This window comes from Mustela erminea, chromosome 4 (assembly GCF_009829155.1).
Source record: "Mustela erminea isolate mMusErm1 chromosome 4, mMusErm1.Pri, whole genome shotgun sequence".
NCBI lineage: Eukaryota > Metazoa > Chordata > Mammalia > Carnivora > Mustelidae > Mustela > Mustela erminea.
In genome coordinates, this window is record NC_045617.1 from 49077957 (window position 1) to 49366314 (window position 288358).

At 38.8% G+C, this 288358-nt stretch overlaps 2 protein-coding genes, 3 long non-coding RNA genes and 3 pseudogenes across 16 annotated transcripts; 1 reads left to right on the plus strand and 7 right to left on the minus strand.

Annotated features, from left to right (window-relative positions):
• Positions 1-17065: 17065 nt before the first annotated feature.
• Positions 17066-93551, minus strand: TTK (TTK protein kinase). Of its 11 annotated transcripts, none has more exons than XM_032339199.1 (25): positions 93465-93551; positions 74445-74614; positions 72192-72299; positions 71284-71329; positions 58063-58203; positions 53529-53751; positions 53064-53170; positions 50669-50812; positions 49567-49681; positions 49337-49409; positions 49161-49252; positions 47651-47741; positions 46639-46759; positions 42029-42177; positions 38051-38187; positions 36569-36695; positions 32614-32706; positions 28300-28457; positions 28029-28180; positions 26402-26526; positions 24288-24368; positions 19742-19918; positions 19301-19385; positions 18887-18984; positions 17066-17315 (listed from the first exon to the last, which is right to left on the minus strand). In XM_032339199.1, the coding sequence occupies exons 5-25, from the start codon at positions 58199-58201 to the stop codon at positions 17232-17234; spliced, it is 2571 nt and encodes an 856-aa protein (XP_032195090.1). In that variant the 5' UTR covers positions 58202-58203; positions 71284-71329; positions 72192-72299; positions 74445-74614; positions 93465-93551; the 3' UTR covers positions 17066-17231. The 11 variants fall into 11 exon arrangements, with proteins under 11 accessions (XP_032195090.1, XP_032195086.1, XP_032195091.1 ...); XM_032339195.1 differs by lacking the exon at positions 93465-93551 and adding an exon at positions 92782-93026; XM_032339200.1 differs by lacking the exon at positions 93465-93551 and adding an exon at positions 87390-87522.
• ELOVL4 (ELOVL fatty acid elongase 4) lies at positions 93103-124244 on the plus strand. Of its 2 annotated transcripts, XM_032339207.1 has the most exons (7): positions 93473-93571; positions 108961-109060; positions 115037-115224; positions 116345-116425; positions 117371-117542; positions 119919-120046; positions 122506-124244. In XM_032339207.1, exons 2-7 carry the CDS (start codon positions 109000-109002, stop codon positions 122779-122781), a joined length of 906 nt encoding a protein of 301 aa, XP_032195098.1. In that variant the 5' UTR covers positions 93473-93571; positions 108961-108999; the 3' UTR covers positions 122782-124244. The 2 variants fall into 2 exon arrangements, with proteins under 2 accessions (XP_032195097.1, XP_032195098.1); XM_032339206.1 differs by lacking the exon at positions 108961-109060 and having other exon boundaries at positions 93103-93571.
• A 32303-nt stretch (positions 124245-156547) lies between these two features.
• On the minus strand, positions 156548-158892 carry LOC116588304. Its single transcript, XR_004284881.1, has 3 exons — positions 158702-158892; positions 157888-158014; positions 156548-157148 (listed from the first exon to the last, which is right to left on the minus strand). It is a non-coding gene; the product is annotated as an uncharacterized LOC116588304 (long non-coding RNA).
• Positions 158893-164298: 5406 nt separating this feature from the next.
• LOC116588303 lies at positions 164299-164898 on the minus strand (annotated as a pseudogene).
• A 3381-nt stretch (positions 164899-168279) lies between these two features.
• LOC116589323 lies at positions 168280-176275 on the minus strand (annotated as a pseudogene).
• Positions 176276-235257: 58982 nt separating this feature from the next.
• LOC116587745 lies at positions 235258-250559 on the minus strand. Its single transcript, XR_004284620.1, has 3 exons — positions 250489-250559; positions 237328-237414; positions 235258-235359 (listed from the first exon to the last, which is right to left on the minus strand). It is a non-coding gene; the product is annotated as an uncharacterized LOC116587745 (long non-coding RNA).
• An 11586-nt stretch (positions 250560-262145) lies between these two features.
• On the minus strand, positions 262146-263019 carry LOC116587747. The gene is made up of 2 exons (XR_004284621.1): positions 262825-263019; positions 262146-262181 (listed from the first exon to the last, which is right to left on the minus strand). It is a non-coding gene; the product is annotated as an uncharacterized LOC116587747 (long non-coding RNA).
• A 4404-nt stretch (positions 263020-267423) lies between these two features.
• Positions 267424-268194, minus strand: LOC116589324 (annotated as a pseudogene).
• Between the last annotated feature and the right edge of the window lie 20164 nt (positions 268195-288358).

The following is a 288358-nucleotide window of genomic DNA, read 5'->3' on the forward strand; positions in this document are numbered from 1 at the left end:
CTTCTTAAATGTCTGGCATTGTGCCAAGCACTTCTAAGCATCTAACATTTGCTCTTCAGAGCAATTATGCAAGGTATTATTATTCCCATTTTGTAGGCAGAGAAACCAAGGTTTAGAGAGATTAAGCAATTACATACAGAATTACACAGTGCATGACAGAGCCAGGATTTAGATTCAGATCTGAATACCTCCAAAGCCAATGTCCTTACTTATGTAAGCAATGGAAATGAACTTGCAGGTGAGGTGACTTAGCATTCAAAGACCAAAAGAATACACAGGCATTAAAGGCCAAATATATGCCAGTCACTGTGACAGGTACTTTTCCATCATTACTTCACTTCATCTCCGTTATGAACATTGTTTTAGGATTACGTCTCATTTCTGAAAATTTGGGATCAAGTTAGGTATTAATTATTCTTGTCTAAGAATTCATAAAATACAGACTCTTAAAAAATATAATAAAAAAAAAAAAGCTATAGAGATTAAAAAAAAGAGAGGGAGACCTATGATGGTTGAGTCAGAAGACCCAGATCCCCAGTCTCCTCTCTGAAAATAAACAGCAGTGCCTTTTTGGGCAAGTTGATTTCTTGACTGTTCTTCATGTAATAAGTGGCACAGGTTGGCCTGAATGACATTGTTCGGAAAACAAGATAGTCCTTTTAGGGATTTCTGCAGTGTATGATTTTGGGAGAAAACAGTTCCCTGGCTCCTGGTGGCTCATGCGTGTCAAAATCACTCAGCTCACAGAGTGATACACAATAAAAGGGAGTTTTACTTCATCATCATCTCTCCTGAGCCCTACTTACATGCCCACTTTACTACTGAGATTCCTACTCAACAGCTGCTATGAGGGCAGCATGCCTGTCCCGGGACAAAGAAGTTTCACTTAAATCAGACTGTCACTTGCACCATTTTCCTGTCATTGCCCTTCCCGATCTGCTCCCAACCACACCGCTATCTCCTGGTGTCTGACCCCGATTCATCTTCCTTGACTATTCCTTAACCTCCTTTAAAGATTTAGGCATTCAGCAAATACTTACCAAGTCTCACAGGGTGTATCTAACAAGGGCTCTTTTCCTCCCTATTCTTTTAATCAAAGTCACCTTCCTTTAAAAAAAACCCACCAAAATGTGAGCATCTGCTGTTTATAGCCATCTTTCCCAAACATGCTTCATGATGGGAAATATTTGGGTACTTATTCAAATTATTAATCTTTAGGCCCTTCCCCCTGAAGAATCCAGTTGAGAAGATCTATGGTGGGGCTTTGAGAATCTTTGGTTTTCACAAAAAACACTGTGCGTTATTATCGGGCCAGTTTTAGAAAGACTCAAATGAAGTAGAAGAAAGGAATCAGGCATTGTGAGTATGACGCTAAAAATTTAGTAATATAAAACCTTATGAACTTATAATCTATTTGGGGAAACTAGATCCATAAATAAGATAATGGTTGTCAATACAAGGTAGGATATGCATTAGACCATAAAAGTGTGTAAGACCAGAAGAGGTTCAGATGGAGGAAAGGACTCTGGGCTGGACTCAGAAGACAGACTGGGGTTATGCTGCTGAAGACAAAAAGGATATGATTCAGTAGAGAGAGCATGGAGAGAGGAGTGCATGGAATGGCAGAAATGTCAAAACATGGAGATGGGAGTCCAACTGGAGCAAAGGAGACGCATAACATAGGAGTTGACAAATTCAAACTGAATCTTGTAGGTAATGGGGAACCATTCAAGATGTCTGAGCTAGGGGGCAACTGATGACAATATTGTAGCAGGTGAATCTGGTTATCATGTTCATCAGCAGCTCAGAGGTTCTTACCTAGAGGGCCCAGCCCCACCTAACCCCAAAGTTTCTGATCCAGGAGGTCTGGGAATGAAGCTTGAGAGTCTGTATTTCTAACAGGTTTCCAAGAAATACTGATGCTGCTAGTCCAGGAATCACAAAATGAGAACCACTGTTCCAAACACAGATTAGAGAGCCCAGTAAAGAGATGGGGATGGCTGAGTGCCAAGACAAGGGTGATGGTTTTAAAATAGGAAAGAATAAGAAGATATTATCAAAGAAATTGGTGTGTGGTGAGAATAGGTACATATAGGCAAAACAGAAAAAAAGGGAGACAAAATTATGGACCCAAACTAGCAAGTACAAGAAAAGAACGTTGGATTTTGGGAAGAAGAAGTTCAGTCTGTTATAATAGGGTTGCTGCTCCAATTGAATCCTTCTTGCTTTGTTCCAGGTTGCCCCTGATCATACCAGCTGGGGAGGAAAAAGTGAATGACAAGATTTGTGAGACTACGAGGAAAGTGCTCTGGGCACTCACAGGATAAACTAGGTAATCAGTGACTGACAATGTTTTCCAATTTGACCTGACCCAGTTAGCAAGTCGGTCCCAGGCTGAGACCTATAGCACTGTTTCAAATCAGTTGTTTATGCAAACATCCACCCAAACCGGAAAAGCCTGCTTAAGACCAGGTCAACTGTTGTCATGTCACTCCACACCTATCTGGAGGCTGTGAACCTTGACTCACTAGGCCACTCCCAACTTCAGGGATGGGCAGCACTTCCCCTATCTTTTTTGTTTATTTGTTTGTTTGTTTTAAAATACCTATAGGTTTACTTTCAAATGAAGTTACCTTGGTTACTTAAATTTCTTTTTTTAAAATTATGTTATGTTAATCACTATACAGTACATCATTAGTTCTTGATGTAGTGTTCTATGATTCATTGTTTGTGTATAACACCCAGTGCTCCATGCAATACGTGCCCTCCTTTATACCCAACACCAGGCTCACCCATCCCCCCCACCCCCTCCCCTCTGAAGCTTTCAGTTTGTTTCCCAGAGTCCACAGTCTCTCATGGTTCATTTCCCCCTCTGATTCCACCTCCTTCATTTTTCCCTTCCTTTGAATGTCCTCCATACTAATCTTTACATTCCACATATAAGTGAAACCATATGATAATTGTGTTTCTCTGCTTATTGCACTTAGCCTCTCTCTTCACAGATGACATACTTTATGCGGAAAATCCAAAAGACTCCACCCCCAAATTACTAGAACTCAGAGAGCAATTCAGTAATGTGGCAGGATACAAAATCAATGCACAGAAATCAGTTGCTTTCCTATATACTAACAATGTAACTGTAGAAAGAGAAATTAGGGAATTGATTCCATTTACAATAGCACCAAAACCCACAAGATACCTTGGAATAAACCTAACCAAAGTAAAGGATTTACTTATTTATTCATTAATTTTTAAAGATTTTATTTATTTATTTGACATAAAGTGAGATCACAAGAAGGCAGAGAGGCAGAGAGGGAGAGAGGAGGAAGCAGGCTCCCTGCTGAGCAGAGATCCTGATGTGGGCCTCTATCCCAGGACCCTGAGATCATGACCTGAGCCAAAGGCAGAGACTTTAACCCACTGAGCCACCCAGGCACCCCAGAAGTAAAGGATTTATAATTGAGGAACTACAGAACACTCATGAAAGAAATTGAAGACACAAAAAGATGGAAAAACATTCCATGCTCATGGATCAGAAGAATAAACATTGTTAAAATGTCTATGCTGCCCAGATCAATCTATACTTTCAAAGCCATCCTGATTAAAATACCAATGGCATTTTTCAAAGTGGTGTAACAAATAGGCCTAAAATTTGTATGGAGCCAGGAAAGATCCCAAATTGCCAAAGATTTGTTAAAAAAGAAAAACAAAGCTGTGGGCATCACATTGCCTGATTTCAAGCTATATTACAAAGCTGTGATCACCAAAACAGTATGGTACTGGCACAAAAACAGACACATAGACAAGTGGAACAGAATAGAGAGCCCAGATGTGGACCCTCAACTCTGTGGTCAACTAATCTTCAACAAAGCAGGAAAAAAGTATCCAATGGGAAAAAGACAATGAATGTTACTGGAAAAATTGGACAGCTATATACAGAAGAATGAAACTTGGCCATTCTCTTACACCATAAACAAAGATAAACTCTAAATGGATAAAAGACCTCAATGTAAGACAGGAATCCATCAAAATCCTAGAGGAAAACATAGGCAGTAACCTCTTCAACATTGGCCACCGCAACTTCTTTCAAGATTCTCCAAAAGCAAGGAAAACAAAAGCAAAAATGAACTTTTGGGACTTCATCAAGATAAAAACATTTTGCAAACCAATGGAAACAATCAACAAAACAAAGAGGCAACCCACGGAATGGGAGGAGATATTTGCAAATGACACTACAGATAAAGGGCTGCTTTCCAAGATCCCTAAAGAACTTCTCAAACTCAACACCCATAAAACAAATAATCATTAGTTAAATGTGCAGAAGACATGAGCAGACACTTCTCAAAAGAAGACATACAAATGTCTTAACAGACACATGAAAAAATGTTCAACATCATTAGCCATCAGGGAAATTCAAATCCCTATCTTTTGTTCTTCCACAAGCAGGCCCTTTCTGGCCCTGCAGAGAATATGGGCCAGCCTCAGAGTATGAGGAAGGAGGCTCCAGCCTGGTGTGGGGAGAATATCTGGTTATGACAGAGTCAGCCTGTGGGGAGTCCACTAGACAAGGAAGCCAGGGATCCCTTCAGAGATAGCAACAGAGTAGAGAGAGAGGACAGTACTCTGTATCCTGCCCTCACCAGCTTCCCAGAGCCTGGTCACACATGGGCACACTGCTTGCCCCTTGTGTTCTGTCAACACTTCCATATACTTGCTCTAAAATGTTATCAGTTAGAACTAGAAAGTCAATGCAAGGTCATCTGGGCTACAGCCAAAAAAAAAATTTTTTTTTCCACAGGAAGAGTAGAAATAAACACCTGGAGAACAGGAACTTCAGTTTCCTTCATTTATTTGAACAAAGACATACTTCATCTAGGACCATGTAGCATGTGAAGCCTCTGTGGAAAGGCAAATCCCTAATTCTGCATGAAATCCTGTCAGGGGCTCCTGGGTGGATCAGTCGTTAAGCGTCTGCTTTTGGCTCAGGTCATGATCCCAGGATCCCAGGATGAAGCTGTGCTTCAGGCTCCCTGCTCAGTGGGGAGTCTGCTTCTCCTTCTCCTGCTGCCCCTCGCCTGCACTCATTCTTTCTCAAATAAATAAATACAATCTTAAAATCAGTCAGTCAATCAATCAATCAATCAATCAATCCTGTCAAGGGCATGTCTAGAAAAAATCTGCAGGTGTGAACAACCTTCATTCCTAAAATCCAAGTGTTGCAAGGTAGGTAACTTGGAATGGGTAGTAGCTACAAAGGACATCTTCTTTTTTTGAAAGAATGAATAATATTTAGTTTTATTTAATGAGTATTAATCTCCTGGCTGAAAACATAGAATATCTGCCAATTAAACAATATTCTAATAAGAAGAAAGATGTTATCTGTACACACATAACCTAACCGGTTCAACGAAGATCTCTTTGTAGATCCAAATTCACGAATAGGCCTAAACTGGCAGTGCCTATTATTCATTCATTCCAGCTACATTTCCCATTTTACAAACAAACATCATTATTTATGGGAAGAACTTCAGGGTTTCAGAATATCTTTAGAGCGATTTCCTGATCCTGGAGCAGCAGAGTTCCCTTGCTGTCCATCAGATGACATCTACTTGCTGCTGCAGGGCATTCTGTAGGGCTGCTCTCCCACTACATAGTTAAATACATATAAAGACATAATTCACACAGGATAATCCCCTAAGAACCATATACGCCCTCCAATCTTACCAAACTATAATTTCTTATTGTTCCTCAAGTATTCTAATCCCTATCTCTGTTCCCACTACCCTCCCCCCTTTTTTTTTTCTCTTAGTTTCTCTCATCTGGAATTCTTAAGATTTTATTTATTTATTTGACAGAGATCAGGCAGAGAGACAGGCAGAGAGAGAGGGGGGAAAGCAGGCACCCTGCTGAGCAGAGAGCCCGATGCAGGGCTTAATCCCAGGCCCCGGGGATCATGACCTGAGCTCACCGCAGAGGCTTTAACCCACTGAGCCACCCAGGTGCCCCTCATCTGGAATTCTATACACACTTCTATCCAAACATTTCAAGGGCCAGGCAAAGTCCCATCTCTCTACTAAAGGACAAAGTCTATCCTGACTATTCTACCCTATGGTCATCTAGGCACTGACCCTTTTTAACCTTTATCAAGCATTTGGCTCTAAACTTTTTGCTGCCTAATTCTGTTAATTAGCTTTTCACAAGTTTTTGAGCTATCTTCCAATTAGATTATAAGTTCCTTAAAGGCACACTCTTATATTCTGGTTTCATGTATTCCTCATGCATCCACCTAGTAGACACTCCACCTGTCCTCACTTTGAAAAGTAACAGTTAATCCACACTTGACCCAACATGTATATTTAATGCTCTTTACAGATTTTTCTAGAACAATGTTTATACATCCTTTGTATAAACATGGATTTTTTTAAATTAGTCACCATACAGTACATCATTAGTTTTTGATGTAGTGTTCCATGATTCATTATTTGTGTATAACACCCAGTGTTCCATGCAAGACGTGCCCTCTTTAATACCCATCACCAGGCTCACCCATCTGAAACCCTGTTTCCCAGAGTCCATAGTCTCTCATGGTTCATCTCCCACTCTGATTTCCATCCCCCCTCATTTTTACCTTTCTTCTCCTGATATCCTCCATTGTATTCCTTATGTTCTACAGATAAGTGAAACCATGTAATTGTCTTTCTCTGCTTGACTTATTTCACTCAGCATAATCTCCTCCAGTCCCAACCATGTTGATAGAAAAGTTGGGTATTCATCCTTTCTGATGGCTGAGTAATATTCCATTGTGTATATGGACCACATCTTCTTTATGTTTGTCTATTGAAGGGCATCTCAGCTCTTTCTACCGTTTGGCTATTGGGGACATTACTGTGATGAACACTGGGGTGCATGTGGCCCTTCTTTTCACTATATCCATATCTTTGGGGTAAATGTCCAGTAATGCAAATGTAGGGTCATAGGGTAGCTCTATTTTTTAACTTTTTCTGCTAGCCCAATCAAGTATTTGAAATTTTGATATCAGAACTCATCAGCTGACTGTGTCCCAGCCACAAGACTGCAGTTGTTCATCCTGTAGGAGCTCAACTTCAATATCATTGCAATTTGGATCATCCCTCTTCTGATTTTTCGCAAAACATTCATCCACGATGCTCTTTCTTTAGCAAGTTCCTTTTCATCTAGTTTGTTCAGGGCTTCCTCAGGATCAGTTGTTGTTCCCTGTTGAATTTGTTCTATCGTTTCTGCTGAACTTTGTCTCCACAAGTAACCTTGTAAAAAACTGAGTAATTTCTCTAGCTACCTCAGGGACACTCGTTCCAGGTAATTCTTGTGTCGTAAGTTATTCTTTAATTGTTCAGTAACTCTGTTGTAATCTGAAAACTTTCAGATTGGCATGATGTGTCGGCGACTTTTTCATGGATAGTAGCTGGAGGCTGGAATTCCATTTCTTGGTAGTGCGCATCATTCTCACATACGCTTTAGGATAAATCAGCAGAAATCTGATGAAAATGTGTTAGTCACATAATGATTTCCTGCTGGGAGTGGAGGGAGAGTTACAGGAAGTTCCCCAATACGGCTTGCAGGACTGAATCTGGGGTCGGGTCTCCTTAAAGGATGTTTTATTTTGTCTACCACTCTAAGGCTTACATCAGTCCACTGGGCTAGGCAGTTTGCTGATATAGCTAATATTGTTTCTCTATAAGAAATATAAGTCCTTCTTTCCAGGAAGATAACTTTTATTCATGCATTCAGACAATATTTACCAAGTGTCAGCTACAGACCAGGCATTATATTATGCACTGGGAATACAGTAGTGAACAAAACTAATAAATGGCTTTGCATTCTGGCAACTGGTATTATAATGGAGAGGGAGATAAGTAGTGAAAAAAAGCAAACCAAAACAAAACATACCTAACTCAATTATAGAGACTGTTAGAAGGATAAATCCTACAAAAAACAATAAAGCAACAAGGAAGATTACGATCTAGAGGGGCAGGGGGATTATGATTTTAAATATGTTATTTAAAGAAGGCCATACTAGGAAAATGACTATTTGAACAAACATTAGATGAGGAAACAAGCCTAGTGACTACTGAGGAAAAAGCATTCTGGAAGAGGAAACAGCAGCCCAAGGGCCATAAGGTAGGAGTGTGCCTACTGCCTTCATGATATGGCTGCATAGAGCAGGAAACCTGTTCTCCAAGGACTTGGGCATTTCCTCTGAATTAGATGGGAGTCAGTTGGAAGGTATCAAACAGAGGAGCAAAGTGCCCTAACTCATACTGGAGCAAATCACTCTCGCTACCCTATAAAGAGCAGAATATGTAAGGACAAGAGTGGAAGCAGAGAGAACAGTGAGGAAATTATTGCAGTGATCCAAGGTGAGGTAGGAGCTGGTGGTGAGGACCGAAGTCTAGCTATATCTTGAAAGGGGAATCAACAGAACTTTCTGGTTAGATAGTCTTCATCTCCTCCCTAAAATATTGTTTAATGCCGCCACACACGAGGGATATCTTAAATGTAGACTTAAATTTCAGTTGCCAAATCTAATATCTAATTGTTGATAATTTTAAAAAATCCTATTTGGTATCATGATATCTATTTATCTGTGGATTTATGTTATTAGCTACATTTTAGGACAAATATTAACTTCCATTTCCATTAATTCCGGATTATATACAAAATTTTAAAAATTGGGGAATATTCTTGTACATTCATATCACAGGATATTACTAAAAGAAAATTTTGATTTTTATTTATGAAGGGTTTAAATGACTTAGGAAAATGCCTGAGAAAGGTAGGTGGGGAAAAAAAAAAAAAGAGTACAAAATTATAAATATGTTATCTCAGTTACACAAATATGCCAAGTGATAATAGTAATTAACTTGTTATACTTTTCAAATAGATTAAAGTGAGACTATTACTTTTCTTTGATAGTAATATTAAAAAAAAAAACACTGTGGCAAGATTCACAAGCAAAAGCCTCCATCTAAGGTTGCTTTCCATTTATCCAACAAGAGGAAATGGAGGAGGCAATGTGCTAGGTTTACTGAGGCAGATCAGAGTCCCACCAAAGGCAACATGCTAGAGTCTCCACAAATACGCTGCCCCAGCATCCCTAACTCTTCTCCAAAGGTGTCTCTTCACACCACCCCATTCTCCACCACCAAACTCCTATTCTTCTCCAGAGTAGGGCTAGCTAGTCCATGCCAGCGCTTCATGACTGATTATTGTTTCCCTCATTTGCACATGCTTTTTTTTTTTTTTTCTTAAACTAAATAGAGACTCTGGAACAGAGCTTCTGTTGGATCCTCTGCTCCACTTGATGGAAATCCAACTGTGTTCTTGCCTCTTGCAGTAGCAAGAATGTGAACAACCATCCATAACCCCCTTCTCATTTCACCTGTGACTACAGGGGCTTTCTGACCTTATTCTCTCAAATATTATCTATCTAATTTAGTAGATTTCTAATAACAGTGAAATATTAATTCTATATATAGATACACATCTCTATGAACAGCCAATAAACATTACTTTACTAAAAAACTAAGTAATGTAATTGCTAATACATTTCGCTCTTCAATACAATATATTCTCTTTCTGGCAGTAAAAAGGGACAAGTAGAGCAAAATGGAAGAAAAGAAGAAAGAGGAAGGGTGAAGAAAGAGTATTGCTGTGTCTTAATTTTTTTTTTTTTTAAGATTTTTTAAATTTATTTGTCAGAGAGAGGGAGAGAGAGCGAGCACAGGCAGACAGAATGGCAGCAGAGGCAGAGGGAGAAGCAGGCTCCCTGCCGAGCAAGGAGCCCGATGTGGGACTCGATCCCAGGACGCTGGGATCATGACCTGAGCTTAACCAACTGAGCCACCCAGGCATGCCTGTGTCTTAATTTTAATTAGTGCCATTCATCATGTATTTTTAGCTCTCTTTCTAGCACAATCATTACATTAAACCACACAACTTCTTTAGCCAATGAATTGTGAGAAGGATGTCATTTCCAAGTGGTAACTTTTAAGAGACTCTATCATGCTTTCCCTTTCTGTCTGCCACAGCAAACAGATTGTGAGGCACCAGATAGCGGGGTCCAAGAGTGATGGCAAGGCAGAGCTATAGTCTCCTCCCTCCTCCACAGGCATTAGTAAGAATTAAAATTTCATTGTTTAGGGACGCCTGGGTGGCTTGGTTGGTTTAACATCTGCCTTTGGCTCAGGCCATAATCCCAGAGTCTTGGGATCAAGTCCTGCACAGGGCTCCTTGCTCAGGGGGGAGCCTGCTTCTCCCTCTGCTTGCCTTTCCCCTTGCTTGTGCATACACTCTCTCTCTCTGACAAATTAATGACAAAAATCCTAAAAAAAAAAAAAAGCAAAAAACCAAAATAAATAAAATTTCATTGTTTAAAGCTACTGATATCTTTCAGGGTTACTTGTTACCATGGCAAAATCTAACCTGATTGATACTGATACTGGTTTAACATAACAGCATATGCTAATGTGAAAATGAAAAGGAAATCCCATTTAGAATGGAGTCAGGAGATTCCCAGTGGGAGCTCTCATACCCTAACACTGTTGTCAATTATAGATCCAACAGGAAGAGATGGACTTTGCACTTAGGCACTATTTTGCTGTCCCAGTTGGAAGAAAAGCTTTCCTCCTTTCCCAGACAACAGCTCAGCCAATGAAAAGTCACTATACTTCAAACTGCCACTTAAACACAATGGAATTTTTGTTTATATCAGACTTCCTAATGTCCCCCTTTCCTCTTTAAGTGTTCCTCTGCTTTGTTTTGTGGACTTGCCTACAGTCTGCTGTAACTTGCTTGTTCCAGATTGCAATTCTCTGGTATTCCCAAATAAACCCAGCTTTTGCTAGTAAAACGACTGGTAGTTTTATTTTTTAAGGTTAACTCTGGTTTCCTCTGGAATTTCCAATAATTGAGAACAAACAAATCAGAGATCATAAACAAAGACTAACAAATTCACAAGAAGTGTAAAGTGTAAACATTGCAAGCCTGAGACTGATACCCTTAAAAAGATTTGCTTGGAAGTTTGCCTTTGGCCAGAGTCTAGGAACTCAAATTTGTGGAGGGTTCCCAACATTTCCTAAATAATGAGTGTTTTCCAGTGCCTGAACTGTGAGGTACAAACAATGTAGTTTTAGATAAAACCCGCTTCCCTTTTGGGAGCCTAAAATTTGAGTACATGTTAGAGTGAGTACATGACCAGCCCTCCAAAACACCCAGAGTGGCAAGTCTTTAATGAGCTTCTGTGGTAGACAACATTTTGTAAGTATTGTTACAACTTCTGGCTAGGAAATTTAGTGCATCCTTTGTGAGTCACTGGAAAAGGATGCTTGGAATCTCGTGGCTTGTTTCCTATAGACTTTGCTTCATGCATCTTTATCTCTTTGCTGATTTTGCTTTACATCCTTTCACTAATAATAAATCATCACCATGAGTATAACTGAATCCTCTGAATTTCCCAAGAAATCATCAAACTTGGCGGGTGGTCTTAAAGACCTCCAACACGGTAAGAAATCAATGGCAGAGTCAGAAAACAAAACGAAGTACTAGAATTGCAAATATGGAATATAAAATTGTTCCATGTAAAATGACCAAAGAAATAAATGATAGAATCACACATTTGAAGAGGAAGAAAATACCCCCCCCCCAAGGAAGAATAGGCAGGTTTGAAAAACAACCAAATGAAATTACTGAAAAAAAAACTGAAAAAAATTTAAAGAGATAATGGCTGAGAATTTTTCAGAATCAAGAAGATAGATGATTCCACAGACTTGGAAAGCACATTATACACCAAAGTATTAAAAACAAAACAAAATCAATTGACAAGATATAATTTAGTGAAATTACGTATCACAGAGCTTAGATCTTCAAAGTAGCCAGAGGAAAGGCAGATCTTTTAAAAAGAAATAACAGATGGATAGACCGTGAAAAAAACTCATGAAAATGAGTGAATTTAAAACGTTTTCAAATAACCAAAAAGATTTTCACTATCAATGGATCTTTGCTAAAGGAATTTTTAAAAAGCATACTTTAAAGAGAGGAAATCCTCTCAAAAGCTAGTTTTAGATACAAGGAAAATATAAAATGGTAAATGTTTCTGTGAATCTAAATAAGTATTTCTGTATATAATGATAATAATAATCTGTGGGATTATAATAGGATAAAACTAAAATACGCCATAGGTGTCAGACAAGTTGTGGTAATATAGTTAAAATACATTAAAATCTTTCCAGTTTGGTTGAGTTACTTATTTAACTTGATTCTTTGTCAAGCTAAATAACTTGGTAAAATTTAAGACTAATTACTAAAAACAAACCAAAAAACCTCCAAGACTCTAAACCTTCTAAGCCAAAGAAAAGAAAAACACAAAACTAAAAGAAGAAAAAAAAAAGAGAAAGAGGGAAGGAGCAAGCAAAGAATAAAAGAAGAATATAAGTGGATTAAATAGAAATCCAAATATATGATGGTAGAAACAAATTTACTGTAATCATAACAAATATTAATAGATTAAACTTGTCAGGCAAAAGAGACAAACTACAAGTGATTAGATATAAAGTAAAATTCAGGTATGTTATTTACAAGGGATATTCCTAAAAGGCCATAAAAATGTTGAATTGTAATTACACTCACATACCAGGGACTATTAACCAAAACCAGAAAACAGAAAATGCCACATTTAGAAGAAATAAATACCTATTTCTAAATTAAAGAAAATCCCTATGAAATGGTAAATGGTAAACTTTGATACTTAACCATGAAGATAAAAAAAAATTCTAAGTTTGCACCCACCTAGTGAAACAACCTTAAAATACATAAGGCAAAAATAAACATAATTTAGCAAGCAAAAAGTGGTATTTTAAACATATTTATATATTGTCGTGTTAACTTGATAGCTTGTCCCTTACCTAAGAGTGTTTTTATTGTTTTAGGAAACATGAAATACATTGTAATTTTTCCATTTAACATAACAGAAAATAGGTTTCTGGTTAGGAGTTATTTTTGCACAAAATATCGGATTTTTAAAAACAGACTAAATACAAAACACCAACATTTTGTTCAAAAACACATATACACACATGATAAAATTATTTTTATCATATGAACAAAGGAAAGATAACTTAGATCAACCCTCCCAAGGATAAACTTTAAAAAAACAGGAAAAAAATCATCATAAAAAGAGCTAACATTTAGTGGTAGGGAGCCTCAAAGAGAACCCATTATGATTTCTGCCTTCTGGTAGTCATACCCTTAAGAGAACCCATTATGATTTCTGCCTTCTGGTAGTCATACCCTTAAGAGAAATTAAAAAGTACTTTGAATAAATAAAAAGGAAAACACAACTTAATTAAATTTGTGGGATGCAGCAAAAGCAGTACATGGAGAAAAATGTACTAAATGCATATATTAGCAAAGAAGTTCTATAATCAATTATTATCAATTATCTAAGTTTTGTACTTTAGGAACTAAAAAAGAAGAGCAGGGGCGCCTGGGTGGCTCAGTGGGTTAAGCCGCTGCCTTCGGCTCAGGTCATGATCTCAGGGTCCTGGGATCGAGTCCCGCATCGGGCTCTCTGCTCAGCAGGGAGCCTGCTTCCTTCTCTCTCTCTCTCTCTGCCTGCCTCTCAGTGTACTTGTAATTTCTCTCTGTCAAATAAATAAATAAAATCTTTATTAAAAAAAAAAAAAAAGAAGAGCAAACTAAATCTAAAGTAAGAAGAAAGAAATAACAAAATTAGAGAAGTCAATTATCACACGGTTTCACTTACTTGTGGAGCATAAGGAATAACACGGAGGACATTGGGAGAAAGAGAGGAGAAGTGAGTTGGGGGAAATCGAATGGAGGAGACAAACCATGAGAGACTGTGGGCTCTGAGAAACAAATAGGGTTTTGGAGGGGAGGTGTGTAGAGGGGTTGGGTGAGCCTGGTAGTGGGTATTAAAGGGGGTATGTATCCCATGGAGTACTGGGTGTGGTGCATAAACAATGAATTCTGGATCACTGAAAAAAATTTTTTTTAAATAAGTAATAAACATGGGGAAAAAAAAAAGAATTAGAGCAGAAATAGAAGAAATTGAAAACAGTTAATCAATAGAGAAAAATCATGGAACCCAAAATTGACTCTTTGAAAAGATAAAATCAATAAGCCTCTAGTCAGACTAAGGAAAAAAAGAGAGGACACAAATTACTATAGTAGAAAAAAAAGAAAGGACTAACTATAGATTCTATAGACATTAAAAGGATACTAAAGAACTACTGTGAACTACTGTGAACATGTCTATGCTCATGAATTTGATAAACTAGGTGAAATGGGCCAATTTCTTAAAAAACACAATTTGCCAAAACTCACAACAAGAATAAACAGGGTGCCTGGGTGGGTCAGCCGGTTAAGCATCTGCCTTCAGCTCAGATCACGATCCCAGGATCCTGGGATGGAGCCCCAGCTTGGGCTCCCTGCTCAGTGGGGAGTTTGCTTCTCCCTCTGCCCTCCCCAGCTGTCAAGCTTTCTCTCTCTCTCTCTCTCCCTCTCTCAAAGTAAAACCTTAAAAATAAATAAATAAATAAACAACCCGAATAGGTTTTTGTCTATTAAAGAAATTGAATCAATAATTCATTACCTTCCAAATGGGTTCCCAGGCCCACAGGGGTTCACTGGTGAATTCTATCAAATATTTACGGAAGAAATTATATGAATTCTCTACAAGCTCTTTCAGAGGAGAGAAGCAGAGGGAATACTTCCTAACTCATGCTATGAGGCCAGCATTACCCTAATATCAAAACCAAAGATATTTCAGGAAAACAAATATCTCTCATGAATATAGATGTGAAAATCTTCAGTAAAATAATAGCAAATCAAATTCAACAATGTATTAAAGGAATTGTACACCACCACTAAGTGAGCTTTATCATAAGTAGTCAAGGCTGGTGTAACATTAATCACATCAACAATGTAATCAATCACATCAACAGGCTACAAAAGAAAATTCACATGACCATTATTAATAGATCCAGAGAAAGCAACTGACAAAATCTAACATCTATTCATGATAAAAACTCTCAGGAAACTAAGAATAAAGGGGAACTTCCTCAACTTAAGAGTATCTATAAAAAACATACAGCAAGTCACATGGGTGGCAGAGTAGGTTGAGATGAAAAACTTCTGCACTATGAAAGACAGTATCAAGAAAATGAGAAGACAAGACACAGACTGAGAAAAAAATATTTGCAAAAGACATCTGATAAAGGACTGCTATCCAAAATATATGAAGAATTCTTAAAACTAACTTAACTTTAAGAAAACAAACAACCCAATTTAAAAACTAAGCCAAAGACATCTCATCAAAGATGGTATCAGCTCACAAATAAGCATATGAAAAGATATTACACATCATGTTTCATCACGGAAATGTAAAAGAAAAGAACAATTACATACTACTCCATACCTATTAGAATGGCCAAAATCTCGAACACTGCCAACTCCAAACTCTGGTAAGGAAGCGGAGCAACAGAACTTTCGTTTACTGCTGAAAGGAATGCAAAATGGTATAACCACTTTGGAAGACAGTTTGGCAGTTTCTTACAAAACTCAATATACTCTTAAACCATCAATACATCAAACTTGCTCCTTGGGGAGTTGAAAACCTCTACACAGATTAGAGCAGCTTTATTCATAATTGCCAAAATCTGGAAGCAATCAAGATGACCTACAATAGGTAATGGATAAACTGTGGTACTTCCATACAATAGAATATTACTAGGCACTGAAAAGAACTGGAGGAATTTTTCTAAGTGAAAGAAACTAATCTGAAAAGGCTACCTATTTTATAACTCCAACTATATAATGTTCTGGAACAAGCAAAACTATTGAGACAATTAGAAGATCAGCGAGAGCCAGTGATTATGGGGTAGGGGACAGGTGAATAGGAGGAGTACACAAGATTTTTAGGGCAATGAAAATACTTTGATAGTATTATGATGGATACTTGTCATCATACATTTGTCCAAACGTATAGAATGTATACTACCAAGACTGAACTGCATGTAAACTACAGACTTTGGGTGATTATTATGGTCTATCATTGTAGGTTCATTATTTTTAACAAATGTACCAGTCTTGTGGGGGATGCTGATAATGAGGGAGACTGTACATGTATGGGGGTGAGAGCTATATAGGAAATCTCTACACATTCCCCTCAATTTTGCTGTGAACCTAAACCAGATCTAAAAGGCTTAATTTTTAAATAGGCCAATTGAAATCAAAAAAAGAAAAAAAGGGGTTGGGAGCAAAGTCTATTAAACTCAGTCCTGAAGACTCTAAGACTACATTTGTAATTACCAAGCAAGTCACATAGTGAGGGCATGTCCTATATAACTTATACCACAGAAGCCAGCATGATAGGGCTGCGTGGGTGGCTCACTTGTCAAGCGTCTGCTTTTGGCTCAGGTCATGATGCCAGGGTCCTGGGGTCAAGCCCCACATCAGGCTCCTTTCTCTTTGGGAAGCCTCTCTTTCCCTCTCCCACTCCCCCTGCTTGTGTTCCCTACCTCACTGTGTCTCTGTCAAATAAGTAAATAAAATCTTTAAAAATAAATAAATAAAATTAAAGAAATAAAAAGCCAGTATGATACTCTAAACACTAAGCAATAGATATCATGAAGGATCAGAGAGAATTAAAAGAATCATCAAAGTACAGCCCAGAGTACCATAAAGCAATTAGGAAATCTATTTTAGAATTCAAACCCTTTGGAATTTTCTTCTTGAGGTTCATTTACTAAATTCTACTCTTGTGTCTTCCCTTAATTCAATTTTTTATTAAGAATTATGCTGCCACACCAGCAGTACATTGGCTTAAAGAAAATAATTATACAATTTTTACATTTTAGTGTCATTTTATGCTACAAAGCTTTATTTACATAGTTCTTCAGAATATATTTCAGTTGTTCACCCACTATTCTAAATGTGAAATGGTATCAAATAGAGTAGATTTACAGGAAAGAATAAGAGAAAACAACTTAATATATACAGTATCATTTGTGGTTATTATTTTTACAGTTTTCTTTTGAAGTTAATGCACTGAATTTTTCTGCCATTGACATCTTAGGGTGAAGTCGTCTTTAAAAGCAGATTTCCACAGAGAATCAAGAGTACAATAGTCCGTATATTTTATAGGTGATATCTGACAACTTATGAGTAGCTGCCAATCATTTTTTCTCCCATTTTTTTTCAAAAGTCTTGGATGAAGAGGAATCATGACTTTCAGCACTACTATAGCGGTCATATAAAGTCTGAAATGAAAAACACACACCTGTTTTGTAACTTCTAAAATTCAATGTATTATCAGATGAGTAAAGATAACTACATATATTCTAATATGTAGTGAATTTCTCTCTTATTCTTAAAACTAGAAAATTATTTTATAAATGATTGAAGATAATTAAGAACAGTAAACACCTAGCTTGACCTAAGAATCCACTATCATGAGATACACTCCATGGTTCTATGAAGGAAATGTAACATAGTCATTAATAAGCATATATATACATCTTAAAGGCCTTACTCTCCCATATTTTTTCTTAAATAAATCCAGTCTTAGATAAATTGCTACACCTTAAAATACACTCATCAGATGTATATCAGATGATATTTCAACTAATAAACAGTTGACCTTAAAAATATAGTTATATAAATAAACAGAATTAGCTATATTAAAATCTACATATTTTAAAAGATTTAAGACTAAGCCAACCTTTATAAAGATAACACACATCTCTACCCTGAAGGAACCCATAACATAACCTTAGTAGTAAAGATAATTCATTTCAATTTTATTTATAAAAGGCCCTAAATAATATACTGGTAAGAAATTTAAAACATGGAGATATGAAATAGAGTAAAATTATAAAACAAATTTTGTCCAACTTGAATTGGTAAAGACACTGATTTAACCACAAGCACATAAGAAACTTTAAGAAAAAATTTACCTTAATGCCATGAATGCAAATATAATAGTGAATGTATAATAAATTCCTCCAGAATGTATCAAAGTTTTTGATACTAAGAGGGTTTTTAATATACCATAATTTTATAGTAACACTATAATGGAAATAAATAATTAGTAACTGCTTGGTAACTAAACCAGTTGGTCAATAAGCATATATAGGGTTCTAGGGGTGTGATGGCAACGAGATTAAAAAATGGTGGTATATGCCACGGTCTTTGCGCGGCCGTCGGGAAGGGGCTGCCCGGTGGCCCCGTCGGGCTTTGTGTGTGCGTGTGCCCCGCGTCCCCCGGGTGGGTGTGGGGAGGTAGGTGGGAACCCCCTGGGCGCCTGTGGGGTTGTATAAAAATTAAAAAAAAAAGAAAAAAAATGGTGGTATAGATAGAAATAAACACTGGGAGGCTGAATGGAAGGTATGAGACATTTGCTTTGAGAAATGTTCTAACTGCTGTATACAGCTTTAAGCCATTACATATAACAAACACAGATTCTCAAGATGCCTTCTGGAAAAAAAAAAAAAAAGACTAGAAGAAATTAATTCAAAAGCTGTGTTAAGAATGCTGTTGATTTAAATGACAAATTCCTTATGAAATTTATTCCAGTTGAGATCTGACAGCAATTTTAGGAATGTACCTAATACGACAAAATACTTTCAATTATGCTGTCTGCAGAATAAGAATGTGAATCAACCAGGTCTATATTTGTCAAAAAGCACACATTAAGTATTTAAATGTAGAAATATGCTTCATAGTTGATGTAATGATTAGACCAACTTTTCTTTGGATTACCTAAGTGTCTTACTCACTAAACTATACAGAACATTTAAAAGTAATGTAGAAAGAGAATAGACATTCTTACTTTAGCAGCTTTCAAAATGGAGTTAGGAGAATTCAGACCAACGAGTTGGCCCAGAACATATTTCATTTCTTCAGTGGTGCCCTTAGCCATCTGGTTACCTGCCAAAACATATAATCAGTAACATGCCCATACCAATATAAAATATAAAATCATATATGTCAGATACAAATACATTCTGATTAACAGCACAATTAACTGACTTCTAATCATAGCACTTACCTAGGATAAGTAAATATGAATGCCAGCAAGTAAAAAAAAAGAATTTCATTTATGTTAGTATTTTAGCATAAAAGGAACTTCCTTATGGAAGGAGGCAGGCTGGGATGAGAAGCCATTTCATATTCTGTTTTTTTGTTATAGCTAGACATTTCTTTGTATTAGTAGTTACTAATAAATTGATTTTCAAAGAAGTACCTGGGTGAGTTTGAATTTGAACATATGGATGTGTCAGAAGCTCAGGAATGGATATCCTCTGCTTAGGGTCCCTTATTAGACAACACTATAAAAATAAGAATTAAAACACAATCAAGTTTTCTTATGTAATATTGATATAAAGTGTTATTCAAGATTGTATCATACTACAGAAGTTGCTTTCTAGATAGCCTACTCAGAAGTAACAAGATTATTTCACAAGTCATTTTTGCAAAATCCCCAAGTATTCGTAAGTTTTAAAACACCTTCAAAGTGAGCATATCATGACTTAAAAAGTAATTCATTCAGGAATTCCTTTCAATAGACCAGATGTATTTATCAAAGCCAGTTACATAATTCCAGTGAGTTCAACTATTTCTTCTAGGCAAATAATTTGAGTATATGAAATACTGTTCTTCTATATTCATATACTATTAATGTTACCTTTAACACATCTTGAAGATCTTTCTCTGGAATATCAGGAAATTCGATTTCATGATTAGGGTCAATTATGGCATGTAATTTAGAAATCTGATTAATTATATGCTGAAATGGTGTCTTCCCATAAGTCATATAGTACAAAATGCAACCTAAGGACCAAACATCACTTTTGGGGCTTATCTAGTTAGGAGGAAAAGAAAAAAAAAAAAAAAGAATATTAAGTTGCTATAATCTTAACATAAAATTATATGTAAGAATATTTTATACACACATGTACACATAAAATCCCTAACATTTAAAATCATAACTAAACCTCAATGAATGGACAAGTACTAGATTAGATTTACATGAAAAAATATCTTTTTCTAGTTTTATATAGTTGTTATATTTGGTTAGTATATATATCTAGTTGTTATATTTGGTTATTTTATTAAGAGATGAGCTTTCCTTTATGTCTCTTAACAAACTCATAATTAAAATATTTCAACAGAAAGATATTATGTTCTTGTCAGCTTGTGAAAATATTAAAAACTAAAGAACTGCAAGTCTTAAATTTACTTTTCTCCAAAATTATTGGATTACAATAAATAATTTTTAATATTTTATTTATTAGAGAGAGATCAAAAAGGTGAGAGCAGGGGAAGGAGCAGAGGCAGAGAGAGAGAGAGAGAGAGAGAGACAATCCCAAGGAGACTCTGTGCTAAGCACAAGGCAGGGCTTGATCTCACCACTGAGGGAGATCATGACTTGAGTCGAAATCAAAAGTCAGACGCTTACCTGATTAAGCCACCCACATGACCCAGGATTAGGATAAATTTTTATATAAATGCATAACATATAAGTATGCATAGATTTTTTTGTTTTGTTTTGTTTTTAGATTTTTTTTTTTTTTTAAAGGTTAAGTTGAGCTATCCTAAACCCAAGAATACATGTAGAGCCAGGCTTGGCTAGATTTGATTCCTGGCCTTATTACTGGCTAGTAATTCTATGTAGATCCATTTCCTCAGCTCTAAAATAGAAATAATAAAATTATATTGTCATGGGCATTAAATGAATGATATAACCATGAGATACATATAACCAGAGAGAGTAATTTCTGAGTATAGTAAGTAATCAACGAATGTTATTTCCTATTAAGTGTTCTTTGCATTAAATACTCTCATTAGAAATAATGCAATATTAAAACAATCATCATTTTGACTTTAAAAAGAACAAGAATAAGATAAAACATAGAAGTAGGCATGATAAGTGAGAGGGGTTAAATTCCTTTTAAAAGGTAGATACTCAAATATACATTAAAACAAAATATATATGCTGTCAAAAAAATTCATCTAAACCAAATGAGGAAAAAAGAAAAAAAATGGACACATAAGCAAATGTAAAAAAAAAAGGGGGGGGCAGAATAGGAATATTAATATTAGAAAAAGAGAATAGGAACATAGCAGTATACTTCTAAAAGCAAAAAAGCCACTTTAAAAATTTAAAATGACCAACTAAGAGGAGAGGATAGTCACAAACATCTATCTATGCATTGAAACTACATTTAATAGAACTATATTAAGTAAAAACTGTATTAAATTCTCTTGGGGGGAGTGGTAGAGAAATTTTCACATGCCTTTCAGAAAATGCCAGATAAAACAGATTCCACTATCTGAACACAAAGAAAACTAAAAATGAATTAATAATAATTAAAAACCCTCCTCCAACTTAACCATCTGGAAATTAAATCTATTTCTAAATAAATCATGCACTTAAAAGGATTTCAAATTACGGAAAAATGGTAGTGGCTGTGGCAATAGTTGTTCTTATTTATTTCTTTAATTGATGTATGGTTGACAGACGTTACATTAGTTTCAGGTGTACAACATAGTGGTTTGACAACTCAACATACTATGCTATGCTCACCTTAAGTGGGGCTGCCACCTGTCATCACACAACTGTTAAAATACCACTGACTCTATTCTCTGTGCTGTGCCTTTCATCCCCTGACTTACTCATTCTGTAAATGGAGTCCAGTACCTCCCACTCCTCTTCACCCATTTTGCACAATCTCTTAGCCTCCTCCCCTCTGGCAACCATCACTGTTCTCTATATATGAGTCTGTTCTTTTTGTTTATTTGTTTTACTTTTTAGATCACAGCATCACTTTTCAATCTGTCCAAATCCCAAAATAGAGAAGTCTGTTAGCAAAACCATATACATACAGAAAATATTTACAACAAAACGAAGTGAAAAACTACTCATGAACCCCAGAATATGAATGGAGACAAACTACCAACAGCCATAAAAACTGAATGGTAGAGGTAGCTGAAACAGAAAGCAGAGGGAAATAGTGAATGTGCCTGATAGATCTCAGAACAGAAACTCCAAGCAGCCAACAGATATTCAGTGGAAAGTAATTTGAGAACAGCTGAGCTCTTTACCAGGAGGGATTACCTCACATGTTGAGATAAAAAAATTTGTCTTTTATTCAGAATCACTAAGGCCATTGGATAGCAGGTGTTTCAAATGACCGGAGATTTACTCATAATATTAAAGCACTGAGTTGACAACTGAAAAATCTGAACTCTACATGCAATTCAAAATAAATCTTACTTAAAAAAAACTTATTTCATAGTATTTTAAAACTAAAATCGCACATTTTAGAAGTTAATGAAAATAACAAATACTACAAAAGATGTCTTGGTAGAATTTAAAGTAAAACTCCAAGTAAAAATTAGTTTTAATTAAAAAGATTACAAAAATTAAATTAGCAATTATTTAAGTCCAGAAACTAGAGGGGCACCTGGTGGCCCAGTAGGTTAAGAGTCTGCCTTTGGCTCAGGTCATGATCCCAGTGTTCTGGGATCTAGCCCCACAATGGCTCTTTGCTCAGTAGTGAGCCTGCTTCTCTTCTCCCTCTTTCTCTGCCTGTCGCTCCCCCTGCTTAGGCGCGCACACTCGCGCTTGCTCTCTCACGCTCTCTCTCTGTCAAATAAATAAATTCTTTAAAAAAAATCCCAGAAACTAGAAAAAAAGAGAAAGAAACCTGAAGGAAATAAAAATAATAAAAATAAAAGCAGAAACTAATTAGAGAACAAGTGAAAACAGAATAAAGACTTTGTTTTTTAAGATTAACAAAACCTTAGTAAGTCTAACCAAAAAGAAAAAAGACAACAAATCTAAGTATTAAAAGGGGAAGCTAAAAAGATATAAAAAAAATTTTATGAGAGACTCTGACATAATATTATATCAGTTATTTGAGAAGATATTTATTTATTTAAAGATTTTACTTTTTTTTCAGAGAGACACAGCGAGAGAGGGAACACAAGCAGGAGTGGGAGAGGGAGAAGCAGGCCTCCCACTGAGCAGGGAACCCCATGCGGGGCTTGATCCCAGAACCCTGAGGTCATGACCTAAGCCTAAGGTAGATGCTAATGACTGAGCCACCCAGGCGCCCCTGAGAAAATATTTAGAAGCCACAACTTTCTAGGACAGAAAATACAATTAGTAATTACATTCATTAAGCAATTATTTTGAACTAGATAATGTATTGATTTATATTCTTTCTTATTTAATCTTCAATTACTGTTTATTTTTATTTATTTTTTAAAAGATTTATTTATTCTGAGAGAAAGAGAAAGCACGCATACACGTGTGCGAGCAGAAGGGGCAGAGGGAGAGGGAAAGAGAGATGCAAATGCAGAGCCTGACCGGGGTGTGGAGGAGGTGTGCGCTCAATCTCAGGACCCTGCTGATACCCTGACCTAAGCCAAAATCAAGAGTCCGACGTTTAACCGACTGAGCCACCTAGGTGCCCCTCAATTAGTTTTTAATGGTATTGTTTGTAAACTTAATTTATAGATGAAGAAAAGTAGGCAAGTTAAGTCACAAAGATATTTTTTAATGAAGAGGTTGATCTATTGCTTGAATGCAGGTCCCTGCATTAAACGTGTGCTTGCACATACAGTGTGACATTGCTCCAGAGGAAGAAGGATTAGTTTGGAAGCCAGAGGCATCCTGGCAGACAAAAGGAGTCCAACAAGGGATACTAATGAGACTAACACAAAGCTCACTGAGGTGGTGAAATAAGGTAAGTAGGAAAGTAGCCTGTGGCAAGCTGGGAAAAAAATTACAGATGAGATTTATACTTGGTAATGCAGAATTCACAAATAAATAAATAGTAAGAGATAAAAATGTAAGAACCAAAGAAGAAACCAAAGACTTCAAACATTTTCAATTCAATACCTTTTAAAGTATCCAAATCAGAGCTAATTTAATCTTAATTTCTACTTTTAATTTTAAAACCTCTAAATATCCTGGTAACATTTCTTATTGGAGCACACTGTTGAGACATCATAGAAGCACAATAGTAAAAGAACAGTCTCAAATCAATAAATAACAGTGAAATTAAATCCCATGACAATTTGCTTAAGAAAGCAAGGTCTCCATAATGGCCTAAAAAGTTTTAGACCTTAAGCAACTTTGAGTTAGCTGTTAAGTTTAATCAGAGTATAGCCCATTCCCTATTGATGTCCAATAAATGGGATGTAAATAACCTTCATAGTACCTTTGACTTGGATTTCCCATTCTCTCTTGAGGAAGACATATCTTTGATTGCTTCTGGTGGCATATAATTAACTGTACCAACCTGTATGCCAAATCATAGAAAACACAAATCAATGAAAATACTTTATTTTGCCTTCGATTTTTTAAAACACAGATGTTAGACTCTTGGAAACATGAATGATTACAAATATTGCAGTAAGTTTTTAAAAACTCAAGTAACTGACAAGAATATTAGGACATAAATTTCTTCACAACTCTAGCAAATTAGATTCATAATCAGAAAAGTTATTCCTTTCAGAATGCTGAGCTTTTTCTGTGATGATGAAGAACTACCATAAAAACTATTGATGCTAAAATTATATTAAAAGTCATAAACTTTGAAGGAATTAACATCACTCATTTCTGTGCTGGAATAGACCCAAAATGCTTTTCTTAAAAAAAAAAAAAAAAAAAAAAAATCAACCAACCAACTTATCAAAATTCTAGATATGTCTCCAAGTATTCCCCGGACCCATGTCCAGAGTGTGAAAGAGCAGGTATATAAATCATGCAAGAGCTTCCACAGTCAGATTATGCCAACCTTATGAGGCATCTATTTTATTCTAAAACAATTGATTCTGTTTTCAAACAAAGAATATCTGTATTTAGAACCTTGCCATAGAGGATATCTTCAAGCTGATTTACAACTAAATGTTCAGCCGTACATTTTTTAAAGATTTATTTACTTATGTTAGAGAGCGAGAGATGCTTGCATGCATGTGAGGACATGAGCAGGGGGAGGGGCAGGAGACCAAGAGCAGCAGATTCCCCATTGAGCAGGGAGCCTGACCTAGGGCTCCATCCTATGACCCTGAGATCACAATGTGAGCTGAAATCAAGAGTCGGACACTTAGCTAACGAAGCCACCCAGGAGCTCTAATGTTCAGCCACATTGACAATACAAAGAGAAGTCACTGTCAAACAGAATTTTTTCAAGGGCATACTGTCCATCTATTCCTCCTAAAAAAGGTCTAGTTTTACTTCTAGGATTATGGCAGATCCACATCAAAAACCTGCATATGTGGAACACATCATATTGGCTCTAAGCAGGATTATATTTAGTTATTTTTTAGTGTCATCACCTTAGTTTTTATGGGGACAAATGTATTAAGTTTATGACTGCATATCCTATTAGAAAAATGCAGTTGGGTACAGTACTCATTATGGTGTTTCCACTATGAAGGCCCACTTGAGAAATTTTTTTCAGGGGAGCGTGAGTGGCTCAGTCAGTTAAGTGGCCATCTCTAGATTTCTGCTCATGTCATGATCTCAGGGCCCTGGGATCGAGCTTCCCACTCATCGGGGAATTTGCTTAAGGATTTTCTCTCTCTTTCTCCCTCTGCCTCTCCCCTCACTTGCACTTGCTGCTTGCTCGCTCTCTCTCTGAAATAAAAAAAATAAATCTTAAAAAAGTTACTAAAAAAAAAAAAAAGATTTTTTCAAATGCAAGTGATAGGAAAAGCTTTACTTCTCCAGAAGAATGAAATAATCTTACCTCAGAGACAATGAAAAATATGTAACTGAAATTTCCTCTTTGGTTGTTACCAGGTATTTCTGAGACGGTTTTAGGTGAACTCAAGATCATGACCAAGATGATCTCCAAGATAGGTATTATTGCTTCTCTACCTCAACTATAGGAAAATCATTCAAAATTGCTCAATTTATTTCTACCTAATATTGGCTTCCTATACTAAAGTGTATTAAATATGGTTTTGATTCTTTTTTTTCAGATGTTATTTATTTATTTGTCAGAGAGAGATCAGGAGAGAGAGTGAGCACAGGCAGACAGAATGGCAGGCAGAGGCAGAGGGAGAAGCAGGCTCCCCACGGAGCAAGGAGCCCGATGTGGGACTCGATCCCAGGATGCTGGGATCATGACCTGAGCCGAAGGCAGCTGTTTAACCAACTGAGTCATCCAGGCGTCCCTGGTTTTGATTCTTAAAGTATTTATTCTTATACAAAGGTTTTAAGTCCTTTAAAGAATGAGGAGGGAAAAAATAAAATCCCTGTTAGCAAAATGCTTTACGGGTAAAAAGGAATTGAACTGTAGTGTGTGGTAACCAACCATTCACTTACCTGAGAGTCTTTAACGATACTTGTTGTATCTGGTTGCATTTGGTTTGCAATCCCAAAGTCAATTAACTTTAGCATTCCATCAACTATCAGAAAGTTAGCAGGTTTCAGATCACTGTGAACGATGCCTTTAGAATAAAAATCCAATGTAATATTAAACAATGTAAAACATTGTAAGTACCAAAAATTTTCACAATCTACTGGCCAAGTTGATTCCTTTAGTCAATCAAATTAAATGTTCATTTTTAATATTTTCTAAAAAGAAACAGCACCTACTATGTGCCAGATACTCCTCTAAGTTTGCTGCTTAGATTGAATCACTTAATTTTCATACCAGCGCTGGATAATTACTGTACTATTATTATCACCACTTTTTAAGAGAGGAAGCTAAGACAAAGAGCTTGAGTAATTTGTTCAAGATCATATAGCCTTAAGTGACAAGGCCAGACTTGACCCAGGCAGTCTGGCTTCAGAGTTAATAATCTTAAAACCACTGTGATTCACCAACTACTATATAACATTGTAAATTATACTGCCAGGTGTTAAGACCCTAATCCCTACAACCCTGACCTTAATCACTGATGAATTATCTTTTAATTTACAGGAGACATGAGGGGAAAAAAATTACAATTATCTAAGTTAAATGTTATTTTTTAAAAAAGGATACAGTAAAGGCAGAGAAGTCCTAAAAAGAACCTAGTCCAAGTAAAGTAAAAAACCAACCAAACAAAAAAAACTTAGGGCTAACAATTGAAAAAGAATGAAACTAACTCCCACACAGGGTACACAATACAAAATGACCAAGAGAATGAGAGAAATAAACATCTCAGATTTTTGAGATGCCCAACCCCCAAAGTCTCAGAGCTGCTATCATGAACTACTTGGAGACCCAGTTAATGGACTATGTTAATACTAATAAAGATATGGGGGGTGGGGCCTGGGTGGCTCAGTGGGTTAAGGGGAGGGGATATATTGGGCAGAGGCTTCTGCCTTTGGCTCAGGTCATGATCTCAGGGTCCTGGCATCAAGCCCCACATCAGACTCTGCTCAGCGGGGAGCCTGCTTCCCCTTCTCTCTGCCTGCCTCTCTGCCTACTTGTGCTCTCTCTCTGTGTCAAAAAAATAAACAAAATCTTAAAAAAAAAAAAAAAAAAAGATATGGGTATATTTTGCATTATGGATACATTATGGCTATGGGGACTTGAGTTCATGCACTATATCCTTTGGTAAAAAATGCTTTAAAGAAATGGTATTTTGGGGCACCTGGGTGGCTCAACGGGTTAAAGCCTCTGCCTTCAGCTCAGGTCATGATCTCAGGGTCCTGGGATCGAGCCCCGCATCAGGCTCTCTGCTTGGCGGGGAGCCTGCTTCCTCCACTCTCTCTGCCTGCCTGTCTGCCTATTTGTGATCTCTATCAAATAAATAAAATCTTAAAAAAAAAAAAAAAGAAAAAGAAAAAGAAAAAGAAAAAAAGAAATGGTGTTTTGTCCCTTCATCTTTAAATGAGCTTCCAAATATTTATCTTGTCTAAAGGTGCCAATAACAAATACCTAAAAATTAATAGCGTATTTCTCTAAGATGACAATATTAATGATTATTATAACTCTGCATAAGAAGAGATTTTAAAATACCATGTTGATGAATTGTGTAAACTGCCTCCAACATATTTTTCCAGTAACTTTTGCGTTCCCAGGGATTGATGGATTTTTTCTTTTTAAGCCAACTATTTAGGTCTATATTTCCACACTCCATTACCATGTAAATGTACCGGTCCGTGATTTCACTGCCATTAAAAACAAATTAAAAATCCAAAACAGTACATGGTTAGGTACTATTAAGATTCACTAATTCTAAAGAATTATACCAAAAATAATTTTCTTTTCAAATTAAAAAAATTCTTACTAATCATAAAGTCGGATGATCTTATCACTGTGTTGTTGTAGTTTATTTAAGTAAGCGATTTCATTCCGGTAACTCTCAATTGTTTGATTATCTGCTTCTTCTAAGTTCACATATTTTATGGCATGTATCTGTTTCTTTTCATTCAATACCTGGAATACCTATATAGTAGAACAAAAGAAAAAGTTTAGAATGCACTACATTTACATTATTGTAATACTTCTCTATTTATTAGAATTTTAGGTTAAGGAATACTGATATGAATAATCAAACATATCTGGGCTTATTTTGAGTATTGAAGGGAAAAAAATCTTAGAAGAGTTAAAAGACCATTCTCAGCTACCTATGACAAAGGGCATTCTAAGATTTTATTTATTTATTTGATAGACAGAGATCACAAGTAGGCAGAGAGGCAGGCAGAGAGACAGGAGGAAGCAGGCTCCCCGCTAAGCAGAGAGCTGGATGCAGGGATCGATCCCAGGACTCTGGGATCATGACCTGAGCCGAAGGCAGAGGCTTTAACCCACTGATCCACCCAGGCACCCCAACAATGGGCATTCTATAATGCAAAGGGGTAAACCTAAAAAGTTTTTATATTAACATATAAAAAAGATAATTGCAATTTCATATACATTTGTAACTCTATCAGATGCCTTAACCAGGAAAATAACCTAAAGAAGAAGACATTCAAAAATGTTAAGAACATCTAAGGGCTGTCATAAAGAGTCAATTCATTTTACAGATGGTGTTTTTTCCATTGTGCCTGGAACTGACATTTCATTCATGTGGTAGAGAGTATTTTAAAATCTGTAGTAACTGTAATCTATCTGTATATTCAGTTGTGAAAAGTGGATTAGGTCCAATTTTCAAAGTCAAGTTGATAGGAACAAGATGTTCCTATAAGCCCACTGTCAGGATCTCTGAGGTCCAGATCAAACTGCTCTGGCTATAATGATATTAACTTTTAACCACTGTTGTTGGGGCAGGTAATACATTTTGAAAAATAGAAAACTCTGTTAATGTGTCTAACTTTCAACAAATATGCAATAGGGTTGAGGCTTCTGAAATGCATGAATATAAATACAAATGCCAGGGCAAGCAAGAAAAATTACATTCATTTATCCCTTTGGACACAATGAAATAAAATATGATTTACTCAAAAGCCATTTAACCCTGACTACCCAGCAGGTTGGGGCAAGGAATACGAAAGGAAGTGTTATGAGAATCATGCATTGTAACTGCACTAATAAGCTTAGTTACTTTAAGTTTTAAATACAAAACTCTAACAAAGTATTACCAGTTTTACTTGCACACATAGCAAATTAGACAGGGACAGGCATTAAAACAGTGATAGGGAAAGAGACAGCAGAAAATAACAAGGGAAGAGATAAAAGGAATTTTAAAATATATAAAGGCACTTTGTAAAAGGTAAACAGCCTTACTAACCTCAGAGAATTGAAAGTATTTACTACTCTAATACAATTAAAATGTTATTACTAGTATCTACCACACAGGTTTGGAAGGATGACCGAGATGATATATTTGGAGTGCAGCAAAGTTACCTACTATCTTTAGGGCCTATTAGGACAGAATAAAGTGTACATTTTAGAACCTATTAAAGTTATCGGGTTTAACAGAAAGAGGATTTGCAGGATATTAAAACAACATAATAAGATCTCAAAGTTTTAGAGGAAATGAAAACTTTTAAATCAACTTTTTCATGTATGTGCTTTCAGCCCCCTATTGCCCCTGCTCTGGCAAAACTCTTGCAATAACTAATGATTAGGTAGCCCTTATTTCCATTTCATAAAGATAGTACCAGTTATCATTTTCAGTTTCATGGAAAGTTAAAGAAATAGAAATAGTTAAAGAAATGGCCAGTGTCATGACCATCCCTAATTGCCCCCATGACCTTTCTAAATGCTCTTCATACAGTATATGTTGGTCACTGTCTAAACTCTAGAATAGAACATACACTGTTTCATAAAGCGTGTTGCTCTCTTTCTCTGAGGCATGGTGATTTTTTTCAACTCCACTATAACAATTAAAGGTAATCATATTAAAAAAAAATATGGGCCAGTCAAGCCTTTATCACGTGGCTCTTAATTTAAGCTAGCATTGTCATTATGCTCCAAGGAAAAAAATGTTTAAAACATCAGCAAGATCATTTTATATCCTCTGAAAACATGCAACTAATATCACACCTTGACACTCTTCAAATATAACTAAAGAATAATAAATATTAACCAAAAAATTCCTATTAAAGCAACTAAATCAGATAATTCTAACATTGATAAAAATCAACTGTATTGTCCCTTTGTTCTCATGCCTGAAATTTGAAGCAATGGAAAGAAGAAAATGTGTACAAAAAAGAAACTAATATTATTGAACAATTGTTACACATCGTAATATATCTACCTTATTTATAATAAGCTAACACGGCAGTCTTAAACAGATCTAGTTATTGTTGGCTGGCTTAGAAAATACATAAAACTTAAACACAATGGGTTATGCTTCATAGATCATCCTTAACAATTTAAAACAGCAAGAGTTGAGTAAGGACATTCATCCACAAATTACTTTAATCTGTTACATTCTAGGCACTATTTCAGGTTACAGAGCAACCACTGTTGAGGAAATCAGACAAACAACCCTACCTTGATGCAACTCACATTGAAATGCAGGAAGACACAAACAACAAACCAAGTAAGGAAATTACAGAGCACACTAGAAGATGAGCTACAGAGCAAAATAAAGAAGGAAATGGAGCTCACCAGCAATTGGAAGGTGGGAGGTGTGGTCAAGGAAGGCCTAATTGAGAAGACATTTGAGCAAAGAGATGAGGATGTCTAGAGGAAAACTGACTCTTATGTGAAAATACACCAGGAGAATCAGGCTCAGACTCATGAAGAGAAAACCGTTCTGGGCTCTGTTTTCTGAATTAACAAGTTGCAGAAAATCGTCTATAAAAGGTCTAAGATATAAAAATCAATCTTAAAAGAAAAAAAAAAAAAAAAAAAAGAAAATACACCAGGAGAGCAAGGATTGAATCAATGAGACTAAGAAGGCTATTATAACAAACCAGGTGAAAATATGGCAGCTGATTTGACCAAAATGTTAACAGTAGAGGTGGTGAGAAATAGTCACATGCTGGATATCCTCTGAGGTAAAACCAACAAGATTTGCTGATTGGCTGGATGTATGTGAGAGAGAAAGTGAAGTCAATGATTCCAGAGTTTTTGGCCTAACTAGTGGAAGAACAAAGCCACCATTTACTGAACTGGGAAAGACTGGAGCCAGAGGAATGTTCAGGACGTATTAAGTTTTAAAAGCTGGTAGATACCCGAGAAGAGATAGAGAGCAGTCATACTGGATATACAAGTCTGGAATTCAAGGGAGAGGTCTGAGTTAGAAATATGTTTGGGAATTATCAGCATATACAGGATACTTAAATTCAGGAGACTGGACAACACCAAAGGAGTGAAGTGAGTTTAGGAAGAGAAGAGATCAAGGGCTGAGGCCTGGGGGCATTGTGTCATTAAGATAAGAGACAGGAAGAAGACTGGAAAGGAAAGGCCCGTTGAAGAAGAGGAAAACTGAGAGAGGCCAAATGGGGCAAAAAAAGTTTCAACAAGGCAAGAACAATCAACTGCCCCAAATGCTGAGTAACCCACAATTAAAGCTAAGAATTAGATTTGGCAAAATATATGGAGATCATTGGTGATCCTGATAACTGTTTTGGTGAGGGATGAAGATAAAAATCAGACTTAAATAGATTTGAGAACAGAATAAGAACTAAAGATGGTACAAGTATAGATAAGTCTTTTGAGGTGCTTTCCACCCAGAGAATTAGAACTGTATTAATGTAGAACTCAGATAAATTTAGCAAATGATCTATTCCAATTCCAGAAATTTCACATTATTAAACTGTTTTTTGAAAAGAAAAACTCAAAAAACTCAAAAAATTAATCAAATATCTTGCCGAATTAGCCCAAAATGTTATTCAAAATATTATTCACACAAGACAGTTTGTGATATAGCTTCATTTGCCATCCTGAAGTCAATACTAATGTCATTTAGAGAAGAAATTTGGAAGCACAAGACATCAGAGGGAAGAACAGAGAACTGAAATTAAGAGATAGGCCTAAAGAGATACGTCACTTGGAGAGAGGAAATGGGAGCAGGGGATGAGAAGGGTTTTTTGGCTCAAAAGCAATACAGGCCCCTAGGTGCTATGAAAAAAGAGCCCTAAAAGGTAAAAAGACAAAGAAAGGAAGTTTAAAACATTTTTCTCTCTTAAACATTTAAGATACTTACCTTACTTGAGCCTCCACTTCCTATTTGCTTCAATACAGAATACATTCTTCCTTTAACTGAAATGCATTCATTTGTTGAAGAGGATGCTGAGATCTAAATAATTAAAAAATATAAAGATTCAAACGTGCAAAGACTATGCCTGAGAAATTAGCTTGCATTTAGTACAGTGAAATGCTTCCAATTTTGAAATTATCTTAAATTTTAAGTAATTAGGTATCAGTCACAATTTTTTTTTTTTTAAAGATTTTATTTATTTATTTGACAGAGATCACAAGTAGGCAGAGAGGCAGGCAGAGAGAGAGGAAGGGAAGCAGGCTTCCTGAGCAGAGAGCCCGATGCGGGGCCTGATCCCAGGACCCTGGGATCATGACCTGAGCCGAAGGCAGAGGCTTATTAACCCACTGAGCCACCCAGGCACCCCCAGTCATAATATTTTAAGGAGGAAATTTACTTTATTTTAATCAAAGAAATAAATTTATTAATGTGTAAGCTTCCTAGGTGTCCCCCTCTAACTTGCTTTTGCTTTTTAATTAATTTATTTATTTTAAAAGATTTTATTTATTTACTTGACAGAGAGAGTGCCTGCAGAAGCAGGGGGAGCTGCAGAGGGAGAGGAAGAAACAGGCTTCCCACTGAGTAGGGAGACTGACTCAGGACTTGATCCCAGGACGGGATGTTCAACTGCCACCCAGATGTCCCCACTTCTTTTTTTAAAAAATTGTTTTAAATTTAAGTGCAATTGACATACAATGTTATATTAGTTCACCTGTACGTTTTAGAAACGTAAAAAGATTTAAGATCTCTTCCAATATACAAACTCACAAGCTATTACTTTTCACCTTATTCTTTTTTCTTTTTTTAAAATTTATTTTACAGCCAGATCACAAGTAGGCAGAGAGGCAGGCAGAGAGGAAGGGGGAAGCAGGCTCCCCGGCGAGCAAAGAGCCTGATGTCGGTGGGCTTGATCCCAGGACCCTGGGATGAGGACCTGAGCTGAAGGCAGAGGCTTTAACCCACTCTGCCACCCAGGCACCCCATTATTCCCTTTTCTTACAAAAACCTCTTTACTTACATAAAAAAACAATTATATCTATATTCTTTCTCCTCATTTAGCACTACATTATAAAGAAAGCATTATACTAAGGTGCTTAAAGCTCCAGAGTCAATCAGACAAATGCAAATTTCAGCAATGCCCTTTTTCTGCTGGGTGACCTTCAACATGTAAGTTAATCCGAACTTCAGCATCCACTTCAGCAAACTTCTTGCTCCTGCCCTAGTGCAACATTCCCCTTCTTTCCTTCCTGTACACTAGAGCTCTCTGCAGACCTATAAATGCTTTGCACCAATGGAATGCAATGGAAGGAGTCCTTCCAAGCTGACAAGGAAGCTGAAGACACAAGAGCACATTATTAGCTGATTAAGTTGAAACAAGTTCTGAAAAAAAAACCTCAATTTAACCAAGTCCTGCTTTAGATCCCCAAATGTTAGAATTCCCCTGTAATCTTCTACATAATATAAAAGATAAGGATATTAATTTCTTTAACCTCTAGGGTTAAAAAACATTGTTGAGTCATGAAGTATGTTTTCTTTTCCCTTTTTCTCTTTTTTTAAAAAAAAGATTTATTTACTTGTCAGAGAGAAAGAGAAAGAGCACAAGCAAGGGCAGTAGCTAGCAGAAGGAGAAGCAGGAGCAAGGAGCCTGATGTGGAACTCGATTCCAGGACCTTGGGATCATGACCTGGGTGAAGGCACATGTTTAGCTGACTGAGCCACCCAGGCATCCCTGAAATATGTTTTCTATAAGAAGGTGTTAGGCTTTGAAATATGTACCTGTTATTTTCCATTAAGTTACAATTTTACCAAGGTTTTTCACTACTTGCTCCTGCCCCACATCCTTTTTGGAAAATCCTCTCATATCTAAACTAAGAATTTCTGAGAGGGAAAAAGGCAGTTCAGTGTTTCTTCCCCCTAACTGCTGAAACTGCTGACAGTTTTTAAAGTAAAGTAATTCTGTCTTATTTGATTCAATACATGTGGAGCTCAGTTTCCTACATAGGTCATTCCACATCTACCTTAGTCCATCCTCCTCACTGTGGCCAGAGTAATTTTTTCAAAATGCAGATAAAATCACCTCACTTACCTGCTACTAACTATTGCACAGCTTCATATCCCTCTCAGAGAAAAATTTAAAGAGCCCAGCAGAGGAGTATCTGGGTGGCTCAGTCGATTAAGCATCAGACTCTTGATCTCAGGGTTGCAAGTTTGAGCCCCAGGTTGGGCTCCACACTGGGCAAAGAGCTTGCGTACTTACATACTACACACATAAATAAATAAAAATAAAGGTCCCAGCAGAACCCTAAGGATCACCTCAGGTGCTCAGCCTGAGCTCTAGCCACACTCTAGCCCCTTTTCAGTTTCCTCCTGCACTGGCCTTTTCTAAAAGGCTCTTGGCAACTTCACTTGACCATAATTTGACTTGTAGGTAGCAACTCAAATAGGACCTGACATGAGTAATAGCTCAATATATGTATTTTGAATCAATGTATATAGGCAAACCTGATCATCTTTCTTTCTTTGTAATTTATTATTTTTCTTCAATCCCCAGAAAACTATTCCTCTTGGGGCACCTGGGTGGCTCAGTCAGTTAAGTCAATTTAACCGACTGAGCCACCCAAGTGCCCCTCCCTTAAAAAAAAAAAAAAAAAAAAGATTTATTTAATTATTTATTTGATAGAGAGATAGAGAGAGAGACAGTAAGAGAAGGAACAGGAGCAGGGAGAGTGGGAGAGGGAAAAGCAGGCTTCCTGCTGAGCACAGAGCCAGGATCCTGGGTTCATGACCTGAGCTGAAGGCCAGATGCATTTAACAACTGAGCCATGGAAGTGCCCCCCTTTTTTGTTCTGTTTAAATTGTAAAATATACGTAACAAAGAATTTGTATCTTAACCATTTCTAACATACAACTCAGTGTCATTAAGATTAAGTATATGCACACTGTTGTGCAAACATTACCATCATCCATCATCTCATACTGGAACTTTATACCCATTAAACAGTAACTCCCCATTCCCGCCTCTTTCTAGACACTGGTAACCACTGTTCTACTTTCTGTCAGCTAAATTTTTTATCTCTTAATTTGAAATAGCTAATTACCTGTGTGGTTTTTTGGTTGTTGTTCTTTTTGGCTGTTTATTTAAATAACAATTGCTACTAACTTTTATTATTCACTAAGTAGCAGATGCTTTTGTAAGTTACATATATATTAATTAATTCAATCTTCAAAATTATCCTATAGGGTAGGCGGTTTTGTAATTCCCACTTTATATATGATGAAATGGCCACGAAAATTTAAGTAACTTACAAAAGTTTACACAGCTGGTAAGTAGTGAGACCAAGATTCAAGGTCAGAAAGTCTCCCTTCAGAGTTCAAGCTTTCTACCAGTATTAAGCCACCTCTCAGTTATTAGAAATTAATTTTAGTATTGATATCAGGAGTGTTTTTTCTTTAGATGGCAGTACAATTGCTTCAGTAACAAAAAAATTTCCTTTTTTTAAAATAATTACTTTATATTTTAGTAGCATCTTATATTGCTATTTTGATATTCTTGAAAACTTACCTATACATCAAACAGCCAATGATAAGGCTGTTCAGTAATAGCAGACTGAAATAGTGAAATGGAATAAAAAGCAACCTCAAATTCAAGAGAAATTTTATCTAGCTCTTCACCTGGATTTTTGGCCTAGTTAATGAAAAAAACCTCATTTGTTTCTTTAATAACTAACCTCTTAAAGTCACAAGGCATCCTTAGGAGGATATTAGAAAAGAGTTCTACCTCATAGAACTAAGAATGGAAAAGTTCTTAAAGCTATTCCTAACAACTAGTTGTTGGGAAAATACAATCTTTGGACTTGATCATACATTAATCATATACCATCATAAATAAAGCTTATCAAACCTGTAAAGTTTGAAGTGGAGTAACAGGTATTTGTTGCTGTTGCTGCTGGAAATAGGCAAGTTGGCTATAAGGTGTTGACAACTGACAAGCAGGTGGAAAATCATTCTTTACAACTGGAGTTCTAAAACTAGGAAAGATACGGTTTTAGTTTAAAACATTTAAATTGTAAAAACAAGATTCTGATTCAGTTTTTGTATGATTTCAAAGATACACATAAACAAGTGTATTAATCAAACAGAATCCAGGTCAGTTTTCATAATATAGTTAAATTAATTATTCTAGGTACACCATCACTAGAAGTTTTATTTGGGGGCAATTCTTTCTGAAAGTAATTTTTTACCCCTAGACAAGAAATTCTTACTAGTAAAATTAGTCAGATGATATTTAAAATATGGAGTTGGGGTTACTTAATAAGAATTTAGCCAAGGCATACATTAGCCTATGGATGGTCATAGAGTTTATGAGTACATTTTAATAATCATGTTCTATTAACAGCGTCCTAGAAATATCTAAAAGCCAATAACAACAGAGGAGTTTGGTTTTTGAGCTTAAAGCTGTTGAGTTCACATTTGTGCTCACTATTCACTGCCACATCCTCAACACCTAGAATGGTGCTTGGCATGACGGAATTCTACAAAAATTTGTAGACAATAAATAACCTAACTTCACAAAAAATAACTACATCAAGATTCTAGTTAGCAACTATTTATAAAATATTCCAAACTATAATAAAACGAGGTAATAAATAGCAAAACTGTATTAAATCCGTAAGACACCAGGCTATAAAACCTCATTTTTAAGGCCAGTTCTAATTAAGATCAAAGAGTACATTGTGAAAATGAAAAGCAAAAGGCATCATGGACTTAAGTTATTCTCTAAGACATTAAAAATATATTAAAAATATGCCCACAAGCTGAGTGATATGATGTGCCACATTCCATTATTTCCTTTCTTTGAAATATCATTAACTTGCTTTTGCGATATCCTTATTTCCCGTCAATCACCACTGACCATCCAATTTCTTCACACATCCCTCATTCCCATCTGCCCAAGTCTTTTACTTTAGAACACCCTCAGTACTGAGTGAACTACATAACCAACCTCTTTCAGAAACTATCACATACCAATGAACATCTCCTTTGCTATAAAATGTACCTATCCTTTATCTAGTCTAAGAATGCTAATCTTCAAAATATCTCTCTCAGTAATAGACAGCTATCCATGTAGCAATGCAAATTATCAAGAAGTTTTAAATATTTAGAGTATTTATAGACTGTAGGAACAGATTATAACAGACTTTCAGAACAATCCTTAAAAATGTATTGTAGTCATCTTCCCCTCCCCTTTTACAGATGAAAAAACTGATGCTCAGAAAAATAACAGAAGTTTGGAAACTCTTTAACAGAGCAGGATTCAACTATAGATTTGGCCCTGAAGCCCATGTTACTTCTATTGTGCCAAACCAAGCATCAAAGGCATTACCAGCTCATGTAATCATCCAACGCACTGCTACTGGGTGTTTTACAAACAGATTTTGGATCAATCCATTTAGGTGCTGATATTGGTGGTGACTGCTTTGAAACTGAAAATGCAGGTTGCTCAAAAGTTGTTTGTTTCTGCTAAACCAAAATAAAAGAACATCACAACTTAGAGATTTTAGTCACCTGTTGAATTGTTTTACAAACAATATAATTTCTAAAGGAAAAAATAAAAATACGAATTATACAAGGTTGCTAAAATAAGTAAAACAAATGTATTCCAGAATTCCAGTAACTTTTCAGTATAGCTCTCTTACTCTAAATTCCAAAGCCTATTATATTTTCCACAAAGGGATTACAAGTAGAGGGAAGGCACACAGTATTGTTTAACAAAACAGGATCTAATATCCTTTGCCATCAGGGCTACTGTAACCGTTACTGAACTTTTATCATCTAAATAAGTACTCTGTACTTCTGAAAACTGGTCTTTCTGTAACTAATAAAACCACAGTGTATGGGAATGGGTAGCTGAGGTGAAATTAAAGAAATGGTCATGAGAGAGGACAGAGTTATGAATCTGAAGTAGAGGAAGTGATCCAGAGGCTAATATCTTCAAGGAATGATGGGGAGTCACTAGGATGTTCAGAGATGATAGCAATGAGCAAGGAACAGATTGGTATATCCAAAAAGCAGAAACAGTCTGGACATAGCTACAGGGAGTTTCTAGCTATAAGGTCAGGTGTGAGACAAAAACACTCTACTTGAGAGGGCTTCTGGAGAAGCAGGGACCTCAAGAAACCACCTAGTTTCTTTTGCTTCTTTTCCTAAGCTTGCTTTTCATTGGTTTTCAATATGTATACAAGAGTATACAACCATTAGCACTATTTAATTACAGAACATTTTCATCCTTCTAAGAAATTCTGTATCCATTAGTGGTCACCCTCCATTCCCCACTCTTCCCAGTCTCTGGCAAATACTAATCTACTTTCTGCCTCTAAGGATTTGGCTATTCTGGACATTTCTTATAAATGGGATCACTGAATAGGTGGTCTTTTGTGATAGGGTTTCTTTCGCTTAGTGTGCTTTTAAAGTTCATCCATGCTGTAACATTTATTAGTACTTCATTATCTTTCATTGTTGATAATAAAATGAAGTAATTAACTTAGAGTACCACATTTTATTTATTCACTCACCAGTTGATGGATATTCAGAGTTATTTTCAACTTGGGTAATTATGAATAATGCTGCTATGAATACTCATGTACAAGTTTTTGTGTGGATCTAGATTTTTCAGTTTTCTTGAGTATATACTTAGAAGTAGAATTGCGAGATCATATGGCAACTCTATGTTTAGACTTTTGAGAAACTTCCATACCATTTTCCAAGTTATTGCACTATTTTACATTCTCACCAGCAATGTATGAAGGTTCTAATTTATCTACTTCCTCAGCAACATTTGTTATTGTCTCTTTTTAATTATAGCCATCTTTGTGGGTATGAAGTGGTACCTCACTGTGGTTTTGATTTGCATTTCCCTAACGACAAATAAATGGTTTTGAGTCTTTTTACCATGCTATTGACTTTCAAATTTCAAAAAGAAAGGTGTTATTTCAGATGATCCGTGATTTAAACTGTCACAATTTTTCCCATTTAATATCATCTATTTCAGTACTTAGATCTTTAATAAAGTAAGATAAAGATGGTGTTGGGAAAACTGGACAGCAACAAGCAAAAGAATTAAAAAACCACTTTTTTGCACCATATAAAAAAAATTAACTCAAAATGGATTGAACACTTGAATGTAAGACCTGAAACCATAATACTTCCATAAGAAAACACAGGCAGTAAGCTCCATGCTGTCAGTCATGGCAAGGATTTTTTTGGATCTGACACCAAAAGCAAAGGCAAAAAACCCAAAAATAAGTAAGTGGGACTATATCAAACTAAAAAGCTTCTGCATAGTGAAGGAAATCATTAACAAAATAAAAGGCAAATCATCAGAATGGGATAAAATATATGTAAATCATATATCTGATAAGGGGTTAATATCTAAGATATATAACGAACCCCTATAATTCAAAAGCAAAAAAAGAAAACAGTCCAATTAAAAAATGGGCAAAAGATGTAAATAGATATATAGACATATTTTTCCAAAGCCATATAGATAGCCACTAAGTAAAAAGATGATTAACACCACTAACCATCAGGGAAATACAAATCAAACTACCTCACACCTGTTAGAATGACAATTATCAAAAAGACAAGAAATAACAAGTATTTGCAAAGATGTGGAGAAAAGAGAATTCTTGTGCACTATTTGTAGGAATGTAAATCAGTGTAGTCACTATGGAAAACAGTAGAGAGGTTCCTCAAAAAATTAAAAATAGAACTATCTTACACCCAGTAATTCCACTTCTGGGTATTTATCCAAAGAAAATGAGACACTAACTTGAAAAGATACATGCCTCCCTATGTTCACTGTAGCATTATTACTAGCCATGATATGGGAACAACCTAAGTATTCCTCAATGGGTGAATGGATAAAGAAAATGTCTCTCTGTCTCACACACACACACAGAGGAGTATTATTAGCCATTCAAGAGTGAAATTTTGCCATTTGTGACAACACGGATGGATACCGATGGAATTATGTTAAGTGAAATAAGCCAGACAGAGATAGACAAATACTGTATAGTAACACTTATACATGAAATCTAAAACAAACAAACAAACAAACAAAACAACCTCATAGATAGAGAGCAAATTAATGGTTGCCAGAAGTGGGAGTGGGTGGCAGACGAAATAGGTGAATGGGGTCAAAAGATACAAAGGTATCTCCAGTTACAAAATAAATGTTATTAAAATATTAGGTATAGCATGTTGACTATGGTTATTAGTGCTATAAGCATCCTTGAAAATTGCTAAGAAAGTAAATCTTGTAAGTTTTCACAAGAAAAAAAACTGTATAGCTGTATGGCTACAGATATTAACTGAACTTATGGGGATCACTTCATAATACATATCATTAGGTTGTATACCTGAAACAAATGTTATATATGTCAATTATATCTCAATGAAAGAAAATATAAAAATACTTATTTTTCATAAAAGTATATCTATAGTCACATGTGATGGATTTATTATTGTTATTTTTAATAAGTTAATAAATATTTTAAAAATGTCTGTTTTATTTTCTAATACAGTAAAAACAGATAAATATAACCTACACAAACAAAAGCTCTTTAAGGGCCTTGTATAAAGAGGACCCCAAGACCAAAACATGTTTGAGAAACACCGAGTTGGAATATAACTGAAAATAAAGAGAAGTATAGCCATGGACTATATATAGGTATGGCTCTCTAGTAACCTACCAGATCATTCTTTCTGAAATGACCTCTGGCCTTTGGGAATGATCATTCAACCTGTTATAAATTCACATACATTGTCTAGTCTATATTTTCCTATTTTATCCCTGGGGATCACAATAGGAAATTGTCAAATACTTTGGCACAGCATTGCAAGAGTTCAGGGAACAGCATACTGTGTTCTTTAAAGCACAAGAAAGTAAACATTTGAGGCTTTCTGAGACAGATGGCTTCTGATACAATGACTCAACTCAGTTTTTATGGTTTAAAAGCAGCCATAGATAGTAATAAATGGCATGGCTGTGTTCCAATAAAAGTTTTTTTATAGACAGGCAGGAACCAGATTTGACCCATAGGCTGTAGTTTGCTGACCCTTTGCACCAGTTTACCAGAAATCTAGAAACACCACTGAAAATAAGACTTTAGCTTGCTATACACTTTTACTGCATCTGTGACTGTGAATCATCATTGTTTTGTGAATAATAATAAGAAAATCCTCTAAGTAAATTATTCCACTAACTATGGTACATAAGGATTTAATAAAATAAGAAAACATTTCACATGATCATCCACATTATAAATAACAGCAATGCTATACTTGAGAGGAAAAGAGTTACCTCTGTATCAACTTTTCGGGCTACCTCCTGAATCTGCCACTGATTTGAAGATGCGGCAGCATTGTGGTTTACACATTCTGGCTTTCTCATAGACTGCCACTGTTTTTGGTTACTCTCTGGAACCTTTGGTTCATGATGTTCCTTAGTTTCTGAAATTGCATTTGTGGTTATTATCAATAAAAGGAAAGGGTTTCTGATAATAACAAGATTAAATCTGAGCTACAAAAGAACATGTTACAAACTGTATTAGCACTTTGCTCTTAATAACAAGGAGAGAAACTAAAAACTTAAAACTAGCTGCTGACAATTTGCCTTTAATAAATCAATTTTATTAAGTGCCACACAACCATCTTCCTAAGCTGCTATCTAGAGCTTTAACAGAAACGATTCTGAATTTAAATACTTCTGGTCTTCACCAGAAAACACCAAATAAATAAGTAAAAATTTAAAAACACATATACATCATAAGGTCTCACTAATAAAGAGAAGCTAACCCACTACTTTAAAGACCTCCAGTTGTTTTTTTTGTTTTTGTTTTTTTTAATTTTAGGGGTGCCTGGGTGGCTCAGTCGTTAAGTGTTTGCCTTTGGCTCAGGTCATGATCCCAGGGTCCTGGGATCGAGCCCCACATAGGGCTCTCTGCTCAGCGGGAAGCCTGCTTCTCCCTCTCCCATTCCCTGTGCTTGTGTTCCCTCTCTCGCGGTCTCTATCTCTGTCAAAAAAAAATCTTAATTAAAAAAAAAAAAATTTTACCTTAAACTAGCCTGTTATCTTATTTTCTTAATGGTCTCCAAACAATAGAGCCTCAACAATATATTTAGTATTCTATGATTATCAATATTCATTCCTACCATGATAATAAATGCAAAAATTCTAAATAAATATTTGCAACAGATATACACTAGGGATAATGAATTATGACCAAGTTATGTTTATTCCTAAATGTAAAGTTTGCATAACACTTTAAATCAATTTAATTTGCCATAATAACAGGACTAAGAAGAAAAATACATGATCAACTCAAATGCAGAAAAAGTATTTGATAAAATTCAACACTCAGTCACAAAAAACTAATGATAATCTAAATAAAAAGCAAAATTCACTGTTTTGATATTTGATAGAGTAAGTACAAAAATCTACAGCAATTATCATGAAAGTAAAATATTGAAAGCTGCCCTCTAAAATAAGAAATGAGTTAAGACAGCCACCTAACATCCTTCCTATTCATTGTTATGGTGTTAAGTGCAATACAGCACACATACACACACACAAAATATGTTAAAAGAATTAGAAGGAAAAAATGTTATATTATTTTCAAACAGCATGAAAGGATCCATAGAAAAATATTGGAATTATTCTGTAAATTTAGCAAACATTGTATCTAAAATCAATAACTAAAACCAGTTACATTTTTATATAACAGCAACAATGAAGTAGAAGATAAAAAATTTTTAAAAAGATCTTATCCATCAACACAGCATCAAAAAAGTCAGTTATCTAGCAATAACTCTAGCATAAGATAAGAAAAATCTCTACGCAGAAAATGATTCTCGATGATATTTTAAACACTACTTGAATGAATGAAGGAATATGTCATGTTAGTAGATGAGAAAACTTATCTGTTAAGATGTCAACCTGTCCTATTAGGGTCTTCGTCAAAATCCCTTTTTTTACAAAATGGCATCTGTTAGATTCTAACATTATTACACGGAAATCTAAAAGGCCTAAATAGTTGATACAGCCTCAAAAATGAACGAAGTTGGAAGAATTTACAACTGACAGATATACTTATTGCAGTAATTAAGAGAACACTGGCACAAAAATAGATAAAAAGAACTATGAAACAAAGAAGACTCCAAAGCCAAATATCACACACAGGATCACCTAATTTATAATTCTCTAAGGGAAAAGAGGGTCTTTTCAATAAATGATGCTGGACCGACAGGATATTCACATGGGAAAAAATACAACAGAATCCTGATACTTCCTCTTACACATACACAAATATTAAGTTCAGGTAGAACATAAAATTTCTATATAAATAGAAATATGTGAAAAGAAAAATGATAAATAGATGATATTTAAATGATAAATATATGAATTTAAATGATGAAAAATGATAATTTGTAAAATATATGGAAATATTACTACGATCTTAGAGTAGAAACAAATTTGTTTAAAGACAGGAAACACCACATAGGAAAAGATTGATAAATTAAAATGCATGATATTTAAGAATTCCTTTTCTTAAAGTCTTCACTACATAATGGGAGAAGTTACTTGTAACACATCCATCCAACAAAGGATATGTATCTAGATGATATAAATATCTCTTAGAAATCAATGAGAGGGCGCCTGGGTGGCTCAGTGGGTTAAGCCGCTGCCTTCGGCTCAGGTCATGATCTCAGGGTCCTGGGATCGAGTCCCGCATCAGGCTCTCTGCTCAGCAGGGAGCCTGCTTCCTCCTCTCTCTCTGCCTGCCTCTCTGCCTACTTGTGTTCTCTGTCAAATAAATAAATAAAATCTTTAAAAAAAAAAAAAAAAGAAATCAATGAGAAAAAGAAAGAAAACCCCAAAAGAAAAATTGGCAAGAGATTCAAACAAGAACTTCACAAGAGGATATCCAAATGACCAATAAACATAGAAAAACATGTTCAACATCGTAAGCCATCAGAGAAGTACAAATTAAAACCACAATAAGCTACCACCTAGCGGCATACAAATGTCTAAAATTAAAAACGAATAATAAAACAATTGAAACTAATATGGAGTTAGAGTAAAATAGCTGCTGGTCAAAGGCACAACCATTCTAGAATATGGTTTGGCACTATCTGCCACAGGTGGAACGTATGCACATCCTGTGATCCTACAACCCCACTCTTTGAATACACTCATAAGAAATATATAGGAATGAAATGCTATTTCACCGGGGCACAATTTTGTGACTATAAGTTTTACTATATAATAAAGTACTACTGGCACTGTGTAGGTAGGTACTCAACAAGCTTTTTTTTTTTTTTTTTTAAGATTTTATTTATTTATTTGACAGAGAGAGATGACAAGCAGGCAGAGAGGCAGGCAGAGAGAGGGGCGAAGCAGGCTCCCAGCTGAGCAGAGAGCCCGATGCGGAGCTCGATGCCAGGACCCTGAGATCATGACCTGAGCCGAAGGCAGCAGCTTAACCCACTGAGCTACTCAACAAGCTTTTATTGAAAAACATTAAATTAGGTGCCTGATTGGTACTATTAAGCATATTTGGGAAAAATGATTTTTCAGTAATACTAGTTTATATTAGATGTCATGAAAATTTCTTCCAAATATTAGAAATAGGAATCTCTTCTGAGTCAAAATAACGGCAAAAGAGACTATTCTAGGGTGATTAATAGTCCCGGTTTGTTAGGGACTGAGGGTTGATCTGATTTATGAAATTTCCAGGGCTAACACCAGGAAAGTCTCAGTCTGGAAACCAAAGAGTCTCAGCAAGCCTAATTTGTCCCAGTTTTCCTCCTCAGTCCAATTAAAAACATTCAGTCAATCTGTCAGCTTTTGTTTGGACAAGAATCATCCAATTTGTGATCTTGTTCAAAAATCTTTATCAGTACTCTGATATCTAAAAAAAACAAAATTAAAAACAAAAATAAAAACAACACTTTAAGCCTGGTGTTCAGTCTATCTAGTCTTATCTCCCACTTCTATATGACCTGTTACAGTTTTTCACGCAACTAGACTGTTTTTGATTCTTAAAATATTTTATTCTTTTGCTTTTGCTATTCCTTCCATCTGAAATATTCTATCACTGCTATTTCTTCCTATTTAAGCCCAAAGACTTCTTCATGTTTCTTTTCCCCCACAAAACATTTTCTTATTTATCCTAAACCTTGGTCCTCCAGGTTTTTCCCTCTTCTGAATTCTCATAATATTTATTTATGTGGTTCTCATGACACTCTCTAAACTCTACACAGCATATTTATCAGTCTCTCTTCCATGCTGGATGGCAATCTCCTTGGGACCCTGTCTAATTCATTTATATACCCTTAGAACATTTATCATAGTACTCACATAGCGGAAAATCAAATGTTTGATAAAAAAGAGAGAACTGTCCTATAGATAATACAGCTTCTCTGTTTTTTCCAGAAAGTATTTGTCAAGACAGTTGAGAAAACTAACTCAGCCCAATTGTACTTTCCCTTCATTCTTCTTTCTATGCACCTTTTAGGCAAATAAACTTATGTTGCTACAGAATTTAATACTTTTTCATACATTCTATATAACTCAACTGGCATCAAGATAAAGGGATTTAGATATAGTCTTACAATGCAATTCTTAGATGGCTGGTCAACTTTCCCAAGCAACAAAGTGGTGCTCTTCTTTTATTTTTTTTTTCCCCTTTTTTAAAGATGTTATTTATTTGTCAGAGAGAGAGAGAGAGGGAGAGTATACAAGACGGAAGAAGGGGAAGCAGGCTCCTTGAAGACCAGGAAGCTCGATGCAGGACTCGATCCCAGGACCCTGGGATCATGACCTGAGCTGAAGATAGACACTTAACTGACTGAGCCAGCCAGGTGCCCCTAAAGTGGTATTCTCAAGGAAGCTTAGTTTGTTTCTCTTACCTCCTAATTTTGTTAGAAGACTTGATTCAGTTTTATTCTTCAGGGTTACTGAATCAGTAATAAGTTCAGAACTCTTCTCATCTGACATTAGAGTTTCCTTGGAATGGATATTTTGAATAGACTACATGAAAAGAATAAGATATCAAAAAAATAAAGTCTCATAAACAACAATACCACTAATTTGCCTTAGTTTCAAAATATTGAAGTCTCATCTATGTGAAAAGGTTGCTAACTAAATTATCTACTATCATCAGATGTACTCACACACTGAGAAAAGATTAATTTCTTTCATTATTGACTAGAGCATCAGGAATGGCCATAACCATAAATCTGGGTAATGTGTTTTCAATGGACATAATCAATTGTTAAAATACTCTCACTTAAAAAGAGAGATTGAAATTTTGAATCTAACATAAAACACGCCTCGTTATTTTGTTACTATGATTGTAATTTATCCCAAAAATGTTAATGAAAATTAAGATTTGTATAAGTCCAAGACTCTAAATCCAAAAAGTAAACTTAGGTAAAATAAGCATAGATCATGAAATAGAGGAATCACAAAAAATACAAATTAAAAAGACCTACACTGAGGTCAAGTAAAGTAAGAATAGTATAACCCCTAAAAATCAGTGCACCAGAGACTCAAGTTGTATCTTTGAATATACAAAGATACACCACATTTATTCTCATTGCTGTATGAGATGCCTTGTCAGATTATATGATTAAAGACACCAAGAAACAAAAGTTGGGGGGAATGACTCCCCCAGCTCTTCCCAAACCAGGCCAACTAACCTGCTTAAACATACACATAATAACTGTTACTTCAAAGTTACCCCAGAAGATCACTGATCATTTTGCTACCACCTCAGTTTTGGAAGAACAGTTTAGGACTTCTGTATCATTTCCCATTAGTAGTCCTATATCTCTTGGGCCTGCAGGAACACTGTTGGACCCTTTCCCCAGAAAAACTCCATGGATCCTGGATCATGTGAAGATCTTAAAATTAAAATACCTTTAAGTTTCTCAATTCACTGGAATCATTTCCACTTGATTTAGACCCAGGCACAATCATATCTCGGCGTTCTGATCCAGAGGTCTGTCTACTATACACAACAAAACAGTTTTAATACTTAACACGAAATTAATCTTTCCAGTGTTGTTTTATTTTTCAATTTTGAAGTTGACTTTTTAACAATATGTACACTTCCTAAATGGAAAGATCTCTTGAAAAAAAATTTTTTTTTTAAATAGTATGATTATAATACAAATATAATGAAATTAGGTGCTGGGTAACGACACAAGGGATAAAAGTAAGTAGTACATCATTATGTGTTAAGTAACAGTTATAGCTATGTATGCCTGTGGTAAAGGAGAATGGGATAGCAGTATGTAGGTCAAACTACACTCACATTGCAAATAGCCGAAGGACTCGAGTATAAGCTTTCCCACAGGCTTCCACAATGCCTAGCCTTTAGTCTAACATAACAAACACGAAGAAAATGACTGGTTTGTTTTTGCTCTTATTTTTCTATAGTGAGAGAAATTCTCCTTTATTCTTCAGCTAGCTGTTTGAAACGGAGACGACAAAAGTCATCACCTAAGATTTTAGACAACCAAAATGCTCTCTTAATATCTATCCTTAGTCAAGCCCTAAGCATGACAGGATTTTAATTAAAGAGGATGCCAACTAAAAATAAGAGTTGTTCTTCTGAAGTTTATTTGCAAAATGGTTCTTTGGAATCCAAGGAGACTTTTCTAGCAGAAATAAGAAATCAAGAATGATTAGAGTCAAGAACAGACCAGAAAAGTTTCCTTAGCTAAGCTGGGTTACTAGATTCCCACTTCTTTTTAGGAGATAAACACTCAATTTGAAGGAAGGAGAACACATGGAATGGAATGAACAATATTTCATCATTACCCGCCCTTCTTCACCTCTTGATACCCTGGGCTCTGAAACAAATGAGTGAATCTGTCATCTTTCCCACTGATAGCAGCCCTTCTCCTTGAACTAGCTAGCAAAGAAATTGTTCTCGCCCTTGCTAAGACTTTCATACACATGAAGAAGAGATTCTTACCAGAGAAGCGATCCATAAGCAAATGTCCAATCATCAGGAATTTTTACCCAAGGGACATCTGCATAAACTTTTAAGCTTAATATTGACTTAATATTTTTTCTTCTGTGTTTCCTAATTTGTTAATCATTTCTTTAATTTTTTTTTCTTAGAATTTATTTTAAAGTAATCTCTATACTCAACATGGGGCTCATACGACCCTAAGATCAAGAGTCACATGCTCCACCAACTGAGTCAGCCAGGCACTCCCATTCTTTTAATTTTTAATGAGTGAAAAAGCAAAATAAAGTCATTCCTTTGTCCCTAGTAGCATTTAGAGACTTGGTAACCTTTAATACTAAATAAAAATTAAATCATAATTACTATTAGGCAATAAAAGACTTTGCATCCATTCGGTCATCAATCTTTTAAGCATTGAAAACAAACTACAATATTAAAATTCAAACATACCTTTTTGTAAAACTTGGTACAACTGAGCCATCGGTCTTCCCATAATCTGGGCTATTTAGAAGGTTAACTGGGACTCTTCCAAATGGGCATGACTAAAAACGTTTTGAAAGATTAAGTAACCAAGTAGGAAATAAACATATACCTTACTACTTAAGGCAAATTAAAAATTAACTTACCCTTTTAACTTTATTTGTTTGTTTCAAGGGATTTCGATGACCTATCTCTGCATCTTGAGGGGGCAGGTTCTCTCTATAAAGAAAATACCCCAATTTTTAAAAGAATAATATTAACATAGGTATTTCTATTAATTGCTAATGTTACCACTGTAACATTAAAATACATAAGCAGGTATATAAAAAACGTAAATATATGGTGAATATTTAAAAAACAGATTCAGTTTCCTTACCCATACAAAAACCTGGCTTTTGTAGGCTGTGCTCTGGAATCACAACTGACGTTCCTATTCTGTAAATGTCCAAGTGAACTGGGGAATGATTCTTGAGCAGTCAATACTGTAGATGCTGTAAAAAATGTTAAATTGTAATTAAATTCATAAAGATATAAGGAATACACAAAAAAAGTAATCTCACAAATAAGAATATTTAAAAGGACAATTCATGGTAAACATCTGTCCTCAAGTAAGATATGCACACATGAAGATGTTATGAAGATAATTCTCTATATTTTGCAACTGATTCTTTTTTTTGTTTTTTTTTAAGACTTTATTTATTTATATGACAGAGAGAGACATTATATGACAGAGAGAGTGAAAGAGGGAACACAAGCATCGGGAGAGGAAGAGAAGCAGAACCGCCTTCCCCAACCCCAGGAGGAAGCCCGAGGCAGGGCCCAATCCCAGGACCCCGGGATCATGACCCAAAGTCAAAGGCAGACGCTCAACCATCTAAGCCACCCAGGCACTCCACTTTGCAACTGATTCTTAATGACATACCTGTTTCCCAGAATAAAGGCACATTCCCTATTTCTAAAAATAGTCATTCTCTTGCTTAGATTGAATTGTTTTTAATGTATTCCTAATGAGTTTGATTAGGGGGAAAAAAATTCCAAAAGGGTTAATATTTTGTTACTTCTAAAAGTCCTACCTCCTTTACATCTAAAATTTAATCTTAGATTTTGATCATTCAAAAATACCAAATACAGGGGCGCCTGGGTGGCTCAGTGGTTTAAAAATACCAAATACAAAGATGGCATTTTTAAAAACATATTATCCTGGGGACACCTGGGTGGCTCAGTTGGTGAAGCATCTGCCCTCAGCTCAGGTCATGATCCTGGGGTTCTGGGGCGGAGCCCTGCATTAGGCTCCCTGCTCCCTCGGGAGTCTGTTTCTCCCTCTCCCTCTGCTCCCCCTCTTCCCCACCCCACTTGTATGTGCACTTTTTCTCAAGTAAATAAAAAATCTTTAAAAATAAATGAATAAAACACTATCCTGTATTCTTTTTGCAGACAATCTACCACAGAAAAGTAATAGCACACATTAACACATTTACCTAATAAACTCTTCTTTTCCTCCTCTGAAAGCAGCTGCTTCTTTTGAAGGTTTAAATTTCGAATGGCAATTTCCAGCATTTCCAGTGGTACTGCTCCACATTCTACAGCTTTATGAAGAAGTTGTTTACTTTTTTTGAAATTACCTAACAAAGTAAAAAATAATTGTCATTTTAATGCAGCAATCTTTATTCCCCAAGTACTTATTCATCAGGACCTATGGAAAAATTTAAAAGGCCTAAGCAAAAATATTTATTCCAAGATTCATGTACCTTATTTCATAAGCAAATAATAGCAATTTCTCTTTTGATAATAATTCCTGTCAAATAGTTTACTTATAGAATATGTAATTAACATAATTATGCATTAGCTTTACCATCATTTTCCACTTTCAAAAGTAAAGAAATATAACAAAGCAGTATAAAGTGGGGGCAGCAAAAACCAAATAAAACAGAAACTTAAGGAACTTACTAAAAGGGAAAACTTTTAAAAGTTTTTAAAGTCTAAGTCATAGATATTACTATAGTCCCAAGAACACCAATCTATTCCAGTAGAGTATAATAATTATGATTCATCACAACCTTTAGTTATTAAGGTCGACATCTTTTGCTAAAGGGAATCCTCTATCAAAAGGATTCACATTTTAAAAATAGCAAAGATTAGTCTTTAAGCTACCAGACTTAGCTATACCAACCCCAAAATGCAAAATAATTGAGACTACTATAATCATCTGACTACAAACAAATCAACAAATTTCCTTTCAATTGCAAACTTAATATATTTTGTCTAGAATTTGATTTATAAATATCAAATGTATACATCATGGATCATATGGAATGTGTTATCAGAACTTATGAGAGCCACTCCGCTATGCTACACACCTGGCACTTTGGATATAAAAATGATTAAGAGATGGCCTGTAGTTTCTGAGAGTTTACAAATTTTAAGACTATAAATATATCTGATAGTGGCTAAGTATACATTTATTCAGAGTTGTGGTATTTCAGGATTTGAACATTTTAGGGCAGCAAAAGAAGAAAGGCAGGCTAGATAAGAACTAGTAATTAGGGAGCTTAATAAGGTCATAGACCCCTTTGAGAGTTTGGTGGAATGTCCTCCAACACTACAAAAATATACATACACACCAAACTACACATAGGTTTTCAGAGATGTGCTTATTTCCTGAAAGCCTATTCATAACCTTGTTCAAAATAATCACAATTTTGACCATGAGGCCACTACTACATTGCAATGATAAAGTTTCCTTTTTACAGATAAATTGAGATTTTCAATATTTATGTATCTAAAGATATAAAATTTATAGTTGCTGTTGATAGGCCATTAATACTTCAACAAATGTTTTAAGTAAAATGAAGAAAAGAAAGACAGTATTACAGGTCTGGCCAAACTACTCTAATAAGCAAGAATTAATCAATTTTCCTAGGCAAAAAGGGAATGATTGTTTTTTAAAAGTCACCTGACAATACAGGATGGATTAGAGATAATTCAGATAACTAGGACTCAGAAATACTGTAAATAAGTAAAAGTTCAGAGTTTCAAACGATTTCCTGAGGGTTTTTTTTTTGTTTTGTTTTATTTCCTGAGTTTTTATAAGGCTTTTCTCTAACCTCAATCCTAGGAAATACACTCCAGTGACTGAGCCCTGCTTTGAGCACCATGATAGGGATTCTGGCTGAGTCAGAAACACATTAACTAATAGTGATGTGTGTATTACAGGTAGTAAATGGGATCAGGGTTGGAGCAGAGGGAAAATTAGGAATATGTGGCTAGAGGGCTGGCTGAGCCTGGATCCAAAAGCCCCAGAAAATGAGAAAAAGAAAAGACAAAAGAATAGGTAGGCTAAAAATGTCTGAAGAAGAGATTGCCATGGTTCTATCCATAAGTCCAAGACTATGCAAGAATCAAATGAACAAGAAATAAAAGCTTCTACAGCAGTTTGCTTTTCTTTTTAATTAAAAAGGGAAAGTACCAATTAATGCTACAGTTTTATTTTGCTATATATTTTGGTAGTATGAAACCATAGCATAAGGAAAGTTTATCTAAGTGCTAACTTAAATATCTGATATCCTTTTATCACACAAGTATTCAGTGAAAAAGTCACTTTCTTTTGGACATTTCCTGAATCTAATTAATTGCACAAATACGATGTTCATACTTATTTCCCTGGATTATGCCTTACAAGTAGAAAAGCTAGTATAACAAATATTCTCTGCATTTACACTTTGGTGGCATTCTTCCCCCATATTCTCATCTGACCAACTTCAATGCCTTTTGTCTCAAATTTCCCACTCCATATGTATGATTTAACATTACAATGTGAGTTACAGCAGGAAGTTATCTATTACTTAAAATTTGGACTTGGCGTTTTCAAATTACCTTGTGATAGTTCAAATTGTGCAAAAGATATATGCACAAAAGCAAATTTCTTGCAGTTTGCTTTGGCCATCTGAAAGTAGTCACGGGCATCATCCGGCTCCTGAACACTATAATAAAGATTTTAGAGTCAAATATTAAGAAAAAGGATAGAGCTACTTAATATTTGTTTGATATTCCTCATTCAATTTTCCAAGGACATGGGATATTGTTTTTTTCTGTGTGTAAAATTAAATACTAATAAGTTAGTTTTTATAATCTTTTTAGGCAGAGACCAGAATATTTAACTTTTGTGGGAATATGTACATAGTAAATAGTTTACAATACTCACTTGTTAATTACAAACAAAAGCATTTGGTTAAAAAATACTAATTTTCTTACAATTGATCCTGACATATTTCTTTTATAATGTAGTTATGTGCTATGTAATTTAGTTAGTTAAATGTAGTTTAAAAAGTGAATACTTACGCTTTTAATTCAGCAAATCTCACTTGAATTTGAGCAAAACTCTCATTTTGGCCATATTTATCTGGAGGAAGTGCTTCAATTGCCTGACTGTAACGACCAATCAATTTATTTAAAAGGGCATCATTTAGGGGGACACTGTTTTTCTCTAGTTTCAGCAACAAATTCAACCAGTCCTCTGGGTTGTTGGCCATCATCATAATTTGGTTAACAGTTCCCGAGTTATCTGAGTAAAAGGAACAAAATATACCACAACAAATTGCACTTTCCTTTCTTTCTTTTTTTTTTTAAAGATTTTATTTATTTATTTGACAGACAGAGACCACAAGTAGGCAGAGAGGCAGGCAGAGAGAGTAGGGGGAAGCAGGCTCCCTGCACTTTCCTTTCAAATGAGTTAATAATTTACATTCTCAGTATTAATGTACATAAGCTCCTTAAAACACTTTAAAACTTTAACAATTCATATAAATATAAGCAACTTATTTACTGCATATATGTCTTTATAAGAGTTTATTTTACTACTAAAGTTACATGTTTTGAAGGAAAGAGAAACTTTGGAAATAAGCTTTTTTATAAGTATATTTTAAAAGACCGTATGTAGTCCAAGAAATTTTTATGGTCTAGCAGCATAATTCTATTTCAGCCCCCTAACTATCCAAAGAAAACCTAAGCCTCTCCTACCACCACCTGTAACAACTTTGTTAGAAAATTCTTCATCAGTGACTTCTTCATTAAAAATTTTAAAAACTTATTGCCCCATTCCTAACATAATCTTCCTTACAACCTCATCCATCCAACATTATCTCCATATACCTCAAACTTACCTTTAACCCAATTAAACCCAATTAAAATTTTAAAATTAAAACCAATTTATAAAAGTTAAGTAACTGGTATGGTTATTTTCTTCTCCAAGTTACCCATCTTTCTCCATTATTTTCGTTGTAATTTTTTTTTTTTTTACTTTCTTTACTGTCAATTTTTTTTTTAAAGACTTTTATTTATTTGACAGAGAGCACAAGTAGGCAGAGAGGCAGGCAGAGAGAGAGAGAAGCAGGCTCCCTGCCAAGCAGAGAGCCCGATGTGGGGCTCAATCCCAGAACCCCAGGATCATGACCTGAGCTGAAGGCAGAGGCTTAACCCCCTGAGCCACCCAGGTGCCCCATGTCAATTGTTTTAAAAAGACAAACTGAATTAATGTCAGTCTCTTGTTCAGGATATTTTAGTCATTACTAAACATTATTAAATTCAGATTTCCCAAAGAAACGATCCTTCCTTCTATAAGTTTCAGTTGCCTTCCATAAGGGCAAAATCTTTGCTTTTACAAACAAAATTAGTGTTTCTGCTTTTTACTAAAACATAACACACTAATTACTTTGCTTTATTTTCAATTTAATCTGGCCTGATATTAATTTCATTTTCCTTTTTTTTTTTTAACCTCACTTTCATTGAGCTCCTAACAAATTTGCCTGCAAGAGGTCTAAAAAAACCACTCTGTGTTGGAACCAGAAAAAAGACTGAATAGCCAAAGGAATGTTAAAAAAGAAAACCAAAGCTGGTGGCATCACAATTCTGGACATCAAGCTCTTTCACAAAGTTGTAATCATCAAGACAGTATGGTACTGGCACAAAAACAGACACAGAGATCAATGGAACAGAATAGAGAACCCAGAAATGGACCCTCAATTCTATGGTTAACTAATCCTACTCAACAAAGTAGGAACGAATATACAAGAAAAAATTCTCTTCAACAAATAGTGTTGGGAAAATTGAACATGCAAAAAAATGAATGGTTTCTTACACCATACATAAAAATAGACTCAAAAAAAAAAAAAAAAAGACCCAAAAGTGGATGAGAGACCTAAATGTGAGAAAGAAATCCCATCAAAATCCTAGAGAACACAGGCACCAACCTCTGTGCCCTCGGCCATGGCAACTTCTTGCTAGACTTGTCTCCAAAGCCAAGGGACAAAGGCAAAAAGGAACTACAGGAACTTCATGAAGATAAAAAGCTTTTGCATAGCAAAGGATGAGGTCAACAAAACCAAAAGACAATGGGCAGACTGGAAGAAGGTATTTGCAAATGTCTTACCAGATAAAGGGCTAGTCTCCAAAATCTATAAAGAATTTATCAAACTCAAAACCCAAAGAACAAATAATCCAATCAAGAAATGCACAGATGACACAAACAGACATGTCTTCAAAGAAGACATACAAATGGCCAACAGACCCAAGAAAAAATGCCCCACATCCCTCGGCATCAGGGAAATACAAATCAAAACCATGATAAGACACCACCCCACACCTGTCAGAATGGCTAAAATGCACAAGTCAGGAAACAACATATGTTGGCGAGGATGCAGAGAAAGGGAAACTCTCTTACACAGTTGGTGGGAACGCAAGCTGGCGCAGCCACTCTGGAAAACAGTGTGGAGGTTTCTCAAACAGTTGAAAATAGAGCTAACCTATGACCCAGCAATTGCACTACTGGGTATTTACCCCAAAGATAAAAATGTGATCCAAAGGGGCACCTGCACCCCAATGTTTATAGCAGCAATGTCCACAATAGCCAAACTATGGAAAGAACCTAGATGTCCATCAACACACGAATGGATAAAGAAGATATGGTATAGATATACAATGGAATATTACTCAACCATCAAAAAATGAAATCTTGCCATTTGCAACAATGTGGATGAAACTAGAGGGCATTAATGCTAAGCAAAATAAGTCAATCAGACAAAGACAATCTCACCCATATGTGGAATTTAAGAAAGAATACAAGATCATAGGGGAAGAGAGGAAAAAATAAAACAAAAAGAATCAGAAGAGACAAACTATGAGACGCTTAATCATAGGAAGGGAAGCAGGCTCCCTGCTGAGCAGGGAGCCCGATGCGGGGCTCCATCCCAGGACCCTGGGATCATGACCTGAGCTGAAGGCAGAGGCTTTAACCCACTGAGCCACCCAGGTGCCCCTGTGTTAGTATTTATTTGATGCCAAACATATTTTACAGTGAAGTGTAGTGATTATATGAATTCTTGTCACCTAGAAACCATGGTTTTAATCTTTGGATTTCCCTCAATACTTACAATAATGTTTTATATCCCAGTTATCAATATATGATAAGTATTTAGTCTTGAGTGAGCTAAGAATTTTATTTATTTATTTTTTTAAGATTTTTATTTACTTACTTGAAAGAGAAAGCATAAGAAAAAACACAAGCAGGGGAGCAACAGAGGAGGGAGAAGCAGGCTCCCTGCTTGGGGTTTGATCCCAGGACCCTGGGATCATGACCTGAGCCCAAGGCAGACGCTTAACCAACTGAGGCACCCAGGTGTCCTGAGCTAAGAATTTTAAATAAGGACCCATCTTGGTGCACAAGATTTAACAGTATTTAAGTACACATAATAAAATATGGTAATATTCTACTAAGATTTTGCTTAACACCAAAATGATCATTTTCTAGGTTGTTTCAGTTGAATATGATCTACCATCATGACTAGATTTCAGGTTCTTCCACTTATTGTCAATCCCTCATTCATTTATCATTCACTTAATAGTACAGATACAACAAATTTATCCAAAGGTCACTTCTCAAACAACCTCAGTAATTTGAAATATAGAGAGAATTACGCTCGGAGCTAACTGCTCATAAAGCTAGGGTATCAAACTTTGGGCAGTTTTGCTCATTCATCATCCAAAAAAATTTAAGTATCCATGACATCCCAGGCACCATTCCAAGCCCTGTAGATATAACAAAACATTAAAAATCATGGCTTCATGAAGCTCACATTCTAGTGGAGGAGACAGACAACAAATTCATGAGTAAATTAGATACAAGGTGATTAATGCAATGGAGAAAAATAATACAGGGAAAGGATACACATGCTCACATCAGCAGGTTGCTATTTTAAATAAGTGAGTTAGGAAAAGCCTCACTAAGAAGACCTGTGAACAGACCTGGAAAAACTAAGAGTAGTTAGAGATCTCAGGGGTGGTGTTCAAGACAGAGAGCAAAAACCAAGGAATTGGGATAGAAGCTGGTCTAGCATATAGTATGAGAGATAGCAGGGAAGCTACTGTCGCTGGAACAAAGTAATAAGCAAAGGAGAACACAATTAAAAGGGAAGTAATAAGAAGATTCTCCACTACACAATTAAAAGGGAAGTAATAAGAAGATTCTCCACTATCAAAAATCGAGTGTTTGACTTTAAGTTTATACCATAATTTCATTAAGATTCATAACATTTTCTCAGTTTGCAGCAAAAAAAGAATGGAAAAAAACGGCATATCTACTGATGGTGGGGTATCAACAGAAATAACAGCTGACAAACGGAAGAGTTAAGAGCACACTATAAGTTTCCGTTTTTAAGAAAGCAGAAAATTGTGGCAACATTTCTACACGAAGGGGTAAAATATAAAGTATTTGTAGTCTAATCAGCAAGCAACAATTACTGAGAAAATTACATTTATGAAATACAAGTGGTTACCACTTCATTCCTTTACCTTAGCAGGCACTCAAAGAAAAGGAACTCACCTGTAGTATCAGCAGAGACTTTATTCAAGCTTAGCTCATCAGTAAGGTCTTCATTTTTAAATTTATTTTTAATATCTCTCACTTTGTTCATTATTGAATCAATTGTCAATTCTCTGCCACTTAAATCCTCAGCCTCCATTTCTAAGACCAAAAAAACCACAAACAAACAAAAAAACTAAACTGGTCATCATTCCTTTCTACTAGCATTAAAGAAAAAAAAAAAAAGTGTTTCAACTAGCCTTTTAGAACCCAGAACACGAAATCTTCAGTTATGCAAACCCATCTAAAAGCAGATATTATGAGTAGCATTTGTGAAACTGTTCGTGACAACAACAGCACATCCTTGTAATTTGTCCAGCAAGGTTTCCAATAGGTCCGATACACCTTTTCTTCCCAACGGAATTTCAAATGAAGCCATTGCACAGCACAGAAATTGCTGTCTCTCCTTGCTTTCAAACTTTCCATTTTTTCCCCACGCTTTCCTTTCACTTTTTTTCCAGATTTATTTCCTCTGGGCCATCTGCAAATTCAAATTCAGTCTTTTTTTTTTTTTTTTTTAATGTGAGAGAATGCTTGCTTGGATTCTGGTAGTGACATATAACCATAAAGAATATTTTTGATAATGAAAACCATTCCTTTATTCACCGACTGTATGTAAGCCTCCGCATTGCCTTTTATTGATACATGGAATATTAGAAGGCTTGTTCTTATGCCTATCTGGCAGAATTTCGATTTGCTATCTTAATCATTTTAAAACCAAAAACTTACTGTATTCTTGAGCACTTGCTCATCTGCACGGTGGTGATGTTGCTAAGGGTCTGCAGTCATTCTTCCTGTCAATCTCAGGTTTGTGACTCGCAGACATTAACCCATTAGCCCAGGGTAACTGATATCAAAGCCGCCCCTGACCTCGAGTTTGACAATGAAAAGGGGCGATGAAGTGGGCACCTAGATACCGCTACTTGAAGTCAGGTTCAAAATGTAACCGTCAGAACGGGGTCACTGTCTCCTCTCCCTGTTCTAAAACACCAGGCAAGAGGGCGTGTCTTTTGCGAGACTTCATGTCCCCCAGTTTCTCCCCAGGTGCCCGCTAGGCCCTCTCTTCAGCGAGGTACACACCCACCTCTTGTTTCCTGGGTCCTCAACAAAATCTCCCTCACCACCCTCTGGACTGGCGGAAGCAGCGAGACCTCCCCTCCCCCTTCAGTTCGTTTAGCCGCGCCCTACGTCTTCTACCAGGCTCTGACTCCTCTCCGCCTCGCCCTAACCACTCACCGACCCTCGCGGCTAAAGAGCCCACACACGGGCTGCCGCCGTTCCTCGGTGTCCCCGCGAGGGAGAACTCAACGCCAGAAAGAGGAGTTGGGAAGAAAAGATGGAATCCAGACTCCTCGCCCCAAACACGTTTGAATCTCCCCGCCGCTATCGTCGCGCCTGTCTATTGGTCAGTTCTAGTCACGTGGAAGCGTCTGCCGTAATAGGCTTGTGCGCGTCGGCCCCGCCCCGCCCCCTGCGGTCAGCCAGCTCCGCCATAGAGGTTCCTGCGCTAGGATTCCACCCGGGGCGGGGCGGGCCGTACCTGGGTGCCTGTATTTGGTGGGCGTTCCTGGGCGTGTCCCGGGGCGTTCCCAGGCCGGTTTTCTGGCACATTTCCGGTTTTTTTTTTTTTAATATTTTATTTATTTATTTGAGAGAGAGTGAGCGAGAGCATGAGAGGGGAAGAGGTCAGAGGGAGAAGTAGACTCCCCATGGAGCTGGGAGCCGGATGCGGGACCTGATCCCTGAACTCCAGGATCATGACCTGAGCCGAAGGCAGTCGCTTAACCAACTGAGCCACCCAGGCGCCCCGGCACATTCCCGTTTAACCAGACGAAACTTTTGCCGGGGAAGGAGCCACCCGTAGACGGAGCTACCTCATGAGAGGAAAGTAGTGACGGGGACCGTTGCTCCCGGCATCAGGACCTAAAAGATGCCGTGTGAGTCGGTCCCTCCCGCCGCACCACCACCGGATTCCGTCCTTCGCCCTCCCCACTGCCCGCTTTAGAGAAGATATGGCAAGAAAGGTTCGTTCGCAGAGCTACCTTCAACTCTGCGACCTGCGCAAGAACCTCAGACCATTTTGTCCTCGAGCTGCCACTTGCGCCTTTCCGCTATCCTGAAATAAATAACTCCGCGCTTCATCTCCAAGCCAAGGCCCTCCCCTTTGTCAGAATTTGTGCAGACTTCACAGGCCCGTCTGGATTGCAGCGGGCCTGATCAGCCCCCTCCCTCGGAATTCGTCCCATTCTGGAGCTCACGGAAAGGGTACCTCCCTAGTAATCCACCCTTGCTGGGCCTCGGCTGTTAGAGTGGCTTTGTGGTTCAAGGCAACACTTTTTCTTCTCTGCCAATCGAAGTCTTTGTTGTACCAGCATTAGGACATATGCTGTATGGTCCAACAGGCTGGTTGGTTTTGTGTATGTGGAAGAAAGGAGCTACAGCTGTCACTCTTTTACTCCAAAGCTGTCCCTAGAGTCCTCGCACTTCCAGCTCTGGCTGGCCACTTAGCCAGCAAGAAAGCCTTTCCCCGCTTACTGCATCTTTCTATATCCACTGGCTATGAATTTTTATCTCAGCAGAACAGAATCATCTTGTAGCACAGTTGGGTGATCGCCACCTTTACACGGTTTTGTCTAACACTGCTTTTACTTGGAAGGAATTGACTATTCCCCCAATTCTGTTGGTGTCTTGGAGCCTGATTTCAAAACTTGCATTTTCCTAAGAAGACATCCACTGAATAACCTCACCCTAACATTTCTTTCTATATACTCATTCCTTTGGTGATCTCCAGTCTTAATTTTTAAATATCAACTATATGCTAATGACTCCCAAATTTATATGTCCAGCTGAGCTCTCTCCCCCGAACTCCAGAATCATATATTCATTGCCTACTTAACATCTCCACTTCCTGTCTCATAGGCACCTAAAAACTGAAAGTGTCCAAAACTGAGTTTTCTCCCTTAACCCCCAAACGTGTTTCTTACAAAATCTTCTCTGTAAGTGACAGTTTCATTTTAGGCGAAAAGCTTTGGTGTCATTGATGACACCACATCCAATCTATAAGCAGATTGTGTTAGGTCCATCAAGGTATTCGTGGAATCCTACTTCTCCGCACCTTCACTGCTACCAACCTAGTTCTTCGTCACTTAGATTATTAGTACCGTAGCCTCCTGGCTGGTCTCCTTGCTGCCACCTTTGCCTCACTTCAATTTATTTTCCAGCACAGCAGAGTATTCTCCAATCACATCACCTCACTCCTTTGCCCAAAACCCTTCAGAGCTCCCTGTCTCACCCAGAATAAAAGCCGAAAGTCCCTTCAATGGTCTAGAGCTTCTGTTCAATACGGTAACTACTAGCTACATAGGCTATTGAGCATTTAAAATGTGGCTAGTGCAACAGAGGAACTGGATTTTTAAATTAATGAGGTTCACTAAAACCTGATATTTTAGGCAATTATTAGAAAAGTTTTAAGTATGTTTAGAACCTGAATATGTGAAGCTACTTTTCCAAGTGTAAATCTTGTGAAATCTAAATGCAGATTGAGCAATTTCTGTGCAAGTGCTTATATGTTGTGTATAAATACACACTGGATTTTGAAGACCTAATATGAAAAGATAATGTAAAATATATTATGGATAGTGTAAATATTTATCACAGTTTGAAATATTTTTATATATTGTATTAAATAAGATATATTATTAAAATTAATATCCTCTGTCAACTAACCATGTAAGCTTCCTGTAAGTGCTTGAAGAACCATTGTGTCCTGCACAATTCTCAGCACTATTTATTGACAGATTATCATTACAAGCTATTCAGAAACAAAAGTAGGTACAATTTCTGGCTAAATGCTTTATTGATTGTTTTCATGGGAGATATGTAACAATGTGCCTTATTGGAATGAATAGTTCCATTGCAGTGTGTAGACATCTACATATGAGGGTGTCCACGGCTCTTCTGCTTTACCCAGAATCAACGCTTCTGACTTACCTATCCAAATTGATTTTTATCCTTAACTGTTGTTCAATCAGAAATTTAGCTTCACCACATTTAGAAACTGTTGGCAGTTTCTAAAAGGTCGTGATAAACAAGAGCAATGATGGAAAATCAGAAATGGAAAAATATGGCAGGGAGCCTCCTTCTCCCTCCCCAACTCCCCCTGCTTGTGTTCCTTCTCTCGCTGTGTCTCACTCTGTCAAATAAATAAATAAATACATCCATCTTAAAAAAAAAAAAATTGTAAAAGCCATATAGAATAATCCAAACTCCCATTGTGACAGTTTCTAAATTTAGGGAAGGCAATAAACATAGAATAACTTCATTTTTGCAAAGAAAGTGATGAAGAGGGGCACCTGGGTGGCTCAGTGGGTTAAAGCCTCTGCCTTCTGCTCAGGTCGTGATCGCGGGGTCCTGGGATCGATCCATGCATGGAGCCCCGCATGGAGCCCCGCATCAAGCCCTCTGCTCGATGGGGAGCCTGCTTCCTCCTCTCTACCTGCTTTTCTGCCTACTTGTGCTCTCTGTCAAATAAATAAATAAAATCTTAAAAAAAAAAAAAGGAAAGTGATGAAGACTCCCTTACTGTTTTTGTGGATAGGAGATGTGTATGTAAGCTCCATGCAATTAATGTGAGATGATCCTGCAACGTTATGGGCCGTTATTCTCAAAGAACCCTGCCTAATGGTTTGAGGAGAACTTCAGTCTGGTCCCTAGTGGAAGGCCTCAAACCTCTATCACTGGTCTTACTCTAAACTACATATTTTACCCATGTGGCAAACATATAGAAATAATGGTTATTCATTTTTCACATACTAATTAAAACAAAAAATGCAAAATATCAGAAGATAATTAAAAAGGATAAAATTAAAATATGAAATTTATAGGGATAGATGTAATTAAGGTTTATAAAAATGAAGTTCTTAAATACATAATTAGAGCCCAGCCAAGATGGAGAAACACAGTCCAGATTTATTCTCTGGAAACAACAAAAGCTGCACAAAGTAAATGAAACAAGCATTTTCAAGCATTAGATACCAGACAGCATAGGACAGTGATCCCTGAGGTTGTGCAAGGAAACAAACAAATGGGCCCTGAGATTGTCTGTACATTAGTACCTGGAGAGAGTTTCCAAGACGCAGTATGGGGAGGGGGGAAAGCCAGGCCTTGCCTGGCATTTCCCATAAGTTTAAGGAGAAGGAGTTTGGGATGGTCAAGGCAGCTGAAGTTCACAGGGCAGAGTACCAGAAAAAAAAGTGAGCAGGACAGAGAGAATTCTGGAAATCTACAGAAAGGCCTCTTGAGGCTCTGGCTGAGTACCAATGAGTGCATGTATCTTATTTTCCCCCAAGGCCAGGGGAAAATAATAGCTGAAAGGATCAGAGGGAATAATCTCTAGAGTCATAAAAAACAAGGGATAGTTCATGTTCACAGAACATCAAACAAAGGACTTAAATATTGCCTCAGTACTGGAGCAAACTAGCCCTAAACTAAAGACTGCACTGGTCCAGGCTGACAAAACTTAGGAGCAAGCCTTAAAGGGATGAAGTTGTTTCCACATGATTTAACTGTATCCCAAAACAAAGCTTAAGGATGTGTGTAGAAATACAAGAAAATCCATTCAGATCAAATTTACAATGTCTGGCATATAACTGAAAATATTACCCATTATTCAAAGAAGCAGGAAAATGAGTGGATTAAACAATAGAAATTTATTTCCCCACAGTTCTGGAGGCTGGAAGTCCAAGATCAAGGTTCTAGCAGGGTCGGTGTCCAGTGAATCCTTCTTTCTCAGCTTAGAGATAGCCACCTTCTCAGCATGTCTCTCAAATGGCCTTCCTCTGTGTACAGACTGAGAGAGAGAGAGAAGAGCCTCTTCTAAGAACACATTCCATTGGGGGTGTCCTAATGTTATGACCATATTCATTTTGGATTTTAATATATGAATTTTAGGGGGACACACATTTAGTCCATATATAATATATATATCAGCATATATAGTGACTAATATAGTTAAAACTATATACATAAATGTAATTATACAATCATAGGTATGTGTGTATATATGTATATATACATACAACATACACACACAAACACATACATTTCTTTAATGATGGGTGAATGGATGAAAGAAAATAAATTTAAAAAATCCCATCAGGAAGCCCAAATATTTTCAAAATGTTTAGAAAATATTTTGAAGATGGAGCTGTGTTCCATATTTTAGCCCATTGGTGATTCCATTTTTCCTACCTGCTATCAGCTTTCTGTTTCTTTGAACAATCCACATTCCTCCACTACTTCTGAGACTCTCTTGGTTTTGTACATGTGTTTATATACAAGAGCCAGGGTGCCTTGGTGGCTCAGTCAGTTAAGTGTCTGCCTTTGACTCAGGTCATGGTTTGGGGTCCTGGGATTGAACCCCATGTCAGGCTCCCTCCTCAGTGGGGAGTCTGCTTCTCCCTCTCCATTTCTATCTGCCCCACCTCCCCCTGCTCATGGTGTCTCTCTCTCTCTCTCTCTCTCAAATAAATAAATAAAATCTTAAAAGCAAAAACAAAAAACAGGGAGCCACTACATAGTATTTGAATTGTCTTCCTTTGGCTGCTTCAGTCACTCTTCTCAGGGTCCTAGCAGGTCTGCAGGACATCTCTGCCATTTTCCCTGTGATGTTACTATTATTAAGACTTTTAGGTCACAAGTTTTATGTGTATGTTGCCAAATTCCTCAACATAGGTCTGTTATTTTGTGGGTTTTGTTCTGTTTTTTTGTTTTGTTTTGTTTTGTCTTAATTTTTAGTGGACTCCATGCTGAGGCTCAAACTCACAACCATGAGATCAAGACTTGAGCTGATATCAAGAGTTGAATACTTAACTGAAAAAGCCACCGAGGCAACCCCCAACACAGGGCTGTTCTAAAGTGAAAGGTAGGCCTATAAAAGTTTTACTGCCATGAACCTCCTGGGAGGAGCAGTTGCTAGATAGTCTTGGTGTGGAAATCCTCCAGTGAAGAGGAGAAAACCTAAGCCACCCTGATGCTCCATTTTACATCCCCCAAGGGATTAAGCAGAAGTTCAGATATTTGAATCAGTGTAGAGACACCATACATTAGTGTGAAAAATGAGCTTGGTGGTAAGTCCCTGAATAGTACCAGCTGACATTTTCTCAGGACGCACATAAGAATGTAATTTTCTTGAGAATTGAGGGAGAGTACTGTTAGAAAATGGAAATGAAAAATCTCAGCATCTGTTACTCTAATTTCTAAGATTATGACTGTCCCTTGCTTATAATATCCATAGCCTTCTTAGTAACCAAAGCAAGAAGCCAGTCTCCTGACCAAAGTCTAAGGCCCCATATTATTTGGCCCTTTCTGATTCTCTAAGCTCATCTCATCACACTTTCTCCTCTCTCACTAAGTTCTAGCTCATTGGCTTCCTCTCAGTTCCTTGAACACACTGAATTTTCTCTCACCTAAGGGGCTGCCTCTTACTGTTGTTTTTACTTAGAACACTCATCTGCAGATCTCTGGTGTCTGGCTCTTTTTCCATATTTTAAAAGTTTTTATTTATTTATTTGACAGAGAGAGCGATCACAAGTAGGCAGAGAGGCAGGCAGAGGGGGAAGCAGGCTCCCCACTGAGCAGAGAGCCCGATGCAGAATTCGATCCCAGGACCCTGAGATCATGACCTGAACCAAAGGCAGAGAATTTAACCCACTGAGCCACCTAGGCGCCCCTCTTTTCCTTCTTTTAGATTCCTGTTCAAATGCTACCTCTTCAGCAAGGCCTTTCAGTTGTTTGTCTTTATATCACTATGCTTATTTCCTCCCCTCTACTTAGCCCTATCTGTAGTTACTTCTCTTTTATTGATCTTTGTATTGTTATAACTTATTATCCTCGTGTTTATTATCTTCTCCTACTAAGTATTTTGAAACTAAAATCCTTCCTAGCTTACTTGTTCATTATTATGCCCAAACATTGAATGACACCTAGCATATTGTAGGTAGTCAATAAAAATTGTTCAATGAATAAATAAATGAATCTGTGTTGCCCACCAGGCTACGAGGTCTGTAAATATGTTTTGCACACTATGTACTCTATCCCCCTGCACAAAGGATATACTTAATATGTGTTGAATAAAAATGAAAGAAAAATAATAAGTCAAGGGGAACTGTGAAATATCTAAAAGGCCAAGACACTTTGACTATATAGTAGTTATATATACTAGTTATATATACTATATATAACATATATAGTGTATATATATACATATACTAGTTATATATACTATATAGTAGCTGCATTCTTCCATCTGTGGTTATTGCAAGCTTGCATCTAGCTTTGAAGGGACCTCGCCAGCCTGTAGGTGCATTTAGGGTCACTGGAAGATGACTCAGGTTTCAGCTCTTATTATCCCTAGTTGCTTAAGTTTGATTTTCAACCCCTAAGATGCTCCCTTTAGCATTTCTGAGAGTCATAGGGGATGCTTTACTTGTGATCAGAAAGACAGATATCTTACTAGATACCACATTTCTCCTCCAGTGGTCACCACGCCTTCCCCAGATCCTAGTCGCCTAAGCATCTCATTCTTCACCCTGCTGTTACTCTACTGAGTGCAAAGGATGTCACCACACGCTGCCGTTCTTAAAAGTTCGCAGAACCAAAACTTGGTGATCTGTGGCAAATTGGGGTTATCTGTCTCTGGCCAATCTGAGGGGTCCAAAACAATGCAATGTATCTGTGTGTATGCCTTCATGTTTTATGAAGTGTTCAGTGAATGTTCTTCTAATTTTTACTTACCGTCTTCATTTGACTTAGGACCCAGACAAGAATGTATGGGATGGGGCTAAGAACAGATGTGATGGGTCACAAAGTTATATTCAGAATCTCTTTTCTTCTCTGATGACTAAGGGTTTGATACTGGGTAGTTCATTAGGTCTCCCTTCTTCTACCCTTAGGATGAATTCTTTTCCAGGAGACTCTGTAAAGCCCCTTCTCGATTTGATTTCTGTCAGAATACCTCATAATTTACCCCAAATGCCTTGTAGTCAAGCAGGAGACAAAACTCAAGCATTTTCCATAGGCTGGCCCTTCGCAGGAAAATAGGCTGTTCACAAATTTCCCAGACATGTTCGGACAGGTATGAGCCTACAGGAGCTGCACCTCGGGGTTGTTATCCTGATGCACAAGAAAATCTTCAACTAAACTCAGCTGTGACAAGCTTTCAAATCACATAAAGCCATCCCACACCCTGGGTAAGAAAGCAGCCAGCAACAACGGAAGCCATGAGGTGGCAGCAAGAGCAATTTAAAGGCCACCAAAAGGAACACACAAGTCAATCACACCAAGGATATTCTATTAAGGTCTGGAAGGAATTTGGGCTTTCAATAATTCTGCTGGAAATCCTCCATGGTACTCCTCAGATTGGAGACATGGGTTACTTGTCAATATATATTGACTGGAAGGATATATGCAGATAAAATAGTTGCTTTATTTGGATGATGGAATCGTGGTGCTTTTTCAACATAATTTTAGTTTTTATACTTTGTTATGCTGTTTTCAAATTGAAGGGCCAAGGAGTAAGTGAAGATGTCTGTTATATACCTGTGAGCCTAAATACTATTCTACGATCATCAGCTCAACAATAACATCTCGTTCAAACAAAGAATTATTAATTAATTAAAATCAATTACTAATTCATTAATAATTAGTTCTCTCTAATCCATTGTCCAGTTTGTGAATGTGTATGTTAAAAGCCATAATGTAATTTAAATTCACAAATTCAAAAGTGCAAGAACTACCATATTTGTTTATAACCTATAAATCACTTGAAATGAAAGCTAACTCCATGCCCCATTCTTATTGGCTGGTGGGAAATTCAGTGAAAACTGGGGCTCCACCCACCCAGGGCTCTACCTGTTCCTTGTGTTTGATTAAAACTTTGGGGGTGTCCAGTCATCAATCTGTGTTACACAACTTTGTAACACTCAGCTGTGAGGATAAACATAATAAACAGTGTTTGAAATTCTAAAATAATTTTTGCAAATTAAATATAAGACACAGAGTGGGTAAAGTCTTTTCTTATTTATTTATTTATTTATTTATTTATTTATTTATCCTATTTAGAATTATCTTCTAATTGTGTTGTCTGGGAGGGGTTTGAATTAACTTATTATCTTAATATATAAAGTAACTCAGTGCCTTTCCTCAGTTAGGAAAAGAATTTAATACATTATTTTATCCTAATACTTAGGCACCTGAAGTTTTCTTCTTGCATAATTAAATGTGCAACTTTTAGTGATGGGAGCAATGTCTTAATGTTTTCACATTGTTCTCTTTTATTTCAAATCCTAAGAAAGGATTTCACTGACTCAGCACACAGATGTGGCAAGGCATTTACCTGGGGCAAGGAAAAAGTCACCCACCCATAGTCTCTTGCTCAACCACGTGTGTACACAGTCTGATTATGTGCCACTTGCGCCATGGACATCCCGGATAGTGACAGCAGCACCTGTCAGAGGCTCACTCCCTGATTTATCTGATAAGGCAAGGTTGCACAGGGAGTGTCCATTAGCCCAACTAGTCCTGTCGAGTGGAACCCACAGATGGCTTTGGGGATGAAGAAAGGAGCAACAAGGGTCCCTTTCTGTAAAAACTATCAAGATGAGAAAATTAAGAGACACCTTCTCTATAAACTGTAGATGAGTGCAGGAAGGAGAGACAGAAGAAAAGCGGACATTGGCAGATGATAATTTTTTGACAATATCAGTATCTTATAGAAGATAAGTCATCTGATTTTTTTAAATGAAAGGAGAGGGAAAGAGAAATAGGAATTCAGGGGGGAAATATAATACTCTTAGTGAGTGAAACTGAGGTCTAAAAAAAGTAAGTTTCTCTGCAATAGTACTTTAATAAAGTTTGGATATTTAATAACTGGTGATTTAGAGTTCTGAATTGCAGTCATTTGGGAAAGAAATACATCAAACAAACCCATATTAATTTGTTATGGTAATAGCAATTATAGGAAATTGGTTATAAGTTTCTGAAGGAAATACCAAGAGTGCAACAAAAAATTGTAATGTTTTCTATTTGTAAGTAACCTAATTTTTTTTTAGATTTTTTTTAAAAAGATTTTATTTATTTGACAGATAGCGATCACAAGTAGGCAGAGAGGCAGGCAGAGAGAGGAGGAAGCAGGCTCCCTGCTGAGCAGAGAGCCCGATGTGGGGCTTGATCCCAGGACCCTAGGATCATGACCTGAGCCGAAGGCAGAGGCTTTAACCCACTGAGCTGCCCAGGAGCTTCAGTAACCTTCTAATTTTCAGAAGTGCTTTACTTTGATCCTCATATCAATTTATGAAATAGGCTTGACATTTTTTTTTAAATCATTTTGCAGGTAGGAGATTGAAGGCTACACCAGTTTACTGACTTGCCCCGGGTTATATGTCTGGAAAATAGCAAAACTAGGATGAGAACTCTGGACTTCTGCTTCTAAGTCCATTTTTATTTCTGACATAATGATCATTCATAATTCTATAGTTCTAGTCTGTGAAAATAGCCATTAATTTTCAGAGTGGAGTAAACAGTCTCATTGACGGTTTAACAATATGTGAATCAACTTAATAAACCACTCTGCTCACAACTTTCCCTTGGGTTCTTCAAGAGCCTTCCTCCTCAATCAGCTTAGTTGACAGATGGCTGAGTATACCATTTGAAGAGCATCACTTCCTACCTACTCCACGCTTTGACCCAGTTTCTACTAAAAGCTGGCACCACAGCTGTGATATTACATATAGTTCAGAAATTTTGAATTGGCTTTAAACCTGTCTCTGCAATTGCCAGCGGGGCTATTTAACTTAATCTGGAAAGGGCAAAAGTCGGAAAACACATATGCAGTGAGATTGTTAGGTTCATTCTCTTGCTCACCAATTTCTTAGATCCACCCCTTTTCATCCATAGTGTGGTGTAAATGTGCAGATGAGTTAGGGTGGACCATTGAGTTGGGTCACAAAGAACTTGAGAGGGCCATACAAATGTTGTCAGCTCTGAGAGCTCCCCAGAAACCATGGAAGCTCCATATGATGTGGTTCCATGGAGGATAGCCCATTTCACTTAGAAAGTTTGGGTCACCCTGGTTGCCTTTATGATCAGAAAAGGTCCGTTCCTAACATTTGTGAGCTCCACAGCAAGAGTACAAATAGGGGTCCATATACCATATATCTAAACATTTAAATGTTACAGTTCAGGCTAACAAGCTGTAAAATGAAGTATGTTCTCTCCTCTTACTGAAACAATAGTACATTCATAATAACAAAAGTAAAATATGTGTTTAAAGCTATGGCTGGTTTTTACTGTTAGTTGGCGAAACATAAAAGACGTTTGAATTTAATTATTACTCTACATTTTAGGGATCTTTTTGTTGATGGGCCAGAGATGTTTATATTAATAATAACATAAAACTCTATAACTTATAAATAATTTCTAATTTGACTCATTCCACAAATTTATTTTTCTTACTTTCATTAGAAAAAGATCACTCATTGTATTATTCCAGTAAAGATTTTTACATTATTTGTATTCTATTGATAGTAAAGAGCCAAAAGATTAAAAATTAATTGCAACTATGTTAAGAGTACAAAATTTGAATGTATTTTTGCAAAATTAAACATATTTTACATATATTTTTCTGAAGTCATTTTCTTCTAAAATATTCAAATTATATGTACATTAAGATTAAGTCAAAATACAAATTCTAATCAATGCATATAAAACAAAATTTTAAAAGATTTTATATAATTATTTGTTTGACAGAGAGAGAGAGTACAAGCAGGGGGAGCAGCAGGAAGAGGGGGAAGCAGGCTCTCCGCTAAGCAGGGAGGCCAGTGTGGACTCAATCCCAGGACCCTGGGATCATGATGTGAGCTGAAGGCAGCTACTTTACCAACTGAGCCACCCAGGTGCCCGCATATGAACAATTTTAATCAAAGTTATTAAATAAAGTTGATTTTCTAAATCATTTTTAAATATTTAATTAAATCTTAGTAGACCTTTTTATAAAAATAAAAATATCCACCCATGGACCTTGAGGGCATCATGATAAATGAAAAAGATCAGACAAAAATAAATGCTGTATGATCTCACTTATATGTGAGATGTTAAAATAAAGCAAAACAAAAACCCCAAACTCACAGATGCAGAGAACAGACTCCTGGTTGCCAGAGACGGGGGGTGAAGGCTGAAAAAAAAAATATGAAAAGGTGGTCAAAAGGTAAAAATTTTCAATTAAAAAATAGATAAGCTCTAGGGATGCAATGTACCACATAGTGACTCCAGTTAATTATACTGTATTATATACTTAAAAGTTGCTAAGAGAGTAGATCTTAAAAGTTCTCATCATAAGGAGAAAAGTGTGTAATTATGTGTGGTGACAGATGTTAACTAGACTTATTCTGGTGATCATTTCATAATACATACAAATATTAAATCATTATGTTGTCCACCTGAAAGTAATATATGTCAGTTTTATCTCAATTTAAAAAAACTCTTCACAATTCTAGCATTGCATGTCCATGTAATTGTTAATAATCAGTATCATACTTTATAAAAATTATGTCTAGATCAGCACTGTCCAATAGAAATGTAGTGCAAGCCATATGCATGACTTTTAATTTTTTACATTAAAAGTTTTCCTGTTAGAACTAAAAAGTAAACATTTAAAATAATTGAAATTAATTTTAATAATATATTTTATTTAATGCAAAGTATTAAAATGTTGCTCCAATATGTAATCTATATAACAATAATTAATGAGGTCTTTCACATTCCTTTTTCACACTGCGTGTGAAAAATTCGATGTCTCAGTTACACTTGTAGCACTTCTCTGCCAGACTACCTACATTTCAGGTGCCTCAACAACCACATGTGGTTAAGGCTACCACACTAGACAGCCATGTAAACTGTTACAAACACCATTAACTGGTAAAGGCCTTCAGACCCATACATTGAAACACAAAGAGAAGCAAGGAAATGGATGTTCCACACTACTGGGAATGATGTTAAGAGGAACAATTTGACAAGTTAATTAGTCTTTTTCTTACCTAAGCCCTTCTACCACTAATGGCTCTGAAGCAGTGTCCATCTCCACTGTTTGGAGTGCTACAACCACAAAACCTTCATGGGGGCAGGTGCTTCTTGTTTCAAAAGTCCTAGGACAAAAGGTTTGGAGAAGCATTTCCTTGGAGCTTGAATGGGGTTAGAACAAGGGTGGGTGTTCAGGATTACAAATCACACTGTGTAATGCTGAGCAATGGATGAATAACAAAGAATGAACATGTTTGTTAATAAAAGTCTTTGTTGGTATATATGTGAAACTTGGGGCTCAGGTGAGGGGCTCTTGCCCTGGTATGAGGGAGGTACTGGATCAAGCAGGCCTAGAGCTAGCTGGGCTTTATGGGGGTACAGCAGAATAGGAGGGAGGGAGACAGGCCAGGCTTCTGAGGACTGGGCTACACAGAGACTGTGAATCCACAGTCACATGAGTTTCTCAGTGTTGAGTTATTGAAATGTTCAGCATAAGGTTGTTCACTGTATATATTTTTCTCTCTGCTGTGTTTTTTGATGCATTGGCCCCAATATCAAGGTTAAATTTGAAAAAAGCAAGGACAGAAGAGAGAGATACCTTTTGTGAGATACATAATAATGACTGATCCCACACCAATGACCTCCCACACCAATCTCCCATCTCTCAAACACACAGATACATCCCTTACCATTCACACACACAAATATGCACAACTCCAGAGGTAAAGTATTGTAGTGTATTACTCTTATGACTTTGTTTTTAAAGATGTGTGTGATAAAATACATGAGAGGACACAGAATCTCCCAGAAATGCTTGCTGCCAATACATTTTGCTGAAACTGACTTCCAAAACTTTCACCTGTATTTCATTTTATAACTGAACCTGACAGTTTCCCTGAAAGTCTTGTGAAGAGGAGCTGCACAGGAGCTTTCTGCCTGCCCTTTTAGAGAAATGGTATAATGTAGTATTACATACTTGGTAGCCTTTTCAGGGGTTCACCTCAGAAGCCAATTTTCCATTGTAAAACTTTCTTCTCCCCTTTGTAATTAATGGGATCTGTGTGAAGTGATGTTTCAGATTATGTAACTATCCTGTTCCTTAACAATCCTTCCACCAATAATTTTAACATCTATTAATGGTTCTAGCCAGAATCAACTATTACTATAGCTGTTGGAAAATCATGGCTTTTCTACTTTTTAATCTGTCCTTCTGTATTTATTGGAGAGTATATGTGTCAAAAGACACAAAGACATCACTCATTTTTGTCACTTTTATGGAAGTTGTGGGAATTTCACTTTGCTACCTCTAATATAAGCTACTTCCTTTCATATATTATTTATTAATATTTTAATCAAAAGCCTATGGAACAGGAAGTGCTATGCTGGAAATACCAAAATAGTAACTAAGGTAGCTTTAGCTTCTTTTTTACTACTTACCAGCAGTGTTATAAGATACACTCATTTTTGCTGCATGATATCAAAGGGAACAGATGCTGTAAAATCATATTCAGTCTGGGCATAAAAAGGATATTTTAGAATGTGTACCTTACAAGAAATCATTGCTTAGTTCCAGCTGTTTTATTGTCACAATGTTTTGGGGTTTTTGCCTTCTTACTCTTTTTGACTTTCTTTTTATTAAACTTTACTCTTTTGCCCCACATTCCTACTCAGAAGAAATCTCTGCTTGTTTACGTCTACAGTGCTCCAAAATTCTGAATAAAATGCTTAAATATCAATTATAGTGACTAGAGGTTTTTACAACTATTCATCACACACTATAATTGACTATTTCCTAGCTAGCAAATCAGTAAAGCTTAGTGCATTGTAAATAACAATTTTCATTGTACTTTGGTCTTATTTATTTTTGCCAAATGGTAATTAGAGTAGAGACTGGCTCCAGTAATTAAACAAAAAGATAGAATGCCTGGTGTGTGCATGTGTGTACATGGTTGCTATTCCCACCCCTACCTTTAATCCCGCCTCATCAACAAGACTGAAAGAGACTGTGATACAATCCTTTAGTCTATATTTTCTAGATAAGTCTATTATATCTACTTATCTATCCATTATCTATTCATCCATCCACTCAACATTCAATGGCATCTATATTGAACACCTTCTCACTGTCAGGCACTGTTCACAGCATCATAGACATAGAGATGAATAGGATACAGTCCCTACTCTTAAATAACTTCTGTTACTGTACAGGAATCAATCCATCTCTAAGACCTTCTCTCTTTTCTCGGTTATTTTTTCCAAAATGTGAGTACCTGCTGTTTCCCTCCTCAATGCTCCTGCAGGTCAAGGATACTTCTGAGGACTGTTACCCACATCTGCTTCTTCTAGGAAGCTAAAAATCACTGTGCAGCACCTCTTGGGCTGTCCTTTTAAGACTACTTGTTAGAGGAACTGTGTATTTCTCTCATCTCCGATGAAATGACTGAAAAGAAAACATGATATAGGGAGAACGGATAGAAGTATTGGTCATGAGGGGACAGAGAAAAATTCTAAGGAATTCTTAAGTTCTCCTTTTTCAATATATCCATCAATAACTTTATGAGAGAGAAAATAATATCTAATCAAAGACTAGAGAATATAGCTCATGTTATTCTTTTTCAGAGCAATCAAAACAATTAACAATTCCAAGTTAGGGCACTTGGATGTTTCAGTTGGTTAAGCATCTGCATTCGATTCAGGTCATGATCCCAGAGTCCTGGGATTGAGCCCCATGTCGGACTCCCTGCTCAATGGGAAGCCTGCTTCTCCCCCTCCCATTCCCCCTGCTTGTTTCTCTCTCTCTCTCTCTCTCTCTCTCTCTCTCTATTTCTGTCAAATAATAAATAAATTGTTAAAAAAAAAATAACCAGAACTGAGATCTCCCTGATTCTTGGTCCAGGATGCTTTCCATTATAACATACTATCTTCCTAGTTCTCTTAATATCTATTATCTGTTGCAGACAAAGTAGGAAAATAAGGAGCCTACTAGTTATCCTCTAATAAAATGTGCTCAAAATGTGTTGCCTTTCTTCAGTCTTATCCTTCTTTACCCTACATCAGAAAAGAATGAATGCATGCTACCAGAAATTTACCAAAAGACTTATTATTTTGCAATTGTGTTAAGTTTGCACTAATTCACAGGTCATCCTTTACTTGGATATTTTTTGTATTATTCTAGACCAAAATCTGACTAGTAATATAAGAAATGTTGCTCAACCTAATTTGTCTATGGCAATTATAATTTAAGATTTTGCTGATCAGTTAGTTAGCTCTACCAGATAAGCCTTAGTACTTACAGACTTGATTTAGTTTCCTGGTTTAATAACTCATAGTATTCTTTTATTTTCCACTTTGACTTTAGAAATGGGGAGAAGTTTATGATTATTTAGGTCCTACTCACTGACAAACCCATGCAATTTAATTCTATATATGTCCTGACCAGGATAACACTTTCTAATTCTCAAGAGAATTTTTTCCCAAAGAATGCCTATTGGCCCCAGATATGATAATGGTTGATTTCAACTATTTTAAAGAAAAAAGTACAAGTTACAGAAGGCAGTAATGTTGTGGGGAAGTCACTTTTGATTTCTCAAAACAATGGAGTAGTGCCTGATAATACATAGTAATACCTCAGTGAATGTTTGTTGAATGAACACATGAATTAGCTAACACTTATTTACATGACTCTACTTAGCTATTTATAGTTTCTAGAAAGCCACTGACATCTCTAGTCTAAGTTAGAGATCTTCCTGTTTCCACTGCACTCCATCATACTTCTGTCTTAGATTTGCCATTAATGTTGTTGAGATTAATGCCATTATTACTACTATATTTACTGGGTTCCAGAAACCGAGGCAGTAGATAAGCTCATTTATTTATCTTTCTATTGCACTATCAGTTCTTTTGAGGATTGTGCCCGAGTCAAATCAGCTTTGAATAATAACAAAAATAGTAGCAAAGAATATTTATTGAGTGCCCATACTACTGTATATGGCTGACCTCATTTAAGTTTCACAACATGCTTATGCTCTGGGTACTACTGTAAAACCTACTTTACTACAGGATACATAGTAGTTATTTCTTTAAAGATATATTCCTAGAACTGGGGGCACCTGGGTGGCTCTGTGGGTTAAGGCCTCTGCCTTCAGCTCTGGTCCTGATCCCGGGATCCTGGGATGGAGGCCCGCATCGGGCTCTCTGCTCAACGGGGAGCCTGCTTCCTCCTCTCTCTCTCTGCCTACTTGTGTTCTCCATCTGTTAAATAAATATATAAAATCTAAAAAAAAAAAAGATAATATTCCTACAACTGAAATTACTGCAAAAGGTTATAACTATTTTTTCTATGCTTTATTTATGTTTATTTATGCTTTATTTATATTTTATTTATGATTTTAAAAAGTATTTTTAGACAGCTTAGGTTTAAATAAAAACTGAAAAAGAGTCCCATATACCCTACAGCCAGTTTCCCTTATTAATAAGATCTTACATTAGTGTGTACATGTGTCTCAGTTACTGAACCAATGCTGAGTTAGTATTTTACTCAGATTTCCTTAGTTTTTGCTTAATGTTGTTTTTCTATGCCAGGATCCCATCCAGGATAATACATTACTTTTAGTTTTCATGTCCCCTTAGGCTCCTCTTGGCTAGACTGTTTCTCAAACTTTCTTTGTTTTTGATGACCTTGACAATTTTTAAAGAGTATTAGTTATTTTATATAATGTCCCTCAATTGGAACTCATTTGACGTTTTCCACATGATTCTACTTGGGTTATGTGTTTGGGGTATAAAGACCACACAGGAAAAGCACCATTTTCATTACATCAGAGCAAGGGTTTATACATAGATATCATTGTTGATGTTGACCCTGATCACCTGGCTGAGGTAGTGTTTATTAGATTTATCCATTGTAAAGTTCCTCTTTTCCTTCCCTTTCCATATTGTACTCTTTGGAAAGAAGTCACTATGTGTAGCCCTTACTTAAGAAATGGGGTGTTATACTCCACCTCCTTTTTTTAAGATTTTATTTATTTATTTGACAGAGAGAGAGAGAGTGAGAGGAAGCACAAGCAGGGGGAGCTGCAGGCAGAGGGAGAAGCAGGCTGCCCACTGAGCAAGGAGCCTGATGCAGGACTCCCTCCCAGGACTCTGAGATCATAACCTGAGCAGAAGGCGGACACTTAACCAACTGAACCACCCAGGCATCCTTATGCTCCATCTCCTTGAATGTGGAGTATCTACATTATTATTTGGAATTCTTGTGCAAGATATATTTCTCTTTTCTTCCCCATCCATCCAATCATTTGTTTATACCAGCATGTATGCGTAAGTATTAATTTTACACTTTGGGTTACAATACAATACTACTTTATTTTGTTGCTCAAACTGTTCCAACTTTGGGCATTGGGAGCTCTTCCAGTTGTCTCTTGGGTTCTATTGCCATAGCTACACCAATTGCTTTTCCCCTTTTAATTTCTTTTAATTTCTAGTACTAAAAGATGTTCTGAGATTTTCATATACTTTTCCTGTCCTAGTGTTAGAATCAGTATTTTGCCAAGGATCCCTGGTTATTTCAACTGGAGAAAAGTATTACAGACCAAAATCTGGGTACTAAGTGTGCTTATTACTAATAAGGGTATCAAAACGTTGAAGCCTCTCTCAGCTGATAAAGCATATACTAACCTGTGTATGTATACAACCATATCAATAAATACATCTATATGTAACCATCTGCATCTATATCAAGCTAAACATGAGTTTACAGTGGTGTCTCCCAACTCTAATCTATTACTACATGGATCATTTTAGCTTCCTCTCCTAGCTTACCTACCAACTTCCACTCCAACAATGAGAAACCCAACTCAAATAATTTACCTTGCATTTGCTTAATTGTTCAACTCTAGTATACACATATAACATTATCAGAATTGTTGACCTGTTATCCTGTGGGAAACCACTTTATCAACTAGAGTACATTGACTATCAGCAGTTCCTTTTGCCCTTAGTCTTACAGACTCTACTCATTTCCAAATTTACTTACAACTGCAAATTTTACCCTGATCCCTTTTCAGTGAGGTCATACTATACATTTTGTAATATAATTAGATTCTTTTGTCACAGTCTGTATTCCATCTTGGGATTCCCCAACCTCCTAAATGATTAAGAAAAATTCTGTAAAATTCTATGGATTGTGAGAAATGCATAGTGTTATTTATCTACCCTTACAGTATCATATAGAATAGTTTCATTGTTCTACAAAATGTCCTGTACTAGACATATTCAACCTCCTTCTATCTCCCTGAGCCCATGGAAACCACAGGTCTTTTTATTGTTTTTATAGTTTTTTTTCAGAAATGTCAAACAATTGGAATCATATAATATATAGCCTTTTCAGATTAGTTTCTTTCAACTAGCAATATACATGTAAGTTTCTTCTATGTCTCCCATGGCTTGATAGCTTATTTACTTTCATTGATGAATAATATTTCACCGTATGAATGTACCACAACATGTGTATCCATTCATCTGTTAAAGTGCAGCTTGGTTGCTTTCAGTGATTGTGAATAAAGCTATTATACACATCAATATGCGACTTTTTTTGGATATAAGTTTTCAAATTATTTGGGCAAATACCCAGGAGCACAATTTCTGGATTATATGGTAAAACTATATTTAGAACCTGCCAAACTGTCTTTCAAAATGGATGTACTATTTTTTTTTCTTTTGCATTCATGCTATCAGTGAATGAGAGAGTTCCTGTTGCTCTGTAACCTTACCAGCAACTGGTATTTGTTAGGCTTCTTTGAAACTTAGCCATTCTAATAGGCATATAGTACACCACTGTTGTTTCAATTTGCAGTTCTCTAATAGCAAATTGAATATCTCGTGTGTTTATCTGCCATCTGTATATTTTCTTTGGTGAGGTATCCAGATCTCTTGCTTTTTTTTTTTTTTTTTAAATTGAGTTGTTTGTTTTATTACTGTTGAGTTTTAAGAATACTTTGTATATTTTGGATAAAAGTCCTTTGTCAGAGAAGTGTTCTGTAAATATTTTCTCCAAATCTGTGGCTTTTTTCATTCTCTAAACCATCTTTCACAGAGCAGAAGTTTCTATTTTAATGACATTATTTTTTTCTTTCATGGATTATGCATTTATGCTGTATCTAAAAACTCAATTCCAAAACCAGTCACTTAGATTTTTATCTCACCTTTCCCAAAATCCAGAAGTTCCATTATTTTACATTTTACATTTAGGTCTATGCCAATTTTAGATAATCTTGATAAAAGATGGCCTCTAATTTTTTGTTGTGTTTTCTTTTGCTTTGCATATGGATATACAATTTTTCCAGCACCATTTGTTGAAAAGATTATCCTTTTTCCATTGAATTGGCTTTGTTCCTTTGTCAAAGATGAGTCAACTATATGTGTGTGGGTCTATTTCTGGACTTCATATTTTTTTCATTATTCTCTGCATCCATTTTTTCAATACCACACTACCTTGATTACTGTGGCTTGATAGCAAGGCTTCACATTAAGTAGTGTAAACTCTCTGATTCTGTCCTTCAGTTATTGTGTTTGCTAATCTTTTGCATTTCTTAAAAACTTTACAATCAGTCTGTTAATAGTTACAAAATAGTTTTCTGGGGTTTTGATTGGTATTGCATTGAATGTGTAGATCAGATTGGGAAAAATTGACATCTGAACAACATTCAGCCTTCTAATCATTTCTCTCCAATTGTATAATTTCTCTCCATTTACTTACCTATTTTTAAAATTTATTTCATTAGGGTTTCGTATTTTCTGTATATAGAGCTTGTATATAATTTACATTATATACCTAAATTAGATTTATACCAAAATATTTAATTTTCATAGATACCACTATAAATGATACTATTTTTAAATTTCAAATTCTTGTTCATTATTGGTAAAGCGATTGACTGCTGTATATTATCCCTGTATCCTATGAACTTCCTATATTTACTTATTAGTGCCCCAAATTTTTTGTTGTTGATTCTTTAGGATTTTCCACATAGATAATCAATGTTATATCTTGTTTTCCAATCTGTATACACTTATTTCCTTTTCTTTTTTATTGCACTGGCTATGACTTCCAGTACAATGTTGAACAGGAGTAGTGAGAGAAGATATCCTTGTCTTATTCACTATTTTAAAGATTTTATTTATTTACTTATTTGTCAGAGAGAGAGAGAGTACAAGTAGGGGAGCGGTAGGCAGAGGGAGAAGCAGGCTCCCCACTGAGCAAGGAGCTCACTGTGGGACTTGATGTGGGAGTTGATCCCAGGACTCTGGGATAATGACCTGAGCCAAAGGCAGACACTTAGCCAATTGAGCCACGTGAGCAATCCATCCTGCTCATTATTTTAAAGAGAAACTATTCATTTTCTCATTTTAAATAGGATGTTAGCTATAGATTGTAGAGATTCTTTACCAAGTTGAGGAAATTCCTTGTATTTCCAGTTTGCTGAGAGTTTTAATTGTGAATAGATGTTGGATTTTGTCAAATACTTTTTCTGTATTAGTTGATAAGACCAATAAGAATTTCTCCTTTGGCTTGTTGATACGAAAGATTACATTGATTTTTGAACATTGAACCAGCCTTGCATAACTAGAATAAGTCCCACGCGATCTTGGTGTCTAATTATTTTTATACACTGTTAGATTTAATTTGGTAATATTTTCTTGAGGATTTTTCATCTGTGTTTATGAGAGATCTTGGTCTCTAATTTTTTCCTTTATTGTAATGTCTTTATCTTGTTTTGGTATGGGGGTAATTTTGGCCTCATAGAATGAGTTAGAAAGTATTCTCTCTGGCTCTATTTTCTGGAAGAGATTGTAGAGAATTTGGTATCATTTTCTCCTTAAATGTTTGGTGGAATTTACCAGGGAAACCATCTGGGCCTGCATACTTTTTTGGAAGGTTATGAATTATTAATTACATTTTAAAAATAGATATAATTCTATTTACATTTTCTATTTCTCCTTTTATAAATTTTGGCAGTATCCTTTAAGAAATTGGTCTGTTTCATCTAAGTTAACAAATTTGTAGACATAGATTTGCTCAGTCTTCGTTTATTATCCTTTTAGTCTTCATGAAACCAGTAGCCATGACCACTTTTTCATTTCTGTTAATAATTGTGTCTTCTTTCCTTTTTCCTTAAAGTTGGTTTGGTTAGAGGCTTATCAATTTTAAACCTTTATCTGGCTTCACTAGGCCTTTATCAATTTATTTTTGTTTTCAAAGATGTAGTATTTAGTTTTGTTGATTTTTCTATGTTGTTTTTTGTTTTCAATTTCATTAATTTCTCTTCTAATTTTTCTTTTCTTCTGCTTGCTTTAAATTTACATTGCTCTTCTCTTTCTAGCTTCCTAAGGTAAAAGTTTAATGATTTAAGATCTCTTTTTCTAATATATTCATTTAATGCTGTAAAAAATTTCTAAGTACTGCTTTTGCAGCATCATACAAGTTTTAATGTTATATTTTCATTTTTTTTCAAAGATTTTATTTATTTGACAGAGAGAGATCACAAGTAGAGAGAGAGAGAGGAAGGAGCAGGCTCCCTGCCTAGCAGAGAGCCTGATGCGGGACTCGATCCCAGGACCCTGAGATCATGACCAGAGCTGAAGGCACAGGCTTACCCCACTGAGCCACCCAGGAAGCCCTATCTTTTCATTTTAATTCAGAATGTCTTAAAATTTTTCTTGAAACTTCTTTGACTCATGTGTTATTTAGAAATATGTTGTTTAATTTACAAATATTTGAGGTTTTTCAAGTTATTTTTCTGTTACTGATTTCTAGTTTGAATGTATGATGGTCTGAAGACGTACTTTGTATGACTTCCACTTTTTTCAATTTGTTACATGTGTTTATGGCCTAGAATATAATCTACCTTGGTGAATGTTCCATATTAGCTTGAGAAGAAAGCATATGGGGATGCCTGGGTGACTCAGTGGGTTAAAGCCCCTGCCTTCGGCTCAGATCATGATCTCAGGGTTCTGGGATTGACCCCCGCATCAGGCTCTCTGCTCAGCAGGGAGCCTGCTTCCCCCTCCCTCTCTGCCTGCCTCTGCCTACTTGTGATCTCTGTCAAATAAATAAATAAAATCTTAAAAAAAAAAAAAAGAAGAAGAAGAAGGCATATGCTACTGTTGTTAAGAGTACTTTGCATCAGATCAGGTTGATTGATATTATTGTTTAGGTCAATTGTATACTTACTAATATTTTGTTTGCTTCACCCAACAACTACTCAAAAAGGGGTGTTGAGGTCTCCAGTTATAATAATGGAGATTTCAACTTCTCTTGGAGTTCTATTAGTGTTTGCCTCATGTATTTTACCATGCTGTTATTTGGTGCATACCCATTAGGATGTATGGTCCTCTTTATATTTTGTTGAATACGCTTTGATAAATTTTTTTTTTAATGTTTGAGTTCTCTTTATTTTTTTTGAAAGATTTTATTTATTTATTTGACAGACAGAGATCACAAGTAGGCAGAGAGGCAGGCAGAGAGAGAGAGAGAGTGTAGACGGGAAGCAGGTTCCCTGTTGAGCAGAGAGCCCAATGTGGGGCTCAATCTCAGTGCGGAGCTCAATCCCAGGACCCTAAGATCCTGACCTGAGCTGGGCAGAGGCTTTAACCCACTGAGCCACCCAGGCACCCCTGTTTTGATAAATTTCAAAAGGATTTTTACATCTATGTTCATGAGGATGTTAGACTGTACTTTACATTTCTTGACAAGTCCTTGTTAGATTTTGAAAAAAGAGCTATGTTGACATCATAAAATAAGTTAGGAAGAGTTACCTTCTCCTCTATATTCTAAAAAAAAAAAAAAATGTGTAAGATTGGCATTATTTCTTCCTTAAATGTTTCATAGAATTTAGCAATGATGCTACCTAGGCCTGGAATTTTTTGCTGGGACATTTTTAAATTACAAACTTAATTTCTCTCATAGTTTACAGCTATTCAGATTTCACATTTCTTCTAGCTTTGGTTTTGTAAGTTACACTTTCTGAGGAGCTAGTCCATTTTATCCAATTTATCAAATCTTGAAGCATAAAGTTGTTCATAATATTATCTTATTATCCTTTTTTTTTTTTTTTAAGATTTTATTTGTTTACCTGACAGAGAGAGACAGAGAGATCACAAGTAGGCAGAGGCAGGCAGAGAGAGAGGGAGAAGCAGGCTCCCTGCCAAGGAGAGAGCCCGATGTGGGCTCGATCCCAGGACCCCGGGACCATGACCTGGGCCAAAGGCAGAGGCCCAACCCACTGAGCCACCCAGGCGCCCCCTTATTATCCTTTTTATGCCTGCAGTTTCTGTGATAATATCTTTCTTTCATTCTCTTTTTTATCTTAGCTCAGGGTTTATCAATTTTCTTAACAAGGTTGACTCACATACTGTCGTTGGCCATGCTGATTTTTTCAGTTGGCTATTTTCTATTTTCTTCTCTTTATTCTTTTATTTCTTTTACTTATTTTGATTTTACTTTTCTCCCCAGCTATTTAAGTTAGAAGCTTAGAGCATTGATTGTAAATCTTTCCTCTTGTCTAATAAAAGTGTTTTAAGTTATTTCTTTTCTTCTCACAGCTGCTTTAGGTACATACCACATGTTTCAGTATGTTGTGTTATAACTATTATTCAGTTTGGGGTCCTTTCTAATTTCTAACTGGAATTCTTTTTTGCCCCATCTGTTAAGATTATGTTGCTTAGTATATAAATAATTAGCAATGTTATTAGTGTTTTATTGTTATTGATTTCTAATTTAATCCCCTTGTGGTCAGAGAAATAGAGTATATTATTTCAATACTTTGAAACTTATTGATAATTATTTGAGTACCCAGAAAATCCTAGACCTTTGTGAATGTTCTGTGTGTACTAAAATGAATGTGTATTCTTATTTAACTGGATTTAGTATCCCATAAGCTTCAGCAAGCTCAAGTGATTTATTTTGTGATACAAATCTATTTTTTTGGTCCATTTATTCAAATGTAGGAGATGGGTATTAAAGTCCCTGACAATGATTTTGAACTTGTCTAGTTCTTAACCTTAGTCTAAAAATTACTTAATGTTTTGTTTTTGTTTTTGTTTTTACTTAACGTATTTTGAAGTTGTTATAAGATGCTTACTTTTTACTGACCCTTTTCTCTTTACTAGCTTTGGTCAGCTTAAGTCATAAAAAGAAACTTCCAGTAAGTTGTAAAAAGAAAAACTTCCATCATGTTTTAAGCACTCTTATTTGCAGTTACTCTGTCATATACTAAATGATATAAATAGTATGATAAAAAAAAAGTAAAAGATACCATGAAGGCATATAAAGCCTAGTCATGGAAATCAGGAAAAGTTTCTTCTTCTTCTTCTTCTTCTTTTTTTTTTTTTTTTTAAGATTTTATTTATTTATTTGAGATAGAAACCACAAGCTGCAGGGAGGAGCAGAGGGAGAGGAAGAAGCAGGCTCCCCACTGAGCAGAGAGCCCAATGTAGGGCTTGATCCCAGAACTTCGAGGTCACAACTGAGCAGAAGGCAGATGCTTAAATGACTGAACCACCCAGGTGCCTCAGAAAGAGCTTCCTTTTTCCTTTTTTAAAAAGTTTTTATTTATTTATTTGACAGACAGAGATCACAAGTAGGCAGAGAGGCAGGCAGAGAGAGAGAGGAGGAAGCAGGCTCCCTGCTGAGCAGAGATTCCTGATGTGGGGCTCAATCCCAGGACCCTGAGATCATGACCTGAGCCAAAGGCAGAGGCTTTAACCTATTGAGCCACCCAGGCACCCCCCAGGAAGAGTTTCTTGATGGAAGTGATATGTTAACAGTAAAGTGGAAGTTAGTTTTAATAGAGGAGGTTATGAAAGGAGCATTCCCAGAAAGGAAAAATCTGTGTGCACAAGCCTTGAGGCAAGGAGGAGCTTGGCTTTTTGAAGAAACTGAAAGAAGTCAAGAATAGTTTCATCATAGGATGAGGGCAGAAGGGGCAGGGGAATATGTGGAGGCTTGGAAGGAAGCTTCTTGAGAGCAGTGGGAGCATTAAGAAGTTTTAAGTCAAAGAAGCACCATAACCTGGTGTGCAATTTTTTAAAAAAAGGACTTATCAACTGTTGTGAGAATAAATTGTCAAAGGCAAGAAATGGATGCAGAGAGTTCAGTTAAGAGGTGATTGAGGTGATTTAGGTGCAGGAGATGATGGAGGCTTATGATAAAGTGTATGTAGTAGAGCTGAGGTGGATGGAAGAAGTCAAAGACAAATTTTGCATGTAGAACTGAGAGCTGGTCATAGATTGGTAAGAGAGAATAAAGTGCCAGTAATGACTTTTGGCATATATGGAAATATAGAGAAATATGAAATGTGGCGGGGGACAGGTTCTAGTACACTGAATTTTAGACGTCTAAGGCACATCGAAGAGAAGGTGTCATGTAAGATATGAGCTTGAAAGAAGGATCTAGGGTGGGGATATGTATTTTTGGAGTTATAAACTGGTGGCAACTAATGCCATGAGAATGGATCAAATAATTTAGGTAGGAAGTGTGATTATAAGAAAAAGAGAAGACAATTAAAGCAGCTAGAAAGAACTCTAACATTCAAAGGTCAGAAAGAAGAGAAGGAGCTGGTAAGAAAGAAAAAACAAACAAACAAACAAACAGAAAAAGGGACCAGATATACAAGTGATGGCACAAAAGTCAAGATTAAAAAAGAAAAAAAAAGTCAATACTTTCCCTCTCCTGATGTTTTTTTGGTTTTGTGTATGGATTCATCAGAGCAGAAGTTGTTTCTACAAAGTCTGAAGGACATTATTCATTTTTGTATAGTTATTCATCCTGTGTGCATGTCCCACTGCACATTAACTAATTACTAGAAAATTTCTTTAAATTCATTTACATATAGTCATTTTCCTTAAGGCATTCCCAGAATTTCAGGATGTCTCATGAAAGATGGCTTCTGGAACTAGCTAAACACTGGCCTGGAACCAAGGGTCAGATTTTTATACTAAGTTCTTGAAATATAGCCAATTTCTTTCCTCTATAATGAGGACTTAATTTCCCCTCAGGAGCCCGTCTATCTTTTCCTATAATAAAACCAGACTCACTTTTAGTAATGGGAAGACAAGAGCAGGGTGAAGAAGCATTCTCCTCAACATTTTCCATTTATTATTGATTTCTTGGTCAAGGTTTATATCACTGGTAAAGATGGATATGTTACAGGATGTAGTAAATGAAGGAACTGGAAACCCAGACAACATTCAATTGAGAGTGAGAGAACTTTTCTTGGTGTAACCAAGCCAGGAAAAACTGGCAGAAATACCATGGTTTGGCAGATTTATCTCTCTGTTCTGTAACACATGAGTAGAAGTGTGGCTAAATGGCCTTAAAGGATGGCTATGTGAAGGAGGACTGGACACTGGCATTGACCATAACAGAGAGACTATACACTAGGTGTACATAGTGGATGACCCCAAAATGATGATTACCCAATGCAGGCTATTTGAAGTTAACATACGTGGAAAGCTCAGGGGGAAAACAAAAAAGATTCTTGGAAATCTCCTTGGAAAGGGAGTAGCATATGCTTCTAGAAATGTCAATTGGAAATTCCAGGGGTTCTACAGTTTGAGAATGATCACAAGACATTCTGATACATAATTATTTTGGAGGTGGTGGTAGGTGAGTCTAACTTATTTCCAGCCTCCAATATGCCCAGTTGAAAAGTATTATAACAAATCCAGTAAGAGACAAATAAACTGGGAAAATATACTTGCAACATATATAGCAGACAAACTTATTAACTTTATTACATAAAATCTCTTACAAATCAATAAGAAAATTAGACACAACTAATGGTGTGCAAAGAATGTAAAAAGGCAGTTCTCTAAAGAAGCTAAAATGCCAATAAATATGATAAACCACAAAGTAACAATGAAATAATATTTGCCTATCAGATTGGTAATGATTACAAAGCATAATTAAATTCAGTGAGGAGAATGGAGTGTGGGCATATGAGCACACTTTCATAGATCTTGGTGGCATTGTGAATTGATACAACATTTCTAGAGAGTAATCATGTATCAAACATTTTAAACTAAAGCTCGCTAAAAATAAACAAATAAATAAAGCTCTCTGACTCGGAATTTTCCTTGTAAAAAGTTATGCTAAGAAATTAATTAGACAAGTTAACAAAATTGTGTATATAGGGGTATCATTAAATATTACTCACCTTATGTCTATGTAGACTCTCCAACTCTGTCCAAGCCCCACATACCTTGCTTTAGACAATGAATATTTAAGGAGTGATGATGATGATGACATAAAACAACTCACAGTTCTTGCTGCAGTTATGAGATTTTTACACAAAGATATACATACATACACAACAGATAAGTTTGTTATTCATTAAGTGCTAGTGGATTATCACAAAGGTCTTCGTCCTCAACATCTTCACACTGAGTAGGCTGAGGAGGAGAGAAAGGTCTTTGCTTTGGTCTTTGCTGTCTCAAGAGGAAGAAGAGGTGAAGGAGGTGGAAGGGGAGGCAGGAGAGGCAAACACACTAGGTGTCCCAGTGTAGCTTTACAGAAATACACTGAAATTTCTATCTGAATTTTTTGCCTTTTCTTTTCTCTAAAATGTTTTTATATGGTACCAATCTTTCTTCCACTGTTAATTATAAAGCAAATGTGTCATAGAAGTTTCTGTCATAAAAGAACTCAAAAGCAGTCTTGAATAATCTGAACACTTCTGTCAGATTGTCTAATGTTAATTCATTTTCTGGCACTGCTTCTTTTATGTCTTCTTCCTCATCATCCGGCACTGGTTCAAAAGCACTCATCTTCCATCTCCATCAAGTTGTCTTCTGTTAATTCTTGTCGTGTGGTGTCTATTAGCTCTCGAATTTTACCCCCTACTTTTTTTTTTTGGCCATATCTACAATCTCTCTTGTGATTTCCTTGATAGGCTCTGTCATAAATCCTATGAAGTCATGCAGAAGATCTGGACAAGGTTTTCAGCAGGAACTTATTGCTTTGGGCTTGACATTTTTCACATCTTTTTCTGTAACAGTGATCCATCTTCAATGGTGTAGTCCTTCCTCACTTTCATGATGTTCTTCCTATCAGGGTTCTTTTCCATAGGATTAACCATCTTTTCCACAGAGTATCATGTGTAACGAGCCTTAAAGGTCCTTATGACCCCCTGATCTCGAGGCTGAATTAGAGATACTGTGTTTGGGGGCAAGGAGACCACTTCAACAACTTTGCTATTGAACTCATGGGGTTCTGGGTGGCCGGAGGCATTGTCCAGTATCAAAACAATGCTAAAAGGCAATCTCCAGGGTGCCTGGGTGGTTAAGTGGCTGGCTCAGGTCATGATCTCAGGGTCCTGGGATTGAGCTTCCTGTCAGGATCCGTGATCAGTGGGGAGTCTGCTTTGGGGTTCTCTATCTCCCTCTACCCTTGCTTGCTCACTCTCTCTCTCTAAAATAAAGGGATAGGATGGCTGGTTGATGAACACTGGGGAAGGTATGTGCCTTGGTGAGTGCTGTGAATTGTGTAAGACCGATAAATCACAAACCTGTATCCCTGAACAAATAATACATTATATGTTAGTTTTTTAAAGAGGCAATCCCTTATGGACAAGGTCTTTCTTGATTTCAGGGACAAAACATTAATGGGACTGATCCAGAAAAAAGGGTTATTGTTGTTCAGGTCTTCTTGTTGCACAACCAAAAGACTGGCAGCTGGTATTTATCTTTTCCGTTCAAGGCTCAGGGGTTAGTAGTTTTGTAGATAAGAACAGTCTTGATCATAAACCTCTGCGTTTGCATAAAACAGTACAGTTAGCCTATCCCTTCTTGCTTTAAATCCTGGTACTCACGTCTCTTTCTTACTAATAAATGTCTTTTGTGGCATTTTATTCCAGAATAGGGCACTTGTGTCTGCATTAAAAACCTGTTTAAACAGATATCCTTTCTCCTTAATGATTCCTCCCTCCCTCCCTTTCTTTCTTTCTTTCCTTCTTTCTCTTAATTCCTTAATGGTGTCTGCAAACCCATCTACCTCTTCTTGGTTGGCAGAAGCTGCTTCTCCTGTATCTTGACATTTTTAAAGCCAAACTTCTTTTTAAAATTAGCAAACCATCCTTTGCTGGCATTAAATTCTACAATACAACATCACATACTGCAGCTTCCTTTTGTTTTAAGTTGTCATACAATAGCTGCTTTTTTTCAAATCACATTAGAATCTATAGCTATGCCCTTCTTACATCAATCCCGAACCCACATAAAAGCTGCATTTTTAGTACAAGATAAAAGGGATTTTGCAAAAAACTCAAGGTTTCTGCACCTGCTGGCAGAGCTGCAGAAACAGCTTCATGACTTCCCTTCTCTCTTGTTTTTTTTTTTTTTTTTTTGTAAACAACAGTCCTTACACTGGATTCGTTTGTCTTGAAATGACAAGCAACTGCAGCTGCAGACCTCAATCTATGCTACATATAGCAAGCAATTCACCTTTTTCTTAAAATATCATGACTTTTCTTTGCTTCTTGGGAGAACTTCTAGCATCACTAGTGACACTTTGTATAGGTCCCATGTTTATCACCTTGTTATTCAAGGTTTACATGAATAAACATCTTGCTAAACATGATGAAAAATATGTGAGAACCTTAAGGGATCACTTTTTACTGTGGTTTGCAATTTACTGGAAAGGCAAACTATTCACACAGAGATGAATAGTATCATACAGTGTTTTAAGCAGACACTGGCAACACTTGAGCTCACCACAGTAGCAACAGGAAGGGGCTATGAAATTATTATAGTGTTACAGTATGTACTAGTTAATTTGATGCAGTTATGATGTAATAGTACCTTTGTTTACATTTCTCTCAACTGTGAATGGTGCCATGTATGGTCTTTAAATGTTTGTGTGGGTAAGTTTTGATAAGTTTTAACTTTTGTTAAGAGATCTTCATATATTTTATGGTAACAAATGACAAAATAGATTAGTATCTATCTATATTTTTTGCAATCATGACATACCTTTTAATTTTTCTGGTATTTCTAGACTATGTGGTTCATCTTTGAATCCTTTCAAATTGTTAAAAAGCTCCAAAAATTTATTCAATATATTTATTGGGAAAAATCCACATAAGTGGACCCATTCAATTCAAACCTGTGTTGTTCAAGGGTCAAATGTATTACCAATGATTTTCTCCTAAGTATTAGCTATAATTTACTTCTGTAAGATTTAAGGTCTTTCTACAATTCTTCATCAAGCTACCTGCTTTCACCCTGGCTCAACAGATTCTTAAGTTCACTTTCCTTTGAAAGCACAGGTTGCTGATATTATTGACAACGTGGAAAGGCAGAAATACTAGAGAAACAATGGTTAGCTTGATTTATGTTAATTCTGTATGGGCTGTGAGAAATGTTAAAATACTTTGCTATTTTAGATAAAATCAATTTTTACTATAATCATATCCTCTCTCAGTTTTTGTAGATAACTTTATCTTACTTGTATTTAACCCATAACAAAAACTCTAGTCCTAAAAATTTTGCAGATACTATGAATGCTTATATTTGGTTTTGTTCTGTCATGATGCCACCAAGATCTTGGTTAAATGGCTGCCACTCTAGGTGAGTAAATGTGCAGGTCTCTTTCCCTCTGCACAGATTAGGTAGACTTTGGTTTGGTCAGCCTTTAGTATTTGTAAACCACTTGTGAATTGAGTATGTACTGGACTGTTAGTCTCTATGCTGGGTAATAGAGCTCCTGAGTGAGTAAGTTCTAGGGTTCTTGTTCTTGGTGTATATTTAATAGCTCATAAATGCAAATAAACCTACTACTCTTCCAGGTAGTGTGGAGGAAATGTTAAGTGCCACCCCTAACTTAGATTTGTCATTACTTGCCTAGGAGTTTCTTATATGTGACAGGCGCCCCCTAGTGAATAAAGGGACTTAAGTTGGCCTCTACTACAAAGAGGCTAGAAAAATGTCTGAAGATGTTTTAACAAGTTCACACTGTATTAAACAAGTAAAAGAGACAGTGAAGCAACCCATAATAGACTCTTAACTACAGAGAATAGAGGGGGTACTTGTGATGAGCACTGGATGTTATATGTAAGCGATGAATCACTAAATTCTACACCTGAAACCAATTCTACCATACATGCTAACTAATCAGAATTTAAATAAAAAAACTTGGGAAAAAAAGATGCTAATGTTTTGTGCGTGTGAATGCAGGTGAGGGTGGGGATCTGTTCTCCATAAAAAGCATCCAGGATTTCACAATATAAAAGTAGTAATCAATTTTCTAGAAGCAGGCCAAACTAAACTGAACTATGCTAGGTCATCAAAGTACATGAGTAGAGCCCTGATCTTTATCTACTCTCCAGGTATTATGACTTGACTGGATTTTAAAAAAAGTATGTATATATAGAGAGATATTTACATATCTATATATCTATACCTATATATATCTATTAGAATCAGTATGATACACAAAACTTGGGGTTGAGACTTGAGAAACCATAATTCAATCCAAAAACTTTAATCTGGTAAATATATTTGATAAATAACATTTTATTTGGTTAATTTCAGCAACAGAGCATTAAAGAAGATTGTGGTTGCTTGAGACAATAAATCAATTACATTTAATTACCTTTTCTCTTCCTAAAGCTCTTCTCACTTATAACAGTTTTCAAGTTCTGAAATAAGCATGTTATAAATTTGACATCATCATAAATATCATTATTTATAGCACTGGGTCAAGTCCTCAACGAAGAACCGAAAATAATTCTTATTCTCTAGGATGTTCCCAATATAAAATAAAGTCAAAGGATATACAACCAAATCAACTGGAAAACAAATAAATGTGATAAAAAACAGTATTCACATTATTTTAACAGTGTAAAAGAGCAGACGCAATCACACACCTGACTCCGTGGCCTCTAAACGGAGCATCCTAAACCAACAATTGGACAAAAGGTTAAACAGAGAGTAGGTCAAGTATTTAAGCAAGAAGTAGGTGAGAAGTTTACCAAACTATTTTCCTAGGTCTTGTTTGATGTCAAAAACTATCAAATTAAGAACTGTATGTAGTGTATATTTGCTCTTTTTCAGGAGGTTCACTTTTCAGGGGTAGATTATCGTGTTGACTCCCACCTTACCATCTAAACATTTTTTTAAATAAAAAAATATTTTTTCCACTTTCACCTAGATTGTCCTTTGTCTCCTTTTACATTCATCTCAAATCCTTCAGGTCCAAGAGGACTTCTGTAATCCTAAATCCCCTCTCGGTGCTACTACCTCTCTGAAACTGTAGCGACATGATTTAATACACCTATATTGCTTTGATTATTCCATGTATATTAAAAGAGTTGACAAAACACAAGCAAGCATTCAGTCAAATTATTTGTAAACTGGTTAATGAGTAGACCCCACAGTCCATCATTCTACACCACGGCTGCTTGGAAGACAAGTATCACTTGGCTAACTTAGAGGGATAACTTGTGCGTTTCTCTTGTCAGGACAGGCATGTGCTGGTGGGGGTGAAAAAAAAAAAGGAACCCAAAGAAGATAGAAGTGAATGACGGGTAAGGACCAAAGCACCTCGCCTACCTCATCCTTGCCCACAAAACGCCCATTCTTCCCCGTCCTGTTTCCTAAGATGTATCAGGGGCAGATGCGAGGTCACCCGTGGGAAGGCAGCATACCCCTCCGCAGGGGCGGCGTACCCTCCTCTTGCGGGCGGAGAAGGAGAGGGCTGGGGAGACGCGGTCGTAGGTAACCAAGAGGGGCCCAAGCGCCTTGCTCCGGCGCGACCGGGGAAAGGGTGAGAGACGCGAGGTGTGGGACGGCGCGCGCCTGCGCGGACCTGACTCTCGCGGTCCCACGACAGCCGCATCCCTGCGCAAGAGACCTAGCGCGCGGGCGGGAGGAGGGGCACTAGCCCCTCCGCCTCGCGCGCGGCCACGTGACTCGGGCCGAGGAGATTGGAGCGGCGGCCGCGCGAGGCGACAGACTGGTGCAGCGCCTGGCGCTCACGGCGGGATCTCCTCCTCCTCCGCTTTCTCCTAGGAGCCTGGACGGTACCTTCTACTCCGCCCGGCTAGTCGACGCGGCCGCCGCATCCCTGTCGCCGCGGCGCCCCGAGGAGGAGGAGGAGGAGGAGGAGACGCAACTGGGCCGCCGCCGTTAGAGGGGTCCCCGGCTGCCGCTCACTCGGTCGGCCGTCGCCTCCGAGGTCAGCCCTCCCACGGTGTCTCCGCTTTCTCCTCCCGCTGCCGCCGGCGCCCGCTTACCGCCGAGATGGGGCTCCTGGACTCGGAGCCGGGCAGTGTCCTCAACGTGGTGTCCACGGCGCTAAACGACACCGTGGAGTTCTACCGCTGGACCTGGTCCATCGCAGGTAAAGCGGCTGCCTTCCCTGTCTTCGTCCGGCCCTGCGGGGAGACCCCCGTCCCGGGCCCTGCAGTCCCTCGCTCCCTGCGGCTGTTGGGATGCTGCGGATCAGAGGAGATGCCGGGGCGCGGGGCCCGGGATCGGGCACTGGTTAATCTGATCCGAACGTTAAGGCCACCCCCTCCCCCCGCGACGTTTGCACGGTTTTCCTCTGAGCTTGCATCTCTTCAGCTTCTCGGATGCTGGAGCTGACATATCAGATGGAGTCTGTGCTGCTGAGAGCTCGTCGCAGGAAACACTCCGCCCTACTCCCACATCTCCCAGTCTCTTCTGACAGTTTTAACTTAGGCCCAGGATTGATTTTTAACATTTAGTAATAGTCCATTTAGCGAGATGGCCGGGGGGCGGGGGAGGGGGGCGTTGGGGGAAGGAGGAGGGCTTTAGTGGTAGCTGTGTTTTTGCTTCTTTGGCCTCCTGGTTGCTTTGACACAACCTGCTAACCGGCTGGTATTTTGTCTAGCTCATCCATCTAGAGTGTAATTTGGAGTAAAAAGTAAAAAGCCATGGCTTCTTGAACCTTGAAGAATGTCAGTTTCTGAGGCTTTTTCAACAGCTAATATGTTTGAAGTGATTGTAATGGCTTTGCGCAGTGCAGTGCAGTTAGGGGGAGGGGGAGGCTAAAATAGAGGGGAAGAAATAAGTCTTTAGGAAGGGGGTCTCTACAGCAGCACCTAGAGGTTGTCCAGCAGCTTACATATATATAGTTTTCTTATATTAGCAAACTTTTCCCTTTAACGGCTGGAGTTTGATAGGGATCCTCAGTTGGTTGATTTTTCTAGTGGAAGTAGTTGTGCTCTTATGTTATTTTTACACTTTACCATTTATTTTCTTAATTTGCTTCAATTGCTTTTAATTTTAAAGCATCTAAAGGCTTTTGAAATAAAAAATTAGCCCAACAGCATTTTAGAAATGATCTTATGATTTAAAATTACCTAGTCCTTTTGCAGTATTGCACTACCTCCCAGTAGCCAAAGAGACTAATGTTACATGTTGTGACTCTGCCTCCCTTCCCTAGAAATGAAAATATATTCTTGTAGTTTTGTATTTATTGTTAGTGTAAATGGAGCAGTGGTTACAGCATGATTACAATACGTGGGATTTAAAAAAAAAAACAAAACAATACGTGGGATTTGTATTGTGGAGAAAATGTGTGCTGGAATTATTTCTGTATGTGACAAAATTTGTTCTTTGACATTGATGTGGCTTTAACTTCTTTAGTAGGAATCTCAAGTTTGGCACTGAGAAATAAGCTACTTAATTAGACATTGCAATTGAAAATGATTACAAGGCAGTTTTTAATGGAATCTTTCCTTAATCTTTCTTCTGTGTGCTGTTACACTGAAGTTATGCTGCACCTACAAAAACTGGGTAGGATATACCCTTCCCTTCATCTCTGTGATTTTGGTTATTTAGGCATTGCATCAGGGTTTCCCATTACACAACTGTGCAGAGCTGAACATCAGCTTTGGCAGATAATTGCACTTCGCATACTTCAGAGTTCAGACATTGTCAAAGTTCTCCAATCTCCATACAGTCAGAGCCACACCCAAAAGTTCCTGTCTATCATTCCCTTCCTATCTCAGAGCTTTTCTACCTCTTGTGTCTCAGAAAGACAAACTTAGCACAAAGGTAGAACACCCCTGTGTTGGTTAATTCCTTCCTAATGGTGCTGGTGTAAAAAATATCACAAATGAAATAGGAAATTTTATGTAGTTGCTTCATGTGAAAACTTGCTATTACCCTGGGAAGGGCATATAAAATAGTAACTATAGGCTAAGCCTGAGAAATGAGAGTAGCCGCTGGAACACAAGTGACCTCTCACTAGTTAGACACAGGGAAGGAGGTATTCACCCATACTCTGGCTATCCACTTACGAAACCTGAGACTGCTTCCATGCTTTCTGTAATGAGCTACCTAGTGTAGGCAGATGGTATTTCTTAAACCAACTTAGAGGCTTAATGGGATATAGTTTGTTCTGCCTTGCTACTGTGAAAAAGTGAAAAGAGGAATATTTTTTAGATTCAGGCAGCAGGGACCTGTACCCTGTGGTTTCCCATTTCCTTTCGTCCCTATTCCGTGCTCTCCATGTTCCCTTTCTTTGACTTATTCACAGTGCTCTGATTCCACAAGCATCTCCTCTTGCTGTAATTTCACAAAAATCTGAGTGAATGAATTTCGAAGCCTTATTACATGAGGCTGAATAAAAAGTTGATGAGTCAGATATTTGGAAAGAGGGGGAAATAAAGATGGGTGGAGAGAAAGATGGTCTTGAGAAATCTTAGTGTGACGAAAGGATACAAATTATTCAGAGAACAAGATACGAACTAGGCTCTGTGCCCTTGAGTGCTTTCATGCCTAGACTGTAGTTCCATGCTTCTGCCTTTGTTTTATTTGTTCCTTAACTATGTCTCTTCACTGAAGTTTCTACCTAAGTGTAAAGGAGTATATATCTACTTTGGACTGTCATGATAAGAATAGTTAAACATTTTGTAGAATATATATTTTTTATATTTATATATGTATTTTGTAGAATATATACATAGATTTTGTAGAATATATATAGAGTATATTCCAGAGATTTATGCCCTAGGGCAAACAGTTTCTGGGAAAATACCATTTTGTGCTACCATAATCAAATGGTGCTAATAAAACACAAAACAATGTTCAAAGCAAAGTATAAAAAAGTGGGCTTTTCAAAGGTGCATATCTAGCAAATATACAATATGACCCATAGAGTATTAACACAGAAAATGTTACTTTTACTGTAATTGTTAATACTTTATACAGTGATACTAAAACTCTGAAAAAGCTGTACTTTTAGAAGAACAAGAAAAATAATTTTCTACTTCTGTATATTATATTTTTAGATATTTTGAACAAGTAAGTTAATCTCAGTTTATATTAATAGGAAAGTATAGACTGATGTAGAACTTTATACCTGCTAGTGGCATGGGAGTAGGAACTCTGATCTCAATTGTATTATATTCTTCTATTCCTTTACTTTATGAGTACATTAAAATTATTAGGACTGGGATCGTAAGCTCTCTTTCTATATATACGTATATATATACATATGTATATATTCAAAATTATATGTAAATTTTTAAAACTGGTGAATCTTAATATTCTCCAATTTATAAATACCCGTTATCTACATTATCCATTGTATTTATTTTAATAAATGCTTATTAGTAGCCTTTTGTGTAACTGAAATTAGGAAAGAAGCATCCTGCAAAGTTAATAGCCAGCCTGCCTACAATAAGGCCAGATATCTCCTGAGCTGCCATATTTCTTTTTGACCACATGTTTTTAAACAGCCATTGTTTAATTGACAATGTATTGACCACAAAGACATGGTCATCCTTTTAAAATTGAACTTGTTAGATTTTTTCTCAAGTCACACGATAATGTCATTAGTGAGTGATTTAATATTATTAACCTAATGAAGTATTTACACACATATGCGTGTGTGTATGTATGTGTGTGTGTGTGTGTGTATGGGGTAGTGCTTGGCATTACTCTCTGTTCACAGATATAGTAGCTCATATTTTGATGCAAAATTTGTGTCTACTTGGGATTTGAACTTAGAGCATAGAAGGCCAACTAAGCTGGCCTTAAATTCACTTTGGAGGGGCAGAAGGGGTTGAGTAGTATAGGAAGGAGGAGGACTGCTGTAGGATGATGATGAAATTTGGAAGCAAGGCTTATGTAATAATTTATTCTTTCCTCATCACTTACTATGTGTGGAATAGTTGTGGGCTCTGGGGAGAGAATGAGCACACTTGGTCACTGCCACCCATGCACTTATGAAGTCATGGCTGTTCCACCTTGCTTGGTATCATGGTCTGAAGGCATGATCTGTGATCTGTCAGAATCAGGCCTCGCTGGCACATAGAGAAGTCATAAGAGTCCTTCTTTACTATTCTTATCCTCACTTTTACCTGCACCACAGTCTTGAGTTGTAAGATTCTATTAGAATATTTTAACTGTCACCATGTGGAGTTGATGTGTATATTGTCAGAGAGTATTTGGATAGATGGGCTAAGGAGAAGGGCATCAAAGACAAAAAAATTCATGGAAACTGGGAATGTTTTTAACAGTCAGTGAGTCACCCTGGCTTGGTGAAACTGGGGGCTTGTGGGAAGGGACATTTAACTCAGCTCAAATAAGCTGGGGTAAAAGGTCTGTCCCAGGGAGTTCTAGGTTCCAGAGGAACATGTGTCTTACGGTATATTTATATTAGTATTATTATTTGTCACAGTCAATGTATAGTCTTTAATCTGTTATTGTGTAAATTATGTTTTGTTTGTTTGTTTAGCCTAGCCTGGAAACCTAGTTACCATTTTTAATGTTTCTTTGAGAAAAGAAATTCTAAATTCTAGGCAGCTAATTCAAGAGAAATATGTGGAACATCAGCTCCTAACCTGGGATCTCCCTTTACCCATGTTTTCAATGAGGTCCTAGAGTTATCCTTCTCTCTCATTACCTCCCTGAAACCTCTAGGAGGTCCATACCATTTTAGGACTTTTTGTTTGCTTGTTTGATTCTTATTTTTGATGGCAGACTCTTAGACTTTAATATCTGATACTCTTGTCTGTTCCTCAGCGGCCTCATCATAGAACATCCAATCACAGATGAAATTACAGAAGGGTAAAACAATGCAAAATCTAAAACTGGTGCCAGGACACAGTTTTATACAGTTAGATTTTTTGGCTTAGGAAGACAGGGTTTTAAGAATTACATATGTGATTATATCGGACCATGCCTTTCTGAGCCACAAAGACACGGTCATCCTTTTAAAATTGAACTTGTTAGATTTTTTTCTCAAGTCACATGATAATGTCATTAGTGAGTGATTTAATATTATTAACCTAAGTATTATTTTAGGATTAACTGAGTCATTTTTTATTTCAAATTAGACATATAAGAACATAGAGAAGTGTTGTGTGTCAGAATCTGTCTTTTCTCACTGTAGATGGCTTTTTTTCTTTTCCCTTTTCGTGATCAGGACATTTCTCCTTTTAAAAATCAAGATGCTATTGTTTTATTTTCCCTTGGAATGAGAATGAATGCAAATACATTTTAAAACTCATCAGGTTTTGAATTTTAAAAAAGACAAGGGAGGAAACACATGGCCTTTCAAACCAAGTTTACAAATTCCTTCTTAACGGGGTCAGCCAGCGTATCCTTGCCCATTGACCTGCAGCTCTAGGCAACTTGGATCCCTCCCCACTGAGTAAAACATGCACATGTCTATCTTTGTTTTTCTTGTCACACTGTTCCCTTTGCCTTCACTGCCCTTTCTCCTCTCCATCTTTCCAGGAACCCTCCTTCACAAATCCTTTCTTGGCCATGGTACCCTAGAGCAGTTCATTTCTTCATTGGATCCCTTTCCCTTCAGCAACTACAAGTGCACTTCCTTGTGCCATTTTTTCTGTAACTCTATCGTCTTGAACTATTTTAACTTTTTTTTATTATTTGACCTTTAGCTTTGTATTTTTTTCCCCAATACTAGGGAGTTCTCTTGTATTTGTTGATTTAATATGTATCAAGAGATAACATCTATAATCTAGCATAATTTCAAATAGTGATATATTCTGGTTGCTAAACACTAACAAGGTTTGGTGCCACACTAAGTTGTGAGGAGGTTTTTTTTTTTTCTTTTAAGGATCTTTGCCATAAGTTAGCAATAAATTCAGCTGATGTTGACATATTTAATGAAGGAATCAAACTATTAAATCATTTATTAGCACAAAATAGTTACTTTCAAGAGATATAAAATTAGATGTAATTCTGTCTTCCTTGTCTGTGCAAAAATATTGTGATGGGTGTGGAAGTGAGGAGGGCAGCATGAAATAAAGAATGGGAAGAAAACTGGACTGGAATTTAGATGTCCTAGGCTTTAGTCTTAGGCTTTAGTCTCACTAATTAGCTCTGAGAGTTTGGACAGGTCCTTTTGTTTTTCCAAACTCAACTATTTTCATCTATAAATTGAGAGAGTTGAATTAGGTAATCTCTAAAGTCTCAGCTGGCTCTTAAATTCTGGGTATATGTGAAATTAAAAAAAATTTACGTAGGTCAAGCATTTTCCAAATAAATGTACATTGATTAGTGATTTTAAAACCTCACTCTGTGCAATAATTCCAATCTTTTCCAACAAACCCGTTATTAGTTTGCTAAGATAGAACAAATAACAGATTCATACTTAATCCTTTTTACTTTCTTATCTGCTCTATAAGAAATAGGTAAAGGAACAGAAAAACAAGGGATACAGATATTTAAGTATCTACTTTGACATAGCACTGTTTGTTGCCATAATACTGTATCTATTTAATTATCTAGATATTTCTTGAAAAACCAAGCATTATTTATTTTGTAAAAAATAATAGTAATAACTTTAAATAATTAGGTTAATATATATTATTTATGTAACATATATAATTATATATTATATTGATTATGTAACATACCACTTCTAAGGATGGCTTGTTATGTGGTTTGGGGCAAGTTGTTCTTGATCCTTTGGGTTTCATATCGCTACCTGTCCCCTGAGGTAGTTGAAACTATATCATCTCTTATGGCCACTTTATTGAGTCCTCATAACGTCTCCTATAGTGTCTCCTTAATCTTACTTTATATTTTTTTCTACAAGAAATGCAAAATTTTGTCAGATGTTATTACAAAAGATTTTCAGTTATAGGCACTTGAGCATTTCTTATATTTGGAAGTGTGGCTTAAAATTCTTGTAAAATTGTTGCAAATATATAGGTCGTAGCATATGGGGAGACAAAAGAAATTAAATAATTTTGGTATAAGTATGTTCCTTAACCAAATGTTAATTTAAAAAATCTTGTTTTTGTCACATGTTTTTCTTTATGGAATATTGTTATTCTTAAATAGCTCTCAATATATTTTGTGACTGCATTTTACTTATAAGTCTTGGAATTTGAAAGGCAAATGCATTAGTCCACTGAAGGAATCATCTACTCCCTGTTAGATGTACTCAGAAAGGCATATGTGATTTTTGAACTCGAGTATTCAAAGGAGTAAACTTTGTTTTCATTTTTATTTATCAAATGAAAACGTAAGCACAGATAGATATTGTTAAAGAGTTTCATGTAGTTTTGCACACCAGTGTTCATAGAAGCATTCACAGTAGCCAAGAGGTGGAAAATATCCGTCAGTGAATGACTGGATAAGCAAAATGTAGCATATACAGACGATGGAATGTTATTTAGCCTTAAAATGGAAGGAAATTCTGACACATGTCACAATATGGGTGAGCCTTGATGATGCCACTTATATAAGGTCTCTAAAGTAGTGTAATTCACAGAAACAGAAAGCAGAGTATTGATTGCCAGGGTTTGTAGGAAGGGGGAAGATGGGGAGTTGTTCAGTGGTATAGAGTTTAAGTTTTACCAGATGAGAAAGTTCTGGAAATTGGTTGTACAACAATGTGATAAACTTAATGTCATTGAACTGTACACTTAAAAATGGTTAAGTACATTTTACATTATGTCTTTTTTACCATAATTTTTAAAAACATTTCATATAAAATTAATATAGTACCTCTAGACATGATCTTTCTTCAGTGTTCAGTTGTAAAACCGTTGATTCTATGAAAATGAGTAAAGGAAAAGCCATTCAGAATGGAATTAGGAGACACCTGGCTGGCTCAGTCAGAAAAGCATGCAACTCTTGATCTTGGGATTGTGAGTTTGAGCCCCATATTGGGTGCAGAGATTACTAAAAATAAAAGAACAAATAACACTTTTAAAAATGGAGTTGGGAAGTTCTGAAGGGGGAACTCTCAGGCATGTACCACTTGTCATGGCCTACTTTACATACTCTAACCCACGGGAAGAGGCTCACTTTAACTCCTCAGCAGGAGGAAGATTTTCATCTTGCCCAGTAACAACCCAGCCCATGAGAGGTTGCCACAACCCTGAACTCTCACCTTCTTCCAATGGATCATCTAACCAACCCCTCCCAACTTGTTTTTCCCTCTATTAAAAGGATGCTCTTCTCCTTTGTTCTCAGGGCTTGCCGATGTTTCACCATGGTTTGCATGTCCAAAATTGTAATTCCTCTGCTGTCCTCACATAAACTCATTTTGCTGATAAACTGGCTAGTTTTTTTTGTTGTTGACAATCTTTTATTGTTTTTTCAGCTTACAGTAAAATGGCTTTATAAAGAGAATGTATAACTGTTGCCTAAAAAAAAAGTACCCAATGGCTAAAAAGTAGCAAATAACATTTGTTATTTTTTTGCTGACAATTTTACCAAGAACTTCACAACCCTGGAAGATAGGCCTGGAAGGCATTATTATTTTCATATTTTTAGAAGTCTGAGAATCACAGAGATTAAGCCACTTGTGGATGAACACTGTAGTGGAAATGGGCTTAACAAGTTGTTTTGTCTCTTAGCCCTGTGCTCTTGTCTCCCCATCACACTAGCCAAGCAGGAAAGCAATAATCAATCCTCTGACCTATATATTTTCTCTTGCTTTACCTTGTCTTGTAGTGCTATCTTATCTATATAGTATCACTACTTAGAATACTAAATCTGAACAATTACTACCAGAGGTAAACTAAAGAAAAACATCTGAAATACTCAAAGGTACTGTAAGGGCTGTTGTATTCAATTAAACTAAAAAGTGAAACTTATTTATTTATTTGAATCATATATATGGATATACATATATAAAGTATAAAAAAGGGTATTTAGCCTGAGATGAAGTTGACTTCTATATTATGGATTGGCTAGGACAAGGAAATTATATCCAAAGAGAGTTATGGAGATGTTTGCTAAATTTCACAGGGTAAGAACCTGAAACTATTGGTAATTAGTGAAAAGGAATAAATTCAGGTAAAATAATATTTTACCTGTTGAGTATTCAGCCTATAGAACTGTAAGCAAGAGAAGACTATGGCCACAGTTCCCATATATATATACATATGCACACACTCCAATGGTAGCTTCAGTCTTTTTCATTATTTATTTATTTATTGCTAAAAGGAAACACGATTTCAGTTTTCTTTTCTTTCTTTTTTTTCTTTTTTTTTTTTTTTTAAAGATTTTATTTATTTATTTGACAGACAGACAAGTAGGCAGAGAGGCAGGCAGAGAGAGAAGAGGAAGTAGGCTCCCAGCTGAGCAGAGAGCCTGATGTGGGCTCTATCCCAGGACTCTGGGACCATGACCTGAGCCGAAGGCAGAAGCCTTAACCCACTGAGTCACCCAGGCACCTCCCATTTCAGTTTTCTTAAATCTGTAAGGTCATTAGTGGCACTAAGGGGAATGTTTGGACTTTGAACTCCCAGATTAGCAAAGGGAGGAAGTTTTATGACTGCTTTTTCTGAGAAGTCAAACAAAATATGAAAGTGAGGTGAGAAGGAAACCACTTATCTGCATTTTTATCTTGGCTTCCAGGATGTGAGGCATCATTTTTTTATATTAAACACACATATGTATATATGATATATTCATAAAATCCCATTCATAGGGAAAAGGAAAACAGTTCCAAAAGGCAGGGGAATCTGGGGCAATAATAGGTCTGAGGAAAAAATATACAATTGACTCTTGAATAATTCAGGAGTTAAGGGATGCTGATCCCCTGCATCGTCAAAAATCCATGTGAAAACAAACTGAGGGTTGCTGGGGGGAGGGGGGATGGGAGAAGGGGGGTGGGGTTACGGACATTGGGGAGGGTGTGTGCTTTAGTGAGTGCTGTGAAGTGTGTAAACCTGGCAATTCACAGACCTGTACCCCTGGGGATAAAAAAATAAAAAATTAAAAAAAAAATCCATGTGAAACCTTTGACTCCCTCAGAATTTAACTACTAATAGCCTACTGTTGACCAGAAACTTTACCATAACAGTTGATTAACATACATTCTTATAGTATTATATGCTGTATTCTTAATGATAAAATAAGCTAGAGAAAAGAAATGTTATTAAGAAAAACATAAAATACATTTATAGTATTGTATTTATTGAAAAAAATTCAGGTATTTAAGTGGCTCCCTGCGGTTTAAACCCATGTTGTTCAAGGGTCCAAAATATGTATATATAGAACCCTTATATATATATATATTTTTAACAGTGGATTTAGATATCTTCTGCACATGGGGAAACTCACTGCTATTTATTGAGCTTCTAGTATGGGACCCTTATGGACTATGACATGCTGTAGTGTGCATTTTATACACTTTATTTAATGTTCATAGCATGTTCATAGCATCCTTAAAGCAGGAAATAACACACTTATTCTGGAAACTAAGCAAGCTGAGGTAGAGGATATTCACAAAGGAAGATGACGGGAGCCTTATGGGTAGAGCAGACCTGGGAGAGTCTTACAAGCTATGCTGAAGAGGTTAGAATCTGTCTGGTAGCTAACAGGGAGATGCTTAATTGCTTAAAAATAGGGGATCACATTTAGCTTTTGAAAGATAATAGCAGAAGCAATGGGAGATGGACTAAAAGGGAAGAGGAGACATCACAGGGTGGGGAAACCAGTTGGATCAGTGGTTCTTCTGGATCTGTGCTTTAGTTCTAGCGTATATCTCAGGTCGTTACATGTCCATTGTACCCAGTTGTATGAAGACCCTTACTCCTCTACTTTTGCCGCCTTTCCCTCACTGATACCTAGGATCTTACTGGGGTGGAGAATTATGCATCACATTTTAGACTGGAACCTAGAAGAAGCTACTTACTATCTCTAGTTCATTGTTAGGCATGTGTTTTTCTTTTGTTTATGGCAGGTTAAATAGATGTAGATATTGTTAAAAAAAAATAAGTGACTGATTCATTCAGGTAGACTCTAGGAACAAATAAATAAAACAAATATATAAAATAGGCCCACATTTCTGAGTAGACTAGAGTGGTTCTTCTTAGATTTTAATGTGTAAATCTCCTGGGAATCTTACTAAAACACAGATTCTGGCTTAGGTCTGGAGTGAGGCCTGAGATTCTGCATTTCTAGTAGACATACTTTGCTGGGCTACCACACTTTGAATAGGAAGGGAATAGAGGATTCTTAATTTCTTTGATAATCTACTACTATGTACAAATACGGAAAAAGAAGAATTAAAAATGTTCTTAAGCTATAGATTTAAAAATATATTTAAGAAAACTGAAAAATGGGATACATTTCTATAGAGCATTTAGTTTTTGTTTTTTGTTTTTTTACCCCCACAGGAATTTTGTGTATCTTTTAGAACCATATTGATCAATAACTCTTGCTAATTTTACCTGAATCAAAAGGACAGTTGAGAAATGTCTCCAGTATGTATTCTCACAGTGGTAGTTGCCAAAATATTTATTTTCTAGATCCTTTGTTGCCTTCATTTGGTCTCCTAGTCCTCAGCCATTTGCTGGGTACATCCAGTATTGCAAGCCTTTGTGGCTATAGAAATAACAATAAGACCCCTGTGCAGCCTGTGTGGGACACACTCAAACAGACTAAAAGGGCAGCTGCATGATATGATAGAGGTAATCATAGTGTGCTTTCACGGTTACAAAGGAAATATATATTCAGTACTTTGAAGTGCAAAAAAGAGTTAATGTTGGAGGGGCTTCTTACGGAGGGCTATCAATTTGAACCTCAAAGCAACACTGTGGTTGGAATAATCTTATTATTACCCCTATTTTACATAGCAGGATTTGTGGTTCCAAGAGTTTCAGGTCCAAGTCGTGGGACTAGCACATGATGGATAGACCTGGAATTCTGTTGTTCTTCACTTGATCTTAGCCAAAAGGCCAAGAAGCGATGGAATCCAGTTGTTCTTAATTTAAGTCATATCCTTGCCCCTCTACGACACTCCCTCTGTTCTGTGTGTCTTAAGTCATCACTGACTAGATTTACTTCCTACTCTTGTGCTTACTCTTGTTAATTCTAAGAATTTGGATGTCCTAAAAATTAAAAATTTTACTGATTTTTCTTTTGGGAAATGATAACTAGCTTAGACTACTTAGGGGATAAAGTTCATTCTGACTGGCAGATACCCTGAATTTTAAAAAGCTTTAAGAAAATCAGCCTTTCCAAAACAAAAAGGAGCCCTATTACAGATTTTTTTTTAATTTGAGATAGACAAAGAGAGCATAAGTTGGGGGAGGGGCAGAGGAAGAGGGAGAGAGAAACCTCAAGCAGACTCCCTGCTGACCACAGAGCCCTATGCGGGGCTCCATCCCAGGACCCCAAGATCATCACCTGAACCAAAATCAGTAGTTGGACCCTCAACTGATGGAGCCACCAAGGCACCCCAACCTATTAGAGATTTTTAAGGAAGTTCTTTTGATATACATAGGGATAATTTGTTGTAAGAATTAATTACAGTTGTTTGTATATAAGTATGTGTTTCTAAAAGACTTGAATTACTTCAAAACTACTGGAGTACAAATATTATTAAAATTTGGTTTACATTTTCTTAAAAAAGAGTTTTTTAAAAACAGCTTCTCTAATTCAAAATTCAGATTTAGACTTGTTATGTATTGTTCTCCTGCATAAATTATAGGATTTGCTGTCTTCTCAGTATATAAGTTATAAAATGTTCTGTTTTCTCAGTTTAAACTCTTATAATTATGAATGGTACTTTCTCTTTAATTTGGTTAAACTCTTCTCTTGGAAAAGAGGATTTAGTGGTTTGATTATTATCAATGATAATACCAGTGCCAACATTTACTGAGCTCTTATTCTGTGTCAGGCACCATACATTTAGCAATATCTTATTCCTTCCAACAATCCTGTTATCATCCATAAAGCCAAAGAGAGTTAATGTAATTCACTCAGTGTATTTACCTAGTAAAAGAAAGCTAGGATTCTAATGTTGGTAGACTGACTTGAGAGTCAATATTTGGAACCTAGATAACTTCTCTAGATCAGGAAGAAAAGGCCTAGAAGACATAAGGACTTGACTTTTAATGGAAGGGGCTCAGATTATTCCTGACTTGTGTGAAAGGTCACACCTGTGTGAAAATGTGGTATGGATAGGGGATGGGTTACAGCAGAAGGAACAACTCTGCAGCATTCATGTGTGCTATAACTTTTACATTTAATCATCACACATCAACCTTGTGAAGTAGCTGTTATTTCTTCACCGAAAAGAAAAGAGCAGGTGAGTCTCCATTTATAATCATCAATTGCCTACCCCATCATTTTGAAAACATCGTACTCTCTTGCTCTCCATGTTATTTTCTCTTTTCCTTTTTCTCTGCTTGCTTCACTGCCATTTCTCCCACTCTTCCCTTAAGTGTTCCCCAGGGTACAATCCTTGTTCATTTTTCTGTCATTCCATGTGCTCTTTCCCTTGTGACCTCATACCTGATGTGATTTTCATTGCCAATGACTCCTCCATGTGTCTGCAGTGCTGGTAGAGCCTACTGGATACTTCCACCCAGCCGGTGTCCATAAGTACTTCAGACACAGGATGTTTAAAAATTCACCCAATCATCTCCTTCCAGATCTGTTCCTCTTTATGCTCTGTCCTGGATCCTGTCTTCTCTATCTCCACCACCAACCATGCCAGAATCTAGGAGTAATCCTGGAACTCTTACATCCATATTACATCCATATCAGTCACCACGTCTAGATTTTACTTTCATATCTGCCTGTCTTGATCATCACCAGTGCAGCCCTCTAAATTCAGGTTTCCAGAACTTCTGCATTATAGTGGTGCCCAACCTGGCTGCCCACCAGAATCACCAGAGGAACTTTGAGATCACAGTCCTGGGCCCTGTCCACAGAGATTTTGATTTAGTAGATCTGGGGTGGAGCCCAACAATCTTCACTTTTAACAAGCAGACGGTTCTTATGTGGGTGGCCCAGCAACATAGAGGTGTTTGAGAACCACTGATCCAACTGGTTTCCCCACCTTGTGATAACTCATATTCCCCTTTAGTCCATATCCCGTGGCTTCTGCTATTATCTTTCAAAAGCTAAATGTGATCCCCTATTTTTAAGCAATTAAGCATCTCCCTGTTAGCTACCAGACAGATTCTAACCTCTTCAGCATAGCTTGTAAGACTCTCCCAGGTCTGCTCTACCCATAAGGCTCCAGTCATCTTCCTTTGTGAATATCCTCTACCTCAGGCCTGCTTAGTTTCCAGAATAAGTGTGTTATTTCCTGCTTTGGGACTATTTATATATATGGCTCTCTCTTCAAGAAATAATTCAAATGTCTGTTTTTGAAGTACATCTTGTCCCTTCTCACCTGCCCTTCCATTATTCTTAAGACTCATCCCTTGTTGTTGTTGTTCTTCTTCTTTTTTTTTTTTTTTTAAAGATTTTATTTATTTATTTGACAGAGATCACAAGTAGGCAGAGAGGCAGGCAGAGAGAGAGGAGGAAGCAGACTCCCTGCTGAGCAGAGAGCCCGATGCGGGGGCTCAATCCCAGGACCCTGAGATCATGACCTGAGCTGAAGGCAAGAGGCTTTAACTCACTGAGCCACCCAGACGCCCCTGATCCCTTGTTCTTAAGACTTACACTTACCATCCTGCAAAGCAGTAGATTTTCTGTGTCTCTCTCCTTTTATGTCTGTCAAAACCTATGAGTTTTGAGAGGTCAAGAACCAAACAACCTGCCCCAAATCACCTAGCTTAGAAGGGGTGGAGAGTTTGACCTGAAAGTCTGTTCTATCCATCTATCATGCCGTGTGATTTTAAGATGCAGATCAGGTTAAAAATAAAAACCTGTTGGTGGAGGGTATTTGAAGGAAGCCCCACGTCAGATATACCATTTTTCCTCCCACTTGTATAAAGGTATAATTTACACATAATAAAACTAAATCTTTTTTAGTTAACAAGTTTGTGAGTTTTGACAAACACCACTGTATGTTGTAACCATGTAACCATTACATGACCATTACATACAGTTGTGTAAGCATTATATGACCTTTATCATATGGGATAAAATAGTTTTATTTGTGACCTAACTAATGTTCACAAGTAAATCAATCCTATTTGGCATGAACTTTATGAAATAATCAAAATGTTCTAAATGGAATACCCCTTAAGAATCCAGAAGGGTTAAGGTAATGTGTCTTAGTAATTCTTATTATTAAAATATAGCTTTTTGCTCCTGAACTTGTTTTCTATAAAACTTAGCTTGAGGTTTGTTTAAATTTAATTTATAACTAAGATAAGGAATTCATTGCCAAAGAAGACAGCTCTTTCTACTTATAGAAAGGCCCACTGCTTATAAATTTTCTGAATTTAGGTATAATTCAGCTTCCTAAAACAACTCATTGTTTCTAATTCTACACTCTAGAAATAGAGAATAAATCTGAGCTCTCTTTAGATCTTTTAGCAATTGATGAGGCCTCTTTCTTTTCTCCAGGCTAGAGATCGTTAGTTTTTTCCCAACTTTCTTTGTGGCATGGCCTCCAAAGCATTCATGATCCTAGACCAGCTCTGTCAGATGCAGCACCTAAGGAAGTGTGAGTATCTCTTATCCTTCTTTCTACTAAGGGAACTTTTATAGGTCTCTCTTTTTTTCTTTCCCTTGAAGAAACATGATTGGTAGTCATAGTTCTATCTTAAAATATCATTTATACCAATGATTGAGAAAGAAACTGATGGAAATTATCTCCCTTAAAATTAAAGACTGAGTGGTACTGGAATAGCTGGTGGGATGCATGAGGCTCTTGACTTCTCTGAATCTCATTGTTAAGATAAAGAGATCATATCTAAATCTAAAATTCTGCAGCCCCAGGTTAGGTAAAGGTTTACATGTAATGGCTTAAAATTGTTAATAAGCTCAAAATAATGGCAAAATCACTAACACATGAAGGCATAAGCATGTTAATAAACATATTAATAGTTATAAAATATAGGACAATTTGTCAAGTCAACTAGAGTCAATTTATATTTGTGCCACATATTGTTCCCTTCTCCATCCACCCAGAGCTTTACAAATAGAGAATTCCTAAGAATGTTCTATAAAACCTATTTGAATCTTGGTATTTCTTGATGCCAGAGTTTGACTTCAGTGGTGGAAGGAAGAATAGCGTTTCAATTGAATTGTTTTCTCTCCCTTTTTTCCCTGTAATAAATTCATTCCCCTAATAAATGGAATCCTATTCATAAATGCATAGAGGGCGCTTGGGTGACTCAGTCGATTAAACATCTGCCTTCGGCTCAGGTCATGATCCCAGGGTCTTGGGATCGAATCCCACATCGTCAGGCCCCCTGCTCAGCGGGGAATCTCTTTCTCCCTCTGCCCCTCCCACCACTTGTGCGTACTCTCTCTTGCTCTCTCAAAAATAAATAAATTTAAAAATCTTTAAAAAATAATTGTGTAGAATTTGGATAGTGACAGTATACTGGAAATATGTCTTTTTTTTTTTTTAAAGATTTATTTATTTATTTGACAGACAGAGATCACAAGTAGCCAGAGAGGCAGGCAGAGAGAGAGAGAGAGAGAGGGAAAGAAGCAGGCCCCCTGCCGAGCAGAGAGCCCGATGTGGGGCTTGATCCCAGGACCCTGGGATCATGACCTGAGCTAAATAAAGGTGGAGGCTTTAACCCCCTGAGCCATCCAGGCGCCCCTGGAAATATGTCTTCTTTTTACTCTAATGTGCGTAATCTATATTTGGATTCAGTTTAACTGAAATGAATAGAAAATTTACCATTGAAATATGTTATTTGAAATAAACAAACAGACAAAACTCATAGAAAAAGAGATCAGATTTGTCTTTACTAGATGTGGAAGGGAGAGGATAGTGTTGGAGGAAGGTGGTCACAAGGTACAAACATCCCATTATGAACTAAAGAAGCACTAGGAATATACTGTACAACCTGACTAGAGCACTGCTGGATGGCACACAGGAAGGTTGTTGAGAGTAAGTCCTAAGAGTTCTCATTACAAGGAAAACATTTTTTTCTGTATTTTTTTTCTTCTTTCTTTTCTTTCTCTTGTAACTATATGAGAAGATAAATGTTAGCTGAGCCTATTGTGGTCATCATTCACAATATGTGTAAATCAGACCATCATGCTGCATGCCTTACACTCACACAGTAAAGTTTGTCAATTATGTCTCAATAAAACTGGGGAGAGGGAATCTAAGCAAATTCATCTTGAAGAAAGGCAACATATAAAAATATGTTACTGAATCATTTGAGTTCATCAAAGGCTGGATAATTCATTATTTTAAGGTTATATAAAATACATAAAGCTTCAGTACTCATGATATTCCTTTACTGTTCTAATTCCTCAGTTCCACATCTTTTTTTCTCTTTTTTTTTTTTTTTTTTTTTGGTTCAAGACTTGTGGTTTATCTGTTATTAATGATAAATTTTCATATCATTGTATGGCACTACAGTGACTCACTCAAGTCCTTTTAAGTGGAAAAGGGAACAAGTAAAAAGAAGCATGGATATTTGAATTTTGTCAGAAGTACTAAAGAAAAAATTGTGCAAATTTAGAAGGACACACATAACAGCAAAGATATGGAGAAATACCATTTTCTGTGAATATTCTCGTGTGATGGGACTGTGATGCTGTGTCCAGGTAGCTGACAGTCACTGCAGTGTCCATAGTGTTCACTGGAGGTAGAATTTTTAAGAGCCTTCTGACCCTGGTGAACTGGAAGGGCTAATCTGAGAAAGGGATGGTGTGAACCAGGCCTTTTATAGGCTGGAGATAAGGTTTTGTTAAGTGGTTGCTGACTGAATGCATGACTTGGACTGTTGGGGGTGGTGCAAAAATAATGAATACTGTTACGCTGAAAAAAAAAAAATGGGAGCTTTGCTTTTTTTCCCTGGAGAAAGCAATGAAGTAAACACACTGTGCCTGTACCCCTAAATACTGGACTGAGGTGTTGGTGACAGCAGGTTCAAGTTGTATGCCAGCATAAAGGAGGATCTGGGAAGAGCTGTAGGAAAGGTTGCTGCACAAAGAAACCTGGAATATCAATAAATGTACTGTTGGATTTTATTTGAAGGGATAGAGAAGAAAGGACTAATATGAAAAAAATTACCCAAATCATCACTTATTCATCAAATACGTTGTTTAGGCACCCTGCTAAGCCTTGCAGTACATGACCAAGAGACCCTGCCCCCGCTTTCAGGGAGGTTACGTGTTCAAGTATATAATGTGTGATGAGTGCTGTAGTGGAACAGAAATGTGCAGGAACTTGTGAGCACAATGGGCCCCTTGCCCAGGGAAAATTACCCATTTTTTGGATCCAGTTTTCCTCATCTTCAATTCCATTCTTCCTCCTAATTATCATGTTTAAAAGTAATGATTTTCAGAAGTTAAAAAAAATCCTAAAGGATTATCTAGTTTCTTGCTACTTAGAGGGTGGTCCATGGAATATTGACATAGCATCAGTTGGAGCTTCCTAGAAAATGCAGAATCTTCCTAAAAATGGGCTTCACCCCAGATCTACTGAGTCAGAACCTGCATTTTGACTATAGCCCTCTCCCCTGTGATTCTTTTTCTCATGCAAGTTGGAGAAACACTACCTTGTTCCCCTTCTCTTGAGCAGGTTTTACAGGTAAAGGGATCTAAGACAGATTGTGCCCTTCAAGCCCTATGTGCAATAGCAGAGCTGATAGTAAAACTCAGGCCATCTGTTTACTGATGGAGTCTAGAATGCCTTTTCTAATATCTCTGTTATTTCTTATCTACTTCCCTCTATTTATTCTTCTGTTGGTCTCTGTTAGTGTTTCACATTGTCAGATCTTCAGCTTCTTACTCATGTCTCTTCATCTCACTGTCTTTCTTAGTTCTCTCTCTAAACTTCTCCATTGAAGGAGAGAATGGCATGGATTAACCACACTATACATCAAAAAGAATGAGCATTTTTATTTATTTTTGATTTTGGGAAAATTTTTGGACCTGTTTCTCTCAATTTTTTTCTACTTGTTGTTCAGAACTTACTTTGAAGTCAGCAGGAATCCTGTGTGTGATTAAGAGTGATAGAATTGGGGCGCCTGGGTGGGCAGCTCAGTGGGTTGAGCAGTCAACTCTTGATTTTGGCTCAGGTCATGATCACAAGGTCCTGGGATCGAGCCCCTCGTTGGGCTCTGTGCTCAGTGGGGCTTCTGCTTGAGGATTCTCTCTTTGCCTCTTCCCCTACTCATGCACGTGCTCTCTCCTTTCTCTCTAAAATAAATATATTTTTTAAAAAGATTTTATTTTTTTATTTGACAAAGAGAGACAAAGTAAGAGAGGGAACACAAGCAGGGGGAGTGGGAGAGGAAGAAGCAGGCTTCCTGCCAAGCAGGGAGCCTGATGCCAGGCTCAGTCCCAGGACTCTGGGATCATGACCCGAGCCAAAGGCAGAAGCTTAATGACTAAGCCACCCAGGTGCCCCTAAATAAATCTTTCCTTTTAAAAAAAGTGTGATCTAATTCTTGATACTAGAAATTAGAATCTCCTTACCGTTAAATTTATATTCCTTTTTTTGTTACATGGGATTATCTTATAACAGATTCCTTTGCTCTTTGTATTCAAAGAGCATGGAAAAAACAGTGTCTACCCTCTAGTTTCTGGATAGGAATAGGAAGCCACAGCTACTCCTTCTCTAGTTCCTAAAGTAAGTAGAGCAGGCCTTTAAGATTTAGGAGTTTGTCTTAAGTATTTCTCCTATAGAAAATAAATATATAAGTAGATAAATACTCCATGTTTTAAGGGATGCTTTGTCATAGAGAGGTACAAAACAGGATAATATGATAATGAAGAAAAGCAAACAATCAGTAGTAAGACCATAGTGATACAATGCTTTCAATAGAAGTCGGCCACTCATCTTTTAAGCCATACCCTCTCATAAGAGGATTATTCTCTCTTGTCTTGCGTTTTCATTTATTTTATTTTATTTTTTTAAGATTTTATTTATTTATTTGACAGAGATCACAAGTAGGCCTAGAGGCAGGCAGAGAGAGAGGAGGAAAGCAGGCTCCCTGCTGAGCAGAGAGCCCGATGTGGGGCTTGATCCCAGGGCCCTGGGACCATGACTCGAGCTGAAGGCAGAGGCTTTAACCACTGAGCCACCCAGGCGCCCCTTCATTTATTTTTAATTCTGGAATATGTTTTGATTTGAGTAACAGAAACATAATTTCCATAAATATAGATAGTAAGCCTCCCCTGTAAACTCTGAAATAAAATTAGTTTTTGTTTTTCTTGTTTTCATATGTGTTCTTCTTTCAAGTCACTAGCGCATCTTTCTAACAACTCTTATTTCATAGAAACCATAGTTATGTCACTTCTTGTTTCCTTCCACATTGTTCCATTTGTTTCCTTCCCTTTATTTTATTTTCTATCAGTAGTATATAGAAACAGACTAATTTTAAATAAGATATTTTGAAACCTGGTTATCTAATCCAGAGCTATTTTGCATATATAGTTTTAGTAAAACTGACAGTTTAGATGGTGAGACATTGTAATGAGCAATTTCGTTTAATTCATTTAGGCTAGCTAGGTCTTAGGAACTAACTGAAAGGCAGGATCTTTTGTTGTTGCTGTTTTAAAAATACATTCTTTTCCTCAGCATAGAACATAGAAATGTTTTTGTATTACTATGAATAAACTAGATATTAGATTTACAACCTATAAAATGCTGTTTAGGTTTTAGAAATATAAATTTTAGTATCTTTTTATAATGTATTAGAAAATAAATTTTTACCACTCTTTTCTTAGAAATGTTATTTGTGGCAGAACTCTAATTATAAAATTTATTCAGGGTTGCATATTTGAATACTAGGGACAGTTGATTCATTTTAAATGAAATATGTACACATATGGGATGTAAATGCTTATAACTTTAAAGAAAAGCACATAAGTTGGTTATATTCATAGCAAAATAGGCTCATGCTGTCAAAGAAAAAGGTAAATGTCTTGAATATGGTGATTTCCTTGTAAAGAAATCATAGAATTGTAACCCCCCTAATTTTTTCCCCCAAATACAACTCTACTCTTGTCCTCAGTATCCAAAAAATATTCCAGGGAATAGCTTCCATTGCTCTATCTCTTCAGTTTACTATTCTTTTCCTGCTTTTGGCAAGGAGGACACAGCTTCCAAATTGTACTGATAAATTTCACGTGTTTAATATGAAAGACAAGTTTCTCCTTAAAATATTTATTTTCTGTCTATGAAGTCTTTGATCAACTTTTCATGCCCAGCTTGTCCTATATTTCTAGCAGGTTTTATTTCTGGGCTTTGTTTTCTAGGTCTCTATAAAACTTAATATGTGCTATATGTAATAAAACATTATTTTCAAAAGCTACTCACAAGAATTTGGTCTCACTTCATTAGTTTTAATGCCATGTATTTTTGTTGTGACTCAAGGAAAACTGACCTGCATTTGGTCAAATTAGGAAAAAAGCTAAGTTGAAATATTCTAATTCCTAACAAGTTCATTCCAAACAAATTTATTGTTTAATGAATTTAATGTTATTTTGTTCTCTCTAGATAAACGTGTGGAGAATTGGCCTCTGATGCAGTCTCCATTGCCTACACTTTGTATAAGTACTCTTTATCTCCTGTTCGTGTGGTTGGGTCCAAAATGGATGAAGGACCGAGAACCTTTCCAGATGCGTTTAGTGCTCATTATCTATAATTTTGGAATGGTTTTGCTTAACTTTTTTATCTTCAGAGAGGTAGGTTTACTAAAATCACCTTATTATTCCTCAGGGTTATTGAAAAGAAATTAGAATATGTAAAGCCATCATTGTATATTGTATCCCAAGATAACTGTTGGCTACTCTGAAAGTAAATTTCACTTTATTGAAATTTTTCATGCTTGATAACAAAAATATGAAGCATATGGAAAGTATAGGACAGTTGTTTAAAATGGAATGTTGAAGCAGACACACTAGATTCCAAAATAACCATTATTAACTGACAGTAGAAGTTACTTAACTTTTCTGAGACTTATTTTCCCCATCTGTAAACTGGGGATAAATACCTGCCTTCTAGATCAGAGATAAGTGATTTTTTTCATAGTGTTTGGCACTCATTAAGTAGTTGGTAAATAGTTGTAGCTCTTTTTCATAATTCTTATTCAACAGTTTCAGCTTTGGTAACTGATCAAAATTTGCAGAGGTAAAATACTGATTTTGAGTTAAATCCTACTACATAATGTCATTGTATTTTAACAAAAATGATTTCACTGTTATACACTGTTGATGCTAATCATCATTTTCTTTTCTGGACTCCAGCAAATTCTCTATGACATTCTGAAAAGAAATCCTAAAGATTAGATTGACATAGACATTTTTTAAGTTGGCAGAGTGGAAGGAATTTGTTTCCCAAGAGATTCCTCATTAAAATTCTGTATGAACCCAGAGAACTGGACTGGTGATGCTGGGAAGATAAACACTGCTCTCCTTTAAAGAAATCTGTAATTGACAACTTAGTCTATAGAAAAAACTTTAATTTATTTGGATACTTTGACCTTGTTTGTTAGATGCAAACCACTCTGGATCAAGAATAGAAATCAATGCAAGTGTTAGATCTGAGTCATGGTTAATCAAAATTTCTCTTAATATTATAAAGTAGATAAGAGTTGAAGTCTCAGTCCAAGAGTTACATGTGATTTTTAATTTAGATTTCAACTTTGGAATAAATTGACACAGAACATTAAATGTTTAATGCATTTCAATTTTTTTAGACAAGATTGCTCTTTAAAATAATTTGAAAGGTTGCATATTATATTTAGTGTTTTAAATTCCATATCTACTAAAACTTTATTTTAAATATTATTCCCCTTTTTTCCAGTTATTCATGGGATCATATAATGCAGGATACAGCTATATTTGCCAGAGTGTGGATTATTCTGATAATGTTAATGAAGTTAGGGTAAGTACATTCAAGATAACATTAATGAATAGAAATGGGTTTAATTTTATAATCCCTAGTCTGAAAAACATGCTTCTGTAAAATGGTGTAAAAGTGTGTAGGATTGCATTGAGTCAGGAAAGCTATGCTTTTCTTTAAAAGTATGTAATTAAAAATGTTTTCATAGCTATAGTGTCCTATATGATTGTGTGAGAGTGAGTATGTGTTGGATTACTAGAATGCAGTACTTTAAAAAGTTCCATGTTTAGTGTAAAGATGATATTTTTGATTTTTGTGTTTTGGGTCAAGAATAGAAACTCATAAAGAGAGTCTAATTCACTTGTTAAGAGTCTGAGGATAAACAAATGTTCTATAAACTATCTAATGTGTAGTAAGTTAAGCATAGCACTATACGTACAGGTATAAACTCAGTTCTTATTATGTTTTCAGAAAAATAAACCAGGTAATATAATGTTGTATTTTACTTTCTAGTCACCCTTGACATACAAAGATTTATAAATAGATTTCAGTTATATACTCTCTTCTTTGTTGTTTGTACATAGAACATACATCATAAAAGTACTTAACATAAAAAATGTTGAGTTTAGGTTACTTTTATAAGGGTTCTTGTAAAATATTTTAAAACATTTATAGAGGTCACCTCTCACTGGATCCTTGGATCCTTAATCTCTCAGCATTGTAACATAATCTTTCTGTACCATCTGGTGTCTTAATTAGACTTACTTAATGTAAGTAGGATTATATTTATGACCTAGGAAATATTTGTTATATGTTTTTCCCCCCATGGATAGATGCCTAGGTTTCACATTCACTTAGGCAAAAATGATTCTGTGCCTTCTACATTTTGTGCAATACAGACTTCTTAGACTAACTTAACAGTAAATAGAAAACCATACGATAGTGTCACTCTGCTGTTTATAAAATGCTTTTCCTTTCTTTTTACAGATAGCTGCTGCTCTGTGGTGGTACTTTGTATCTAAAGGGGTTGAGTATTTGGACACGGTGTTTTTTATCCTGAGGAAGAAAAACAATCAAGTCTCTTTCCTTCATGTATACCATCACTGTACAATGTTTACACTGTGGTGGATTGGAATTAAGTGGGTCGCAGGGGGACAAGGTGAGCATTTTGGGACATATCTGCATACATTAAATTATGTATATATGTTGGGTGGAAAAGTAATGAGAAGCTGGAAATTTGACTTGGTCTTTAACTTGCTTTCATGATTAATTGTTTCTGCGTTAATTTCATTTTTTTCTTTTTTGTTTGTTTATTTGTTTGATAAGAAGTAATTTATTTAAAGCTATATAGTAATCCAGTGGCAAATTTGGAAATGTGTCCTCTAGATACCAGACAATGTAGAATTTTCTTCTGAAGCAAAATAATCTCAAAAAAGATCATTAGGATCACTAAATAAGTATGGTCACAATTAATTCTGTCTGATTATTGCATAGATGCAACAAGAATGTGCATTTAACACAGAATTTTCTGTCGTTCTGCCTAAAATTTTATAAGAAATCTGACTAAATTTTTTAAAATTTTATTTTTTTCTAGCTTTTTTGAAAAAATGTATTTTTAAAATTTCCTTTTAGTGTACCAGAATTCATGGTTTATGCACCACACCCAGTGCTCCATGCAATACGTGCCCTCCTTAATACCCACCACCAGGCTCACCCAGCCTCCCATCCTCCTCCCCTCCAAAACCCTCAGATTGTTTCTCAGAGTCCACAGTCTCTCATGGTTCGTCTCCCCCTCCAATTTTCCCCAGCTCACTTCTCCTCTCCATCTCCCATGTCCTCCATGTTATTCCTAATGCTCCACAAATAAGCGAAACCATATAATAACTGACTCTCTTTGCTTGACTTATTTCACTCAGCATAATCTCTTCCAGTCCCGTCCATGTTGATACAAAAGCTGGGTATTCATCCTTTCTGATGGAAGCATAGTACTCCATAGTGTATATGGACCACATCTTCCTTATCCATTCGTCCGTTGAAGGGCATCTTGGTTCTTTCCACAGTTTGGCGACTGTGGCTATTGCTGCTATGAACATTGGGGTTAATTTCATTTTAAAGAAATATGAAGAAGAAAAAGGAATTTGAAGAAAGTAAAGTTTTGGCTTTTTATCTGTGGGTACTTAAATACCAAAAGATTTTCCTCAGAGATAAGCATAAACTAAGCTTAAATGTAGCAATTAATATTTTGATGGGGAGCAGTTATAGTAGTTTTGAGTCAAAGGATACTGAGGTAGGGGCACCTGGGTGACTCAGTCTGTTAAGCATCTGACTCTTGGTCTTAGCTCAGGTGTTGATCTTAGGGTCATGAGTTCAGGTCCTGCATTGGATTCCAAACTGGGTGTGGAGTCTACTTAAAAAAAAAAAAGAAAGGGTGACAAACGATACTAAACTTTAACTTCTCAGTTTGAAGCCTCCCATCACCCGTCCAAGCCCAGAGCCCACTCTTGCTCTAAAATGGGCCTTAAATGACCTCTTGGTTCTTACTCAAAGGAAACTGTAAATAGCTTTGTGAAAGAGGATCTGAATTCACAGTTTGGTCAAGATAAATCTGCAGCTTTTCAAGTGCCTGAATTGAAGATGATTTATGTCATTAAGCTGAAAACAGATTATTTCTCTATTGTGGACCCAGGGTACAGGTCATTATAGTAGTACAGTTTCCCTTCTACTCTTAGAAGTTTAAAACTGTTTAGAAATCTAAGAAATAAATAATATTTTGTTGTTGATATGTTTATGTTGATATATGTATGTTGATAAGTTGGTATGCCCCCTGAAGGCAATAATGAGGCTTTATAAATCCATTTTTTTAAATGGTCCTTTTCACTTTATTATTATTTTTGTAAGTAATCTCTTTATCCCATGTGGGGCTTGAATTTATGACCCACACCAACATCAAGAGTCCCATGCTCTTCCAACTGAGCCAGCCCATTGCCCCATTAAATATCTATTTAAACAATTATATGTACTATGATTTTTTTCCCCAAGAATAATAGCATGAAAAACAATACAGACAATAGTTCTGTGTTATGGCATGCTTAAATCACTGGGGTACTCGATTTGGAAACTTGCCACTGTGAAAGTCCTTTGCATTTGAAGAACACTCGTTTTTAGTTATATGCTAAAAGCCTGAGTCTAAACTGTAAAAATACCTAACTTGATCTGAGGAGAAGTCTTTTCCATTATTCCTACTTTACAATTTTTTTTAAAAGAATTTATTTATTTATTTGACAGAGAGAAATCACAAGTAGGCAGAGAGGCAGGCAGAGAGAGGAGGGAAGCAGGACCCTGAGATCATGACCTGAGCTGAAGGCAGAGGCTTTAACCCACTGAGCCACCCAGGCGCCCTCTACTTTACAATTTTTATCCCTAATCTGTACTCAAGATTAAAAGGTAGAAAATAATGTGGATTCATTTATTTTATGTCCAGATGGTTTATTGACTATTAAATGTTTCTGTATCTTCTAACTCTGTTTTTCTGAAGCATTTTTTGGAGCACAGCTGAATTCCTTTATCCACGTGATTATGTACTCATACTATGGGCTAACTGCATTTGGCCCATGGATTCAGAAGTATCTTTGGTGGAAAAGATATTTGACCATGTTGCAGCTGGTGAGTTAAATGCTTCTAAAGTTTCTTCTGGTGAAACACTGCATATATTTGAATTTGCTTATTTTAAAGGGCTAAGTTATCCTTGACAATTTTCCGTTACAAAGTTGACTTTCTCTGTGTTCCCGCTGTGGAAGTTGAGGCTTCTTGGCTCTGAGCTTCTTGTTCATAGACCTAGTTGTCATTGCCATTAATTTTTTTTTTTAATGTTCTTAAAAGACTAAACACAACTCTTGTCTAAGAGAAATGTTGTTTAAAAATATCCGTGAAATGGATGAGTCAAGATCTAAGTACACCATAAAGTACATAGACTCATATATGATGAAAAAAATAATATAAGTTCTCTCTCAGCTGATTTTTTAAGACTTAAAATGTTATTATTACCTCTCTTCATCCTGCTTTTGCTTGAATTTTGTTTTCTATTCTATTTTAGTCCCTGTTAACAGATCCCGTACATTCAGGATATAAAAGTTGAAGAGAAGCCAGACAACCGAGGAAGGGGTGGGGTAAAGGAAAGGAACAGAGACAAGAGAATTCCTCTTAATTCTCTAACACATAGTCCTTAGAGAACAGAGTTAGTTATTTTTAAATGCTAACCTTTAGAGCAGATAATTTTCAGCATATACCCCTAGTGGGACTTCTTGTAGCATCTGGGTACCTCAGTGAAATATTCAAGCAAGGTACTGGCCCAGTCATCAAACTGGAAATCCCAAACCAACCTGGTAGCTATTCTTCAAGCCTTGGAATTTATTATAATTTGCTATAATCATAGCATGTGCACAATTTATCAGTGGAATCACATTTGGAAATATTATTCATCTCTGCTTTAAGTTGCTAAACAGCTGGCTGGCCAAACAGGAAACACAACTTTTGGGGAATGCTGGGTGGGAAAGATTCATTTGTAACTAAAATGCTACAGGAAGCTTCCTCCAGTTTTTGTGTAAGCTGTTTATATAGTTTGTGTAATTCATTTCTCTCAGTAATTAGAAAATGGGCACAAGAAAATGAAGAGATGACAGAAATCATCTGAACTCTTTGTATCTACTTTGTTGGAGTCCTCACTTGAGTCTCCTTGAGTGAGGCCATTCTTTTTCATATCTATATACACAATCCTTTTGGTGATTTAGGTTCTAAGAACCATTGTGAAAGCAGAAGTTCTTAAAATCTGGATTTTGCCATGGAGAATTTAAAGTTTTTTAGTCTGATCTAAATTTCGGGCTTACATAGAATAAATTATTTTAATCATATTTAATATATTAGTTAATATGGGCAGTGCTATATTTCAAAGAGAAAACACAGTTGCCCATTCCAGATAGGATGTTAGTTTCATGAAGAGTAGAATATTTCCAAGCCAGAAGTTCTCACAATGGTTAATCATGTAACTTATTCTTGTAAAAAGTTACTCTTGTTTAACACTGTGGAATTCATAATTCCTGTACTGAGAACCACTCATTTATTGATATATTAAAATTTCAACTGATTTGCCTTATCTGAACTACAAAGCATCTTAATTTTGGTTTTTCTTCTTTTAAAAACTTCTAAAGTGGACAGTGAGTCTTTCTGCACTTATTCTCAAATATCTACTAAATTTTACCAAAAATCTTAATTTGTAGATAGCATTAATTCATTTAGAGAGGGAGAAAGAGTGAGTACCTGGGGCCAGGGGTGTGGGTGGGAGGGAGGAGGAGAGAATCTCAGGCGGACTCTGTGCTAAGCATGGAAATGGGGCTCAGTCCCATGAGCCATGAGATCATGGTCTGAGCTGAAATCAAGAGTTGGACGCTTAATGGACTGAGTCTCCCAGGTGCCCCAAAGATAGTGTTAACTCAAATACAGTTTTACCTGTGTGCTATTTTGTAAGAAATAAATAATGAATCTTTTTGATAGGTTCATTTTTAAAAGCATAGGTACCATTCTGCTGATAGTTTTGTGGAAAGAAATCAGTCTAAAATATGGGAGGAAAGCAAATAACAAAAAGAGTATATGGTACTATTAGTTTATTCTCTTAGGTGATTGATATTCCCTCTTACTCATAACATGATTTAACATGATTTAACATTATCCAACAAATACTTTATGAGTCCAGACCCTGTGCCAAGGACTCCTCAGGGAACAGCACAGAATCATACCCTCTGAAGTTATATACTCTTGGAATGATGGACAGTCAAGAAGTTCAGAAGTCCAGATGGTTTTGTTCTCAGGAAAAAAGCCCACACCAAACAAAAGCGCACATTAATGGGATTGAGAGGGCCAGGTGGATCGAGTTGCTTCGTCCTGCCCTTGCAGGCAGGAAGACTTTGCTGAGGGAATGACTTCTGAGCTGCCACCTGATGGATGAGAGGGGACCGGAGTCTGTTGAACTTTGCACAGTGTGGCAAGATTCAGGCCTATCTTAGCTAGATAGAAGATTCTGATTTGTTAAAAGTTACTCACTATTCCTACATTGTTGTTTTGTTTTTCAGGTTCAGTTCCATGTGACCATTGGCCACACAGCGCTATCTCTTTACACGGATTGTCCCTTCCCCAAATGGATGCACTGGGCCCTCATCGCTTACGCGATCAGCTTCATATTTCTCTTTCTTAACTTCTATGTTCGGACATACAAAGAGCCTAAGAAAGCAAAAACTGGAAAAACAGCTGTGAATGGTATTTCAGCAAATGGTGTGAGCAAATCAGAGAAACAACTAGTGATAGAAAATGGAAAAAAGCTGAAAAACGGAAAAGCAAAAGGAGAGTAAATTGAACTGGGCCTTAACTGTTGTTGACAGTGAGGAAGCTCCCATTTCATACGAAATTTCAGGGAAAACAAGCAAATGAGGGTTTGGGGTGGGGAGAAAAAGGCAAATGTGCTCTCTGTCTTAGGAATCTTTAGATAGAGTAAAGTGTTAAATGCAATGCCCGGATGTTTTATTTATGAAGTTTTATTTTAAACATTTTTTTTTTTATTAGCCTTGATGTTGTCCAGACCAAAGCAATCATTATGTGACTTTGGAGGCTCTCCCTCTGTTCACATCCATTTGTCTAATGCACGAGATTTTTTCATGGGTCTTATATGCAGTCATTCTTTAGTCTGATGATCACAGAAACACAGTATGAATTTTTTGGCTAAATTACTATTACCTACTGATTACAATCAGTTACCTTACATTTTCTGGTCCAAAGCTGAAACTGTAGATACTTAAAATTTGCACATTTGAATTCATTTGCTGACTGGAATGGTCGAATCTCTCCACCTCTAGTCTGAATATACCCTTTTGGTTGTAATTAAATTTTAAAAAATCTGATGATCTCTGTAGATTCCTAGAGGCTTGATGATGATGGTGTTGGTGAAAATAAGAAAGAATTACAGTAAAATCCTGTTTAGCGACCCAAAGGTCACCATGACTTGTGGCACAAATCACTGTAGAAAACAATTTTTGTGATGAAAAGGCAGCCTTTCAATACTCCTATTACTATCATAAATATATTATGAAAATTAAGATTGTCTGATTGGAACATGAAACAACTCATGTCTTTATTAGTAACATCATAAAAGAGTTACATTTATGTGCTGTTAGAAGAGAGTATGTTGATTTTTATCAGGCTTTCCTTGTTTTGATTTGTGGCTGTTACCGATTTTTCATATGTGGAAATATACCTACCTCTTCTGTTGGAAAGAACATTGAAAATTAAATAAATTTTAATTAAAAAATCAAGGAGTCCTTTAATGTAAATTTTAATATTAACTTTCAAATCTACTAGTATTGTTTTGCTTTTTTTTTTTACAAATAGCATACACCCAACTTTTCTGTGAAACTATCCTCCTCTTTCAGTGTGTTTAATTTTGAAGTGTTATTTTCCTTATGACAAAGTTCAAGATCTTATTTATTAACTAGACATGAAGTGTAAACCCATTTTGGTGCAATATTCTTGACTCCTTGGTGCTAAAGATCATTAAATTTAGTGTGTGATTGTTACAAGGTGTTAATTGTTAAGATGCAAAGTGAATAAAAGTGAGAGTAGTCAGAACCAGAAAATGAAGTTTACTATTTACAAATGAAGTGTTTCATGTAATATAAATGAACAACTGGAAATATACTAGCAAAGAGAACTTGTACATTGTCTTATTGCATAGGTTAAATTGTTAAGAGATGTTGACCAGGGATCATTACAGAAAGAGAACATGTGACGACAAAAAAAAAAAAAAAAAAAAAAAAAAAAAGAGCATGACTATTTCTAAGTATCTCAACATGTCAAAACTGCATGTGCAGGATGTATGCTGTTTGTGCAGACAAACTATTTTAGGATATTTTGTTAACTATAAAATATTTATTGTGCATTAAAATTACACACTTTTTCCCCTGAAGGCATGCAGTCATGAGAAATACAGAATATTTGCAACACTTATAATGGTTTGACCTGAAAGGATTCAACCCCTTTGTCTTTGCTGCTCGGTGTGTAATGACTAGAGATCTGTAAATCTTTGTGAACATTCTGTACTGGTTCCCCAGACCTATTCATTCCCTGCTACCTGATTTCAGCACAATAAATATACAACTGCTGTGGGAAAAATGATTTTTTTTTTGTTAATCAGTTTATTACATAAATCATTTGCTAGATGTTTATTTGATTCAGTTGTTAATATTCAAATATCTTTTCTGTTGCTAATTTCTACTGTAGAAAAGAAGTATAACTAGAAGTTTCTTGGAGAAAACCTTTTTTTTTTTTTTTTTTTTAATGATGGCATATTTTTACTTTAAAAATCAGTTGCCTTTGGAAGAGCTTTTGGATCCAGACATAAAACATATAATTTTCTTCTAAACTACTCTTACATGTGTCATTTCAAATGTAAGCTTTAACACTTTTTAATGCTATGGGGTTTTCTTGTTCCAAAAATAAGGTGGAGGAGGTCTTATGTTCTTACATTAGCTCATTCAGCTCTTACTACAGTTTTTTTGGTTCTTTATCTAAGATGACTCTAAGTTGTGATATGCAACGTGTTCTGGTAGCTTTCATAATTTCTCAGGCATCACTCTGAGTTGCATGCCTCATACCTACAAATCAGTGGAAGAGGACTGCATCCTTCCTTTTGGTAAAACTTTGTCACTAACTAAAGAAATGTTTTCTTACACAGAAAATGGAATTTACTAAATATTTTCAATGGCTAGAAATACCTTAGGCATGTACAGTGCATTTTCCAGTAGAATCATCAACGACTGTATCTTCTTTTTTCTCTTTTCTGTGTTACCCTTGACTTTGTTTTGGGGATGGATACTGAATGATGACTGGTTTCAGTTTTAGCATTATTAATTCAGTCATTCTTTTTTTCTCTCTTTCTGCATACTTCTGGGTATTCAAAAATATTTTCATATGGACTTTTATATTCACATTTTAGAACATAGAATCTAGTGTTTTGTAGTTTATTAGAAATATTTTAATTTACAGATGTGTTTCAGATATGCAGCTCAGTTATCCTATAAATAATGAGAACATAGAGGTGGAAGTGATTTTTGCTGCCCTGTCCATCTGATAATATGACAATCCAGGCATTACATTCATACTGATGATTGGGACCTTTGTGAGAATGTGACATCATGCTGAGCTGTCCTCTCTCAGCTCATGTCTTGTTGTAGCCTAAAGCTCAGCCAGCTGAATGCTTAACACCATCCTTCTCAAGAAAAAGATGGCCACAGATTGTGTAGGAGCTCAAGTGGAGTGCTAGGTACAGACCTGGGTGAGGTGAACTTGGTATCCTGCTAGATGGTAGATAAGGCTGCAGGGCTGAGGTGCTAACCTACACACACAGGAACATAACACCTGCTTCCTGATCTGGTCACCTGCCCCCTCAGCATGCAAGCGATTTTGACAAGTCACCTTGGAAATCAAGTCCTTAATAGTATATTTTAGAATCCATGCTTAACCTTAGGTATTTTAGGCAGATGCCATCTGAACCAGAAAAGCAGTTATGAAGAGGCAGAGAATTATAAACAGATTTCATTGTTTCAAAACACAACAAAATCACAGAAGTATTAGAAGTTGGTTTTCCTAGTTCTCTCCCGAATTTCCTAATTTCCTTCTTAAACTACAGAGGGAAGACACAGCTGTAAATTGGAAGGCATACATTTTTTTCAAGTTTTAAAAATAGGAGGATGTAACATGATTCTACATATCTGAAGGGGATTCAGGGGTATAAGTTAAGAATTATAATTGACATATAGAACCACTCAGATAAAGACTGAGATTCTAGAATATTTCGTTAAAAGAGTGTGTGAGTTACAAAGAAGGTGATCTATAGCTGTCTTTATATGATGATTAATTAATGGGAATTTTAGGTTTGGAAGGGATGATCTGAGATAAATACATCTTAGTGTTCACTTAACTGACTGAGCCACGCTGAGGTCCCTAAACTTTTTTCTATCTGTTAAGAAAAAAAAGACCTAGAACTTAGGTCTCCTTTTCTCTTTGTCTTCTTCATTTTACCAGATGAAGGCATGTTTACATGTCCACATGTGAACAGATTTCCTTCATACTTTCACTCCTTGGAGATCCATCCTGTCTTAAATAGAAATTCAACAGAATGTTTTCTCTTTTTCTCACTCTCATAGATGAGGTTCTCCCAGGGCTTGTGTCCTTGAAGTAGTATCTATCTCCTTTGAGAATAAATACATGCTGAAACACACCACTTGATATCTATCTACCTAATTATAATAATCTAATGCAGCTACCAGAAGGTCACATTGTAACTGAACATCTACACAGAGAATATGTCCAAATTAGAAGCCATTCAAAAACTAAATTATCTTGGAAGGTTTAAATAACATAGCCATTTCTAAAAAGGGTGTGGAAATTATTGGGTATTTCCCAATTATAAGAATGAGTTGTAAAGAGAATTTGTCAGTCCACATGCATATTCCATATATTCTGTCTCTCTCCAGGAATCTTCTCTGCAATTTGAAAGAAGCTAGTTAGGTTGCTCTTTTTCTCAGTTTTAAAGTTTTTCTTTGAATTTGCCTTTGGGAGAGAGGAAAGCGCCCAGTTGAAATCCCTTCCTTGTCATCCCTGATGCATCATATTTAAACTGAGTTTCTCCTCCCTGTGAGGAAGCTATCCTAAGAACCAGTCTTTCAGGAATACTGATTACCTAGCTATTTGGTAATGAGAGGGTGGTAGATTATGTGTCTCGCACAGGAGGTAGCATTATGTTAGTGACACTCACACCGCACCTTTGAAAGTGGCTTGTGTTCTAATTTAGTTATTCTGGGAATCAAATACAATGTTTACATTTTTATAAGTATGTTATATAGTTGCGGTTTATCGGCTGTACAAATACAGTTGGATTTTAAATTAAAAAATTTTTTTCAGTTGAATTTTAAATATGTTGTAGTGAAAATTTAATAAAGATGTTACACGATCACAAAAGAACAAATAGCTACTCTTAAAAGCTGTATTTATTCGCGAACATATAAGTGTTTTTATTACACTTGAATTATTACTGTCGGCCCATGTAAACGTGGCATCTGGTCTTTTTTCCAGAAAGAAAAAGATTATGGGAGGCTGTGAGGCAAAAAGAAAAGACAGAAGAATTTGGGGAACACATTTCTAATTTATAATGAGAGTAGAGATTTGGAGTTTACATACTAGCATCTACCCTACATACTAACTACTTCAGAAAGCCAGCACCACGTTAGTTTGCTAGATGTTAATTGGTTTTATGAATCCATCCCTATCCCCTCAATATGTCTCCCTTCTTCCCTCCCCCAGTGTTACAGAGTCTAAAGAAATAAAAATTACATTTCTCAGATTCCCTCACAGATTTAGGTTATGTCAACAAGAGGCACTCATGAAATTTTTGGAAGGCATAAGGGAGGTGGATGCCATCCTTCTGTAGTAATGCAATTATATAAATGGGCTCCTTACAGACATAGGTGTTGGCAGCAGCTGAATTACGTGATCCACTGTCTTGACACCACTTTTATAAATCAGGCGGTGGTAATGTGACAGTGATCATGGCAGATGTGGTCATACTAATTTGAAGTCAAAGACTGGGGTGGCCTTCTGACTCACTCCTCCAAGTCACCAATAATCTAATCCTTTGAATTAAAGTACTCTCTGCTTGAAATACCTGAGGGGTATCTGTTTCATACAGTGACCCTTCTCTAATTAAGTAGTCAGTGCCAGAATTTGATCAGGAAAGAGACTGTTGAAGATACTATGAAATTGGTTATTGACCTACTTGAGTTTACAGACAGTGATAACTTAATGACCACTGGGAAATGGGATACTGTTTTCCACATAGCAGATACCTGATTTTCACCTGTGACCTTATAGAATGAAATCATTATTGCAGGGATGCCTGGGTGGCTCAGGTCATAATCCCAGCGTCCTGGGATTGGGTCTTGCAGCAGGCTCCTTGCTTAGTGGGGAGCCTGCTTCTCCCTCTGCCTGCAGTTCCCCCTGCTTGTAGTCTGTCTCTCTCTCTCTGGAAGTAAATATATAAAATCTTAAAAAAAAATTATTGCAAGCAAGGCCTTTGGCCAAACAAGTGACTGCTGCATTGTAGTATTGTGATGGAAATGAGGAATATAGAGATTTGAGTGAGACAGTTGATTCTGATTGCCCTGCAACGCTTACAGAAAAAAAAAAAATAGCTTGTGTCTTAAATTCTTGGCTGCCCTACAAGGCCCTGTTGTATCTTGTAGGTACAGTTCTGAAACATCTTAAGACAAGATCCAAAGGGTGATGATCCAAAGTGAGCTTGCAGAATTATAACTTAAGTTCACAGCCTCAATAGTTTTCTATGCGAAAGTTGAGGCACTAATTGGGAAGGGTTGGGGGCGTGGGTACCTGAAGAATTGGAATGGGGACACTTAGAGAGACTGAGATGAATCTGAGAACCTGAATCTCTAAATCCCATTAAATACCCCTGGCCAAGAAAAGCAGCCCATCCTCCCTTGTCAGATAACCTCAGTTCTTTATTGCTTGAGATCCTGTAATGGCTTCAACCAAAGTATACCAAGGTATACCAAAGGGATACTGATCTTCCTTATGCCTGCCTTCTACTCTTTCAGTGCCACCAGATCTGTAAAGATAATTAGAACATAGCATGCCTCAGGGAGACAAGTACAAAATCTACCTTGGGAGGAGATGGTTTAGACTGATAGGATTTGGCTAGTTTTCATCTGCAGAAATGCATAGGAATAGATTCAAAGAGTGCTAAACGAAGAAAGAAACATACCTTTCGATTGGACTGAAATTATTAATATAGGTACATTTACCAGAAATTCTTAATTTGAGGATATAGCTGAACAGAAGTAGCTGTAATGGCTTGGCAGTTTTTAACAGAAATTTGAAATCATTGGTGGCCTATATTAAAATGAAATATATGCTAGAGATTCATTGGAATAATGTGAAGCTTAGGGAGTAAGGATTGTTGGAGATGGTTTATTCTGTGCAACACACTTGACCACTCCCTCCCTATGAGAATTACATAGGCAAATGTACGTTGGTAATAGGTGCTTGAAAAATTCTCTAGTGGCTATTTCCTGTAGGCTGGAGACAATAAGGAGGAAAACGCTTCCCCCACAATCTTAGGTTAGTGACTGAGACTTGTGAATTCAACTGACAAAAGACAATAGGAGGAAAAATTTATCACTTTTGTTGATACTAATATTTTTAATTTTATGTGTATGGGGGCTTCATGGAAAAAAAGTGAAAAACTCGAAGAAATTGTTAGCCTTATGGACTTATAGACCATTGTAACAAAAGGCAATCCATTGTGGAAAGGGAGTCCGATAAATTGTGGGAAAGTGACGAGGGAACGTGGTGGGAACTAATGGTAGATAAGGGTTATTTCATAAGCTTCTGTTTGGGCAGACTCGCCTCAGTGCCGTCATTGTTTCCAGAGGTAAGGTTTATTGTCTTTTTCTTGATACAGGAGGGGGGGGCAGCTTCACAAATTTATGGCCTACTGTTAAGCAGATAGAAGGAGGGCAAAGAGCTCTTCTTGTGTCTGCTTTTTCTCACTTGCCTTCAGCTCAAAATAATCTTTTTGTCAAAGCAGCATATTTTAGGGTGACATATTCTGATCACCTTCAGGATGATGAGGGAGGGAGGGCGCTGTCTCTAAAATGGACTCTTTGACTTCAGTAGCGATGATAGTATTACAGAAGACTAGAGGCCAACTGGCAGTGCTTAGATGCCAGAGACAAAAGGGATATGGTTACAGTAATGGGCAGCTGAGTCAGAGTGGTTGTTAGAATGGCTTAGTATATGGGTAGCTCTCATGGGGGCTAATTTATTAGGATGTTCCTAGGACTGAAATAGATGGTCATTAATCATACACCCAGTAACTCTTCTGCTTGACTTGAACAGAAATTGGAGAGTCTTGGAGAATAACAGTGGATTATCATTAAGTTAACCACATAATTCCAAGTTCAGTAGCTGTTCCTGATGTATTCAATTAACTGAAACCAATCAACATGATTTTGACACCTGATACTCAGTGATCAATCTGTTAAATGCTTTCTTCTCCTTTCCAATTAAGAGATTACAGAAGTTTCTTTCACCTGTATTCCTTCATGGTTTTGCCTCAGGACAGTATCAATTCAGTATTCTTTAATAATCTAGGAACCTCTTTTGTCTCATCATGGGGTAAGACACTGCTCTGGTCCATCATGCTGACTGCATCTGGTGAGTAGGAGGTAGCAAGTATCATAGCTTCCCTGGTAAGGAACATGTATGCCAGAGGGTGGGAAGGGAAAATATGAATTCAGGGGCCATGACATCAAAGTTTTTGGTAGTCCTGTGATCTATAGGAGATTGAGACTTTTCTTCCTCAGTGAAAGATGATTGCTATACCCATCACTGTTAAAGAGGTGAATTTCTTAGACTAGTAAATCTCATTGGACTTTTGAAACAACATAAATACATTTCAGGGTACTGCTGTGACTCACTTGTCAAGTAACCCCATAGGGCTGCCACTTCTGCATAGGGCTACAGTATGAGAAGGCTTCATTACTGCTGTGGACTGCAGTGCAAGTTGTCCTTCATTTGAGCCTTACGATCCAGTAGATCAAATGGTGCTTGAAGTGTCTGGCAGAAAGCAATCCTCTAGGGAAAAGAAAGTCTTGATTTAGAATTACACTGTAGAGCAAAGCTGTGACCTATTCTGCAGATAACGATTCTTTTAAGAAATAGATCCTGGGTTGATTCTGGACCATGGTAGAAATTTGTGTTTCTGGGGTGCCTGGGTGGCTCAGTGGGTTAAAGCCTCTGCTTTCGGCTCAGGTCATGATCCCAGGGTCCTGGGATCGAGCCCCGCATCAGGCTCTCTGCTCCTCGGAGAGCCTGCTTCCTCCTCTCTCTCTGTCTGCCTCTCTGCCTGCTTGTGATCTCTGTCTGTCAAATAAATAAATAAATCTTTAAAAAAAAATTTGTGTTTCTGACCACAGAATATCATATGATCATGTAAGCTGAGCTGCATGTCATGGACTGGGTGTTATCTGATCCACCATGTAATAAACTAGGGCATACACAGCAGCACTCTTTCATCAAGTGGAAGGTTATGAAGGCACAGGTAAGTGGCAGGATCAGTGCCTAAGTACCATTGCATCACTCCTGATACTTTGTCACTTCTCAACCCACATGTTTGACCTCTTGAAAGTTGCTATGAAATGTTGGCTGGTTATGTGTGCACACATCCTCTGATTCATTTTGCCCTTGATTTGTGTCCTAAGATAGTGACCCATATGGACACTGCATCACCTTGTCTTCCTTGCCATCTGGTTTCCAGTTGGGTGAAATCTATAGAAGACCAATAGGTAGATGGATAGGGTAGGTAGGACATCTCTTCTATGCTGTCTCCCTACTTCCGTGTTTTATCTCTGACTCTAGGTATTTCCCTCCACAAACATAGTCCCTGCCGTAGTTTTAATTCTCATTGAGCTCCAGGATCACATTTCTTCTCTTGTTTCTACAGTTCTAGAAATGATAATAGCATCACTCTTGATGGCATTTGGGTACCTCACCATCCTTTGATCCTTTGACCTTGCCTATACCTGTAGAAGCAATTCTTCTTTGAAAGCTCATTTAAATCACAGAAGATAAATTTTAATTTATGCTGGAACCCTGACTGAGAAACTGGAAAAGAAAATAATTGATCCCGGTTTACTAACTATTCCACATAGTATACAAGTACAAGCTGGAAATGGACTGTGGTAGCATTTCGGCTCTAGTTAGGAGTGACCCTGAAAGATATGTGGAAGGAAAATGCTCCCAATGAAAGGACTTTGAGCAGTATATCTTGTTGCCCACTTTTCCAGAAGGAAGAATTACCAGAGTTATAAATATACATTGGCTTTTGGATAGTTGACAATGGTCTGGCCAGAGGTTCAAGGGCTTAGAAGAGATAAAATTGAGGATTGGTAGTAAGAAGTTCTGAGAAGCTCTGAATGTAACATTATTTGTGTCTCATGTAAATGCTTACCAAAGGCACCCACTACAGAAGAGGTTCTCAACAAACAGAGGGACAGAGAGACCGACTCTATGGATATCAGTTAGCCTATTTTCCGAGCCACCCCATGTTTGCTCAGTGGGTTCATGAACAAAATAAGCCAGGTGGAATGTAATGGGCTGAATGGTGGCCCCAAAGATATCAAGGCCTATTCCTAAAACCTAAAAAGTTTACCCTGTTTAGATAAAATAAAAAGGGGGGGGGTCTTTATACATGTGATTAAGTCAGGAACTTGAGGTGAGAAAATAACCCTAGATTATCTAGGTGGGCCCTAAATGCATTGTAATTGTTCCTCTAATAGAGAGATGACACAAGTTGGAGGGGTAATGTGAAGATGGAGGCAGAGTTTAGAGTGATACAGGTCAAGAAGTGGAAGAGATAAGGAACAGATGCTCCTCTAGAGCCTCTAGAAGAAATGTGGCCCTGCTGACACTTTGATTTCAGACTTCTGTCCTCTCAAACTGTGAGAAAATAAATGTCTGTTGTTTAAGCTAACAGTAGTGTGGGAACTTGTTAAGTGGCCACAGGAAACTAATAGATATAGGGAGGGAGGTTATATTGGGACTCAAACAGTGTGGACTTCCCAGCAAGGCTGATGTGTCTAGGACTACTGAGTGTCCAACCTGCCAACAGCAGAGACCAGCACAGTCTTTGTGGTGTGGGACCATGGCTGGACTAGCCATCTACTTGGTGGCTCCACTATGGAGAGGGCATCCATTAATTCTGACTAGAATAACACTTATTCTAAAGTGTATTTTCCAGGAAACACCATCCAGCTGCAGACTTACTGAGTGTTTTCTTCAACACAATGGTACGCCACAATACATTGCTTCTCATCTAGAAAATTATTATATAATAGAAGAACTGGTGAAATGGGCTTGCACCTCTGGGGTTTCAATTATACTTCCATTTATTCTTCAGGATAGGCAACTACTCAAACACACACACCCAAATGAAAGGATAATAAATACAATACATTGATAATTTTAAAAATTCTATTTCGCATGCACTCCACAAGCCAGAAGAAATAATCAAGGCAGGGCAGTAGAGGTGGAAGGCTCTGACTCCATGCAATTGTTCAGGGACCCCAAGTCTCCTTCCTTCAACTAGCCTTCTGCATTCAGTCTCAGAAATGCGATTAGACAGAGATTGTTCAGAAGATTTTATGGGAGGAGTGGCCTGTAATTGGAACTAGTTTGGAGGTGACAGTCATCAAATACAACTCATACTCCGTTGGTAAGAACTCATTCAATTACAGCACTTAAGAGCAAGGGACACCAAGAAGTGTAATCTAAATATGTTTCTAGGAGGAGCTATGTTTGTGAGCTTCTAGCCATTATCTGCAACATCCCATATACTCATACTCTGTTCCCTGAAGCATGTGACCTTTAAAACAGTAAAAGATTCTCTTGAAGACTATAACAGCTATAGATGAAGACAATAGTTCGAGAAGCTTCGGTGCTTTCCTACTCAATGCAGTAAATGCTCTGAGCCAGTCTCAAATGTATGGCACTATTCCTCCCTTAGCCAGAATATTTGGGTTTGGGAACCAAGCCATAGGTTTGTAAGTGGATCTTTTCATGATTACACCTACATGCAACACTGAGAATTTTTTTTACCTTTGCAACTTTGTGCTGTATTGGTTTAGATAGCTGAGTTTCCATATAAGGAGCGTCTGTACCGAGGGATATAGTTACTATTTCAGTGAACTTGAAGTTGAAACTGCTACCTGAAATTTAGGGATTCTTATAGCATTGAGCAAGCAAACAAAAAAGAGAACATAGCACTGGCTGGGTTAATTGCTGTTGCAAAAGGGAGAAAAGAGGATTATATCTGTAACCAACTCTCTTTGTTGGATCCAAGTATTCACGTGGCCAGTGGCAAAATTTAATGGATTCCTTTAGCAATCCCAAGGGACAGGGCTACCAAGTGCTCCAAACTTTCAGCAATAAAGGTTCAGGTTATCTTACCATGAGAAGAGCCTGTACAACTTAAGTTATGGCCCAGACAAAAAACAACTGGAAGGAGCAGTGGAAAAATTAAGTTAACCATACTGTTTATGGTTTTATGACCAGTTCTTGCAAGAATAAGGTCTGAGATCGTGTTGCATATTTTTTTCTTGCTTGATGTATATATTTGTATATCCTAACCAAAAATTTCCTGCTCTCTTTCACTTCTCCTTGAAATAAGGCATATTAATGGTGGTAAAATGTATAATTTTTTCTTTATTATAAAGGATATCAAGGTGGGATTATAACGGACCAAGAAGAGAAATGAATATTACATTGTTGAGTACAATGAACAGACTTTAGATCTTCTCTTTTGGGAGACAGTGAGAACATTTTTGTTTATATGCAGGCTACTTGTATTATGCAAGATTGAGAACATGTTGGTTTTGCTCTGGTGTTTGGGAGTTAAACATGGGCAGATTATGGATGCTGGGTGGACTGTGCCCAATATTGCCGGGTGATACATGGCATCCATTTCTACCCCTTCTTCCTCCCCTTCCCCTCATCACGTATGGCAAGGGCTGGAGTGCTAAAGGCCACGTTTCCAGACTTCTCTGAAGTTAGAGTCCTGGAACTGGTTTATATTATGCCAATGAAATGTCCTTTAATGACTGTGATTTTTGGAGGGACAAGGCAGTCCAAACCTTAACATTGACAGCAGCTGGATCCCATGTACATTCATTCATCATCAGCTTCATTACTGTGGAGCCGCTGTGATTTCATCATTGGTGGGAGCAATGGCAGAAGCAGCTTCCTGACCCTGAATCCCAGTCCCAGGAGTGGTTCCTTGGATTACGAAATAGAGTGGTGGCTTCTTAACTTCTCTCCTTCCAGACTTCCACCATTTTGTGAGCACCTGATTTCCTCTATTAAAACACTTTCTGCTTGAAAACATGAATTTCTGTTTCCTGCACAGAACCCTAAGTAGTACAAATGAGTACTGAGAAATTTCACAAGTACTTAAATTTTAAGTACAGTATGATACGAACCACTCAAAGGAGGCAGCAGCAATACAATTTCATACAGCTCTAGCATCTAAAATGGTCATTCTTATCTTCGACATGACCTTTTCCCTTGCTGCGTCCAGGCGTGCTGGAAAATAAGTACTGAAATGTTTCTCTATATTTGAAGGGGTGCCAAATAATTGGCCTAACTTGGGCATCTCTGTGTTTCAGCAGTCTTGATTCCCAGACCTCTTGCTTTTTATTTATTTTTTCTTTTTGGAGTTGGGTGGAGGTTACTGAAAAGCCTAAGACAAGGTCTTAGATACAGATAATTTGAGAGTTGATTCCAAGAAGCTGGAGTGAGCGTGTAAAGAAAGTAAGATAGGCACAGAGGAAAAACCAAAAAAGGCTCCAAATAGGTTAGTTAGCATGGCGGGTGACTGGAATACAGTTCTGCTGGGAATTCTCTGACAAACCATAAAGAAATCTTAGAGTTTTTTTATCTGGAGAATGGGAGGCCCAGGCATCTATCTGTCCATTTCTGTCTCTCACTGATTACACTGGAGAGTGTTCTGTGTGCCTGTCCCCTCCCCCTGACTTCTGCAACATGTCTGTTCTCAGTGTAACCGCCCTGAGGCAGAAACAAAGAAAAGCAACCAAAATGAGCTTGAAGTGGGACACTGCTTGTTTTTAAGGAACTGTCCCTTCTGGAACTGAAATTAGAGAGAGATTGAGGGAATGTGGTTCTAGCAACAAATGTTTCTTCTATATCTGACTTGACTCTTAAGAAGGCTGCCTTTAAAAAAAAAAAAAAGAGGTTACTCTCACTCACTTATAGTGTAGTTTTTAGTATGTGCAGTTGCTTCTAAAGTCATTGTGTAGTTTGTAGTGCTTTTTAAGGGTCATTACAGGTGCTGTGATACAAACTGCTTCGAGAATTTGTATAACTCTCATTCATTGCTTGTCACAAGTAGTCATCTGATAGGACTGACTACTTAAAAATTTCTAAGATATAAATTTTATGTATATAACAATAAGAATACAGAATCTTGTAATTTTAAATTAATAGTCCCTCACTTCCTCTCCCACCTCATTTCTGTTACAGAAGCAACACTTTTTGACTTTCTGTTTGATTTCTTCTGTGGTCTTTTATTTGTGTTTCTTTTTTCTTTTCTTTCTTTCTTTCTTTCTTTCTTTCTTTCTTTCTTTCTTTCTTTCGACTTATTTATTTGAGGGACGCCTGTAGCTCAGTCAGATAAGCCTCTGCCTTCAGTCAGGTCATAATTTCAGGCTCCTGGGATTGAGTCCACATCGGGCTTCCTGCTCAGTAGGGAGCCTGCTTCTCCCTCTACCTGCTGCTCCCCCTGCTTGTGCTCTCTCGCTCTCTGAGAAATAGATATATAAAATCTTAAAAAAAAAAAAAAGATTTATTTGAGAGAGAGAGAGAGAAAAAAACATGCACGAGCTGGGGAGAGGCTAAGGGGGAGAGAGAATCTTGAGCAGACTCCCACGAAGCACAGAGTCCAACCTAGGCTGGATCCCACTCACAACTCTGAGATCATGACCTGAGCTGAGACCAAGCCACCCAGACACCCCTTATTTGTGTTTCTGAAGTTCTCCTATCTTCTGGTGATCTAATATTTATATTTCTAAATAATAAATACGGTTTTCCAAAATTTGCCAACTAGAGGGGATTATATACCGAGTTCCGCTCACATAGATGAGGATTGAGCTCCGTTATATCACACCCACCTTGTTTAAGTCCAAATGATATACTTGTGCCTCTACTTCTCTTTACGTGAGCTGTAGAAAGTGTCTGTGATCTCACATTTTGTAAGATGTGAGTATAAATGCCCCTCCATTTCCTTTCTCTCGGTTCCTCCCCAGTTTGTATTCTGTGTCTGTATTTTTTGGCCTCTATTGTCAATGGTGATACTGTTTACATTCTGTTCTGTTATCGTAATTAGGTCTCCTACCAGCTGGCCGGTTAGCTCAGTTGGTTAGAGCGTGGTGCTAATAATTAGGTCTCCTATGTTTTGTCTTCAAGATTATTCTAAAAGTTGAAAAATCAATAAAATCCATTTGCATTATTTAGAGTATGTAAATTCAGTGGTCTTTAAAACCAAGTACTATGTCCTGATCACACTTCCTTTTCTATATAGCTTTGTGTTATTCTTAGACTTTCAGATTGCCTTTCTGTTTTCTTGAATTTCCTCTTTGTTTTCCAGTGTCTCAAGAGTACTACAAAATCTACAGAAGCTCTTTTGTCCCTAGCTATCTCACACCTTTTTATTTGCAGAATATGTTCTCCCTTGGCCTTTTATACAGCTCTCATTCTAGTAATTCCCTTCATGGTTCCCAGGGGTTTAAACTGCTGCTTCTTGCATCAATGTCTTCCCTTCCCTGGTTCAATCTCTCATTTTTCTGGACCATGTCCTTTCCTAAGACAAGTTATGTGGGTGGTATATTTTCTGAGTGCTTATATCTCTCAAATTGTCTATTCATGTGCTTAATAATTCAGCCAAGTACAGAATTCTAAGTTGAATATCAGTATTTTTTCCTCGGGAATTTGGGAAGAAAACACTCATTGTCTTCATGTGACTAATGTTGTTTAGGAAAAATCAAATGCCAGTTTGACTTTTGTTCCTTTGTTAGTGACATGTTTTCCCTTGTCTGAAAGCATTTCTTTACACTTTGGTTTCTGATATTCCACAGTAATTTGTCTTAGCGTGGTTATTTTTTTTTTTATGTATTCTGTTACACACCTAGAAGTCTCTTTTAATTTGACAAATACGTTTCTTTTCAGTAAATGAATATTCGCTACCATTTCTCCAATTTCTTCCCCTTTCATCTTTTTTCTGGTCTTTCTGAAAAACTATTATTTGGACTTTAGAGCACCTGAATTGATCCTCTGAAACCCTTATGTTTTAACTAATATATATTTTTTGCCTTTTATTTCTTCTTCATTCCTTAATTTTATATTCCCTTCTTTCTATTGTTTCATCAATCTAAGAACATTTAAAATTTCTAAGAACATTTATATTCTCTGATTATTTATTTTCCCCGCAGCATGTATTTTTGCTTTATAGGTGCAACACATTCTGGAATCTTTCTAACATTCTTAAAGCATTTTTCAAAATTATTCTTGTTCCCTGAGTTACTCATTTCCTCTCGGGTCAAATTTTCAGTGTATCTCTCTTGGTCTTACTATGTCAGAGCTGTATAATCTGTGCTGTCGTTCATATCTGAGCATGACCCCAGACCAAGGCTCATGTGGAGTTGTGTGCTCATGGCAGGGTGTGTTGTCTGGTAAGCTCTACTTCACTGTGAGTGGGCAAGGACAGGGCTGTCACCCCAGGGGGGCAGGTCTCATTGCCAGAATGAGGGTGACTGTAATTTAAAGTGCCAATACTTATCTAGCTGCCTTAGTTCTCACCATAACTTTTTTTTTTTTTTTTTTTTTTTTGGTCCAAGACAAGACCTTTGCTTTTTTCAGGGAGGGCATAAGAAGTAAAGGTTGGTGTGGTAGTGCTATAAATTTTTTGAATGAAAGTTCTAGAAAGGAATGGGTGTTTTCATTGTGCCGTACACAGGCTTTCCAAGCCTGTCTCTTCAACTCAAATTCTCATGCCCAATGTCCATTGGGGTGGCATTTTCCAGGCCTTATGAGGGAATGTTGGGTCCCTTCTTCACGATAGCCAACCCTGCACGTGACTCAGGAACAGCTTCCTCTATCTTACCTCGTGCATCAATAATTTAACTACATGCTTTCCATCTTCCAGAAAATTATCAAAATCTCTCTCCTGTGATGGCCCCTTCATATTCTCCCTGTTGTAGGCTTAGACATTTTATTACTCTTTTAATATTTTTATTTTTTTAAAAGATTTTATTTATTTATTTGACAGAGATCACAAGTAGGCAGAGAAGCAGGCAGAGAGAGAGAGAGAGGAGATAGCAGGCTCCCCGCCGAGCAGAGAGCCTGATGTGGGACTCTATCCTAGGATCCTGAGATCACGACCCGAGCTAAAGGCAGAGGCCCAACCCACTGAGCCACCCAGGTACCCTAATATCTTTTAAATAGAGCCTCAATATGGATAAATGGTAGGTAATAATTATAAAACAGGTACACAGGTTAAAAAAAATAGGTAGAATAAATAGGTGAGCTCACTCTGTTGTCTTGAGTCAGAGGGCTTTTTAATGTTTCTGAAGAAGAAAACATTCTTGAAGACATTCTAAGAGCAAATGGGGACTTCAAATCCAAGGTTTGTTACTGATGTAACCTTGAACGAGTTCTTTAATTTTTGGGGGGTCTGTTTGTTCATCTGTAAAGCAGAGATAACAATATCTAACTCAGATAATTAATATATAAGAACTAAATATAAAAATGTATGTAAAGTATTTAGTACAGTACGTTGCTCATAGAAATTGCTTCATGTGAATTCCTCACATTTTTCTTGGCATCTCCTTGAAAGTTCATTCATTCTCAGATCTGGAAGAATTGTTTTATTTTTATCTCTTAACTTACTTTGTGGCAGTAATGGGGAGAATTTAACCATTTTCAAGACTGTTATTCTTTCCACAGTTATAAAAGGAAAAAGACTACTACCCTAGGCTTTCTTTAATTGGAAGTAATCCTCAATCTGTTTTTCTATTTACCTCCAAAAAAGATTATTTCTCCCCTCAAAGAGACAAACTAGTCATTATTTATTTAAGATAATTTATGATTTTCTTCTTGTTTTCTATTTATAGCTTAAAACCTACTTCTCAAATGGCTTTGCTGTATTTAGAAAATTGCAGAGCCTTTCTTATGAATTGATTGTATTAAACCTTTTTAAGATAACATTAGACACTGTGTGTATTAACTGCTTAGTAAAGGATTCAGTGCATTGTTATTTGCATAGCATAGCTAGTTATTATGATTTATTATAAACCAGTTACAGTGATGCTCTGAATTTGGGGCCCCCTAGGAAAATGTTTATAATGAGATGCAAATAATAAAATCTCTAGTGCAGAGGGAGACCTTCCAATTAAAGAGTTATTGGGGTTTTAATTGTACCTCAGCTGTCCTGACATTGTTGATAGTGAATTAGTATACTATAATTTGAATTCAGGCAAAGAAAATCATTAAAGGAAATAGCATGATTTATTAATCAAATACAGAAGCATTTTGAAGTTTATTTAGTAGTGTAATAAACTTAAATTTCTATATTAGCTCTTATTGTTTTATATTGGGAATTAATTTGTGCTTGTTATAAGACAGTGCTGCAATAGCTATGGTTAGAATAACAGGAGAGATAATCAGATTATGGTCTCATGGTTGGGCACTGTGACAATAATAGAAATTAATGACTTTAAATCCAGAGGGGCCTGCCATGGATCCCTGGATTAAGAACCATTACTAATACCATGCCCGTCCCCGTATACATCTATAAGTCTCCTACAGTTTGAGTGCAAGTATAATTATGAATAAGGCTCCTATAAAATCCATAGGTAGGGTTTGTGTGGAGGTAAGTTTCCAAGTCCTTGGTAAATACCCGGAAGCAAACTGCTTGATCGTGTGGTAGAAATAGATTCTCTTTTGTAAGTAATCACCAAACCGTCTTCCAAAGAGGCTGTTCTATTTCATACTCCCACAGCCAAGAATGAGAGCTCCTCGCAGCATTTGGTGTTGTCAGGCCGGGCAAATAGGTGTGTAGTGGTATTTCCCTGTTGTTTTAGTTTGCAATTTCCTAATGACAGATGATGTGGATTATTTTTTGATATCCTTATTTTCTATCTGTACGTTTTCTTGGGGGAGGTGACTGTTCAGGTCTTTTGCCCATTTAAAAAAACCGGGTTGTTTATTTTCTTCTTGTGGAGTTTTGCTTTGTATATTTTGGACAACAGTTTTTTATCCGATGTGTCTTTTGCAATTTTTTTCTCTCAGTCTGTGACTTGTCTTCCTTCAGTCTTGATAAGTTCTATTTTTTTGGATTCAGTAAGGTATCATTTTTAAAGGGACAGGGTCTGGAACAAATATATTCCAAAATTGTGTCATTCTTGCTTAGTAGAGACAAGTTGTGATTTTATAAATATATTGTCATAATAACCGTAAACTATTACTAAGCAATACCACTTGCTTCTCTGAGTAAACAGTCACAGACATTTAACGTTTTATGTTCCTCATTTACTCATTTAGTTTTATGTAGATATTATTGATTGAATCATCATTTTTTTGTGTGTGTGCCATTAGTGTGTTATAGACTAGATAGGGAAAGGGGACAGAGGAATTCTTTTTTCCAATGAGAAATTGAGTCTACCTCATATTTCATTTCTGTATTAAAAATTCATGTTGGGGGCGCCTGGGTGGCTCAGTGGGTTAAGCCTCTGCCTTCGGCTCAGGTCATGATCTCAGGGTCCTGGGATCGAGCCCCACATCAGGCTCTCTGCTCGGCAGGGAGCCTGCTTCCTCCTCTCTCTCTGCCTGCCTCTCTGCCTACTTTTGATCTCTCTCTCTGTCAAATAAATAAATAAAATGTTAAAAAAAAATTCATGTTGGTTTTTCTACTTCTCTATCATAACTGAGTGGCCCTTTTTTTTTTCTCCCAAAGATTGTATTTATTTGTTTGACAGACAGAGATCACAAGTAGGCAGAGAGGCAGGCAGAGAGAGAGGAAGGGAAGCAGGCTCCCTGCTGAGCAGAAATCCCGAGGCAGGGCTCGATCCCAGGACCCTGGGATCATGACCTGAGCCAAAGGCAGCGGCTCAACCAACTGAGCCACCCAGGCACCCCATGAGTGGCTCTGGTTTTGATGAGGATTCATGAGATATTTGAAAAGCATTTAGCTTAGGGCTTGGCACATATGAAATGCTCAAAAAATAGTCAATTTTATCATACGGTTTCCGTAATATTGTTATCATAGTAATCCTTATGATTAGTGTCATATAATTATAAACCCAATTAATAACTATTTTGACTTATAACTTGTTTCATTTTGATTTATATTTATCAATATAACTATACGTGGGACAAACATAAATAAATATCAACATAAATCACCTTGGGGAGCAGTGCTCATCTGCTGTAATGTTCACAGCCCCATATGACCAGCTCAGTTCAGGAAAGGGATTGCCTTCAACATACCCTAGATTGGGAGCCTATTTAAGGCAGTAGCCTCAAGGATGACTAATAAGCATATCATATACAACTGGAGGGAAGTTTGATCTTTCTATTCATGGAAGAAGTCCCTAGTGGGACTTCTTACCATTGCAGGTGTACAATGTTAACTATTTTATAATAAGGGGAAAGGGGCAATAGTAACATGGGGAAGAGTATAAAAAGCAAAGCAGATATGCATGTCATTTAATATTTTTCTCATAGATTTGTTAAATATTTAGTATAAAGCAATATATTGTTTTAGTTTTTTGAAGTTTATTTATATATAACATTTTAATCTGGAAGTGTCACATATATGTGTGAGATATATATATATATATATATATATATATATATATATATATAAAGTGCTTCTTAAGATAACTAGGTGTGGCTATGGAATTCTATTACCACCTGAAATTAACCATCTTTCAAAGACTTAATTTTTAACATCTTCAGAGATTATTAAAATTACAACTTAAGGGATGCCTGGGTGGCTCAGTCAGTTAAGTGTCTGCCTTTGGCTCAGGTTGTGATCCCAGGGTCCTGGGATCAAGTCCCACATTGGGCTCCCTGCTCAGTGGGGAGACTGCATTCCTTCTGCCTGCTCTGCCTGCTGCTCTCTGTTTATGCTCTCTAACAAATAAATAAATACAATCTTTTAAACAAATTACAACTTAAAAAGGTTGTAAAGGTTGTTTAAAGGTTAAAATTGCAACAATTTATGCAAATTTTACCCTTTCATATTCAGATTTAAGTCAGAGATTTCCAAATTATAACCATAATTTATATAAGCATTTGGGGCAGAGACAACAATGTAATTCTGGAAACATTTCCTTGTCAAGAAGTAGTGTGGTTATGTCAGAACCTGTAATATATATATATAAAGAGAACTTCGACTATCATTTCTATGGTAATTTCACTTTATACACTAACATTATTGTTGCATATATTCATTTCACAAATACTTAACAAATTCATTCTTTTTTTAAACAAATTTTATGTACCAATTATTGTACTAGGCTGAGGCAGATAATAATATACATCCCACGCTTATGAAGAAGCCACTGTGGAAAAGATGGGCAAAGAAACAATTATATTATAAAACGTGCTAAGATAGAGGTCTGGACAAAAATGAGAGTTTTAACCACTTCAGGAAAGCTTGTTTCCAATTTGTGAAGAGCTTTTGGAAATAATATTTTCATACCTTAGACACGAAGAGATTTGCATTTAACATTTACGGTAGCCATTGAAGTCTCATATGTGACAGATAGAATGGAAGCTGTTGATGCAACATTAATGAAACACGCTACTTTTCTATAAATTAATTGAAGAATTCATTGACTGAAACTTGTTAATGGAAACATGAATCTGGGAAGACATTTAATTTTTAAGAATCACTTTATTTTGGCTATGTTAAAAAAAAATACAGTACAAATGAGAAAAATTTGACCAAGCTCTTTAGCCAGCCAGAATCTCAGAATCCTCTTTCCTGATCTGTACTGTCACCTTAAATAATTAGATTAGAGGTCATTACTACATGGGAAAGAGGTGAATAAAATCAGCTCAAAGAAGCAGGTAATTTGTCAGCTTGTTTCATACCTACTGGAAATAAGATTATGGTTTAATATAAGAACATGGTACAATTTAAAAAAGAACCTCTGGGGTATTAAGGAAGGCATGTATTGCATGGAGCACTGGGTGTGGTGCATAAACAATGAATTTTGGAACACTGAAAAAAATAAAATTAAATTAAAAAAATAAAAAAGAACCTCTAAAACCAGTACAGTGGATTTTTACTATTAGTTACAAATTTCTAGAGTTAATGTTGCAGAAATAAGGATTGTTAATATGGTGCTGGAAATGCACTCTATTTTAATCCATTCCTTTAATATGTAGTTGTGGAAAATGGCCAAGTGCTAACATATTGCTAGAAGAGTATACGTAATAAGTGCTTGTGAATGTTAAGAAAAATTTTAAACATGTTAAAATAAGAGTTAGTCGAGACCAAGTTGATCCAGGTCATTTTGTAATTATTAATTTATGCAATAGTAACTAACCAGGTGTTTATTATCCATAAAGGATGATGACAGAGTTTGCCTTGCTAAGCAAGTTTGGATTCATTGTTACTAGTTTAAGTTGGTACTATGGGAATGTTCTCTGGGCATGCTGATATTACACAATCCACCAAACATCTGTATCAGTAGTTTCCCAGTTATTCTTGAGTTGTGTTTCAAAAATGTATTAATTATTCATTTGTTTGGCACTCCAGCTAAAAGGGTCATATGTAGTTATCAAACCTCAGGCTTACCCACAGGGATTACTGAATTCAGAGTTAATCTGGAATAAAAAGTTGTACTTGAAACTTAACCATCAAGTAACTCAACAGTATTTATCTAGGAAACAGCTTTCAGAGCTCTAACTTGAGGTGCCCATTCCATCGCTGACATCCCCACCACACTGAAAGCAAGAATCCTGGAGCCACACAGCATTTCTGACAGCTCTATCCCACCCAGTTATAAGCCTCTTATCAGATGGTGAGTTCTCTGAGGGCTGAGCAATATCTTATTTGTCTTTGAATAGATGTGTCAGGCCTTAGGGTTTGGCAAAAGCAGGTGTGTCAAAGTACCCGCTGTGATTAGTCTTAACAGTGGCTAAAGTCATTAATATAGAATTGACCTCAGGACTAAACTGATAACTTGGACTACATCCATGAACAAAAAGAAGATGGGTATCCCAACTGATAACTTGGACTACATCCATGAACAAAAAGAAGATGGGTATCCCATTTTTAGAAGCTTCGGAAATAAAGTCAACATTCCCTGAAACATAATCAATAGTAAGCATCACCATTAATACTTCTATTGATTGAATACTTGCTATGGCCCTTTCAACACTGCTTCTCAAGTCTGTCTACCCCAGAAATTTCAAATTATTCCCATAACTTGTTAAAATTTTATTTTATAAATATCCTCAATTAAATACAAATTTCTTTCAGATCAATAAATATTTATTGTGCATCTCCTTGGTATAAGATGTTGTCCTAGGGAATAGGTATGTTCAACCAATGAGACTCAAAACTACTGATTTAGCTAGGAGTATTGACTTCAAATAATTTTTATCCCCTTTTTTCTACTGGTTCCAAATTTAAGATGTTGATATTTTGTTTGTGATGCATCTTTTCCATTGATTTTGATTTATAAAAATATTGCGTTATAATATTATCTGGATTATTGATTTTTTTATATTCTCTTAAACTTTATGCCTAAAGCAAAGACCTCATTTGCTTTATTCCAGTCTTGTCCCTGCCTATTCCAATTCCTGCAACAATCCTTGTTCAACCCATTTATACTGATCAGTTTTGGAATGTATCCCTTGAACTACTTTTAAGTTTTCTGAGCTTCAGATGAGGGAAGATATTTCAGAAACAAAAAACCGAATAAATTGGAGTTTGTGTTTTCAGCTATTGGAAATGAGAGTAGAAGGATGCAGCCTGTACGTTGTTACATACTGACATGCCATGAGACGTAGCTCCGTGGGATAGGGGACGGGGTACTAACAGCAGGGCTCCTGTCCTGGACTCACCTTTTAGAGTCCATGAGCCACTGAGCATGTCGCAGATCCTCTGCTGGTCTGTTTCCTTGCCTCCCGAAATGAAGGTAATACAAACTGCTTTGCCTATTCCCCAGAATGGCTATACAGATCTAAGGAGATCAGCTGTGTAAAAGGCTTTTTAAATTGTAAAAGTAAGAAGGAGCTTTGCAAACTCTAAAGTACGTATTGAGGAGGTCAGCTGGGGACAGTGTAGAGAAGAACCAGAATCACAGAATTTTGGCCAGAATCCATGCCAGCCCTCTCATCCTGCCGGTGAGGAAAGTGAGGGCTAGGGGAGCTTGTGCCTCTCAGCCACCTCAGACGGATAAACAACGCAGAGGTGGAGCTAGACACGGGCCTCCTGAGAGGACACCACGTCCTGGACTCTTTCTCTTAATTATGATCTCAAAGCATCAGACTCAGGATAGAAGCAGCACAGGTCCTTCTAGAAAAGGAGCGGCAGATTCATGTCCTTGGAGGAAATTAAGTGGTGCATAAGGAGAGAGGGACGAGATGGGAAATGGAGAGGACCAGTTTCTGAGGTGTGGAACATTTTTGACTGGGACGAGCAAAACTGGCATTTCCAGGCTCCTATCGCGAGGTGTGGCCACCCGGGCAAACCACAGTGAGTTATAGTTACCAGGTTTTTCAGTTCTGGTTGGTTTTGCCTCTGGTGCACAGACACAAGCTTAACAAAGAGGCAAGGATGAAAACAGGAAAACCATGATGTAAGAGTTAGTCATTTATGTTTGCAAATAAACTGTCTTTGAAAAGACATTTCCATCAAAATGCTATGGCTCTTATATAATAGCAATCTACCTTTGAACCTAAAGAAAAGCATCTGGAAAAAAATTTTTTTGGTAATAAAATTTCTCCTCATGAAATTCAAAATTTTGCTAAGCTCCACCCAATTCTTCATTGCTGCACCTGACTCATCAACCTAATCCTTAGCTTTTACCTTGTACAACATGTGCTCTCACGACATAGAGGGTGAGATAGTTTTTATTGTCCTTAGTCTCAAATGGAAAAAAAAAAATTATGAAAGGTAAGAGCAAGAGAATCTAAATTTGGTTTAATTATCATGACACACAGCACACAAATAACTGGCTCAAAAATTTAAGGTAAATGGCATCCTGACTCTATTGTGAGCAATGATCTTGAGGGGAACAAAATTATCTGTATCTTCTCCAAGTCATTTCTAAAATCTTATTGTTCCTTGAAAGTATTTACAACATGCTGAAAAGTGCTCAAACTGTTTTTTTGGTTAGTGTAAACACTTAATGTTTCTGCTGGACTCCGCCCAAAAGGCAAATTCTGGTGACCTGTTTGAAATAATTATGCTAAGCCTCCAGCAAAATTACTACATCCCATGAGCAACGCCAAGTTTCCTAAAGCCTGGCTACTCCTTGTGAAAAGATTAGGAATCCTACGTGGATTGTTTTGTCACAGATTAGCAGCAACTACTCTTCATTCCCGGGAAGGGTGGGTCTGTCCCCTTTGAAGGGAAGTGTTAGTTAGGATCTATCCCCCTGCGCCGAGTGGTTCACCGTCTCTCCAAACTTTAAAAGAGATGTGTGCTTCTTCTTCAGTCTTATGATGGGTATTTTTTAAGGTGATAATATTGCAGGAAATGCACATGAGAAACTGTAGTATCTGCGTTCTAGGCAAGTGAATCCACATGGTTGCGGTGGTCCCATACAGCATATGGATAGAGGACCCCCAGTGTAACAGATGGCCGCCTACTCTTCCTGAGAACTGGGACTCTGATGCAAGAAAATTGCTGCTCCTTGGAAAAAATACTTAAGCCACAGTGCAATGCTGTTGATGATAGTAATCTTTAGACGCCAGAGTGAGAAGAAGGAAAGGTGCAACTGAGAGATAATCTCCCAAGATTCTTTTTGTTGCCTGCTTATCCAGCCCAATGCTGGGCTTAAATTTGGTTTAAAACAATTGTTTAGCTTCTCTATTCGTATGGAATAGGAAGTATAAAGTGTTATCTCTTAGGAAAAATATGTAATCACCCCTCCTCCTCGGCCTCCCCACCTCTCCCTTCGCTGTCCCTTACACTTAACACTCAAACCCCACACAACCTGTTGCTTATCTGAAGAGAACGTTGGCTCAGTAAAGGAAACCCAGCCTGGGTAGGTACTCGACAAAGCAGGACTCCAAAGCGAGGTTCTAAAGTTTAGAGCAGTGGTTCTCAAACGTCAGCATGTGCAAGAATGATCTGGAGAGATAGTTGAGTCCATGTTGGGCTCTACCTCCAGAGTCAGTCAGTAGGTCTGGGCGAGGTCTGTGAATTTGCATTTTTGACAAGTTTCCTGACCATGTTGATGTTTCCAGTCAGTATAACTCACTTTAAGTAGTAGGTGGTTGGAAAGTCACCCCCATGGCCAGGGAACTTTCCTAGAGCATATACAGATTTGGCCATTTTTCATTTTGTCGTTTTCCCTGGCCATCCTTCCACGATTTACCTCTCTAATCTTTTAGAGGGAATCAGGTCTGACTGAGAGGATCAAATATCCAGAAGGGGGTGCGATGTTGCTACTGAGGATGGAAATCAAAAGGAGGAAAAAGGTCAGTAGGCCGGATTGAGTTTGATCAGGTATTTTGTATAAAAGAATTAGAGGAAAGCTGATTTAATTATTATGGCTTTCTAATGTTTAATGTCATAAAATGTAGATCCCTCTTGCTATAAAAAAATATATCGGCTCCTCTTTGCTCATTTAGCATGTAATCTCACAAATTTCAGTACTCAGTGTTTTTCATTATATCCGTTGTTCCAAACAAGGTTCAATTATAGTGGCAATCTCTATTTCGATCCCAATTTATTTGAGTAACTTTAGATCTATGTGAATGTTTTTCTATTATTATTAAATATTTTGTTAATTTCTGACTATAATCAGAGAATGTAGTATGAACAACTTGCATTGGTGTTTTTTGTAAAATTGTAATGTTGTTTCAAAATGATGTATTTTCTCTAGTGTATAAAATTGTGTATTTATTAACTATACTATTCAAAATTTACAGATCCTTATCACTTTCTACCTCCTAAGATCCTATTTAGTGTTTATAGTTGTTGAATCCTGTTTTATCTCCTACTGGTGTTGCTACCTCTTCCTTTCTTTTTTCCATCTTGGTTTTTCTTTACGCATCCTATAATGTTTAAGCATTGTATTTATTTTAAGAATGTCTTAAAGACATGACAGTTACTTAGATTTGATATTCTGATCTAATTTGAAAGACTTTTGTTTATTTTTTATTTATTTAAAGATTTTATGTATTTATTTGAGAGAGAGAGCAAGCAAGGAAGAGAGCATGAGCAGGGGGAGGGCAAGGGGTAAATTTAGGAGAATGTCAGTTGACACCGAAACAATATTGAATCATCTGATCCACATTCTATACCTCTCCACACTCAGTCATTAAATGTTTTTAAGTTCAAGCACCAAACTTTTCTGATTTCAGATTGGTTTTTTTTGAAGACTGTTCACCTTAATTTCATAGACACAATTTTATTTCAAATTCATGTACTAAAATTGTCTTTTCTTTTTCCCCCCAATAAATCTACCTAGGAGAAAGGCATTTCAGGGCCTCTGGGTGGCTCCGTCAGTTAAGTGTCTGACTCTTGATCTCAGCTCAGATCATGATCTCAAGGTTGTGGGATCGAGCCCCATGACAGGTTCCACACTCAGCACAGAGTCTGCTTGTCCCTCTCCCTCTGCTCCTCCCACTGCTCATGTTCTCTCTGTCAATCTCTCATATATAAATAAACATATAAATAAATAAATAAAATCTTTTAAAAAGGCATTTCAACTTTATTCAAAGGCATTCTCTTCTTTAATAAAGCTAGCAGTTTTTCTCTACTTTCTCATTCAGAGAAAAAGGCCAACTGCGATGGTTTTCTGCTGTTTATAGCCACATGCTCTAGGAGAGGAAGGGGGGAGGCTCTTCCTTGGTGTTGGATTCCTGGGTGTTGGATTCTTGTTTGTTGTGGTCATCTGCTCCAGAAGGAGGCCTAACACATCAGATTTTTGGTTTTCTCACTGCCTGCCCTTATACCCTTCAGTCTGAAACAAAAATATCTGTGATTGGAATCACATGGTATCCTGTGCCTCTCTTGCACTAATCCAGTGTGTGTGTGGGAGAGTGGGTGGAGGTATAGACAAAACGAAGTTGATAGCGTTGATGGGGTTCAAGATGGGTCCTGGTCCCTGGGAGTTCATTATACTTTTCTCTCTACCTTTGCATGTTCAAAATTTTCTGTACTCTAAAGTTTAAAAAGAATTATCCTGTGTTAGAAACAACAAAAAGAGTTAGGTGTCGGCTTTCCTCCTATTAGTGAGCTTGTTTTCTGTTCATGTTCTAACCATGTGTGCACGAAGAGGGAACTTCCTTCTGCATGGACTACATCACCACCTCCTAGACATCAGGATTTTGGATTTATTGTCCTGAGGCTCTTCCTAAAATGAGTGAAAGTGAATTCTCATCTTGCTTGACCTCCCAGAGCATTTGATATCAGTGACTACCCACTTTCTCCTTTCTTTCCTATTAAATTACAAAAACACTGATTTCTCCCATCAGCCTCTCTGATTCCCTCTGTTTTTGCTGGTTGTAGTTCCTGTCTTAGACCTTGGTCTCCTTCTTTTTCCTTACACACCTTTCATTGTTGGTCTTCCTAATTCTGTTATTTCAACTGTCATTTTATTTATTCCCTTGCTATCTTGCCCTACTCTGGCCATCTGACATGGAATCTACTTGATTAGATTTGCAGAGTATTAAACTGTTCATTTGTTTTCAAAACAATTCAAAAGCTTCTACCATGTACCAGACACATAGTTGAACATAGATGATAAAGAGCTGAGGAAGACATTATTTTTGAAGAAGATGTATTTTCTCAAAACAGTCACAATAATATGCTAAAGACTCCCCAGTTTATTTCTTAAGCTCTGATCACTTTTCTAAGACAAGATAGATGAAATCGCCAACTGGGTGGTTTGTTAGCTTCAAAACTAGCCCATCAAAAGAAGAGTGTCGGGGTGCCTGGGTGGCTCAGTGGGTTAAGCCTCTACCTTCGGCTCAGGTCATGATCTCAGGGTCGTGGGCTCGAGTCCCGCATCGGGCTCTCTGCTCAGCAGGGAGCCTGCTTCCTCCTCTCTCTCTGCCTGCCTCTCTGCCTGCTTGTGATCTCTCTCTGTCAACTAAATAAATAAAATCTTAAAAAAAAAAAAAAAAAGAAGAGTGCCACTCTGCCCCTCTGCGATTCCACTTGTTTTTTCCCAACATTTCTGTTGATGACCTCAGCATGCCAGCTCTGACTTATCTTCCTTCTTTTCTCCACCTTCCCGGGGTTCATTCCTACTCATCTCCAACACGAACCCTAAGTTTTTGTCAATGGCTATGTCCTAAACATACCTCAACCTCCTCCCAGCCATCTAGTATCAAAAGTCTTCTTACTCTTAAGAAATGCTTCCTGGCATTTATCCTGGTAAAAGTTAGGATGCACACTGTACCAATATTAACTTTTATTTGGTACCTTCCATTTCTCCCTTACAAGAACTTTCATAATGATTCTACTATCTTTGGCTATCTGAGGAGGATGTGTTATCATTTCATTTGATATGTGGACACATCAAGTAACTTGCTCAAGATGACACTACAGGTAAGGGTTAAGGCCAGAAAAATAATTGGCCTGTTCCCCGAGTATACATCTTTTTCATTGCTTGATGATCGTGTGGTCAATTTGCTCCAGCTTCTTTTAGCCGCATTTCCCAAAGGATGTTTCTTGAGATGTTAATTGGTGCTATTAAAAAAAAAAAATTCTCGGGGTGCCTGGGTGGCTCAGTGGGTTAAGCCTCTGCCTTCGGCTCAGGTCATGATCTCAGGGTCCTGGGATCGAGCCCCACATCAGGATCTCTGCACAGCGGGGAGTCTGCTTCTTCATCTCTCTCTCTCTCTCTCTCTGCCTGCCCCTCTGCCTGCTTGTGATCCCTCTCTGTCAAATAAATGAATAAAATCTTGTAAAAAAAATTTCTCTACAGATATGAATATGGCTTCTGAAGATGATAGAAAGTTTAAATATTTTGTTGCTGCTAGAATGTGGATCGTGAATATGCTACTATGCACTGTGACTATGCAAGGCACAAAATATGTGATATTTCATTTTCCAAAGGTTTTTGGCTGGAGAACAATTGCTTCACACCTTCTCTCAGGACCTATTTTCTCCAGAATGAGTCTGAGGATATGCCATGCTGGAGAGAGGGAACTCTAGATCACAGCTCTAGTTCTTACTCTCTTAATTTCACTTGCCAGGAGAAATCTTCACTTGAGCATTCCCCTGGCTGACTCCTCAGCCACAGGCTGGTTATGGAATGAGTCACACATCATATTCAGCCTTTGCTGAAATCTTTTCTTAAGCTTAGCCCAGCTGATGGCTCAAGGAGACCCCTGCCTTCTGGCAGAAAACCAGCTGGGTTTGTGTACACATACCAGGGAAAATTATATTATTAAGTGATAAGAGCTTGCACTTTTTGAACACTTGCTAAATGTAAGGCACTGGTGCAAATACTTTTATAAGAACTGTCTCTTCGAATCCTCATACTCACCCTGGAGGACAAGGTAACAATGGGATCTCTGTTTTAGAAATGGGAATCCGAAGGCTCAGAGGTACCCTTCTGTCCTTGAACATGCAGGTGGCTGTGACGAGCGTCCGTCTCATACTCAGGTCTGATACAACCCATGCTCTCAACCCATACTTGTACATTCTGACTCATTACCAAAATACTCAAAGGTAGGTGAATCTGATTCAATGAATAGAAGAATCCAGCAGAAGAGACTAGTGTCTGGGTCCACTGGACGGTGTTTCTGGCTGATGCCCAGCTCCTCGCACAGGGTCTAGCATGTAGGAGAGGCTTAAGGACGCTTTCGTGAAGAGAGATTGAACTGATGGTGAAGAGCCTTTGAGGGAAGTCTAGAAACAATGGAGCAAACTTGAAGAAAAGCATCAATTAAAGAACACAGTCTCTTCACTGCAAGCATGGGAAGAAACATCCCATCAGTCCTTGGAATTTCCAGAATGATTTTGGGAGCTATTTGGTTTACCGAGCTGTAATTTCCCTGTTGGCTTATGGAGTTAAAGAACCAGTCGCCTTGACAGGCTTGTCATCAGTCGCTCTCTGTTGTCGTGCTCTTAGTACACACGAGCTGCAGATGCATGAATCAGGCGAACTTACACAATCTCGAGTGTCCTGAAGGAGAAGTGCCTGTTAGTCATGTGTTAACTACTTGCCTGCCTGACCAGTAGATTTCATCTTAGGCATCTGAGCAGGTGACAAATCAGTAATAGAGACAGAGGTTTTATAAAGAGAAAAATAGAAATAATATATAGAAATCATTTTTAGGTAACTTATTCAATTATAAGAGAGACAAATTATTAACATTATGATACCATCTTCAAAGGGAAGTGCGTAGGTGTAATTAGATGAGTTTCTTGCACCGAGATAAGATAATGGTAATGAAATGTATGGACTGTGGGTGATGACTAAAGAAGGAAATAGTAATTATCTAGGAGTATGAATAGTGCAAATAGCCATGGAGGGACAGAACTGAGGGGCCCAAGAATTAAGTTATCGGAAAAAGCCAAAAAGAGGGAACGAGGGAACATTTAGTTAAAAGACTTAAAACTATTCATTTTTGGTTTAATGGTAAGCTTAGCTGGGTGACTCTGCAATTCAACAAAGTGGGTTTCGAAAATTACTTCAAGTTGAGGTTTTAACAGCTTCCTCCTGTCCTTTCAAGGAAATTTGGACTTCTCATAACTGATGATAGTCAAAGAGCGTGCTGCACACACCATTCGCGGCCACGTGCCCATCAGCCTAAGTGTGCACGGTGATACCGTCTGTCATGAGAACATTTTGGAATCTGATTCATTTTGACTGCTTGACTTTATTTTACCCGCACTCTTTACGAACAAGATTTGAGGAGGTGTGATACACACTTAGGTTAGTGAAACCAAGCAACTCTTCATCGTAGTCACAGCTCCTAGTGTCGTAAGCACTTTAAAAAGTACGTGTTCAAGGAATAAACAGAGGATCAAAACATCTAAAAGAAAGTCTGGCTAAAACAGTCATGAATATATTTTATTTCCCAAATTGTTCTTTTTGTGATTAGCTGCTCCTTGGAAGGTCTGCACGTTCTACCCCACGTAACTTTTTATAATCTAATATCAAGTGGAATTACTAAGTTTAAGGAGCTTACATCTCTCCTGAGGTTGTACGACAAATTGTCACATGCCGGGGAAATGACATAGAAAACACTGTGAGAAACTTCCACCTAGCATAGCAGTTTTGCCCTCTTGAAGTACACCAGGTCAATCATGATGTGCCTCAACTTCTCCTTTCCTAAAATAATTATATATATATATATATATATATATATATAAATTAAAATCTCCTAGAAAGTTCTCTTAAGAACGTAGCCTCAGCGGTTGATTTACAGATTTAGAGAAGGAACGAACATTAGAACACATCAGATCCTCTGAGTTTCAAATCTACCATGCTTCCTATCAATGCAGATTCCTGGGCCCCTCTTTAGAACTACTAGATCGGAATACTCAGGAGGCACAGCCTGCAAATTTAAAAACTAAGAATCATTTCCGAAACCACAGTACTGTCCTTTGTTATCTAAAGAACCTTAGGTCTAGAGGGATTAGCTGATGAGACCCAGGTGGCAGAGCAGAATTCCAGCAGAAGAATGACAGGGCCATTGTCTGCCTCCCACTCACGGCTCCACCCTCCCTTCACGGTTTCCCTTGCTGCTTGCTTTTTGACTTTCAGCGTACATTCTCCAATTGTTTGATCCTTCTTCTTAGCATACACATGGCCTCCTCACGTATACTCAAGTACCATTCTGGTAAGTTGCAGAGATCAGGCAGAAGTGGGTTTGTACCTTGGCACCCTCTACATGACCCTGGCCGAGTTACTTCCCTCCTTTAACCTGCCATTTCCACATCGGTAGAGGTGTGGACAGTAATGACAACCTCAATGTGTTAGTCTGTATTAAGGACTGAATGTTTGTGGCCCACCCCTCCCCCCAATATTTAAATCCTAACCCCCATAGGATGGAATTTGATGATAGGGCCTTTGGGAAGTAGTTAGGTTTATATTAGGTTATGAGAACAGACATCCCCCATGATGGGACTGGTGTCCTTATAAAGGGAGGAAGAGAATAGAGCTCTTTTTCTCTCCACGTGAGGGCATGAGAAGAAGGCAGCCATCTTCAAGTCAGAAAAAAACTGTGACCGAGAATCCAACCGCGCTGACACTCTCAGACTTCCAGTTTCTTTCACTGTGAGAAAAGAAGTCTCCTGTTTAAGCCACCAGTCTATGATGTTTTTGCTGCAGCAGCCCATGCTGACTACCATGCCATGAAGACCACATGAGGTAATAAGAGATAGTGCCTGCCACATATTAGATGCTCAGTAATTATTATGTTCTTCCTTATGAGTAATTTTTTAAAAGGGTGAGTACCAGATGTCTCAATTTCCTGTGCAAATACCTGCCACCCAGTCTGTGAGATGACAGATCAGGACTAAGATGGGTACTAGGACATGGAGGTCCAGTGTATCTGTGAAACAAGGCTTCCAGAGACAATCTGGTTAAAAGATGCAACTTCTGGGAGATTTGTCTTGAAAATGCAAAGCAAAATGATTGCTTTTGCTTAAATTCTGTGTTCTTTGGGTGGCTTGAAGGAGACTGATGCAGACTAAAGGCTTCCCTTACCCCGGCTCCTAATCACTCATTAGTATGGCTACTGATGGCAGCGGGGCTCCTAACACCAAAGTTCTGTCACTAAGTTCTCTACCTGCCGTGCCTTCATTCCTCTAATGCTGCTCCATGACAGGTAAACTTTGGTGTGGAGACAGTTGTGATACGGTTTCTTTTATTCATTCATTCATCCGTTCAGCAAGGAAGCAACATGGAACATCTCTGTGAAGGAACTGTCCTTCCAGGAACTCGAAGTGCAATCTAGGAGTCCCCTCTGGATTCTAGAACCCATGCTCGGGCTCCATTCCATGAACCTAGACGTGACCCGTGTGTTTTACCTGCCCTTTAAGTTGTGTCCTGTAAAGCCATCTCAGACTTATGGATCCCTCAGTGCTGGTCCTGACTCCAGCCATCAGTCTACTAGGCTAAGAGTGGAAGTGCAATTCTAAGACCCAATTCCACAGTCGTTGTTGAGGATAAGCATCTCAGCCAAGACCTCCTCTCTTCATGAAGTAATCATTACATGAGGATAAGAATAGATCTCTTCTTTATTTTCAATTCAACTGCCTGGTGTATCTCAACATCACTTCGTTTAAACATATTTACTGGGTGCCAGGCACATACAGAAGAGAGCTGAATGTCTTGCTTATTAGCTCTTCCCAGACCTTGCTGTCTAAATGAATACGGACAGATCATCTGGGGTCAAGTGGGGAGAAGGGCTTAAATTTCTCTCCAGCGTGGAATGACACCAGCTATCAGCCAGTCATTAGTGATGGAGTGCAACCCCGGCTTAGACATGAACCACTGGCTTAGGTTGTTAGAGATTTTTAACTGAAACAAAAATGCCATTTCTGTTAATGTGAACTTTCCTGTGCAAAGACCTGGGGTGGGAGTGGGGAGTGGAATAAATCTAGGTTTAGCCGGCTTTGAACTACTCAGGCTCCTTCCCCAATGTTTCGAGAACACCCCTGAGGGTGTGAGGTGCTGCGTCCTCTCCCAGGCCCAGTGTCCTCTCCAGGAGGCCGCCCACGCTCCTCGGCGACTGTGATGTCGCTGGCGGCCGCTAGAGGGAGATGAGCGCCTGAGACAGCGGTGAACATGAGGCGGGCCTGTGGTGACCTCGGCCGCCTTCCTCATCTCTTAGTAGCTGCTCTGGGTGGATTTAGAACGTCCTGGAAAACAAAGCGTGAAAGCAGTGAAATCAAAGGAAATGCTGGACTCCAGTTCAATTGAATTTAAATTTCAGATAAACAACTAATATCAGATCTTAAATGATCTTAATCAAGATGTAACTGGGTGCCCTGTACTCTTCTTCCTAAATCTTGGCAACTCTAATTAAAGAACAAAGGGAGGGGCGCCTGGGTGGCTCAGTGGGTTGAGCCCCTGCCTTTGGCTCAGGTCATGGTCTCTGGGTCCTGAGATCGAGCCCTGCATGGGGGGAGGGGGGGTGTCTCTGCTCAGCGGGAAGCCTGCTTCCCCTCTGCCTACTTATGATCTCTGTCTGTCAGATAAAGTTAAAAAAAAAAAAAAAAAAGAACAAAGGGATTCTGGGTAGAAGACAAAGTCCTTCTAAGGGGTGGGGGAAAAGAATTTTTCCTACCAGCCTGTTACTTGAATCTGGAACAAAATTTTGTATCCTTCAGACTGGAAAAGATTGGTCTTTTCACAGATACTGAGGAGCAGTGATGTGGCCTGTGGCCTGTGGCCTGTGGCCTTGGCTAAGAGAGGCCTGAGGAGCGGCCCTCTATTCCAAACACCTCCTAAATGTGCCACTGAAGTCCTTTCTACATTCAGGAATTTCTCTTAAAGAGGTAAGTATTCCTTTGAGGGAAAGTCTTAGCTCAGGCTGAAATAACAAAATACCACAGAGTGGGAGGCTTAAACAGAAGTCACACACACACTCATACTCACAGTTCAGGATGCTGGAAGTCCAAGAGCAGGTTGGCAGAATGGTTGGGTTCTTGGACCTTCTCCCTGATTTGCAGAAGGCCACCTTCTCGCTGTGGCCTCACATGGCAGAGGGAACACGCTCTGTTCTCTACATGTCCTTGTCAAGGAGCAAGTCACATAACTCGGGGTGTATTCTCATGATCTCATCTAAACCTGATTAGCCTTCCAAAGGCCTCACCTCCAAATATCGTCATCACAGTGGGGTTGGGGCTTCATCGTACAGATTTTGGGAAGACACAAATATTTGGTTCAGTGCAGACAAGAAGAACAGAATCTCTGTCAATGAAAACTTACTGAAAGACTGCTTGGCTACTTGTTGGAAATTAGTACCAGACCAGAAAAAGAAATGAAACCAAAGCTTGGGTTGAGAGGCAGTAGGCAAGGAAGGGACCAAGGCATCAAGAAAAACAGGATCCCGGAAGAGGGGGATTGAGTTGCAGTTGCTATGTTTCTAGTTAACAATTTTGTTCAGGGCTGGAGCCCTTTTTAGAGAACGCATTTGAAGTCTGAAGAGTTGGCTCATATCCAGTTAAAAAATGACTTCCTGGCACCTGGAACGTGTGACCGTGATTGCTATTCATGGCAATAATAGTATTCTCGGACTGAATAAACTCAGTCAATCGCAAGGAGCATTTTTATTTCTCCTGAGAGTTGGAACAGAGTTCTAATGTCCTTCGTGTCCAATAAAGCTGAAGGCTGTGCTCACCATCAGGCCATACATTTCTCTAAGCTTTTTATCTTGCTTGTTTCTCCCATTCAGAGTAGACAAAGATACAAGGAATACTGAGAAGGTTCTTAGAACAAATATCTTATAAGACTCAGAAAAGGAAGCATTCTTCTTTTAGATCCGTTTTCTCCAAGGTCGATATCAAGCAGAGGGTTCCTAATGACTAGGAGAGGCTGCTTTTGTATCCGAGAGGACACTTAAATTACCGACCTTGAGGACACAGCAGTCTCCTGCGGGCCTGGTTTAAAAAAAAAAATTTTTTTTTAAGCCGATGACATTAATATCAAATTAAAGCAGCAGGGGGCACAATTTCTTCACAATGTGTTAGGCTTTGTTTTTTTTGATTAGAAAGAAAAACAGGGAAACTGTTTCCTTGGACCGTTTTGAATCAGTGTTACCCATTATATCTGATCATCCAAATATCGAAATGTCATGCACATACTCGTTTCCCACAGAAAAAGCCAACCCAACCCATCCAAAAGGGGTTGAGAAATAAACTGACAGTGCCCAGCTAATTGTAACATTTCTGCATTAGTAATTCTCTATTTTTAAAAAATAAACAATCATAAGGTAGGCGTGATCGGGACGTTAAATTCACGCACTATAGCTGAACCCGTTGCCTGTAGGTATTTAAAGTTTCTCCTAGAAATCCCTAGCCTGATGGTGACCCTTGTTTTCTCGGCAACTAGAAAATGAGTGGGAAGATTTCATCTACTGATTTCATCCAGAATTGCAGCAGTTACTTCCAGGGACTGTGTTTTGCAGATGTCTTGCACATCTTGAAACAGTTTGTACATTCCTAATACCTCAAAATCAGATCTGTGATGTTTCTGATTTGCTAGAAAGGAATACAATCAATGCACTTTTCTTGTAGTGTCCCCATTTGTGTGACATGGAATGATCTGGCAATGCCAGATCCTGTCCGCTCCTGCGTTCCTCCTGGCTCTGACTCAGTGTTATCTTGGACTTCTTGCTTTATTTCTCTTGGTATTTTTATTATCTTTGAAAAGAGAAGCAGATCATAGCTATCACATAGGAATATTGGAAACATTCTGGAAATCTTTTCGCTAAATAGATACTAGAGTTCTTCCACATTATTTTTATTAAATGCAATATTAATAATAGCCAGAACTTACTCTGTTTTAGGCTCCATTCCTTTGCATCTATCAGCTCATCAAAATCTTTTTCAGAGAGGTTAAGAAACTTGCCCCAATTCACTGATGTAGTAAGAAGTGAGGCAGAGGTACAGAGACGTATAATCTGGCTCTGGAAGTGAGGCAGAGGTACAGAGACATATAATCTGGCTCTAAAAATTATGTGCAAGATGTGAAATTTTTAAAAATTTCACTTAATTTTTGGAGTAGGCAACGATTTACAGATTTTAAAATGAGGAATGGTATGCAGTGAGAAGTTCTGCTTCCGCTCTCCTCACCCTGTTTCCCCATCTCTGCTCTCCCCTCGAAGTATAGATGCACTTTCAGTACCTTATGCAATTATAAACAAAAATAAACTGACCCTCCCCTTTATGACACCACAGGCTTTGTACTGTGTTCATTGTCCTGAGCTTTGCCTTTCTACTGAGCCATCTGTTCTGGCCACCTTCCCCCAGCACAATGGAGAAGGTTGCCCTCCTCTGTGTAAGTTCCTAACCTAGTCGGTAAGTGGTAAGTAAATAATTTGCCCGTCAGAGGCACCTGAGTGGCTTAGTTGATTAAGCAACTGCCTTAGGCTCGGGTCATGATCCTGGAGTCCTGGGATCAAGTCCTGCACTGGGCTCCCTGGTCAGCGGGGGGCCTTCTTCTCCCTCTCACCCTCTCCCGTCTTCCTGCTCGCTCTCTCCCAAATAAATAAATAAAATCTTTAAAAATATAATAACAATATAACAATGATAATTCGTGTGTCACTGTGAGGATATCAATTAGAGATGTGAGAAAGGACAATAAGATTACAGATGGCTTGACTAACTTTGGGGACTCTGTGAGAGATTTCATAAAGAAACTTCTTGTTCAGCAGGGGCTTGAGGGATCTGTAGGATATGTAGGAGTCTGACCAGTGAAAGAGAATGGAAGGGTTTCATCCTCACAGCCTAGCTCCTGAGGGATTAGGTTCACTGTTAGCATTTGTAAAATTCTTTCCCCTCCATACTAGATAGGTTGACATTTCCTGGTACCAGTTTGCCAAAATACAGGTAATAATCCCAACTATCTCTTACTTAATATTTATTTATTTATTAAAAATTTTATTTATTTATTTGACAGACAGAGATCACAAGTAGGCAGAGAGGCAGTCAGAGTGAGAGGAGAGAGGAGGAAGCAGGCTCCCTGCCGAGCAGAGAGCCCGACGTGGGGCTCGATCCCGGGCTCAGATCATGACCTGAGCCGAAGGCAGAGGCTTAACCCACTGAGCCACCCAGGCGCCCCAACTATTTCTTACTTAAATAAGAGCAGATATAGTGCTCTTACTAGAAGGAAATTTATGACAGTTGATTTTCTGTAAGTTACGTTTGTGATGGCTTCGATGTCCACCTAATGGCATTCTCTTCTAAGCATTTGATGTTAAGTCTGTTATTTCACCTCTAAGATAAAGAATAGAAAAGGAGTCCAGATGCTGGTGAATCTACAGTCCTTAATGGTGACAGTTCTACTAGTTTTTTTCTTTTAGGTTAGTCTTACAGTGTCTGCAGAACTGGAAATTATTTTCATAATACCTCCGTTGTCTCTTCATTCATCAGCTCAAGTATGAGATACAATTGGTATGCAGGCAAGGAGAGAATGCAGTCGGCTACGGACTGGTCTTTGGTTGCTGGAAAGCTGGGGCTCGCTACATTAGTTGAGTGGCAGACATGGTTGTTGTCCACCTAAGGTATCCTCCCCTTGTGTCTCACCAGTGGAACTCCTGTCCAGTGCAGAGAGGCAGGGAAACAGCCCCAGGGTGACTGGGACTAGTCTGGTCTAGTCTAGACCAATCAGGCCAAGGCTGAAAGAAAATTCCTTTCTTTCAAAAACTGGATATTTGGCCTCCCTTAAGCTCAAAGTGCTATGTCCCTGTGAGAGCCAATAGCGCACAAAGGGAAAGGGGGGTGGGTTTTCAGAAAGCTTTTCTTTCCTAAGAAAACTGGGCAGATAGTCGCTGCCTGCCTTCACTGCTTCATGCTGCCTGGAACGCAGATGTGACGTCTAGAACGGCAGCAGCCATCTTTCGACCAAGAAGACTGAAGAATTTTGGCACTGACATGTTGCTGACTTAACATGGGACTTCCCTATGTCCAGTGGAGGAAAATAAACATTCTTCTTTTCTTAAGCTCCTGTTGGTCAGGCTTTCCTTGAAACAGTCAGTCACTAAGGGGCGGCGTGGCTACTTAAAACACCGTTACGTTGCCTTGCCACACTTCTGTTGATTCAGTCAGTCAGGAGACCATCAGCCCAAATAGATTTAGACATCTTTTACACAGACAGCATAAAGAAGAGCAGCCTGGTGCCGGCTATCTGTACCTCCGGTCGCTCAGGACTACACCAGACCAAAATGGCCAGATGATGGGCAGCACAAGCAGTGGGACACTCCGTTGCCAAGAAGGCAGTTGTAGACTCCAGCCAAAGCAGTTTTAACATCTGCAACTCTTTTCAAAGGACAGGGACAGGTGGGAAGTCCTATCTCATAAGAATCAGGGAAACAGGTGAGAAACTGCCTTGTGGCCACTTCTAACAACATAGGGCAATGGGTGGGAAACAGCTCTGTGACTGCTTCTTACCAAACTGTCCCTCCACTGAGTACCTGTGAGGATGACAGGGCAGTCACCAAGACAAGGCAGACTGCAGCTGGGCCTTGCCTCAGTGGCCCCGAAGTGGAGACCTGTAATGGTGTCAGGAAGTCATACTGGAGCCGGTTTCCTACAAATTGCAGATAAAAGCCTTTCTAATTGAAAGAGTTCTCATTCCAGTGTGGCGTGGGGGAAAGGGCTTATGCTTGAAGGACACAGAGTTTTTCAGAGGAATGATACATTCTGCTTATGGTTTTATCTTTAGCCGAAATAGTTCCCAGTATCTCGTAAGAGTGACTACAAGGACATTTCCCTATATGCAAAGGTAGTGCTGTCCTTCATCGTCAGGACTTTGCAAGGACGGGTTGTAAGATTTTGTGTATGTGTGTGTGTGTGCGTGTGTGTATAAGCGTGCATATAAGGCAAACTTAACACCACACCTCACAGACCCCTGGCACACTGTATTAGCAGGCTTTCTGCAGCTGCCCTCTGTAAGTGATGTATATAATTACACATTTAAATTCATCCCCAACCATGCAAACTGGCTTGTCTCATTCTTATTTCTTAGCTATATAATGGAGATTTTGAAATGTGAAACTCCAACCTTAACAAGCGTTAAAAGAAATATTTTTATAGATATTGCATTTTCATGCCTGAAAGGAAAGCTTGAAAAACTGCAGAAGCAGAGCACGGGTAAGGCTGCATATTCCTTTGTCAGCCCAAAACCACATCAGGTGGGAGATGTGGCTGCTACTTGTGGTTTGTGTATTCACGTCCTGTCTCCTTCATGTCCTGCCGAAGAATTTATGACATCTGTGTATGACTCATCCTAGCTTTCTACAGGGACAAAAGGAGATGCGCAGATCAATTCTGGAATGGAATACATGATGTTTGAGCTGTAGAGACACAAGATCCCATCCTTAGCCGCCATATTTTCCTGGTGAAGGAAGCTTACCGAAACAGCCTATCCCTAGTGGCTCAAGACAAAAGCTCACACGGAGTCCCTGGGCACCCTCTTCCCGCTCAGGCCCCCTCTGTCCTGCTCTGCAAAGTGCCTCATGAGCATAGAGTAGAAATTCCATCTCGCATAACCCAGCTCCGCAACCAAGCCCTTTGTGACTTTGTAGCCCTTTTCTTCACTGTCCTCCAAAGGGGAACATATTCTTAAGGTTTGATTGGCAACCTTTTGAAGGTGATCCCGCTGAGGAAGTTATTCACTGGGAATTGTGGAATTTGCTGGGAAAACTTCACTAACTTTCTGAAGTTCCCAAAGAAGAGACCTACTCAAGAACTACAGGTTGGGGGAGGTGGGTAGGGTGAGAGCAGAGGCTAGAAGCAGGAGGATTCAGTGAAAACCCGCACATCCAGTGGGGAGGCCCCTCTTCAACCCTAGGCAGAACGTTTTTCTCCAGAACATGGAGAATCACTTACCCTCTCCTGCTAGGGAAGCAGAGGACTCCTCTCTGGAGAAATAGATGGGGCCAAAACAAATGCATAGACACCAATGTTTGAGAGTGACTTGACAAATTAGCCATCTCTGCATATAAATGGCCACGAGGTTCATCAGGAAACAAGGATTTGTGCTGCTCACAGTTCCCCTCAGCTATGGGGGCTTTTTTTTTTTTTTTTTTTTTTAATGCTTTCATTTTTTATTTGACAAGAGACACAGCAAGAGAGGGAACACAAGCAGGGGGAGTGGGAGAGGGAAAAGCAGGCTTCCCGCTGAGCAGGGAGCCCAATGTGGGGCTGGAGGCTGGATCTCAGGACCCAGGGATCATGACCTGAACGGAAGGCAGATGCTTAACCACTGAGCCACGCAGGCTTGCCCTCCCTGGAAAGCCCCCCAACCCCACCACATTTTTTTTTTTTTAATGGATCAGTTATTTAATTAAGTTCTTTGTAAGAAATTTAAAACACCAATTTGTGAGGGCAAACTCCATTTGTGAAAGAAAACACAGAGTGGAGGTAGCCTTGAAGCTGAGGAACAGCTTCGATTTTTGACAGAATCTGTGAGTCCACAGCTTTCTGATCAACCTTGTGCTATTCTGTAATATCGTATTTCTCTTTCTTGGTATCAAAGATCTCACCCTCCTTGTGTCTGGACTTACACAGCGTCTTCTTCCTGAAGTAACCATTAGTGAGATGTTTGGGGATTTTCACTCTGCTGATAACAATTTTAGCAGAAGTGCAATGATGAATTTCTGGTGTGTTCTACACAGGGGAACTCCGCTGGGGGCGAGAGGTCCAGTCACAAGAAGCAAGCCTCTGCTTAGTTGCTGCAGGAAAACCACCTCTGTGGCACCCAGTGAGGATGATCAGAACGGTCCTAGGAGTGATGCTAGCTCGCAGTTTTCACACATGCTGACTGGAAGGTTTTTTTGCTGTGGCTCAACAGCGTCCAAGGCACATCTTCAGTAAGGTAATACCTAGACATTTCTCGAAGTTTAACCACACAGGTACCACCATTCCTGTCATCACAAACTGTCTCTACTTGTCATCATCACTTACCAATGAGTAAGAACAGCCAAGGATGGGTGATGTTGAGGGGGACCTGCTAACATGAAAAACAGAAAAAAAGTAAAAACTGAAAGGAACTAAAAGGATTCAAAAACTGTACAAGAACAACAAAAAAAAATGCCTAAACATCTTATAATTGAATTCCTCAGGAAGAGATAAGAGAATACATTATGGCCATGAAACAAGAGCTTGGGCGACTCATGTCAGATAAAATTCAGGAAAACTGAAATTGAAAAAGCCAATAAAATCGCTAAGGGATAAATTTAAGGGAAGAGATCAGGAAGTGAAACGAAATAAAAACAAAGCAAAGTAAATCCCTAATGAGTTCTAATAGAAAAAACAGAAAAGAAACTCTTAGAAATTGGAAGGTTAAACCAGGAGATAAATTTAAATAACAAGAATTTCTGAAAGAGAAAAGAGAAGATAGAAAGGAGGAAATACAGTGTAGGTGAGGCATGAAAAAAGTCCATGACCAAAACTTCACACAGACTATTCGAGCAACCAGTACAACCCGGTGGGCCTAGGCTCTGGCCAGGAGTCTCTTCTAAAATGCCCTATGTCTGGGTTGGACAGCATGTGAATGCTTTCCCAGGCTCCTCCGTCTTGGAGCTGGACCCTGCCTCTGTAGCTCAGTTGCTAAGGACCAACTTCATTTCAGATGACTCGTCCTGCCACTCCATTTTGCCAGAAGAGGACCTCCATCTGACCATGACTATTATCTCTGTTTGCAGATTGTTCTATGGTTATCTGTTCGCTGGCCTTGGACAAATCTGCCAGCTTGGCTGGACTCCTTTCATTCCACAATTGAGAAAGTGGGCTGCCCCTTCCAAAGTATGTATTTTGGTTGAGTTGTTCCTTGGTCCTGCCTGCCTGAACCCACCTTACCCTGTTCCCTACTGGTCTTCGTGCCTCCTGACTTAGCCTATAGTTCTTATTTAAACAACATTTCATTACCTCATAGTTAAAACACATACTGAGTAGTATTTCTGGACCATATATTTGGGCCAGGAGAAAACTATAGGCCTTATGCTATAATATCTTAATGAACTAATGCCTGAATTAACAAGATGAGAATCCCAGAGAATTTGTTGGCATAAAATAACTCTGTGAGTCTTGAATGAAACACATAAGTCAGATCACCCGAATAAGGTCATTCAAAAAAGAAAGGAGTGAAATCACAGACAGAAACCCAGGAAAGGGCACGGAGGAAGCTCAGGGCACTACCCCATCAGCAAAACCTTTACTGAGAGCCTGCAGTGTGCAGGGTACCCTCCTTAACTCTGTGGACACAATAGACGGCAAAGCCAAGCCTCTCCTCATTGAGCTTATGTTTTAGTAAGGGGCATAATAAAAAAGCAAAACACATTTTACTTACCTGTTTTATTTCACAAACATACAATGACTATGTGCCACATTCCATTCTGAGAACTTTAAATAGTAACTCAATCTTCCCAACATTCCTCTCAAGTCAGCGCTATTAGCATTTCTCTTTTTCAGAAGAGGAAACAGAGGCAGAGAAAAATTTGGGAACTGCCCAAGCCCCCCTAGCTGGCAAGGGGCAGATGTAGGCTGTGCACTCAGGCTGCCGTCCATCAGCTGCCAGCCTGCCCTCCTCAGGGGCGCCTCACAGAGTGAGGAGCTGGACGTCAGGTTGGGGGAGGGGCACGCCATTTTCGAAAGGAAAGTCAGGGGAGCATCTCAGAGAAAATGCCATGCCCAGAGAGCTCTGTGTGTGCTTTGGAGCTCAAAGTTCTCTGTACAATAGCACAGGGGGAGGAGAGTTTTTTCCCTTTCCAATCTCATGATTAATTTTAACAGAAATAAAGAGTTTCTAGCAAGTGATGTCAATCTTTTTAAACCGCTGCAAGGCCACCGTTGCCAGGAGCGGTGTCGCCAGTCACCCTGCCAAGACCAGTTGCCATGGCTTCTTGGGAATTCTTATTTCTTCTCAAAATGATATATTAGATTTTGTAGACAATGTAATTCTCACCCATCTCAAATAGGCAACACACATCTCTGCTTCTTTTTAAGGTGTTAATGGCTTATCGCTGTGTGGCTATTTCTGTGCTCATATTTATGCTCCTTATTTATTTTTTTTTTGTAATTGTCTTTAAACATGGCATTTGTAGGACCCCAGGAAAAATAGACATAGTCTACCCGAATCGATCAAGCGAAGATTCCAAGACTTCCATTTCCATTTCCTTTGGCCTCCACATTTCAACTTTCAGGCTTCTCTTGCTGCTTACCAGTATCTAAATTATATGTCCATCCCTCGGTAATAAAATTACAGAACTAACATGCCCAGCCTCTCTTCAGTCCTGCCGTGTTTTCTGCAGTTGGGAGGATCTTCAGATGCACCGTAAGCGCAGGCATGGTGGGAGCCTTCCCCAGGAAGGGTGTGCACACAGTCCTGGGAGCTCGTGTCCCTGGGCAAACTTATCTCGTCACTGTTACGTGCCATACATTTTCATTAGGTGATCAACAGAAAGGGCATGATTGCTCAGGAGCTCAACCCTGATATTTAAATTTCTTGTCCTCGACCTTAACGAGGGCATATATCAGAGCTGTAGAGTGGGGTGACATTTACAACACCGCGGCTCCATTCTGCGATGAGACACAGATCATTCAGAGGTGAGGCTTTGGACTAGTAGCAATCCCAACGTGTGCTAAACAGCAATTGTCGTAATTACAAAACTCTCAATAAGGATAACAAACAATAATCTTGTTTTTCAAACTGCACCTCAATTAGCAGGAACATTCCAGATTTGAAAGCGTGGGAGGAGTTTCTACTCTATGCCACTCCCTGAACACGGGAGTGCGGAGGAGGGGGAGAGCTTCTGGGCAGATGAAGACAGAGTAGAAAGTCAGGAGTTGGGAGGAGACATCTGGAAAAGATAAAAGCCACAGAACATAAGTATATGAATCAGGCTTCTCCTCAAAGCATTAAATAAGGTCTTGTTAAAAGATCTATCTGGGGGGCACCTGGGTGGCTCAGTGGGTTAAAGCCTCTGCCTTCGGCTCAGGTCATGATCCCAGGGTCCTGGCATAGAGTCCCGCATCGGGCTCTCTGCTCAGCGCGGAGCCTGCTTCCCCCTCTCTCTCTGCCTGCCTCTCTGCCTACTTGTGATCTCTGTCTGTCAAATAAATAAATAAAATCTTAAAAAAAAAAAAAAAGATCTATCTGGGACCTTGTTGTAAGTTTTAGTGGAAATTCAGAATCTCAAGAGGGATGTCTGTTTCATTATGTAACCATAAAGGTTTCTCACAACTCTAAGAAAACTGATCTGTCCAGAGGAATTCTGTGATAACTGACTTCTCATACTGTTCCGTCCTAATTCTAAACAAATTAGATCTAGGCAAACTTCGTCGTATTTGAAAAAAATTCTTCAAATTTAGCAAATACATCAACTGGTGACCCATCAGACAAAAGCCATGGCCAATCTTTGAACTGCTAGACAGGACCCTGAACGAAACTGTTACAACCTGCCCCTGCCCCAGCCCCAGGGCACATAGAAATGAGGCGGGTGTCTGAGGCGTGCATTCACCAGGCTGGTCTTCTACTCCATAAGGAGCCCAGACATGAACTGTAGTGACTTCTGGCTACGTCTGCTCTTTCCTACTCTGAATCACAGCTTCATTTTCTCATTGACAGTCTTGTTTCTGCTTTTCACTTGATGGGACAAATTTCAGAGCCTGGAGAAGGTCTTTTGCGTTGAGCCTGGTTATTAAAGAGGTGATAGCTGCTTAACTTATGATAATGGGGGCTAAAGATGCTTTTGTCTGGTTTGGTGAAAACCTGGCTTGAGAAACTGGTCTCAGAACTAGCTGTTCAGGAGTCTGAGTCTTATGGAAAGCTGCGTCATCCTGTTACAGATTTTGGTGTCTTACCCTGGTAGGTAAAACCATCATGTCAGTTTTGGAGAAGTCCATTTCTTCTCCTTTGAATGGTTCCTGATCATATCTGTTGTAGGCAGCTGGGACGGGAAATTGTGTATACAACGTGGGATCCACAGGTGCTGTATTGGGGGCCAGTCACAATCCAGGTGCATTCCAGTCTTCTCTGGCCTTTACAGACTGAAGAATTGCAAAAATATTCTTGTGAAATAGTTTACTGTACTTCCGATCCTCACCTCAACTCTGCTGATGATATCTTGGGTCATAGTTATCTCAACATCTCTCCAAAGCCTCGCTTTCAGGGAAGTTATATCCTCTTCTAGATCAGGCTTGACTGCACATCTTTTCTTAGCCTTAAATTTGATTGCAGCAATTTTTCCCACTGCCTTGGCTTCAGACAAAGACTAATCTGTTCCATTTGTACAATCCCTCCCTTGGGTGGGCCCCTCCAAACCAGCAGCTGATCTATCTTTATCAAGGTCCACACAGTCTTCATCTTCAATTCGTGGTTTCTTTGCTCCTAAAACTTCACCTCATTTTAACTTGAGCAGATCCCTGAAGACCAGTTTCTAGGGACGCCCTTCTGTCTTACTTGCCAAAAGGTAATGTTGTTCCAGGAGCCGGCAAGGACATCTTCTCAGTCAGGGCTTCCAATCATGGCCATGTTTTCAGAAGCTGCCTCAGGACATCAACAGTAGGATGAGAAAAGTATACATTATTAAATACAAATATGATAGAATCCAATGTGAGGTGCTCTCTGGGTTGGTTTCCTTTCCTGTCTCCCCAACCTATGTAGCTGGTCTTGACATTCCAGGGTTACTATAGTGCCTGACAATCACTTTGTTTTACTTCACCACAATCTCCTTTTCCTGGGTGTTGTACTGTTGCCGAACGCTAGGGACACATGTCCCCCACCTCACCACCATCTCTGATAGTGATAGGGGCAGTGGCCCCCAAGTCTCTGAGGCCTCATAAAGGTATATGAGATAATCTTAACCAGACCTTTCCTGTTTTATGGTTTTGTTTTGTTTTTTGTTTTTGTTTTTTTTGAGAGAAGCAGGGTCTAAAGGGCAAATTTACAATAAACACCCTCTTCAAGAGGGATTTTCTTATAATTTCATACTATGTCTAAAATTGTTCTCTTAACTACCTGCCCACACCCACCTAAACCGGCTTTTCTCTCTTTACTTATTTATTTAAATTCAGTTAATTAACATATAATGTGTTATTGGTTTCTGAGGTAGAGGTCAGTGATTCATCAGTCTTACATAACACCCAGTGCTCATTATATCACGTGCCCTTCTTAGTGTCCATCACCCTGTGACTCCATCACCCCTACCTCCCTCCCCTCCAGCAATCCTCAGTTTGTATCTTATGCTTAAGAATCTCTTATGGTTTGTCTCCTTCTCTGATTTTGTCTTGTTTTGCTTTTTCCTCTTTCCCCCTATGACCCTCTGTTTTGCTTCCTAAATTCCACACACGAGTGAGATCATATGTCTTTCTCTGATTGACTTATTTCACTTAGCATAACACCCTCTAGTTCCATCTTTCTGATCAAAATGATCTTCATTTTTATAAAGGTTTGAGGCAAAAAAATGGGAGAACTAATTGTCAAAATTTCAAGAAAATTCTTACAGGCAACACCTCAGATGACTTCATTAGTTAGGTTGCATCTCCATGCTATGGAAGAAAGGGATTGCAGAAGTGCAGAAAATATTTATTGCTTTGAAGACTGCTTTTTGGTCACCCTAATAGTATTATTTTAGCTCTTTGGTTTGTTTGTTTGTTTGTTTGTTTTTTTAAATACCTCTTTTAAGGGGTTATATGAACTTAGTAACCTCCCCTTTGCCAATGACCAGAGCAGGGTCTCACAGCCGCATCACAGGTTATGGTGAAGCCAGAGCTTCATGCCTGCTGGGGGAACTTTTCTCATTGTGTGTTTCTGGAAGGAACTCGGAAAAATGCATTTGCTATCTTATATGACATTTGTGGAAAATTTTACTTAAGGTCTGACCATAGAAAAATTCATAGAAAAATTAAAGAAGACATTGATCTTGAAGCCTCCAGTTTCCAAGAGGGGAGGGGGGTGGGTCAGAGAACAAATGGTGATGTTCTAAATTAAAAGAGAAATGGGATGTTGTAGAGCTATGTTCAACTTGTCATTCTCAAAATTTGTCTCACATTTTTATTCTTTAACTTGAATTTATTCTGCTGAACATCTTCTTCAATAATATCTTCAAACTTGCTAGAAAAAGCAAGCAATACAATTTAAAAAAAATTTTTTTTTTAGTTCAGGCTACTCGTTCACTGAAACAGTCCAGAGATGATTGTATTCAGTTTTATTTTTAAAATCTCCATTTATCAAATACTAGCATGTGAAGAAAACAGATGGTTTGATCCAAGGCTTCTTTTTGTTGTATGCAGGCTAATGTTTTAAACATCATGCCAAAATTTGATTTGTAATTTTAAAATTGCTATTTTCCCAGGCTAAGCTTGGGGTATTCTCAAAATTCTCAGTCTCTCATGAAGGGAAAGCAAGATTTTTTTGCATGTGGGCTAATTCAACAAAAACAAGAATGTTTAAAAGAGGCATTTTTAAAAAATCAAAATGAAAAGAATTTTATTGATTCCAATGTAGGAAAAAACCTCTATTTTTAGGGCATGCACTACTTATTGTATCCAATAGATGAATGTCAGTTTTCAAATTTTCACTTCTTTTTTAGTTATTAAAATATTGATATCTCAACATCTTTGAAAAGAAGCAAACTTAAATTCATCTTTCTAATCTTTTATCTTTTATGGTTGGCTAGAATTTTAGAGTTTATAAAACTTGCTCATACACACTATTTCATGTTATCTTTCAATTAACCTACAAAAAATTTATTTTTTCCATATACAGATGAGAAAATTGAGGTTTAAAAAAACATCTTATTTAAGGTCAAAGAATATCAGCTATGGAGTCAGGGCTAAAATGAGATTTTTATACCCATTGTAATTCTTACGAATACCTATCCTATGTAAAGCACCATCTGACACTGAAAATAATAAAAGAATAATAATTATCTCAAACAGTTACTGAGCCCTAGATGCCAGTTACTATACCAAATACCAACATACATTGTTTCCTTTTCCTTTCATTTTTTCAACAAATCTATGTAATAGAAAATATTAAAGTTATTAAATATTAAATATTAAATACTAAAGTTCCCTAGACCAGCAGAGGTCTAGAGACTTACTTAAGGTCATACAGACAGAAATGGGGAATTGTCACTCCTTAATCATTTAACAAGCACATACCTCTTTCTGTCTAGGTCGCAGTTCCCTCCTCTGTGCTGGAGCTGCTCAGGGAGACGATCTCTGTAAGACGGAGCCACCTCTGGAAGCACTGGCTGCCATGATAATGGCTGCTCGCTGTAGTGTCTTTGCGGCTTTGCATGACCCTCAAGTTGCCAAGATGCAAACCTAATTCAAAGAAGCTAAAGCAAAAAGGATGTCTATTGACTCATCGAATCCAAGGGAGGGCTGAACAACCAAACCATGCACCCATGAGAAGGGCAGGGAAGCTGCTGGTCGCAGGCACTGCTGGAACCAGAAGCTTCAGTGCTGATGGAATGCTTGCTATCTCTTGCTCTGACTTCTTTGTGTATGTTGGCATCGTTCTTCCTCACTACCAATGGCTTTTTTTCCCTCCAAATAGTAGAAATCTCCATCACTGATAGCTCATGCAATTCATTTTCTGACTTTCACCAACAGAGAGTCTAACTTTCTTGGGTCTAGTTGGAACAAAATCCCCACAAGGGCTCTGACTAGCCTGGCTTATAGAAGAAGCCACCTCTGGACCAGTTCTGTCACACATGAACCTGCGAGAGTTGACATGTACACCTGTGCGGTTTGTGTGCTTGACAAAGGTGCCCAGCCACAGGGCATGTGGGGATTGGGATGAAGCCCAGACTCTGCTCACCAAGACGTACAGCCTGCACTAGGCGTCTTCCTGGGGGAAGGAATGCCTTTTGCTTCTCTCAGACAGTGGGGCTTGCCACACTGGGCACCCATGGGGCTGAGCCCTTTTTAAAACCGGTATAATTGACATGAAACTTTATACTAGTTTCAGGGGTGAAATGTAATGATAGAATATTTGTATATATTGCAAAACGATTACCTCATACAGTTAACATCTGTCATGATACATACATGAAAATAATTTTTTCTTATCACAGGAACTTCTATGATCTACTGTCTTAACAACTTTTAAATACGCAATACAATAATACTAACCACAGTCATCATGCTGTTTGTAACATCTGCATGACTTATTTTTATAACTAAGAAATCTGTACCTTTGACTCCCTTCACTCATTTCACTCCCAGTCCCCTATTTCTGGCAACCACCAATCTGTCCTTTGTATCTATGAATGAACATCCCCAACCCCAATTTTCTTTTCACACAGAGATATTGATTAGGTTTGTGGCTGTTCCATGTAAAATATGACAGTTTCTGAGGAAATAATATATTTGTAGACGGAGGAAGAAAAGGGGGGTGGGGTGATGGACATTGGGGAGGGTATGTGCTATGCTGAGTGCTGTGAAGTGTGTAAACCTGGCGATTCACAGACCTGTACCCCTGGGGATAAAAATATATTATATGTTTATAAAAAATAAAAATGAAAAAAAAAAAAAAGAAAAGGGAAGTATCAATTTCAGAAAAAGAGGAGCTGCTCAACAGAACACTGAAAGGGAATTTAAGCTGCTTGCTGTACCAAAAGGTTTCTTGCTTAGTAACAAACAGTGAGTGAATTCTCCTGAGAAAACTATTTCTACTTCTTGTAAATTTTTAAAAAACAGTGTCACAATGAAGTCATGAAAAAATGGCAAATAGGGGCTAAATTGTGCCCTTTCAAGATCTAATAGCACATGGGGGGAGGGGCGGCTTGTGACACCGCCCCCCCCCGGGCATTACACATGGTCTCTTCAAGGCGGCAGAAGCTCTCTCACAGTGGATTCCAATTAAACAATTTCATGGTTTTTATGAGAAAAGACAGTCTGACATTTAATAGAGATGCTGATAGTCTGATAGTCTTCGCTAGCAGAGTGCTACTGAAAGCAGCTCTGGTTACATTTAAGTGATATTTTTAGCACTGGAGCAGCAAAAAATTTAAAACTTTAAAACCAAAACAATTCTCATGGGTCAGAGCAAGATTTTCGTTGGAAGACAGTCACACCACCTTTACCAAGTAGGCTCAAAGCCAAGGGCTGTGTGTAAGTGCTGAGACAGCATGTGTTTTAAAAGGGTGGCAAAAGGCTAGACCCAGGAGCTTGACCAGCCAGGCCCTGTTTCAGGGCAGGCCACACGCCTCAAGTCATGACACAAAGCCCCCCGGGTATTAACTCTGAGATAATCCATTCTCTACTGGCCGTCTTCTTCCCTGGGTCACATATGCGATGTCGAGTACAAGGTCTGCAAACATTATCAGGCCGAAGGCAGCCAGGGGAAAATCTGACATTTCAAGGGCTGCGATAACGAACTGTATCACTTCATCTTGTGTGGCATTTCCCCCAGGTCGAGTGGTTTTTGAAATTTAGACTCTACCTGGGTGGCCGCCATTTGCTGTAGCTCCTTATTGTTCCTGGCTCTTTTCCCCTCCCGTCGAGCCTTCTTTAGTCGCCCACACTCTGATGTCTTTGATTTGCTCACATCCTCCTGCCCTGCCTTTCTGCTTCCTTTTTTCTTAGAGGTTTTCTTTGTTTGATTAACGAGTTAGGACTTCAAGAAATGAACAGCCATGGAGAATTGGAGAGGTAGAAAGTTGTAGCCAAGCCATTTAAGGGGTTGGCTACAACTGTCTTGATGCTCCTTCTCTCCTTCATTTCTTATTTCTCTATCATCTTCTTACAATTCATGCATCATCTCTTCTCCACTTAACTCTCTTGTCTCTTTCTTCATCTTCCCTGTGACCAATACCTCCTTATACAATTTCTCTTGTCGGGAGAGATAACAGTGTATTCAGTACATTTAAAAATGTGATGATTGCTTGCTCGCTTAAAGCAACGTACTGTTCAGAGAGGGACTCAAGGGATTTCTTGGGAAAGGTGTGGGGTGTGTAGGAACTGTCAAGCTCTACATCCATTCTCACACCACTGCCTTTCCCTGCGTGTGGAACTTGCGGAAAGTAACATCTATCACTTCCAGGTGGTAGCTTTACGCATACTTGGCCAGGCCCTCTTTCCCGCAGCCATCACGACTGGCCACGTTTCTGAAGGTGGCTGCCCCCTCCACTGAGGTCCGGGAAGGAGCATGGCTTTGAGCAGAGGATACATCTGACTTTCATTAGACGCAGAGATAAACAAAGAATAAACCTTTCTTATTTTACGCCACTGAGATTCTTACTTGTTACTGCAGCGTAATGTTGTTATAGCACAGGAGCTGATAACAAGGAAGACAGAATGACATGTTTCCTACTGAGTAACCCTTGTGGAAAATTTCCATTTGCACCATGAAATTGCAGCTTGCAACTCACTGAGATCGGGAAGGTAGGCCAGGGACAGAGGCTATTTTTAGTGCTTAGCACTTGAGTTTTGCTTGTGCCTCAAACAGGAAGGAACTATATCAAATCAATTACTGTGCTGCTTGTGATATTTTCTTCCTACTCCCTACTCTCCAGCCCTCAGCTGGGCCAGGTGGTTCTTTACCTGTGACCTCGGTGGGTAGGGGCACTGCTCTCTCCTTCACTGGTGTGATGGAAACAAGACGGAGCTGTCTCTAATTGCCCACAGCACAGCTGGAACCAACCTGTACCTCTAAGCAAGGCTTTATCGAGGATTTGGGGACAATGGAAGGGAATGCGACCCTAAGAACAACTTACATTGCCGACCAAACGCAAGCCTGTTACAGGAGCTCTTGGCTCTCTCCGTCTCTCCAGATGTGTTGGAAGCTTCTATGCCTGTTACATTCTCCAATCCTTACACCACTCCCAGCATCAGAAATGCTAGAGGAATCTCCCTGCCTTAGACCAATGGCCCCAATGGGAAGGAAAATTTTCTCTTTCCCAACTTGCTTACAAAATCCTTATTTCTTATCTCAGGCCTGATCATTCTGAGAGTATCTGCTCCTTTCAAGGAAACTGAATCCTCGCCTGCATGTACCATGATCTAACCCTATGGCCCCACAAGACAATCACACAATTGTATTAGAAAGAATACAACAGGCTCTGCTATAGCAACAAACAACCTAAGACCTCAGAAAGTCACTCATAGTTCAGAAAAGTCTTTCATATGGTCTGTTACTGGCATTCAGGACATCTTCTGATCATGCTTCTGTAGTGTTTAGTTTTCAGAATTAATTGAAATTTATTACTTTCAGACATTTCCTCTTACCTTGTCTGGCAAAATCCTACTATATTAAGTGTCAGTTTCTCTGTGAAGGCTTCCCTGGGTCTAAGCAAAGTGAATTCGTCCATTCTGAGTAATTCTGTGGCACTACCCTCCATGCCTTTTTGACAAAATCATTTACCTTATTATATTGTGATTTTCTATAAGATATCTTCCTGAGGACAGGAATTAAGTCTTTTTTCTGCCTAATGCAGTACTTGGGATAAAGGAGCCTTGCAGTAGAAATTACCTGCATGGATAGGTGACATTAATGATATCATTATTTCCCCAATTTATTCTTGGATCATGCATGTACGTTTCTGTCCTGTGGGGCTGTGGGATATAGTTATTTAATGTACAGATATAAAAATGGTTATATACATATATATATATGATTATAGATATAGTCTGTGCAGCATCACATCTAAAAGGATGTGTTCAGAATAGTCCCTATTGAACCTCTCAATATAGTTCATGGATTGATATATACAAAAGTTTGAAAACGACTTAGGTAGGCAACCACATCCTAAAAAGGAAGCTTGAAGTTCTTATTTGCCAAATAAGGCTTCCCATATCCTGTAGTAGTAACCCCATATTCACCCCTGAGCCACTCCTTTTGTATTTTAAATTAGAACTTTTTAAAACATTTTCTCCCCCCCCCCCTTAAAAGCACATGACACAGTCTTATATACATAGCCTGGTACTTTGAGATATTTTTAGTATGAAATAAAGGAAATAGATGGATGATTTCTTTTCTTGACAAGGATTTTTAAACTCACATGATAAATTAGCTTTTGCAACATATTTCTTGATCTAGGTTCTCCTTTTCTGGTTTCACCTCTTATTTCTTGTGAGATGAGCATGTTAAACTTTGCTGAAAAAACAAGAAGACAGAGTAGCAGATTTTAACTGAGTTATTATAGAATTGCGTTGCTACATTTCTCCCTCTTTTTTGGTAGTGGTATTTTGTCATTTGTCAGCCCGTGCAAATATCCTTTTTTTCCTCCCATAAGTCAAAAATGACTTCTTTTAGGGCATACAGGATAAGTTGTAATAACACATTTGGTAGCTCTAAATAATTCTCTTCTATCAATGTACACAGTGAATGTTATTAATGGTAAAGTCTTTGCATGGGCCCTGAGAATAACCAATAACTCAACTTGTCAGCATTTTGATAACTACAGGCTTCAATTTAACATGAAGAAATATAGGATTCAGTTTAGCAGTTTCAAAAGCAATGAATACAGATGATGAAATTTCTTCTTTGAGGCAAAGAGACTGAAAATTATTATACATAGACACTTATTTCTAATAATGTCATTTCAATTTACTTCTCAGTTGCCTGATATTAGAAGTATTTGTCCAGGAATTGGAAGAGAATTTAATCATTATTTCAGAGCTCCTAGCCCAGGGACCAACAGAAAAATCTTAGCAGCAGCAGGGAGGCAATGCTTCTCATCTCTTTCCTACACTATTATCTCTTCTCTCTTTTCCCTTCCAAGTTTATTTCAAACTCTTCCAGAAATAGTCCTCCTTCAGATGGGATCTAACCACAATGGTAGGGTGGTTGTCACCTGATGTGGTTTTTTGTCCGGTCCCTTCACCCATCCTCACACACTGGAAAATTCAGATCAGGCCTCCTTCTTCTAAAAATTCCCTCTGTCTTCTGAGACCCGGAAATCCCATTGCGATGCCATTGCTAGGTGCCACCAGCCTCTCCCAACTTTCCCCAGCTTAAGCTGCAGGCAGGTCTCTCCCAAAGTACCAGCCATGCTTCTCAGAGCCTTGGGAAGAGTTAGGGGACAGCACACACTTTAAAGCTCTCTTCCTGGAAGATTCCCCAAGAACCCACGTTAGCTAGCACCAAGTATTGCTTGGTTTGTGGTGTTAGTCCCACACCTGCCTTACGAGTTTGCCCTTTTCCCTACTTCCATATGGGCATCTTGTGTTTCCCTCCCTTACCAATCTCTATTGTAATCATCTGTATACTCCTCGTGTGGCATCTTGGGCCGTGGGCTCCCTGAGGGGGACATCTACTTCATTGTCTACTTCATTGTATCCAGAAAGCCTGGTGTAGTGGTAGAAAGGGCTCAATAAATACCAACAAATGAATGGATGAATATTCAAAAATCACAGACAGCAATATCATAAATGTTGGCTTGGGTACTTCTTTTCTACGTTTCTAGATTTCCGGCGTCTATTTTCTAATGGGATTCTATTTTGCCTCTAACGTCAGCTCTGACATAAAAAGAGCAGGCCCACTCTTGGAGAAGGTATGTTACAGTGAGGCCAGGGACTGTCCTGGGAACTGGTCTTCAGTGTAGCAGAGTTTCAGGCCACCAGCTTCATGTCACTGAGGACAGCATCCGCAGCAGCTCATTCTAGAGTATTCTATCATACAGCTACAACGTAACAAAATTACCCCCAAAGCACAGACAATAGTAAAATGTTGTGAAATAATTAAGAAGTGGAAGAGTTTGAGTGTTTATCATCTTAGTTTTTCATATAATTTATTTCATTTTAGGGTGAATAGAATTTTTAATAATTGCCCTATGTAACAGCTGGCTGGCAAAATTCCTGATAATGTAATAATTTTCTCTCATGAAAGTGGTTTCAGAAACCACTGGATAGGACTCTTCTCAACTGGCCTTCAGTACCCAACCTTCCCCAGACCTTCAGTACCAACCTTGAACCCACTCAGGATCACTCTACCTTCTCCCTTGCTAGCATTTTCAACCACAAATATCTGCTCTTTGATTGAAAAAACCCGTTGCTTTGGTTAGTGGCAGAGAAGTACACAGATTTGTAAAAAAAAAGAAAGAAAAAAAGAACAGATAGACTGGAAAGAAGATTGGGACGTTCTTGAACTTTTCAAAACCTGGAACCTTTAATCAAGTATTAAGTTGTAGGTGAGTAACCCGCTTCAACTTACTATTTTTATATTTGGGCACCACAAGGCATGTCAGTGCCTCACCACCTCCCAAGTCCTGGTTGATTTCAATCTCTCACTTTCTATCCAACTTTATTTTCTGGACTGTAGATCGCCTTCTCGACCTACTAGAATGTACAAACAAGCTTTAAAATCCCACTTCAAACTAGAATTGTGTCTTGACTTCTGCAGGAAATGAGGATTCCACCACCATTACTTGCTCCTACTGCCCCACCGACCAAACCAGATTTGCTTTTTTTATTTTCTTAACCACAGTATCAACACCACCACCCCGCCCCCACCAACAGCCCTCTATGGACCTTTGCTTTGTGACTAACTCATGACTATACTGAATATTTTCATTGTCCTTTTATATGACTACTTCAGCCTGATGTTCTTGATCATACCCATTTAATTTTCTTCACGTCTTCCTCCAGAAAAAATCATGAGCAGTTTTACAAATGTCTTTTCTTAGCTGCAGGGGATGGGGGTCTTCACGAGGAACTGATTGATAGGTGTAGAACCATACTCAGTGGCAACAATATAGGAAATAATCAATCTTAGAGCGCAATTCTTCATTAAAGAGTAGTCATCATGATGATCCTAATGCTTTCGTGCTTCTGGCATGGTTCCCGTGTCCTAGCACATTATGCATGCCCCACGGCCTCTAAGGAGATTGTGCCAAGACACACTCAAAAAGCCACAGTCGTTGTATCTTCTTAAATGTATTTCCTAAGTTATGAATACATGATGCATAAACAAATTCTAGCTATTCTGTGCGTTATGAGTAATGAAACAATATTTCAGTTGCTTTATCCTTGAAAACAGTAACAACCATTAGGGTTTATTTCTAAATGTTTAATTCATCGCCACGATCATCATCATCTGGGCTACAGATGGCAGACCTACTTCCTAGAACTCTATTTCTAAGTGAATGGCATTTCCCTGAACAATTCTGTAGAGAGAACATACAGTATTTACATTCCTCTCAGTTCTTCTTTGCATTTTGCCCAAATTTACAAGCGTATTTGGGATGAGAATGATGTCACTGAAGAGTGAATGTTTTCTCTCAAATGGTTAAGGGGAAAAACTAAACTAGACTAGAGGAAAAACCCTTTTAGAGAGATTCTTTTAGTTGGATTGCCTTTTTTTTTTTTCTTTTAAATTTACATATAGCTTACTCAGTCTTTTTGTAAGGGCACACTTATCATTTCCATTCTGATTTTCTTTGTTCATAAATACCTGACCAAACATAATTCACTTAATTAACAGCTCTCTAAATAGATTGAGTTTGCTGCCTTAGGGGATAGACACTGGAGGCCCAAAACTACTGAGGTGCCTGGCAAAACTCCAGAAGGGCCTGATCACAGGCTTGGATGGAAGAAACAGAACAGACTGAATCGCAAATGACAATAGCAGAGACCCAGACCTCTGGGCACAGGAGTAAGGGGATGGAGAGGAGGCGAGCCTACCCCATTTTCCTTGTCTAAAAGGCCAGTGGTGGGCACAATATTTATGAATTCCAGTGATACTGAGAGACATATTCACAGAGCTCAAAAATCAGAACAGGAAGATGTTCGTCAAGCCAGTTTACTGGAATTTCTGGAAATTACATTTCAGTCATTTGATATGACCCTTTGTTCGCTGCAAGTATGAAACATATGAATAAAAATTTAAAAGAGAAACAAAACAGACAAAATGAAGTTGATGGAAACCAGCAAAATAATGTCTCCTGGGCTGACAGACACTTATATCGTCTACAGCCTGAGTACTGGAGCTACATTTCTGAGGTTGGGAGGTTTCCTGCTAACAATGTGGATTTGGGGACCGCAAGATACCTGGGGCAAAAGTGGTTGAATTAGCTGGCTTTGTGGTTTTAGAGAGCAGTTACGAAGTTCATACAGCTGAGGTTAAAGTGGGTCATGTGCATTGGGTGAAATGTTTGTGACTGTTAATTACAGATTTTGATCAGCACTTTAGGTCTCTGCATTTCTTTACTCCTAGGTTGATATAATGATACTTGACCAACAAAGAGTAACCAGAGGGAAAATTAATATATTTTTAAAGATAGATTACCCCACTTAAATTATTGCCTGTGGTAAACGGTTCAGTGTTGCTGTGTGGTTATCTTTTCTCATTTCAGCCCCTGAAAGCATCCTATGGTAGAGCTCAGGCTCTGCCTCTAACTCAGAAAATATGACACACCTGACTTTATGTATTCAACCACCGATATTTACTAAACACCTACTCTGGGATAAGCATAGTGCTAAGCAATGTGCTACCAGCTAAAGCAGCAAATTACAAAAACTTGGAATGGACATGGAAAAAGGAGTGTAGAAATACAAACTGTACTCTGAGATTTTGCAAAGAACCACGTGCCGTGGCTGAACAGTGCAGGTCTTCGAGCAGGGTGAGGGCCACAAATTCTTGTGCTTGGCCCCCAAGTTGCTCTTCTTTTGAAAAATAAACTCAGTATCTTTTTTTTTTTTAAGATTTTATTTATTTATTTGACAGAGAGATCACAAGTAGGCAGAGAGGCAGGCAGAGAAAGGGGTTGGGGAGGAGGCTCCCGCTGAGCAGAAAGCCCCATGTAGGGCTCGATCCCAGGATCCTGAAATCATGACCGGAGGCAAAGGTAGAAGCTAGGCACCCCTAAACTCAGTATCTTGAATTAGGAGATTATATACACACACAATTCCTATTTCTGTTTCTCTCAAAAAATCAGAAAATCTGGACAGGTATATCTGCAGGGCCACAAGCTGTTGGATGTGGATAGTGATCCTCATAAGGCAACTGAGTCTTCCATTTCAATGGTCTTCTGGTGGCGAGGGAGTAAATAAATGCCTGTTGCTATTATACCCATGGCTTCTCCCATTTACCCTACCTGCCTGGCTGAAAAGAGACTTGGGTCTCTGTCTTAGAATTCTGCATGAAGGCTGTCTTAGATTCTCTAAGACAATAGTACCTCACAGCATTGGTGAGAAGATCAAACAACCCTGGGAAAGTACCTGCTACATCAGAAAGGATGAATGCCCAACTTTTATATCAACATGGATGGGACTGAAGGAGATTATGCTGAGTGAAATAAGTCAAGCAGAGAGAGTCAATTATCATATGGTTTCACTTATTTGTGGAGCATAAGGAATAACACAGAGGAGATAAAGAGGAGAAGTGAGTTGGGGGAAATTGGAAGGGGAGACAAACCATGAGAGATTGAGGACAGTGAGAAACAAAGTGAGGGTTTTGTAGGGAAGAGGGGTGAGGGGGTAGGGTGAGTCTGGTGGTGGGTATTATGGAGGGCATGTATTGCATGGAGCCACTGCGTGTGGTGCATAAACAATGAATCTTGGAACACTGAAAAAGTAAAATTAAATTAAATAAAAATAAGTGCTATACATGTGTGAGCTACTGTTTTATTATTAAATACATAAATATTATATAATTAACTGTTAATTAATGGTTATAGAACTATTAAATTATATTAGTTAAAAACTGTGAATTCTAAATTATTTTTCTTTGTTGAATATTATCATCAGCAATATGTCAAGAGTGACCAAGAAACTATAATTTACTGGGATGTATCTTGCTGGTGAGGAGCAGAGGCAGAGACACTAGAAAAGTAACAAAATGTCAGTCCCTCACTTTTGTAGGCCATTTCTAGGGCCTGAGAGAGACATTAGAAATGTGTCCACATAGTCATATGTTTTTGTAAAATTAGCCAGAGTAAGATATTTTCATCAGCTAAGACAATTGTCCCTTTCCATTCCATTGTTTCCTTGTTAGACTTGCCTTAGGGTGTCAGAGTTTTAGAATGGCATAGGTTCTGAGAGACAAATAAAGGGAGTTAAGCTGAGGAAACATTTACTTTTGGGGCATTTATATATAACTCAACAGCACTTCGTATGGTTATTTATTGCTGGGTGTCCAGGTGGAGAAACGACTTCCAGGAATACCACTATTGTTCCCAGTGCTGACTCATCCAACTTGTGTCACAGATTTTACTACAGTAGGAACATACCCTGTCTACTCAGCCTTAGATATGGGGCCACGCAGGACAAAGGAGGCCACACACATATGGACCTGAAGCTAGTCTGCTGAAATTTCTTCCAATGATCAGACATGCGATATTGTTAATGGAAGATTTGGACTCCACAATATGTACCCAAAATGGAAATTTTACTGGGGACAAACTAAATAATTCAGGATATACAGAGTGAGTCTAGGTGAGACCAGCGGAAGAACCATGCCGTTAACCTACAAAGCTGTGAGAAAAAATAAATTTTTGTTGTTTTAAGGCACTACATTTTGAGGTGGTTTGTTACAGAGCACCAGATAACTGATACACAGTAGTTCATTTTTTGTTGTTGTTGAGTAGAGTTTCATTGTATGGATATACCACAGAATAATTTAGACATTAATTTTCTTAACTGTTTTTTTGTTTGGTTTGGTTTGGCTTGGTTTCAACTATTATGGAAGAGTTGCTGTGAGAATTCTTGGACAGTTGTTTTTTATGAATACATTTTCATTTCCTTAAATACCTACGAGTTGAATTGCTAAATTATATGGTAACTATGTGTTTAAGCTACCACATTGTTTTCCAAAGAAATTTTATCTTTATATATTCCCAGCAGCAATGTAGAAGAGTTTAGTTTGTAACAAATGCTGTCCATCTTCTTAATTTCAGCTTTTCCAGTTAGTGTAAACTGGTATCTCATTGTGGTTTTAATTTACATTTTCCTGATGACTAACAATGTTTAACATCTTTTCACATGTGTATTGGCCACTTGTATAACTATAATCATAGATTTGTTTTGTGAAGTGTCTATTTCAATTTTTGCAGTTTTTTAAAAAAGTTTTTTTTTGTTATTGAGTAGTAGGAATTCTTCATATATTCTGGGTATGAATGTTTGGTAAAATATTTGTATTGCATTTTCTCCCAATGTATTGCATTTTCTCTGTGGTTTGCTTTTTAATCACCTTAATGATATCTTTTGATCACAGAAGCCTTGAATTTTGATGGAATTTTGATTATTATCTTTTTTGTCCTTCTATGAAATACTTGCCATCTCTAAGGTCACAAGGATTTTTTTATGTTTTTTTTTTTCCCTAGAAGTTTTAGAAGTTTACCCTTTGGGTATGTATATATTATTTATATCGGACAATATATACATGTATGTATGTATATACATACTATTATTCTGCTTCTCTGATGGAACCCTGACCAATACACAGCTCAAACATCAGGAAAGCTTACATAGAAATTTAGATCTCTAGCATAACATTTTCCTCTCTCAACTCCACTAAAAATCCCCAGTTTTTAGGTTACCTGGGTTATAGTGGTACACCTGAATGACACATATTTTACTTCCAAAGCCCAAAGAGACCCTCTAGACATTGTGTCACCTTTTTAGGAGGCCCAGATGCAGCAATTTTCCTTCACTTTGGAAAAGATATGTCAACATATCCTAGACCAATGGGCCTCTAGAAACTTTAGAGGTGGCAGGTCCCTGTATTTTTCAGGATTTATTTTACACTCTTTGATATGGATGTGTATTAACAGTTTTCCTAGGGTAGCTGTTACTTCCTGCTCAGCAACTGGTTGATGATACCAATGTAATGAAACCATGTGATAAGATCTGCTGTGAAGTGAGTGGGTTTCCTGAGCACCAAATAATGGCATTGCACCAGAGACCTGGCATGGGTCTGTGGTAGGACTTTGAAGTTGTGCTTTGGCCTTGCCATCCAAAAGCAAGGAGTCCCTGATGACATTTGCTAATAGTTATAGATTTTTTTAAAAAATGCAATAACAAGCTCAATCACTATACACCATGAGCCAGGGGATGTATTGATTTACACCAGTAACAAAATATACCTGGATTCCAGATGCAGTTGGAGTCATTGCCTGATTGTGGTAATGTGCTGTATGTAATTTCCTGAATTCCATCTACTTTCTATAGAGGCAAAATGAATGAATTCAATGGGAATGTTGTGGAAATCACCATCCTTCAAGGGAATCTTTCAAGTGTTTGGTGAGGATACTCTGCACCTTTCCTCTTCCAGTAATGCAACATGACTTTGAGTTTACCATTTTGGTAGTTAGATTGGTTCTAGTGGCTTCCTCTTCGTTAACTTTATACCTTAAAGAGCTAGAGAAAGAAGAATAAACCAAGCCCAAAGTTGGCAGAAGGAAGAAATAACAAAGATTAGACCATAAATAAATAAAATTGAAAGTAGAGAAAAATCAACAAAATGAAGAGTTGTGGTTTTTTGAAAAAATAAACAAAGTTGACAAACTCTAAGCTGTACTAAGAAAAAGAGAAAAAAGAGTCAAATAAATAAAATGAGAAATGAAAGAAGAGACATTACAACCGATGATACAGAAATAAAAGCTATCACAAAAGAGTACTGTGAACAATTACACCCCAACAAACTGGATAACAAAAAAGAAATGAGTAAATTCCTGGAAACATATAGCTTATCCAAACTGAATCATGGAGAAATAGAAAGCCTACACAGACTCATACTAGTATGGAGATTGAGTAGATAATCAAGAAATCTTCCAGCAAAGTTTATGCCCAGATGGTTTCACTGGTGAATTTTACCAAATATATGAAGAAGTATTTTTTTTTTAAAGATTTATTTTTATTTATTTCAGAGAGAGAGAGCTGGGAGGAGGGGCATAAGGAGAAGGGTGAGAGTCTCAAGCAGACTCTGCACTGAGGAGAGAGCCCACTATGGGGCTCCACCCCAGGACCTCGAGACCACCACCCTGAGACCATGACCCATACCGAAACCAAGAGTCAGATTCCCAACAGACTGCGCCACCCAGGTGCCCCAAATACTTAAATAAGTATTAACACTGCTCCTTCTCCAATTCTTCCAAAAAACCGAAGAAGAGGAAATACTAACACATTCATTTCACAAGGCCCAGTATTACCCTGATACCAAAGTTAGACAAAGACACCAAAAGAAAGGAAAGCTGCAGGCCAATATCCTTGATGAATACAGATGTAAAAATCCTTAGCAAAACACTGGATAAATAAACTGCAGATTATTTACTAATCACCCGCTGAAAAACACCTTAATTACTTCCAGGTTTTGGCAATTACGAATAAAAGTGGCTCTACACATCTGTGTGCAGGTTTTTGTGAGAATATGCTTCCAACTCATTTGTAAAAAATTACCAAACTGTCTTCCACAGTGGCTGTATCATTTTGCATTCCCACTACCAATGAATGAGTTCCTTTTGTTTCACATCTTTGCCAATGTTTGGTGTTATCAGTGCTTTGGATTTTGGCCATTCTAATAGGTGTGTAGTGGTATCTTATAGTTGTTTGAATTTGCAAATCCCTAATGACATATAATATTGCGTATCTTTTCATTGCTTATTTGTCATCTGTATATCTTCCTTGGTAATATCTAGCAGTTCTTTTACGCATTTTAAAAATTGGGTTTTTTGTTTTCTTATTTTAGTTTTAAGAACTAATTTTATATTTTAGATAACAATTCCTTATCAAATATGTCTTTTGCAAATATCTTCTTCTAATATGTAGCTTGTCTTCTCAGTCTTTTACAGAGTAGAAGTGTCTCTTATAGAGTAGAAGTTTGAAATTTTAGTGAAGTCCACCCTATCAATTATGTCTTCCATGGTGTAACTGAAAAGTCATCACCAAATCTGAGGTCATCTAGATTTTCTTCTCTGTTACATTCTTTTGTGTTTTGCATTCAGGTCTATGACCTATTTTCAGTTAATTCTTGTGAAGGCTAGAAGTCTGTATCTAGATCCAAGTTTTCAGATGTGCATATCCAGTTGTTTCACCACCATTTGTTGTAAAGAGTATTTTTCTACATTGTATTGCCTTCTCTCCTTTGTCAAAGATAAGTTGACAATATTCATGTGGGTCTATTTCTGGGCCCTCTATTGTGTTTCATGATATATTTGTCTATGCTTTTGCTAATATCGCATTTGATTATGGTAGCTTGTTAGTAAATTTTGGAATTGGTTGGTGTCAGTCTTTCAACTTTGTTCTTCTTTTACAATATTGTGTTGGCTATTCTGGGTCTTAGTTTCTCCATATAAACCTTAAAATGAGTTTGTCAATATCAACAAAATAATTTGCTGGGGTTTCAGTTGAGACTGTATCAAATCTACAGATCAAATTAGGAAGAACTGACATCTTGACAAATTTGAATCTTCCTATCCATGAACATGCACTATCTTTCTATTTATACTTTCATTTCTTTCATCAGAGTTTTATAGTTTTCTTCATATAGATCATGTATATATTTTGTCAGATTTATAGTTATGTATTTCATTTTAGGGGTACTAATGTAAATGGTATATGTTTTTAACTTCAAATTCCATTTGCTCATCACTGGTGTATGTAGGAATGTGATTAACTTTTGTATATTAACCTTGTATCCTGCAAACTTGGAATAATCTCCCATTAGCTCCAGTCCTTTTGTTGATTCTTTTGGATTTTTTACAAAGACAATCTTTTTATTAAAAAGACAGTTTCATTTCCTTTTTCCAAACTGCCTTTTATGCTTTTCTTGTCTTCTTGCATTTTCAAGGACTTACAGTATAATGTTGAAAAGGAGGGGTGAAAGGATACAAAAATATAGATTTGAAGGTATACATGCACCCCAATGCTTATAGCAGCATTATCAACAATAGCTGAACATATGGAAAGAGCCCACGTGTGCATTGACTGACTGATAAGGTTAGAGAAGGTGTGCTATATATACATGGAATAATACTCAGCCATCAAGAAAAATGAAGTCTTGTCATTGGCAACAACATGGGAGGAGCTAGTCTGTATGATGCTAAGCAAAATAAATCAGTTAGAGAAAGACAAATATCATATGATTACACTCATACATGGAATTCAGGAAACGAAATAATGAACATATGGTAAAGAAAAACAAAGGAGCGAGAGAGAGAAGCAAACCCAAAGAGACTTTTTTTTTTTTAAAGGTTTTATTTATTTATTTGACAGACAGAGATCACAAGTAGGCAGAGACACAGTCAGAGAGGAGGAAGCAGGCCCCCTGCTGAGCAGAGAGCACGATGCAGGGCTCTATCCCAGGACCCTGAGATCATGACACGAGCAGAAGGCAGAGGATTAACCCACTGAGCCACCCCGGCGCCCCCCAAAGAGACTTTTAACAATAGAGAACAAACCTTGATGGAGGGAGGTGGGTGGAGGATGGGAGAAATAGGTGATCAGTATTAAGGAGGGCCTTGCTGTGATTAGCACGGAGTGTTTTTTTTTTTTTTTAAGATTTTATTTATTTATTTGACAGACAGAGATCACAACTAGGCAGAGAGTGGGAAGCAGGCTCCTTGCTGAGCAGAGAGCCCGATGCGGGGCTTGATCCCAGGACCCTGAGATCATGACCTGAGCCGAAGGCAGAGGCTTAACCCACTGAGCCACCCAAGCACCCCAGCACTAGGTGTTATTTGCAAGCGACGAAGCAGTAAATTCTACTCCTGAAACCAATATTACACTGTATGTTAACTAACTAGAATTTAAATAAACATTCGGAAAAAAGGAAAGGATTGGTGAGAGGGGACATCCTTGTCTTGTTCTCTTTTTTTTTGGTTTTTATTTAAATCCCAGGTAGTTTACATACAGTGTAATACTAGATTCAGGTGTACAATTTAGTGAGTCAACACTTCCAGACGACACCCGTTACTCATCGCAGTAAGTGCTCGCCTTAATCCCCATCACCTATATATAACCCATCTCCTTACTCCCTCTCTTCCTGTAACCATCAGTTTGTCTCTACAGTTAAGAGTTTGTTTCTTGGTTTGCTGCTCTTTCTTCTTCTCTTTGCATATTTGTTTTGTTTTTTAAATTCCACATATGAATGAAATCATATGGTATTTGTCTTTCTCTGACTTATTTCACTTAGCATTTTACTCTCTAGTTCCATCCAAATCTTTGTCTGTTCTTGATCTTAGCAGGAAAGCTTCTCAATTCTTTCCATGAAGTATGTTAGCTGTAGGCTTTTTGTGGTTATTTTTCAAGTTGAGGAAGTTCCACTCTATTCCTAACTTACTGAGATGTAATCTTTTTTAATGTCTTAGTTTCTTAACTCTAGTGACATGTTTTGGGTTTTACTTTATTTTTGATGTTTCATTTAAATTCAGGGATGGAAATCTATTACCCTCAATATCTATTCCAGATGAGAAAGCTGAAACTATATTAGGAAAACTGAAAGCCCTTAAACAGTTAAATTTCTTAGTAAAAGAAGAAGAATGAAAAACCTCTCTATAGTTTTATAAATAGTAGGCAGCATGAAGTGTAGGTCTTCCTCTGCCTTTTTTTTTTTTTTTTTTTTTAAATCCAGGTACTTCACAGTGATGTGTCTTTTTTTTTTCTTTTAAGATTTTATTTTTTCATTTGACAGATCACAAGCAGGCAGAGAGGCAGGCAGAGAAAGAGGGGAAGCAGGATCCCCACCAAGCAAAGAGTCCAGTGCGGGGCTTGATCCCAGGACCCTGGGATCACGACCCAAGCTGAAGGCAGAGGCTTTAACCCACTGAGCCACCCAGGCGCCCCTCCTCTGCTTTTTTTTTTTTTTTTTTTAAAGATTTTATTTATTTATTTTAAAGAGAATGAGAGCAAGAGCATGAGAGTCCGGAGGGTCAGAGAGAGAAGCAGACTCCCTGCCGAGCAGGGATCCTGATGCGAGTTTCCATCCCAGGGCTCCAGTATCAGGACCTGAGCTGAAGGCCGATGCTTAACTGAGCCACCCATGCGCCCTAGGAGGAACAACTTTTAAAACATGAATATATGGTGTAAACTATAAAGGGCTTTACAAACATGAGACTATCATTATTTATGAATAGGATTTCAAAGAGTCCTTTTCACTTCAGCCAGAGTGAGATTTCCCAGGTGTCCTATGTTAGGCTCTTCTATTCTCAGGTGGGCTTCTCCTCCTCTTCATGTCTTCACACACTTACAAATGGAAACACTGGCTTTCTCTATAGTTTCTCTGAATGTAGCTATCTTAATCTGTTCAGGCTATTATAACAAAATACCGTTGACTGAGATTATTTATCCAATCACCCACAAAAATTTATTTCTCAGAATTCTGGAGACTGGAAGTCCCAGATCAGGATGCCAGTGGGTTGAGTCGGAGACTTCGGGATGCAGATCTCTCCTTGTTTCCTCACATGGTAGAAGGACAGGAGCTAGCTCTCTGGAGCCCTTTATAACCTTTTCATAAGGGCACCGATCCCATTCCTGAGAGCAGAGCTCTCATGACCTGATCACTCAAGGGTCTCCCCTCCTAACACCATCACCTAAGGAATTAGGGTTTTTATGTATGAATTTGGGGGAGAGGGGACATATTCAGACCAGAGCTGTGGCCTTTGTCATTCAAATAGATACTGATAGGCAATCGGGTGTTCCTAGTTCAAGAAACCGAGGGTTTTAAACAATACATGTTATATGTGTTTTAAATAGTGAACTTTGGAGAAACAAAGGAAAGAAATGACTACTCTTCTTTTTTCCCACCCCAACCACAAATCAATCCTCCCTCACTATGCGTGGAAACTTTTTTGTAGCATATTAAGCCTTGGGGTTTAGAATAATGGCTTAGTTTGATTAATGAATCGGATTAGTTGGAAAAAAAACCAAGGTTGAAGGCATTATTTATCACCAGATATATTTTGTTTTGTAAACGGAAATGCAAGTGAACTTCTTGTTCCGTGTACCTAGGGTGCTGTGAATCATTAATCACAGCTGTCTCCCCTACAGCTCGGGGTTCCTAGTAAGTGCTGGCATTCCAGGTCTGCATGGTCCAAAAGACCACCGCGCAGATAATAAGAACACCATTCTCAGCTCATGCTGATTAGAAAACCCAACATATTTTCATTTAGCTAGTCCCCTGGGAAAATTTTTTCCAATTGTTTAGTTCAATTTTCTTTATTGTTAGCCACTAGGCTGCTGTAGCTTAATGAAAGGCAGAAAAAGGAGTTAGAAGATAAGTAATTTTTTACCTAAGAAACAGCCTAGAAGCATTTGTGAATGGCAGCGAAGGTTTACAGCGAAGACCTGGAGGACTAGGGTTACTGCCTCCACAACTGCCCCTGCTTCCTTCTTGATTGTTTATTTCCCAGATGAAGGAATCAATACACTCAAATGGAATTCAAATGGAATAAATATCACTGCCTGAGTCGCTCAATTTGGAGTAGGCTCCTGAGGATTTTGCGTTAAATGGTAGCCTTTGTCCTAGAAAAGAAAGTTAATCAAACTGTCCTGCAGCTTCCCAACAAAATGTCTTTTTTCTCCCAGAGGGTGTCTTACACAGAAGTAAAAATGGTTTGCCAGTTCCGAAGCTCCTGGCATTCAGCAAAACTCTGCAGTAACTTCACGTCTTAAAATAATTTCTTTCCCTGAGCCATCTTTTCAACCGTTACTTCATTCCTTCTAAAGGAACCATGCCTTTTCCTCTTTTCAGCGTTTCTGGGACCTGCATGATCGATGACTCTTCTAATATAAACAGGCATTGCTTATCACCTCAGCAGAGACTACCTGTCATTGGGGTAGAGCTGGTGGTCTCCATCTGTTTTGCTGTGGCGTTCAAGTGCCCAAAAGTTAATGAAGCAAGTGGCATCATAGTACTAGTATTTGAAATCTAAACAGATTTTCTTTAGGGTAACTCTAACAACTCATAATTAAATGTCAGTGATAAGGGAGAAACTGTACCCTAAGATGGCCGACCAAATCAAGGGAATTCCAATCACTGTCTGAAAGCCCTTCCAGGTTCTTCTTTCCTTACCTCGTTTCCCACACGTGGGAGAAGTACTAACTATGTGGAAGTAGAAGGGTACAAATGACCTTCCCTGCTTATGCTAAAGGGGTGGGGCTCAGATCCTTGGAGAAACGTCTCCTCTGAGCCCCCCTGGTGTTACATGAACCTCTGATCCTTGAAAGTTTCTAAGTGCTGCTTGGTTCTTCTGTCAGGATCCAGTCCAGGTTCCGTAACATCAGGAACAAATAAAACATCACACAATTTAAAAGCAAAAAGAAAAGAAAAAAAACTTCTGACGTCATCCTTGAACTTAGAAGAAACTTAGGTCCACGTGGTCATTTATATAAGCTTAGAAAAAGTTTTTCCAAGGGAATCTGAACATTTAGCACATGTAGTGCCTTATGGAGCAATTGTCTTCTGCCTAGCTGAGATTTTAAGTACTAGTACTCTTAGTTCTCCAGGGAAATCACTCACCTTAGCTCCAGACTATTGGGCAGCCCGAGGCTGGATACAAAATCAGGACACAGGCTGATGTTTATCACCCAACCGATTGATCCCACAGGGTCAGCACAGACACTTCCAACTGAGAGACTTATTTCTAGGACTTTACACTCGTGGAGAGAGCTCTAGAAGAGAATCGCCTTTTCCCAAAGAGCTAGAACTTGAATATGAGGGGAAAGAATTGATCCAGTTCAGTGATACCTGTTCTTTTACCCTTGATTCTGGATCTGAGAGAAAACCTGGGACTGTGGAAGATAGAGCCATGTCAGGGATAGGTCTCTGGTCACAGCCTGAAGCTGTGTGACAGTTTCTATGTTCTCTGTCTCATTTCAGGTTGGGGCTGGGTACTGCCAAGTAGCACCTCAAAGTTTCACATTCTATCTGTCCTCAAAGTCTGTGTGGGTAACCAGTCATCCTCTGTAACCCCACAGAGTACGAGAGGCTTGTTGAGTAAGAATTTTCTCCAGGATGTCCCTCAGGCTCAACCAGCCCTGAAGGGGTAAACAAGCACAATTCAAACAGACCATTGAAGAAGACAAAAATAGCACATATAGGAAAAAACAATAGCAGAGAAATAGAAGTCAATGGCCAAGAACTGATGGGTTTACAACTGTTCAATGAGTTTTTATAAATAAAGAGCAAGAGGAAACTAGCCCATGCCTATTTTAAGCGTTTCAGAATGAACCCAGAGCACCTTGAAGTATATAGTTTCTAAATATCCATTAGAAATTCATGGATTTAATGATTAATGTAAAAAAGAGCCCAATCTTCACAATGACTTCTTTGTAATGCTCTACATAAGGCTTGACTCTGAGTTCCGAACAGATGCCAAAATATGCACCATTAAAAAGAACATTGTTCAGCCTATTTACATCAGTCAGACAACTGCTGAAGGCAGTTTGCTGCTGAGTGTGCTCTGGGGACCGAGATATTATGTAACTGGGTGCTTGTATCTGTCTTCCTGCCAGTGGGTCTAAGACCATTTTCTCTAAAGATACTTATTTTTCATTCCTTTCAATTTATAACATGATTTATGGTATATGCTAAGAAGGTTATCTACTTTGCAAGTTATTCCCAGCATTCCTCTGTCACTTGGAAACCTCACAGCCTCTTCCCTCTGCCTGCTGGAGGGAAGGTACCTACCCCAGGAAGACAGCCTCATTTGACATTCAGCATCGGAAAGATGTATCTTCTGCATGAAAATTGCATCACATTTCCAAACCCCAAAGAGCTTTTGTGATATCTGCATGGGCTTGTTCACGTCGCCGTTCATTATTGGAAGAGTGAAGACCTGACTAGAACTTGTTGCACTTCGCTCAGGTTTTGAAAAGTTTAAAGAAATGATAATTATTTGAGATGTAAATGATAAAAATGTAGCTTTTTAATATAAAAGCAAAAGTGAATAATTTTTAGATTTGAACAATAAAAGCAGTGGTATAGAAATCACAAGTGATAATAGTTTTTATTATGTAAGGTAATAATATCCTTATTATAGAAAGCATAGGATATACAGAAGAGTACAGAGAAAAGAAGGCCTACCTTTAATATCATAACTGAAGTTTACAACTTCAAATATTGTAGTATTTTCTTCTCACTGTATTTGTAGCATTTATATAATTTTTAAAAACTTGTGATCATGCTATGTGTACAATTCTGAAGATTCATTGTAGATCAGTATCATCCCATGTTAAGTATTTTTCTAAAACACAGCTATGAAGTTACTTAAGAATTTACCATGTGTTTGGATCATTATTTAATAATCCCCCACTGATATTTCCAAAGGAGAAATAGAAAATATAAGCTTTTCTTTCTCCTGCTGAGAAAAATATTTCACATAATTGTGCGAGGTAAGAGTGAAGTAATTTCTTAATATCTGGGTTATGTTTGATTCTAATTCTTAATAACATGTAGTATCAAAATAACCATCTTTGTATCTGTGCAATTTTCTTGTTTGAGCATATTTCACTAAAATTTGTATCCTCTGCCAGGATTTACTCCATATGCTTTCATTAATATCAATTTTAGTCTAGAATTGGTGTTTAGTTTTTTTTCATCTCCCCATACACACATCTATATTGGCTTATATATACACACACATTTATATGCATATGTATGTGTATACGTATTTACTGAGGGAGGAATGTGGGTGGGGGACTGGTTAAACAATGTTTTAAATGTTTGTTTTGCTTTTTTGTTCTTGTTTTGTTTTTTGCCTTTTTAAAAGGAAAGCCTCTGCCACTTAAAACTTACCAGGCACTTTTCTGTGCACATTAGATGGACATCTTGGTCCCCTGGATGTAGGTGTCTTCCTTTAGGAAAGTCAATTGACTGGTGTCCCGTTGATAATGAAAATACGGTTGATGTTCATGATTCATGATACTTAGGTCCAATAAAGTCACCATGAACACTGAGTTAGTGAATCCTGAAACACTGCTTCTGAGGCTAATTCAGGGTTAGGTTCCCAAGAGCCTCTGGTCACAACATTCTTGTTAACTGATCGATACACAGCTTTCTTTTTATGTGTTTCTATTTAAAGACAACATATTTAATATATACTGTTGATACATTAACATTCAGCTCGTGGCAGACAGCACTTTAATTGGTGCCTGAATGAAATTTGTCCAACACACACAGTTTCTCTGTAAGACACATCAGTCTTCTTGTGCTTAGGTACACTATAGAGAACTTGAGCAATATTCCTCAGGGGCCTTTAAACCACCAACAAAAAGGGAACTCACCAACAAATAACAAAAATGCGGAAAATGTGGCAGTAACAGACCACACAAAGAATATTTGCTCACAGTAAAAGAGTGGAAACAAGAAGACAGAGTTGACCTCAACAGAAAATGTGTGCATAGGGCAACTCAATTTTTTGTTTTGTTTTACTGCTATATGCATGTCCACGAAGGATAATGAAATCCCTAGGAATGCTGGTTTTGGAGTTACAAGTAGATTTTTATTGAGTACGCAATTCACAAATAGAAAATCTGCAAATATTGAGGATCGACTCTTCTAAGAAAGAAGGTTCCCTCTGACCTAAGGAAAGGGTGCAGTAAAATCCTGTGTGGCTTCACCAAGTCTTCCCTTTACGAGACCCCTTTATGAGATGTAATGTGATGTCTGGTGAAGTTTTGCATATTTGTAAATTTTTTTGGTCCAAAGAACTTCCTGGGAACAAAAGAGCGAAGTCCCATTCTTTCCATGTTGTGATCCAACATTATTAAATTTTATCTTATGGATGGCCAATGGTGCTGACTGAGCTTATTTGCCAGGAAATTTGAGAGGCACTCTTGAAGGGGAACTCACCATAGGTCTTCTGAATGAGTATGTGCTCAGTATAGAAATCCTTGTTTGGCATGGCAGAGGAGTCAGCTTGGAAGAGGCCGAACTGACATCTTCTGATCTAGGCACCCGGGTATTGGGGCAACTTTGGGAACAATAGCCGTGTGAATATACACAGAGTCATGGGGCACCCAGGTGGTTCAGTCAGTTAAGCATCTGCTTTGGATGCATGTCATGATCTCAGGGTCCTGGGAGTGAGCCCCACAGCCCTGCATTGTGGTCCCTGCTCAGCAGGGAGTCTGCTTTTCCCTCTCCCTTTGTCCCTCCCCCTGCTCATGCTCACTCTCTCTCAAATAACTAAAATCTTAAAAAATATATCTGTAACTGTGGCTCCCAAGATTACAGCATTGTCCCCCAGAGTAAAGCATTTGGGAATGGGATTACTCACTCTAAATTACCTGTTAGAGTACTTTGGGGCTTTTTTAAAGCAGCAGAACTCATTGAATTTTCCTAGTTTTCTTCTTGAATCACTGGCCAAGATTTCTTGCTTCTGCCCAAAGGAAATTTGAAGGACTCCTGAGGCTTAATCCTGGGAATATCCATTGTAATTGCTTCAGATTTTTTTTTTTTTTTTTTTTTAGGGTTTTATTTATGTGACATGGAGAGAGATCACAAGTAGGCAGAGAGGGAGGTAGAAAAAGAGGGAGAAGCAGACTCCCTGCTGAGCAGAGAGCCTTATGCAGGGCTCCATCCCAGGACCTTGAGATCATGACCTGAGCTGAAGGCAGAGGCTTAACCCACTCAGCCACCCAATGCCCCAGATTTCTTTAGTCTTTTGGGGAATGTGGGAGTTTGCTTGTTTTGCATAAATCCATTGCCTTTTCCAGGTTTTCTTTTTATCTTGCTCTTTCCCCTTCTGATTAAATGTTAATCGCTTGAGTGCTTAGAACATGGTCTTGGGTCTCCTCCTGGCACTCTTTCACCCCAGTGCTTTAGCTCTTTGACTCTCAAAATTAGATCTCTAGGGCCGCCTCCTTTGAGCTTCTGACTCTCTATAAAACTGCTTACTTTGCATCTCAGCTTAAATATCTAAGAGGCATTTTAAATCAGAACTACCCAAAACAAAAATTTCTTCCTACATTCTCAAGCCCCACTTGTTTCTCTTGTCTTTCCTATCCTAGTAAAAAGCCTCACCTCTCATCCAACTGCTCAAAACCAGAAAAAGTGGGAGTCCTCCTTGTTTTCTATACTTCCTCTATCCTATGCAAACCAACAGCAAGTTCTGTCAGCCTCCAAAATATGCCCAGTGTGTCTATTTCTCTGTTATCTTAACGGCCAGTGTTCTACTATCTAAATCGTAGCCAGATGGTTGCTTGCGGGGCTGATCCCACTTGCCTCCCACGGACCCTCATGTCACTCCCTGGTCTCCTCTCACCAAACACACAAACACAATTTTTAAAAAAATTGGATCATATCAAACCTGTTTACAACCTTCCTTAAAAACATATATATAAATATATGTGTCTATATCTATAGATATAGATCTTATCTGACAGACAAAAAACACAAGCAGGAGGAGGGGCAGAGGAAGAGGGAGAAGCAGGGAGCCTGATGCAGGGCTTGATCTCAGGATCCTGACATCATGATCCCGGCTGAAGGCAGACGCGCAACTGAGCCACCCACCTACCCCTGCTTACAACCTTCTGGTGGCTCAAATACAACACTCGAATATCCCTTTCTCAGTGAGGCATTTCCTCAACCTGTTTTCTAAGGATGCCTGACCCCTTTGGCAGCCCTCTACTATACTACCACTCTCTTCTTTTCACAGTACTCCATTCTACTGGTATTACTTTTTCTAGTCTCCTGTATATTTGTCATTGTCTGTTCTCCACTAGAACATAAAAGTAGGGTAGTTTGACTTTCTTCAGGGAAGATCATAATACCTTAACATCATGCTTGATAGATTAGTTGGATTTTCAAGAGGCAATGGTTCAATGAGAGAAAAAAATCAAGGAATCCCAGTGCATAAAAAAAGAGCTCAGAGTCAAGTTGATCTCCTTGAACAGCAGCAGAGGGTGGGAGTGGGTGGTGGTGATGATAGATTGATCCCTACCTGACCTTCTCTTCTAATTGTTCCTGAAACTCTTTGGAGAAGAGTGTGAAAACCAGGGAAGGTGTGGGGAGGGGAGGAGCCAGCAATCTGGAGATATCTTGGTCACCATTTTTATTTTATTCATTATTTTTATTTTTTTAAAGATTTATTTATTGGGGAGAGTTGAGGGAGGCGCAAGCAGAGAGAGAGAGAATCTCAAGCAGACTCCCCACTGAGCCAGGAGCCTGACGTGGGCCTCCATCCCACAACCCTGAGATCATGACCTGAGCCGAAATCAAGAGTCTGACGCTTAACCAGCCGAGCCACCCAGATGCCCCTTGGTCTACAATTTTAAAAAGAGTTTTAAAACATCACTAAAATGACTCAGTAAAGAAAGTAGCACTTAGATCCAGTGTTTATTCATAGCTTCGTATATTACTTGCAAAATGTTTTCCTCCCATTGATACAGGGGCCTCAAGTAGCAAAAAGCAAAAAACCAAAACTTCCCTTTGCTGCAGCCAAAACATTTTCATCGGATATTCTGTGGTAAGCATTTGAACCTTGCCTAGAGCAGCCATCAGCCAGACCACCAACCCTCAAACTAATCAGCAAACAGCCTCCAAAAGTTGATAGTAACATTGGAAAAGCAAATTATAAAGATGGTTTTGCCGTTTGGGATCAAGTTATTTACTTTACCACTGAAATTGTAATGATTCACCTCCCAAGAAGTTCTCTGGTTTAGAAAATTGCATGTAGTACATTTCTTACCTGAACATTAATAAAGAGATTATATAATTAAGAGTGAGATATGTAATTTTAAGAGATGAGATGATAATTAAAGGAGTTAATCTCTCCTATCATCCAAGAATAAATTAACAACATTTAAAAACATTTAAAAAATTGATTTCTAGGAATGACCTTACTTTAAATAAATGAGTGATCTTCTCAAGGGACTCTGTGTTGTTTGACAAAAACCCTGACATTCCTTTAAACCATAATGACACAGGAATCTTGCACAGATGGTGAGACTCCCTCACCAGCCCCAAAGCTCTATTCAGCTTCTGCTTTAATGAAAGAACTAATTACTTTAGATCGTAGACTTCCTTGCTGCTCTTGAGAAGCTGGTATTTAGGATGAAAAAGAAAAGATTTCCGAGGCATTTTGTACTTTAAAATTTATGTGAAAATTTCATGCAAAAATTACGCTTCAATATTTCCAAATTACATTTTCATGGAAGTACTGTACCTGTGAGAACAGAATGATAAGTACTGGAAAACGGACCCATGCCTTACAAGCTTAGGGATAACACTAATATTGATTTGTTGACAGTTGGAAGTAGGAAAAGAGAAGAAACTGAGGAAGAAGGAGCGGGACTTCTCAGCCCAGGATACCAAAACCCCCACCTCACGCTGACTTAATCCTTAGAGAGCCTGGAGTAGAGCTAGTTTCAAACACAGCTGGAACTGGGGGCACAGGGGGTCACTGGGTTTGGTTTCTCCTTATCTCTTAGGTTTTCCTGTGCTGTGGTGACTTGATTCTCAGCTCCACTTCGCAGAACACGGGCAGTTGCAGGTTTCACAATGGTTTTTTTTTTCCTCTTTTTATTATTTATTTGAGAGAGTGAATAAGAGAGAGTGCACGAGCTGAAGGGGGACAGGGGGAGGGAGAAGCAGACTCCGCGCAGCGAGCAGGGAGCCAGACAGAGGCCTCTCAGGACCCTGGGATCATGACTGGAGCCCAAGGCAGGTGCTTAACCTACCGAGCCACCCAGGCACCTGCACACTGTTCTTACTATAAATCCGTGTGAATGGAAAACTGCAGGTGCCTCTCCCTTACGGTTCCCGGAAAACGTACGTGGGTCTTACGGGCTCTCCCTGAACCAATGCCATGCAACTACTGGGACAAAGACTCTTGAACTTGGGTAAATTTCTTCAACTGAGTCTCGTTTCTTTATGGATAAAAATGCCTAGTTCATAATATTACAACGATTAACTAAGATAACGTAAATAAAGCGCGTAACAGAGCAGTAGGTTCTCGATAAATTTTAAAGATGAATTAATTCTTATTTTGTTTCCTTCCCGGCTTTGGAATCTAAGCATAAGCAACAATGACCATTATCACCACGAGGTGGCAGTCGTGTGCTGGAAGGTAATGGGCTGGCTTTTCCGTTAGTGGAAAATTAAGAATTGGCTGAAATGAGGATTGGCAGTTGGAGGAAAGCGTGCGTCCAATTCCTGCTGCACGGAAAGCGGGCTGTGTGACCTTGATCAAGGTCTGAATTGATCTCTGGCCTGGATTTCCTCAAGTAAAACTTAGAGACCAATTCTCCATTTGGCTTTTAATATCTTTTTGATTCTATAAAAAGTGAATCTTGTATTTGATAGTAAAAGCCGTGACTGTAATCTCAGAAGCCAAAAAAAAAAAAAAAAAAAAACCCTCAACAGTCATGGTTGTTAATATAAGCTGTTTTAAAATTTGACTGTATGAAGCATAATCCATTCATTTATTGCTAAATCGTTGTTACCCCGGGAGGCCTGAAGGAGTTCATGTAATTTTGTAAGGTGACTAATGGGCTCAGAGAGATGCTCTCGAGTTATACACAGCTCAGAAAATCGTCCTCTGAGGCATGAAATTCGGAAACCTCACTATTAAAAAAAAGTCTCACTGAGCAGGCTTCAAAAAGTATTTTCAGTCATGTAATTATCTTTTAATACTAGGATCTTAAAATGACTAGGAAAAGAAGCAGTTCAGAAAATTTCAGGTCTGAAATATATTGGAATATCTGGGGGCAGCAGGAGGATGAATCAGGAAATGGCGATTTAATTGGGCTTAAGAATGAGGATGACTCTCCATTTTTGCATGAATCCAACCTTATAACAAAGTTGAAATAAGATGATGCAATAAAAATTATCATTATCTGGCATAATATATTGGGGGAGGGTAGGGAGTTCTTTACTACAAGGAAGTTAGATGCTGGTTCCACCTTGGTTAGCATACAAATCCTTGCAAAAGGAGAGCCAATTGAAATTCTGAGGGTGTTCACACGTTTCTACATTCCATGGTGATGTGGAACAGCCTAGTCTGAACACTTGACCTTTATTTCTCAGCATGCTTCTTTTTTCAGGATAAAGCCTCCTGAATTTTTAAACCTGGAAGGTGGGGGTGAGGATTTGTTGGAGAGGTGAGGATGTGATGAGTTCTCAGCTTTCCTCTTCCTTATAAATCCAGACTGTACTTTACACAGTGCCTTATAAAAGACGAGAGATCATTAGGGTATTTATTTTGCTATTTTATTGTTGTAGAAGCATGAGAAAGAATGAGAGCTCTTTTGTTTTTACCTCTCCTCTTTGCTCCCCCACCTAAAGGAGGTAGGCAGGACTTGAAGCCCTTTTGCTCTGGGTGATTGTTGGTGGGGGGGTCTAAGCAGACAGCCCACATTGCTTTAAGGCCTCACAGTGCTTACAACACGGCCTGCTGGGCTCTGCTCCCACGGTTTCTAACGCAGCAAGTCTGGGGCAAGGTCCAGGGACTGGCATTTCAAACCATAAGGGTACCTTCAGTTGTTACGCTGCAGGCCAGGACCGCACATTTGAGAACGACTGTGTTGAGGTAACTTTTCTTCCTGGCAGCCTGGAATGCTCCCTTCACTTTCAGAAGCCTGAGCTTACCGAGACAGTCATGCTGTGGAGTGTGTATTTGTCTAAGGAGGGATGAGCAAATGTGTCTGCTGAGAGAACATGGGAAGCCCTTGCAGCTAAGGGAAGGGACATTTCCAATGCCCAGGGAAAATCTGGAGGGCTGTACGTCCTGTACTTCTTGACTTACCCGTGCCCCAGGGCAGGGCTGAGCTCAGGCGAGGATGGGGCTTGAGGGAAAGCTGCTTGGCCCAGAACTCACTCCTCAGATGGACCTTGGACAGTGACAATCTGAACCATGGGTGACAGAGAGATACTCACTAATTTTCTGGCCCCAAATAAGCCTCCCAGAGTTTTACGTAAATCCTGGGAGGAGAGAACACAACTGAATTTCTTGCCAATTCGGGGGCGTAGGGGATGGCAGTCAGATAGAATTTGATTGGAGAAAACAGATATTTCTTGCCTCTGCGACTTCGAGAAAATGTCACATCCACGAAACGGACTTCTGGCTTGTGCAAAAAATAATCCACATGTATTAAGTATTTGAGGCTTCAAAGGAAGTTCGGTCCCGCTACAGCTCCTTTCACTTGGGAGGCGAGGGCGGGGCTTCGCACCCCGGTGCACCTCTTGCGCAACACCTGGCAGCGAAGTCAGGCAGGCTGTGAACAGAGGGTGACTTTGTCTCATTTTCTGGTGGACACACACCATTCGTGTGTAATGGAACGCCCTGTGAGGCATTTTCCTGTTAACTTTCGTGTGGTTTCTAATTTCCACCATCATAACAAATATCTTGCACCTTTCTCCTGCACGTGTAGATACTTTAAAATTAGATACTTAGAAATGGAATGGCTCATCTGCCTGAAATTTTCACTGGACCTTTCTCACAGAAATTCTGCCAATTAGAGATACAAGTAGTATTAGAAGCAATTTGTTTTATTTATAAGAGGCAAAGACATCTTAGTGTCCGGGCCACCATGCTGGGGTGTAAATGAGCCCACACAGGTTGCTCACCTCTAACTTCTGGTGGAAGGTACTGTTCTGAGCAAATGGAAGAAAAATTAGAGGGAATAGGTCCTACAATAGGTGCATTTGGAGTGGGGATTGGGGTGGAGTGCCTAGTGGCTTCTGTTACATAAAGGCACTGATTTCCTGAGGGCTGAATGCAGGGGAAGAATGTTTGAAGATAGAAAATTGTCAAGGATTAGCTTGTATCTCAAAATTATAGCTCAGCCCAATTCCATTTCCCTCTTTAAAAAAAAGGGAAAAACACCCACTTTCTCCTCCCTGCAACCCAAGGCTCAGGTGATGTGTGTTAAGCCTCATTCCAAGTTAAATAGACTTCACAGGGGATCACATGGAAATTTAAATATCATTGCAGCATTATTTCTATAGGAAATGGATTTCTCTTTTCCAAACGATTGACTTAAGTATATGCTTTTGGTGCCCGACCCCTTCTCAGGAGGATGCCGGCTGTGGTTTTAAAGCTCAAACTTGAAGGTCTCTGACTCTGACTTCAGTAAGCACAATTAAAATGGCTTAGCTGAGAGGAAACAACGATTTAAAATTTCTAAGATGCTTCAGCAGGTCTTTGCTGCAATTCTGGAGCTGGGGTGGTTTGTTGTCATTTTAAAAGCGAGGCTGTTACAGTGTTACGTGCCCTGTCGTTTTCCCCCAGGGCAGGTCTGTGGAAAACAGAGCCCCGCAATCTCGGACCACCCAGGGCGTCGTGTGGGAGGAGGTGGGGGAGCCAGTTGGGGGCGGGGGGGGGGGGGTGGCTGGGTGGCTGGAACCGCCTGCTGCAGGAACTGGTATGTTCCTGACCTGGTTTTCGAGAATATTCAAGGACAAAGCAGGGACACACAGACTCGCTCCAGCCCAGCTAAATAAGACCATGTTCCTTTTATCATTTCATTTTAGCAGCATTTGTTTGAGCAGCAGGTGAAGCGCCTTTCAAAAGACTGTCATCTCCGAGGGAAGTCATCTGTTTTACATTAATTGTCCATTAGTCTCCAAGCCTCCATCCATTAAAATCCTCAGCCACTCATTATGTATATTGTGCCCGAGTCCTGCTGTCAGCTTTCAATGCAGAGCTGTTTTTCCACATCTGACTTAATTGCTCTAAGTGCCTGTTCCTTTGAGAGAGCGTTGAGGGTACCAATTAATGCTAACTTTCTTTCCTTGGTAGGTTGAACAGATAAGCCACGGCGGGGACAGTTCAGCTGCTATTTACTCTAATTTATTAGAGACATTTCTGCTTTACACCCACACAGTGGGGATTTTATATCTATACCGCTCTGTGTACTTGATGATTTCTAGATCTGTTTTCAGTGGACTTCGTTTTCTATAGTGAAGATGCTCCCTAAATTTCAGATCCATCCATGTTACTTAGTGGAGGGGCTTAAACTCCATTTTCTTCTGATTAATCTAAACTTGTAATTTTTAAATGCATATGGCTCTCTGGAGAACAGCTTGGATGAAACCGACGTTGTTGATGGAAAAATTAAGCTTTCATCCTTTCAAATCGCAGCTCTCGGGGTGGCAGGACAATAATTTAATTACTGGACCTGCCTTATTATAACCAATTCACCTACCTTGATGAGCCCCATAGCTGCTGTTTTGAAAAAAACGCATTTAAATGGAGAGAGCGCAAAAATCATTAAGATAACCAATCTTAGAGTAGTTTTAGAAATTTTTGATAGGCATGGAGGGAAATAAAAGTGTGTGGAACTGAGAAAGAGATTAACAGATTATCTTCAACCCTGTAGAGAAATGCCAGGAAAACATCCTATTTATTCTTTTGTTTTGTTGTACTCTTAAGTTTTGGTTTATTCTTTTACAGAATTGTACTATAGTCCCCACTTATTACTGCATTTTATACATTTTGTTGATATTAAATATAGCCAAGCAATTAATGTAAATTCCTTTCAAGACATCATGGTAATGTGCCTCTGAATTCAAATTCCAAATAATGACTATTGTAATTAATGGAATTCAGGCTTAAAAATCTTTGCCAGGGTTTATCTTTTCACTGAGTTTATTAATAAATGGCTCTGTTAAAATTTGGTAAGTACTTGTATATTGGTTTTGCTTGATTACATTTAAGCCATACCAGAAAAAGTGGACAAGGAGAAGAATACAGAAACATCCAGACTGACTTAAATTACAGGATATAATGAAAATGAGACAGAATTTTGTGTTTTCTATTTCCTGAACATTGTTGGGAAAATATCCACTTTGCCATCAGCAAATTATTTAGAACAAAAATGAGCAACCACTGTGGAAAACATATGAAGTCAGTGAAGTCTGCTGCTGAGGGCCTCTGCCTCCCTTTGGAGGGGTTCCCTATACTCTCTTCTCCCCCCTTCCCCATCTGGGGCCAGGCCTGCCTCATATCTCAGAGGGCCCTAGTGAGTAATTAGATAATTAGACAGTAAATAGGTAACTAGTAACTAGACAGCTACCAAGATTTAGGATTTTGACCCTTTCAGGGGGTTCTATCTTTATATGCATCACCCTTTTCAGTCAAGATTTTTTTTTTAAAGATTTTATTTATTTATTTGACAGACAGAGATCACAAGTAGGCAGAGAGGCAGGCAGAGAGAGAGGAAGAAGCAGGCCCCCCGCAGAGCAGAGAGCCCGATGTGGGGCTGGATCCCAGGACCCTGGGGTCATAACCTGAGCTGAAGGCAGAGGCTTTAACCTACACCCAGGCGCTCCTTAGTCAAGACTTTTGAGCAGACAGCGTACAGAGCATGGGGAGCCTCTAGCAGTTACATCTTCGCAAATGGTGGTCTCCCCTTTCTTGATGGACTAGCTCCCCTTAATTCTACAGGTTTTGTTTCTGTATCATGGCCTTAAAGGTGGCCTCATCCATATGTCTTTTTTATCCCCAGGCCCAGGCTAGTCTATTTCTAGAAAATTCCTTCAATAATTCATCCCAGCTGTAGGCTATTCCTTTAAAAATCCTGTTAGCTTTTCTCTCAACAGTTTTCAGGAAGAGTTTGGGAAACTACCAAAATACAGTCTAAAAAAATTTGAAGATGTGTATAAGGGGTTAAAAAACCCATGTACATCCCTTCACCCTTCAGGATAATGGTTCTTGATTCTAGTTTGCTTTCCTAGAATGGTTTGTATTAGCCAATGATGATTAGACTAGAGTAGCAGAACTGTAGGATGCTGGTGCAGTTTTGATTCTGAGTCATGGTCTTTTACATCATCTTTGCTACTATTCTCATTCGCCCAGGGAAGTGAGTTTGAATTTTTATCCCAGTGTTTTGCTTCAGAGTCTGTTCACATATGTGGGATCTTGCTGGAAAAGGTACTCTCTCCAAGGTCTCTGCTCAGCAGTTCTGTCATGCCCTGAACTAACTCCCAGGTATCTGTTTTAAGACGCTTTTAATTATGGTTGAACCCACCCGTGGCAGACACACTATAGGGTAACCACCCCTGAGTCATGCCCTTAACTCCCTCCCCTCGAGTGTTGGAGGAACCTGTGATCTGCTTCTACCCAATAGAATGTGGCAAAAGTATGGGATATCACTCCTGTGATCATTTTATGTGGCAAAGGTGAAGGGATTTTACAGATATAATTAAGGTTGTTAATCAGTTGATTTTATATTTTATCTGTTTTTGTTTTTATTTTTTATTTTCATGCCACTGGAGTTAACAGCAGTTTTATCAGTTGATTATAAAGTTAAACAAAAGGGAATTTATCTTGGGTGGGCCTGGCCTAAGTAAGTGAGCCCCTTAAAAGAGTCTCTGGGCCCTCCCTCAAGTTAAAGACTTGAAGTAGCATCTCGCCATTGCCTGCTTTCAGGAGGCAAGCTGCCACGAATTCTGTCACAAGGAAATGATTCTTCCAACAGCCTGAGGAAGCTTAGAAGCACATCTTTTCCTAAATGAGCCGCCAGATGAGAATACAGCCCAGCTGACACTGATTTTAGCCTTGTGTGGTCCTGAGCAGGAAACCTAGTTAGGTCATGCCCAGATTCCTGACTCATAGAAGGTATGAGATAATAAGTGGGTGTTGTTTTAGGCTCCTAAGAATGAGGTAATTTGTTATGCAGTAGCAGAAAACTAATACACCACCCTTGTAATAAAAATATTTTGTTGTTTTTATTACCTAGTATCCCTCCTATCACTATTTAAATAGATACACCTTTGTACATGGGCTACATGCAAAATCTTCTTGTCCACTGTTGCTGGAAAATGTACCTGAGTCATACCCCAGGCTCTAGAAGTGACTTCTATGTAAGCTTCATTTCCTACAGGCTTTGCCACCAGAGAACCTGAGAGCAGATTTAGTGGTTAAAGTGAGGATATCAAGGACCTGTGCACATCTGGTCCTTTCCCTACCTCCACACTGGCCGTTCTGACATTTCATTCTCGGAACCTCTTTCATCCAAAATTACTGAAGACCTCAAAGAGATTTTTTTTTTTTTTAACATGGGTCATATTTATCATCTACTGGGATTGAAATTAAAATGGAGTGAGTTTAAAACATAAGACTCCACAAGCACACATTCCATTAGCTATCAGAACAATGACATCAGCGCTGGTCAGGAAGCCTCTGGGAAACCTCACTATTCACTTGTGAGAGAATGAAAGTAAAAAGGTAATTAACATCAGAGGATTATTATAACTGGGCCTTGTGGAACTAAGAGGGCCCAGGCCACAGTTGGGGAACCACTGCTTTCCATTTTCAGTTTTGTCTTTGTATGGTATTACATGCATTGAGTTTTTCCCACTTCTATTGAGATATAATTGACCCATCATCTTGTATTAAATTGTATTAAGTAAACTCAGATAAGTTTACAAAACATGAGGTAAACATTTTTAAAAATGAAAAAGACAAAAAACCCAGCTGTGTGATTGTGCTGCTTATTCCTCACTTGCCACACGGATATACTATTGGCTCTCCTCGGCTCGGTTCTGTGCCTGAAGCCTGACTTCTACAGGAGGCATCAAGGCTCCTCGCCCTCTGGCTTCCAGCCAGGGTTGGCCAAAGGGAGGACAGGATGAAATCGAAGTTGATCCTCCTCATTCCTGCCATGTGGCAGTTTTGACAGGCAGCCCCTCTGCTGTGGCTCCAGCTCTTACCTGGACCCCGATAACCCCACTCCTCACTCCTTCCCTTCCCCTTCAGAGATGGGGTGGCAATGGCTTCTTGCTGCTCTTAGTTCCTGCGTGTTGCACCACACCTGCTGGCTTCCTTAATTCCGCCCACATTCAATTTATTAGTTTATATTTTTTATTTTGACCTCTTAATGATTTGGTTTCCTGAGGGATCTGGCTGACAGGGTGATTTTAGACAAGTGCTCTCAGCTAGCAGGTCCTCGGTTGATTTATCTGTAAAATAAAGGGCCTGGGAAGCATTTTCCAAAGTGATTTCCACACATCAGTCTCACTATATTCCTCTTTGTATTCTGTGACTGAATATATGTTTGGGAAACACTGAATATATTGTCCCCTTTAAGAGAACCCCAACTTATGGCACCATATCAAAAGCTCTGAGAGACTGTCACATAAAAAAGCTTGTTTAACCTTGCTTAACCCAGCATTTCCCTAGCACAATTAATTATGAGGCCTCTGTTTTTGCAGAACACCTAATACCATCTGGTGAACACTGGACCAGGTCATCTCCAGGTCTGTCAGGACTGGCATTACCTCCTTATATGGAAAGGTCTCTGTATGCATAGTCTTTTTTTTTTTTTTTTTTTTAAAGATTTTATTTATTTATTTGACAGAGAGAGATCACAAGTAGGCAGAGAGGCAGGCAGAGAGAGAGGAAGGGAAGCAGGCTCCCTGCTGAGCAGAGAGCCCGATGCGGGACTCGATCCCAGGACCCTGAGATCATGACCTGAGCCGAAGGCAGCGGCTTAACCCACTGAGCCACCCAGGCACCCTGTATGCATAGTCTTAATGATAGGAATATTTTCTGGTTGTCCCTCTGTCTTGAAACTTAAAACACTCCTACTCAAGGGCTCAGCTTGCTCCAACCATAGCGATGGTGAAAACCTAGCTCCAGCCTTCTCGCAAATGTTCAAGAAAAAGGCTCCAGTGATAGACTGAATCAGCCCCAGCAGGTCCACCCAGAGATTCCCACTTCCATCCGTCCCCGTCCTGGCAGCTGGTACCTGGATTAGGAGATACGAGTGGAAAATAGACCAAACCAACTTGTGGAGGTTATTGAAGATGGACTCCTATTTCTGTGACCTCAGTACCATGTTGAGTTGCTCTTCTGACAGTGACTTCGTCATGGTAAAGAAGTATTCCTTTCATTAAGATCAGAATTGAAAGTGGAATTCCAGAAATAGTTGAATGCAAATGTATATGACGTACAATATAATCAAAGGATACTTGAATGTGGTGGCGCAAAACAAATTGTGCGTCCTACAGAAAGGTCTGTAGATGTCATGAACAGCAGACTCCTGGCAAGTCTTAGGGTTCCTCCCGGCTTCTTTTTACATTAAGAAGTTATCCTTAACCCATTTCTAGAAAAGCCAACGTATGTTTTCTCATTTCTTACTTTCCAAATCTCCAGCATCAGACTAGCTCACTCCAGCGTGACACAAAAGTGGAGACCGATTCCCAGGTCCAGAGTTCAATCCTGACTGAACTAAGCCAGTTTGTCTGATACTGTTCTCTCTCCAGTGACAGATTTTGGAGTTGGCTTGTGACCCACTTCTGGCCAGTGGGACATGTAGGAGGGTTGGTGTGTTGAGGGGACTTTGGGAAAGTTGTCCTTGTTTCTAAGAAAACAAACACCAGAAGCCATGCTCGCATTTGCCACTCAATGGTGTTTTGTTTCTGGATGTCTCACTTGGGAAGGCGGTGGCCATCTTGCTTCCATCAGGAAGAGATCCTGAAAATAGAATGGGTGCTAAAGACAGCAGAGCAGGTGGGAGGAACTTGGGCAGGTGCATCACCACCTCTGTGCATACATTCCATTCCTTGTAGTTTTAGCTGGTTTGGGCCAGCGTCTTCTGTCTCCTGAAGCTCAAATCTTTCTGACAGATGCCTCTTTTATGAAACTATTCATGGTCATTATTGTCATCCTCCAATTCTTCCCAGGAGTCCCCCGTGAATGTGCAGGAAGTCGTAGAACATTAAACACTGCATTTCTGTGTTCACACGTCTCCCTCCCCCTGTGCCCCAGGCACATGGTGACAGTGCCAGCACTGCCCCTGGCAGGACGGTCTGTCAGAGCCGCTCAGGAATGCAGTCAGGGAGGATAGCACTTGTCTGGGAAGGATAGCCACTGAGGATTTCTGGCAGAAGGTTTTGGGAAGAAAGACAAACTCACATAATTTCCAGGCTTCCAACAGAGTCCCTGATCTATTCTTCCCCAGGCACACACTTTAGGTTACTGTGCTGACACACACACTTTCATGTATTCATGGCCATCATTGTATCTCTATTTTATCTGGAACTACTTAAAGGTGAAAATTTTGTCTTTGACATGTGTTCCCAGTATTTAAGACATGGAAATTTAAGCTATGTGCATTCAAGAAATACTAGAATTCCTCCCTGTTTGCATTATAAGAAAAGAGCTGCATGACCAAATGAACCCCTTGCCCCTGTATCAGTCCGGGTTCAATCTGGAAAACGGAAGCTGTGGTAGGTTTTCCACCAAGACATGGGAGGGGAAGTAAGGCTTGCACACTGTTAGAGGGGCTGGGTAGGTAAGGGGTAGACACAGGCTCTGGGAACGTCTGGAAGGGCAGGAATCTCAAGGGAAATCTGGGCTGGGCTGCCGAAGTGATTAAGCTGTTTCTCAGGACAGCACCCCCCCACCCCACCACGCACCCCAGCTGCCAAAGACCCCAGTGACTGCCTGTCTGCCTGTAGCTGGTGCCAAGGAAAACTGGCTTCTCCATCCTTACTGCCTTGGTCATCTCATGGCGGTGGGGGGGGGGGGTGCCTTCACTGGCCAGATCTAAACCGGAGGAACATAGGGAAAGAACTCCTGAAGAATGAGGTTCCCGGTTTTCCTCTGAGACATGGAGGTGAATTGTGGGTGAGGGCATAGGTATTACAACGAAGCCAAGTTGTCAAGAGACCACCCAGGGGCACCTGGGTGGTTGAGTGGGTTAAGTCTCTGCCTTGGACTCAGGTCATGATCTCAGGGTCCTGGGATTGAGCCCCACATTGGTCTCTCTGCTCAGTGGGGAGCCTGCTTCCCCCTTCGCTCTGCCTGCCTCTCTGCCTACTTATGATCTCTCTCTGTGTGTCAAATAAATAAATCTTTAAAAAGAAAGAATCTATTTCTTAAAAAAAAAAAGAAAGGACCACCCAGCTACCCCCACCCATATATAAATAGGAAGTAAAATCAAAACAAAAGTGAAGAGCAATTGATAAATGACTCTTTAAATTATACCAACGACAAGAGAATTCTAGCAAAAGCATTTGATATTCAGGGAATTGGGTAAGAACGAAGACTTTTTTTTTCCTATTAAATAATTTCTTGCTCAAAACTCACTCAGGCACCTGGGATCTGACGCTGCAGCCAGATATAGCAGCATCGATCTCACTGGCACTTTGTTTAGAAGCTTGAGATCTGGAGCAGCTTTCTAAAATCTGCAGCTCTAAAAGCTTATGATACAATTCGCTAAAAAGCTACACATTTGCTCTCAGGAGCCTAAGTACACAGTAAAATGACAGAAACGGTTTCAACCAAGAAATTAACAAACTTTCTCCTCTTGATTTCAGTAGGAAGAAAGAGCTTTGGAGGAAAGTGGCAATGCTGCTAAATTTACACACGCATTCACACCTACGCACTTTTCGCCTCATGATCATCACAGTGAGAGCTAACCTGCTTTTCTAAGATGAGCCTGGGATGAGGGAGAAAGAACAGCTAATTGACCAGAAACAAAATGTGTTATGCACCAAAGACTGTGGTGTTTCTAGAGGAAGCCTGATGCTTTGGTTAAGAGGAGAGCCCCAGTTATGGACCCAGCCTCCAGGAAGCCACCAGAGAGAAATCTGCAATCCCTTTGGTGCAGGGGTTTCCAAAACTTTCTAGGTTCCTGCATCGCCTGCCAACACAGAAAAAAGCCCTGAGAAGTTAGAAGTCCAGAGAAACCAGTTTGGGTATCTCCGCAAGGTGATGACTTGCTGGAAGCTCTGGTGAAATAGTGTGGAGCTGACAGGGAGAGCATGAAAGAAAAGGAAGTGTGGGGGCAAGTACTTGTTTTCCTTCTCCCTCTCACACATTAGCACAGGTGATTGAGAAAGTACCATCCGTGCATGTGCGTGTGCATGCGTGTGTGTGTGTGTGTGTGTGTATGGTGGTAGGCTAGGCTAAAATATTGTTAATGACATTCTATGTAGTGAGACCAGAAACATGGTCCTACAGGCAACAGCTTTGCCCACAAGCCAGTTCTCAGACTGGAGCCTTGGTTCCCAGGGCCTGGCATTGGCGGCACGTCTCTCATTCCGCTTTTGAGAAAGAAGAACTTCTACTCACCTCAGTACCTTCTACCCTAGTCTGGATAGCCACAGCCAGGATTGGGGCCAGCTGCCTCCTCCTTTACTCCCATTCTCCCTGAGGGGCGCCATCTTCTGTCATCTTCCTAATGTCACTTACACAGCAACTCCACTGTCCCTTACCCTGGCGTCCATGAGCCTGGCCGGGTGAACTGGGCACAGTCTGCCCGGCCGACCGTCCCCATCGGCAGCACCGCCTACTTGCTGGCATTGGCATGTGGCTGCTCCCAGGGACAGCAAAGGGATGCGGATTGAAATGGTTCTCTGGGGTTTTCAGTGGAGTGTTCTCTACCTGTGAGATTATTTTCCCTTTTAAATAGTAGAAAACAGGAGTACATGGAAGAATATCCTTCAGGGCTTAAGAGGGGAAAAGTCTGACTTAGGTATGAGGAAAAATTAGTATATTGACAAGCATGACCACATAGTATATTCAGAAATTTGATATGTAATGAATCTTGTGTGTCATTCTCTGAACTACAAATGTTAGAGCTTCTTACACTAAAAGAGGAACCTTATCCACATACTCAAGCCTTGCAGTGCACTGATAAACATGTTCCTTTGAGGGGAATTAAGAGATCTGCCAAAAGAAAATAAAAGATCTGCTTTGGACCAAAAGAATAGCAAGACAATAACTGCCATACTGTACAGTTTTCAAAGCAAATTATTTTCATAGGAATTATTTATACTTTGTATTAACATTATTGGTTTAATTTTTTTAAAGGTAGTATTATGAAAATGGTCATAAATATGTTATCTTGGTGCAATATTTCATCTTCATCTTCTTCATCAGATCTTTCACATCTGGCCATTGGTATATACTGCATGCCCTGATGTGCCAAGTCCCAGGGGTAGGAAGAGACCAAATGAGTGGTGAATCTTACAGCATAGAGATTGTTTAGTGAGCATGGGACGCCCTGATAAGTCTGTCCCACCCATTGAAATATGGGCCACCACTCAAGAAAAGGATGCTAGATGGTGAATAATACAGTGCAAAGAAAATCGACTCTGGAAAGCCACTCTGCATGCCCAGTCTGTGACCCTCACCTGTGTGTGCTCAGGATAATGCAAAAGGCATTGGCTGAGGTAAAATGATCACAAGAGAAGTCAGGCTGTGTGTCTGCTCAGCTCCCTCAGTGACACCTGGGAGTCAGCTTTTCCTCCCCATACCCCACTCCCTCACCCCCAGGACCTTGGCTGCACTTACAGAAAGCTCATGGTGCTGGGAGGCCTGGTGCTCTGCTGAGTGATTTTTCAGGAGGTGCCAAAGGCCCCTCAGAACAAACTGGGTCTTGAGGCGGCCAGGGCTTTCATCCTGGCCCCAGGAAGTACTACCTGTGGGGGGTTACTTTAGATGAGTTGTTCACTCTCTCTATTCTTCAGTTTTCCTCACTTGCAAAAGGGGTACCTAGTGGATGGGTTAATATGAGGAAACTGCTTGGTGCAATGCCTCCCACGTGGTAAACACTCGATACGGTGAATACCACTGTGACTTACAAGCCCTGTCTGCCCGCAGCTTACAATCTAGCTGAAGAGTGAAAAACCCACGAATCCGTCTGAAAACAAGTGAGACTTGCAGGGCGCAAACCCCAGAAGAACTAAAGAAAAGGAGAGAAAAATGAGGGTATGAGCTGGTCTGGCAGTCTTGGTGGAGAGTGGGATATGGTAGGAGAATGGGAGGAAGGTGATGAGACGGAAAAGAGAAGGAGAGGGATTCAGCAGGGGCTGGGGGAACCCAAGCCTGGGGATGGCAATGACTGCCGAGGACTGCAGATGGGGAGAAACCAGCCAGCGCAGAATAAGAATCAGAAAAAATGGTACCCAAGGTGGTAGAGAAGCAGATGCCAAGGTCCTATTCCCAGCTAGCCACCAGCCTCCTCCTGAGGAGTTCTGAAAGGACGCTTTCGGGGTGTGAGTCTCCAAGTGTTGTCCCAGACCAGCAGCTTCAGCATCTCCTGGAAATCTGTTAGACATGAAAATTCTCACCTCTCCCCACACCCCCTATCCTGTCGTTGGTCTCTGAGACCCACTGAATCAGAACTCTGGAGGTGGGGCCTCCCAGTGATTCTGATATACAATAAAATCCGAGGACCACTAGTGGAATAGATGGCAAGAAGACCCGTGTTCCCACCCCGTCGTTTCCGCTCAAGCAGGTGCCCCTCCTGTGGGCAGCCCCAACACAGACTGGTTGGGGGCCATGCCTCAAACACATTTTCTTCAGCCTGAAAGAAAAATTCCAAAGGATGAGCCATGAAAGTGAAGAGCACATCCCTTCCATCTCAGGCGACTTTCAGACATCTCCTCCCAGAACCTGCCACTGACATCTGGGAGAGATGAGGCTCTCCAGCATCCTATAAAGTGCATCTTGGGCCATGAATGGCTGCGGGAGGATTTTGACTGATGGCTGGTACATTGTGGTTAATAAGTGCTTTATTTCCTTTCAAGGATCTATATAGAAAACTTTATCATGGAAGGTATTGTAATGATTTAGATCTCTCCAGAATAGAAAGAGCCTGCAATACAGCCTTCGATCCAGTCTGATCCACTTAAGAAACTGACACTCTGGTGATGGTTTCTTGAGACAATCCAATTCCATCAGCCTCATGAAGGCCTTTGTATTATCGCTGGCTACTAAAGCTTTTTAGTCCTTATTAAATGCTAGTCTTGAGCAGGTGGCCATTTGGAGGATGGAGTGTGCTATTTGCTGGTAAGAGCAAACGAATGACTCTTGGTTATAAAAAGGAGCATTTGTGGGAGGTAGAGGTGATCACGTGACTTCCTCAGGAAGAAGTTCTAACATCTACTGTAAGCACTTTTGCACATTTAATTTCAAAATGCAGGTGATAAAAGAGATAACATACATTTATTGGATTCCTTCATTTACCTTAATGAATAATTTGGCAATAAAAACACAGAGACAAGGCTAGATTCGTTCAAGGGTCTCCTGCTTCTGAAAGAAGTCCAGAGTATTTTAAATTGCATTTTTTTTTTTTTTTTTGTCTGATGCATAAAATACTTTTCACCTTAGACATTGCTGCCTTCCAGAGGAGTATCCGGAATAGACAGGGGTATGGTGGGGGCGCCAGAGGACAGAGAAGAGGGCAACAGTACTTAGAGCCTCAAATTCCCACTTCCTCTATTGTGTAGGAAAAGGAAAGCCGTTTATTACGTGTCGCTGCAAAACCTTCATCGGAAGGCCTAGAGGGAATTACAGGCATCCCTGTGTTCCTTGTCCAATTGCCCTCCCTTTTTGCAGCATTGGAAATCTATACAATTTGACAAACAAGAAATTAAAGCAGTGATGTAAAACTGGCCTCTGAAGCTCCTTCGATTTAAAAATTCATTGCCTAATGGCTCGGATAGACCGGGAAGTTGTTTGTTGGTTAATAAAAATTCCAAACAAAGTTATGTAAACTGGATCCCGTGAACCAGGACATACTCTTCAGAGCTGAGACATTGGGAAAGAGAAAGACGACGCTTTCCGAAGGGTCCTTCGCTTCCACTCATCAGATCCAACCAGTCGCCTGAGCCCATCACGTCTCCCTTGACACTGATGTTCTTCGAAGCTGCAGGTGTGACAAAACACGTTTCTGCTTCAAAGTCATCTCCTCTGAGAGACGTCAAAAGTGCTAGTCCCTCCCTGTTTCTCAAGCTTCCTGCCTTGCTTTGTCTTAATCCTCATCACAAGCTTATAGTTTATTACACTCCCTTCTATCTAGTCTCTGGTCCTACGTTAATGTAAGATCCACAAGGGTGAGAACATTGTTGAATTCACAGATCCTCTAACAGCACAAAGCACATGGTGGACCCTCAATAAAAATATGATAAAAACAAACAAATAATGGAATCGTTCATCCCCTACCCCTACCCCCAGGGAATCCGTGAATCCTGTAGCTGTTTTTCCAAGTATTATGTTTAGTGATTTAATAAGCTTAGCTTTCTGGGAGTTTGAGCTGAGAGTGAGAGATGAGACCAAATCAGAAGCAATTGGAAAGGCTCAGGAAAGTTGGGTCCCAATGGGAAAAGACCAGCCCCAAGGCCTGTCCATCCTTAGCCAATCCCCACGGCCTGCAAGATGGCCCTAAATTATGACAGTTTGTGTTTGCTTTTCGTTTATCATTCACTCAAGTACTTATTGAACTACTCCACTAACCTATCTTTTGAGCCTACCATATGTCAGACAAGGCTGGATGCGCGGAGCACACAAATACTTGTTTCACCATTGTTTCCTCTTTTGGACCACGCATTTGATTTCACACACAGGTGACATTTGAACAGAGACCTAAAGGATAAGTAGAAGTTCTCCAATAAATGCTACCGTTTTCCAACTCTCTCTCTCCATTACGCCCTTGAGTCTTGATCATGCCACCTAGGTACCCCTCCCATAATTAATCTCAGTGACCCCTGCAACCCTACTTCTTGCATCATGGTGAATGAAGCTATAGCCTGCTTGATGATAGCTGGTCATGACCTTCCGACCCCAGTTGGCTCCCGACAGGACACTGCGGGACCTTGGGCATATTTCTTAACCCCGCGACACCTTAGTATCCGTATCTAAAAAATAAGAACTTTAAACAGGATCCTCTTTATGCTACTTTCTACTGCTAGAATCCCTCGAATGATGACACTTAGAAAAAAGCATTAACAAAATATTTAAATTTAAATCCCTCAATTATCTGGAAAGTTCTGCTATCCTGAAAATGTATCCATAGAGAAAACCTTGTTCTATCTGATAATGCTGGATACATGAGGTGCTGATGTCCTCAGTCTCCTCAAAGCAGCTGCCGAATTAATTTAACCTTGTGAATGTCCTCTTCTTAAGGAGTGGGCCAAGTGAACTTTTATAAAATCCCAGAATACCTTCTGACAAACCCTGAGTCCGAGTTGCAGGGCTGTGACTAAAGAATGTCCTCTTGCTTCCCCAAATGGAAAGCCTTGGACAATTTCTCGTTACCTGGTGAAATCTAGGAAATTATACAAAACTGAATCTATCATGAAGGGGGATTTTTTTTCCCCTTAAGATTCTGCTAACTGTGAATATAAGTGACATCATTCCTTGGTATATATTACATTTCATTTTTAGAGCTTGTTAAAATTCACATTTCTACCTCCACCATGCCCTAAAAGAGGACGACAGTGGCCTGGTAAAGGCATGAGGCTCTGATCTGACCCGGGACAATGGACAGGGAAATCTGGCAGATCTCTCAGTGCTGCTAACTGGGTAAACAGAATACAGCTTGCATTAGCTGCCTTGTGTACCAAGGGCTTCGTTGTGAATGATGCTGTTTCTAATGAACTGTTGATGCTCCCTAAAGACCACAACTGGTTAGTATGAGATGTGCGCTGGCAGCTGCTTTGAGATCAAGGTCATGCTGTAGCTCTCTGACTTTCTCCAAAACTTTGACATGAAATCAAATGACCTAGGCCTTCCATTATTATCATGTGATAAGGCCTTTTTCCTTTCTAAATCCAATTTTTTCCCCCAGATAAAGTGACATAAGTACAATTAGTTATTGATTTGACAACTCTTTCAGTCAAAACAGACTGTTGATGTGTTATTTTTCTTGTCCCATTAGACATTAAAATTCATTATTCTTTTCAATTAAATCTGGGACTAACATGTTTCTGGCACTCAATTTAGTTATTAAACAGAGGAAAATATGCTATTATATAACTGAAGGGATTTCAGCCTTTTACTGAGTTTGATGTTTACTATCAAAGACTAAGAATGCTAATGGAATCATGAATTTGAGTTTTAATGAGAATATGAGTTTTAATTGTTTTTTTGTAAAAGTACCTTCTTTTGAAATACAGTTCAATTTACAGTAAGATATTTAACTTTTCACTTTTCGAAATAGCAAAGGTCTGCAAGTGGGCTAACACGCTCCATTGTGGAAGATGTCGGGGAGACTGGTGCTCCCACATTGGTGGTAAGAGCCTTTCTGAATGGCATTTGGAGATAAACTTCAAAATTAAAAATCTGTGTAGCATGCAGGTCTCGGTGCATGAGGGTGGGGAGAGGGAGTTGGGGCAACCTGAGCAAGGCAAAGAGGGGACCCACACAAGAAGGTGAACAGGCATAGGGTGGCAGCCCACGAGGAGAGTGAGGAGGGCATCTAAGTGGGTGGATGGCAGTAACAGCCATCCACTTCCGGGCAAGTAGGACGAGGAAGACATGTGCATGGTGTGGGGCAGCTTGGCACAGGGCTCCAGAGCCCAAGTAGGATGAGGGGGCAGAAAGCGGGGGAGAGGTGGCCCAGAATAAGCCACTAAAATCTAGCAGAAGTTCAGTACAGAGGGTCAGCATCGTAATGGAGTGAGGAGGGTGTCCCCACATCAAATGAGTCAATATACGAAGGATAACAGGAGACAGGATTCTCAGTCTTGGAGAATGGAAGGGAGTCTTGGAGAATGGGAAGGAAGACTGGAATGAGCCCTGTGGTGTTGGATTGGAGTTGAGGATATTGGTGTGAACTCGCGGTATTTAGTATATAGACGTAGTTATAGAAAAAAAGTGTGACGTTGCCATATATGTGTGTGTGCACATGAGTGTGTGTATGTGTGTACATAGAGATTCCCTCATTGTGTCCACTGAGAGGGCCTGGGAGCTGAAACCCCTCTGTAGCGAGGAATGTATCTGGTGCCTGGATTTTTGTTTGTAAATACCTTTCTGTAGGAAAGAAATCCAAAAGTCCTTGGATAAAGAAATGATACCAGGGTTGGGTGCAGAGAAATCAAAAGCTGAGCCTGAACATCTCGTGATGCGAGAAAACAAGGACGCGATCGAAGGATGACCTATGAAATACCACGCCAGCTTGAGTGGGTTCCCACGGATGAAGGCTGGAACAACTTCCACGTGGCAATAAGTAATGACACAGATGGAGGATAACCTAGTGAATGAACTAGGAATCTGTGAGGGCAGGGTGATACAGATGCGTGAATGAATGAATTGAACGTTTGAAGAGGAATGGGCTAAACACATGGTTTCCAAATTCCTTCCCACAGAATGCTTATTAATTACAAGGGGAGAGAGTCGCTTTAGAAGCCCAGTGGACAGCTCCCTAATCAAGCAAAATTCACAACATCAGGCATAGGACAAACTGAAATCATGCCCTGCCTGGTAACACGCAAAGAGAAGACTGCAGCGAAACTTCGGGGAGTCCATAAAGGTGCACACCTGAATCTAATCGTGAGGGAACAGCAGACAAGCCTCAACTACAGACATTCTGTGAATAACTGACTTGGAATCTTCAAAAGCACCAAGGGCAGGAGCAGCAAGGAAAGTCTGAGGAGCTCTTCCAGAGTGGAGAAAAGTAAAGAGAAAACTAAGTGCAACCTGTGGTTCTGGACCGAACCCTTTTGCTATAAAGGCCTTGGGGATAATTGGCAAAAGTTGAATGAAGGCTAGGATGGGTAACGTATCAGTGCTACCTTCCCGGTTTGGGTGGCTGTGTTGCAGTTATATAAGAGAAGGTCCTGGTTTGCAGAGAATACATGAAGTATTGGGGAGCTGGGCCATCGCGTTCCACAGTTCACTTTCTTAGTGTTCAGGAAGAAAAATTCTTTGGCCTGTTCTTGCAACTTTTCTGAATTTGAGATCATTTCCAAATAAAAAGCTGAAGAGTATATATACAAATTCCACTTTTACAAAGAAGGTACTCATGTAGGTTTTTGTCTTACATACACTTTCACATGTGCAAAATGCTGCGTGTACGATAATGTTCATCGAAGTATTGCAGCAAAAGATAGTAGACAGTAAGAACTGGACAAGTGGAAGTGTGTTTTGATGATTGCTACCTTTCTGTTCTTCCTTATGCAGCCCGTAGCGAGGTTACAGAGCCCAGGGGGCCGAGGAGGGCATCCTCATGAGGTGGGAACAGCTTGGCCTGAAGAGGCTGTCACTGTGGAGGGTTGGGGTATTCTAGAACGAGATGGCAAAACTGAGTGTAGTTCTCAAAGTCAAAGGTATAAAAACTGAATTTACTCTTCCTCTTGGTTATTAGCTAAGCCGTATACTTCCAAAATTCATCTTGGAAATCATCATGAAGAGAAGGGAGGAGGCTTGTACAACTGGCTCTCAATTCCAGCTGCATATTACAAAGGGACCTTTAAACAATGCCCATTCCTGGGCCCTGCACCTAGAGATGCTAATTTAATTGGTTTGAAGTTGGGTCTGGGCATCACCATCTTTCTTTCTCTTTAAGATTTTATTTATTTATTTATTTGAGAGAGAGAGAGAGAGAGAATGGTGGGAGTAGAGGTGGAGTGGAGCAGAAAGGGAGGGAGAGGGAAGAGAAACAATCTTAAGCAGACTCACTGAGCTTGGAGCCCAAGGCAGGGGTCCATCTCATGACCCTGAAATCGTGACCCTGAGATCATGACCTGAGCTGAAACAGGGTCTGATGCTTAACTGGCCGAGCCATCCAGGTGCCCCTGGGCATCCCCATTTTTTAGAAGTTCCCTGGGTAGTTCTAATGTGCACCCAGGATGGAGAACCACCTTCTGTCCCCTTGACAGTGAAAGGTATACATCCAGTTTCCAGGCCCCTGAAAATGGGCTCTTGGGCATGGCTAAATCACTTCTCCTCCGACATCTTTCATTCTGACTACAACCATGCAAGTTGTTATGACCTCTCTTCTCCACCTACACTATTATTAAATATTTTACTTCCAATTGACCCTGTTTTACTTAATTTTGTTGTAAGAACTTTTTTTTTTTAAGATTTTTATTTATTTATTTGACAGACAGAGATCACAAGTAGGCAGACAGAGAGAGAGAGAGGAGGAAGCAGGTTCCCCACTTGAGCAGAGAGCCCGATGGGGGGCTCGATCCCAGGACCCTGAGATCATGACCTGAGCTGAAGGCAGAGGCTTTAACCCACTGAGCCACCCAGGCGCCCCTGTTGTAAAAACCTTTTAAAAAGACTATATTACTGCTCTGTGTGGAAAATCAAGATGGCTCGCCATACAGGGAATGCAAAGGTAAAAGTAAAAACTCCAATTCCCCCCAAGTATTATTACATATTTTTTAAATTTTGAAAATTAAATAAAACAGTAAAAAACAAGACAAAGAAAAAAATGTACATCTGAAATGTAGTTCCCTACCTTGGGGGTCAAAACTATAAACAGTCATTCATAAAAGGCATCATTTAGTCAGATTTTATTGAGGTTAGGATGAAGCTGAGTTTCTAGGCCAGTGAAATAATTGGATTTTTTAAATAGTTACTGTTTTTTAATAGTTAATAGTATTTTTAATAGTTAACAGTTCGGAGAGACCCTACCAACATGTACAAAACTAGAAAGGACATAAAGGACTATTGGAGCATTAATTTCTAATCCAAATGTACGAAGCTTTTGCTCAGTGAAATATGGCTTCGTATTTCATTGTAATAGTTGTAAAAGAGTTCCAGGTGCCACTAACATTAAGGATTACTACTGGCGGGGGCGGGGGTGGGGGGCGGGGCGGGGGGGGAATACATATATGCTACTGAGGCTTAGGTACTCATTTAGGACATGTTTGTAGTTTAAAACAGGTTTCTCAACCTCAGCCATGCTGGCATTTTGGGCTGTGAAATCATTCATCACGAGGGCTGCCCTGTTCCCTGGAGGGTGTTTATCAGCATCTCTGGCTTTTACTCAGATGCCAGTGGCACCAACCCCCGAACCCAAGTTGTGACAACAAAAGATTTTCAACCATTGCCAAATATCCCTTGATGGGGGGTGGGGAGGGAAGGAGGACAAAATCTTCCCTGGTTCATGATCACTACATAAAGGTCAGGAAGCCTCCTTTGGGGAGATAATTTGTTTCTAGTAAATTATCCTAAAGTAACCAGAAATGTGCATAAACTGTTAGGGTTCTTCTCCAACCCCCCTTAAACCACGATGTTCTTTATAATATATAGAAATGGAAAATCACCACAGTGCCTGACAATAAGGAATTGCTTAAAATACTTAGGGCACAGCCATGTGATGGAGTACTGTATGGAAATTAGACGGCAGAGGCTTATTCACTGTCAGGATGTTAGTGCTGACCCACTACATGTCCAGCCTCCCCGAGAGTCCGGTGGAGGCCAAGTGGCCAGTGAGGCCACTGAGAATGGAGTGGGAGGAAGTGTGTGATGTTCAGTGATAAACCTGCGATTGTCTTTACCTGAGGGGAGCGCACAGTCCTGCCATGCGTCAGAAGGAAGTGCAGTTTAAATAGTCTTTATACAAAGGGTATAAAATAAAATTAAATTATAAAATAAAATAAAATAAAATAAAATAAGGTCTCAAAACACCTAAGGAGAAAATTCTACACCCCAAACCTGAAGGGATAGAAATAACTGGAGGCATACCTTTCATGTACCTTGGACAGAGCATATTCTGTACAATTTAGTTGGTACAAACAAAGATTAAAAATACAGAGCTCCAGGATGTTCTGTCACGGCTGAACAAACCCAGTTGTGAACATGGCTTTGTTGAGGGAGATTTCATTAGATTGCATAAAAGCGCCACCCCTGTTTAGGACTAGATGTTTGTAATCTTTCTGCTCTATTTGCTGCATGAACATTCATTATTTTAGATCAAAGAAAACAGAGGAAACCACTCACACTCCCCCAGTGTCTCTCATTAAATTTAATTATTTTCCCAGTTCAGTCCTCTTTGTTCACAATTGTGTCCAGTGAGAGAAACAGGTCTTAGGAAACCCAATTATGTCTGAGGCAGTTTCAGAATCAGATAAAAGGGTTGGGGGCTGGAGCTTAAGAAAGGCCTGGTAGGAAATAACTCACATTTCTAACGACCTGCCATATTAAGAATTCTCCTCCTTGGGATTAGTTTTGAAAGCACTTTGCCTTAAATATAGGCATTTTCCAGTTTTAATTTCTGAAACTGAAAAGAATGTATTTCATTCAGAAAGGAATGGAACCATTTTCTGTATTACTTTATAGCACATGAATTTAATTACATCAGGCAATAAAGGAATCGCAACACATTCTGCAAAGTATTTTGGTAATATTGTGCAGCCACGGGTTTCACTTGTTTTATTTAATGAACCTGTAATATACATATAAATGATTCCTTCAAACAGAGGATTTGATTCCCAGTTCACTGGGGAATGAATATACTGGTTATTGTCAATGCATAAACCATGCCCAATTAAATGTTTCAGCAGACATAATCTCATCGAAATGAAGACCTGACAGCACAGCTTAATGCAATTTATTTGACTTCTCATTTGTTAATAGAAAATAAGGGTTTTGTGTTTTAACATTCAAAGGAGTGCTAAAAATGGAAAATTAGTGCTATGTCTCATTTGCAGGCTCATCTTGACAGGACAAGGGAGTGTCAACATCACACAAATATCTGAAGGGTCAGAGGAAGGCTCTGGAGTATGACATTTCATGTCTCCAACCATGGCCTCTCACTCTTGCTAGCTACATGTGTCATGGTGTTGTTCCTCTCTACCTGGGTAACAGTGACAGCCTCCCTCCCCTAGGATGCAGGGTAGTGCAGCCCTTGCTGTGAGGGAGGCTTGGGAAGAGGCTTGCGCAGAAAATTCCCCAGAGAAAGGAAGAATGGTCTGGGTCTGATTGTTTGCTGCCATGTTCAGGCATCTGGGCAGGACCGCAAAAGTGGGAGGCTGACAGTGAACTTGGGGCGGAGGTGGGGGGGGGGGAGGACTCTCCAGGGTGCTGAAAGCCCCGGCAGGACTGAATCACAAATGGTTGAGTGCCCCCCGAAATTCATATGTTGAAACTTAATCCCCAGTGCAATAATGTTGGTAGATGAGACCTCTGGAAGGTCATTAGTTTGTAAGGGTGAAGCTCTTCTCCCTAATCCCATTCAGAAGAGACCTCAGAGAACTTCCCCGCCTTCTAATACTGCCATGTGAGGACACAGGGACAAGACTGCTGCTTGTGAACCAGGGAGCAGGTTCTCAGCAGACACCAACATCTCAGTCTTGGACTTCACAGCCTCCAGAATTATGAGAGATATCTCTGTGTTTAAGCAACCCTAGTCTATGGCATTTTTGTTGTAGCAGCCCCAAATGGACTAAGAACAGTCTAAATGTACAGTATGACTGTTAGCAAGCAAAGTTGGTTTTATTACTTTATTATAAGTATTGGTTCATTTTTGCTATGAAATATTATATCTTCACTGTAGAAAATGTAAATCATATGAATTAAGTAGAATAGAAAAATTTTAAAGGTATATTCCTATCACTCTAAAAACATAATCATTGTCAACATGGTAGAGTCTGTCCAGAATTTTTTCCTGTGTATATATATGACTTGATTAAAATAAAATATGCATTTTAAAGATTATTCCCAATTTGATTTTTAAGCTCAGTAATAGCTCAACAACATCTTTCTGTATTACTATGCATGCCTGCATCTACATAACTTTCCATTGCTATATACTATTTTGTTGTGTAGCTATAATACAACTTAACTAAACAAGATGATTGATATTTAGTGGTTCCCATTTTATTCTATTAAATGCTAGCCTGTGAAAAAACATTTTTGTAATCATATCTTTGTGCACTCATTTAATTATTTCCTTAAGATAAATCTGAGAATTAGAACCGATATGCCAAAGAAATGCATACTTCTTTAATGCTTTTGATACATACCACTGAATTGTCTCCCGGGGTGAGCAGCCTCTGAAATGGACCCAGTGAGCCTCACATTGGTTTTATGCGGGAACTTGAGTGTGTGCTAGACTGATGTCTCCAACCAACAATCAGAGAGGACTGGAGACCTGTTTCTAGCAGGAACGTGTATCCTCCACTGATTGAAATCTGCCCCAACTCAACTGGTTACTTGCACTCTTGGGAGAGATCCTGAGCTAGAAGACCAGAGTCTTAACTCATAGAACTGGTGAGATAGAAAAATGTATATCGCTTTAAGTTTTGGGCAGCTTAAATATATCCCCCCAGACCCCCAAAGATTATTCTAATTGAGAGTACACTAGAGTCTAGTAGCATTCCTCAATGTGACAACCAAAATGTCTCCAGGTATTGTTAAATGTCCTCTGGGAGCGAAATCATCCCTAGCTAAAAACCATGGCTCTACACCCAAAGGGACTGGCTAAAGACATTTATATGTAAAGCATATTCTAGACATTCTTAAAAAAAAGAAGAAACAAAGGAAGAGAAGGGAGGGAAGGTGGGCAGGAAAGAAAGAAAAAGAAAGAGAAAGAAAGTAAAAGGGAGAGAGAGGGAAGGAGAGAGAGAGAGAGAGAAAGAATGGGAGAGAAAGAAGATAGGAAGAAAGGGGAAAAAGAAGGAAGGGAGAAAAAAACTGACGTAGGCCAATCTCTCAAGACACTACAGACATAAAAATACACAAAATGCTTGGTATTATGGAATTACGTTCAAAAGAAAACTAGGATAAGCTTTCAACTTTTCCTTATCAAAGAAAAAAAAAAAAGAAATCTCAGTACCTTTCACATGAACTCAACTTGAGAGACCAAGATCATTTCTAGTTTCTATTTATTTGGCAAATTGGTTAAAAATGCTGGACCCGAAGTAGAGAGGACCAGGTGTCCAATGGTAGTAATTCCACTAACAGTGATTATTGAGAAAACAGTATAAACATTTTGAACTTTTGTGTCCTCTAAAATATCATTCATCTCCCATGGCTACTATTTTGGAAGCATTTTCAAATGTATAAGGTACTACCCAAATATAGGGAATGTGTATACACTCAGCATTATCTTCTCAAGGGAATTATGGTGTCACTTACTTATTTTCATCTTTCTATTAGCTCACTATATATATTTGGGAAGCTCTAATTTTATTCAAGAGCATACAGAGAAGTGAGGTACTTTTTAAAATGGTAGCAGAAGCCAAAGAGAAAGGCCTCTGAGACAGAACAGGTTGGTGGCATAGGTTGCAATTCTAGTGCACAACTGAATTATGCCATCAGTTTCCCTCAGTTTGATTCAGAAATGGTCAAACAGACACTGAGAGACCCATAGACCCTGAGAGGCCCTTGGCAATAAATACTTAGAGGAAAAGAGTTGGAGCAACCTCTGATGAATGGCACTGACTTCATGGGTGTGCAACAACCTTGACTCTCAAGGGCCTTTGGCTTGGTGCAATGCTCATTGGCTATCCTCTTGAAACTCACACTTTAATGTAAACAGGAGTCCCTGCATTTTCATGTTGCACTGGGCCCTGCAAATTATATAGCCATTCTGTGAGTGAAGGATGTTTTTTCAGAGAAGTTACAAACCAAAAGAATCTCATTCACTTCACCTGAAATTGTCCCTCCCCCTGTCCCTAATGGTAAATTTCCTATCTCTGTAAGTTCTTTGCCTGAGCACTGATCATCGTACATCTGTTGGGCCCTTGCCATGTATCAGGCACTAAGCACTTTCTACGTATTATATATGATCATGTTCACAGCATCTCAGAGTTCTGTTCATTTTACAGATATGGGAATAGTTAAGAAGTGTGCCCAGGGTCACACAGCTAGTAAGGGGGGCACCAGCATTCAATCCCCTGTCATCTGCTCTCATAACTTCTATTCCTGTCCATACTATGCTGCCTCCACTAATAGCTTCCCTAGCCCTAAATGGGTAAAATGCACAGTACAGACCCCATGTTGTCTAGCATTTAAATATGGCAGGTGCAGGACAATTTCATGGACCAAAGATATTGGTCATTTTTTACTCCTTTTCTCTTTTTCTTATACCTCACACTCCATTCATCAATATCTCTGAGTTCTATTTTTAAAATTTCTGAGTTTAATTTCTCATGGCCCTCCCCAATATCCACTCTGGTTCAAGCCATTGCCATTCTTTCCCTGGATAACACATGTTTCTGTGGAACATCAAAGCATATTTAAAATGCGAGTGGAAAAAATTAAAAAAAAAATGTGAATGAGGTCATGGCTCCCCTCTGTCGAGTGGGCTCCCATTTCACTAAGAATAAAATCCTTCCTGCATGTGACCTGTGTGGCCCTAAGTAAGGTGGCCTCACCTCCCACCCCTGTTTCCCTTGCTTATTCTGCTCTAACCTCACTGACCTTTACACTGTTCCTCAGCACAAAACAAAACTATCAAAACTTTCTCGTCCCAGGTCTCCCTATGGCACAGTCAGTTGCTTACTTCACACATGTCTCTGCTCAGATATCCCCTTACCACAGAGGCCTTTTCTGACCGCTCATCTAGAAGAGACACCATCTCCTGCAACACTGTGTCTCCTCACCTTGCTTTATTTCTTCCTCAGCACATGTGCTTATAAGCGAGTCAAAGATGTTCTCCCGTGTGCTGGCCTCTAGGTTGTTAGTTCAAAAGCCTGCTTGAGCCAAACTCAAATTTTTGTACATCCAATTATTTAAAAAGTAGCCCAGCCACACAGATTTCCAGCCATTTAGAGTTTGCCTGTTCTGTACACCCCTTAAAGCCTCACCCAACAGTTATTGTTCATTGGTAAGATAGGGCCCTATTGTTAGAAGGCTCCAAGCCACTGCTGCTCTTCAGAGCTCTCTGACCCAGAGACTTTCCACCATGCTGCTGAATGATATCATTTAGACACAGAAGCCCTTTCCAACCCTCCCTTCCTGGGGCTTCCTTTGTTTTTCTCTCCTTCCAGATATTAGCCCCCTCACTACAAATCACTAGACTATCTTGTGCTGTGAGGAACCTCCCTTCTCAAGCTACCCCGACCAAGTGCCACCCAGTAGAGCTTGTTATGTGTTCCTGCCTCTCACAGTTATGTTTTTCCTTGATCAGCCCCCAAATTCTTCTAACTCCACCCCTACAAATTATCACCTTTATGCATTCCCTGTCTTCTCAAAGAGCAAGGCCCTTGTTTTGTTCAGGAATGGCCCCCGCACCTGCAATATGTCTGCACATGACTAGTAGACATTTAGTACGTATTTGTTGAAGTAAGAAATGAATATATATGAGTCATCACTGTTCTTCTTTCCCCTCCACCCAGTCACATTCCTTTATACTCATGTATCGTCATCCTCCAATGATAAATTCTCTTTCATAAGAGAGCAGAGGACATGCTGGCATACTTAGTGGTGAAATAGAAGGGAACTTGCAATTGGGAAACCATTCCCAGATAAAGGAGACTAGCCTAGGTCTCATTATGTACAGTTCTGGCTCGAGATTTCCACACTTCACCTTGCCCCTCCTGGCAATTCTTCCTTCCTTAAAGTCAGGAGTTGGCAAAAGAGAAATGGAAGCTGCTAGCTCACCAAACTTCCATACACTTCTCTGTCACTTCAACCTCAACACCTGCACACCGCCTCTCACCAACATTTTCATGAAGACAGACAGGCATCATCCTTTTAGAAGAGAACAAAATAATCCACCTATTATAAGAAAAATGGATAGATTGGCAGTAAATTTAAGGTCCTTACCTATAATATTTGCTGGCAGGCATCCATGCATTCTTAACTGCTTTAGGGAGCATGTTAAATTCTACTGTGCATTTGTTGATAAAGCATGAGAGAAACTTCCTGCACTCCTCAATATAATCTGAAACCCCTTTCAGAGGAATGCGGTTGTAGCTGTGGTTTACTTGGGCATGCACTGTGCATCAGCCCATATCAAGCCATTTTTAGCAATTCACTCCCAAGGGCAAACTCCTGATTTGTCGTCATTTTGAACTACTCTACTCATGACATCTCAAATTCTAACCCAGATACTCCTGCTTATCCACTGAAAGCTCCTACTTCCCCCACTCTGACAGATTCTACTAAGTCTCTTTTCCTTCTTGTGAAGACCTCCTAGTTCTTTCCACCCTCCTGGTATCCCCCTCCGCAATTAGAAGATTTCCAAAGGGCAAGCGTTTTTTCCTACTTTGTTTACTGATGTATCCCTACCTTTTATGTCTTAAATACATAAATGAGTAAACAATTTGTTTCCAAGATCACATGGGCACTTGTGCAAGACTCAGCCAACTGGTCCCTCCCTCTGCAATTTTCCTTTTCTGCAAATATGCCTCAACCTTACTATTCTCATTTTTTTGGACATGACATCTGTTTCTATTTCGTAATGAAAATATGGAGGAAAATTGATCCCAGGTCTCCCAAACTCCCTTCCTTCTGCCCACCTAAACCTTCTCTACTTTCTCAGAAGGAGAGCTATGTATCCTTCCTTCTTTCAAAGCCTGGTTCTTCCATCCGTACTATCTATCTTCTGTCCTCCCCATTTTTCAGGGAAGGGCTTGCTCAGTCAATGTTCTGACAAACTGGTGGAGTTTGTATCCTGAAAAGCACCTTCCTTCTGTGAGAAGAACCAGAAATAGAGAGAGGGGATTTCCTGTACTCCGGGGTTAGGGAGGAAAGCTCTAAAGAAGAAGAGGGCAGCGTTATGGGGCTCAGAGTTCATGCAACTGAACACAATGGGGCAGGTCTCAGAGAGAGACCCCTGGATGCAGCAAGTCAGGAGAGGCTCCAGAGAAAGGAGGAGCAGGACTCGGATCTTCAAGATCCTCCCCCCACAAGAGTGGGGGCAGGTGGAACCTACCAGCAGCCTCTAGCAGTGTGCTGCTCCTACCCAGCCCCACTCCTCCCCACATTCCAAGGTCAGGGATAGAGAGGGCTGCCGGAGAATCAGTGCCACCTTGTGGCCACAGCTGTGACAGCTGCAGAGCCTAGGATGTCCTTGTAGCCAGGGGGCTGCTCCGTCAGTCTCCCTGCTTCCTACCACTCTACGCTTCCAAGTTTGGTAATCCTGGGTTTGAGCAACCCCTGAAGAGTTTAATCACTGGAAGTGGAGGAGGGAAGGGGAGATCCTGGAAAGGAAGAAAGACATTATTGTAGTAGCCAAACGGAGACTTCAGCCACTTTGAATATTGGAGGAGATGTGACATTTTGTACCAGTCGCTCTGGTAATAAATGGCACAATTCATAGTCCTTCCTCTCCTGATCTGCAGTTTCTGTCTTCTACTAGTTCTTTCCATCTCTCCTACCATGAACATAAGCCAGTTCCCTCCATTCTAAAAAAGAAAAAAAAAAAAAAAGAAAAAGAAATGGACCTGAAGGACTATCCCAAAATCACTGTCTTGTTTCCTTTTTAAAAACAAAATTACGGTAAAACATACATAACATAAAGTTTGCCATTTAAACGTGTTTGAGTACAATTCCGTGGCATGAGGTACATTCACATTGTTGCACAACCACCGCCATCCTGCTCCAGAACTTTTTTATCCTCCCAACCTGAAACTCGGTACCCATTCAACACTAACTACCCATTGTTCCGTCCCCTCAGGCCCTGGCAAGCTCCACTCTATGGTCTGTCTCTGGGAATGTGACCACTCTAGGTGCCTCATAATAATGTAGCATCTGTTCTTCTGTGACTAGGTTATTTCACTTAGCATAAGGTCTGCAAGGTCCATTCATGTGTAGCCCATGTTGAAATGTCATTCCTTTTTAAGGATGAACAAAACTTCCTTTTATGTAGATACCATATTTTTTCATCCATTGCTGGACATTTGGACTGTTTCTACCTTTTGATTATTATGAATAATGCTGCTCTGAACATGGGTATAAAAATATCCATTTAAGGCTTTACTTTTGATTCCTTGGGGTATATACTCCGAAATGGAAATCATAGAATTAGAAATGTGATAAATCTATGTTCAATTTTGGAGTGACCCACAATAATGTTTTTGGCAGTGGCTGCATGGTTGAACATTCCCACCAGCAGTATGCAAGGGTTTCCATTTCTCCACATCTTGTCAACGCTGATTATTTTCTTTCTTTTTAAAAAAAATAATAGCTATCCCGCAATGTGAAGTGGTATTGCCTCCTTTCATACTTTGAAGTTGTAACTTGCATTCACTTACTGTAGTCTGGACACTGCCCTCACTACAGCGCTCCATATGCCTGTTCCTAAAACTGTCTAGCTCTTGGATAACATCAGTCTCTTGTTTCTTCTCCGTTCTCCCTTGGCTGACCTCTCTACTGACTTGGCAGTTTTGATCACTGTCTTTATTAAAATTCTTCCCTTGGCTCCTGCAATCCCCAATACAATACCACTTTTCAGTTTATTCCCCACCCCTGCCCCATACATTCCCTGCTCTAAATTCCCTTGTTCGTTAACCACTATCCAACTACCATCACTATCCAACTACCCTTCTAAACTAGAATCTGTCCTCCATACTCAATTTCTCATCAAGATGATTGACTCTATCTACAAAACTCCCTTGAAATCAGAACCTTTCTCCTTATTTGCAAAGTAAATGAGCTCATCCAGACTTCCCGGAGTCCATCTTGATTGGGCCCAGACCTCTCAAATTGTCACCACGTGCCCAACCTCATTTCCTGCTGCAGGAGGTATTTACGTAGAAGAATCCCATAATTTCATTACTTAAAAATCCTTCTTTAGTTCCTCAGTCCCCGGCAAAAGGTGGCAAGGCACACATAGTTATTGACAATCTGGTTCTACTTTCCCAGCTCATTTCCAGTTACTCTACTCTGTCCAGCCCACATCTCTGCTCTACCAGCCTTCACAATTCCCCCAGCTTGCATGGCTACTCCTCCTTTGTTCCTGTTCATCACTATGTCTAGAATGTTCATCTTTGTGTCTCCATCTGATGAGCTCCTATTCAACAACATTGCTTCATCTGAGATGCTCCCTGGGCTGTCTCAGAGTTATTCAGTTTCTCCTGAGGAAATCAAAATGACCCCTGAAACAGAAATGAATTTATTCATTTAACAAGTGCTTATGAGTGATACTATGTGCTAATCATTATGAGGTACATGAAGCATTTGTCCTCAACTAGCTTGCATGGTAATAGGGGTAGTGGGACATCTAGAAAATGAACGAATAAATACATAATATGCCAGATGGTGGGAAGTGCTATGGAGGAAAAAGAGCAGGGTGCCGGTGTGGGAGTGTTGCTATTTTATATAGGGGAAAAGCCTCCCTGATAAGGCTGAAGGAAGAGAAGGAACAATGCACACAGATTCTGGGGCCAGAGCATCTCAGGCAGAGGGAAGAGCAAGAGCCACGGTCTATGTAGCGCAAGTCACGTACATCAGGGCCAGCATGGCTGGAGTGGAGCTTATGAAGGGAGGAAGGTAAAGCCAAGGTCAGGGAGAAAACTGTGACACAGAGAAGTGTCTCAGGTCGTTTATTACGAAGAGCTGAAAGTCACCCCCAAGTTAGTCCAATTCCAAAGCTTATACTTTGCATGACATGGTGGCCATTTAGATTACTGATCATTCAAACACTGAACAATTATTAGGTGCCTACTGCATGGCAGGTTGTATTTTAGATGTTGAAGATATGCTGATGGAAAAAATACAGTGCTCTCTTTCAAGGAGCCTAGTGGAGGAAGGTAGATACATGTAGACATTCACGTGGCATAGTTTTAGTTACCAAGGCCATGGTCTGTCCAGTGGTTGCACAGAGGTAAATTCTACTGGATATGTTCAGGAAATGCTTCATGGAGGGGTCAGTGCCTAGGCTGATCTTGAACAAGATTCAGGGGCTTCCTTGAAATATTAATCACACCGTCAATGTGGTTATCCCCTTAGGCCTCTGTATTCATTTCCAGGGCTGCCTTACAAAGTACCATAAACTGGGTGGCTGACAACAACCACCAATGAGGGGTTCAGCATTTATTGTCTCCTGGTTCTGGAGGGGAGAAGTCTGAAATCAGGATGGGTCAGGGTCTGTCTGAAGGCTCTAGGGATGCTTCCTCTCTTGTGTTTTCTGGCTTCTGGCGGTTGCTGGCAATCCTTGGCATTTCTTGGCTTACAGATGGATTGTTTCAGTTTCTGCCCCTGTCTTCACTTGGCCTTCTGTCCTGCTTGTGTCTGTGTCTGTAAATCTCTCTCTTTGTAAAGTCCCAGTTATTGGATTTAGGGCCCACCATGACTTCATTTTAACTGATTATACTTGCAAAGACCCTATTTTCAAATAATATCATATTCAGAGTTTCCAGTGGTTAGGACTTCAACCTAGATTTTAGAGGGACAGCACAATCAATTGATAGCAGCCTGCATGGTGTGGTGTATTCTACAGGAATGAGTGTGCATTACTTTTATAGTCTGAAAACATATTTCCATTAAACCTAATGTGAGAAATATATTTTTTTAACCTATTGGATTAGTGAGGATTAAAAGAATGTTGATACAAATTAACGATCAGCTAGGATAAAATAACTCCCATACACTGAAGAAATTATGAAGATTGGTTTAATCATTGAACGGCAGTGTGACAATAAATTTTAAAATTTTAAATTTTAAATGAGCATATATATACACTCCAACTAGCGATGTCACTTCCTGAAATTTAAATTCGTGAAATAGATGAATGCTCAGAAGAATGTGTATACAATGGAATACTATGCAGCCATCAAAAGAAATGAAATCTTGCCATTTGCGACAACATGGATGGAATTAGAGCGTATCATGCTTAGCGAAATAAGTCAAGCAGAGAAAGACAACTATCATATGATCTCCCTGATTTGAGGAAGTGGTGATGCAACATGGGGGCTTAAGTGGGTAGGAGAAGAATAAATGAAGCAAGATGGGATTGGGAGGGAGACAAACCATAAGTGACTCTTAATCTCACAAAACAAACTGAGGGTTGCTGGGGGGAGGGGGTTTGGGAGAAAGGGGTGCGATTATGGACATTGGGGAGGGTATGTGCTTTGGTGAGTGCTGTGAAGTGTGTAAACCTGGTGATTCATAGACCTGTACCCCTGGGGATAAAAATATATGTTTATAAAAAATAAAAAATTAATTAAAAAAAAAAGAGAGAAAAAAAAAAGAAGAATGTGTATGGAGATATTCATTACAGTGTAGTTTTATGAAACCAGTGAAAAATTGGAACTTACTTAAAATGGTTATTTTTTGGAAATGGTTTGTCAAACAGCATTTTATTAAGAGAGGGGATATCTGGCATGTGTGTGGGTGTAGGTGTGGGAATGTGGGTGTTTACAGAAGAAATGGTCTAGAAGGATGTCTATCTATCAGAATACCTATAAGTACAGATGTGCCATGACTAAATGTTAACAGTGCGGTGGGACAAGGGAGAGTCCAGATTACCTGATAGTTACCTGAAATGATACTATGACTGACCTTCCCTGTGCCAGCCCACCCATGCACGCCCTGCTCCAGAAGGCGGATCTTGGTCCTTCCCCAGTGGTTCTCTACCTGCCCACCATGGCTTTGTTGCAAAGCTAGGATGGGAGTGTATGCCAACCCACACTGGTTCTAGGTTTGTTTCTCCGTGGTGGGTTTTTTAGGTAATATTTATTCTTTATTACACTTCTCTGTACATTTTGACTTTTTTTTTTCTGCAACAAATACCTGCTACTTTTATAATAAGAAAAACATTATGGTCTTTTGGAAAAAAGAGACGGGTAGGTGTTTACCAGGCAGATGGCCGGGGACAGGTGGGGGAGGCCGTTCCAGGCAAAGGGAGCCACAGAAGCACAGATGGGTTGGAAGAACAGGGAGAATATGTGACATTTTAAGTAAAGTGCAATTCCAGCCACATTATTAGAATTTAGGAGATCGCAGTGAGGAAAGAGGGATGGGGAAATCAGACAGAGGTAAGATCTGGGAAGCTTTGTTTGCCATGCAGAGTTTGCTTTTTTACATAGGTCATAGGGAAGAAGGGTTTTAAAGAGGATAGAGAACTGATCAGATACTACTTTAAGAACAAGTCTCAGGTGTGTGGGTTGGCTCAGGTGGACAGGGAGGGAGAGGAAGTTGAGAATAAGGGAATGTGGGGAGGCTTCCACAGTGGCCCAGGCCATGCCGAGGGCCTGAGGCAGGGAGAAGGGGTAGGGAGGAGTAAAGGCATTGAAGAGGTACTAAGAGGGGAAATCATCGGAACCAGGAGACTGCTAGTCTGTTGAGGGGGGAGAAGGAGAGGAGGTGTTGGGTTTGAGTGACGGAGGGGATGGCACTATCAATCACTGAAGTAGAGGACGGAGGAGGGCAGGGGGCAGAATTGGGGAGAACGACCATGAGTTCACTTCGGGACATGTTGGGTTCTGGGTGGGAGCTGTCCAAGAGAAGAGCAGCTGGGTAATCATCCGTGCTGGTGGAGAGTTCGAGGGAGATCCAGGCTGAGGATACACACATGAGGATGTAGAACACATGGGAGGGCCAGAAGTCGTAAGAGTACGGGATGCCCAGGAAGACCAAGGTGCCATGAGGAGAGACCTCAGGGCCAAACCTAAAGTATCAGTTAGAGCTCTTCAGTTGCAAGGAATTAAACATCAACAAAAGAATACAGAAGAGCTTATTGAAAGCCTGCTGAGTGGGTCACAGAACAAATAACCAAGTAAGGAGGCCTCAAGGAGGACAGGAAGGAAGGGAACTCCTGCATATCCGGGCAGAATCTGTAGCCCACTGACTTTGTTAGTCCTGGCTGCCCTCTAAGAACGTCGTAGAGCAGTAGCTGAAAAAAAAAGACCTTTATTTCTCTCAGTTCTCAAGGCTGGGAAGTATGACATCAGGGTGCCAGCACAGTTGGGTTCCAGTGAGGGCGCTCTCTCTGCTTCTTCCTGAGGAGGAGAGAAATGGAGGAAGTAAGCGTTCCTCCTTTCTCATGTAAGAGAGGTGGCTCTTCTGACAGAAGTACTCACTCACAGGGCAACCTGGGATGCTCCTGTGCAGGCTGAAGCTGCTGACCACAGGCAGAACTGCCTTTTTTTTTTTTTTTTTGCCCCAGGGAAGCCTCAGCCCTGATTTTAAGGCCTTTCAACTGAATGAGTCTGGGCCACCCAGATGCCCTAGGATAAAGTTAACTGATTGTAGCTTTCATCACATCTACAAAACCCCTTCCTTATAACATCTAGACTAGTGTTTGGTTGAATAACTGGGAGCTGGAGCCTAACCAAGTGAATAAATCAGAAAGATCATCACAAGCATGTTCTAAATATTTAACATACTCTAAACATTTTAGCTAGAACATTCTTATGGGAGTCCCTGGTTACTTCAATTTTGCAGATGAAGGAATTAAAACTGTGAAGGAGTCAACAACTTGTCTAACCTTTTTACCCTTAGTAAAATGTGGAACTAGAGTTTGACCCAGGTAATCAGACGGCGCAACCAACCAGCTGAGCCATTTGCCCGACTGCCTTGTTGGAGTAGGAGAGGATTAAGGCCTTGAGAGCAGAGACCAGCTGTACTCACTGTTGTATGCTTAGCACCTCGCCTGGAAAATAATAGGGACCCAATTGTTGAATTAACTAGTTAGGATATAAGATTTAAAATAGTCTGTGTATACTCAAGGGAAGATCAATAAAATCTATTTAATGGGTTCCTCAAACTACAAACTCCTAAAAACAATTTTCTTAATTTCTATTTAAGTGTTCTTTGGTTATCTAAAGAAATTAAGTAGTTATTTAATTCAGAGCTGAAGATTTTAAGTAAAATACTTGAGCAATTTTTTTCTAAATTGCTCCTTTAATTTTCTACAATGTGGTTTTATCCCTTTATGCATGATATGAAGCCAAATTCCATATGTAATTAAAATTCAATACTTTTATGAGAATACAGAAGGTATTTTCTTCATGAGTTCTTTCTTTGGAAACTAAATAGAACAAGTTTAAATTTACTTAGTGACAAAAATTAAATTGGTGTTTTCAGTATGTATTTTACTGACATTAGGTCCAAACAAAATTAAATTGCAAAACAAAACCTGCGTAGCCCATAAGATTTCTTTTTCAATTAAGAAAAGTAAAAAAACAAAAAACAAAAAGCAAACCCCCCCCAAAAACAAACCAAAAACTAGTTATTCGATTCTGGATAATCCAAGTAGAGGAACACTTCACAGAAGAAGTGAGAAATGAGGCATATAAATCATATTGTATTTGGGAGGCTTCTTTTAAAAATCAATGATAGGGGCGCCTGGGTGGCTCAGTGGTTTAAGCCGCTGCCTTCGGCTCAGGTCATGATCTCAGGGTCCTGGGATCGGGTCCCGCATCGGGCTCTCTGCTCGGCGGAGAGCCTGCTTCCCTCTCTCTCTCTCTCTGCCTGTCTCTCCATCTACTTGTGATTTCTCTCTGTCAAATAAATAAATAAAATCTTTAAAAAAAAATCAATGATAGTTGATGTTCCATAAGAACAAAAATCTGAAAGAAATGAGGTGAATCTGAGAGAATCCAAAGCCCTAGCATTTTTGAACCAGAAAGGAACCTTCAAGAATATTTGGTCCTTTGTAGGGCATCTGACAGATAAGACCTAGTGGCCCAGTTGGACAAATTAAGTACGCTGGCGGAAGGCATGGAGTGAGAGCTATTTGAGAGGCACACATGTATACTTTCCGGTCCTGCCTTGCTTGCCCCCTGGTCCACCTGGGATAGCTCCTTTGGGAGATGGTGCTGTAGACAAGTGTCCATGACTTCCCCAATAATTAACCACTGGCTCTTAACTCATCTGTAGTTACTCTTTTCTCCCTCCTTCAGATTCCATGCCTACCCCAGCCTTATAGAGACTCTCATCCCTCTTCAGTTTAGGACTCCATTTACCTGTTAGTGTTTTAGCTCTGTTTTCTCCCTTGGGATTGAGGGTTCCTAGCTTCTTTGGATTTGAAGTCTCTGCTTCCTCTTCTGAACCTGTGGACAGAACAAGACCCTACAGGGTATGGGGAATGAAAAGTTCAAACACAGTGCTATATCCTATCTTTGAGATTAAACTTGCTGAAGAATTCTATTTGTAAGATAATGTCTGAGGTAGTTTCCAAAGGGGACAGTTATAGTCTTGGTTTCTTGTGCTTTTATGGCCACAGAAACCCAGACTCAGCCAGACCTTTCAGTCTGTGTCTAGAATCGAGCTTGTGAGTCATGATTTACAGCATCCAGGTTGAGGGGTCAGTCAGTATTGTTCAAACAAAATCAGTGTCCAGGAACATCAACCCATTTCCCTTCAGAAAATTCTGGCTCTTAGAACTTCTTTACATTAAGCTAGAAAACTGTCCTTCTGAGGCTTCTCAGGAAGTGAGATCGTTGAATTTTAACTGAGGCCCATGCTCCAGGAAATCATGTCCCTTGTCTCTTTTGCAGTAATTCCTTTGAATAATCACTCCCTGCTGAGTCTGGATTTGTTTTCACTTGACAGAACTACTGTAATCATTTCAGTCTACCCCTGCATTCTCTCAATAGGGGCAATGTGGCCCCCAAAGAGAAGAGAAGTAGTTCTGTGGGAGAGGAGGCAAGGAATCTTAACTCTTTTTATGTATCCAACACAGAAATACATAGAATGCATAAACAGATGTAGAGTGTATATGTGGTATTAGTTATTTCACGGTGAGGGTGAAGCAATTAGGATAAAAATATCTAAAAAGGCTCTTTAGGGAGGTAATTACAAAACAAAAAAGAAGAAGAAGAAGGTTGAAGAACCTTCTTCAACCTTCTGTTGAAGGTTGAAGCCTGTTTTGGCTTTTCCACATGAGAACTCTCCAAATATTTTTGGACAGCTGTCCTATTCTCACAGTGTGAGGCTGGTAGAGCATGTACCAAGTCAGTTCACTTGGTCATGTAGTTCATCCTTGTTCTGCTTTTATCTGCATGGATTTCCCTCTGTTGAGCTTTGAGTGGTTCATTCTTGCAGGAACTTAAATTTGTTAGAATCTTGCATCATGTAATGATTCTATCAACAATAATTATAGATGTCTTTTGAGTCTTGCAAATTTGAAAACACAGACTGACAAAGAAAATATCTAAAAAAAGAAAACAAAGAATGCTCCTCAATTAAACTACTAAACGAAAGTGGAACTCCTCTCTCTTAAGTAAACACTATGCATTTCTTGTTGCTATTCTAAATTAATTTATTATTATTATTATTATTATTATTTTGCTCAAAATGGCATCCTGGAAAATTCAGAGACAAAGTCAGTGCCAACTCAGTTCAGAGCAAAAATTCTTTTCTTAAACATCTTGACTTCAGAGGTGATCAATTCCTCTTCTATCCCAACACTGGTAGACTTGCTATCTACTGGTCCAAATCATTTTAATGTGGAAAAACAGGTCCTTTCTGTTGCCACTCAATGAAATCTCCTCTGTCTCCTCACCCATGGCCACAGCATGTAATCTCCATCTGACATGATAATATGTGTTCAGATTCATTAATCTCTGAAAGGCAATAGACACTGAACATTTCTCTATTCATTCACACCATTAAACCGCTACTGAATTATCTCTACTTTCTTGACTTCCACTATATTTCCTGAGCAGTGACTGATTGTTTGCTGGTGTTTGGCATAGTTTGATACATATGGTGCTTTTGGTGATAAGAAACAGGACAGAGTTATAATTTACCTTAAGATGGAATGTCATTAAAATTATGACCTCAACTTTTAAATATCTAATCTATGCCATGTGAAGCTTTGGAACAATCAATAATTCCAAGAAAAACTGAGACAAAGTCTGAATTACTATAGCATCCATTTTCAGAGTTGGCAGAAATGACAATTTCAAGGTCTTGGGTCCATGAGAGCAACACTTTTATGAATATAGTAGAGACTTATTTAAAAGATCTGTTAGTGTACTTCCCAGATCTACTTCCCAATCTGCTTCCCAGGATCTGTCTTTGAACTGGTTCAGTCTACATGTACCTGTAGTGAAAGGCAATCTCTGTGTGCAGAACTTTGAGGAAGAAATGCCCCCCAGGATTCCCATGCTTTACCACGAGGGGCACTGAAGAGCCAGTCAGCCAGGTAAAAGAACAAGAGGCAACCAGAAGACTTGGTTCATGGCTGACATACCTCACATAAAATTTGCCAAGCAATTCTGCAAATAGTTAGAAAACGTATGACGCTCTTAAAGCAAAACCCTGACAACTTAATTTTTCCAGAATGAAGTGTTCTCTTTTCCTACGCTTTCTCCCGCTCCACCCCAGCCCGGACGGAGCCCATGCGCACAAAGGCTTAATACCTTTCTGGCATCTTAACAGATTTCCAAACATTTATCTGTTTAAATGTCTATAGCCTTTTAAGTAGCAAAAGAAAGAATCACTAATTAGGTATGCTGAAGGAAAATTCAATTCATTACAAATTATCTAAGAGCTGTATGCACCATTCCGGCTATGGAGAATCAATCCTTCTCAGGGAACTAATGAGCCCTAGCTTCTCCATTAAATTGGAGCCTGTCATTTAAAATTATACACGAATGTATACATACCTGCATGCCGGGTGACTTATTTAAATGTAAATAGCACATATATCCAGTTTTCCCAAAAAGCAGTTCATTTGCTGCAGACTTTAAAAATCTGTCTTTTTGTACTTTTAAAAATATTTTATCAGAGCCCAAATTTAAAGCTATTTCTTCAATAATTGAGTGCCAGCCAATAGCATGCAAATCCTTGAAGTGACATGCAAAGCAAAAATAACATGACTTTAACATAATTAAATCATATCTGCATTTCTGATCCCAAGCTTACATCTGTCCCCCAACAGCAAGAGAATGCCACCCCCACCCCTCCGCCAAAGGGTATTAATGTGTTCATTTCGTTTTCCATTTTCCGTCTTCATTGGAGCTGACATACAGCTTCCATCACGGCTATTAGGGCTACTGAACACAACCACATGACAGAATTTGTAGACTCCCAATGGCTCCGGCGAAAACAAAAGCATACATTTAAAAAGTAGACTGCAATTTCTGTGAGCGAGGAAGATAGGGTCAGGAAGGGAAGGCTAGCTCCTTTCACGGGAAAATTGTGCTTATTAGGCACGCTGATGTGAAGATCATAGTCCCCTGATTCAAGATCTAAACCTCTCAAGAATGGGTATTTTTGTTTATTTGTCAGTTGGTTTCCATTCCACTCTGTTTAAAAAATACATACAATTTCCTCTCCTCCTCACCATAGTTTAAAAATAATATTAAAATGCCTATAAATATGGGGGAAATGCTGGCCAGTGCTTTCTCCAAGGTTGTGCTGCTGGTGGTGGTGGTAGCGGTGACGGTGGTGTGTGTGTGTGTGGGTGGGTGTGTGTGTGTTTGTGTGGAGAGAGAGAGAGACAGATGGAAATCTGTACTGTTGCAATATCAATCATGCACTTCCATTGTGGGCATTGGCCACATGACTGGCCTCACTAAACACAGTGTGTATCCACCCAAATTTCCGGGCAAATGCTTATTCCCATAATTTACAGTATCTTTGAAATGTGAAAGCCTAAAAGTGAGAGTGAATAGAAATGTTTAATATAGTGCCTCTAATGATAGAGCCTGGGGAAAAAAATTTAGAACAGAAATGTATAGGGCAATTTTAGCAGCACCAGAAATCTCAAAAATCTATACTCAGCTAACACAAACTTCGAAGTCTTCACTGCTATAACTTAAAAATTTCCTTTGAGAGTTGAGTGACAGCGTAGTGTCAATATACTAAAACACTTGTGAAATATTTGGGTCCGCCCGACACACAATTTTGCAGGAGCTAAGTTGCCCTATGGGGGCCTCTGCTTTTGGGTGATTTTTTGTTCTACCCTTGTAATATCTTCTGTCTTCAAGCTCTATTTATTTATAAATCTTAGAAAATGAGCTGATAAATTCAATTGTGATAAGGCATAAATGACTGGAGATTGGTTTTGTCAGGGTTAAGCTTTAATCCAACACTAAAAAAAATTTCTGATAGTGGAATTTTAACCAAAATCATGATAACAGCCAAAGTTTAAATTCAAAAATATTAAAGTCTGACAGTTTTGCCCCAAAGCAGAAATAATGTCCATGAATGAAATACCTTGGCTAAATTCTGTAACTATAAATGAATATCATCTAAAATTTATATCAGCTAGGACTGGTCTAAAATTCATATCAAAATTCTGTAGTGAGGCAAAGTCATTTTCGAAAAATATCTTTATCTGGGAGCGACTGGGTGGCTCAGTGGGTTAAGCCTCTGCCTTCAGCTCAGGTCATGATCTCAGGGTCCTGGAATCGAGCTCCTCATCAGGCTCTCTGTTTAGCGGGGAGTCCGCTTCTCCCTCTCTCTCCACCTGTCTCTCTGTCTGCTTGTGATCTCTCTCTCTGTCAAATAAACAAACTAAAAAAAATCTTAAATTAAAAAAATATATTTTTATCTACAGTTGGATGTATGTGATAAAATATAAATGTATGTTTAGATTCATTATAGTAGTAACAGCAAAAAACTGCAAACAATATAAATGTCCATCCACAGGAGAATGCTAAAATAATTAAAATAAAAAGAAATACCATGCAACCATTTTTTTGGTGGCTTGAAAAATTGTGGTTAAGATTATATAATATAAAACTTCCCACTTTATTCATTCTTAGGAGTATGGTCCAGTGATATGCATCCATTTAAAACTCAGGTTGGTCTGTGTATGCTAAATGATTAAAATGATTAAAACTCTCCAAGATCTATGATTAAATGGAAAAAGTACAGTGCAGAACAGTATGTATAAGAGAATCTACTTGGCTTTAAAAATTTTTATTTGAAATATATTTAAAAATGTACAGAGAATAAGTTTCACCCTGAGCCTTCTCCTGAAACTGGCAATTCTTAACATTGATCATATTTCCTTCAATGTGTGTGTGTGTGTAAAAAAAAAAATTCCAGACAAATCTGAAGTCCCTTCATCTTTCATTTTCCCTCTCTTGCACCTTACTCATCTCTAAGGAACTACATGAATTTAACGTGTATCTGATTAATATATTTTTGTACTTTTTCATGCATATATAGGTAACATGAATACAATATCACTATTTTGTGTATGTATGTATGTATGTATGTATGTATGTATGTATTTGGATGGGAGGAAAGCGCAGAGCAGGGGAGAGAGAGAATCTTTAGCAGGTTCCACTTCCAATGCAGAACCGGACATGGGGCTTGATCTTAAAACACTGAAATCATGACCTGAGCCAGAATTAAGTGTTGGACATTCAACAACTGAGCTACCAAGGTGCCCCTTGTGGGTCTTTTTACATTTGCCTCAATGTAATGACCTCTTCAATTTGCGTTCTTATTCCTCTATCACTCTGAAGCTTGTTCTCTTCACTTAACATCATTTTTGAGTGTGAATGTCCCTTGTGTTTTTTGTGGAAAAGATACATGTATATGCTCATTTTTGCAAGACAGCTTCCTGGTGGTACACATGAGGTGTTGTTGTTAATAGTATTCACATCTGGAAAGAAACACCGGGAATCCACGAGGGGAGGTAGAATTTTTACTTTTCATTTTATACCCTTTCCAAAGTGCTTGAAATCTCACTGAAGTTGTTATTTTGTAAGGAAATAAATAGTTTAAACATGTAAAATCATTATCCTGTTCATGTGGCAAGAGATATGAACATCTCATCGCCACTTTTATGGGTTAAATGATTTTTCCCTATTGATGCACCATGTTGCCAAGGCGAAATGGAACTATACGGGATGTCATCTCTTATGATGAAAGCAGTAGAACTTTTAGGGAAGTTATGAGTTCTAGGGGGAAGGAGGCAGAGAAATGACACAGAAGAAGTCATTTAGCTCATTGAGTTTAGGAAAAGTGAGGGAAATATGCCCTCTGGGAATGCACTGAATAGGAACAGAGAAATGACTGACAGGGCTACCAACACATGTCAAAAGAAACACATTAGAATGGGAGTAAACAGATCTGATTTCAAGTCCTCGTTCTGTACTAACAACCATGTGTTTTAACAATTCACTGAACACTGTCACTGTAATATTTTCCCTCCATAAGATGAGAACACACAGATTTCTCATTCATTCCTTCTGTAAATATTGGTAGAACCACCAGAAGGTGCCAGGCACTACTAGAAATTTCACTACTGGAAATATAAAGGTAAACAAGATGGAATTCTTAGTCTTCTCCTAGAGGTGCCTGATATTCTAAGCGTCTAGCCACTGAAGGCTAGAAATAGGCTGAGGGCCAACCATCAGGGGCTGAGAGTTCTGGATATTTCCCTGAACAAACTCACTGATGCTAAGTCAGGGGCCTGATGACTAGTAAGAGAATAGTTACTCCAAGGGCCTCAGTTGGACTCCTAATGACAAAACTGAAAAGGTCCCCGATTTTCTTTGGACTTGAGGAACTCAGCTTTAGCTGTGGAGCAGCAGGATGAGTTAGAAGAATCACAACCATGGAACCTGGAAGAGGAATGTAACACTGAGTGAGCAGAAGAGGATATTGGATTTTTCAATTGGGATCAAACTGAATGAGGATATAAAATTTATCCTATATCTTAATGGTTTATATTTTGAGATTCTCTTAAAATTTAAGTTTATCAACTTTAAAATGGTTGAGTATCTAAATGTCCCGATGGGTCATGTGAGAGATGATGTCAATTTGAGGGGAGAAATCCCCCTTTTTATATGCTGAGATGGTCACTGCAATAATACCATCAGTCATGCAGAGGTTTCTGTGTGCTGGGGGCAGAGAAGTATTCTAGGAGGTTGTCCTAAGTCTTCTCAATGAGAGATTCATCTATGACAAATAGAAATAAAGTTGTGGATGAGAGAAAAGCACTGGCTGACCTGGGATTAGGCTTTGACGGTTTCCATATTAAGAAAGTAAATTAATGTCTCACAAAATAAGGATAATAATACTGACTTCAAAGGATTACTGTGAGGAAGAATACATTTTTTTTTTTTTAGATTTTATTTATTTGAGAGAGAGAGCACGAACGGAGGGGAGGGACAGAGGGAGAGGGACTAGCAGACTGCCTGCTGAGCAGGGAGCCCAACTTGGGGCTCGATCCCAGGATCCTGACATCATGACCTGAGCTGAAGGCGGAGGCTTAACTGACTAAGCCACCTAGGCACCCTAGGAGGAACAACTTTTAAAACATGAATACATATTGTAAACTATAAAGGGCTTTACAAACACGAGATTATCATTATTATTTTATTTGGAGTTCTGGAAGATACAGATAATGTATTTCCAAAAAATTGTTTCATTCCCTGAGCTTATGAAAAGGTGCCAAAAGACCAATTGGCCCAATCTGTCTTAAGTCTCGTCCTGTGGACAGCCAATTTATCTCTTACTTGTGAGAAGAGTCTCATTCCTAGAGGGTGTATAATGTGACCTAGTTTTAGAAAAGTCCGGGGACCTGTGGGGAAATATGGTTTTTGACAGAATCCAGGAGGGAAACTCAGATGGACATTTAAATTGGGAAACACATATGCACCAGAACCTTAAAAGCCCTTACCGAGTATGCCTTATGATGGCAAATGAGGAGTTACAATCTCTGCCTTCCTAGGATCCTCCTCTATTAATCCTAATTATAGCAAATATATTGTCATGAGTATCTGAAACCTAAAAAATAATTTTCAAAGACTTCTAAGCTAATAATGGCTATGATAAAATTTGCCTAGCATCTTTTTTTTACAATAGATTTACAATCTTTGTCACAAAAGATACAGTACTCAACAGCTACACATTTAGAGAGAAATAAGCCCAAAGACAAAACACTTTTGAAATAGCATAGTTCTTTTTTTTTTTTTCCTGTAGATGCAGACAAGAAAAGCAATTTTTTTAGCCCAAGACAATCAATAGCCTCAAAAGATTTTCCAGTGTTCCATGATGGAATGCTTTATGCATACATAACTCAAATTTAACAATTTCTAGTCATTATTTAAATGAGAAATTTGAGTATGTTAACAATTTTGGAGATGTTCACATAAAAAGAACTCATTTAAACTTTATAATTATCCAGTTCACAAGAAAATTATGGGATACTCCTCTGGGAAATACAGAGCAGAGCAAATGGAAAGAAAAAGAAATAGGATATAGCAGAAAGTTGGAAAACAAAAAGGGGGAAGTCATGTTATTTGAAGAAAGATGAGTTGCCATGATTCATGCAATCACTTCTGGCTAGTTTTTGAGAAAGACTTTTTGTGCATGTTGGACCCACACGCATATTTTTGGAAATAGCTCCAGAACTAAATGGTTCACCATTGGGATTCTTGAAACCTTGGGTGATGGGATAAACTCAAAGCCTGAAAGTTAATGTCAAAGGAAGCAGAACAAATCTCTGAAAGAAGGTCATAGGCCATGTCCTAGAAAAAAAAGACAATTAGAACAGGGACCCAGTCAGGAAAACAGTCTCTAGGTTCAACAAGCAGCAGCTTGGGGATCAAATAGTTTCAACACATTTTGTACCCAATAGAATGTAACTGTTGTTTTTTTCTAATTTTTATTTTTAAAAGATTTTATTTATTTGACACACAGAGACACTGAGAGAGGGAACACAAGCAGAGGTAGTGGGAGAGGGAGAAGCAGACTTCCCACTGAGCAGAGAGCCTGATGTGAGGCTCCTGGGATCATGACCTGAGCAGAAGGCAGATGCTTAACTGACTGGCCACCCAGGTGCTGCAGAATGCAACTGTTTTTAAATGGCCCAGTGAGGAATCTTAACTTATCCAAGTACAAAAATGAAAGTTTCTACTTTTTTTCCCCCCAAAACTTTGAATTCAGTTCTATTGGCACCTGGCTTGCATATGTTTTTCCCAGTAGATAACAGACCCCCTCAAAGACATCTTAGACTGATTCCCTAACTTGTCAAACATGCTTGGTTATTAAGACATTTTCCTTGTTGAGAGTTAATCCTCCTCACTTGAAGTTTCAAACTTATGTGCAATTGAAAAGTCTCTTCCCACCGTCCTCCATCTCACCCTCATTACCTAGCACAGACCAGCTTGAGGCTCCATAGGCCTAGACGGGAAGACATGGGAGAGTAGGTCTTTAAGAGGTGGTAAGTGCTCATTGGTTTCCTTTTCTGTCATTAAGGGGACAGCCTAGATCCATGGCTGCTCTTCCTGTTCTTTTTCTAACACAGTTTCATTATCTAGACTTCTTCCAAACACTTTCCTTAAGCACTATAACCCAACTCTGAGGCCTCAGAAACATGGGGACAGTCTTGTTCGTTCTACCACCAGGCTCCGCCACTGTGGCAACTTTCTTTCTCCCATTTGGAAACATGAAGGCACGTCAGCAAGCCCAACAGTCAAATAAATACTCCATCTAGAAACAACAAACCAGTTCCCCCTTTTTAAGCAAGACTACAGAACTTAAAAATGATTCTCTTCCCTGGAGAATCCTTACAGACAAACGTTATACAAAGAATAAGGTGGTGGGAGGGGTCCCGTCCAGTACAGGAAATAAAACAATACATTAACTGTAGAGAATTTAAAAACAATAATAAAACCAACTCTAAGTTGGTATGCTTTTTATTATCACCTCAGACCGGCAATTCTGAATAACATTAGTGATAAAATACTTCCCCCTATAAATATCTTTTGTTGGTTTAAGTCTAAACAATTATTGGTGGGTGTGTGTGTGTAAGCCCATGCACACATAGGCTTCAAATTAATACATTTTTTAAAAATATTTCACTTATTTATTTGACAGAGAGAGAGCACAAGCAGATAGAGCAGCAGGTAGGGGGAGAGAGAGAAGCAGGCTCCCTGCTCAGCCCAGTGTGGAGCTTAATCCCAGGACCCTGGGATCATGACCTGAGTGGAAGGCAGGTGCTTAACCAGCTGAGCCATCCAGGTCCCCCCCCCCAAATTAATACATTTTTATTGCTTATCTTTTAATAAATATTTACTCTATATGAAAGTTAATTTGAAGTATTCTTCACTGATCAACTGGCTGCCAACACACAAGGATTCTGTAAGATGCATTTCTTTTAAGAATAAGTTCATAATGGCCCAGTTTAGACACAGCCATTATGGTACTCCATAGTCCTACTTTTAGCCAAAGACTCAAAGTTGAATGATAGCACAACTATGGTAAAGGGAAGGAAATAAAAGTGGAGAACTTCAATTCTGTTATTCTATGGGACCACCTGGATTTTTGGTTTATCATGTAAACCAGTGAAACTGCAAAGTGTGAGGTGTGATGTGTCTGGTTGGAAAGAACACATCTTAGTGTGCCCATGCAATATTTTATGGAGCTTGAATTCTAGCTTTATAGAGTTGAACTATATCCCCCTTTTAAAGTTGTTAACTAAGGAATGAAACAGGAAAACAAAGCATTCAGTCAGAGGTACCATTCAGGAGTAGAAGATATTTTAAGAGCACAATACTTTGGAATTACTTTTGCACTCCCCATGTTGCACACACTGATCAAATGTGCAAAGTGGTCAGGTACATCCATATTGAAGATGATGAACTTTGAATAGAGGAATAATTCTTGGGCTTCTTTGCTATTTCTGGAAAACTGTTGCTAAGCCCACAGAAGAGTTGTTGAAACAACTAAATGATGACAGATGGGCAAAATCATGGTCAATCTGTCATGGTCAATGATATGACAAAGCCAGAACTATGGAACATATTTACAATGATGTCAGGCACCAATCAAAGAAATCACTCCCCATCCTTATGTAGGTCTTGTGTAAATTAGTCTTTGAAATTCTGCAGAGTTCACTTCTTTTGGAAACATCGCTTTATGAGTGGCTCTTTTGGAACTTTGACAAAATGTGTTCATTCATTTAATTTTCACCTCATTGATGAAAACCAGTGCAGAATGTGTGTAAAACAGTGTAAAGATCTTCCCAGACGAGATGGCATATTCATTATGGAGCTACATAGTCAAAAGAAGTTTGAAAAGTTAATTTCGATCTTCAAAGTACTATGTAATCTGAAAGAAAATGTGGACCCAAGAGGATTTGCTTAAAATTTCTCTGTGTTGCATGCGATTTTTTTCCCTGGGTTATCTTTTTTCCTGGTTGTGAAATTTTAGATGAGTTTAATAAGACCCCAAAATATTTGTAAACAGTGAAAATCAGCCTTGAACAACAGGGACACAGCAGACTTTAAAACTGCTGCTTGAAGATCAACGCACAGAAATTCTGAAAGAAGCTATAATTACGGCACATAACATTGAAAGGACAAAAGAAAGACCCACCAAAATGTTATCAAAGTGAAAACTTCTGAGCTACAACAGATGCAGGAAGAAACCGTATCTTAATTTCTCTTATCTGACTAAAGCAGAGCTTTATAAGAATCATCTGTCACAGAGGCAACTGTTCTTGGGCACTGGAGTATTCAAAAAAATTAGGTAAACAACCTGCATCAGAAGCTCCCACTCTTTGACGCTCTGACTCAGCGCCCCTTCCCCTTACTAAGCTAGTATATAAATTTTGATCCTAGATGTCTCCATAGAGCACTTTTACATGAGCTGTACATTTTTGTCTCATCAATGTGTCTATTATCAATTAATTTGCAGACCCCTGACCATTCAGACCTAAGCTGGTAGAGAAAAAGGGTTTTCTCCCAAAAACACAAACAAAAATAAATATTTATGTAGGAAAAAAAAGTCAAATTTTAAAGAAAATTGCCAGAAGAAATAACAAAAGATGTTGGTTTTACATCGTCACAAAAGCTGAGATTGAACCATTTCATTTTTCTTATCAAGAACTAAACAAGAGATAAAATAATGTCTCTAATTTTTGCTGAAGGAAAACCTCATAAGTTTTTATGGAATATGATATAAATTTATGTTGCATTTATAGTAAAGATAAGTGAAATATTTTTGGTTGGAGACTTTTAAAAGCTGTTAGAATAGATCCCAAAGAAACAATGACATGTTTAGTATGACAATTGCTGGAAATTATTGTGAAATGGGATTTTTATGGATCTCTGCTGAACTTATCTTTACACTTAAGAATTTTCACTACTGGGGCACCTGGGTGGCTCAGTGGGTTAAAGCCTCTGCCTTCGGCTCAAGTCATGATCCCAGGGTCCGGGATCGAGCTCCGCATCAGGCTCTCTGCTCAGCAGGGAACCTGCTTCCCCTTCTCTCCCTGCCTGCCTCTCTGGCTACTTGTGACCTCTCTCTGTCAAATAAATAAATAAATCTTAAAAAAAAAAAAAAGAATTTTCACTACTATTTGTATTACTTCATGTGAAAAAAGCTTTTGAAATTAAAGTGAACAAAAAAGTAGTTCTTCAACCAACCATGAGGGAAAGGAAGGTAGATCGACAAATCTGGCAAAACATGAATGTGTGCAGAGGATCTGTTTTGACAAAATTAAGGTTTAAAGATGGAAACTGTAATGTCATCCATTACTGTGCAAGGCCAACATGAAGGCATAATTTCCCCCTTTTTTCAGAAACTGCATTATAATTAAAATAGATTAATCCATTACTTTTATCTTGTTTCTGCAATGTTTTATTAATTTTTAATAATTTTTTTTCCTGGCATAGTTGCAAAAATCAGTAAAGCATTTTGCACTGTTTGCATCTCTTTTCTGTTAGTCGGTTATTATTGCTTATTTCAGTTTGTGATGAATACTGAAATACTTTTTTTCTTAAGAGATTTTATTTACATATTTGTCAGAGAGAAAGCTCAAGCAGGGGGTAGCAGCAGGTAGAGGGAGAAGCGGGCTCCCTGCTGAGCAGGGAGCCTGATGTGGGGCTCAATCCCAGGACCCTGGGATCATGACCTGAGCTGAAGCCAGGTGCTAAACCAACTAAGCCACCCAGGTGTCCCCTAAAATACTTTCATGATAGAGAGGAAGGGGGTATGAACTATCCAACCTAGGTGTCAAATGTCATAGGTGGGCCTCCAGTTACACCACTGCTTGAACCCCTTTTTCCTCAGCCTCTCCTTGGAAACTTGCTTTCCACCCAGCCTCTTCCTCTGCGCCATCTCATCTCACCTCAATCCCGGAGGCTAGGGTTGAAACGGAGGTTTCGTATCAGTAAAGTCAATCAACAAACCCTTAGACATACCTCTAAATATTCCTTCCTTCAATGTGGAGGTACTTAATACCATTTGTTTTCAGAATTAGCCTTTGTCTTCAATTCTAAAAGACAAGGAGGATTTTGATCAGCCCGTCACAATCACCACAAATTATAGAACAAGTAGACCAGTTATTGAATCACTTCTATTAAACTTGATCATACCAGATTGACATTACTTCATTTGAATGTAAAATGACTTTCCCTAATAAACTTGGAAACTAAAAAAAAATGTTAAGTATTCTATATCACTTAAACTTGTAGTTTTAAAATAGACTAGTAGAGCAATTTAAAATATGTGATAATATAACTTTATTGCACAGGAGAAAGAAATAAGATGGATTAACTTCTTTGCAACTGCTGTAATACTGACAGGATTTGCCAGTAAGGGGGAACTTTGCTTCCATTTCCAGTAGGAAAAGATAAAAATTGCTGATATGCTCAGTGTTATTTTGCAAGGAAGTTGTATACTTACTAAATTAGGTGCAAAAACTTAAGAGTACATGACATAAATTCTCCCTGAAAGCATTCAGAGTTTCTCTCAGGCAAGCCCTATTCCAATTTCTTCACCTGCTTTTGCTTCCCCAGGCCAGAAAGTATGAGTATTTGAGGGTGAGTGATTCTCTTTGCGGTTCCCTCCTGGGAAGAAGTCATCAATGCAACACCGCAAATGAACAGCCAAGGCTGTTTCTTCGTTGATGAGCCAGAAGCCTGAGCAAAGGGAAGCCAGCCTTTTTTTTTTTTTTTCCCCTCCTGATCTGGTTGGCAATTTAGGCACCTGAGATCTGTGGATATGTGGTCTACTCTGTGTAAACTAACCCTTCTAGGCGGGGCCCTTGGAATACTATCGCAGAATGGGAAAGAGAAAAGCCAATGAAGCTTAGATGTCTTTTGCTTTGGAAGAGGACTTATACTTGTTTAATGATGTCTTTATAATATCCACTGCATGAAAATAGAAAAATTAAGGATTTTGAAAGTCTACCTTCTATTTAAAGAGAATGTTTGTTCTGGTTCACTGACACGGAGGCAAGAAAATTAGTAAACTGAGTTCAATCTTCATGATTAATAGCTTCTTAAGAAAATCTTTAAAATTAAACATCTATTATCTTTAACCAAGAAAGGCTATCTCAACCTGATTTTTATTGATTTATTTTTTTAAAAGATTTTATTTATTTGACAGAGATCACAAGTAGGCAGAGAGGCAGGCAGAGAGAGAGGGGGAAGCAGGCTCCCTGCTGAGCAGAGAGCCCGCCTGATGCAGGGCCCAGTCCCAGGACCCTGAGACCATGACCTGAGCTGAAGGCAGAGGCTTAACCTACTGAGCCACCCAGGCACCCCTCAATCTGATTTTTAAAAAAGAATTCCAAAATGTTTAAAGACTGGTACTTCAAAGGAAAAAAAGGTTAATCAGAAAGGTGATAAAATAGGGCTTGGTTTACATAATGAGGTCTTTTAATTTGGGCTACACCAGCAGAGTTAGGCCATTTCCCTTTTATCATTTTTTTGAAGTATCAATACTTCAGTGAAATCCACTGGGACCTGAAATGAATATTTTCACATTTAATTAAGATAGGCTCCCAGTCCTATTAAGTCACAGACTCCAAGGGTTAAGTGCCTCAAAACCTTTTTCAAATGCCTTTGTTTGACCTGCCTTGCAAATCAAGTTTGCCTAGCATAGGGAAACAATTGTGAAACTATAAAGAGATATTCACAAGACGTTGTGTTTGTTTTATTAATTTGTGGTTAATGAAGTTGACTGAAACTACAACTGGATTTCCCCTGCCTGAGAAGCTTACTAATCCTATTCTTCTCAAAACAGAACTTAGTCCTTTGTCGCCAGAGGCAGGGTTAGCTATCCCAGCGCTTTTTCCCTCGTGGCTACTGTGATTGATCAAGGTGTGAGTCTGTGGCCACAAAGGTCATCATCTTTCCCTGGAGTGGATAAATAGACACTTAGAGGAAAAACTTTTCTCCTTCTCTGGCTTACTAAATTAGGACTGCCAGGGGAAAGGTTTCCCACCACAAGGAGATCAATAGGAGAGAGCAACCAAGAATATAAGACCCAGAAGAATCCTGGCCCCAGTGATCTGTGGGTCTTACCTCTCAGCTTTGGCTCCTGAAGCCCAGCCTTTGGTTTGAAGGTAGCTCTTCCAGCTTTCTGAGCAATGAATCTTCTCTTTTCTTTCCTGCTTAAAAATCATTTGAGTTTCCCTGCAACTTGCAGCCAAAAAGTCCAGACGAATATATGTGCCATTTTACACCACTTGTTTATGTCTTTTTTTTTTTTTTTTTAATTTAGTTTGTAGTTTACATACAGGAAGACTCACTTTTGGGGGTGGGGAAGGGATATGCCATTTTATCAGTTATGTTAACTAGCAAATGCAGACAGTTGTGTAACAACCACCATAATAAGATACAGGATAGTTCCATCACACCCCAAAATACTGATTCTTTTCTTTTGTTTTGTTTTGTTTTTAACGATTTCATTTATTTATTTGATGGACAGAGAGAGAGAAGGAAGCAGGCTCCCAGAGCAGAGAGCCCGACTCGGGGCTCGATCCCAAAACCCTGGGATCATGACCTGAGTCGAAGGCAGAGGTTTTAACCCACTGAGCCACCCAGGTGCCCCCAAAATACTGATGCTTTATGGTCAATCCCTGTGACCGGGCTCAACCCTGGGGAACCAGTGATTTGTTCTCTATCTCGGTAGTTTTGACTTGTCCAGAACGTTGTACAAATGGAACCATATAACATGTAGTTTTTGTGTCTATCTTCCCTCACTTAGCACAGGGATTGGTAAGCTTTTCCTCTAAGCCAGGTAGTAAATATTTTTAGCTACCACACCATGTGGGCCATATGGTCTTTGTTGCAGCTATTCAAATCTGCCGTAGTAACACAAAAGCAGTCACAGACAATCCCTAAATGAATAAATGGGTTTGAATTGGGCCTAGAGACCAAACAGTGTGTTGGCCCTTAACTTAGTATAATGTATTTGAGCTCCCTCTATCTTGTTGTCTGTAGTAATAATTTGTGTTTATCCATTTAACAGTTGCAAGGTATTTGGGTTGTTTCCAGTTGCTGGTGATTATGAATAAAACTACCAACATGTGTGTACAATGTTTGTATGAACTTATTTCATTCTCCAAAGTAAAATACCCAGAAGTGGAGTTGCTGGGCTGAATGGTTATTGCATGTGTAGTTTTATAAGAAATTGATAAACTATTTTACAAAGTAGCTGTACCGTTTTGGACGCCCACCACCAACATACGATAATTCCATTCTCTTTTCTTTGCTAGAACTTGTTATTGTTAGGGGTTTGTTTTTGTTTTTGTTTTTTGCCACCTTAATAGTAGTATAATGGGTTCTTGTGATTTTGATTTGAATTTCCCCCAAAGAATAATGATGTTAAGTATCGTTTTAGGTGCTGGTGTGCCTGGGAGGCTTGGTTAAGCCTTCAGCTTAGGTCATGATCCCAGGGTCCTGGGATCGAGTCCCCTGTTAGGGTCCCTGCTTTACAGGGAGTCTACTTCTCCCTCTGTCCTTCCTCCCACTCATTCTCTCAATGTCTCTCTCAAATATTAAATAAATAAAATATTTTTCAAAAAAATATATTTTCAGGTGCCTATCAATCTTCTTTGGTGAAGTGTCTACTCAAATCTTTTGCCCATTTCTTATTGGGTTATTTGTTTTCCTTTTGTCAAGTTTTACAATTTTTAAAAACATATTCTGGATACTTTATAAATATACTTTATACTTTATTATACTTTATAACTATATTTATAAGTATATGCATACTTTATAAATATTTTCTATCAGTCTATGGCTTGGCTTTTCCATTTTTTAATATCATCTTTCAAAGAGCAAAAGCTTCTATATTTTGATGAGGTATGTTAAGGAATTTTTTTCTTTGCTTGTCACGTTCTTGGAGTTGTTTCTAAGATATCTTTCCCCAGTTTGAGCTTACAAGGATTTACTCCTATGATTTCTTCTAAAAGCTTTATAGTGTCATATTTTACATTAGGTTTATAATCTATTTTGGGTTACTTTTGTATGATATGTATAATGTCACAGTTCTTTTCTTTGCATATGGTTGAATGATTATTCTTTCTTTGTTGAATTGCCTTTGCCTCATTGCCAAAAATCAATGGGCTATATTTCAGTGGGTCTATACCTGGCCTCTTGATTCTGTTCCATGGATCTACAAGTCTATCTTTTGCCATTTTCCTACTGTGTTGACTATCGTAGCTTAATAGAAAATCTTGAAATCAGGTAGTGTTCATCCTCCAACTTTGTTCTTTGACAAAATTATTTTGGCTATTTTAGTTTCTTTGCCATTCTTTATAAATTTTAGAATTTTTTTCTATCTAAAAAAAAAATCCTGTCAGAGTTTCGTTTAGAATTTTGTCAGATCTATAGATCAATTCAGAGAGAATTAACTTCTTAACAATATTGAGTCTTCCATTAACATGACACCTCTCTCTATTTACTTAGGTCTGTTTTGATTTTATTCATCGGTGTTTTATAGTTTTCAGCTCAGAGAATCTGTGTATATTTTGTTTGATTTATACTCAGTATTTAAATTCTTTGTAAAGGACAATTTTCTATAATTTCAATATTCAATTGCTCATTGCTACTATATAGAAATACCATTGACTTTTGTATATTAACTATTAACTTTGTATCCTGTGACCTTGTTAAACTCACTTATTAGTTCGAAAAGCTTTATTATTATTATTATTATTATTATTATTTTTATTTTGGATTTCTTGAAATTTTCCACAAAGCAAATGTTATCTTTGAATAACATTCAAAAAAAAGAAAGAGTTTTACCACTGCTTTCCCAATCTGTATGTCTTTTCTTTTTCCTGTTTTATTACACTGTTTAAAAGTTAAAGTATTATACTAAGAGTAAATATGAAATAAATATGGTAAGAAAGGTATCCTTACATTGTACCCACTTAGGAAGAAAGTGTCCAGTCTCATGCCGTTAAGTATAATGTTGCTGTAGGGTTTTTTGTAGATGCTCTTTACCACGTTGGGGAAGTTCCCTTTCATTCCTAGTTTTGTAAGAATTTTTATTATGTATCATTTGTTAATGTAGTGAATTACATTGATTTTTCTGAGGTTGAACCAACTTTGTGTCATAGTGAATTATCCTTTTTATATAACATTGGATCTTATTTGCTAATACTTTGTTGAATATTTTTATGTCTTGGACATGAAAGATATCATTCTTTAGTTTGGTTTTTTTTTTTGTAATGTCTTTGTCTGGTTTTGGTATCAGATAGTACTAGCCTCATAAAATAAGTTGGAAGCTGTATCTTCTATTTTCTGAAAGTGTATTGTAGAATTGGTGTAATTTCCTTTTAGAATTTGGTAGATTTCTCCAATGAAACCATTTGGGCCTAGAATTTTCTTTGTTGGAAACTTTGCAATACAAATCCAATTGTTCAAAAGATATAGTACTATTCTAGTTATTAATTCTCTTTTATAAGATTTTGTAACTTGTGCATTTCAAGCAATTTCTCCACTTCATCTAAGTTATAGAATTTATGGGAATAAAATTATTGTCTTTTTTTTTTTTTTAAGATTTTTGTTTATTTGACAGATCACATGTAGGCAGAGAGGCAGGCGGAGGGGAGGGAAGCAGGCTCCCCACTGATCAGAGAACCCGATGCAGGGCTCGATCCTAGGATCCTGGGATCATGACCTGAGCTGAAGACAGAGACTTTAACCAACTGAGCCACCCAGGCACCCCTTCATACTCTATTATCTTTTTTTTTTTTTTAAGATTTTCTTTATTTGACAGAGATTTCAAGTAGGCAGAGAAGCAGTCAGAGAGAGGAGGAAGCAGGCTCCCTGCTGAGCAGAGAGCCTGATGTGGGGCTCGATCCCAGGACCCTGGGATCATGACCTGAGCTGAAGGCAGAGGCTTTAACCCACTGAACCACCCAGGCGCCCCCTCTATTATCTTTTTAATGTCTGCAAGCTCTGCAGTGATATATCCTTATCTTTATAGTGATGATCTTTATATTAGAGGTTCATTTTTACTCATTTTTGCAAAAATCTAGATTTTCACTGCATTGATTTTTCTTTTCTCCTATTTTCAATACTACTGATTTCTGGTCTTTGTTATTTTCTTCATTATGCTTGCTTTATTAGTTCTTTTAGTTTCTTTAGGAGAAAGTATGAAGCATTGATTTGAGACTTATCTTCTAATGTAAGATTTATGCTATAAATTTGTCTCTAAGCATTATTTTAGCTGCAGTCAAAATGTTTGACATTGTGGTATCTTCATTTTAATTCAGTTCAAAATATTATCTAACTTCCTTTAGATTTCTTTGGTCCATGTATTATTTAGAAGGGTTTTTTTTTTTTAATTTCCAAATATTTGGGGATTATCCATATATCTTCTTCTTATTGATTTCTAGTTTGATTCCATTATGGTCAGAGAACATATTTAGTATGATTTCAATTCTTTTCAATTTGTTATTTTTATGTATTTATTTATTTTTGCCCAATGACATGGTCTATCTTGGTGAAGTTTTCACATGCACCTGAGAAGAAAGTGTATTCTGCTATTGTTAACTGAAGTATTCTGTAAATAAACAAGGATATTTGAACAGGGTATAGAATTCTGGTTGACAGATGTAATTTTTGGCATTTTTCTTTTCAAACTTTATTTAAATTCTAGTTTTGTTTTGTTTTTAAGATTTTATTTATTTATTTGACAGAGATCACAAGTAGGCAGAGAGGCGGGGGGGTAGGGAAGCAGGCTCCCTGCTGAGCAGAGAACCCGATGTGGGGCTCGATCCCAGGACCCTGGGATCATAACCTGAGCTGAAGGCAGAGGCTTTAACCCACTGAGCCACCCAGGCACCCCTAAATTCTAGTTATTTAACATATAGTGTAATATTGGCTTCAGGAGTAAAATTCAGTGATCTATCGCATACAATACCCAGTGCTCATCACTAGTACCTTCCTTAACACCCATCACTAATTTGGCCTATGCCCTACCTATCTCCCTCCATCAAGCCTCAGTTTGTTCTCTATAGTTAAGAATCTCATGGTTTGTTTCCCTTTGTTTTTCTTTATTTATTTGTCATATGTTCATCTGTTTTGTTTCTTAAATTCCACATCTGAGTAAAATCATATGGTATTTGTCTTTTTAAAAATTTCACTTGGTGTAATACACTCTAGCTCTATCCATGTCATTGCAAATGGCAAGATTTCATTATTTTGGATGTCTGAGTAATATTCCATCACACACACACACACCACTTCTTTATCCATTTGTCAGTTGATGGACATTTGGCCTTCTTGGCTATTGTTGATAAGGCTACTATAAACATCAGGATACATGTATCCTTTTGAATCTGTATTTTTGTATCCTTAGGTTAAATACTCAATAGTGCAATTTCTGGGTCATAAAGTAGTTCTATTTTTAACTTTTTGAGAAACCTACATACTGTTTTCCAGGGTGGCTGCACCAGGTTGCATCCCACCAATCGTATATGAGGATTTCCTTTACTCTGCATTCTCACCAACACCTGTTTTTTCCCGTGTTGTTAATTTTAGCTATTCTGGTAGGTATGAGGTGGTTTTCACCATGGTTTTGATTTTGTATTTCCCTGATGATGAGTGACATTGAGCATCTTTTCATGTGTGTGTTAGCTCTCTGGATATCTTCTTTGGAGAAATATCTATTCATGTCCTATGCCCTTTTCTTAACTAGATTATTTGTTTTTTGAGTGTTGAGTTTTTCTTTCTAGATTTTGGATACTAACTCTCTATCAGATATGTCATTTTCAAATATCTTCTCCCATTCTATAGGTTGTCTTTTAGTTTTTTTGGTTGTTTCCTTCACTCTGCAGAATTTTATCTTGAAGTCTTAATAGCTCATTTTTGCTTCTGTTTCACTTGCCTCCAGAGATGTGTCTATAAAGAACTTGCTACAACTGGGGTCAAAAAGGTTGATGCCTTTGTTCTCCTCTATGATTTTGATGGTTTCATGTCTCACATTTAGGTCTTTCATCCATTTTAAATTTATTTATGTGTATGGTGTAAGAAAGTGGTCCAGTTTCATTCTTCTGCATGTCACTGTTTCGTTTTCCTAACACCATTTGTTGAAGAGACTGTCCTTTTTCCATTTGATATTCTTTACTGCTCTGTTGAAGATTTGTTGACCATATAGTTGTTGGTCTATTTCTGGGTTTCCTATTTTATTCCATGTATCTATGTGTCTGTTTTTGTGCCACTGCCATACTGTCTTGATGATTACAGCTTTGTAATATAGCTTGAAGTCCAGAACCAACCTTTCTGTTCTTTTTCAGGATTGTTTTGGCTATTTGGGTCTTTTGTGGTTCCATACACATTTTAGGATTGTTTGTTCTAGCGTTGTGAAAATGTGAAAAATTCTGGTGGTATTTTGATAGGGACTGCATTAAATGTGGAGATTGCTTGGGGTAGTATAGACATTTTAACAATCTTTGTTCTTCCAACCCATGAGCATAGAACATTTTTCCATTTCTTTGTGTCATCATCAATTTCTTTCATAAGTGTTCTACAGTTTTCAGATCTTTTAGCTTCAGATCTATAGTTTATAGATCTTTTACCTCTCTGGTTAGGTTTATTCCTAGGTATCTTATTGTTTTGGTGCAATTGTAAATGGGATCAACTTCTTGATTTCTTTTTGTGCTGCTTCATTATTTCTGTACAGAAATGCAGCAGATTTCTCTACTTTGATTTTTCTATCCTGTGATTTTGCTCAACTCATGTGTTAGTTTTTACAATTTTTTGGTGGAGTCCATTCATATTTTCTACATAGAGTATCATGCCATCTACAAATAGTGAGTGTTTGACTTCTTCCCTGCCAATTTGGATGACTTTTATTTCTTTCTGTTGCCTGATTGCTGAGGCCAGGACTTCTAGTACTATGTTAAATAGTAATGGGAGAGTGGACATCCATGTCTTGTTCCTGACTCCAGAGAAAAACTCAGTTTTCCTCATTGAGGATGATTCTAGCTGTGGGTCTTTTGTAAATGACCTTTATGATGTTGAGGTATGTTATCTCTGTCTGTACTTTTTTGAGGGTTTTTATCAAGAACGGGTGCTGTATTTTGTCAAATGCTTTTTCTGCATCTATTGAGAGGATCATATGGCTCTTGTCCTTCTTTTATTAATGCAATGTGTCACATTGATTTGCAAATATTGAACCACCCCTCTAGTGCAGGAATAAACTGCACTTGATTGTGGCGAATAATTCCTTTAATGTGCTGTTGGATTCCATTTGCTAGAATCTGTTGAGAATTTTTCCATCTATGTTCATCAAGGATATTGGCCTGTAATTCTTTTTAGTGGAGGCCTTTATCTGATTTTGGAATCAAGATAATCCTGGCCTCATGGAATAAGTTTGGAAGTTTTCCTTCCATTTCTATTTTTTTTGGAACAATTTAAGAAGAATAAGTATGAACTTTTCTTCAAATGTCTGGCAGAATTCCCCTGAGAAGCCAATTGGCTCTGGCCATTGGTTTGTTGGGAGATTTTTGATTACTGACTCGATTTCTTTGCTGGTTATGGGTCTGTTCAAATTTTTTATTTCTTCCTATTTCAGTTTTGGTAGTTTCTATGTTCCTAGGAATTTATCCATTTCCTCCAGATTGCCCATTTTGCTGACATATAATTTTTTGTAATATTCTCTTATGATTGTTTATATTTCTGTGGTGTTGGTTGTGATCTCTCCTCTCCCATTCATGATTTTGAGTCTTCTCTCTTTTCTTTTTGATAAGGCTGTCAATATAGTTGTCATTCCTTTGTAATAATAGCTAACACTTTTTGAGTGCCTGCTCTGTACCAGTGTGCTAAACACAGATATGAACTCACTTGAACTTCATAATAAACTTATGAAGAAAGTAGTGTTAATATTTCATGTTCTGGGGGCACCTGGGTGGCTCAGTTGGTTCAGCATTTGCCTTTGGCTCAGGTCATGATCCCAAGGTCCTGGGATCAAGTCCCACTCTGGCTCCCTGATCAGTGGGGAGTCTGCTTCTCCCTCTCCCTCTCTCCCTCCCCTCTGCTTGTGCATGATCTCTCTCTCTCTAATAAATAAATAATCTCATGTTATATATAAGGAAATCAGAGCACTGAGAGTTGAAGTACCAATGTAATTGTCCACAATCAATTAGTGGTAAAGCTGGAAGTGTATATTTGTCTTTATCATGCTCAGTACTCTTAGTGTGCTCTTTGGTCAGTAAATTATGTCTTTCAACTCTGGAGAATGCTAGCTCAAATCTTTTCAAATAGTGATTTTTCCACTATTCTCTCTTCACTCTCTTATCAAAGCTCTTTGTTGGCAAAGGTCCTCGTGTATGGTTGTGTAGGTAACACACAGCGTAACTCTAGGAGCACCATTCACACCAGAGGCTATGAACTATATATTTTCTACTTACTTTCAGTCAATTCACTTAGAGACTTTTTTTTTGGTCAATTCTCAGTCAAGGAATTGATGTTTAAATACATTTCTACTATATGCTTATAAAGTAGCTATTACTGTCTGGTACTCCAGGAAAGAAGATTGTTTCTGATAACTTGTTATCAAGGAAGTCAAGTTTACCTCAGCTTTTAAACCATAATCATAATCATAATCCCACTTTTGTGTGTCACGTTCTACTGTCTTAAAAATGACTCTTGTACATTATTTAACCCGAATCTCATCACAGTCCCATGAGATTGTTTGGGACTATCGTATCATTACCCCCATTTGATAGATAAGGAAAATAGATCTCAGAAAAACTAAGGGCCTTACACATGATTACAAAGCTATTGAATGGCAGCTGGATCCATGACTGAAGGGTGAAGTCAAGGCAACACAAATAGACTCTCACATCTTGGCTCCTCTTTCCTTTTCTCTAGTCACTTTTCTTATTACTTTTTTCCAGGCACTATAATTTTTCAACATTCCTAAATACCTCAGGCCATTTCAGAGCTGATCCTTCTCTTCTCTCCTCCCTGCTTTCTGCTTCCTCTATCCCTCTGTAGAGCCCATGGAAGAGGAGACCACCTACAAGTCTACCACAGAGAACCTCATCTATGATTTCTTTACCAAAGTCTGACCTTTTCTGTGCCTGCTTCTTTCCCACCAAATTCTGAGCTCCTGTAGAGGCTGTGGGGGAGGGGGATTGATTCTTACCTCTCTGTGAATTTATGGTTCTTAGCACAGGGCTTGGGCAGTACAGAGTTCACAGTAAGTGCCTAACATTTTATGAATGAGTGAATATTTGAAATACAAAATGGACTTCCAGATACAACATTTCTATGAAGTTTAATAGTTTGAAAACACTTTTATATGTCAATGCTTAACTTTTTACTTTCAAACACTCCAAAAAATACTAAATGCTGCATTAACATATGTCAAATGAATAATGAACAAATTAACTAATGAGTGAGTTAGTGGATCATAACAACAAAATAATACAATATCTCCATATGTGTTTAATAAAAACCACTCTCACTTTAAAATTTAATGCAGTCAGTTTCATACGCAATTACCTCTTAACCTTTACTGACATTTAAATCTATAAACATTTATGTGATGTAAATGTTTTAAAATTACTCAGGGAATCTGAATGAAAAGTATGAGCAAATACAAACCTGCCATGTTAGATATTGATTTCATCATTTCTGACCTGGGAAAATAAAATCAATGTTTAATAGGGCAGCTGATGACAAATGGTGGGGGCTAAATGAGCTTCTTGTGTGTATTCATTCTGATGATAAGTGAAACAAAAGGGATCCATTGTGAATTACGCATGTGGCGGAGTTGATTAAACCCGCCTGCGCAGTCACAGTGTGATTGAAATATCACTGGATCACGATGAGCTGCTCCTCCGGATGCTGTTTGCCTTGCGGGAGAAACAGGCAGGCAGATCTACCTCGGTTCAGTGATTTTACTGCATATATACAATTTCAGCCAAGTGCAACAGAAAATACTTAGAATAAGGGCAGCACCAGAAAGACAGCCAAGCCATAAATGACAGCATGGCTGTTTCAGAGAGCCCTGATGCAAGGAACAGGGAAGCTTGAAAGGAGCAATGGACGCCAGGCATTCCATTACATCGTCAGAGCCAGACTAAAGAAGATCATGTCTCTGCTAGTTTGGTAAGCAGGCAAGGCAGGAAAAATACAAGCAGATATTCAAGGGGAGGAAAATGTAAAGGCACTCGTGTCACACCTGAGCCAAGTACATCATGCAAGATTACAAGGGAATTTAGGAATGGGAGGGGGAGGTACCACTGCAGAGATAGAACCCCCATCACGTAGCTGTCGCACCTGTCGGTGCCAGTCTACTTCCCTTCTCCATTCAGCAAATGTGAATAAAGATCTTGCTGAGATACGTAAAGAATGCAAAGGGAACAGGTCACATCTGTGCTCCGGTAACCCTACTCGGTTAAAAGTGCCCTTTGCCATTATCAATTTGACGTAGTTGGAGATGATGATGAGGAACAACGTCTGGTTCTTGCATGAAACCCATTTCCCAACAGAGTTAGAGAATTCTATATTACACTGGATTCCACTATTATTATGTTATCACAAAGATATTTACTTTGGGAGGCATTGAGCATATTTTGGGCCATAGGAATGTTGTTTAGGAAATGATTTCTTCAAATTTCTGGCCATTAGTATCTATGTCAGCAGAGGGTAAGAGTTAGGGGTGTTTTATTTATTTACACTGTATGTTCCAAATCAGCAATTTATTTATTCCCTCCAGTAATCTGGTATTCTCTCAGGCTATTTTAGAAACCTCTTTTAGAGATTTCCATTAAAATCCATTAAAAGATGTCCATTAAAACTGAATTATACTTCTCAGCAGGTAGTTAAGATATTAATACTAGGTGACAGTTACTTATAAAGTCTTTTCTGTTTGATTCTGACATAACTCCAGAAAGAGACATGGGTCCAGAAGCTCACAGGCTAAAATATCTACCTAAAGGAAACAGGGGCCTTTTGAGGGACTCTGCATTTGTAGGTTTTCAGAGCAGCTAGCTGCAAGCAGGTTAACATAATCACTTCACAAGTTGGACGTGAGAACTGGAAGGGTTGAGGGGGAAGCATTAGCAGATGTGAGTATGATGCATTTTGGGTAGCTTATACTATTTTAAATAATTCTTTGAAATGTTATTCTAAGCTTAATAATCACAAGGCAGCCTCTGTCTTGACTATATTTTCTCAATTATTTGGCATTTGGAACAAATGTTTCATTTTACATTACATTACACTTGTTTAATTCAATTCAATAAACATTTTAAAGCTTCTACTTATACTCTTTTCAACTGAGAAGTATATCCCAAGGGCCATGTGCTAGAAAGACTAACTATGTAAAGCATAAATTGTGGGGTGGTTCCTGGAGTCTAGATTTTACACAGGAGAAATTTTAAACATTTTTATATTAACATTATGAGTACTACATGATAGATCTGAATGTAAAATCCACATGAATTTTTTGAGAAAGAACAGCTTCAGAGAAATTCCATCTTAAAGCAGTCTGAAGGCATATACTCTTCTGCTGTAAGTGGTACCTAGGAGGAAAAATGTGAGAACATTCTATGTAAGACAAGCTACCTAACATGTAAGAGTGGGAGGTACACAGAGTCTAACCCTGGTCCTTTTACTCAGAAATTATAATTAAGAAGTAGAAGTAGAAAATGTATTCTGTGTGAACAACCATGGAAGATGTAGAAAGACATGAAGGAAAGATCAATTCTATTTAAAAGTGTCATATGAGTGTTAATACTTGGAAAGAGCTTGGAAATCTGAGTAGAATTCCTACAGGTAGAGTGTGTGAGAGAATTGTCCAGGTGAAGGGGTCAGCCTGTGCAAAGGCTCAGAGGCATGAACTAGCATGGAAGATTTAGAAATGAGGAACATTCCCTGTGCTGGAACATAGACACAGGGCAGAAGGAAAAAGATGTGTTTGAAGTTGTGCTTATGTGTATTTTTTTCTGTGTTATTCCAGATTAATCAATATCCAGCCTTTAAAGGAATCTTCCTGTGAGGAATTAACTTTATAAAGTAAAAATAACTTCCCCATTTATCTGCAAAAAGATTAAATTTTAAATTCATTTACATTGTGGCACAACTACTTTTATTGTCTTTTATAATAGATTGGATGAATATTTCTCCCCATTTACCCATAGAAGGGTTTTGTTTGTTCCCACATAAACAAATTTATGTTTATGTAGTGTCTACTATTGTCTGGAACAGTGGCAAAGACTGCCTCGCTCCTCCAAAAGAAAAAAAAGATAAGAAACCTTCTCTGAAAAATGGTCCTAAGCCCAGGTGTATCTAAACATTTATGCTTCTCAAGCCTCAGGGGAAGGCCAAATCTTGTTCCAGATGTCGGGATGATCTGAGAGAGAAGCGTCTGCCCTGGGTGAGGCCTCCTGTATTCCTTTTACCAACACCTGCCAGCAGAGGCTTGAACTTAAGTGTACCAGAAAACCAGTCATTTGATGCCACCAACTATAGACAGTAATTCCCAATATTCTCACAAATGTGGAATAAAGCAAATAAATTTCATTGATTCAATACCAGTATTTCCTCTCTAGCAGTTGGAGGATTATCACAGACGTCTCTCTTTACTTCCACTCCCCTTACTCAGAAGTGCATCCTTGGTTTCCTATGAATGTTCTCAAGGAATTCTAAATTGTGAAAAATCGGGGATCATGACCACATTTAAAATGTCACTGGATTAAAAACAGCTGTGGAGATGGGAACTTATGTCAGCATCAATAAGAATAGTAATTACTGACCCATAGTAAGTTCATAGAATGACATAGATAGAAAAACAAACTGGGGCCTTGTCAGGAAAATTTCATGGTGCATGAGACAGGTGGAGAGGGATGAGGTAAAAAGACTGACCAGGCCAAAGGGCAAATGCACAATGTGGTGATTCCTTGTCTTGCCCCCCACAGCTAAGGTCTGTGTACCAGCTTTCCAGAGTCAGAACTGAATTTTTCCAGTGCTCCCAGAGTTCTCAGGATAGAGTGATACACAAGCCAAAGAGCAAAGCAAAAACTTCTTTTGTATTAGCACAATGTCAATTCATTAATCTTGGGATTAATTTCTGTTACGTGGAGCATCCTTTCTGACACTAGGATCCCAGGAAGGCATCAGAAGCCTGCTTGACAAGCTTGGAGTTAGAACAAAGGAAGGGGGGGAGGAAGAAAGGTAAATCATACAGGTCTCACTGCAGCCCCACAAAAAAGAATGCCTTTTGCTGCATAAGAAGCAGTATCATGTTGGGTGTGTGGGTTTGGGTTTGAGCTCAGCCTGGCATTTACTACCAGTAACCTTTGGTTGCAGCCTCAGTTCCCTCATCGGTAAAATGAAGATAATAGATAATAACAATGTAGATGATAGCAATAGCTAACTTTTTTCTTTCTTACTCCAAAGGGCTGACAGAGACCAATTTCACTTCCAAGTCCGGGGCAGAAGGGATGAAGCTTATAAGCCTGGAAGAGAGCCCAAGAGTTCAGGGTGGAACCCCAAAAAGGAAATGAAATAAATGGAGGAAGAGAATAGAGGGCCAGGAGAGGAGAAGACAGACTATCACACAGTGATAACATGGGTGGCGGTGGGGCTCCATTAAAATCCCATTTATTTATACCAATAGAAAGGGAGTTATGGCATAACCCTCTCCACCCTCCATGCCCCAAGGAAGGCAAGAGAAAGCTCTCTTTCTATGGGTAGGGGAAGTAAGGATGAGCATCTCCCTTGAGGCCATTATCGGCTCCCGAGGAAGTTATTGGCCTTGAAGCCATTGGGTAGTTTCTGGATAGCTGTGTTTAGGGAACTGGAGGTAGGAGTATTGGCTTGAGAAAGTTTCTGGTGTGTGCCAGGCCTGGTATTCCCACTGAGGACATCCAGGGTTCAACTGGCTCCATGGCAATGGTGGGGTGAGAGGGGAGGCGGAAACGAGAGCAGGAGCACCTGGTTTCCTCCCAGCACAGCACCCACCCAGGTATGGGAAGATGGAAAAGATGATTTGGGGATTCAGTTAGAGTACATGGAACCTTCTGGCATCTTGGGAAAGCTGATCCCCAAGGACACCCTGCCCAGGTTGTGCTATGCCCGAGAAGGCAGCTCAGATACTAGGTCTGGGCCTCAGGGCACAGAGAGGAAACTTCCAGAGGCCACCCTGGAGGGTGATCCCTGAAGGAGGCTGCTCTTCAGGTTGGATGCTTAGGGAAGGGTGGGTCACAGGGGAGGGTCTCTGGGGGAAAGCACCACCAGACTCTGAGGAAGGCAGGAAGAGGCCAGGCCTCTCAGCCTCCAGAATGAGGTTGGGAGTCCTCTTGGTCCAACCTGCCTAGGCTACTCCCCAGGCAGCGTGGCAGTCAGGACTGAGCCAGGTGGGTATTATAAGACCTTGGCCAGGGTGTCCGTGTGCATACTGGTCCAGGAGGTGGATGCCTCTATCATCATGGTCGCTGGTTTGAGCAACTCACCACCTGGTTGGTCTGGGTGGGACTGCTGCTCCCCTTGGACTCCAGGGTGAGGAGGACACTGCCAGTGTCAAGGTCATAAAAGTGGTGCCATCAGAACAGAAGAAGGGCACCATGTGGGCAGGTTCAGTGCTTGTGAAGACCACTGAGATGCAGATCCTGTGATCGCTGTTCGGGGGGATCCCATGATTGCTGGTTATGGGGAAAGTACAGAGGCGGGTTGAGTTGCTGTTGCCGGGGTCTTGGATGTGCATGGGTGCCATTGACAGAACAGTAGGGCACACACTGGGAAGGGGGATTAAAGGTTGAGCCCCACACAGCCTCTGCATGGCCCGCCAGGCAGGACGTGGGTCAGCACACTCAGGTTATAACCATCTTAGGGGTCTGGGTTGAGGTCTGGAATCTTCCAAATGAGAGCTTCTGCTCACCACACTCCAAAAGTTGACTCCAAAAATTCTCTGCAGTTTGACCGACTGGCTTCGTAGCTCATAGTGGGTCCCTCTCCAGGGCATCTTTGAGGGTCTGGAGAGGACTCCTCATCCTTTCCCAAGCCCAGAAAATAGAAACCAACAGTGGCATCCTCAGAGTCATTCCTCTTCTACCTGGTCCTCCACTGCAGGCACCAGCTTTGGCGGGCAGCTTCCTGCATTTTTTCTTGGGCAGCACACCGCTGGGCTGGTCGTCTTCATGGCTCTCCCCATCCTCACATTTCCCTAGGAAGGGGATCTGCTTTAGCACCCAGTCCCCCCAAGAGCTCTTTGCCATCTTTGCCTGCCACATTTTTCTTGGTCTCTTCATTTGTTTCACCAGCAGCAATTCACTACTGCTGATTCCCCCCAGAGACCGAGGGGGTCCCGCAGACCTCTTCCCTGGGCTCTCTGGCCCCGCTGAGCTCCAACGAATGGCCCAGTAGGGACTGCACGCGCCTGGACTGCGAGTCCACCATAGAATCCGTGTAGTCCACCATAGAATCCGTGTAGCCCACCTCTTCCAGGTACTGTCGGAGAACCTGCTGCCCCTCCCTCCACACCAGCAGGCTCTTCTCCGGGGTGACTGCCTGCACAGGGCCATCGGACACTTGTTCTGACAGTTCTGATTTCTTCTTCCTGTGGTTAAGGTCAATATTGAACTTCAATTCATCGTATTTGGCCCTTTCCTGCTTCCGCGCGAATTCTAACATCTCGATCCACCACATTAGGTCTGTCTTGACAATGCCTTGCCTTTTGCTTTCTCCGTGGAGGGAAGTCACCTAAGCCTGCAATTGGGCTCACTCGGCCCCCTTGTCTTCCAAGCGCGCACATGCGTGTTGGAAAAGTGCAGGATCCCGCGCAGGCTCGGGGCCTCTGACTTCATGATGGACCGAAGCTGCCTCAACCACCTCCTACCTCACCACCAGGTAGGGCTCTAGGGCAGGACCAGAGGCCAGGGCTGCCCTGTCAGACGGTCCCAGGCCAGAGCCAAGTGAGTGGCAGGATCTGGCGGCCTCAACCGTAGGGACCCCTCCCTGCTGTGTCCTGGAGGCGTCGGGACCCCCTGTGCGCCCGTCTGCATTCGCTAACTGTTAACGAGCAGCTATTGGACCCGGTGTGGGCCCTGGACCTTGCAGATATCCCTCAATGAACCATAACTCTCAGAAGTGAGCATTACTGTTATCCATATTTGGCAGACGAGGAAATGGTGACGCTATTGGTCCCTACAGAAATGGTGAAGAGTCTTCTCTACCTTGTTATCTGGTCTCCATCCCATTTCACAGAGCAGGGTTTGACTCCTTCCCCAGGTTTCTCTTAGCTTTCAGAGGAGTGAGTCAACTGTTCTCTGGATCTACTGACCCTTGAGGGGCAGTGGGATCTGGAAGGGAAAAGTGATTTCTGGTTTTGTGACATGGAGAGGGGGAGGACTAGTGGTATATTCCAATCCAGCCTGGGGCCCCTTGTCTCCTAAACTATGTGAACTGAAACATGTCGTACTGAGATATAATTGATTCCTGCCCCGCTCTCTAAATCTCCGTCTGGCCCATGAGAGGGATTCATATTCCTCATATTTAAATATTTTTGCCCTTATTGTGTGCCAGCTTAATGCTCCTGACTTCAATTTACCAAGTGCATTCACACCCTCCCTTCTCTCTGAGGGTGTGAATTCTGTATTCTCTCATTGACTGGCACTGAAAGGGTCATGCCCAAATCATGGCCCTCTTCTCCTTTGCGTTCCCTCGTGGCTATCAAAGAGTCTTGAATACAACTATATTTCATCCACTTTACCCTATTACAGAAATTCTTTATCTAGTGTCAGATTATCAACATTTTTCTTCTATGGCCAGTGTGGAAAACATCACTAATGTCCTTAGTAATGTATATTCCAACACAGATAAGAAGAAAGCTGGCTAAGGTAGTATTCAGTGAAGAGGGCTTCTAACTTGGTCTTCCCACCCAGGTTACCAGAATCTTAAGGACAATTACAAATCACTTTAAAATACATATTTTGTTGTTAATCAGGCATTTGGCAAAGCCAAAAGATCAAGAGACAACTGCCATAGAAAAAATAGTTTGTTATATTCACAGTTCCCCAAAGGAGGGGGCATACCACGCCATAGGGGGCCACATAAGGAGGAACCGGGTTTGGTCAAAAGGCAAAGGAATTAAGGGAAAAATGTGGGCACTAGCCTTTATTATGGTTTCCATGGGAAGGAACTGGAGAGGCAGGGTAAGTAGGTTAGGGTTTGAGAAGTTTTAAATAATATCAGCAGAGTCTGGGGCATAGTGGGTGTCCCTGGTTATCGGCCACCTGATCCTGGGGTGATTAGGGCAGACAGACAGTGGCCCAGAGTGTGAGAGTCCACTAAAGGATGTGGTTGAGAGGTGTAGACACTAGATTGGCTGGTTTGCTTATGAAGGGTATGCTTACAGGTGAGTTGTTTGCTGTCTCTAGGAATTAGCTAATCCTGAGAGGGGTACTTGCTTTGGGGAAAGCAAGGTTCCCAAGATGTCAAACAGTCAGAAAATAGAAGACATGGTTAATATGCCAACTGAGTGAGGTCCGTCTGATCCAGACATTAATGCTCTTAGAGCGTTAGAGAAAGTCATTAATCCAACACTTAAAAAAGATCACAAAAGAATTGAGAATAACTTAATGAAGACCATATGGAATAAGGACTGTAAGCAAATTACTCTAAATTAGTTTGGGCATCGTTCTTTACTACAAACTGTGAACACAATGTGCTATGATATTTATAATAACTTCCAATGTTATCTCACTAGGAATCCCTGGAACACTTAGCATCGTGGCTAAGGGAAGCTTTTGGTTTTGGTCTTCTCTACCTCTGTCCTGCTGTCTCCTCCTCTGCTGGGCCTCTCTTTGATGATTCCCATCCATCTGTTGGAATGGTCATTTCTTATAACTATTTTCAAATATCTTCATTCTTTTGATCTGTAACCATTGCAAACTTGAATTTTTAAGAAGGCAAGTGTTCTCCAATTGTATTACTACACCCTTGTCAATCTGTTGCTAATTTTTTAAAAAAATTCAAGATTCTCTCATGCAAGGCCCATTGAAAATTGCCTACCTGAGAATCATACTCATCTGTAGAGGGTTAAGGGTTCCACTGCTTTGTGTTCAAGAAGTTTTTATCGAATACTTGGTCATGAAATAAATAACATTTTCTTTTATTAGCCTTCACGTTTTACTTTCATCTTTAGGATTCATCCATTTGGAGTCCACCTTGTATGATCTACTTCCCCATGCTCCATGCAGACTCTCTCCCCCTGTGCTGGGCTCTGCTAGTCTGCAGGGGCTTGAATGTGCTTTCACAGGGTGAGGGGTTTTTGTTAGGGCCTTATTGTGTTCTCCCAAATCAAATTCCATGTTCAAATTCCATTTCCGCCATTTATCAAATTCTGACATTCACCAAATAAACTTAATCTCTATAAGCCTGTTTATTGCTCTGTAAAGTGAGTTTATAATAATACTCACCCTATAAGGTTGTTGTGGGGATAAATGAACTAATACATATAATGCACTTACCACAACACCTGGTATATCCTAAATGGTTGATAATGGTTGTAATTACTACCACAGATATCCTAATTGGCTCTTCCTGAAAGCTTCTGGCATTTTAAGTAACTTTTGTAAATTATTAGTCTCATTCACTATGTTGATTTGCTAGTTTGATTTCCAAATGTAACTTTATTTCTAAGCATTACCACCAAGTGCCAACTACTGGACCTAGAGCATAAAGACCTTTATAGACTCTCTTAAGTTTTATCTAATCAAAAGTATTATAAATTCTTATACATCAGAGTCTATAATGGATAGGACTAAATTATGACTATGGACTCTTTTCTCCTTTAAACAAAATAATTTTAAATTATACTTGATGATAGGATCGGTATAAAAACAATATACTCAAGGCTGCATTTATTATTACATATTCATCATTATTACATTCATTGTTTTTTCTGATTTTAAAAGAAATTAAAACTACAACATTTTCATGGTCCCTATTATAGACCCTAGTGTCTACTGTGTTAAAGAATAAGTCAGGCCTGATTTAATGGGACTCAGACCACAGTGAAAGTCAGGGAGCCCTAGTGATACTATTTCCTCAAATGCAGCTAAAGATATTGCTACAGCTGTTTTGTTAATAGGGTTAATATTACCAAAATCATTTTTGTAGTAAAATATTATAGAATGATAAAGAGTCATACCACCTTGAGACCACCTAGTTTAACACCCATTGTTCATAGATAAAAAATTAAGACTCAGTGTCAACGTGTTCAGCTTGGATCCATAAAGAGTAAGAGCTAGAGCCCCGTTCTCCTGATTACTGGACAGTATTCTTTCCACCACACTATCCATTGCTCTTGAAGGCTTTATCTGAGCTTGGTTTTTAATTTGAGCTCATGTTTCCTGGAACATTTCCTCTAAGAATTTTTTTGTGTTCTGGGTTTATAAAACTGACAGTAGAGAGGAATACCCTTTCCTATTGCTGGTGGCCTTGTTTGGAACCATTTGGTCAGAGCCACTTCTCACTTCTTTCCTATCTCATAATCCCTCCAGGGCACCTCTACTCCAGAGATGTGGGTGGTCTGGCTGTAGTATCCTTGGGAGAGGGCTCCTTTAGATATGCACCTCCCTAGGAACTGAAGTCTAACAGGCCAGGGAGCAACGTCAGGGAAAGGGGAACTAAGATTTGTCAGTTGCTTATTGTATAACAAGTTATTAACTGGGTGTTTTATGTGTAATCTATTCTTTAATCTGGAAATTACTTATCAATATCTTGTATCTTGAGCCCTACCACTTGCTACATAACTCAAACAACTAGGGAAGGCTAAACATGACTGGTCTCCTGAATATGTTGGCCTTCTTAGATACTATCTTATTGTGAGCCATAATTTTGCAGTGGATTCCAATACTAGCTTAATCTTTGGGGTTGTGGACTCAAGGTTCTTCAAGATCTACATATATTTGAATATTATAATCTCTGGCAGAATGTCCCAAGTGGCCTGGTAACAATGATTCCAGCTTTGCTATAATGCACAGGTTAATTATATCCTTGTGACAATGCCAAAGTATGGCTTCATTACCCAAGAAATTGTGTTTATCTATAGTGATTAAATTAAGCATCCATCGACATTTCTGAGAAATACTCTAGCACTATTTTGTAGTCTTTCTAATCCACCTAGATTAATCCTTTTGTGTGCAAACCATCAATATTTCCATAGGATAGTTTTCTTATGGATCATTCCCATGTTAACATACTAAAACAGTATTTAAGATGAAATATTTAGCCTAAATGGAGAGGCATTAAAAACAAAGACCAGCTGTTGTATCTATGTACTTGGTAAAAAAAAAAAAAAAAAACCCAAAAAACAGCTGGAATCAATATAGCATTTGGACACATGGTTGAAGATGTGCTTTTTGTGAGGAATGTGCCCTTGAGGGAAATGAACCTTTGCATTTGTATACTACTGAAGTGGAAAATAGGGGAGAACCTTGAAAGCCAGGGAATATCTTCAATTACATGAGATGAGTGAAGAATGAATGCTTTGAACGTTACTGATTTCAAGACAGCCAAAATAAAACAGCATTTTAATTAAATCCTGCACACTGGCAGTGAAAGCCCAGTCCCAACTTTGTGCTAAATTTTAGAAACTGAGTATGAATAGAATTCTTCGGGTATCTAAGTGGCCTGCACATATTGGATCTGGGCTATCCAAGATGGTAGCACTAGCCATTCATTCAATAAAATACATTTTAAAATTCAGTTCCTGGTCTCACTAGGCACATTGCAAATACTCAGTAGTCACATGTGACTAGTGGCTACTCTATTGACTAGTGCAGATATTGAACATTTCCATCATTACAGAAAGTTTCTTTAGACAGCACTGCAGTAAACATTCAATAAATACATCGTGAATTAATGAATGAATGGATGGATGCCTAAAAAATTTTTTTTTTCTGGGTTTACATTCTTTTTTTTTTTTTTAATTTTTTATAAACATATATTTTTATCCCCAGGGGTACAGGTCTGTGAATCACTAGGTTTACACACTTCACAGCACTCACCAAAGCACATACCCTCCCCAATGGGATGCCTGAAATTTAAAAGGGGAGAAAAGATATTGCTCTTGTAAAGAGTTGAACCAGTCCTCTTAAAAGAAGACATAATAGGGGCGCCTGGGTGGCTTAGTGGATTAAAGTCTCTGCCTTCGGCTCGGGTCATGATCTCAGGGTCCTGGAATCGAGCCCCACATCGTGCTCTCTGTTCAGCGGGGAGCCTGCTTCCTCCTCTCTCTGCCTGCCTCTCTGCCTACTTGTGATCTCTGTCTATCAAATAAATAAATCCTTAAAAAAAAAAAAGAAGACATAATATTTGGGTGGAGGGAAGGGGGATGGGTAAAGGGATAGAATGACCTTTTAAGAAGTATAATGTCCTATTTCATTGACATGTCTTAGATTTTTGTGACAAACTTCTCTGAAACTTTTAGTGAAGTCTATTTTGTTCATGATGACCTGTGTGGGTGGGGAGTTTTTTGAGGAGCTCGTTAAAGGGGCTTTATTTCATATGGGGGGTCAGCATGGTGTAGAACAGAGGCCAGACATAAGGAAGAGGGAACAAGAAGTGGAGGAGGTCATATGTCACCAAGAAGACAGGAACCTTAGGGACAGATTTGAAATTCCATAGACCAGAGAACCAGGCTCAAGCCAACTTTACCTACAATTAAAGTATCCCGACTACACTTTAATATACCGTATCAGGAGTCATCAAGCCAAATCTGGCCCCCTATCTGTATTTGTAAAGCCTACCAGCTAGGAATGGTTTTTATACTTTTCAATGATTGTGAAAAAAAAAATCAAAAGAATAATATAAACACGTGACAATTGTATGTAATTCACATTTCAGTGTTCATAAAAAGTTTTGTTGGAACACAGCCACCTCATTTGTTTACAATTGCCTATTGCTGATTTTGCGTGACAATGGCAGAGTTGAGTGTTTGAGGCAGATACCAAATGGCCTGCAAAGCTTGAACTATTTGTGCCCTGTTTCTTTATCGGAGAAATTCCCAACTCCTGTACTATCTCATCAGTATAGGGAAAGCAGGGTTTTACATACCAGATATCACAAAACATTCAGGCCAGGAATGGGTTGCACTAAAACAAGGCTTCCTCATGGGGAACCATTACAAAAGAGGAGGTTTTAGAAGATTAGGGATGATGAGAGGAGTAGAGAATTACTTAAAAGGAAGGAAACCTCCACATCAAATGTAAATGTCTGCATTTTTATTGCTGATGATAGCAGGAAAAATGGGAGAGATGAAAAGAAAACTGCGACCTAAGACAAAAATCATGCAGCCTTTCTGAGGATTAGTTCAGGCAAGTGTCCATCTGTGATTCAGAATAGCCCAGCACCAGATGGGTTCAACAAAGGCCTATTTAGTGCCTCCTAAGGGAGGGCCCTGTGCTAAAGTCAATGTGAAGGAAGGATGGGAAGCCTAAGTTGGGCCCTTATTCTCCAAAAGAAACCACACATAATCCCTTGAGGAGATAAGGAACCATACTGGATTATTGGTGATAAATGTGGCAAATGAGAAATTCTGGAAATAAGTTATAGAACTAGGGGTGGGATAGAATCAGCAGGAGTAGTCAAGAAAGATATCCTAAAGAAAGAAGGAAGGAGTTGGGTTGCAGCTTGAAGGCTGACTGGGGGGAGGGGTGGGAAGAAAAGCATTCCAGATGGGGAAACCGACAAGCAATGGCTTGGCATTAGGTGGAGAGAGCTCTCCTCTTTCGATCTCTCTAAAAGAGGAGAGGTCAGCTAGGCTGAAGCAGGTGGATATGATGGGGAGAAGCTGGAAATAAAGAAAAATAGGACAGAGACTGGAGTTTGGGGAAATTTTTGAAAGCCAGGATAAAGGGTTTCCCAGATTGATCAGGAGAAACACAGTGTGTTTGTGTAAAGAGAAAGGTTAAGAAATTCGTATTCTTCAAAGCAATAGCTCAGGGAAAAGTTACGTGAGCATGAAGAAATCAGACAAGTCTGTTGATATTCTAGTAAAAGAGAGATGAACAGTAAGAAATAGTGCACACCTTAGACCTTACAAGATAGGAAAGAAATTGTGTTAACAGACACATCTTCTAGAGCTTCCAAGGATAAAATATAACATGAGTCTAAGAATAAAGGTGGGAATTGTGCAGCCAGCTCTATGAATCTAGGCACATCATGGAATAGCCAACTGCTGGCAACACAGTCAATGGCTTTATTTACACAAGGATCTGGTGAACATCTTCAAAAAGATAATGAGTAGAAACATTGGCCTAGACAACTGGCTCCTTAAAAAGTATCCTACATGACTGAGGAATCACAGATGTCCCTTACTCTTCTGAAGAAAGGATTAGAATTAAAAAGGCAGTTTTTCAAGAGGGGAGAGGTTCATAGAACACTATGCTAACACTACTAAGCCTGAATAGGGGGGAGAGGGACATTCTGAGTGGAGTCCTGAGTAATATTTTTGGCTCCTGACACAGCCTTTCCAGAGCTTCTCTCCAGATTCCTGGGAAGAAGGCGGTGAAGAGAGTGTAATGATCCTCAGTGAATTTTAGATAGATAGATAGATAGATAGATAGATATAGATAGATATAGATATATCTATATCTATCTACTTATCTACGGTCTCAGAGACACTGCCGAAAAAACATAGCACAGTCACCATCTTTTTTCCCCCGCCTTCTCTCTTGACCAGTTCAGTGTGAATGAACGGCCATACCACTGACCTCTGCAGCTAACAGATGACCACATCCCCCTTAGTAATGCTGACCAGCGGTGATCAGAGCCATGAAGCTTGGAGAATACCATCCTAAGATATGATCAGTACACATAGGAAAGGCCATGTTGTCTGTGAAGATGATAAAAGGAACCAAAAGACTTCCATTGCAGAGACTGAACTAAAAATGGCTAATAGTAGATGCTACTGTTTTTATACTGCCCTTAAGAACCAAGCTTTTTACCATTTAGGTTGGTGACCATCCCTAAAAATCCTGACTCCTCCAATAAGACAAAATTATTTTTTATAAACTGAAGAGTAATCATTTTGTTAGTTTTACCAGCAGATGTAACATCGTGTATGATTTTTACTAGGAGTCACTGCTTCCCCATGGGGATGCTCTAAAGAAGAGTTGCACTGCCACATCAGTGAGCCCTGATTTGAGCAGATCAGATGGGCTTGGAATGAATAACTGCAAGGTCAGATACACCCCACATGGAGGTTCTTGTCAACACTGACCATAAACATACTTAGTGTTTGTGTGAGAACAAACTGACTGGGAAAATAAATAAATAAATAAAAATTATCCCATGATTAAGATGGCTTCTTGTAGGTATGAAATTGAAAATACCCAATTACCAGACTGACCTGGCACACTTGAGGAAAGGGACTTATTAAAAAACAGAATGTTAACAAAAAGTTTGAATCATTTCTTGGTAAACAGAATTAATTGTTTCTTTGTATAAGTAAATTTTGTGTGGATGGTATAGAGTTTTATGTTTATGAAGTTGTCCGAAACATCAAAACCTTTTGGTGATGATGCCACAACTACATCAGTGACTAGAATGAATGAGAATCATGGGCACTGAAATTGAAATATGTTTCTGGACTAATTTCTATAGAATAGAGTGGTTGTACTACAAGTAAGCTAAATTCTATAAGGAATAGAGGATTTAATGATCTAATTTCCCATAATTTATTTCTACCAAAAGAGAGGGAAGATAGATGGTTAAACTTCAAAATAAAATGTTACTATGCAACTGGTTTATTGTCAGAGCTCTTCCATTTTCCATCAAAAAAAAAAAAAACTTTTGGATTAAATTCTTCTCATTACATTTTGATGTCATTCTTAGGCAATTAGAATTAGATTATAAAAACTCTAGGAAACCCTTCCAAAAGTAAATAAGAAACAAAACTTCAAAAGAAACCACAAATTACTAGCTCAGAAAAAATTATCTGTGCATCTTTCAGATGAAAATAAAACACATTTGAATGTCTAGTTTATTTAATAGGTTATTTTAAAATCATGAAGTTCAGGGCAAGTTCCCGCAGTGAATACTAATAAGTGGTGAATAGTTATTCTGGTGCTTACTCCAACTCCATAAATTCAACAATGGTGCGATGTCAAAATAAAGGAATATTTTCCTTGTCTGCTGGGAGCAACACTTCCTGAGCCTTAATTAGAGGGTGATGCATAAAACATTTTTTGCTAACCTAACATATTTGGAGTCAAGATACTGTCCAGGGAATATACTTTCAAATGAAAAGAACTTATTTTGGGTAATAATTATTTTTGATAATTAAATGCTTCTCAACTCTCTGCTTAAATTTGAATTGCTCTAAGACAAATGTTTATTTTCAAGCTGGTAACCAGGAAAATGAAGGTATAGACAGCAAAGTTCACTCTTTATGGGGTAAATATATGCATGTAGATGGAATTTTAACTTAAAGTTTATTTAACACTCCCTTTGGCTAGGAAAAAGCAAAAAGCAAAAAGGAGCACCATTTTCTTTTCAAGTAACAAATGTGTTGAACACATGGCACAAGTGCTAAACACATGTATGCCAGCACAGGCCAGGGGAGCAGACTGGCCAGCCATTGTGATGACCTTCCACACAGCCTGGGAGCCTCCCTGGCTACAGCTCTAGGAGGGCTGTGTTTTTGGCCCAGAAAGCACCAACTTTGAAAGTCAGCATCACATTTATACACCGTAATGTAAAACTTTGTTCTTTGGGAGGACAGGTTATTCTTACTTAGCTGAACTTTGGAGATTTTCTTCTCCTGTTCAGAGGTTGAGTCAAACATTATAGAGCCTAGAGCTCATTGAAAATTAGGTATGAAAGTAAACACTGGTTAAAATAAGAAAGACTATCACATAAAATACATGTTTTTAAAAACGGATTAATACCAACATTCCCAAATCCAAAAGCTAGCATATATCTGATAATTAAATGTCTAACATATCTATAATGCCTTTTCCTACATTTTTGGTTGTATGTTTTTTGATGACTTCTTTATATGAAAAGCATTTTTTATTAATTCAACTTTCTGTACAAAACTTAGAAATAATTCACTCTTTCTTCTGGCAGAGATAATTGATCTTTAAAAAAACTTGTAATTTAGAAGTTTCTTTCTAACTACACAACTCATTGCTAATGGCCTATATATTTTTAGAAAATTTCTAATAGTGCTTGCTTCAGCAGCACATATACTAAAATTAGAAAATTTCTAGCAAATTGAAGAAATTTAAAGTTAAATGGAAGACATGTGTTGTAGGATTTTAGGGCATCTCAGATTTTTTTCTGGAGTGAGTGACTAATTTAACGATTATTTGAATTGATACCAGTCTATTATTTGGGTCATTTTCTCTGGAGCCACTGGACAATGGCAGGACAGCCTGTATCAAAATTGCTAAGACTATATCCGATATGTTACGACACATAAAATGTGTAATTCATGTACAGATGTCTTCACTAATCCACTCCAGGTTTGTATTTTCAAACACAGGAATTCCATTCCATTTGTTTTTGCATAATTCCCATCAAAAAGTGAAAAAAAAAAGTGTGTCGTGCTTTCATAATTATATGTCTTACTTATTGCCTACATTCCTGACCAGAAAGAACTCTCTTGGCATGGTATCAGTGAGCACCGAATCCTCTGTAATGTTCCACACCGATGATAGGAAAAATTTTCCACAGACCAGCTGATGGCTTGGTACATCACAAACCTTTTTTCCTCTGTGCCCATATGCTTCAGTGGCAACTGTAGTAGGACGTGTTTATAGCCTGATTCCACCTCTGGCCCTGTCGTTGTACTGCAGTGCTGTGAGTCAGCGCAGTGGGAAGTGGGAGTATTCTTGGAGCTCATCCCACACCGAGCCAGCGAGCAGGAATATCCCTGCACAAAGAAGCGACTGCCAACCACACAAATATTTCTCAAACTAAGTGCTTCACCAGTCCCGCCTCCACTGAGCCGTATTTTAGCCCCTCGTCAATCTGATATACTTGACACTAGAGAAAGGATGGCAGAGAGTATGTTAGAAGAGAAAAAAAAGACGGCAGTCGTGGCCAGCCTTATGGTTATTTTTATACAAATATATGATGATATGGGGTAGCACATTGCTAAGCGTCTACCCGCAGCCTTGAAAGAAAGTTGTGCCATGAAAGGCCCTGAAGCTAAACATTTGTGACAAAATTAACCTTAGTGATTGTTGGACCATCCAACCAGAGGCTTCGTGGTTCTCCAGAAAGATACTTACCATTAGTCAGTCTCTCTTCAAGCCTCAAGCAGTGAAGTTGAGACTAGATCTGGGGAGCTTCCCCCTCAGGTGTTCTACGCTAAAGTCCGTGTGTGCTTCTATTCAGAGTTAGTGTGGGGGCAACTCTGAAAGGGTGAACATTGGCTTAGTAACTTAGCATTGAGAACACCAATGCAGGGAAGGGCAGGGGAGGTGGTAGAACTACTGTTGGAAAAGGCATGTTCTTGACCAAAGTAGAAAAATTTGTAACATGCGATGTGTTTTCCGACTAGTTATTTCAGTGTCTCTAGGCTTTCACAGGATGGAGAAGTAAACCTGCATGTTGTTTAAGCCCCTGTAATCAGTAGTTGCAGCCCAAACTATTCTTAACAGAGACAAGGTAGCATCAGATTACCGAGAGAAAGTTCCTGAGTTATTTCTTCCTCCATTCTGCTATCTTCCAATGCAAGACAATTGTTTAATAATTTAATAATAAGGGGTACCTGGGTGGCTCAGTGGGTTAAAGCCTCTGCCTTTGGCTTGGGTCATGATCCCAGGGTCCTGGGATAGAGCCCCACGTTGGGCTCTCTGCTCAGCGGGGAACCTGCTTCCTTCTCTCTCTCTTTCTGTTTGCCTCTCTGCCTACTTGTGATCTCTATCTGTTAAATAAATAAATAAAATCTTTAAAAAAAAAATTTAATAATAAACAATTTATTATTTCCCATAATTCTGTGGGATGGATCCGCTTGGCTGGGAGGTTTTGTCCACATGGCGTCATGTGGCTTACATGGGTAGCTGCATGACCCAGGTACTCAGCTGGGGCTGAGGAACACTGAAGAACACCCAAGAAGTCCTCACTCCCATGTCCCACACCTCAGCCAGGTGCTGACGAAGTCTCTCCATGTGGTCTGCCATTATTCAGTAATGTAGCCCAAGTTTCTTTACACAGTAGCTAGCGCCCACCACAGCAAAGCAGAAACTGCCAGGCCTGGTAGAGCCCAGGCCTGGAGTTAGTGCAGCCTCGCCCCTCACCCTCCATCATGCTGTGCAGGACAAAGCCAGTCACTAAGCCAGCCCAGATTTAAAGGCAGGGGAAACAGACTCTATCTCTTGATGCGGTAAGTGGTCTACTGCAGGTAGAAGGATGGAAAACGTGTTGGCAGCCATTTTTGTAGATGGTCTATATGCAAAGAGATGGATGTTCCTAAAAGGACCAAAAAAAAAAAAAAAAAAAAAAAGTAAGATGGAGTAGAACCCAGATGCTCGCTCTTCTGGCACATAAAACACATTGTCTCAGTCAGATCTCGGCCTTTCTTTCTAGTCAGTCACTATTTAATCACTTGACCCTATAGAAAGTTGATACTGCTGGGAAAAGGGATGATGCATGTTTTCCTAGATGTGGCCACCTAGAATGGCACAATCTGTGGTGACCATGTTCTAAGATTGAGCTTTCGGAGTACAAGTCCCCACACTAGTTTTTCAGCGTATGCTGAGCTGAGCTGATTCACTGAAGCAAACACATTAACACAGATATGCACACACACATGACAATCGAATTGTCAGTTTATTAATTTGAAACTGGAAAAATAGCTAAGTAATCCAGAATATTGTTTTCTGATCGGTATATCTTTTCGTAGAATTTGGACAATCTACTTGGAAAGCCAAATTATTTCTGGAGGTCACTTAAGGAAAATTAGAATCAGAATGGAGGAATTAGATTATCTTAATGTGGTGTCCTCTTCTACGAGGCTTAAAGGAAGTGCCTGCCAAGTGGGCAGTCAGTTAGACTACTGGTCCCCTGGCTAAATCAAATCTGTAGTCTGTTTGTGTACAGCCTTCAAGCTAAGAATGACAGTGTTATAAAGAAGAACAAAGAAATATACAACAGAGACCATAGGTGACTAGGAAAGCTTAAGGTATTTACTATTTGGACTTTTACAGAAGAAAGCATACTGAGCCCTGAGCTAGACGGGCAAGCTACTTGACAGAAGGTATTCTCTGTTTCTCCTAGAACAGTGTTTACAAACTGCATGTCACACCCAATAGAGGGCTTTGAAACTAAGTTACTGGGTAGAAATCAGTATGTTAGAGGCCCAGTTGTGTCCTCTAATATGCATTTGTTAAAGTCCTAATCCCCAGTATGTCAGAATGTGATTGTATTTGGAGACGGGACTTTCAAAGAGATAATTAAGTTAATATGAGGCTATAATGGTGGGTCCCAATTCAATATGGTTGGTGTCCTATAAGAAGAGGAAATTTGGATACAGACACATACAGAGGAAAGACCATGGGAAGACACAGGGACAAGACAGCTGTCTATAAGCCAGGGGCAAAGGTGTCAGAAGAAACCAACCTTGCTGACACCTCGATTTGAGACTTTCAGCCTCAGAACTGTGACAAAACACATTTCTGTTGTTCAAGCCACTCTGTGTGTTATCCTTTGTTATGGTGGCCTTGGCAAACTAACACACAGGAATTTTAGAAATATGCAATAGACTGAATGGAAAATGTCAGGGAGCCCTATATATTAAAAGAATAAATATTGTTTAATATGGTTTTATTATTATAAGTATATGGTATGTATGTGTTGGGGAATTGATATCCGTGATGTATTTCTCAACATGGCTCATGGTCAAAAGGTTTGAGAGCTACTGACTTAGAATATAGTAGGCGCTCAATGTGTTTGCTAAATAATAACTTACATCATTGTGTCAGGGCCCTATCTGGGGCTCAATGACATTTCTGCTCTTAACTGTCTTTCCCTGTAAGGACCTCTCTCTTCCTCTTTACATTACTTCTGGTATCATGTTGTGATCACTTAGGGTATGATCTTCTTTTATACTGTCATGTCCCTAATTCTACCTTAAATCCAATTCTGCTGTTCACAGGGTCTTAACTGCTTCTTGATTTGTGTGGCTTCTGATCATTTTCAGAACATCTCCAAACAGCTAACTTCCTTCATTTTGGGGGGATGTAGCAGATATCTGTCATTTTTATACGACCAGCATGGATACTGACAAATGGCAATATCCTTCCAACTTTTCTTTTGGGGAACCTCTCCATACTCCATGTGGTTCTGGAAAGCTGTTCTGTATGGTGGGTATGTGACCCAAACTGGTCAAGATCTTCCCTGATATTTGACATATGGTTCTTAGTTTTAAGGACTATGGGAATCCAGAGATGTTTTTCCTTTAGCATGGTGTACGCACTGTGGAATGAGGCCAGACCAGACTCGAGCAGAGAGTTGGAGAGAAAGAACTCTGGCAACATGGCTGGAGGCCCATGACCCAGCCGTGCCTAACAGCTTAACTTCAGCCCTCAAATCAGTATTCTGTTGTCACTGCTTGAATTTAACAAGACGGGTGGGTTCTATTTGCTTCACATCCGTGTTATCGTTGGGTTAGAGTTAGCTATAAGTGCTCGTTATGTGGGCTGATAATAAACACCAGGCTACCCAATGAGAAGTACTGGTGTGTTGATAAAGGTGGATTTAAGGAAAGATAATAGAATCTGGGTTAGGTACTGAGTGAAATCAACTATTTACACTATGCAAGTGGAAAGGAGATGTGTTAACTAGGAAAGATGACTGTAAACAAAGAGTGTTAAATGAATGAAGATCATGTACAAGAGGTCCGCCTGTATGGCCAACAACAGAACTAAACCAATTAGCCAGCAGTTTTAAACCTTTCAGATTTAAGATGTTTTGTTTAGAGGAGTAAATTATTGTATGTCATGACTGAGTAAAAAGAGAGACTCCTACAAAGATAGTAATTCCCCCCGTCCATTTTTAGTTTTACTTTAAAAAAAAAAAAACCATAAAAATTAGGGAAACAAAGGTATAGCTTCAAAATCAGGTTTTAGTGAGTTAGACTAGACCAGAAGGCAAAATCTGTGTATCTCTGTCTAGTCACCCAGGTGTCTGTGAGGCTCTGCCTTTGACCTCTATAGAAGCCTTGCTGTGGGTTTTGTTTCCTGAGTCGAATAGATCCCCAAAGTGTACATTTTTGGAAGACACTAAATTAATTGCCATGATAAAAAACATCCCTGTAGCTCATGGACTGTCAAACATTAAGAAAGTACAATAACTTGAAGCCCACCCAGTTTTTAATGCACTAAAGAATTACACCGAGACTGAAAACACAGCGAGATTAACAGGGGGCCTAGTGGATGGAGAGTTTCCAACACACTGTGTAGCGTATGCAGCCAGCTGAGAAGTTACTAGTGCTGCAGGACAATAGGCAGGCTTCACTTCATACACTGAATGAGACAGCACAAAACTGAAGACACTCTCAACAGCCACAGTTTAGAGTCACCCCTGTCTTGATCGCTTATTTCCAACTTCCTTCTCTGTTTACCTTCTGTAAAAATCTCCATAGAGCCTCTAACACCTCTGATCTCCATTTTATCACTTTTATTTCTTTTTTTCTGGGCTCCCTGTGCTTTAGTTGACTTTTATAAGATTTTGGCTGAAGGATTCTCCTTTTCAAGTGGCTTGCTTGCTGCCGTAAGAGTCCTTAAAATCACACCTGCTATTATATGTCCACTTGCCCCAACTTAGATTTTTTTTTTTCCTTAGTAACTTTTTTTATGCATCCACTGGTCCTATTCCGTTTCTACTGACTGTTTCTCAATTTCAGCAATTCTTTCTCACATTTTTTGAGCATACACTAAGGAGCTCACCCCAAAGTTCCAGAATGTCATATCCAAAGGATGTGTTTTAGTGCTTGTTTGACCTTTCTTTGAAACTCTTCTCTCTCTCAGCTTTCCTTACAGTATTTTCACTGTTTTTTTGTTTTGTTTTGTTTTGTTTTTTTCTACTTCTCAGGGTGGTCATTCATTTTCCTTTCCTGAACTAACTCAGCCCAGCCACTGTGCTGTCCAATGGAGAATTGCACCATCTGGGTGTTTCACCTGCGTCTCAAACTCTGTCTGAAAGCAGCCTCACTATTTCCTCTATCTTAGTTAATTGTATCCATCAATGAAACCAGAAATACGGGATCACCCTTCACTCCTCCCTCTCCTTAACAGCTAATGAGGCATCTCCATGGCCATGACTCTAGTTCCAACCTTGTCAACCCTGAATTCACTTTCTAATGGATCTTCATCTTTATTCTTCCACAGATCACCCTTCCCCACAGCCCATCTTCTCTCACTGCCCACTCTGTGGTTTTCTACAAATGCAAACATGATTCTTGGGCACGCTTGCTTGAAATCTTCCAATACATTCCACCATCTCCCGCAGTGCTTCTGAACCTCAGCCTGACTCTGAATCAGTAGTCGCTTGCTAAAACATGATTTTGACTGGGGCTGGGGTGTGGCAGTCTCCCTGTGCTGCTGCTGCTGCTCCTTGAACCACATTTTGAGTAGCAAGTGTTCTAGATTCATGTCCGAATCCCATAGCCCCTTATAGTCTGCTCCCTGCTTATTGTGATAGCTGCAGTTCTTGACATTGTTGGGAAAACACCTGTGATGCCTCAGTCATTCCAACCCTTCATTCCACCTTGATCCACTGACCTTCACGGTTTTCTAGCCACATTTCTCATTTCATTTGTAGGCCAATTTCAGGAAGTACCAGCTGGGGATTAGTCTATATTCAAAAGAGAAAAATCAAATAAAATTTCCATAATAACAGAGGAATACATGTTTTACAAGCTCTTAAGTGTGAAATGGTTCAATAATATCACATTTGTTTCACATTTCTTAACAATTCACCTTTGGGTCTTTACCATGGCAATCTTTTTTTCTTAATGAAAATCTCACTAAAATTTTCATGAGGCCAGCAGTGAGGGAACAGAACTATATTAAGAGTCTTATGAAAAATATATTATACATCTTTCTCTAGATATTGTCTTTTAATATTTTCATTGGATTATCAATTGCTTATCTTCATTCCAGCTTTATGACTCCTTTTTATTTTATCATTAGAAGTGGCTAATAAAAGGGTAGATTAAAATACATTTGGCTGTTTGATCAGGGTTGAACATAATTTCCTACACCACAGACACTGAAAAGTAATGTTTATGTGAGAGAAGATTGACCTCCCCTTTCTCTGAGCCCAGAACAGATCTCATCATAGGAAGAACAGTCTCTCCTAACGAAGCTGAGCCATTAGGTTTGCCCCCATCTCCTGCCACTTCCGGCAGCACAAGCCAACATCTTATTAATCATGGGAGCTGCTGCGCTATTTTACACCTTTCTGTACTTTTGCATATGCTGTTTGCTTTGCTTAAAACTCCCTTCCTCACCCCCGTAGCTAACTCTCCTTGATGTTTCAGAGTTAGGCTGAATGGCACCTGGAATTAGGAAGCCCAAACGGATTGCCTCAGCAGAGCTAGCTTCTTACTGAGTTCCCTATGTAAACACAGCTGGTCCTGCTGGAAGATCTGATTTTTTGCACAACCCCTATCCCCACCCCGTTAGAGGCAGGGACCTTCCAGCTCCTGTGCCTGGCTGGCACAGTGTTCACCTATAAGGTGCTTGTGGTAGGTGGAATAATGCTGTTCCCCTCCTGAAGATGTCCACGTCATAATCCCCTGAACCTGTGAATGTGTTACTTTACATTGGCCAAAGGGAATTTGCAGATGGAATTAATGATCTTGAAATGGAGAGTTTATCCTGGATTATCGTGAGTGGGCCCAATCTCATCACGTGGATCCTATTGAGATGGAAGAAGAGCCAGAATCAAAGGAGATGTCAAGTGAAAACAGAGGCCGAGGGATGCAGTCCTGAGCTAAGGCAGGCAGGTAGCTTCCAGAAGCTGGAAAAGGCAAGGAAATGGGTTTTCTCCTAGAACCAGCAGAAAAGAATGCATCCCTGCCAACAACTTGGTTTGAGCCTGTAAGAACCCATTTTGGACTTCTGACCTCCTGAACCCCAAGATACATTGTTTCAAGACGCTAAATTTGGGTAATCTGCAGCAACAGCAGCAGTAGGAAACTAATGTGGTGCTCAATTAATGTTCTTTTACAGAACGCCTGAATTTAAAAAATGCCTCAGGGTCATCTTCTCTGTCCTCTTGTTCTATCTGCTCTTTCTCCCTGAGATGTGAGGGAAGCTGCAGGCAATGGCCCGAGGAAAGCTGCTTGGGCCAGCGGGGTCAGGGCTGGGCAGGAAGGTGGGGGGCTTCCCACTACATCACTCCACCAAAACACGAAGTCACACTTCATTCACTATTTTCTATCACCTCTTGGTGCAAGACCCTGTGGTTGGTGCTGTGGGAAATCTTATTTGGTCTATAGTTTACTTTTGAATTCCCTAGAACTCTTTGAGAATAAGCATTGCATTACAGTAAATTCACACCTGGCGATCAGCCCCTGCGCCCTGCCCCCAGCCTCCCCCTCCCCCCAACCCCCTAGTTCCCTGCCTGCCCCAGAGGTGCTAGAATGCCCACCTCCTTTGAGAACACATGTTTCCTGACCCACTTAGGTAATTTTCTGAAATAGTGCAGTTTTCCCTTCCCCAGACCTTCATTTCCAGTTTAACGTACATAAATGTGTACTGAAAAAGACTTTTTTAAAAGGTAAATTTCCTTTTCACCATTATCCTCACAGGGCTTTTTAATCACTACGGTGACAAGTGAAAGGCCGATAGCTCTGTGACTGTGCTAAGCTGCCAGGCCTCTAGGTGTCGCCACCAGCCAAGTCCTGTTGAAGGGTGTCTGGCCCCATACATACTAGCAGAGCATGTGGTTTTTTTCAAATTATCCAGGAAAAAAAAAATATGGTTTTCCTCTGTTACATATATACGTTTATATATTCCCTTCTAGCTCTAGTTTGCTGTGCAAAATTCAAACTAAGAGAATAAATGATAGGCGTAGGGACTTTTTAATTTCATTATTTTGTTTTATTTTCCACATCAGCACTGGAGCATGAGGGATTTTGTTGGGCTCTCAGAATATTCATCAAAGAGGCACTCAGTTCCATAAATTCACAAGAAATTGTTTTTCTTGTATAACACCATTTTAATATTTTCCCTTCCTTTAGATCTGCATAGAGTTTTGGAGGCTACAGAGTTGATTTGATTTTCAAACCAGGTAGAAAGCAGCAAACATTGAAGAGTGGATACATTTAGAGTTCTGGAAATACTCTGAAAGTTCACTAGTCACTAATACTCGGTTCTTCCCCATTCTGAAATTTTACAACTTATAAATGTAAATATATGGGGCTCCTGGGTGGCTCAGTCAGTTGAACGTCTGCCTTCGGCTCAGGTCATGATCTCAAGGTCCTCCCTGCTCAGTGGGGAGTCTGCTTCTCGCTCTGCCACTCCCCCTGCTCTTTCTCTGTCTCTCAAAAAGAAATAAAATCTTTAAAAATAAATAAATAATGGAAATACATGGTATTTCAAAATCTGGGTGGGAGAATTCCGAAGGGCTCAGAAGGATGACAACCCTGCCCTCCAGGACTGCGCCTTTCTGATTTCATCATTTGTCTCCACCTGGCCACATCCAGAAGAGTTGTCTGCTTTGACTTCAAAACGTGTGACGGACTTTTACAAAAATCAGTTCCGTTGCTTTCCTTTCTCTCCTTACGCTAGCACGGCCTCCTCTGTTCACAAGTCCTCGTTTGTGCGGTGGCTCTGCCCCCACC

Coding starts and splice junctions, on each gene's coding strand:
- TTK (XM_032339199.1), bottom strand. CDS start 58,201: ATGGAGGCTGAGGATTTAAGTGGCAGAGAATTGACAATTGATTCAATA. Junction 42,178..46,638: donor TCTTCTAACAAAATTAGGAG/GTAAGAGAAACA, acceptor ATGCAATTTCAG/AAACTAAGGAACATCATGAA. Junction 19,386..19,741: donor ATCTTCAAGATGTGTTAAAG/GTAACATTAATA, acceptor TTATTTTTATAG/TGTTGTCTAATAAGGGACCC.
- ELOVL4 (XM_032339206.1), top strand. CDS start 93,472: ATGGGGCTCCTGGACTCGGAGCCGGGCAGTGTCCTCAACGTGGTGTCC. Junction 93,572..115,036: donor CTGGACCTGGTCCATCGCAG/GTAAAGCGGCTG, acceptor TGTTCTCTCTAG/ATAAACGTGTGGAGAATTGG. Junction 116,426..117,370: donor ATAATGTTAATGAAGTTAGG/GTAAGTACATTC, acceptor TTCTTTTTACAG/ATAGCTGCTGCTCTGTGGTG.